A 288,358-nucleotide genomic window follows, 5' to 3' on the forward strand; every position below is an offset into this window, starting at 1 on the left:
AACAGATCAGACTAGATCCACAGAAACTACGAACATTGTTACACATTGCATTACGAGCATCTTAAAGTAATATTATTTTCATGATTTTAGGAATTCAAAAAATGATTTAAAAAGTGTCAACCTCGTAAGCTGTAATATAGAAGGATAGACAAAAGAAGCAAGATTCTAACATTTTCATCAGTAACACAATGGTCCAACTATTGATACAAATCATTCGAGAATGGACACGAAAAATGAATTGACTTGCATCCCACTTGCCTCATGTATGTATTGTATATCATACACACGAGTTATTCATATATTTTTCCTCAGGCAAATTTTCGGTGGTCATCCGAACCGTTGTACATCCCGATTTTCCGTCAAATTTTGGATTTTGAGATTTTCAGTCATTCTGTAGTGGATATTCTGTTATACATGATTGTTTTGAAATAGCCATTCTAATAATTTATGATGTAATTTTTGTGAAATGATCACTTTTATTGGGTATTGTCATTTCATTTTGTTCTCATAATTACTTTTTCCCATGTTTTCTCGGTGCGTGTTTCCACTCCTGTATACGACGGCTCAGATGACGGCAAAGGGCGAACCGTCAATCCGGCGCATTAAAGGACAAGTTCACCTTCATAAACATAAGGATTGAGAGAATGTAGCAATATTAGTAGAACACATCATTGAAAGTTTGAGGAAAATCGGACAATCCGTTCAAAAGTTATGAATTTTTGAAGTTTTTGTGCAGTAACCGCTGGATGAGAAGACTACTGCAGTGTGTGAATAACTTAGATGTCACATGCGTACAACAATATAAGGAAAATATAAAGAGAATTTCACAAAATTTCATCTTATGAAAAAAAGTTCACATTCCCCCGACTCGTTACCGACAAATGTTATGGGTAATATTATTCCCCCTGCCTTTAGAAAGAGCCAAGTCAAGTGCTCTTTTATTATGTGAAAAAAGTGAAAATATGTTGAATTTTCTTTATATTTTCTTTATACTGTTGTACGCATATGACTCACAAGCTGTAGTAGTCTCCTCATCCAGCGGTTCAAACACAAAAATTTTAAAAATTCATAACTTTTGCATCGATTGTCCAATTTTCCTCAAACTTTCACTGATGTGTTCTACTAACATTGTTGCATTCTCTCAATCCTTATGTTTATGAAGGTGAACTTGTCCTTTAACTTTGCGCGTATAGTTAGTGATATCGGACAGTTTGGTGTACTATCAACAAAAACCGTCGTACTGGTATAAATGGTAAATGACAACGGTCTTTGCAGACCGAAAAAAAAAATATATATACATGTAGCTCCATTGCGATTACTAGCATTTTTCCTAACAATACAATTGAAAAAAAAAGTCACACGTTAAAATATGTATTATGTAAGTCTGACGTATTACAGAAATGATTGCAATGCCAGATATAAAACTATGGCATTCATGACTGAAAATATTTACTGGGTAAACTTCAAACGCGATTATTTCGAAATATCTTTCTTACGCCGACGACATAATTCCGATATTTTCCTGCACTCTTTATGCATGCTGTCATGTTCGTCCATCAGCTGTTTACGTAACTTAATCAATTCTTTATGGGTTGCTCCAAGCAGAGCAGCTAAACTCATATTCAAGCTTGCAGCGGTTAGTTGTATGGACATGTCGGGTGGTGAAACCATGCTAACAACCTCCATCAGTATCCCTGCAACAGCGCCGACAGTAGCACCAGTCCCACCAAGAGCTTCTGCAGTTTCATTGCCTGAACTCGGAGGTCCATCTGGAAGTTTCGGTGCTGTCTGGACTGCAGAGTTTCCAGAAATGATGGACCGAAGACATTCTATTGCCCCCGGAACATTCATGTGTAATTTTGCGTCTTCGTCTATCAGTTTGAGAATATGATCTTTCTTTTGTTTGTCAAGAATGGCTCCAACAACAGCAGATCCGATGGCTAAGGCTCCGCCCGCAACTGATGCCGTAGTGTGAACCTCATAGGAAGAGACGAATTTACTTGCAAGCGTAAGGCAGTTAGCGAAAGCCTTAACAACATTGGTCGTCTTGTATATCATCTCAATTTCCATTATTGCTTCTATAAGTTGCCTTCTCACCCGAAACCAGTCCTCGATTGATTCTAGAGACTCCTTGATTGGTGACGAGTTCATCCTCGGTTCCCGGAGTGATTTGGACTGAGAGATGAAAATAGGATGAACAATGAAATAATTATGTATAACTTCGTTTGATAGCGGGTCTTTTTTGGAGATTTCTTTTTTTGGAGATTCTTTACATATATTCTTTGCATATGTAATAATGTTATGTTAAATGTATATAGGGCCTATAAGTACAAACAGATCCAACCCGTGTTTTAAACATTGTCTTCAAGACCACCAATATAAACCAATAAATCAATTTGAGTGTTCATGGATTAAGACGAGTTATTCCTGGCAATCTCAGTAACCCTATCACATTCTGATTGTCCACTGATTGTGAGTTTCTGCCTTTAACGAAAACATTAATTTTGCAATTATTAAATAATATATCAATATATATCAATATTTCAATGGTGCCAGAGACGCATAATAGCTGTATTTTCTTTTTATGCTGACTTACAGGATGATTGTGAGTAAACAATGTGGACTATTTTTGTACAAGGAGGAAACTCGCGTGTGAGAAAAAAAGAAAATCGAATAAAATGGCAAGTACCAGCATGCATGACAAACCCCTAACTTCCCCTAACTTTCTATACCTATATACTCAATGCTCATGAGCGTCATGAATAACATAAATACCATCTGTATGAGATTTTATTTTCAGGAAGTGACAAGGGTTACGAGCTGGAGGAACTTGATCGAAAGAAAATGATTCGCAAATTAGACTGATCTTGGTGGTTTGCCAATTGAGCGAAATCCACATGTTTAGCAATCTTTTCATGAGAGTAAAGTTTGCCAAGATTGATAAAAGCAAGAATAGATCTTTGTCATTCTAGATACATAAAGTAGTACTATAATTATGGAGCACGGAAACTCATTCAAATCTTAAAGTTCTGTTGCTCACTCTTCCAGTGATTACTTTATGAAATGACAACAAAAAAAAACCACACACACCACATGTCAAACAACCATAGCGATATACGTTTAGCAATCCACATCTTTTGAACTATATTGGTGTCCATTTTTGCAAGCCATCTTTTCATGTACTCTTAAAATATTGGGCAAATTTAGTTGGGTAACTGTTGGTTGTTTAAAAAAAAATCGTCATTCTGGGCGATTATCGCCCAATTGAGCTTTTAGGTGATTAAACCAACGTTGGGCAATTATTTTTACCTAAATATTGGGAAATATTCACCAACAGAATTGATAATATGGAGAGTTGGGTACTTTATGCCCCGCTGTGTGTAAGTGACGCATTCCCTTTGCGTGTTGGGTAATTCTAAATTGTTGGGCAACTGATACTTGGGTAGAAATTCGCCTTATTTACCAACATTATTTTGCACATTAAGCCTGGGTATTTCTTACCAGTACTTGGGTAATTTTGTTACGTTCCTTTCTAAGTTGATAAATTTTCATGGACAAATAAAAAAGTTTGTACGTGTACGCGTGTATGTGTGTATGTGTGTATGTGTGTGACGATGTGTGTGTGTGTGTGTGTGTGTGTGTGTGTGTGTGTGTGTGTGTGTGTGATAGGCCTACGTATGGAAGGATGGCCGAACTTTACGATTTTGTAGGGGGTACCAAGAATTACTATATAGGGTGTTCTCCGTTTAAGGAATGGGAGGGTGGGGGACAACACACACACACACACCCACACACAGAGAGAGATAGATAGAGAGAGAGAGAGAGAGAGAGAGAGAGACGGTAATGTCAAGGGCCTATGTATATATATATATATATATATATATACATATATATATATATATATATATATATATATATATATATATATTATTCATATAAAAGCAAGAGCTGCATCGTGGACATATTTTGACTTAATTTTCTTACGTTTCCCTTTATTCCGTCAACACAGGAGGGGTTAAAAATCAACATCGTGGGAGTATATGTCTGTGGGAGCAAACTACAGGATACTCCAATACAATGTTGCTAGTTTGTGTTTTGTGTGTGTTTGTGTGTGTGTGTGTACCCCCGTGGTGCGTGTGTGTGTCGGTTTGTGTGCAAATAGTTAGATGACACAATATGAAACCCATATACCTGACTGGACCTGCTTACCACTTCATTACAGATTAAAACCCAGTAACTAAAACATTGAAATTTTGATACCAGTTGATACCAGTTGGTTTCTCTTGGTTTCTACTGGGTTTTTTTCTGCTCATGAATATTCATAAGCTATTCCGATTCTCTTCCTGAAAACGATAAAATATTGTTACATTTAATGTTTTTTTGCGATTTCAATAAACTCTGAAATGTCTGAAATGTATTAGAAATTTACTGAATATTATTGCCGTGATATTCAAAATTTTAACTTGTACCTTGATGAGGTATTTTCATACTTTTATAACAAAAATGTAATCTACATGGTAACCATGTCTTAATAAGCATTACAACTAAATGGCCCTATGTATGTGAATGATATATCCCTTGTAATAACTATAGGTCTAGGATGTAGGCTAAGCCTAGATGTACTTGTAGGTATAGGCTTTACGACTAGCTGTAGGACTATGATAGGTTAGATATGAACAATGTCTTTAGTACGCATGTTTTGGTAAACACCCATACATCAACTAATTCAACACAAAATTTTTGATTAACCTAAATTCAACTTACTAAGCAGTTGGACAAATGGAAGTTGGGCAATATCTAATTGGGTAAAATTGGTTTGGCAAATGATTACCCAACTCAAAATATAACCAACGGTTGGGAAATTGCAAAGTTGGGTATGGTCTGATTGGTCTAAAGCGTCTGCTGATGGGCAATCTAATTTGCCCAACCACATAGCAGACTCATTACCTAACATCAGTTGGGCAGATTTTAACCAATAGTTGTGTGGACAGTATGTTGCCCAGTGTTGGTTAAAAGTTGGGCATTTTTTTGCCCAACTATTTTTTAAGAGTGCGTCTTTTGAGCCTTATGCATCATTAGTCAAGTATCACCTCTGGGTTCCTAAGTGTGAGAATTTCACTTCTTCCAGAGAGGTTGTGCTATGAGACATACATTATCAGGATATTTTGGTGCACATTGATATCGTGGCGGCCATTTTGGTTGCCAATTTGGTTGATTTGACAAAATTAATCTGTTCAACCAGACCTAACCTACGCTCTCAGGGATACAAAAGTTGCATCAACCAGATTCAGATTGGCCCTCGGATTCACCCTCGAAATAGTGTATGATTGTCAATTTTCACCATTTAGAAGTAACCCTGCGGGAAGGAAATAATCACGTTTGAGTTTGAGTTTTTCCATTTTGGGGATCATCTTAAATAACTCAAGACCTTACAGAATGCAAGAGTTGCATCGCCTTAATAAACAAAATAGTTCATGGATTTTTTTTTTTTTTTTTTTTTTTTAGGGAACACCCTTGTTAATGATTGCTTTGATATTTCACAAGTTTCGGAAATAAATCATTCCGTAATTGACTTACGTGCACATTTCGGAAATTTAATGACCTTTCTGATGTTGTTTTTTTTTTCTCAGCTGGTTTATTATGCACTTAACTCATTTTGCAAATTTTAGGTTTGCCCGACGTAATGATTTATGGGATCCATGTTCAAACAAAGAATGTACTTTTATACGTAAACCATCAGGCCACCAGTGATAGGCATTCATTCATTGCCTTGCATTGAATGCATCCAAGAAATTCTTCTATTATTATTGCCAAATAGGCTCTATGAGCCACTTTGTTCCAGGCAGCTGGATGTCTTGGCAAGTTGACACGCTCCATTTTTAAAGATTACGTGAATAATCAATACGCGTACATCACATCTGTTGATCCTAGTGAATGTAATGAAAAGGTTTATGATGGTGATCGTCGAAAATGTTCAGATTATTTCAATTTCTTTTTTTTTTTAATTTGGTCTTTAATTTGAACTGGTAATCTCTTCTAGTATTTTAAGTGTCTTTATTTGGTTTGAAAGTGTATTATCATGTGTTAGTACTTGTTACATGTACCAGTTATCTGTCTAATTTCGATATTCTTTAGTTTGTGTCATGCAATGAATTACACAGTAGCCAAAGTGTGATAGATGGAACCCCCTCCCCCCACCCCCTTGCATATAGCACGATAAGTTAGGACCTCTGGTTTTTGCATTTATTTGCAATGACGTCACACGTCTTTCCTCTGGGCCTTCCAGAGTACAGGTTGAACGAGTTACAAGAAACGCACCCTACCGTATAGAGAAATCATGTCTATAAATATGAGAGATCGGTGAGGGTGTATTCGGTAGTTTGGTTGCAGAGAAAGAGAATAGTCCTGGATATTTTTTATCTTATCGTCTGGTTGTGAGATTCTGATATGAGCATACAAAAAGGTAGTAGGCCTATACGGATGTATTGCTTTCTGTACAATGATTGTATACCTATAGTTTCTTGAAACCCGCCTGTTACACTTTGTAAAATACGGCAAGACAGCTAAGCAGTGGTCATAGTAATAGGCAATGTGTTTAGAGTAATTTTGACGAAGTAAGAAGTGAATCATTCCTTCTCACATAACTCTTTACCAAACGTAGCCTTGCAAACACATCGTGTGGAAGTGCGTACGTGCGTGTATGACTGTGTATGCTGACATGATTTTTTTTTTGTAATAACACTACGTCGTGATGGATTCAATTTATGAAATTAATGCAACGGCGCAGTTCTATACTTTAGTTCAAACACACGCAAACACACACGCACATACACACACATTCAAAGAGCACAATAGATTAATCACTGAGAGACATGAAAATACTGGAACTTCCTTGTCATGTAATACGTCCCTTAATTGAAGGTACTGTAGTAAAAATCAACACAGCTATTTCATGCTATACTTCTCTCTCACCTGTGCTTACATTATGTTTTGGTGGATATACACCTTGTATCTCACTCACTAGTATACAAATAATGACTGCTTATGAGGGCACAGTTAAAATTATGGGCCCGAGGTGATGTGAAAACCGTAACTATGCCCGAAGCGAAGCTGAGGGCATGGTTATGGTTTTCACATCACCGAGGGCCAACATAATTTTAACTGTGCCCCGAATATCAAGCAGTCATTATTTGTTTTATATACCGACATATATTCAGACATATAAATACCGAGAATATAGATTCTAGTCTCTTTTACAGCACTTGTAAGTTGTAATCAATGCTGATCGACAGCGCGGCGGTCGTACGTATCATTGGTGCATGTGATCATCTATGTGTACACACGTACACGGGGTTGCGAGTTGTGAGTTGCGACTGTCTCCAAACCAGTCCGCTAGTCTCTTTTACAGCACGCTGATCGAATGCGCGGCGGTCGTATCATTGGTGCGTACATAAATGAGCGATCTGTGTGTGCGGGGTCGCGACTGTCTCTAAAACCTATTTACTAACTGTGCCCGGGCCCTGGTCACAGTAACTCAAAAATAGGGCACAGCTATTTTCATGACTCCCCTTTTAACCAATCAGATGAGAGGATTCTAGAAGTGAGGTATATAATATGCCATAATAATGATAACACAACAACAACAACAACAACAACAACAACAAAAGAAAAACGAAGACAAAAATGCTAAAATGTTGGGTTGGGTTGGATAGGCTTATACACCGTGGGTATCTCACTTACTAGTTTGCCATTATAGTAATGATAACACACACAAATAAAAAAGCCCGAAGAGAAAATGCTAAAATGTTGGGCTGCCATGCTAGTACTAGTAATATAATCAGAGGTGAATGAATCGCCGAAAGCAAAATTTAATATTTCCTATCATCTTTACATAATATACAGGAAAAGAAAAACACCAAACAAGACCGGATAGATGTGTGACATTGGGCTGCCATGCTAGTATTATGATCACAGGTGAATGAATCACCGAAAGCAAAATAATAGTCCCTATCATCTTTACAAAATACACAGCAAAACAAAAACACCAAACAAGACTGTATAGATATGTGTGGCAGTGAGAAAAATGTTCAATTTAATCTATTTTTTTTTTCAATTTCAATTCAATATATTCAAATATCCTACCTTTCAACCACGAGCAGCTGCTGATTAGATTACCAAGAGGTCAGGAAGTCTCTCGATACTGCGTGCAAGTAAACAGCTAGTATAGTCGAACTTTGCAAAGTTGTGCATCTCTTCCGAAGTTGGTGCAAAATACATACGCAGTCGTTCAGGGAAGCTTCCCACGCCTGGCTATTGTCCCATCTACGTGTAGTTATGTTTGCCAACGACACATACAGATGGGGTTGTCCCTCTTCATTTTGCACGCCCGCAGTTTTCAAAAGGAAGAAACCACTCCATTACAGAGGGAGCGAGGGAAACGATTAATTTATCATTGCGTTCATTGTTTTGTTTGTTTCACTATCTGTTCGATGGAGAATTGAAAAAATATAGATATAGTATGCAATGACATTATTTCCTATTTTCCTTGCTATTATTTGTATTCTGCAAAGAAAATGAAAGCTTAATCTTTATGGTTTCATGTTAGTCTTCCATGAGCGCCGCTGGTAGTAAACGATGATAGCTAAGTTTGTTCTCTATATCACGTTAAGCTCATGAAACTGATTTTCAAAATTTATTTGAGGCGTGAGACTAATCTGCTCAGGCTCATTACAGATGAAATTATGCACACATGTACTGCAAATGGAATTGATTTTTGTTTGCTACAGCTGCCTGACTGTAAGCGTTGCCCAAGATAAAGGCGTGTCATTGTAATATTAAACTTCGTTTTTAACAGTAAGGTAAAAAATCGGAGGTTTTTGTTGGAGCAAGCGTGAAAATGTAATATGGAGTCGCGCCTGAAACTTACTATTGTGGGTTATTTGTGGGGCTATAGGGGGATTCAAAATGTGGAATGGTGAACCGTTTTGTATGAGGGGTTCGTTCAACCCCCCCCCCCCCCCCCCCCCCCAACCCGTCTACGTACAGATCTAGGGTTATTTGCACCGCCGGCGGAACGTTTTCAAAAGTGTGGGGGCACTTCCGGGTTTCTATTTTTTTCTAGTGCCAGTTACGCAATTCCGGGGGGAAGAAACATTGAGGGGGGGGGGGGGGGGGGGGCTCAAAGTGGTGATACCTTATGTATCCCTTTATATGGTGCAAAAAAAAAAAGTGCTCCTGAATCCTGCGTAGGCACAGCGTGAATTTGGTGCTGCTGCAGGTCTATGTACGGGCAAGTCATGGCAATATCAAGAGCGCCACCTGGGGGGCGTTTCATTAACGAGTTCGTCGGAGGTTTTCACCGACAAATTTGCTATCAGCCAATCAGACGCAAGGATTTACACTGACAACTGTTAAAAGCTAATGAAATCCTTGCGTCTGATTGGCTGATAGCAAATTTGTCGGTGAAAACTCCGACGAACTCGTTGATGAAATGCCCCCCTGGTGTTTGTCGCGCTCACCAAGGCAGCGCGTGGTCGATACGTTTACGTTTGGACTGGACTTGGAATGGCTTGTGGGTCTCGAGTCTGCACATATACGGTGCTTCTCATCAAAACCTGTTCAGCAACTGGATGAGGGTAACTGCAAAGAGATTTTATATCACAGTTGTATTACGTTAGAGCGTTTGAAACATTATCGAAACATTAAACAAAATCGAAACGGTATACATGTATTCTTTTAAGTATAGTTCAACACAACAAGTCAGGTTAGTTCTTGTCAAATCAAGTACCGGTAAATTTGATAGTAAAATTTATACAATGTGTTCTTTGTGCAGTTCATAGTCGCACATCCCCATGTCTTTAAAGAGGAAATCCAGTACAAATATAAGTTAGTCTGATAAAAAAGAATAAAATCTTACGAGTTCAACGGTAAAAAAAAAATGACTAAAATCGGAGGTAAAATAAGGAAGTTATGACATTTTGATGTTTTGCTAATTTCTGCAAAACACTTGTGTTGTATATCCACTTGTACAGTGGGTATGAATGTGCAAATGAGTGAGCTAACCGTGTCATGCCCTGAAGCTCACAATTTTCCATTGATCATGTACAAAAAAAGACGAAAATTTAATGTTTCTGTCATTGGAAGTCTGAAACGGGATGTTATCCTTGGTTGTATAACTTCAGAACATTGATCAGTTAGATATACGTACGAGAATTTGAGCCTTGGCATAATTGTGTTTGAATGAAAAAAAAAAATCAAAATTTTATGTACAAACTATATGGCAAGTTGTGAAGGAATGACATGCTCACTTTGCCATTCGCATATTCATACTGACTGTTCAAGAACTGTTTCCCCCCAAACATAGCAAAACTTCAAAATGCCATGACTTCCTTATTTTTCATCTGATTTCAATCAAATTTATGCCGTTAAACTCTTAATATTTTACTCTTTCTTATCAGACTAACTTGTATTTGGACTGGATTTCCCCTTTAACAGCAGTGTATTGCTCATCTTCACGAGTATGGATTGGCAAACTGTACCAACATAAAAACCATATCTTCCTTTAAAAAGTGGTTGATTGTTAGCAATGAGATATGTATCTATTCTCTTCCTATCTTTGAGGCAGATCCATTTTGACACGAACTTCCAATATTTTTAAGTGGCAGCATCGAACATAGGATCAATGGGAAGAAGACCCGTAACTTGCACCAAGTCTCAGGGCTGCCAACATTGGAAACTAGTCGAGAGTGAGACTTTCATAGGCCAATGCTATTCAAAATGAGTGAGATCAATAGAAATGCATGCAAATGAAATAAAGTTTTAGAGTGACAAAGGACCAAAATAAGTGACTCTCACTCTCAATGAGTGAGAGTTGGCAGCCCTGAAGTCTGCAGTCAATAAACTTTGTTTACCATTTAATTCAGGCCCTTGGCCCGAATTCACGAAAGTGGTACAAATGAAACCATGGTTTAAACCATGGACAAAAACCATGGAGCGCCAAGTGTAGCACGGAATATTTCGTTACGAGATTGGTCATTTCGTCGACAAAATGACTGTTTCGTTAACAAAATGTATCATTTCGTGGATGAATATTCATTTAATTACAAAATGTTGTAATTTCGTTACAAAATAATAATTTCATCGACAAAATGGCTGATTTCATAACGAAATATTCCATGCGACACTTGGCGCTCCATGGTTTTTGTCCATGGTTTAAACCATGGCTTCATTTGTACTACCTTCGTGAATTCGGGCCCAGGGTTTTTCCTCTCACTACCATCTACACTCCATGCAAAACACCACAACAAACTCTATGGAATAAGTGAAAATCTAAAATATGTCTCCCTTTATTGAGATTTGCTGTTATGTGCGTGAGAGCCAAGGGCCCCAGATGACCAAACATAATAAATACATTGTACAGTACAATCATGTATATTGTTCAAGAACACAAAGTTACAAAGGTGTGGCAGTACTACAGCTATATCAAGTATTATCATTTATCATAAACTCACAAGAAGTGTTTTTGATGATCCACGACTGGAAAGGTATAACCTCATCAGCTGAGCCAGATTTTACTCTCGAAGCTGGCGTACGAGATATCATATCCACCCTAAATGCCAAGGGAGGAGCACCTCATAAAACAAATAAAATGATTCTCTCTCATCCAATTTACAACTTTTCCAGTGTAGTCTGAGCTTCCCTACAATACAGTCAGATGCTATCTGACACCAACTGGTGCCCCACATTTCTCTGCAAGAACTAGTCTATCCTAAAAACATATTGGCAGGTCTGCATTATAATAAGTCCCATGTCCAGTAGCATCTTCATTGGGTTTCTGCTTGAATTTAATACATGATACAAAGCTAATGTGGCACATTCCCCCTACCCCAACCCCCCCCCCCCAAAAAAAATGTATCAAACTATAAACCCAAAGAAAATAGATTGTTCTCTTGCTGACTTGCAATTCCAGTAACAATAGAATTCGTACAACTGCTGGTTGACCAATTTGAGATTATCACTCACTCAGAGTGGTACAAATTTGAAAGGAAATTGCTGTTGACATTTTCTATCATGATTGGACACTTGCATAAATTGTTCTGGAATAGAACCTGGTATACAACTAAAAAGCGGGAGCTTGAACAATGATATGCGTGAACGGTACTCATTTGCTTATATAAGGCCACATATTTTGTAGACAGATTGCTAGAGAGATGCAGGTTACAGGCAGTATGAACGCCAAATGCTGACTGTCTAAACATGAATATGAACCTCCACACAATAGCGAAATTTACACAAGTAGGTAAGTGAGTTATGGTGACACTGATGAACACAATCGCAAACATACCCTGACTGCAAGTGGTGCAAAAGAGAGAGAGAGAGAAAAAAAAAGTGTTTATAAAAATATTTGAAGGGTTTAATAATCACTTTGATAAAAAAAGAAATTAGCTATCATTGAAATAATGTGGCAAAGTAAAACAGTCTTTTCAACAACAAAAAAACTGATAGAACATGTGACCATAGACCCCCATATAAGTTTGAGAATATTCACATGAATATAAAATCTGTTTCTCTCACGCTTATATATTTGTACACTGAAAATAATCTGTGATATATTGTTACATATCAAAATACATCTTGTGTATGGTCTTGTGTAGAATTGTTGTGCGATGGCAATGATCACGGGAGAATTTCTAGGAATGCACATTTCTCCTTGGAGTGCAACGCTTTTCCAAGATATATGAGCCAGAGTTATACTACACTTCTCTGATTGGCATTTTCCTATTGAAAATTTGACCTCAGCGCAATGTGAGAAAATATACAAGTAGTATCCACAGAAATAAATACATATACCACAATTCTCTCTAACAAAGCCTATAGCAAATCACACACTTATTACTACTATATCATGGTATTCAGATATCTAGTGCATTAACTAGTTGGCAACTTCAACAGTCTTGAGTTCCAGTACAGATATGAGCTGAACATTGACAATGTTTGGCATATATAGGCCTACTGTAGTCTGGCTTCAATACACATTGAATATAGAGTTGTACATTCAGTACAACACATTGAATATACACATGTGTACCTCGGTCATTTACAAAGATACACATGAAGTGTTTGGCAATAATACAGCTTTACTATCACATTTAGATTTCATGCATATAATACCTTAAAAAAAGGTTGTTACTGACAACCAGAAGGTTTGACTGAAGCTTGCCCCAACATAGCAACAACTTATACATGCTAACCACATTCCAAGCATTGAATCTCATGTATGTAAAGGTATATGAAATACAGTTCACTCCCATTATAACAAACAAAATTATAACAAAATTCTCATTACAACAAAGTGAAACTTCAGGTCCCTAAATTATCATCTATATATCTTTATATACTTTACAGTTTGGTTATAATGAAATTTCGTTATAATGAAGGACAGCTGCATGTCCCAACGACTTTGTTATAATGAAAGTCGCTTGTAGCTTGTGACATGATCCTCAGAGGAAAAACCACAAAAAGACTGTTATGAAAATGAATCATAATTTGTGGATATTTCTCTTTCTCCAGCATGCATAGCAATGACTCCTTCTTTATTCACCTGCTCCTTTCAATTCAGTTTCCTGGGTGCGATTCACTTAGTATTCATCGTTTGTTGCTATGTAGGGCAAGCCTTGTGGTTGCTAAGGCAATCTTTTGTGAACAAAGCATGCATAGAATTTGTACACATTACAGAAATGATCTCTCAGAACAGACTAATACAATGACTGTAGACACATACTGTTGAGGGACAAGTCACGAGAAAACTCGGGCAAGCGTCTATGGGAAATGCATGTTGTAGCACGATCAAATCGTCCTCAGCGGGTTACTAGAAACAAGTGAATTAAATAGCTTGTTCCTTTTCAAAGTGAGGAATCAATCAATTTGCATACATTATGTAGTTCACCTCCCCCTCCTCCCCTCCCCCACCCCCCCCCCCCAAAAAAAAAAAAAACTCACACACACACACACAAACCCACACACACATACACAAACCCACACACAAACCCACACACACAAATTAAATATCAATGCCTATGATGCAAGTGCTTGGCACTGAGTACTGTATGCCCCGTTATTTTCGCAAACGAGGAGATCATAGACATTTTCACAAGATCTTGTTTTCACACCTACACTAACATCAAATGCACTATCACTAAAGTGCATTGAGACATTTTCGTGTGTTATCAAATTTGCGATCCACCTGTAATTCATGAAATTCGTGAAAATTAAACCCTCGCAAAAAATAACAGCTTATACAGTTTCTATTTTTAGAGGAGACTACAATGTACTAATAGCACTGAAAGAACCAATGCCATAAAACCTCTATGGCCCATCACAAAATTCCTTCTCTTACTCCACCTATAATTGTGAAGACAGCTCAGTCGTCTTCCAATAATAGTGATTAAAAAAAAAAAGAAAAAATTCAAGCGGTGATGTTGGTCACTGCTGACCAATACACTAAAACTTTCCCTGTGCAAGTACAACTTAATTATTCTTTGGTTGCATTTCCCAAGGTATTTGATAATTGTTACCAAAGACAGATAGATGTCATTACAATACTCTTTTGGTCGCTAACTTCGACAAATCTGTCTGAAATGATGTTTCAGTCATTGTGCTGCCCAATAAACATGGAATGTTAATAATTATTCATTGTCTCTTCCTCTCTCTCTGTGTCTCAATCTTAAAAAACCTTTGTAACCTCTTGTCACACATTTTACTTTCTCTCTTTCACTGTACTTTAAAGGGATTGTACAGTTTTGGTTGAGACCTAACTTCAGATTTCTAACATTTTTTGGTTAGATAATGAGAAACCTCTTATGAAATATGAAAGAGTATGTAGTTCTATGAGGAATTCAGCATTTATTTGATGAAAATTGGTCTTGAAATGGCTGAGATATCCAAAAAAGAGCGATTCTAATAAAGTGTGAGACCCACACTTTATTACGATCGCTTTGTTTTACTCTGTTTTTGGATGTTTCAGTCATTCCAAGCCCGATTTTCATCAAATAAGCTCTGAATTCCTCTTAAAATGGTATGCTCTGTACTATATCATAAGTGTTTTCTTGGTATCTCGCAAAAAGTTAAAAGCCCAATTTTCATCTCCACCAATACTGTACCATCCCTTTAAAAAGAAAATAAATAACAATACTTATCTCTCATAATATATCAAATTCATTCAAAATCATGATAAAAGAAATCATTGGCAGCCTTGTCCTGTGCTGGCAGAGTTGACTAAATTGTCACTCAAATATACATACAATCTGCCTAACATGCCAAGTACCTGTCAAGCATTATCATCATAGCTCCCTGTTTGTGCATGCAGCACTTCTTACACTTCAGATAGAAGTGCTTTGTTTGGCAGTGAAGGATTTGAATCCAAGTCGGCAGTGTGGTCTTTCTCACGTCACCATGGAGATTCAAAAGTTGTTAAGATGCTTCTGATCCTTTAATTTGCTGCTGGGTTGAAGGACCAATTAACCCATCACTTCGTGATTAGCCCACCTACCCACTGCCTGACAATCAAATATCCCTTCCCTGTCGCAGACTTCTGAATAATCTCCTCTCAGATGCACTTCCAGTATGTATTAGAGGGGGTTATACACTGGGGAGGTCCTTTTACATGCTGGTACTAAAAAAGTGGACATTTTCACGGTGTTGAAATTTCCACACATTTCGCGCAAACAGAAACTCGAGCAAAAATAAACGCATTTTTGCTTGCTGTATGTTCCAATAGTTGATGTTTTAATTCTGAAGAATTAAAAACTTAAATTCAAAAACTACTTTAGCCACGCCATGTGTTAAAGATTAGGTGCAAGAAAATATCCACTTTTACGCTAGGAGCCAAACAGTTGTACAACGAGAAGTCTCCTTGGGGGCAGGGGTTGGGTAGTAACCAAGTTGGTGGTCCCCCGCCCAGCTGCATGATTTATTAGTTATGTTCACACACAGTTGCCAAACTTGAAGTTTAGGTCGAAAACTTAACTGTCGATGATTAGCTCCACTCATGAATTCACGACGTGGGTTCACATGCGCACCTATATGTGTAAACTTTAAGTTAAAACTTACGAGCAAGCCCCACTTGATTACAACGGAAGTGCAGAGTCTTTGCTAGATGACCTTTTACCCATACAAAATAGCGAAGTGAACGAGACGCGATGTTCATGCTAACTCACAAGCTCGTTGATTATTTTGTCCACGAGGAGCGAAACCATGAGTAGGGACCCCTGTGGCTCGTGAAGAGAGAGTAAACCCTAAGATGTCTCATGATTCTAATCACCGACTAAACTTTAAGATTGCTAACTTTCGAGTGCGTCCACAAGGTGCTACACTACAAGCTAATCATCGAGAATTAAGCTTTAGACCTAAACTTAAAGTTAAGGAACAGCGTGTGAACTTAACTAGAGTGGTATCTCCCTGAAGGGCAACAAACTGAAAAAAAAAAAAAAAAAAATTTGGTACGGCCTTTGGAGTCCATCAGCCCAGACAAACCACAATTGTGCAGTATTCCTGCACTCATCCTATCCTAATCTGCTTTACCAAGCATCAATCAAGAGTTGTAAATCAGCAATGTAAGGACTTTATTATCCACTATCTCATCTTTTAAAGGCACATGGACCCGGTGGGTTAGTCAAATGCGTATGTAGACGCATGGCGCAAGTTTCCTACAGAGATTTATGCTATCGACTCTTCTTTAGCGCTTACATCTATGACCCATTTCCAAGAGTCCGAAAAAGTCCAATCCACTGTAGTCAGTGGTCCAATCACAGTTCGGCTCATGATTCGGCAGAGGGGGGATGACAGCTTCAGCAAACTTCTTTTGTGATGTCATACTGAGAAGCACATATGCACGCTGGCATTACTACAGACTGCGCAATGCGCAGAGAAGACAACAAAGGCAACGTTACCTAGCAACACCCACACCCATTACTCTTGATGACAACTCAACTTCGGCAATCTTCATATCAATGCTAACGGCAATCGGCACTATCATGCAACAGCGCCCCCGCAATTACCAGGTCTATGCGCCTTTAATAACATGCTCACATATGACAATATGATCTAAAATTTCGCCAGCTGATGCTCAAACTTTCATGCTTTGAGGAAAGTCACATCAAACAAGTTGGCAAGAATGGCCATCTTAGCTACAACTAGCGAGACAATCGAACAAATCTGCTGATGGCTATACTATATCCTACAAGATGGCTTTTCATACAAAATGTCTCTTTCATAGGGGTAGGGGATAGGCTAGATATAGTATACGTCTTCATAATAACACATATTGAATGCAGTTTCTTTATTTGGCATGGAGAGTGGATTGTAAAAAAAAAAAAGAGATAAAGTCTGTGAACATCATGTGCTAGTGGATCGGCTGGAAAGTTTGCGGCCGGATGTTCTCCAGACGACGCCTCCTCATCCTCCGGCTCACTATCGCACTCTCTGTCCGCATCGCCGCTGTCTGAAGGTCGGCGGCAAAGAGGAAGTACCCTAACGCTGCCCCGCCCAGCACTGCCACCAGAAACCAGGCGTTGTACGTCATGACGACCAGCATCAGCACGTAGCCAATAGCGAGCTTCAGGGTGTGGTTCACTGCTAATATACAGTGGTATAAAAACCTACAGCAGGAAATGGAGAGAAGGGGGGGGGGGGTGATACACAGAAACAGATAAGGAGATTTAAATATAGCATTCTACTGTAAATGTACGAAAGATCATAACATTATGTCCCTTTGGCCACTAGGCATATCACTCAACATTAATACTTCACTACTCATCCAGTAAAAAATGCCTTACTTTTTTTAATATCAAATATATCTATAATTTCTAATACACATCTCTATTTTGATAAAACATTAATTTGTGTGTGTGGTGCAGAGTGTATGATTCTAATTCAGTCTTTATGAATAAAAGGGTGACCATCCTACAGAAGATAGCCATAAAAGAAAACACAATGTTCAAACTTCTGGTCTCATAAGAATATAAGAGAACCATCAACAAGCAGATAGATATTCACATATTCTCTCGTACGCGGCCATGATTTGGCAGAACTACAAAATTGTACGTATCTCATTTTTTGACTTTTTTTTTTTTTTGGCTTATTGAGTTTTTCATAACATCATATTTAATATGTTAAAATCTGATTGCATAACTCTTCGTAATGTTTAAAATAAAATTCTCAAATATCAAGGTTTTGGGGTAAAAATTACATCATTGGTGAGCTGGCAGAACTATGTAACTTGAGATACATAGCTCGGAAAGTAACTAGCGGTGTCTATTGGTCAGGCAAAACTACGTAACTGCTATAGTTACGTAGTTTTGCCTGATCGCACTCCTTCCTCTGGAGGCAGCCTGAGCGGCTGGCAGAACTACGTATCTCAAGTTCCAATCCATACGCGCATGTGATATTTGTACACAATCTATGGGATTCTCATGATCAGGCAGAACCACGTATCTTTTAAAAAAACTCAAAAATTTCTCTAAATATGTGGCAATGAGCATGTACTTTGAGTTAGATAAAACATAAAGGTTCCTTTTTGTTGTAGAATACAATTCCAAGTTACGTAAATTACTCTATGTGTACAACGGTAGGCATTTAAACTTTAAACGTAAATATCTCCAGATCACTTCACACGAGATACATATAGTTTTGTGAGATCACAGCCGTACTGACACAAGTGTTAACATGAAGGGAAGTTAGAGGATCAGTACAGCACTGCTTTGAAATTTGGAAGCAGTGATCCATTTCACTAAATACAGCTCATTGTGGTCTGACCAGGATATACTTGCTTTTCTAGCTATTGTTGATCATCAAGATCATGTGGCATCCCCCCCCCCAAAAAAAAGCCTCTCTTCAAACATCATTTTGATATGCTACTACAAGAGGACACTAAAAGGACAAGAGGACAAGTAAAAAAAGTTGTTTGAAAGGAAATGTAATACACCCTGATTAAATACCACACCACCAAGCTCTTTTCATTTTGGTAGAATTTTCAAATGCTCCAATCTCAAAGGACTTGCCACAATTTAGTCAACATTGTCCTACAGTTTGCCATTACATTCAAGGAGTCACTTAGTATGTTTTCACTGTCCAGTCTCTGCAGATATTTTCTTCTAGTTACTGCTGTTTATTAGAGGTCCTGTTTACCTTTGGAAGCAGTGATTTAAAAAATGGTCAAGATATCACATTTGATGCATATATGTATGTCAATTGTATCAGTAAACATCCTACAATATAATTTTTGCAATAAAGCCTGAAATATAAGGAGATGTTACTATTTTTCTCATTTAACCATAACTGTTTACGGTTTAGTATTGAAACATTTTTATTATAACTATTGTTCACATTTTGTATATTCAACAATACTTTAATATCACTTTTACTGGTTAAAATTTTTACACTGGTTGTTTATCCCTAACTCACATTTTAGAACTATTTTGAAGCAAACTGCTGGTTTTTCATTTCATCTGCAAATGGTTAAACATGCCTTTAATGCTGTAGATAAATTAATCCATTTAAACACAATACTTAAGGGTAAAGTCAGGACCATTCAAGGGTAGCAACGCTTCTCTGCTTTAGGGTTGAGCACTCTCGATTGACAGAGTGCAAATAATTGAATGACTGAGTGAGTGATTCATAGAATTTCACCAGAATGCTACAATGTGTGAGACCTTGGGTCATGAATGGTGGTATCATTTGCCTGTACTATCTCCAGGGAACCATATTTGTATTTCTTCCAATGTTTGTTCAGCTTGAGTAACACTTTTACACTGCAGGTGGGGAATGTACACCTTATCCTGAAGAACACAAAGTCTTCAGTTCTCTCCCACATGTGATCCGTATGACTCTTTGTCAAGTGACAATATGAGCAGCCCAATAACGAGCATCTTGAGCATTCTGCATCATTTGGCTTTACAATCATTGCATTATGATTCAATGGAAGTATTGTGTGAAATACCCCAAAGTATAAAGGGGACGCATACTGTACTGATGCCGTTAAAATAATAAATACAGACAGAAATACAAATAGCTTACCTATCAAATAGAGAGAAAATTTCCTTTGAAACAAAAAATGTCAGAATAAAATGTTATTGAATAGATAATATGTGACCATGCATCACAAAATGAACAAAAAGTCGCACCCCTTGAGTTTACGTTAAGACTCAAAAAAAGGTGAAACAGGTCAACCTAGTCAATATTGGGTTTTTCATATTTTCTGAAAGAGCTACCCTTCTTCTTCATTATTCAAAAGTTTGGGATCATAAAATGAATGGGAAAGTGCATTTTCAGCAGTTTTTCTACAACACTTTTTTTTTGTAGAGTAGTGAGATCAGGTATGTCTTTGAGACCCCTTTTCATTTCATGATAACCCTTTGCATACTCTTCACTTTCAAGTCTAGAAACTTTTGAAGGGATGATGCTACTGCTTTGAAAGTTGGCATTAATCATGCACAGAATGTGTTAATACAGTATCTTTAATTTCAGCCTAATCTGATAATCTCTTCATTGTTGTTTCTCCAGCGGTTTACATCCCGTTTTTTTTGTCTCATTCATGGCACAATTAGCACACTAGTTTATGAAGATTAAGTGCTTGAATAGACACTGTACTTCAGAGCCTCTTTTCTCAGTTCACACTTTCCAGAGTGTGTGCTTTCTTTCCAATAATATATAGGTTAGGAGAGTCCATTTCAGTTGAGCAATACATCATTTTAAACCTGAGACTAGTGAGGGTCTGCTCTTTCAGAATCTGCCCTTAAATGAAAATCCATGTCTGGCGACTTTTTGCTGGTTTTGTGATGCAGAGTGACATATATGCAAACCTAGGAAGAACCATACATAAACTACTTTATATTTACAATGCAATCAATTTACCTATAACACTTCAGTCCCACTCTGGAGTAGTTCCCAATGTAGCCCCTTTTAGACTTATGCAGGGAGTTCCACCTATTTGGGCCCAGGTCTATGGACAGACTTCTTTCCTGCCTAGAACTGGATGATAATGACCGAACTGTCGAATCGGCACCTAGCTCAGTCAGATCTGTCAGTACCGTGGCGTTGTGCGGGTCGGTGTGTTGGCGGTCAGGGTCTGGTTCAAGGAAAACGTCTTCCTCTCCCTCGTCCAAGGCGAGGTGACTGGGGCTGCTGCTGGTGGTGGCGCCCTCTAGCAGGCTGGCATTACGTTGCTGCTGCCGCTGCAGCTGGGCGCTGGTGCTCCCGTCCAGCGTCATCTGCCGCTCTTGGTGGGCATCCAGTAGCTCCATGTAGTCCGTGGTCTGGTGGAAGACGTGACCGTTGTGGTAGAGGTACGCCGGACGTTTGGAGGGGCTGTCGGGACCGCCGCCCATGCCTCCCCGGTGGTGAAGATGGCCCGAGTGGTACCGGTGGCGACGGTCCCTTGACACCAGTTCCTGCTCCAGTCGGGCGTAGTAGTCCAGCTTACGCTGCAGCATCCGTGACATCCGACCCAGACCCTGCCACAGGAAGGAGAGGAAGGCAGCACTGGCCACGACAATGGCAAAGTCTGGTGGGAGAGAATGGAAATCAAACATTTCTCAAATCATTGAAGTACATGAACAATATCAATTGAGTCTGAATATCTTCAGACATGTATAGCATGCATATCTGATGGCAACTGAGCAGTCATGATCACATTCATACATTATCATTTACAAGTAAGATTTACACAAACACACACTGAGCACTCTGCTTTATAAATTCCAGTTTGGTGGCACTTGTACATTGAAGAAAACAAAGTGTGTCTTGGAATAAGGCCAGTACCAGTCAACTCTCTCAAAAAACCTTGAACTTTCATACAAAGCACCTGGGTGGCTGTGTTTGTGACAAAGATGGTCTGAGCCATCTTTTCACTGCAGATGAAATCCACAGTCTCTCACCTGCTGTGCCCTAGGCTTGAGTTTAAAAAATGGGTCTACCAAGAGATTCGTCTACATAGCGAGAGAGATTTTATTTTTTTATTAGGTGATCCGAGTATCCTCTCGGATCACCTATTGTATCTGTACGGATTCTTTCTTCTTCTTCTTCTTCTTCTTTCTTTATTTCTCCCCAAAAGTTGTGCAGAGGTTAGCTCAGAAAGTACTCTGCCTATCAATTTCAAACTTATACCATGTATGTATCGTGTCCCAAAGACGGCAATCGAATTAAAATCAAAGTGATCAGTCGACCGTGACGTCACTATGACGTCATTATATGAAAACACATTTTCAGTCATATCTCATTAATGGAATGAAGTTTTTCAATGAAATTTACGTCACATATATTTCAAGTTATGCGCATTCTACTCATATTCTCAAAATTCACATTTTCTCTTGGTACGTGCGCGTACGCGCGCGTTGAAATATTTGTATGCTCAAATCGAGCTCAAATTTTTTTTGCACACGTTTCAGACCATTTGGAGCATTTTTTGAAAAATTGAAAAAATCGGACGGACGCGTACGCGCGCGCGCATATACGCACGCACAGCTTATATGCAATAGAAATTTCCCGTTTTTTCACACGTATCGGCTGCCTGAAATGTCAAGGAATATTTCTACCAAGTTTCAAGTCAATCCGACTCAATATGACGTCATACGGGCCCGTCAAAGTTAAAATTCCGTGCGCGCGTCAATGGCGATATACAGTACAACTATGCCAAAAAGCTGCCAATTTTAAATCCGATTTTACTCGTCAGGATGGACGGTGACCCCCCATTTTCTGTACATATTTTGAAAGCTGATGAGTTGTACATGTCATTTCATGGGGTGGCAATGCTGACAAAATGATTAAAAGATATCAAATTTCTTAATAAAGTAAAAAAAGTAAATTTTCAAAATGACGTCATCAAATTTCAAGTTCATTCGAGCGTAACTCACTAGTCCTTTGTCAATTTTCACCCAGATTTCAGTATGATGTAGCTTATTTAATGTTCTTTCAAACATAACATAATTACATTTTTATTGGATAACGGTATCACCTCGTAAAAATGGATTGAAAGTAATATTGTCAAATTTGACCAGTTTACGTGTTATCTCTATGGGAGTGCAGTTTTTCTGGAAATGAAAATTGACATGACTATCTTTATCGAGCACTAGCTCACTTAAGCTTCGGTAAATTTCTCCCAGATTTTCATATGTTGTAGCTGAGACTTTACGCTACCGTAAGTGTGCCCTTTGTTTTTTCATACGATGTCAGAATCACGTCAAAAAATTGGGTTGAAATTCAGGCTTATATTCGATGTATTGAGATATTTCTTTCTTTCTGCAACTTTCTTTGCAATAACTCAAGAAAAACGGACTCTATCACTTCCATATTTTGCACATGTTTAGTTCATGTCACGTGAATTATTTCATAAAATAACAACTACTTGATCGGACACCATCTTGGGTATGTAAATTAGGGTCAAAGGTCATAAGTGTTTCACCCTGTATCTTAGTGAATACATGTCCTATCTTTCCCATATTTTGCACACGCAAAGACTATGTTACAAGGATCATTTCACAAAATAACTACTTTTTACTCAGATACCATCTTGGGTGTGCAAATTGAGGTCAAAGGTCATATGTACTTCTTTTTGTATCTTCGTTATGACGTGTTATCTCTATGGGAGGGATTTTTTTTTAATGTGAAAATTGACATGATTGTCTTTATCGAGCACTAGCTCACTTACCCTTCGGTGAATTCCTCCCAGATTTTAATATGTTGTAGCTGAGACTTTGCGCTATCGTTTTGTTACCTTCGGATCACCTTAATTTGTCAGTGATGACAAATTACAATCTCTAGTTAGGTGATCCGAGTATCCTCTCGGATCACCTATTGTATCTGTACTGAATCTTTCTTCTTTATTTCTTTCTCCTCAAATGTTGTGCAGCGGTTAACTCAAAAAGTCATCCACCTATGACTTTTAAACTTATACCATATATGTATCACGTCATAAGAACGACAGATCTAATGTATCTTTGTGATCAGTCAACCATGACGTCACTATGACGTCATTATCTGAAATCACGTTCACATTCGTATCTCATTAATGAAATGGAATTTCTCAATGACATTTACATAAAATATAGTTTAAGTCAAGTTCTATCGATATATTTAATAAAATTTCATCACGACCCTGGTAAACGAGCGCGTACGCGCGCGTTGAAATTTTAATATGTTCCAATCGAGCTCAAAATTGTTTTGCACACGTTTCAGGTCATTTGGAGTATTTCAGAAAAAATCGACGGACGCGTACGCGCGCGCGCATATACGCACGCACAGCTCATATGCAATAGAAATTTCCAGTTTTTTCACACTAATCGGCTGCCTGAAATGTCAAGGAATATTTCTACCAAGTTTCAAGTCAATCCGACTCAATATGACGTCATACGGGCCCGTCAAAGTTGAAATTCCGCGCGCGCGTCAATGGCGATATACAGTACAACTATGCCAAAAAACTGCCAATTTTAAATCCGATTTTACTCGTCAGGATGGACGGTGACCCCCCATTTTCTGTACATATTTTGAAAGCTGATGAGTTGTACATGTCATTTCATGGGGTGGCAATGCTGACAAAATGATTAAAAGATATCAAATTTCTTAATAAAGTAAAAAAAGTTAATTTTCAAAATGACGTCATCAAATTTCAAGTTCATTCGAGCGTATCTCACTAGTCCTTCGTCAATTTTTACCCAGATTTCAGTATGATGTAGCTTATCTAATGTTCTTTTAAACATAAACTAACAAAATTTTGATTGGATAACAGTATCACCTCGTAAAAATGGATTGAAAGTAATCTTGTCAAATTTGACCAGTTTACGTGTTATCTCTATGGGAGTGCAGTTTTTCTGGAAATGAAAATTGACATGACTATCTTTATTGAGCCCTAGCTCACTTAAGCTTCAGTAAATTTCTCCCAGATTTTAATATGTTGTAGCTGAGACTTTACGCTACCGTAAGTGTGCCCTTTGTTTTTTCATACGATGTCAGAATCACGTCAAAAAATTGGGTTGAAATTCAGGCTTATCTTCGATGTATTGAGATATTTCTTTCTTTCTGCAATTTTCTTTGCAATAACTCAAGAAAAACGGCCTCTATCACTTCCATATTTTGCACATGTTTAGTTCATGTCACGTGAATTATTTCATAAAATAACAACTACTTGATCGGACACCATCTTGGGTATGTAAATTAGGGTCAAAGGTCATAAGTGTTTCACCCTGTATCTTAGTGAATACATGTCTTATCTTTCCCATATTTTGCACACGCAAAGACCATATTACAAGGATCATTTCACAAAATAACCACTTTTTACTCAGATGCCATCTTGTCTGTGCAAATTGAGGTCAAAGGTCATATGTACTTCTTTTTGTATCTTCGTTATGACGTGTTATCTCTATGGAAAGGAATTTTTTTAAATGTGAAAATTGACATGATTGTCTTTATCGAGCACTAGCTCACTTACCCTTCGGTGAAGTTCTCCCAGATTTTAATATGTTGTAGCTGAGACTTTGCGCTATCGTTATGTGCCCTTAGTTTTTTTTATACGATGTCGGAATTACGATAAAAAACTTGGCTGAAATTAAAGCTTATCTTCTATGTATTGAGATATTTCTTTCTTTCTGCAACTTTCTTTGCAATAACTCAAGAAAAACACGCCCTATCACCCCCATATTTTGCACATGTTTAGTTCATGGCTCGTACATTATATCATAAAATAACAACTACTAGATCGGACAACATCTTTGGTATGTAAATTAGGGTCAAAGGTCATAAATGTTTCATCTTGTATCTTAGTGAATACCTGTCCTATCTTTCCCATATTTTTCACACGTATAGACGATGTCGCGAGAATCATTTCACAAAATAACCACTATTTCATCAGATGCAATCTTGGGAGTGCAAAGGTGGGTCAAAGGTCATATGTACTTGTTGCTGTTTCTTCGTTATAGTGTATACAGAATTTGGTACCTAACATGACAGATATGACTCCCTTTGCTAAATGAGAATGCAAACATCACACGACCAATGTCTCTAAACACAGATGAAACTTGTATGGTCATGCCTATTGCGATCAGGACTCGAATTATTGATAAAAAAAAATCGGATCACCTTAATTTGTCAGTGATGACAAATTACAATCTCTAGTTTTTTATGTGTGAGTAACTGGAAAGTGAGAACATTGAAAGCATTAGGCCTATTCTGGACTGTGATTTTGTGTAATGTGGTTTTATCCCGTCCTCGCGTACCCAGCAAAGGAAATGTCTTCAGTCACTGACTCAAAGCAAAGTTTGAAAAAAAGGACAAACTTTTTTGACATTTTGGTTAAAATTATACATCATGGGATCTTGGAAAAAAATCCTTACGATGGTAAATGCCCCGACATAAAGCACATGTTACTCCAAATTTAGTAATGAGTAAGGGTACTTTAATAAAGGCATTATCATCCTTGCGACATTCTAAAAACTTTAAGGTCACAAGATTTTGCTTTTGACAACAGATTAAACAGCGCCAAGCACTGTCTACTACTCGGTACCTTTCCATTGCCTCTGCCAGATACAGTCAGTGTACCATAATCTCTCCAATATGCCCCTAAGTTTGTGGTATAGGCCTACAAGTTTAAAGGCATAATTTACCATTAGCACATGAAATAAAAACCCAGCATTAATGCTTCAAAATCATTTTAAAATGTGAGTTAGGGAGAGAAACAACCAATGTAAAAATTTGAATTAGTAAAATCAATATCAAGTATTGTTAAATATATATACAAAATGACTGTGAACAATAATTATAATAAAAACATTTTCTAGAATGAACCATCTGCAATTACATTTTATTAAGAAAAATAGTGATATCTAAATATATTTTAGGTTTTTGCCAAATTCTTATAAGGAAGAATGTTTTGTGACACAACTGACCAACACATATATCAGGGCTCCACACTAACTTTTATTTTTGGTGGCCCAAAGGCAAACATCTGACCTTTTTTGGTGGCCCAACGTGCGTTTTTGGTGGCCCCGGGCCACTGGGCCACCGTTAGTATCGAGCCCTGCATATATGCATCAAATGTGATGACTTGAACATTTTTTTGAATAACTGTGCACTTCTAATCGTAAACATGTCCTTTAAGACTTGACGATCCTTCAGAAGTGATTGGATGCTGGCTGGCATGAAATGATCTAAACAGCTCAAGTTTATTTTCTCATGCCTTGAGTAACTACAGGGAGAGTGTCCAGTGTCAGAAATAATGGGGTGAAAGGTCAGAGGTTAGGGACAAGCCTCATCCTTGTGGGGGGGGGGGGGGGGAGTGGAGGAGTGTGGAAGAGCAGTGTTTGCAAACAAAGCCTGTGATTGACAGCTGAAACAAAGTAAACATTCTTTAAGGACAAACTGTTACATTTTAGAGCTCACACTGTTTCCATGGGAACTCATGTGGAAGAGGGAAAATGACAGAAAACTGACAATTATTCATTTCAATATTATATCAATCTGCACTCTTGCACTTGTTTTTCAAGATAAAAATGCTCTCTTAACTTCTTTATTTCCATTATCTGAAATTGTCCAACTCATTTTCATATTTGCCTTAAAGGTATTTACCATATTTTGCAGATGAAATAAAAAACTCAGCTTTAGTGCTTCAAAATACAGTAGTTCTAAAATGTGAGTTAGGGATAGAAACAACCAATGTAGAAATGTTAATCAATAATATGATTGATGTTACTGTAAGTATTGCTGAATAAGAAAATGTGAACAGAATAAACTGTCTACAGTTATGGTTCATTGAGAAAAATAGTGATATCTCCTTATATTCAAGGTTTAATGTGAAGTTTTGAGATGGCAGGATGTTTTTTTTTATATTTTCAACTGACCTACACTTTATGTATACAATGTGATAACTCTAACATTTTCTGTATCACTGCTCCCTATGGTAAACAGTACCTTTAATTAAGTAATAAGAAATGCAAGCCTAGAGCAATATTGATATCACAATTCTGTCATCAAGGGTCCAGTTGTAATACATTTTTGTGGTTGTGATTTGTTATGACTGCACCTGTGTGACCCCAAACAAAGATAGCACTGGTGATACCACACAGAGGGTCACCTCTGTTCAAACAAGACATGTACATGACTCTGTGAAATGTTTCTCTTATACCCTTTTCATAAACTCATCCTCCAATTATCCGCCTAAGAATTATGCAGACATTTCAATAAAAAATGTGTTCACAAACTCTGAAAATTATCCGCACTTTTTTTTTTTACGAGCGCCCGTCCTGAAAAAGGCGAATAATCGTCATGGTGACGCGTGCGGGAAAGACAGGTGACCTTTCGACCGCACCCCGGCAAATAATAGAAGCGTCGAAAAAAAGCGGATAATTCTTGCCCCGCTCCGATTTTACGACCAAATTATGCGGATACTATCCGCATAATTGAGTTTATGAAAGGGGTATTAGTTCATACTATCATCTAGCAAAAGTGATTAAAATCAAACTGAGCATTACACTTCTCATTGATATGGGACATTGAAGTCATGGAACTTTTAGGTTTCAGGTGATTTTAGGAAACCATGGTTATGGTACTACATGTATTGGTTTTATCCCCCTTTTAGCATTCATATTATATTGTAGCTAAATTTATGAAGTAGTTACACATACTTTATAATCTTTATCCGGTAATACATGTATGCCTATAGACTCCATTTCAAGAAAAAAAAATGTGAGGCTTGCATAGATATGGGTGAAATAGTCTCCCCAAGAAATGAATAAAAAATGAGTAAAAATGAATTCTACCAAAAAATCATGTTAAACCCCAGGACTTGAATTCTACCAAAAAATCATGTTAAACCCCAGGACTTGAATTCTACCAAAAAATCATGTTAAACCCCAGGACTTAAATTCTACCAAAAAATCATGTTAAACCCCAGGCCTTTCTCTCAAAAGTCATCATCTTGTGTGCTTTTGTGTGTATGTGCAAAGTTAAAGCATTTTTGTCCTGAATTAAAAATTATGAAAAAACAGCAAAAAAAGAAACACCTCTCCCATATTCCCTTGACTCTCCATTATATGATCAACAAAAAGCTGAGTTGTATTCATGTGGTATTTGGGGTGATGTTGTATTGTATGAAATCATGCACTGGCATTCTGAGTACAAAACTGAGTGGCAAATTATTGATGTGGCATGAGACTGTATAAGGATGTCTTTGCAAATGAATTTGGGTGAAATATCTTCCAGGTAGCTATCACCCAAACAAAATGAAAAAGGGGGCTGTCCAGACAAAAAGATGCAGGAAGCTGAACATGTTTTTCTTGAAATAATTTTTCTTGATTTGTTTTTTCATGTGTGTTCAAGTATTGTATCACCACAATACATAATTGGTATATAGAATGTTTAAAAATGAAATTTTTGGAAATTAATGATAATTGTAAAGCAATGCTATAGGGCTAACATTGCGATAGAATAGATCAAATCACATCATGATGTAAAAGGCAGAGAACTGTCTCCCATTACTACAACTGTATGCCACTGTACCTTTAAAACCTTGGGATACTCAATCAGGTAACCCAATAATGACTGGTAAGATGAACATCACACTGAATAATGTGTAAAAAACCACTGGATACACCACAGGTCATCCCCTCCTCTTCCCAATAGAATGCTTTCAACAATAACAAGATTACGCTCACAGCGACAATAGTTTGCCGCAAAAAATGGAGCAAGTTTTCTATGGCGCTACACATAAAGCACAAACCGCAGGCAAGTGAAAAGTAAACACAGAGAATTCAGGCAAAGGATTTGAAAAAGGAAGGTAGCTTTATATTACATGACTACAATGTCTCACACCATCTGCACTCAAATTAGGATATACAGCCAACTACAGTGTATTGGCAGCAGGACCCGAGGACAGTGCACAAAACGGGTGCCCCTCTGAATGAAACGACAAAAAGACAGAAAGACAGAAAGAGAGATACATAGACATACAGAAGCAGACTGAGAGAAAAAAAAAGATATCTAAAGAGAAAGGCATACAGAAATCAAACAGAGAAGGAGAGGACAGAAAAGATAGACAGATAATGCAGGGATGCCAAGTTCAAAAAAATTTTATGAGTGAGATTTTCATGACTCGGCATCTCGGCATGCGAATGTGCGCGCGAGCGAGGGTGTGGGAGGGGTTTTTCCCTCCTGTGGCCTCCCACGGTAGGGACCTTTTTCAATTTTTAGCTCTTAATGGTGCGATCAGGTGCATACTTAAGTAACTATTTTTTACTTATTTTGAAAGACAAAAGGGAAATATACCTTCAATTGCAACTATCACTTTAATCTTTTGAGCTATGCTCATTATTATAGGCCAAAGTTGCAGACTTTGCCCGATGCGTGAGAAAAATGGGTGTCGTGCGTGAGATCGTGAGATGGCCCCTAAATGCTTGAGTCTCATGCAGAATGCGTGAGACTTCGTAGCTCTGATAATGAGGGAGAGATATTAACAGACCTGTATAGACAATCAGAAAGCTGGCCTGAGGAATTGCCTGACATAGCAATAACTTGTGCATGCAAGCTGATTCTCCTTATAAACTAGTTCTGTAACATATTCAGATTTTATGTGTGCTTTGTTTTAAAAAAAATATAACAACCACAAAGGGAGGTGGGAACCTTGCCTTACCTAGCAACAACTAGGAAAATTCCTGCCTAGGGGAGCAGGTGGGTGAAGTGCTTCCTTATATATCATCAATTTGATAAATATCAGCAATTCAAGTCTCTATAGTGAATTAAAGTCTCTATAGATTATTAAAGGAGATTAATCATGGCACATGTGTGTCCAACAGATATAGTTTTGAGGGTCAAATCTAATAAGGGAGTTACATAAATTTACTAGATATGGCTGCTTCCTACAGTGGGTGATGGCACCATTTGAAATTCACCTTGTTTTGTTTTTTTCACAGTCTTCAATTCAGTGTCTTGGATGGAAACGTGCACCTCACCCAATTTGCTTTCAAACATTGCTAGGTGGGCGAGCTTTCAAGGTGACAAAGAATATCTCTGTTCTTCACGTATGCAAGTGATTTATCTTACAATCCTCCCCTCCTCACTCCATGTAGAACAGAAAGAATGCGCACAGTGTCATGGTGAAAGAGATCATTTAGAAACCTGACACATGAGTCATAAGCCCCAATCTCCCATGAGCATCACTTGGATCATTATTTAAAGGACAAGTTCACCTTCATAAACATAAGGATTGAGAGAATGTAGCAATATTAGTAGAACACATCATTGAAAGTTTGAGGAAAATCAGACAATCCGTTCAAAAGTTATGAATTTTTGAAGTTTTTGTGCAGTACCCGCTGGATGAGAAGACTACTGCAGTGTATGAATAACTTAGATTTCACATGCGTACAACAATATAACTAAGGACAATATAAAGAGAATTTCACAAAATTCCATCTTTTGAAAAAAGTACACATTCCCCTGACTCGTTACCGACAAATGTTATGGATAATATTATTCCCCCTGCCTTTAGAAAGAGGCAAGTCAAGTGCTCTATTATTATGTGAAAAAAGTGAAAATATGTTGAATTTTCTTTTACATTTTCTTTATACTGTTGTACGCATATGACTCACAAGCTGTATTAGTCTCCTCATCCAGCGGTTCCAACACAAAAATTTAAAAAATTCATAACTTTTCCATCGATTGTCCAATTTTCCTCGAACTTTCACTGATGTGTTCTACTAATATTGTTGCATTTTCTCAATCCTTATGTTTATGAAGGTGAACTTGTCCTTTAAATACTTGGCCCATTCATACTTTCAAAAGTGTATAGGTGTAATAATGCAATAATAGGTATAATGTGCTATCTTTTTTTTTGAATGTCTCAACATGAACTCAAATACACCATGAACTACATTGCAACACAAATTAATGTACATTTGTAGTATTTAGGGTGGTAAATCAAACTTTGAGCAGAATACCCATATGAGCTTTGAGTGTGAATCGTGCCAAGAAGAAACCATCCACCACACTTTGGTGTATTCTAATCTGCGTTTAAACCATGTTCCAGGCGGTAATGTCAGCCTTATCTGTCCGAAAGTTAGACCCTGTTTACAGTCCATTTACAGTGCCGGGCTCGGCCCGGGCTTTTAATTCAAATCTTTCAATATTTTGTCGTAGTGGTGCTCTGCTTGTAAACAAACGCAATTTGGTATTGTCTGGTTTCCAGACCCTTTGCCAGCTGGATTCCGTGGCGACGAAGTCGCCATTCGGCCAAGGCCTTTGCCAAAGGAAAAATCCTTTGCAGGACAAAATCGCCTTAAACTATACTAGTTTTCGACGTTGAGGGGGTTAATATCCTGAACAGAGAAAAAGTACGGGCAGAGGGTCTGGAAGCCAGACTAAATTTTGTACCGCATTTGGCCCAGTTTGCGTTTACACTGAGAAAAGCCCGGGCTCGGCCACGGCCCGAGACCACCTCCAGATCGTGGCCAAATGCGCGGCCAATTTTGGCCCCGCATTTGGCCTTTTGCGCGTTTACACTGAAATGAAGGCCGGGCTTGGCCGCGGCCGAGCCGGCCTTTTCGCTCACTGTAAACGGGATCCTAGTGCATCATGGGTAGATGAGACATTCTCCTGTTTTCCCCCCTTCACATTTCAGTTTTGTTTGTTCCAGTCCTCGCCCTGATGAATTATCACACGCTGTTCTCATGGCGTCTGGTCAAGCTAGACCATCAATATTTTCTGCCACGTCCCGCTGTGGACCACCTTGAAGTTTTGTTACGGCCTACCATGTGTCGTTGTGTTTCGTTGCTGTCACCTCGTTTTATCACAGCATACAAGATTCCTCATTAGCGACGGGACTGCCGTGTCAGATTTTTTGACAGTTTAAAAATCTGACACACATCCATGGCAATCACGGCCTGCCACGTTTGCCCATCCCGTCTAATTGCGTTGTTTTACATCCATTCAGTATTGTCCATGGTGGCCTGAAACATGGCTGCCGTGGTTGCCGGGAACACGGTGTACAGGCAGCATTACATGACCTGTAACAATTTCTGTTTCCTCACTGTAGGAGATAATGCATATTATACACAGTGTTTACTCATAGAGGCTTACGCAGTACTTTCTGGCCATATACAACAGTATTTCGTAGAAGAGAACGGTTCCAACTGAAATACCACAGTATCTACTGTAAAGCAAGACATTTTCGCGGCATGAAATTTTCCTGAATTGGAGCCAATGGCCTTTTATGTGACATGAGATTTTCGCAAATTGTCACTAGCATCCAAAGCATAAAACATGTAGTGTAGACAAGAACTTTTGCACGCATTTCATTTTTGCAAATCTTGGTACTCACAAAATTTGGAAAATTAAAATGTACAAGAACACTCCTTGCTTTATACAGACATGGCGCAGTAGTTTGCCAATGACACTGACAATGACAAATTATTGTGATATTGAAAAAGTGTAAATTTTGCGGTGTTGGAATTTTTGCACATTTTACGCAACCAGAAACTAGCGCGAAAATAAAAGCACACAAATATTTTTGCTAGCCACATGTTCCAGTATTTGATGTCTTGATTCCACAGAATTAAAAACATGCGAAACACTTCTTACAAGATGCACCCTGCTGAACGCAAAAGATTAGTCACACGAAAATATCCACTTTTACAGTATTGAATATCACAGTAATTCTCACATGATTGCACCTATTATTGTATGTGCTATGACAGTTGGCAGAAATCTCGTCTTTGAAGAAGCATCTCCGCAAAGTTCATGCCCTAGCTACTTTTGGAAAAAGTAAATTTGTCCCAAACAACATATACCATACCAAACCATAACACAACAAAGTTCCTGTCCAATCTCCTTTTCAAAATTTAAAAGAAAGAAGAAAAAGAGAGAAAAAAAAGCTAAAATTCCCATCTGCTTGTCACATCACACTGTCAACAACTGCCTGGTGAAATTTGCCATACACAATAATAATCTGCACTGAGCCAATTTTTGTACAGCCTGGCTTCCCTTCCACGAGTGTTGGTGGAAATTCCATCCCATCCCTGGGATGAGCGAGTGTCTGTGAATTCCATCGGTTGAAGCAGGAATATTCCAACACTAAGCCTCAGGAATTTTATAGCTGGGTTCATTGTGAGGTTGAAGGGATTTTGAAAAGCCACCAATATTTTTTTTTTTTTTTAAAGGCGGGTACTGAAAGTGTCTTTTCATATGAACAACTGTGATTAGTAATGGCAGATCGCTGGGCTATGAAGTTCACATCAAAGATCTGACCAGCAAGCATTAAATTGTTGCCCATTTCAGATACTCGTTTGAAGAATGTAAACAAATCTGCTGGTTTCCCCATGTAGTCTTATTCAAGGATATTTTCCATGAAGGCCTAGGGGGAAAAACACTATTAAATTCATCCCAATCAAATACATTTCAGTACTTGACTTTGTACATTTAAAAAGTTCTGCAATGTCTCGACCGAAAGATCGCTCTGTATCTGGTCGTCGGGGATATGTTCCGCGGAGACTGCGTTTGGCTTCACGGATCCCCTCCGAGGAGAGCGATAACGTCAAAAAAATAGTATAAGACTCCTCCAGACAGACGGATCTTTCTGTCTATGCAATGCCTTGCAAGTCTTCAGGGAATTGTGCCAGAAGTCAAGAACAGCAAAAAATATAACAACAAATTATTTAGGATTACTTGAAACTAAGAAGAAGCATATAAATATGTAGCAATAAAAACAACATAAAAATCAATCAAATTAGTAGTAGATAATTCTAAAAGATACATGTATTATATCTGAACAGCTTCCTTGTTTGAATTTCATAGTCAACCAGTGTTTTAATTATCAAAATGAGTGCTTTTCCTAAAGTATGTGCCTATGTTTTTGATTGACCGATTTTAGTCTCACAAAATGCCAAAGAATCGGAACACTTGACCGTATCTTTAATTCAAAAGCAATTTTCTCAAAACTTTGAAAGTTGAATGAATTTCATATGTCTGGTTGGAGCTTTATTGGAATTGATAGGTTTTCAGCGATAATCCACATGTAATTTACATATATCACTAAAGCAGACTTCAGAGTCTGGAGAATTTGGAAATTCAAAAATCAATAGAGGAATGTCAAGCCACTTTATCTGGCTGCCATGACGACAGCCTAGAGTACTCGTCACCAGAGTCCTCGTTTTCAGCTGCTTTACCCCACTCTCCTCTTCTTAAAGCCACCATTACCCTATCCGCCTCCCTCTTTCCCCACCACATTTTGCAATAAAAGCTATTATCTTTAAATAAGCACAGTGAGCAATTTCTTTTTTCTTTTAAGGTTGAGAGCTGCTAAGTAGATTTCTGGCTCCGTTCTGACAAACACTAACCTATGATGGCGTCTCCAGTCCATTTATTCACAACCAAGTGCTCCACTTCCGTTGCCAGGAAGAAATAGCTCTGAAAAGACAAAAGAGGAGCAGACGGCTACATATCAGAATCAATTATGTTAGAGTGATTGGGGGGGGGGGGGGGGGGGGGGTTGTGGCAGAATACAAAAATAATTCTCTTTTATCCATCGGTAAATAGGTCTCACCATTCCCATGGCAAAGCACTTACCTACTTCATTTGGTTGCACATCAAAAAGAGAAAGCGTCTATCGATCGCCTTCTCATTTCAACATAAATTTCTTCTAGGTATCCAAGACAGATGTCATCTAGGGCCTACTTGCTGTATGTAGGCCTACACGTAGTCCAACATGCACCAGCTTGGGTGTGTAACTTTATGAAAAGGACAGACTATTGAAGAGGTAAAAAATAGGGAATCCACTGCGGATATGAACATAATATTAGGGCCTATGTGTTGTGCACTTTTATACAAGAGCTACACGTATTAGACATTTCTTTAGTTTTTGTGTTGCTTTTTTAAAAAATAATCCCTGAAGAGGAAATGTTGCTCCAGATTGCCAGACATTATCTTAAAATGGTACACTTATAAGCGTTAATGAATGTCAAGCAAAAGCTTGAGATGATGGTTTCTTGTACTATATAAACTTACACATGCATCTTCTGCAAGATCATAATCAAAGATGTGCTGTACCAACGCATTTTACGCTGTGAAGTGGACTTACATCTAACGTACGTTTGGGGGGGGGTGGGGATTGTGGTGGGGGAGGGGTGAAACCAAAGTTTACATGTACTCATGTGGTTTTATTTGTGTTCATTTGTGATATTCAATGTTTAAAGAGTAGAAGTCAAATCAAATCAATGAAATCGAAATCACAAAAAAGAATGTGCACGAACGTGGCATTCAGCACTTCAAGTAGGCTGGCAGTTGAATATCAAAGGATAACATTCTCTCTAAAACTAGGTGACATTGCGGATCATGATTAAAGGTGTATGCATTATAGCCCTTTTTACACTTGCGTTTCTTAACCCCGGACTTTCTCTGACCCAGGACTATCGTTAGTCCCATACCAATTTTTTCTGCTTTTTACACTCGCCAATTAGTCCCGTACTATCTCTTGTCCGGGGCTAAGGAGAAAACTGACCTTTTTACACTCGTGTTTCTCAGCTCCGGACTTTCCAAACCACATGAATATTCATGATTACGCTGTGTACTGTACACGTACACGCACGCACCAGCAGCACTTGATTACCTCGTTTCTGATTGGTCTGTGGGGTCGGACTTCGTCTCCATTGCTTAGTCCAGGATTATTTTTTCGTTCTGTTTACACTCACTTGCTTGGCACCGCAATTGCAGTGCTAACCCTGCTATTTTGCAGGGCCAGATAGTATACCGGACTATCGGTGGGGCTAGCCCACTTTGGCAAAAACGAGTGTAAACAGAAAGTGGGCTAAGGATAGTCCCGTACCAACGGTGGGGGTAAGGCCCCCCCTTAGCCCCACCGTTGGTACGGGACTAAAGCAAAAATTTACAAGTGTAAAAAGCCCTAATGATATCCAATCCCTGCCAACAACCAAATGTGTTTACCGAGTAGTCCCTGCCACAACATCAAACAATGCAAGCTAAATGTTAGTCTGTGCCTTTGATAGCTCCCTATAGTGAGAAAACAATGAAGTCGATGTTGGTTTGGGACATGACCCCTTTGCACTGTGCATGCAGACAATGTGTACTACATGTCATGTGACTGCAAAGCTTAACTTGGGGAAGAAAGATAAAAAGAGCAAAAACAAGAAATGACTTTCCTTTTCAAGGTTTTTTTCTTTGTGTGTGTGTGTGTGGTTTTTTTTTAGCACATTCTGAAAGACAAAAAAGAAAAAGGAAATCACAATTCTCTCAACATCATGTCAGTACTGCGATATCCTTGGAGATCCTGGCGCTCAGTTCCCATGAACACTAGACAAATAATCACACAAGTACCGCATTCACATTGCCCAAATGTTCCAGTGTTGTACAGGGATGGATTGCAACATGAAGGTGCACACTCCGTCACGGACTACAATGGTGCGGTGCATTACGGTACAGTCCCGTAACATTCTCTTACAAGGGTGCGTCCCGTTGCAACACCGGTGTTGCACCGTAACGGATGGCAATGTGAATGCGTCTCAGCACAACTCCATTACAAAAAGCTCGAAAGTCAAATCACGCTACTTTTAACAGTCTTGAGGGGGCTGGTCATTTTTCTAGCAAAGACGTTTTTAATATAATGGAACATACATGTAGTTAACAATGTAAAATTATTTCTGAATTTAAGAAAAAAAAAATTCATGCTTTACTAGAAAAGTTTGGTTATTCATATTTAGTAAAGTAGGTACATCGGGAGCCTGATCCACATCAGCAGGCTTTATTTGCGCTGCACTTGTGGATCTCAGAGGAGATTTCTTTTTAGTCATATTTTTATTTTTTATCTTTTATACAGGCAACACCCTCACTCGACAAGAGGCAATGATTAAAACATGCTCAACTGCAGGATGAATGAGACAAAGTGAATGTTCTATCATGGGAAAGCACCAAAATTGTTTCGAGACAGCGTGAGCAATGTGAATGCATTTGTTACGGGATTGTTGCGGTGTTACACCTAGGCAATGTCTCAGTGCAACACCGGGCATCTGATCAAATGTTTTAGTCAATGTGAATGCGGTACAGGAGACAATCTTCTAGTAACAGACTAAAGTGCAGGGGAGCTGCCACATGCAGTGGATGAAAAATGTCAAAAATTTGATGTCACACTATACACGTATCAGCTGACATGCTTCAACATACCAATGCCACACAATAATCTCAGCCAGGAATTTTCCACAGGGTGCTGGAGCAATTTAAACCACATTTAAAGGAGAAGTCCGGACGATTTTGAAAAAAATTAACCAAAATCTACATAAATAAAGGACCATAATGACTAAGTTTCATTGAAAAAGACCCTCCCAACTCGCCACAATCGATTTTTTAGCATCACTAATTTTGAATCGTAACCGTTCGATTTCTGTACGCCGGCGAGAAAGATCACGTGACAGCGTGACGTTTCATCCTCACATTGCTTTTTGCTTGGAGCGTCAGCTGGCTCGGGGGAGCCCTGCTTGAGCAACGGTGATACGGGCCAAGCAAGCGGTAGTAGCGTACCGCTCAACAGTCTCTGAACACACAGCGGATGCACGCGGCATGATCTATTGCTTCATTAAAAAAATGCCGATGTGTCAAGTGTTAGGGTGTTGTCAATACTTCAACTTTACTAGTAAGTCTTCAAATTGAAGAAATATTTCGATTTTAAATTGATATCTATCCACGATACTACCTTTACATGATCCTGAATGCTACAACACGCAGCCCTATTACGCTGTGTGTATTGGGCTGCTGGTCGTAGTTACCGGCGCGGCGCGGCGGCGGTACCAAGCTGGCGCTGGCGTTTCTTCCTCGGTTCAAGTTACATGTATACTGTCGTATTTTATCACCGTCAGACACACTTTTCAACAGTCTCGGACAACAAAAGAGGCAATAATTCTGACATTGACAGACTGATTTCAGATTGTTCACACTCAGAAGTCGAAAAAACGATCGCGGATTGTGATAGCACTTAGCAGCAGCAGACGTAAATGTATGCCTGCACAGCCCGACAACAGCTAATGCATTGTAAGTGATGGGGTGGACACTAATAAGTACGGCAGTATTATAATACATACATATTTCAATTTAAACGAAAATGTTATAGCATTGCAACTATTTTACATTAATCTTTGAAGATTTTATATAGATATATAACGAAGATTATTTGAATAAAGGAATACAGCGTTTGGCAACAGCACTCCTAAATCGGTGTACGGTCTCCTGCAGTAGCGCCGACAAGGCACACCTATATGCAGGCATGCAGATACCGCCCGCAGTCAGCAGTGCAATGGGAGATCGATGCGTAGCTGGGCTTCGCTCGCGGTGCTCTCAGCTGAGGAAACTGCGCCCGATACGTCACGCGCAATGCATCCTGGGACAGATGGTACGAAGGGCAGCTCGCGACGGATTCGAACATGAAGAATTACCTTATTTTAAAAAAAAATCATAGTAAATGTATCTGATGGTCTTTTCTCGTCGGGAAAAGGGTAATAGGTTCATGAAATATTGTTCTTTACACACGAAACGGCTGATAATCGTCCGGACTTCCCCTTTAACTGCAACTTTTTCAAACTGCCCTGCAATTGATATGGTATGTGTATATGACTTGTTTAGGTTTGCAACTGATTGAAGTTTAGTTAAATTACATTGTAGGTCACATTTTGATTTTAATAGTTAACATAATTCAGTAAATTAATGAATAAAAAGCAGAATTTCACCATTAACTTGACCCATGAATTGTATCAAATATATTTTCGTGCTAATCATGTACTGTCTGTTTTTGTCTCCTGGAATTTTAAAATACCTCCTGAGTAATACGGCTGTCACAGTGAGATTTCAAACTGAAAACTTTTGCTTCATCTTCATCAGGCTTTGCCCCTAAATGTAATCACTTCATGACATGGGTGTATGCAAGGGGGGGTCAGGAGGGTCGTACGACCCCCCCCCCCCCCAAATTTTCAAGAGGTCCACTTTTTGTAAAAGACTTTTTTTTTTTGAGGGATTTTTACTCTATATAGGCCTACAACAGGAAAAAAAAAGTGACCAGGTGGTGTTCCAGCAAAGTGTCAAAAACCTCGTAAATTTCGTAACTTAGTTTTAGTATGCCATAATTTACCTTATTTCTAAGCTGCACTGCCATGCCGAAAAAGTCACTTTTGTATGCACCAAATTGCCCCATTTTAAGATATGGAATTCAAAAACTCCCTACCGTGGAAGGGGGGACACCCCCCTCCCACACCCTCCCCCCACTCGGTCGCTCCGCTCCCTCGCAAAGGTAAAGGTCCAAAAATTTTGGTTACGACCCCCCCAGAAAAAATCCTGGATACACCCCTGCATGACCCTTTGATACCTTGCTCTTGGTATGAAATGTGATGTACAGCTGTAACTCTAATAGACACAAATACCTCAGGAGTCTACACTGACATGAAAATTATTAGCAAAAGCTATATAAATTCAGCAAAAAAAAAATCAGCTTCTTATGTAAATGGTAACACAGCGACAAAGCTATGTGTATGATGTCTGGTATTTCATGCCACTTGGTGTCTCAATGGTGCTTCAAATTGGCTGTCTTGGTATGAACATATCAACTTTCTTTTCATTTTCTCATGAATACATACAGCCTACGTTCCTCCATACACACAAACAAAGATATTATTTCAAGACCTACACATTCATACATTTATATATGGAAAATGTGCATTCATTCATTAATAAAGACACACACACATTATACACTTTTGCATGGATTTACATTGTAATATCATGAACATCTCTTCATTCATATGCATGCAGTTATAGATGTAAAATAAGATAGACATATTGAAGATTGATATTCTTATTTCATTTTGAGGTAAAGCAGAAATGACTGGAAGCTTGTGAACAAAACTGAGTACCTACTACGCCATAGGCTCTAAGTATTGTTCTAAACATCCAGGGTTTATCTTTGAAGAAGTGTTACGGAGCATGCCACTTTTAGATGACATACTGACCTTTACACAGGTTTTAACTTTTTTTTTATCCAACACTGCACTCTGGAATATGTTTTCATTTGTGTCTTTGCTTTCATTCAGCTTTTGCCTATTTTACTGAAGGTAAATTTCTTTCTTGATATCAAAAGACATTGTACCATTCAGGCTCGCCTTTTTTACTGCAGTATTTCTTTACTAATAAAAAAAAGAGAGACTTTTAATATAAATTTTAAGACTTCTTCTTGCTGCTACTGTGTCAAAATGAGGTCTGGACAAATCTTGGTGTCACCTGACCTATCAATAAGAAAGCTTGTTCCTTTCTGATTTGTCTCTTTCTGGTAGCGACAGATTTGTGGGAAATCCATCAATCGCGATTGTCTGGAAGTCAAGAGTTGTTGGGACAGGCCCAGTCAATTTCCTCTGTCAGCCTGAAGGGTGGGATCAATTTGCAACAAAATACAAAACACGGTCGGGTCAGGGTTGTGTTTGGTTCCATTCCGTGGTTCAATTCCGCTGTGTCCAATTTGACTTCATCTGGTTCTTGCAGAATCTGCCCTCCCCCCATGTTGAATGTTTCACCCATTGAGGACGAGTCCTCGAGTAAAATCAGGCAGGGGTCCATGGGAAATGCGTGTTGTAGCAAAATCATCTCGTCGTCAACGGGTTAAAGGGGAAATCCAGTCCAAATATGATTTAGTCTGATAAGAAAGAGTCAAATATTACAAGTTCAATGGTATAAATTCAATCGAAATCTGATGAAAAATAAGGAAGTTATGACATTTTGAAGTTTTGCTGTTGGGGGGGGGGGGGAACAGTTCTTGAACAGTCAATATGCAAGTGGCAAAGTGAGCATGTTATACAGTTACCCTCACAACTTACCACGTATAGTTTGTACATAAGATTGTGAAATTTCCCGTTTTTCATTCAAACGCAATTATGCCCGAGGCTCAAATCCTCGTACATTCAACTGATCACTACTCTGAGATCATGCAACCAGGAAAAACATCATGTTTCAGACTTCAATGACAGAAACATTGAATTTGTGTCATTTTTTTGTAAACAATCTATGGAAAATTGTGAGGGTATGACATGGTTAGCTCACTCATTTGCATATTCATATCCACTGTACAAGAACTGTTGTGCAGAAATCAGCAAAATTCAAAAATGTCATTAAACTTCCTTCTTTTTCATCCCATTTCCAGGGCTACGAACCTGGCTTGAGTGAGAGTTTGGCGTGAGACACTGTGAGGGAGTGGAGCGACCTCGCTGGCTATAGCGCCTGGCAGCCTGCTGTGCGGCCGTACATACAGTGTACGTACTACGTACACAGTCAGTGTATGTAAAGTGATGTAAAGCACACGTCATAACCAGTCATGTACTGTAATTTGCCAAAAGTACAAGCTACACTCACGTGGTATACAGTAGGTAGAAACCAATCGTAATCCAATAGCTCGTCTTTGCACGCGAACCGTAAACAATTATTATTGGTTAAGCTTTGCACCCACGCGGGAAAATCTCGAAACTTTGGACTTGGGTATATCGATACACGGAATATCAGAGAATTTAGAGATATATTTATTTTTGTAGTCATGTACATTCCATTTTGGGGGTTTAGAGTGAGATTTCGTTTATCAGAGTGAGACAGTTAAAATTGGTTGAATTGCGTGAGTCTCACGCTCAATGCATGAGAGTTGGCAGCCCTGCATTTCATTCAAATTTTTACCATTGAACTCATAAGATTTTACTCTTTTTGATCAGACTAATTCATATTTGGATTGGATTTCTTCTTTAATACTACATAGGCCCATTCACAAAGAAAATTTATAACTTCTAAACAGATGTTCTGATTTTCCTCAAACCTTCACTGATGTGTTCTACTACATGTAAATGTCGATGCATTCACACAATCAGCTTGTATACAATGTATCTTTAGGTTTCATGCCCCTTTCAGCCAAACTCAGATCTTGTCCTTTATACAGACAATGGACAATCTCATAAAAATAGTTCTTGTTGTAACAAAATGAATGCCTGCAAGTTTTTACAATGTAACATGCTGATCAATATTTAAATGAAGTGACCATAATCACTGGACTCTGGGAATAGCCCCTGGAAGGGGACGGACAGTGATGCATTACACAATCTTGTCATACATGCCACGGTTTCCTGATTAACCTTCCATAAAGCAAACAGCACGGCTTGGTGATCTGATTGCATGGACTGCCCCACACCAAAGACATTCATGATTGCAATACCCTATTAGTCCTGTGATAATTTCATTTCATTTTAGTAATAGCAATTCTGTGTTATACGCTTGCACATTTTTGTTCTTACACTATATACCATGCAACCCAACACCCTGAAATCATGCATAAACTGTAATTTAAATTCAACTGACAATGACAAGCATTAAAGTATTAATATCATTCTCTCTCTCTCTCTTTTTTTTTTTTTTTTTTTTTTTTGGGGGGGGGGGGAGGAATAATTGTTACTCAAGCCTTTATCAGTGGCTCTCAAATGGCCTTAGCCCATTGAGGACAGGCTGACTTTGCTACAGCACACATTTCCCATACACACTTGCCCGAGTATACTCAGGGCTCGTCCTCAATGGGTAACGTAATCTCTAAAGCTGGCTGGTCAGACACAATGCCTGTGTGTCCTTCTAATCTCAGACAGATGGAACTTCATTAGATAGGAAATGCACAAAATCAGTGTATTATGTTTCCTTTTTATGCTCTTTTAAAGGTTCTGTTTACCTTTGGGAGCAGTGATTTAAAAAAAAAATGTTCAAGATATCACATTTGATGCATGTGTATAGGTCTGTTGTATCACAAAACATAAAACATTTCTGCAATAAAGCCTAAAATATATGGACATATCAGTATTTTTCTCATTAAACCGTAACTGTAGACAGTTTAGTCTGGAAACATTTTTATTTTAACTATTGTTCACATTTTGTGTATTTGACAATACTAAAACACCAATAATACTACAGATTCAAATTTTTACAGTGGTTGTTTCTATCCCTAACTCACATACATGTATGTATTAGAACTTGTATTTTAAAGCACTTTTAATGCTGGATTTTTGCTTCTTCTGCAAATGGTAAATCAATCATGCCTTTTAGGCCTGTTGAGGACGAGTCCAGAGTATACTCGGGCAGGTGTCTATGGGAAATGCGTGTTGTAGCAAAATCAGCCCGTCCTAAACGGGTTAAAACATTCAGTATGCTAACCTTACATTGTATGTTTCCTTAGGTTCTTGATGAGTAAGGATGGATTCTGAAGACTACAAAGCAAAATACGAGTGACCTCAGTGACTTACCGGCCTTTTTTTTTTTTTTTTTGATTAACTTGGGATTTTTACTGTATTATTACACAATGATACACATAGGAACCCTCAAAAGAGCATCCCAATCTCAGTACTGAATCCCTATGATGAAGTTTGCTCCAAGGATAGCTCCTCCATACATCCCACTAAGTTAAAGGGGATGGATAGTAACCGATTAGTGGGAATCAGTGGGAATGCTGGGGGATGATTGTTCCAATCATTATGGGATTCATTTAAGAGTACATTTTATATTTGTTGTTGTGTGAAAATAGTTTGCTTCAGAATGGTCTCATATCCAGAGTAATGTGCAGTTTAATGTTTCCAGGTTAGCATGTCTGTACAGTGATGGGGCATTACTGCACATTACTTGAATATGAGACCGTTCTGAAGCAAATAATTTTCACACAACAATAGATATATAATGTACTCTTAAATGAATCCCACAAGAATTGGAACAATCATCCCCCAGCATTCCCACTGATTTTTACTGATCAGTTACTAGCCATCCCCTTTAAATCCATGATTTTCTCTCTTCCCCTCCCTCTCTTTCTCTACTAAGTCTCTTTTTCTCTTGTCTTGGATTTTCACCAAGCCACTTTTCAGCAAAGTATCTAAGCCCTACATCCTGATCGCTCTTGAAATCACAATAACCTTCTTGGGATTCAACCTTTTCAGTGGAGGCACATGAGCTTAATTTGCAACTACATATGAAGCAGAGAAATGTGTACATAATGAGGAGGAAAATTTTCCAAATTAACAAATATCCAAAATTAGTTTCAGCAGATGACACTCTACAGTGTAGTCTGTCCCTTTAAAGGTATTATTTATCATTTATAGATGAAACAGAAACTCCGCTTTAGTGCTTCAAAATACAAGTGTATTTCTAAAACCTGAGTTAGGGGTAGAAACCAGTGTAAAATGGTAACCATTAATCAATGTTAAATATTGCTAAATATACAAATTGTGATCAAAAGTAATCAATAAATATTTCTATAACCATCAACAGTTATGGTTTATTGAAAAAACAGTGATATTTCCCTATATGTTATGCTTTAGTGCAAAATTCTCATACGGTAGGATGTTTTGTGATACAGCTGACCTACACATATGCGTCTATATGATCACTTGAACATTTTTAAATCACTGCTGCCAATGGTAGGCAAACACCTTTATGGCAGACAAACCTAGGGAAAATACACCAATAAAGAAGAATTCCTCTGTATGCCAGATGACCACTCATGGAAAGGGTTATCTACTAAGTATACTCTATAGATATCACATGCATGGTGCTGCTTAAAAGGGAAATCCAGTCCAAATATAAAATAGTCTGATAAGAAAGAGTAAAATATTACAAGTTCAAGGGTAAAATTTTGATCAAAATCGGATGAAAAATAAGGAAGTTATATTTTGAATTTTCACTATTGAGGAAACCGTTCTTGAACAGTCAATATGATTAAATTGCAAAGTGAGCACATCATCGCCTCCCAACTTGCCATATAGTTTGTACATCTTCCAGGGGCAACACAGTGACGATAGCTAGAGTGTACAGAAGAACCATTTGTTTCGGACATGCAGGAAAACATGACAATATATTGCTTTGGGATATGGTTTCATTTTTTTTTTTTTTTTGTTCTAACTTTAAAATATTTCAGCTGTAGACAGAGCCTGATTTTTGAAAAGAAAAAGTGCCAGGTGCCATGGTAGTTTGACAAAAAAAAAAAAAGAATTGCTTTTAAATCGACTTCTAAATCCATATACAAGTAGCAGAGTAATTGTTCCTTTTTACACATCATGCTCTTGCCCCACAGATCAGCTCCGTACACATCAAACAAAAATAACAGAATTATCTGAATAAAAATATCTGCTGAAAATATTTCCCGTTCCAGACGTCTGCAGCTCTATCAACAGTACGGCATTGTTCCTTAGAGACAGAAAGTTGAAGGAACTATCACCATTATATTTACAGAAGCACACCTTCAACAAGCAGGTTTCAGATGACTCTCAGAAGGGCTTTTTACACTTGTGTTTCTTAACCCAGACTTTCTCTGACCCAGGACTATCGTTAGTCCCGTACCAATTTTTTCAGCTTTTTACACTCGCCAATTAGTCCCGTACTAAGCTCTTGTCCGGGGCTAAGGAGAAAATTGACCTTTTTACACTCGTATTTCTTAGTCCGGTACTTTCCAAACCATATGAATATTCATGATTACGCTGTGTACTGTACACGTACACGCATGCACCGGCAGCACTTGATTACCTCGTTTCTGATTGGTCAGTGGGGGTCGGACTTCGTCTCCGTTGCTTAGCCCCGGATTATTTTTTCGTTCTGTTTACACTCACTTGCTTGGCACCGCAATTGCGGTGCTAGCACAGCAATTGCGGTGCTAACCCTGCTATTTTGCAGGGCCAGATAGTACGGGATTATCGGTGGGGCTAGCCCACTTCGGCAAAAACGAGTGTAAACAGAAAGTGGGCTAAGGATAGTCCCGTACCAATGGTGGGGCTAAGGCCCCCCTTAGCCCCACCGTTGGTACGGGACTAAGCGAAAATTTACAAGTGTAAAAAGCCCTTTGGACAAAGGTACATCAACACCCTTGCCAGCTTCCTTGTTGGTAGTAATCCTTCTCAGAGAAATTCTTGTATTTTGAGAAGGAGTGGCTCAAACTGAGGAGGTAGAAAGAAGTGAATGTTAGGGACAAGCACACCATGGGTAACCACACAAGTCTTTTTCAAATCATTATTGACGCTGAGAGGAGAGAAGAGTACAGGGGTGGGAAGAACTTTTCAAAAATTGAGATCACTCAATCAATGGTAAAAATATAATGCTTTATATAGGCTTGCTAATGGACTTTCAATACTAACGAAAGAAAAGAATATGATCTGCATACAAAGTGCATTCCAAATCTAACCTTTTCGTAGCCATGGGCAAGGCCTGTGAAAAAAAAAAATGAAGAAGAACAAGCCATTCTACGCCAGTTCCTGCAATTTGTAGATTGACACCAAGGACCTACACACGTTGTAGGTCCATGGGGTTACACTAACAGGAGCTGACAAAGCTGGGCCCAACTTGTGGTTTTTATGATTCAGTAATTTACTCCGGAGTTTTAGAATACCTTTTTACAGTGAAAGCTACAGATCTCACTTTCATCTACATGTAATATGTCTTGTTTGCCTTGGACTACATAACATACTGTATACGCTGTTATATAAAGTACGGTACAGAAATTTTCGCAGATGAGGTCATGAGACATTTTCACGAGATGTTACGCATTTCCCATAGACACCTGCCTGAGTACACTCGGCACTTGTCCTCAACGTGTTTAATAATATGATCATGAGTTTCAAGCAAAATTTAGCAAGACCACTTTTCTTCAATATCCCTAGATAGTCTCATTGAGCCAGCTTTGAATGATAATATGATAATCAACTGGGTTGTTTTGTAACCACCTCTCCCTACATTTATACATAAAAATGAACTACATGTACTTCTCAATCTACCGAAGATATTTCAGTCACCAGAGTTTGGACCTGCAGGGTCCAGGTTTAGGACCTGAAGGATTCATACTGGGCTACTGCTGCTACACTGCTGCAAGCAACTCTTATCACTCACTGCGAATTGCACGAAAGGCACATCCTTAAGATCAAAAAAGCTTAGCATTATTATCATTATCATCATTATCATTATCATTATCATTATCATCATCATCATCATCATCATCATTATTATTATTATTATTATCATTTTAGTGTCCACCACTTTGGCCTTGTCTAAAGGACCAAATGTGATCATCATGAAACTTTAACCCATTGAGGACAAGTCCTGAGCATACTCTGGCAGGGGTCTATGGGAAATTTGTGTTGTAGCAAAATCAGTCCGTCGTAATGCCCCAGTCAGATAAACATGGCTCCTCAAGGATCTACACGGTGATCCGGGGTGATCCGGGGAGATCCGGGATAGTTTAGACCTTGATGGGAATGTCGACGAGCGTTGATATGACTGGACACACTATATCAACACAGCAGCTACATGGATAAGGCCGGAAGCGTGTGGCATCTACACGGACAAACATGGCATCTACAGTACATTGTACACGGATTAACACAGCAGCTACACTAAGGACAAAACACGGCATCCACACGGATCAACACAGCAGCTACACGGCAGCCACACGGACCATATCGGATTGCTCAGCCAACATGGCAATCCCTGGATGACGGCGGATGTTTTTGACCTCCAAAAGTTGCCGTGTTGGGCTTCCGGATGTCCCTTGATCTACACTGACATACACTTTGTACACAGATGTCCAAGGCATCAACACGGATCTCTCCCCGGATCACTGGATCCGGTGTGATCCCGGATGTCTATGTGACTGGGGTTTAAACGGGTTAAAGATCGATTCTCCTCTACCCATGTGACAACATACATGTACATGCAATGAACCTTTTGTTGTAAAAAACTAGTCCACAGTCCATCAAGATCTTCAGACATGCAAGAATGCAATATATGACATATATGATTCTAGGGAAAATTTGCTGACAGTCTGACAAGGCATTTAAATCCACATTTTGTACATATTCTAGTTTTCAATGACTGTGCTTATCCCCCAAACTTTTGACCCTCTTCAGAACCAAATGGGCCAACCCCTGTCACCAAAAGCAACTTCCTGTCTTCACCAACTGGGACACACACGCAAGTCAATATGCTATACAATAAATTTTGCAAGATCAGTCATGAAATTTGGAGAAGATCCTGGAACATCATAACCAAAGCCATGTTTACATTTTTGTTTTATATGAAATCCAGACAACTCTCCCTGAACAGCTAGGAACTATCAATGAACAGCTTAAAGGGATCGTATAGTTTTGGTTGAGACCTAATTTCACATTTCTAACATTTTTTGGTGAGATAATGAGAAACCTCTTATGAAATATGAAAGAGCATGTAATTCTATGAGGAATTCAACGTTTATTTGATGAAAATTGGTTTTGAAATGGCTGAGATACGTGTATCCAAAAAAGAGTAATTCTAATAAAGTGTGGGACCCACACTTTATTACGATCGCTTTGTTGTACTTTGTTTTTGGATGTTTCAGTCATTCCAAACCCGATTTTCATCAAATAAACTTTGAATTTCTCTTAAAATGGTATGCTCTGTACTATATCATAAGTGTTTTCTTGGTATCTTGCAAAAATTTAAAAGCCCAATTTTCATCTCCACCAATACTGTACTGTCCCTTTAATACACTATATGCTTCAAACTGGATCTGATTCAAGAGTAGAAGAAAACATTTCTATTTCTACTCCTATCTCTTGCTACCAAATGGAGATTCAACCCCCATTTCTCCCATTCCCAAACAACCAATACCACTTCCACCACAACTTTTAGAATGCCTCCACCACCACCACTATACCATTGCTATGGTCTGTGTTTGGAAAGCTCTAAATCCCTTTTCTTTAGGGTAAATTCTTACCAAGTCCGGGTGAAATCTACCAGGTGTGCTTTCAAATATGGGACAAAAGCTTGCCTTTTTGTCTGCCCCATTCAAAGTGTACACTACAGATCAGAGTGCGACACCTCACTTGTCTAAAACCTTGGCTCTGGTAAACCAAAAGTGCACTGCTATCTTGGTAAGCAACGAACATCATACCAGTAATGAAAAAAAAAATCATCTTGATAAAAAGTGTTTGGATATCATCTTCATATCATGAATGGCTATTTTGCTCATCAAATTCCATTTGGTCGAACTCTAATGCACAAAGGACAAAGCATCACAGCTACTTGCTATCTTGACCTCACTCCAATGTACAGTGTATGATGGGGTCATGCTCCTTTGACAAACGATTAGCGATGCAGGAATTAGCTTTGTACTGCCGACAACCTTTGTACTATTGCTCCAGGAGCATACATGATTAGATCATGAATGATACTTGTACCTATAAATATCAAGTCCTGGCAAGGTCACTGTGTAAAGCATCTAGGCCTATATATTTGATGATTGAATGACAAAATAAATATACATTAGCACAGACACAACACAGTCACTCAATTTTATGGAAGGCTCATTAACCTTGTTTGAAAAAAAAAAAATGTTTCTTCTCACCATAATGCACTTTTTGTACCTCAGTTGTTGGAAAGGCAATACATCCTATTTCAGAGAATGAAATGAAAATAAAGAAAAAAAGTTAAGAAAGAAGAGATGTTCTTAACACTTCAAAAGGGCTGGAGAGTAGGCAAAGTTCTAGAGTGTATTATCCTGGTTTTTCTATCTTTGCATGTTTACTTCTAGCTTTCAATGGTACATGAAATGTAGATAATTTCAAATATTTTACAGAACCTGCCTTACAGAGAATTTGCAAACACCCTAGATGCTGCTATGTGCACAATACAACTGTTGTTCTCTGTGTTCCACTAAAATATAATTACCAGAATCTTTCCCTCTACAAATGTTTTTGTTTAGAGCTTGGAAGATCATCCTGTTATTTTCCAAATCCTCATCTCAGACACAGAAGCTAGTAGCAAAAGTGCATTCTATAGGATACCAAATCATTCATACATGCACCCACGTAACAGCACCAGAAGTATCCACATTCTCCTCATCTATACAGTTCAAATATAGCTGTTCTCTCGGTCAATTAAATTTGCCCAAATTAGCGAGTATTCCTTGGGGAAGATTGCCACGGCGACGCACCATTGTTTCACGAAAATTTGAAGTGCATTACTGGAGGCGGTCCTGATGAAGGAAATCAATAGGAGTCAGCATCTGGCCGACTCTTCTTCAGCGAGAAATTATTGAGGCAAAGCAGAAGGCCACGGCCAACTTCTAAATCTAATAAGGCAACGACAGCATGAAATGTAGAGTCATCCCTACAGGCAATCCAAATCAATATGGTACGTCGTTCCGTCTTCAACAGCCATTCTGTTTGAATCATTTGACTACCAGTGCCGCCCAAGTCCTTTCTTTTTTCCCTCTCTACACTGTATTTATCTCTTTCCCTTTCTTCATATATCATATTTTTACATACTCAACATACTCTTTTTCGTTCTTTCATACACTGGCACTTCACTAAAATATTTTTTCATATGATTATATCCATACAAGCATATAGAAAACAGCTATACAAGAAGTCTATGGTCATCAAAAGCAGCTTACGTGCTTCCCCCTTTCTCTTTCCCTAACTCTCATTTTTCGGACATCCTCTTTATTTACCTGTTAATTCTTATTTCAGATGTTATGGATATTTTGGGTAATATACATTCTAACAAATGTTACACAAAAAAGATTACTGAATGGAAAAATTTATAGCACATTTCAAACATCACAAAGGCTTACACTTCTGGTACACGTGTACATGTCCAGAGATGCAACAGGCATAATAAAGGGACAGTGTAGGCCTATTTACATTATCTAGGGTTCCCTTTAAAATTGTTCTTTGGTTGTGTGTTTTAATTTCCATGGCATGAAATGCATCATCACTTTACCTATTAGTTAATTCTGCACTGGGAAAATAAACTCTCTGTTATGATTGCTTATAGTAGTCCAGTGTAAATATCTTCTACAATTGGTAGAACAAATCAGCTCCATGGTAAACTACATGTATGCATACACACTGCAAAGATAAGTGTACTTTTGTGCTTTCTCACAAGAATCCATGCTAATTACAGTATGAAGACTTAAAGGACAAGTTCACCTTCATAAACATAAGGATTGAGAGAATGTAGCAATATTAGTAGAACACATCATTGAAAGTTTGAGGAAAATCAGACAATCCGTTCAAACGTTATAAATTTTTGAAGTTTTTGTGCAGTACCCGCTGGATGAGAAGACTACTGCAGTGTATGAATAACTTAGATGTAAAATGCGTACAACAATATAAGGAAAATGTAAAGAGAATTTCACAAAATTCCATCTTTTGAAAAAAGTACACATTCCCCTGACTCGTTACCGACAAATGTTATGGGTAATATTATTCCCCCTGCCTTTAGAAAGAGGCAAGTCAAGTGCTCTTAAATGCGAAAAAAGTGAAAATATGTTGAATTTTCTTTTACATTTTCTTTATACTGTTGTACGCATATGACTCACAAGCTGTAGTAGTCTCCTCATCCAGCGGTTCCAACACAAAAATTTAAAAAATTCATAACTTTTGCATCGATTGTCCAATTTTCCTCAAACTTTCACTGATGTGTTCTACTAATATTGTTGCATTTTCTCAATCCTTATGTTTATGAAGGTGAACTTGTCCTTTAAATGTGAAAGAACCACATGCACCAACACTCCAATCTGGGGTTCAACTTTGTAAAAAGAAAAGGGAGCAAAGTGTATCCCTTATATGGTGCTACTGTAGGTTGTATTTTGCCATGAGAAGAGACAATAAATTTGAACATACATGTACCACAGTATATATGTGGATATATTAAAAACCATTCATCAGTGCCAGTTTAAACAAAGCAAGATGGGCATCTACTGTACAAGGTTGTGGATCATTCCATGTAAACATAACAAAATTGAACTTCAGTAATACCCATCTAATTACAACATGATGGCCACCAGGATTCTCTGAACATACATTTTCACAGAATTTTAAGACAATTAGCGATAACACATCCATACGTACTGTACACACACATCTAGATGCACAAATATGCACATACATGTACAGTGTACAATGTGCAAACTGTACATACAGTAAGAGCACCTCTGTCTTTTTATTACTCTTTTCTACTGAAAGAATGACTAAATCATTCGTAAACACATCGCTGAATTGTGACGCAAACTGAACAAGTACCGTACATCTCATGTGAACGTCAAACCCCTAAGCCATATCCACGTCATCCATCATGCAGCATGAACATCTTAATTGCTGCATAGTACACCCACACAGAGTAGAGTGCTTGCTTTCAGAAAAACAAAAAACAGCAGAAAACCAGCTCTGCTGTAACTGCTGCAAATTATACAATTTCTCCATACCCATGTAAAATGGTACTAAAGACTGAGGGCCAACAACATTTCACATGGAAGTATGCAGACACATGATCAAATTTCAATAAGAAGTACATATCTGATGAGTCTGTAAGCAGAAAATAAACACATTTTGTTATCACCATCATCATTTATGGTTCATTATCATAACAATTGTGATGATAATACTGATGAATTATCAGTATTGCTCTATGTCTATGTCTCTTTAGTATTATGACCACTATGATCATCAGTATAATTACAATCACACTTAATTATTGAAATACAGCACTAAAATCGTAAAATCAGCAAAGAAATCAGCTCTCATAAAGAGCCATTCTAGAATAGATTCAAGAGGTTCAAAACATTTCCAGGGTGTAAATTTCCATGCCCCATATTTTACAGAACAAATTTGGTGAAATATATAAATTGCACAAGAGTACATAATAAAATTTCTCACTGAAAACAAAAGAGTGTAGTTCTAAATTTATCTCCACAATGCTGGTTTGTGATTGGTTGATTGAAGAGGCAGCTGATCAGTTCCACCTTCTAAGTTCCACCCATGACATCACACGCATGAAATCACTGTCTTTGGATACATTTGGATTTCAATTGCATGGACTGTTTCATGTTGTCATGGCTACAGAAGGATATGCTGTAAGGAACAGCTCTCTAGCATGTCGGCAGTCTCTTTGTTCATGCACAGTCCATGTGTCAAGCAAAGTCAAATACCTACTGCATGTCGTATAAGTTACGTGTAGGCCTATAGTATTAGTAAGGTGTACTGTGAAGCTTGTGTAGTATCAACAAAATGTACACTAGCAGTGCAGTTTAAATCCAATAACTCTCTTATTTTAATCTATCTAATTATGATGCAACCAATACCATTTTTATTTTACCTTGGTCTATAAACTGTCTTAAAGCAAGGTTAGGATTTGCACAGTGAGTGACTGAACACTTGACAGAAGGTCACTTTCAGATGCGTTCTAAAACCGTACCAGCACTCATAGTGTAAGCCTGTTTGTGAATCTTTTCTTTTTAAGAGTCACTATCTCGCTAGTGTCATACACTTTTATCAGTCCAGCCTAGTGCCCCATGCACATTCTTACACAGGAGGTCAGGGCAACAACATCCTACAGTGAGTGGAAAGGGGTTGGTACAGGAGAGGGAAGACTACTGGCCTGAGCCTTGTGCTTCTCAACCGCTGAGTATGTTTCCTCCTGTCTGGTGCAGATCGCCTCATATCTCAGAAGCCATGAAGGTACAAAGAAAGGTCTCTTTGCAGGGGCGGATCCAGGAACTATAGAGGGGGGTGCCTATACAAAATGAAAGGGGGTGCATGCTCCCCTCCATTTTTTTCTTTTTATTTCTTTTGTTTTGGCAAAAAATAAAGGGGGGAGGGCAGCGCCCGATGCGCTCCCCCTGGATCCGCCACTGCTTTGTGCCTCCATGCCGAAACTGACCCAGCCTTTAGCCATCACAATTGGTGCCCTACACCCACCCACCCACCAGTGTGAAAGGCAGGTTCCTGTTGTGTGGCATCATACCCCATAAACATCACAAGAAAGGTGGCATCCTAAAAGAAGATAAACTAAAACAGGAAACCAACCCTAACATCCAGTTCGACTACATTGTATGTGCCATCAAGGAAAAGGTTGAATTTCAGACACAGCTTCATCTACCAGGTACTTACAAAGTCTGTAAAGACAGTCCCCCTTCCTATGATAAGCCAGATACCCATCACCACATCCTAAATCCAAAAAGACCATCTCACCCAGACCTTGTAAGGTGGCCATTACCTCAAAGAAAACTCTCCGTAAAGGCTCCAGCAATGCATGGCCATATTGGTCCTGCTTGAGTTATTTGTTTGTGAATAGCACTTTGATGTCCATGGTTAGTCATAATGCTGTCAAAATTTTTCCTTGGTCACATTTTAAAGGTAACTCGAGAGCTAACAAGAAGTGCTAATCAATTGAACATTTTCAGAGAAAAGGTTTGTTCTGTTTTACATTGATTCACTTTGATATCTTTTCTACCAATATATTCTAATACAATTAATATACTTTTTCAGCAGAATCACATTGATTACATTTGAAATTGATTAATACTCTACACTGCTAGAAACTAGAGGAAGACCTGCAACCATGTACTGGCAAGTCAAAATGTTACAGTCATTAGAGAAAGAGGAAGAGGAAGAGGAAGGTGACTACCATGATGCTGAAATCTGGTGACCAATCATCTGGACAACGGAGACTAGGGCCTCTCATACTGTACATTACAACCAGACATTTGACAGGGTAAACAGACTGATAAGCAGCCACTAAAAAAAGGCTCCTACATGTACATCAATCACAACAGCTTTGGGGTACACACATAGCTTTTCAATTTATATAATGCTAACTGGAGGCTGGAGCACAAACCTACAAATGTACTTCCATCATCATTTAATACCAAGCTGTAAAGGATTACTAAGGCACTTTAACCCGTTGAGGACAGACTGATTTTGCTACAACACGCATTTTCCATAGACACCTGCCTGAGTACAATGTATATTCAGGACTCATCCTCAACGGGTTAACCCTTTAGCAACTGAAGATTTTGCACATAACGGCCTATATGGTTCCCTAGAGCCCAGACGGTGCCATACACTGTACATACAAATGCATTCGGATAGGGTGGCGATCACTATTTTGGGTCCCCATTTTTTTTTACCCCAGAAAAAAGGCAGAAGTGGCACTACCACTAGGGGAAAAAAAAATAGAATGTAACCTTTGAGCGAGGTAAGGCCTTTGTTTTTGCACTGAAGATTTGTTGTTGTTGTTGTTGTTGTTGCTTGTCAGCTGAAGGCCTTTTTGCTTGTTAGCTCATGAAACCCAGAAGTGCGCCCCCCCCCCCCCCACTTTTGAAAATGTGGTGCCGTCGATGTATATTCCACACTCACAGATCTACACTACTGTATTAAGGCAAGTGTAGGCCTACACACATTTAAACAGTTTTTGTGATTCCTTCCTGGCATATTCCTTTAAATATTTGAAAAAAGGTATGATATTTCTACCATTCTAGCATAATTTGACAAGTCTTACCTGCTGAGCTGCAGAAGAACAAAAACTTACAGAAACTAGAAAAGCACTCAGAGAAAAGGAACTCTTGCCCTCAAATCAAAAACCTACTTTGGGCAGTTTGAGCTGTACTGGCAGTGGTACAATTTACAAAATGCTTTACTTTTAGTTTTTCCCACGTATGTTTGACTTTAAATTTCAGTTCATATTTTCATGCCTATAAATATCAAACAGGTCTTGATTCACTATTCATAATCTCAATCAACAAAGAACATAGATCTATAGAGTTCTAGCATAGATCTAATGTACTTTGCTGCGTCTTTGGACTGTTTTCATTCTTAGAAGAATTTTGATTTTTATGTCATTCAAATATTTTAAAATTTTGATCGACATGCATCATAAACTTCATCCACAGGTCAGTGGCTCACACACACGCAACTAGCCACTCGTAGGTGTTCAATGAATCTTCAAGATTGCAGGACGCATTTATGCACCAGAAGAAGAAGCAGAAGACAGATAGACCTAATAAATGCCTAATATATAGTGACAGTGTATTAGTATGTCCTTGGCTGGTAATCCTTACGCAATGCCCCGATAGTACGAGGACCCCAACCCAGGCCCAACCCAGTCGGCCAGTGCCAGCGGGTCGAGAGGCTAGCCACTTGCTCAGTCTGTGCACGCCAGAGTTTCGGCGGATACGGGTGTACACCGCGGTTTCGAGCAGGCACCCGTCACGGCTCTAGATTATACTGTGGTAAAAATGCCACGTTCATGCCTCATCAGTACGTGGCAATCCGTAATGATAGCTCTCCTGTAAAAGGATGAATACTGATGTGGTATGGGCTAATAGATAATCCTTACCGTATGGTGATAAATTGTCTCAGCTCCTACAGTTCCGTGATGTGAAGACATGATGACATAATCTGCAAACACGTGTACGCGTACAATTCATTACTCCACATAGATCCTAAGCTACTTTGTGACTATGCCTGCGCCCTGTCTTTACACGGAGTATGCATGCAACACAACACACTTTTGCAGTGGCGGATTCAAATTCATTCAACAAGTGCGTTTGAATGAATCGGGAAAAAACTTGCGTCACCGAACCGCGTACATTCCGTGTTTGTATGCCACCTGTTAGTCTGTAAATTAGACCCAGATATGGCTATCATTCAATACACCACTTACTATTGACTACTGTACTAGTATGACTGACACGTATTGCAAATTAAAATCTTATGAATTAAAGCATATTAATCTTTCTAATTGAGGTTGGTCCTGACAATCACATAGGAGTTTGTCTGAAACTTGCCCGACACAGCAACATATACGCATAAATCCATAATTCGGAATGAATTACATGCACCCATGGCCATAGGCCTACCTGTAGTGCCCCTTTCACGAGCACTTCACGAGCACTTGATCGTAATGTTTGCTTGTTTGTTTTGTTTTGTTTTTGTTTTGTGTTTGTTAAAAATTATGCTTGTCGATCATTGCGCCCAGTAGAGTTCACCTCATTTTGGCATAGTCTTTACATACCTGCTTAAATATTACGCACATAAAATTACTTATGCCCTTGACACTTTAAAACATGGGGAGAAAGAACCTTCGCGCATAGGCCTACCTGAGGCGGTATCCGTCTGTTCTGTTTGAATGATATTTTTTATCATAATCATGTAAAATGTCGATTTCTGCCATGAGGAAGTGAGGGGGGGGGGGGGGGGGGTAGGGTACACGTGGGCCTCAGTATGCCGAAACATGATTTATATGCACTGCATATAGCTAAATATGCACCTGACTTACTGCGTACACCTTAACCCCCCCCCCCCCCCCCCCCCCGTCATGAACCGACATATAAGTTGAGAATAATCATCTGGCCCTGCCTTTGTGAAAGCATGTAGAATAGGCCCTCGTATCATAAATAATTTGGTTCCTTTTAGAATATCTATACCAATACTTTGAAGACAGGTTTGTACACAGTAACTGTCTGTTTAAAGTTCCGATTGCTTGAGTTCCTTTTATTTCGTAAATAAAGAACAGAAAACCTAAAAATCTGTCGGAGTCTATTCGGTCAGGGTCACTCAACATCCTTGTCGTATATATCAGGCCTATTATAGGCCCTATTTTTTTTTTTTTTTGATAAGTAACTGTTTAAAGGGATGATACCCATAATGTCACGTAGTTGGACAGATGTCACAATAGCTTTCTTAATAGTTTTTATTTTTTTAAAAAGCCGTGTGAACACAGCAATCGTATAAAGTACAGTGAGATATAATCATGATCGATTTCTGTAAATCATTGATTACTATAGTACCAATATTACAATTCTGACAGATAGAATAGAATTATTGAATGGAGGGGTGTAATAGAAAGGTAATGTAGCCTCGTGCACCTTCACAGATCTATAAGGGAAAACCCGGTGTCTGCTTCTTTTTTTTTTCAAAGACAGGAACCACAAGATCTTATTAAATGTATTGTAATTTACTTAACAATGAAATAAACCAATATCTATCTATCTATCTATCTATCTATCTATCTATCTATCTATCTATCTATCTATCTATCTATCTATCTATATTCATGGCAGCTATCATTATGGCTGTCATCAAATTCACATCGAATGAGGGCGCTCCACTAAAAGCGATTCGCAACCATTGAACTTTTACCTGGGTGTGTATTCTTCCCTAATTATAGTGAGTTAGTTCAATGTTTGTACATTCGTCAGTGTTATAATCCTGTAATAATTAGGCCTATAGCATCTGGAAAGGTAAATGAGGGAGAGAAGATCTGTACGTAGGGTCTTTTTGTCTCTTTGTTTTCCCTTTTGTTTATTTTTTTTTTGATCGTCCCCAATTTTGATTGCATGGTGTTCTTGTTTTCCTCTTCTAATCGTCCAATTTTTGTCTAAGCAAAAACAGCGCCTGAGAGTTCGTAACATGTCAATCAAAAGACTGACGAATGAATGAAGTGACAAGCTTATCTGTGTCTTGCTGCAATATTTATCACAGCTGTTGATGAAATCCTATGTTGAACGTGTTGCTTTACCATTTTGAATCTAATTATGGCCTTTTTGCTATTCAGATTTACTCTACACAGCCCAGGAAGTGCATGGGTCGTCCATCCAACAGACATTCGTCACACCAAGGGGGTTGTAGAACGATGGTCACAGTACTCACCAAGGTATATAGGAATCCCCCTGTGCCCCGTTTGTCGGCCTGTCGGTCAACAGCCCTGCGGCTGCTGGCTTTCCCATGGCTATTACGTTTGTTGCGTTGCAGAAATAAATAGTTTAACACCACTGTACAAACAAGATTAACTTACAAAAGTTATCATGCGATATCCTTGTCCGTGACGTATTTTCCGTATAATTTGCGTAACGCAGCTGCATTTTACCGCCCCCTCCAACTCTCCCATCCCTATATCCCTTCAGGTGGGCTCGAGCTTGAACAGGGATATTAATGATTGACACCATGAAGTCAAAATATTCAAAAATAAACGAACAAACAAAACGACTTTCGAAACACGATTTTCCACCACCATGCATAGACAAAGATGAATAATAATGAACGGGTCTGGCAAAGTACAATCTACTTATCCCCCGTCCCTTCTTCTTCTCCTTCTCCTCTTCTTCTTCTTCTTCCTTCTCCTCCTCCTCCTCCTCCTCCACCTATGGCTATTCCTCCTGCTCCTCATCTTCCTCCTCTTTACCACCTCTATTTATAATATTTTCTCTTCCTCGTTCTTGCCCGAAAACATACAGATGTCTCTCTATATAAGTGACTGAATATTATGTTACTTCACCATTTGCTGTTCGTTTTTTAGTCTTTATCAATAGTTTCTTATAGAAGACATTGAATTTATGCTTGCTGATTTTATATGGCCTGTGGGCAAAAAAAAAAAAATCAACGTTTTAACATCAGAAGGATAGTAAGATATTTTAACGCTAGACATGCAATCTTATCTTTATATCAGCCTAAGCTACTCTGAATAGTTCCTCGTTAATTTGAGTAATGAATCTGATTAAGAGTTGATGATGGCGTAATGGGATGAGATTATCAAGGAGAGAAGATAATAAGCTATGCATGTCACGATAATGCTCATCATACCACCATACTGCCATCTGAGCTGAATAGTTGGAATGACAATGATGGTAATAATCATTTCATAATGATAATTACCATTATTTATCATGATGATATTGGAAATACAGATGAAGTGTTGTACACCCATCAACAATTCATGCACGTTATACATCATTGTAACATGTCCTTTTTTTCTTTTCCGATCTAAATTCTGCTTGTTTTTCAATGACCTATCAAACGTAACGATTCTTGACTCATTTCTTATTTACTTCAGTCGAAATGTAAAGAGATCCAGTGTTTTTTTTTTGTTTAATCATGACTTTATTCAAGTTCAAGTAAGTGTGAGAATAACAAATATACAAAAGAACCAGGTCCACCGTTTCATTCAAAACGAATGGCAGGTTTAGACACGTACATGGGGATACAAAACAACAATATTAGAGTTTACATTATTGCAACCCATATCACACATAGAATATCAGATATTACCGGTGATCAATCAATAAAAACAATCAATACATAATACTATTTCTGTGTTACAATAACAGCAGTGATGTAGTTATCATCCGCAGTATTGATACAATAATCCGCATTAAAATATGATATAATAAATTATACAAATACACATATAGGCCTATATATATGCATATACATACATATACACACACACATATATATATACAAAAAAACCCACATAAACCTTATTGTCATCATCCTCTCATCAAATTTTCACCAACGTTAATCTTTATTTGGCTCTGTGCCCCATACCCCTACCACATATTATAATTATCAGAACCCATCTTATTTACAACTATCAATCTTTTTCAACCTAAAACCAAAAACTATAAACATACATTTCTACATTTTTTTTCAATTACCCATTCACCCATAATATTACAGTGCATCAATACTAATCTCATCTCTACTTTCCAAACATATCATTTAACCTCAAATTCCTTTCCTTTCCCAACAAAAAGCAAAACATAAAAAAATGCGAAATCCAAACCAGCCGCAGCGGCAGAATAAACTTTCACCCGCTATCCCCATCTCATACCTGCGGCTACCCTCCTCCTCCCCCCCCCCCCCCCCCCCGGGAAAAAAAAAAATCTACAGCCAATACCACATATAAACCGTAAATATCTACGCCTGTATATTATACAAACAATAAATATCTATATCAATAATTATAACATACCTCAAACAGTATTCTACAATTATATCACATACATAACACATGATTACAAACATGTGTCTTACAGACCGGCAAACATATTCCTGTACTTCCGCGTCGGCGTCATAGTGGGTGTGAATATTGCATAACTATTAAGTCATGGATCTAGGTGCCGTACCTCCCCCCAAGCTCTCTCTTTCCTGGCATATGATGTGTTCTACTAAATATGATAATGAAAAGGAGCATTTAACTTATTCAGTCAAACCTAGGCCTAAGTCACAATCACCACCACAATCTAAAATCACAGACATCACTCCTTTCACCATCGTCATCATCATAACTGTCGACACTGACACCATTAAAGGACAAGTTCACCTTCATAAACATAAGGATTGAGAGAATGTAGCAATATTAGTAGAACACATCATTGAAAGTTTGAGGAAAATCAGACAATCCGTTCAAAAGTTATGAATTTTTGAAGTTTTTGTGCAGTACCCGCTGGATGAGAAGACTACTGCAGTGTATGAATAACTTAGATGTCACATGCGTACAACAATATGTACAACAATCTGTGTCTTGCTGCAATATTTATCACATCTGTTGATGAAATCCTATATGTTGAACGTGCTGCTTTACGATTTTGAATCTAATTATGATCTTTTTGCTATTCAGATTTACTCTACACAGCCCAGGAAGTGCATGGGTCGTCCATCCAACAAACATTCGTCACACCAAGGGGGTTGTAGAACGATGGTCACAGTACTCACCAATTTAAGTATAGGAATCACCCTGTGCCCCGTTTGTCGGCCTGTCGGTCAACAGCCCTGCGGCTGCTGGCTTTCCCATGGCTATTACGTTTGTTGCGTTGCAGAAATAAATAGTTAAACACCACTGTACAAACAAGATTAACTTACAAAAGTTATTATGCGATATCATAGTCCGTGACGTATTTTCCGTATAATTTGCGTAACGCAGCCGCATTTTACCGCCCCAACTCCCCCTCCCTATCCATACAGGTGTCTCGAGCTCGAACTGGGAAATTAATGATTGACACCATGAAGTCAAAATATTCAAAAATAAACAAACAAATAAAACGACTTTCGAAACACGATTTTCCACCATCATGCATAGACAGGGATGAATAATAATGAACGGGTCTGGCAAAGTACAATCTACTTATCCCCCGTCCCTTCTTCTTCTCCTTCTCCTCTTCTTCTTCTTCTTCCTCCTCCTCCTACTCCTCCTCCTCTACCTATAAATATTCCTCCTGCTCCTCATCTTCCTCCTCTTTACCACCTCTATTTATAATATTTCTCTTCCTCGTTCTTGCCCGAAAACATACAGAATGTCTCTCTATACATAAGTGAATATGTTACTTCACCATTTGCTGATCGTTTTTTATTCTTTATCAATAGTTTCTCGAGAACATAGGCGCCGGAAGTGGGGGGGGGGGCAGGGGGGGCGGCCGCCCCCCCCCCCCAATCCAAAAAGTGGGGGGGCAAAACGCATTTTTGCCCGCCCCAAAAAGCCCCCCCCCCCCCCCACAAAAAAAGAAAAAGAAATAATAATGATAATAAAAATAAATGAATAAACAAATAAAATAAATATGTATATATATGAATAAAAGGGAAAAAATATGGCTACAAACGGCAGCTTTTGGACTGTAAAATGTCAAAATTTTCAAGCTCGCTCGCTTCGCTCGCTCGCATCCAGCAGTTGAGCCCGGTGCGCCTCCCCCTTAATTTCTAAAGCGAAAAACATAGCTACGACGGCAGTTGTTGGACTCTAGAATGTCAAAATTTTCAAGCTCGCTCGCTTCGCTCGCTCGCATTGAATCGTTATGCCATTCTCCTAATGTTGCTGACAGTAATTGCCAGTAGTTGCGCCCGGTGCCCCCACCCCTTAATTTCCAAAGCGAAAGATAAACATAGCTACAAACGGGAGTTTGGGGACTGTAAAATGTCAAAATTTTCAAGCTCGCTCGCTTCACTCACTCACATTGAATCGTTATGCCACTCTCCTAATGTTGCTGCCAGTAATTGCCAGCAGTTGCGTCCGATGCCCCCCCCCCCCCCCTTAATTTCCAAAGCGAAAGATATAGCTACAAACGGGAGTTTTGGGACTGTAAAATGTCAAAATTCTCAAGCTCGCTCGCTTTGCTCGCTCGCACTGAATCGTTATGCCATTCTCCTAATGTTGCTGACAGTAATTGCCAGTAGTTGCGCCCGGTGCCCCCACCCCTTAATTTCCAAAGCGAAAGATAAATATAGCTACAAACGGGAGTTTGGGGACTGTAAAATGTCAAAATTTTCAAGCTCGCTCGCATTGAATCGTTATGCCACTCTCCTAATGTTGCTGCCAGTAATTGCCAGCAGTTGCGTCCGATGCCCCCCCCCCCTTAATTTCCAAAGCGAAAGATATAGCTACAAACGGGAGTTTTGGGACTGTAAAATGTCAAAATTCTCAAGCTCGCTCGCTTTGCTCGCTCGCATTGAATCGTTATGCCATTCTCCTAACGTTGCTGCCAGTAATTGCCAGCAGCTGCGGCCGATGCGCCGCCCTATTAATTTCCAAAGTGAAAGATAAAGCTACAAACCCCAGTTTTGGGACTGTAGAATGTCAAAATTTTCAAGCTTGCTCGCTTCGCTCGCTCGCATTGAATCGTTATGCCATTCTCCTAATGTTGCTGCCAATAATTGCCAGCAGTTGCGTCCGATGCGCCCCCATTTATTTCAAAGTGAAATATGTAGCTACAATTAAAACTCCAGTTTTGGAACTGTAGAATATCAAAATTTTCAAGCTCGCTCGCTTCGCTCGCTCGCATTTTATTGTTATGCCATTCACCTTATGTTGCTGACAGTATATAATTTGTCGATCGTTTCACACTGTCATTTTATAATCCATGTAAGGAAAACTTACAATGTTCCTCAATGACTGCGTTGTTGAATGTATCACATTCCGTAATGTATTGTAATCCCATTATTGCTCACGCACACACGCACAAGCATACAGACCGTCAAAATTACTTGATGGTTCCCCCCATGTTTCGACCCACCGTACGCCACTTTACATATATATATATATATATATATATATAATAGATGTGTGTGCGTGTGTGTGTGTGTGTGTGTGTGTGTGTGTGTGTGTGTGTATGTGTATATTGTGTAACATATGCATGGTCTAATCTTGAGCCCCCTCCAATGTTTGCCCCCCCAATCCAAAACTGCTTCCGGCGCGCCTGCTCGAGAAGACATTGAATCTATGCTTGCTGATTTTATATGGCCTGTGGGCAAAAAAAAAATAAAAAATCAACGTTTTAACATCAGAAGGAGAGTAAGATATTTTAACACTAGACATGCAATCTTATCTTTATATCAGCCTAAGCTACTCTGAATAGTTCCTCGTTAATTTGAGTAATGAATCTGATTAAGAGTTGATGATGGCGTAATGGGATGAGATTATCAAGGAGAGAAGATAATAAGCTATGCATGTCACGATAATGCTCATCATACCACCATACTGCCATCTGAGCTGAATAGTTGGAATGACAATGATGGTAATAATCATTTCATAATGATCATTACCATTATTTATCATAATAATATTGGAAATACAGATGAAGTGTTGTACAACCTTCAGCAATTCATGCACGTTATACATCATTGTTTAAGACACATGTCCTTTTTTTCTTTTCCGATCTAAATTCTGTTTGTTTTTCATTGACCTATCAAACGTAACGATTCTTGACTCATTTCTTATTTACTTCAGTCGAAATGTAAAGAGATCCAGTGTATTAAATAGGGCCTATATAATAATGAAAAGGAGCATTTAACTTATTCAGTCAAACCTAGGCCTAAGTCACAATCACCACCACAATCCAAAATCACAGACATCACTCCTTTCACCATCGTCATCATCATAACTGTCGACACTGACACCATTAATAATAAATTGTACACCACAACTCTCTCCGCCAACGCCACCACCACCACCGCCACCACTGACCACCATCATCACCATCACCATTGTTATTATCATCGCCATCACCACCACCATCACCATCATCACCACTATCATCATCATCATCATCATCATCATCATCATCAACATCATCATCACCATCACCAACAACGTCATCATCATCATCATTACCATCAACATCATCATCACCACCATCATGAACATCACCACTGACTATCTCCCCTCTTTGTATAATTTATGGGAAGTTGGTCAAATCACAATCCCCGTTACCACCAGAATCCCAAACATAACAGCATCGATATCTTCATATCTATACATCCTCGGACATTAGACACCAAGTCCACCATCAGACCTCCACACCTCCCATCCTCGTCTTAAGTAAAGCTGTTACTGTCAGCTCTGTTACCATAGTAACACTTTGTAGAATTCTGTTAAACGCAATTAAAGTCATGTCTCGCATATTTTTGGGAGAGGCATCATGAATTACTGTTGCAAAGAGTCTGAACTGATTTCGAAGAACTATGAGAAAAATGAAAAAAAAATCAGTTTTATTTCAATTAGGATATCTATGCATATAATGATCAATGAGCCTAAATCTTCTTTTTCATATAATTATTATGATGTTTTATTAGAACAATCATAAAGAATCACGCTATTTACAAATGATTTGCGTGATTGAAATAAAGAAATCACAGAACATAAAGGGAAGTTGATGCGGAAAAATAATAAAGAAAAAAGTGAAAAAACAGAACATGAAGTTACAAATCATATATGAGCCTAAATCTTCTAAAATTATCATGTAGGCCCTATGATATGCATATCATCTTTGGCTTGATATAGTTGAATTCATGTTGAAAACAGCATTGATACCGTATATAAATTTTTTAGGTAAAAAAGAAAGAATATCTGGCCATCGATGGATCTCTATTAATGTGAGGTTTGAAAAAAAAAGAAGAAGATTTATGAAAACTTTGGAAAGGCGAGAAAGAAAGAGTGAGACATTTTATATAATTATGAGAAAAAAAAACAAATTTTGAAAACATGATGATTGTAGGCCTATATATCAGGCCTGTCTGCATACTTGTTACAAATGAAATGAAATGAAATGAAATGAAATGAAATGAAATGAAATGAAATGAAATGAAATGAAATGAAATGAAATGAAGTGAAATGAAATGAAATGAAATGAAATGAAATGAAATGAAATGAGATGAAAAAGTCAACACAAGGAACTATCTTGCCTTTCTCGGCGGTATATTTTTCGTACTCATTGATGAAATCCTAATTCGTGGATCGATATTTATTAACAAACCGCTGTAGAGAACCTGACCTTCACATAGGGCCATTGTTAAATTCCTCAAGCTGTTGTGTATAAACGGGTTGCTATAAGAAACTGAAAGAGTTAATCCCCCCCCCCCCCCCCCCCCCTCCGTGGATTGAGTACCGCTTGGCACAGAAAACCCTATAACGATGTACACACTGTCTTAGTCTCTGGTACAAAAAGGGTTAATGGCACTCATGATTGTTAGGGTATATAGTAGCCTAACGATGAACGCGACATTGATCGCTTTGTCCTTGTAACAGTCCCTTCTTGGATTTCTTGCCGTTACTCTGCCTTGTAATCATGGTAACTGCGATCCCAAGTGACACTTTGAGAAAACAAGCTTAACATTTCACTTGGGATTTATGAGCAGACACAGAAACATAACGATATTTACGACCATACATCTGTTTTAACGTATGTCGTGTGGTGAAATATCTGGCTGACTTCCCACAGATTGTTCACTAAACCTATAATGATGTAAACCATGTGTGTATCTGTGGGGGGGGGGGGGAGAAGGGGGTCTCTTGGGGACACATCATTCAAGTTTGTCACACCACCTTTGAGTTCTGTCAAGGTCTCGTTTTTTATTCCACCGTGCAGCCGTCACGGATATGAATTTTATGCCTGACATGCTATGAGGCCTATCTTTGCTTTTCGCAAGATTATCTCATGGGGAATGTGAACAATAAATACAGAAAAGAATGACATGATTGGTAAATCTTTCGTCGTCAGCCAATTTTCTAAATTTTTCTCTTCAAGTGAAATTGATCTCGACGCAATTCTCTAATCTAATTCTGACCAAGACAGGAAGCAAGATATCGTGGAATATTTTTCGAGGCAAACGCAACTTATTTAGCAGAAACTATGTCAGAAAAAGAAACTGAGCATATGAGTCGAATTTCTTAGTACGCTTTGGATCACATTACGTCTTTAAAGGGTACTAGTATAACGTACAGTATAAAGAGATTCGGCATAATGTGTCTGTGTATATTGCTGCGTTGTGTATTATGCGAACGACGTCGTTTTACATATTATACCAACGGTGCCTTATTTGTTCTTTCCGATGCAGTAGCAATGTCGAAAAGGAGGAAATACCAGGGTGGGGAACCTGTTTATGCAATCATTTTAACATCTGCATATAGTGGGCCTATACGGTGCAACAACAACAAGAAAAAAAGAATAAATCGTCAGAATGCTGGTATGCGATGGATCATTTGTAATTGTCATGGTGCGTATATTACCATATCGCAGCTCCGTGATGTTACATGTGAATATCTCGTTATGGAATAAAATTCTAACGTATTCTATCAACTACAGCCGCCAGAGACATATATTTCTTTCTCCGATGCTCTTCATGTGTCTCCATCGTAATCATTTTTGTGTGGTTCCCCGTCGCTTTTTTTTTTTATTGTCATTCTTTGGTTTCTGCAGAATGACAGCCCCTCGCGAAGACGACCAACGAGTTTCGAGGTGTGTCGAAGTTAACTGCCAGGGTCGCGACAAATAAAATCTTTATAGAGACGACGCGACGGGACCACCACCGTCAGCGCTCATCAATTGATTTCTTAATTCAAGTTATCATACATGATTTATTTTTACGGTTGGCTCCCTGGATCCTTCAACCTCTCTATTGTCCTTCTCCCTCTTTATGTCTTTTTTCTTCTTTCAATCTTCAGAGTTTTGATTTATACTCCAACAACAAATCTCCATTACATTCGGCGTTTGCCTCTTTGCTCATTGCTGTGATACTCGATTTTTTCCTCCACTATCTCCAGGTTACTGTTGAAGTAAATGATGAAGTCTCGGGTTGACTTCAACTGGATATTGTATGACATGCCATGATATATCTACGTCAATTGCAAAGGTCTTGAGTTTAAGAGAATATTGCAGCTGGAGATTTCACTAAGCGTGAATTTTTGCTTGTTTTTAATCAAAACATCGTTTTCATTGGGCCATTGCACAGGTCCAACTATCATGTCTTGTAATAAACATATTGTTTGTTTGCGAACAAACTTACGGCAATCACAAGAAGGTTGGTTCCTACATGTATGGGAAGTCCATTTGCTTTGATGGAAATGGCTACTTCGCTTTCTCATCACCCATTGTATTTTTGCCTCTCCGCCGAATTGTTCTCATGCATACATCATTCCATCTTCTCCAGTGTTCTCCCCTCCCCGTCATTCTGCCTCTCTTCCTCTACTTCTCCTTCTCCTCTTTCTACTTTGTCGCATTCTTCTTCCTCTTCTGTTTCCTCTTAATTCTTATCTCTCAGTCGACATACACTTAATATCATCTGCATGGTCATTACTATTAATATTGCCATAGTAATTTTCGTCATCATATATAGCAAAACTAGTTTTTTGTCTTCAATTGTATGTAATACGGTCATCTTCTAATACAGCAGATAAATGTTGCACAAGGACACTGCTGTAATATAAATGCAATCCATTATGCAAACCTCAATATATCATATCTTATCACATGCATGAACTTGGGACCAATGACAAAAAATAATGCAAGACAATACGTAGAGCGAATGTAAAAAAAAAAGCGTTAAACGAAAAGAGAATAAGGTTTTGGTATTCAAAAGGGAAGGGAATGTGGCCAAACTGAGGTGTGGTAATAGCGGGATGTGAGGCAGTTGGGATAATGACAAACATAGGTATTCTCTGACGGCATGAAGAACTAGCCTAGCAAGGAGCCGACACGCTGCCGGAGGCAAGGGCAGCTGGGTTAATGATAACATGCTTACCTGCATATGGATCATTCCGTGCATTCCCATGTTAGCGGGGCTGTGATGCACCCCTCCACCGCCGTGGTGCTCTCCACCCGGCCCCGTAACGCCTCCCGTTGTCATGTTCCTCATCCTCATCTCCCGGTCCTTTCTCCTCATTATACTATCCATTTTGGCGCAACAAAGAGCAGCTCGACTTTCTTGGGTTTCTTTGATATTGTTGCTGTTTTCGTTCTTGACGACGTAATTTCACGCTGACTTTTACTGTGGCACAACTGACGAAAAAAAAAAAGAAGAAGAAATTTCACCATGAGAAGAAGTTTCAAATCTCCTGTGTGATCATTATGTATAATGGATGTTGAAGTTCAAGATCCCACTTTTCTAGAATGTAATAGAGGCAGAGAGATGCGCAGGTTTGTTCACTGCTAACCATGTAATTCCATAACAGCCAGCAAGGTTCTTGTTAACACAATCGAAGCAACGAGATTACTAGTCTTTGTAAATATCCATGTGCTCTATAGCGTTACGTGTTGACTCCAGCTCCAATGCGGAAGTATACCCTCTTTCCTCTTAAACCTCTTTGGAACTGGTCTCCTTCTGAATGGTGTCTGTAGCTCTGCTGTACACAAAAATAATATAAGTCGCATTTATCCTTGACACACAGAGAGTTTACATACTCGAGTGTTCGATTGAGGATACCATGCACTCCCGAATCAGATATCAGTGAAGTAAGAGAAATTTGACAGAAGAGAGAACTTACGTTGTTGCAGTCCAGTAAACATTATCGCAACTCCCTGTTTCAAAGGTGGGTGCATCATTTCTCAATCTTCAACCATCTCATGAAAAGTTTTCTAACACATCACGCCCTCTCTCCATCCGGACAACTGCATTTTCGCGAGTAGTACGGCAACAATGATGAGTTTACACTTTTAAAAGAATTTTTCTTGAAGCTCCATGGGTTGACGTCAAACAGGAAGACTGGTGCATGGTTCGCCGAACTCCAAGGAGGAATGAATATTGTGAGAACATCAGACAAACAACAGCAGGACATCGTTCTGGTGGAGCGTTGAGGAATGTCACTCTACACTCACTCGAGTATACATAAACACACCCAACACGCACGCACACGCACGCGCACACTCATAAATGCAGAGGTCATACCCTTTCTCAGACGGTCAACCCAGTCATATCAATCATAAGGATATCTTCAATCGCTATGGACACATTAATGCAAGTTCTGTAACCATCCGTCACGATGCGTTGAGTTATGCTGGTGTCTGTCTGGTGTAACCACGCCCATAAGCTGTCAGCAGTCCACCTCCTCTGCGCCTCGCGTGGAGCGCGATGCGTCGCGAAGGTCACCGACGGCAAATATTTCGACGTTATGATCGCTACATCGTCTAATGATATAAAGAGGGGGGGGGGGTCGTGCCTTTCTCTCCTTTTGCATGTAGAGTAAGTGGTTTTGCGGCTGGATGTTGGGCTGGAGTATTGTGTGGCGCGGTAGACCCAATCGTTGACGCTGCCGTCGAAGTCTGGAATCCTGCTGTAATCGATTGCAGTCGGAGAAGATCACCTAGCGCACTTGCCGATATGTTGATAATTAACATCGCATATAAGTATTGATCGGTTTTGCATGTCTCATTCTCAGGCAATATATTCGTGTTTGCCCAGATGTTCTGGCGATAGTTTTTTGTTCACGTACAACAGCCCAAACAAGAAAGTGGAGGCGTGTACTATGGGCAGAAAACATGGAGAAAGTACTTGGACACGTGTTCTAACTCAAGCATGCGCTCGAAATGCGAATTACACATTGCCTGAAACTCCAATAGGCCTACATTGTCCTTTTTTTTTAATGAAGGGGGAGGGGGGGGGGTAGTCGTTATAAGCATTATTTCTGTCCCGACCCCGTTATGAAAATAAAAGCACAATTCAAATAGATATCTCGATTTTAAAGATTTTTTATGTTTGTGTGACGCTGTGACGGGGATTGCTACAGATGTCTCGGAAAATGTTGCTGCGGTGGACATGGAAGTGGTAATTCAAAGCGATGTCTTTTGTCATATTTTTAGGGGCCAGTTTACAACCTTAGCATCTTTACAGTTAGGCAAGGCGAATGCAGAAAAATACGAAGGAAAGGAAGGCAAGTAATTAATGATGACATCATAGGGCCTGGTCAAATTTTGTTGGAAACTGGTGCGTATGTGCGTGTGCTTATACAACATAATGTGACGCGTTTAGACAGTGTCGTGGTTTTGTCTGAGAAGAATGATTAGGCCCAACCTACACAGTTCACTGAGCACTGTGTTTTGTTTCGCGTGAACGACTCGAGAGTGTCCGGCGAGTTGGCATTTCCGCATGTTTTTCAACTGACAAAGTGTGTCAAGATTGTTCTCTTCTTACTCAGGGTAACGAGTAAATCCCAAAGAAGCTCTTGGAAAATCATCAGACCTCGACGCTCTTGAACGTGATTAACAATTTGAATTACGGATGGACGGTATTTTAAAGGTGATGCCTATGCATCTACAATAACCAAATAAGGAAGCAGTGTCCATCTACGGTAGCAGAAGTTTGTGACGTCATCCAACTTACATCGTAGAAAGAACGAATGGGCAAAGATGTGGGTAATTAAATCAATAAGAGATTAACCAATGATCAAACAAGATATCGAATTCACGTTGATGAGGTATCTCTTAGTGGAAATCTATCTACTAAACATCAAGCTATTGACACCGTAATTATGTATAATAGATCTACTTGAGCGTATCATTATCACTGCAAGGTTCTCGCTTGATATCATGTTTCTTTTCTCATTGATCCCTTTTTTATGAATTCGTTGTTGCTGTAAGAATTATCATTCTTATGACAGCAGTTGTAGTCATTGTCAAAGTATGATTCATACTGTTTGGAAATCATACTTTTTGAAGTCACGCGTCGGTGGGTAGTCTTACACATACATTAAAGGACAAATCCACCTTCATATACATGTGATGGATTGAGTGAATGCAGCAATATTAGTAGAACACTATCAGTGAAAGTTCGAGGAAAATCGGACAATCCGTTCAAAAGTTATGAATTTTTAAAGTATCTGCACAGTCACTGCTGGATGAGAAGACTACTACAGTGTATGATGTCACATGCGTACAACGCATAAGGAAAATAAAGAGAATTTCAGAAAATTTTACTTTTTGAAAAAAAATGCGCATTTCCTCGACTTGTCACTGACGTATGTTAAGGGTAATATTATTCCCCCTGCCTTCTGAAAAAGAGAAGTCAAGACTAGTGTTCTTTTGTTATGCGAGAAAAATGAAAATATGTTGAATTTTCTTTATATTTTCTTTATATCGTTGTACACATGTGACATCACACGCTGTAAGGGTAGTCTTCTCATCCAGCAGTGACTGAGCAGAATCTTCAAAATTCGATACTTTTAAACGGATTGACCGATTTTCCTCAAACTCGTGCGATGTGTTCTATTGATATTGCTGCATTCATTCAATCCACATGTCTATATATATATAAAGGTGAACTTGTTCTTTAAAGTAGTAATAGTACACTTGTTTTCATACTTTTAAGTAAAAGACAGGGTATTAATACAACATATTTAAGTGTGATGAATACGACTGGATGCACTCAATGAGCCACCATGGCTATCTATAACATATAGTAATGAAAGAAAGACATTCATAAGAAAATATCAAAACTTTGCAAAATATAAATTTATACAGAAGACAGCTCAAAAAGCTTTGCATTTCTCCTATAAAATCACGTGCAGAAAATAACCTCCATTTCTGCATAATAAATCATCTTTAGTAATCTGTCATGTTTCGGAGTCTACACAATCGCACAATCGCATGGATGAGGCCTCCATCCATTTCAAGCTTAATCGCTTATGATGGTGGTCTCCTGCATTCAATTATCTCTGCTGTTTACTGAAAAATACTGTATATTTTATTTTATGTTTCTGTGTATCTACATTGCTCAATGCAATCACCTATGTGAATCTATTTATGTACTGTTATCGATTTATTTCACTGCACTTGTTATTCTTTGTCTTTGTACTTTTTGAAGTTTGCATTCAAATTGCATCTGATTGAATGCAGAAATAAAAGCAAACAAACAAACAAACAATAATAATGTGTGAAAGCATGTGCTCTTTCACATTTGATTTTTTTTTTAACGGTCAAAGGACGTTAATCAAAAGTCCCCTTGCTCGTATGTATGAAATGACTCTCTGTATAGGATTTACTTCTTGGTGGTTGGATGCTCATTATCTAAATTGTAATGAGTAGGCCCTATATTTTCTAGAGAATTAAAGGGATTAAATGGCGATTCAGATTTTTACTTTTTGTGAGATAACTAAAAATCACTTAGGGTCCTATATGACATATTTAAGCGCATACTATTCTTGCAAGAAATTTCAATTAAAATTGATATTGCTGAGATTATCAGAAACAAAGTAAACAAAGTGCTCCTAACAACCCATTTTTTGGAAATTAATTAGTCTTTGCTGTATAATATTTCAGCAAAGTCAAGATCGATTTTCATCAAAATAATAAGCTTTTATATACTTCCTTAGAATCGTAAACCACTTATAAATTTCATTAAGTGGTTTCTAATTATCTCACAAAAAGTAATATAGCCTGAATCCCCATAAGACCATAAATTCCTTTGAAATGTTATAGGTCAAACTATATGTATATTTCTGAAAGTGATTATTTGTACCATGCAGAAGCAATGAAATGAAATGAAATGAAATGAGATGGTGCCAATCTATTTAAAACTTTATAGACTTTAAAGTAATTTCTGAGTTGAAATACGAAGAAATTAAATCTCCGTGTTCAACAGGAATTGTCACCAAACGCCATAGTGTTAACATAGGCTAATGCTTTAGTTACTATCATTATCATTATTTTTTATTTTAAGGCATAGTTTAAACATCGTCACCATTATCATCTATATCCGAGTGCATGCAGGTGTTATTATTAGTCTTTACTTTAATTCCTCTCACGATCAGCGTTGCACGTATGCGCATATCATATACGACGAAGAGTAACAAAGCACGCCATGAGTCTGAAATGACGTGCTTCTGCTGAAAATTTGGGGAAAAGACAGAGAAACGCATCCTCGCGGTATACCATAGGCGTCAACACAAGCAATGAGCTCACAAAACATTTCCTTACTTAGTATATCCCTTTCCCCCATCCGACCCAACCCCAGTCAACAACAAGTCTGTTCATCACATTAGGAGAATATGATATCATGCTCTGGATCTTGAATTTCCGTCGATGGCATGATAAAAGTACAAGGTGATGATCCTCGGCAAACCACTGAATTGAATTTTTGAACAGGCACACCTCATACAATTCGCCACAAATGGATTATGAGAAGGAGGGGGAGGGGATCATGGAGTTTGGTATACAATCAAGGCTCGCCTACCTCCTTGGAATCTCGTCTTCTTCAATTAAATGGGAAACATTGTGGAATTATTATCCTATCTCCCACACCCTGTATCAATTACAAAACCTATATCAATAATATGAGGAAAAAAAGACTCAAACTGTGCGTGTTTCCAAAGCAACAACAATCCCAGATGTCAGGCTATTTAATGTCTTTTGATAATGTTGTATTAATTCCATTCATTTCTTTATTCAAAAGTCAAACATGGGATCCCAGAAAGTATGGAAGAAGGAAGAGTAAAACCGGACTATCTCCCGCTCATTACGTAATTTATCAAAAATGATAAACTAACATATTAATACCAAAGAATCACGTTGACCTCGGAAGAAGCAGTGGAAACGCTCGAACTATATGTACAGACAAATTAATACCAGTATGGGAGATAATAATGATTGGTAGGCGCGCGCTTGGTAGTTTTGTACTATGGGAACAAGCAAACAAATATGCTAGATTATTACCTATACGAGGGAGTTTTGCGAGGCAATTCCGGTTGTTATTTTGCAGGGTTAAAGGTCAGGAGTTGTTATTTTGCAGGGTTAAAGGTCAGCAGTCAATATGCTTTTCACCACGTCGCTGCGTAAAAGTAACAGTATGAGCAAACAGTGCAATCTTCCGGTTTGAGGAGGTGGGAAGAGAAAGAGTGGGATCTCTCTCCCCACCTCCCTGCTTTAAACGTAAACATTCCGATCGACCACGAAAAGAAAACATTCCAGGACGTCCAGGGTGTCAGTTACACGCACCGCAGAAGAACGCTGATAAATCAACTCATACAAGGTCGACCACTTACAGCAGCACTAGGCAATGACTAGTCCATTTGTGATTAGTAATTGCACAGTGACCATCAATTTTACAACTCCCAAACTTTAAACAGAGAAGTAAAAATAACGTGTAAGAACGTTCAGAAGTTTGAAGTTTGCCTGTTACAACTACATGGATTGTATCTTTGAAGTTGGAGTTGAATGATATACATTGATGAACAATTTTGCAATTATTCAACATGTTGATGGTCTACAGGTAGTCAAATGTGGCTTGATCTATATCATATAATAGTGTATAGCCGTATTTACATATTTTCTTAATTTACCTAGGGGGATAGGTAATAATTATGATATTGACTGGCCTTTCTTTCGGGAGGTACCAGATAAATATTGCCCGCACTGAAAACATATTGCCCTCGTCTTCGACTCGGGCAATATGCTTTCAGTTTGGGCAATATTTTCTGGTACCTCCCTCAGGGCCAGTCAATATTATATAAATATTATATCTGCAATATAGCCGCAGCATGACAGTCTTATGTTATTGTTTGGGATCTTCCAACGCAGACGATCATTTTCTTCAGGAACTCCGTGCAGGCCCCGGGAAAACTATAGCGACAAAGACCGCGTCACGATTAATCGACTTGCCACGGCAAAGTCAGCCTTTATGGCGGGCTTATCAATCATGATGTTAACGAGCGTAGCGGAGGCAATACCCTATAATAAAGGGGGATAAATTACGATGACATACCACGTCTCGGAGTGCAGCAAACTGTAGCGAGCTCCGTGGCCGAGAACCTCGTATGGAATGACGATACATCTCTGGAGTATCGGCTCTTTCTCGTGTACATCCATGATTCCACTATTGTGGAATGGGTAGGCCTATACAAAACCTAAGCCTTTTTTTTCCAAAATTATGTGTATAATGTTATTGACAATAATGGGCTACACGCTTCTCCATCAGTATTCTGCTAATGTATAGGGTTAATAATGTGTCTTATATACTCCCCTAGGTACCTGTGTTCATGACTTCTTAACGCTGTTTAAAGTAGATATAAGAAACGTACACTGTAATATAAAGAGACATTGAAAGAGTGAAGTCCATTCAACATTGACAACATTCCATAAAAGTAAAACACAAATCACTTTTTTTTCCTGGTATCAGTGTCTACACAGGGATTTTCGCGATTGCTATCGTGCTGGGTGATATGATGTGGACTTTTCAGACCAATCCATACAATTTATATGAGGACACCGTGGTTGTTTTTTTTTTGTTTTTGTTTTTGTTTTTAAGAAGAAAAATACGATAGTGTCAGTGCTGATAACGAATGGCAAATTGTACTGACGGGAATTATTAGTTTTCCCTTCACTTACAAAAAGAACAAACGGCTGTGATTGCAATGAGGCTGATATTATAAATTAACATGATTAAACATTACTAGTACTGCATTACCACCAGAGTTTCAAAAAGTTAATGAACGATATATCAATGAGTTATAACTCATTTTGCGCATCTTTTGGTATTCATACTGTATGCATGATGGGCATATAAGCAGGACTGATGACTGAACGTTAACCTTTATGTTTAATATTCAAGTTCAAGTTCAGGTTGATTTATTTCATTTCCAATAAACAAAATAATTAGGAATATAATGAAAATGTTCGCATGTACAGATACTGTCGCGAAATCGGTACAACAATGTGATGAACATGATAAAATGTAATAAAGAGTAAAGACAGAGGTAAATTATTAACAGATATACAAATAAATGTATATCATTATGGTAATGGCAGAAAAAATGCTGGAAATGGAGGGGACTGCTAAAAAGCAGAGCTTGCAGTATGCAGTCCCCTCATAAAAAGGGGGAAATGAATCTCATTACACAAAGGGCTCCTTCAGTTAGGTCATCCCAAAATGTGGGTAAATTAGTCAGAGAAAACATAAAGGATACGACAACTTCACATCGATCAACCATTGAATTTCATATTTCATATTCATGTCCACTTTTATGTATATAGATAGCAATGAGATAAAATGAACACACTGTAAAGTTTGACACATCTAACACAAATAACGCAGTTTAATTCTACACAAGACAATTACAGAAGATACGAGTTTAAAAGTTAGCAAACAAAATCAATACTAGTAACTGAATGGATACAATTAGATGCAGGCTATCTATGGTGTTGAATATGAAATGATAATGAAGGAAAAGAAACAAATGTCTGCGCAATTGGCTCAACGTTCATAATTTCAGCGGGAGAAATCTACAGTGAAAATCTAATAGCCTTGTATAGAATATGACTATCCGGAGAGAAAGAAGGGGGAGACCGAGAGAAGCATCAAAGTATGAACAGAATTGCATAGTACATAATTATTATAACAGATAAAATCAGGCCCTACATAGTAGGAGTACATTATACAGTAGGCCTACATTATTCCACTTAGATTTACAGGCACATTTTTGTATGTACACATCAAGAAAAGGAAAATGTCACATATACAAACCACCACTGACATGGTTCATTATACTGCTTCACTCAGATATGGTACTCATTCTGCATTCATTGAAATTGTCGCAAGAGCAAATGTCATGGAACTATTAGAACAGGTGATATTAATCCCACCGTGAACTCGATGTGTGTGACGAGTCTCTGAAGTACTATTGTTATACTTGTACAAGCTTTGTACAACGTGACCTGCCTCCTCTGTGTAAAGGCAGTGCATGCTCTCTCTTAAAGGCATAATTTACCATTTGCAGATGAAACAAAAACCCAGCATTAGTGGTCAAAATAGTTCTAAAATGTGAGTTAGGGATAGAAACAACCTATGTAAAATTCTGAACCAGTATAATCGATGTTAAGTACATTGTTAAATATACAAAATATAAACAGTAGTTATAATAAAAATGCTTCCAGACTAAACCGTCTACAGTTATGGTTTAATGAGAAAAATAGTGATATCTCCTTATACATTAGGCTTTATTGCCAAAATCTTACTGTATATTATGATAGGATGTTTTGTGATACAACTGACCTACACAATGTCTATGCATCAAAAGTGACATCTTGATTTTTTTTTTTTAAAATCACTGCTCCCAAAGGTAAGTAAGACCTTTAAGACTCTGCCAGTTCCATTGTCACCCCACCAGTCCAAAATGCCCCCTTTTCTGACCGGTTGCGATGATCACGAGAGATCTGCAAAAGGTTATCATTTCAGAGAATAGGAACCCACAGTAACATCCTCACACGGGTCCAAGACTTTATTCACCACATCACAGGTATACAGTATTCAATAAACATCCATCAGAAAATAGAAATATCATATGAGCAGGATTTAGACTTAATGATAGTACATGTAAACGATTTGTCAATAAATCCTGAAGATTGAAAGGTGTTGACACTGAATAGAGTCGATTGCATTATCACTCGTTTTTCTCTAACCTGAAATGGAGTACCCTGTATCAGCTTGACTGCGTCGGCCTTATGCCAAAAGGTCCAAGACTTTGTACAATATTAGTGCCCTTTTGGCATAAGGCCGACGACTGCATCAATTATTGTCGAAGATGGGGCTGTTTACTGCATCGCTCCATTCCGCATCATCCTTCTGTACCTCACACTTCTTATAGGGTTCCGCGAGATCAGACGAGGTGAGAAGATCGACACGTGCAGCCACCACACATGGACATTCATCGCTCGTTTATCAATCCAAACACCTGTTTCTGAGAAAAGCGTCACAATAACATTTAAAGATGCTTTCCTGCCTTCATCTCATCGTGCATCACCGACAGCCTGGAGTGAAAACAAGATGCCGCTTTGAGATATCTACAAACTACATGCGCAGAAGACAATAACTCTCTTCAATCAAGAAAATGCATAAGCAATACATTAATATACACTGCAAAAAGTCCGGTGTTAAATAGTGAACATCGAGCTGGTGTTAAATTTTCGGTGCTCATTTATGGTGTTAAATTAACACCTTCGGGTGTCATTTCTAAATATAAAACTGTTTTTTTTTTGAAGAGTTTCTTTGTAATTGCACTTCTTGTTGATTTTCAAATTAAACAAGACGATCAAGAATTTTACATTAAAATACTAGATTTTTGAAAAGATGTGAAAATAAATTTACACCACAGTAACACCAGCTGGTGTGGTCTCTTATTGAAGCTGGACGGGTGTTAAACCATTGATATTAACACCAACAAATATCAAATCAACACCCTGTGGTGTCATTTTTGAATTAACACCAGTACAGTGTCAAAATAACACCACGAAGTGTCAGGTGAACACTTTTCAACACCATCACAGTGCATTTTCTACACCTGTGGGTGTGGTCCTCTATTGAAGTTTGATCGGTGTTAGATTTAACACCCATGGTGTTAAATCTAACACCGATGTTTTTACAGTGTACATTGGGAAATCATCGCTCAGTTAATTTCATTTGCGAAATGCACGTACTCAACAAGAGAAAGCAAGTGTTTCGACAGGTTGGTTGTAATGATTATGCAATCTAATTTCTTACAATTTTCGCACATTGTTTCAGAGTAAACATGGACAGTAATGGTACACGACATGTATCATGCGCGTCCACAAGCGTCCACGTCAGTAATTACTAAAAATGTGTGACACGAAATTTGTCATGATTTGAGGTGTGCTGCTCCTCATCATTGTCGATTTTTTCAAAAGCAGTTAAGTCTGAAAAGGCACCTCAGCGAAATAAAACCGAAATGAGGAAAACGGTTCTTTTGTCAGTGACGATGAACGATTACATAATCGTCATTGTCCAAACATCTGAATGTACTAATCAAGATGCACATTATCAGGAGGTTGCGATGCAGGTCCGATCAAAGAAAGACCTTCGTTTATAGTCCATGTGTGGAGTAGGTCCATGGTGCAGCCAATGACTGGGCGCAACTGGGGTTTTCTGAACGTTTTTCAAACTATAGACCTTCTGACAATCACTGGCAGGTGCATACATATGTCAGTGTCAATGGCAGGATGATGAGTTTCAGCACTGGTATTTTGAGCCAGCCAAGTTTGGGATGACGTGTGCATCTTTGAACTCATTGTGGGGCGCTGTGCCATGGTATTGCACAAATGCGCTCCTCGGATCGACAGATAACAATAAATCAAATCAAATCATATCATATCATATCACATGTTATTGTTAACAGAGCCTTCTTTTGCATTAAACCTGAAAGATTTAATCTCTTTCTTCTTCTTTTTTCCAATGTTGTAAGCGCCCTGAGCCTAACGAGCCAACATTCACCGCATCGTATTGTTTATTGTATTGTATTGTATTGTATTGTATTGTATTGTATTGTATTGTATTGTATTGTATTGTATTGTATTGTATTGCATTGTATTGTAAGATTCTACTTTGTGTGGCGGTGCAGTGTATCTCGATAGTAATCAATTCAAGTTTATTTCAACATTGCCCTATTTATGAAGTTATGCAATGTCAGCGAGGTCTGTGTAGTGTGGACGCGTGCACATCGAAGATTAAAGTAGGTGTTCCTAGTTATATATTTCTTTGTTCTGGTTTTATTATCCCAGTTTACGTAAAGATGCATTGCACAAAATCCCCCCCCCCCTATCCCCTTAAAGGATATTAACAAATAAAACGCAACACCTCTTGGCAGAAATGGGAAAATCCCATCAAAAGTTGGCGTAAACAGGTCCCAATTACATCGATAACTACATGATGTGATAGGTTGATGCCCTATACGTACGCTTAAAAGTGAGTTTTTTTTTTTTTTTTTTTTGGGGGGGGGTTAAAAAACAAACAAACAAACAAACAAACAAACACACTTCCTCTTTTACTGATATTTGATAAGAGCAGTGGCTCTAGAATACTGAGGTTTTCTTCAGCGGGATTAAGGTTGACATGATTATCTTGCAGGACTTGACGGGAAACCCCCATCTAATGTTCTAGCATATTTCATATTGGTGATTTTGATCCTTAACTCACACTTTGGAACCTGATACAAAAGGAAAACTTGTACTCAACCAAAGGAAAACTGGCACTTTAACATACCATAGCAGCAGGGGAGACGCGGGGTGTGGTGCCATGAGGAGAAGGGGTTCCACAAGGAAAGTTGAAGCCCCGCACCTCTTCAAACTTGTGTTTAGAGTTTAAAGATCAAAGCTTGTGTGCCCTCTGTTGAAAGTTAGTGTTTTTAAAGACACTTCCTCTTTTACTGATATCTGATGAGAGCAATGGCTTTAAAATGTTGACATTTTCTTCAACGAAATTAAGTTTGACATGAAATAATCTAGTAGGACTTGACGGGAAAACCCCTTTTATTATATCAATCTCATACCATAACATCATCCAGGGTCGAGGCTCCTCCTGTTGCTGGAGGGGAGATGCAGGGGAGTGGTGCCACTATGGAGAGTGGAGCCACAAGGAGAGTTCATAGCTGAATGCACTTCATGCGAGATATACCTAGACATATCCTATGAAATGTTATAGAGAGCATATTATTCTAAGAGGAATTCAATATCTATTTGATGAAAATCAATTATGAAATGGCCGAGATATATAAAAAAAAAGTAAAACAAAGCAATCCAAAAAGATGGGTCCCACATTTTATTAAAATCCCTTTGTTTTGGCTATCTCAGCCATTTCAAAACCAATTTTCATTCGATAAACTTTGAATTCCTCTTAGAGTATACACGCTCTTCCATATTTTACAAGAGGTTTCTCATCATCTCAACAAACGTCTCAACCGAAAGCGTTCTTTCCCTTTTGAAAGATCACTGGCACTCTAGCACAATTAGGAAACAGAGGTGATACACCACAACAAAGACACAAGTCACAAAAAATATCAAACATTCTCAAAGGACAACAAACAGTGAATTTCTTATAGACTGATGGATGAACCTTTTTCAATACTAAGATGACAACTAACGGTTAGTCAGCGATCTATGTGTAATCTTGTTGCCATTAAAATCTTTCATTTTGGCATATTTGATGGATGCTTGATATCCTGATTTTGATACATGTATACACGTAGGTAAGAGATTCAATAATGACCATCTTGATTAACCCCAACCCAAAAGAGCAATTCCAAAAAAATTCACTTTTCTAGCATTATGAAAAAGCACTTGACTAACCGCTTTCAGAAAAGCAGGGGGAATAATTGGTACCCTTAACATAATAATTTATGTCAGTATCAAGTTGATGGAATGTGTAATTTTCATTTCTTTTGTGTGGAATTTCACTCAATCCACATTGCTCTTTGGGTTTGGGCTCCATGCAGTCAGAGGAGAGTACTCTCCCCTCTGACTGCAAGGCTCAACTCTTCTGGTATTGAGGTAACTATTTTGCGATCTTGTTTTTCCTTTTTGTCATTTTATTCTTTCTTTTTTTCATTTCAGAGCACCATGCCCAAAATAATGCCAACAGCACCAGATTTTTTTTCCAGAAATAGATTTATTCTCACAAAGTTCATAATTGTTTGAATAATCTTACGTTACTTGCCTGTAAGTTCAATTCATGAGATTGTGTCACGCAAATTCAAACCACAAGCACTCTAAAAAGGGAAATATGTGTTCGTTAGTGTTTCTCAATTTATGATGCCTTGTTACTTTCTCATGTTTGCAGTGAGTAGCTTGTCCTTACTTTACTTGTTTATGCAAAAGACTATCATATCTATACATAGGAAGACGGTGAGTAAAAATAACTCACTAATAATAAATAAGTCCTATTTTCATAGAAATGAAGAATTGAAATTATGCAGATGTATACTTGAATTCACTTGTATGGTTGTTTTTTCCCCTGTAGACCTTGATTACATGAGTATCGTCAGCACAATTGCTTTTTGGTTGTAAGCAATTGGTACAATTGTGTTTTTGTAATTTAAATTGTTTGTGAGAAATTCAAACCACTGTGTCACTTGCACAGGTGAACAATAGCACTTCAAGCATGACCAGGTAGGCAGCTGGTGAGCTTTAAACCAGCTTAATGATGCACAACACCGTGTAACGACAATCACTCAGATTACGAGTCACATGTTCAATTCCCTTTCAAGTCGTATTCCATACGTGGATACTCTTTTTGGAACAGTGATTTAGGATAGTGCCCGTCCTCCAGAGGATATTTAATAACCAGGCATTTGTGGACTAATCTTTGTAGAAAAAGTTGGCTTCATTGCACATGATTGTTTTGCAGGCCCTTGTGTCAGTTCCCTGCGTTGTCATAATGGCAGGGCTTCATTGGCTGAATTGTGGTACATATAATTGGTATATTAAATAATTATGACCCTTACTTATTCTGCAGTTAAGAAGAAAAGGTTCACTAGCGTATTTCCGGTGTGGGAGCATCTTTTCATGGGTCATCTTTTGCAAAGAAGCAAAGAGCACATGGTCTTTTTATATAAAACTTGATGCCAGTGGTCATTGCGATGGTTGATGGCTATGAGCATAGCCCTACCCCGTGAAGTCGATATTATCATATAGGTAGCTGTCCTAGGGTAAGCATTACTTTTCAGGATGTTGTTGACAGTAACAACAAATTTATCGATTTTTCCCCAAAATTTGGAAATCTGAGTCTACCAGCGCTGTGATGAATTTTTGGGGCACACATTCAGCATCCTTTTGCATGAGGGTCCAGCGAAGACTCCGTGACTTTGAAAGAGCCTGGTGATTGCCGATGGACTGACTCCCAGATTTTCGGCGAAGTCACTACTTGAAGTGTTGGACAGTATTGGGAGAATGTGAGTAACCAAAGACTCCGGTCCAAATTGATGGGATGCTGGCTTTTTATCTGCTATGTAAGCACAGGTAAGTTTTTTTTTTTGTTTTTTTTTTTTAAATCATTTTTCGATTGAGGCATGTGCAACCCGTCTGATGGACCGAGGCTCAGTTTATGAAACAATAACTTCCTAAATACGGAACTCCCATGACGGGCAAATAAGACAGCTTTGGTAATGATTATTTGGGACTTATGTGGCTACCTCTTCAACTGTAAAACTGTTCTCCTGTATACAGACGACCCTATCATCATCGTTACCCCAGTATACCCTTAAACATCTATGTCAAGAGGGGCGTCATAAATGTCGACGGGGACGCGTCTCGAGTCGGAAAATGTTGAGGGCAATCATCATGTTATAAAAACAATAACATATCGTAGATTTTGTCAACGATACCGATATAGACGGATCTAATATACCTAAAAGTCAAGAAGCGGAGATTTCATTCAATCTTTGTATACAGCGCAAATCCATACATGTCATTTATGTTCCCTTTCGTTTATCTCAAGAATGATTTAAAAAAACAGACACTGAAAAGTTACTGAAATCCATGGATTTGGTCTGTAGACCACCAAAAAAGAAGAAAGAATAAAACAGAAAGAAAATGTGCGAATGAGAGATTTGACGTGTCTTGTTTAGGGCGAGGAGCCCGGCGATTTTTGTTTGATGGGGGTGTTACGCCACATTTTGTTAAATCGGCACATTTTGGTAAATTACCAAAATGTGCCGTACCTATTATAATATGTTACGGCACATTTTGGTAACTGCACATTTTGGTAATTTACCAAAATGTGCCGATAGTGCACCTATATTAAACCTGGCGGGATCGACTGTTACCACAATGTGCAGTTAAAAGTGGATTTGTCTGCACATTTTGGACAATCTGCACATTTTGGTAACTGATCTAAAAACCCATGGATGGGCTTGAGATTTGTATACGGTCAAGGAGTTAAGGTGATATTATGGTCCTGCAGTAAAGACAGGTAAGACACTTATTTAGCTCACCCGAGTTGAAGGCTCGAGTGAGCTATTGCGATTGCTTTTCGTGCGGGTATGCTGTGTGACCTGCGTGCCAGGTGCGTGGGGCTGACAACTCAGTGAAGGAATTCCTCTGAAGGAATGGCAGAAGTACCACAGAATGTCATTTATTTGGCCGCATACGGGGACTGCGAAATACCTGCGTGGGAGTTGCCTGCGAGGTGCTGTCGCTAAGGGCCTCCTACTGGCGTTCTGCGTGTACCTCTGCGTGCAATTTCCACGACTCACCCGGAAAAAGTTTTTGTCATGCTGTAAACTTAGCTGCGGGTAAATCAGACTTGCGTGCACACCTCCGGGCAAATCCGGGCGAGATACGCGCTAGGTACTGTCAGGTGCACATGCGGACCAACTGCGGAGAGCTCCGGGTAGCAAATTTGCTTCCCCGCAAGTCAAACTTCCCCAGAGATACGGTATGACAGGGCCTTGAGCATGTTCAAAATATGTTCCGAGTGAGTCGCGGGGGAACACGCAGAACACGGCAGCACCTTGCAGACAACTCCAACGCAGGCACTTCGCAGTACCCGTAGGTCGCTCGTAACAGAAAATGGATTGGTTTCAAAGTTCTCACGCAGGTCAAACGGAATACACACCAGTAGAAGGTAAGTAGCACGCGTGTAGCAAATAAGACACAAGTGCGAAACTCATAAACATTCTTGTCCGCCCGCAGAAAATTTTCCTGTGTGCTGAAAAATCCCTACTCGCAACAAGCCCGCGAAGCTTGCCCGGAAAGGTGTGACACGGCCTTACAGGCCGTGTCACATCTTTCTGGGCAAGCGGAGCCTTGCGTGCGACTTGCGAAGAACAATTTTTACTACCCGGAGGTCCCCGCAATCCTTTTTACCCGTAACGCGGGCTTGTTGCGTGTGAGGATTTTCCAGCGTACCGCACAATTTCTGAGGGCGGACAAGGATTTGGGCGAGTTGTGCATGTGTCTTACTTGCTGGATGCGTGCTACTTATGTTCTTCTTGCGGGTATTCTGTGAGACCTGCGTGCCAGGCGCGTGGGGGCTGACAACTCAGAAATTCATCTGAAGGAATGGCAGAAGTCCAACAGAAATGACAGAATGTCATTATCTTGGCCGCGCTGGCCGCATACGGGGACTGCGAAGTACCTGCGTGGGAGTTGCCTGCGAGGTGCTGCTCAAAACTTGGCTGCGGGTAAATCGGACTTGCGTGCGCAGCTCCCGGGCAACTACGGGCGAGATAATTTTCCTGCGTGCTGGAAAAACCTTACTCGCAACAAGCCCGCGTAGCTTGCCCGGAAAAGTTTGACACGGCCTTTAGGCTACCGAACTCACTTGGTGGGGACAAAAACCAACCGCACTTACAATTTGAAGAGTAGCATATATTTGCCAAATGGAGATATTTGCTATTGAAGGTCAAGAAAAATAAAGAGAATAATAAGAACATTTTTGCTTCTTTTGACCATAACTTCAAAAATGTACCTTTATATGTAGTGACCAATATATCATTTAAAAGATATTATTTTGCACTTTATGACAGAGACCGTACTTCAAAATCTTCAACCCTGAAAATGGACTTACCGGTTTTTGCGAACAAACTCTTCATTTGTTTCTGTGATGATTGTGGAGGAGCAGAAAGTTACCAAAATGTGCCGTCAATGTCCTGCACATTTTGGTAATTTACTAAACTTATTTGCAATTTACCAAAATGTGCCGTAACTGGGGGCTGCTCATATAGCCTTTCCCTAAACAGCCAATTATATTTTCATATTTTAAGGCAGTTTATGGGGAAAGTTGATGCACCTGTAAAACAGTATTGCAAAATATGAAATATGGTTCCAACATCAATATCAGTCATAAACATTCGTTTTTATGCGTGATGAATGCAACATAATAGTTGATTAGTAGGTCACGTGTACGCTATACCTCTCCGCACAACCTTTCGACTTTATACATGTGTAAATATTTTTGCTGAAGGTAGGCCCTATCAAACTCAGAGACTTAGTAAGTTTTGGATTAATTGAATTGAATTTGATTTGAATTGAATTACTTTTAACAGTACCAATACGCTCGAGACTCAATGGACAATACATGTACCAGCACATTTTTTTTTCTGTATTTCACTGCCATGCATGTATGCAATGTGCATTATGCACATATACACTAAAAAAAGAACACAAATTAACGTACAAGATAATTACGTACCCCTGATGGAAAAAGAATTAAAAAAAACTTCTTCGTCAGTACTGATTACATCATAACTGATACATTTTGCTCTCATTTCATTTCAGAATGAACAATGTTAGATGTTTAAACGTTCGTTGGTATAACAAGAAGCCACAATTTCTAAATAAACAAATAAATCGTTTACTAGTAACTGACGACGGGTCTTAGTCAATCCTGATCGCTGCACGAAAACTGATAGATTTACCATAATAATAGATGCGTCATATATAATTCAAGAAATACATACCGTGTGTCCCCCCCCCCCCCCCCCCCCCGCAATGATAACTTTAAAAATAAGGAATAAATTCAAATACAATTTCAGGGTAAGAAACTATAACTTTCTACCTACATCTTACGCAAAATCCAATCCGATTTGCTTCAGTGGTCAAAGAGAAATGAGGAGTTTTGTAGAGCATGTCAACAGGAATCCCTTCACTGCAAAAAGTCCGGTGTTAAATAGTGAACACCGAGCTGGTGTTAAATTTTGGGTGCTCATTTATGGTGTTAAATTAACACCTACGGGTGTCATTTCCAAATTTTAAACTGTTTTTTTTTAAGAGTTTATAGTAACTGCACTTCTTGTTGATTTTTAATTTAAACAAGACGATCAAGAATTTTACATTAAAATACTAGATTTTTGAAAAAATGTGAAAATAAATTTACACCAAAGTAACACCAGCTGGTGTGGTCTCTTTCAGGCTGGACGGGTGTTAAACCATTGATATTAACACCAACAAATATCAAATCAAGACCATGTGGTGTCATTTTTGAATTAACACCAGTACAGTGTCAAAATAACACCAGGTACAGTGTCAAATTAACACCACGAAGTGTCAGGTGAACACTTTTCAACACCATCACAGTGCATTTTTAACACCTGTGGGTGTGGTTCTTTATTGAAGTTTGATCGGTGTTAGATTTAACACCCGTGGTGTTAGATTTAACACCCGTGGTGTTAGATTTAACACCCGTGGTGTTAAATCTAACACCAATGTTTTTACAGTGTTCCCTCCAAGTTCTGCTGCTCCAAGAGCATCCACGTGATAAACTTGGAAGAATCAGACCCACGCATGACATGCTTTACAACGATCCACATTTCTCTGTCACCACTGGGTCAAATTGAATGGGGTTTTCGGCACAATATAGCTAAGACGTTGTATTTTAAGACCCTGAAATAGCATATAGACAGTTTAATCATATTTGGAAGTTATCAATGCGAAAATTTGGTTGTAATTTTTTTTGGGACATTCTGTAGATAAGCATACAACAGAACAGTCCGAGAGATTTGTAAAATGTAGGCCTATACCGTCGAAAAAAAAAGAATATTCATTTGCTATCAACTCTTTTTTTCACACTATCACCTTTCGACATTGCGGTACAATTGAATGTCATAGCATATGAACATGATTACGACTTCACCTAATAGTGCATACAAAACTTTTATTTTTTATGTATTCATTTACTTTCTTCGCTTGCTTCAAAAAAATGAAACAACTGGCAAAAATGGAATCATTTCTTTTTATTTCTGACAGAAAATATATCGTGTTTTGCATACCAATAATAAAAAAGCACACACATTCTAACGCAAGGTTTCCTGTAGAACCAAGTATGAAATTCCTCCAAGTAATTTGAGTTTCCTGTATTTGAGAAATATCTTTGTGTAACATCTCATTCCCAAAACAAATATGTAGGCCTACATAATAATGTACATGGAATGACATCCTGTTCTCGTAAATTCTACGTTTTATCACGTTGTCAGCAAGGAATAATCGTGGATTGTAGTAAACAATACTAGTAGAAAACTAGGCCTGTACAGGTACTCATCACTCTATTCCTTTTAAAATCTCTTGATTTGATCATGTGGATTGCGTACAGCGATCAGCTGATCACTCCGCTGAAAAGCGTGTCACGTGATTCTTGTGCACATCGGTGTTTACGTGTACAGTCACATCTACTCGCCAAGTAAGTACCAACCAGCTGAACGCTTGTAATTGTCCTCAGTACGTCCCTACCGGCGTGTTTTTTTTAGACGGCACAGATTGGGGACCCTATCCCTAAACCTAACCCTAATCCTAATCCTAACCCTAACCATCAAACCCTAACCCTAACCCTAACCCTAACCCTAACCCTGACCCCAACCCTAACCCTAACCCTAACCATAACCATAACCATAACCATAAACCCTAACCCAACGTTTCTCCCATAGGTTTAACACGCGCCATGCCCCAATCTGTGCCGTCTTTAAAAAAAACGCTCCCCGGCAAGTCCACACTTCTGTACTATTGGTGTACTAGTACTTGACCGAAAGATCGGTCTGTATCTGTCCGTCGGGGAATGTTCCGCGGAGACTACGTCTGGCTTCACGGATCCCCTTCGTATTACGGAGGACAGCGTTAATGGCAAAATATAAAAGAATCCTCCGGAAAGACGGATCTTTCTGTCTATAAGTGTACATGCTAACTGTACAAATTCTACGTTGCAGTAGGCCTAGGCCTAATCTAATCTACCTGGTTTTTCACAGAGCTCCAGCTTCGCTTATGAATGGATCTGGCACCATTTCGTGGACACGCTTTACTTGACCGACTACACAATCGCCACTTTTTCATGCATGCTTGTGCCCATAACCATTTGGTGAACAAAATACTTGATTGACTGTCTCTGAAGTCAAGCCGTGCCGTGCGTGGTAAGTTATGGAATGATTTCTCTTTCCTCTCTATGTTCAAGAATAACCTGCAGGTAAGTTAATGTATGGTAATGCGGTCCCTTTTGAAATTATGAAAAAAAAAAATGTCACAAATGGTACTGTACAGAATGTACTCACTTTAGTTTTCTTTCTTTCCCCAGCCCTCTAAGCTCTATCTGAATATTCTGCAGTCTGTGTGGTATTCATCCACAACTTCTTATTCTGGTGCTGGCTTCACTTCTTTTCATTGACTGTTCAATAAAGTTATAGGCCTAGATCTTGTATGTTCATGGACATTGTATGATCCATCCTCTGCTCTTCCTCCTCAGAACTGGAGTTATCACCTTCTTTTCCAAACTGAATGGCTGTGCTGAAGTTAGAAGTCTAAAATGATTTAGCCCCCCGTCACAGAATTTGCCCGATTTCCATCCTTATATGTGGAAATAAACGGAACAAAGAAATTTTCATACCTCTGAGAACTGTTGGCAGGCTGTAACTCATACAAGACGAAACGGAGGAACCAATGTGCATTCAGTTAACTCATATATTTTAATTGTCTATAACTGTGAATCTTGGTGTTACAGCAAATGATAAAAAGAGAAAAAAACGAACATAAATCATTCCTGCTCAGTGGCTTTCTGGCTCTTAAGACTTTATTATGTTTAACTTAAATTGGACTTATTTCACCTCGAATGGCTGTCACGGGTGTACGTTGCGTGACGATGGCTTATGACGACGATGTATGACGATGACAATGCAGGTCGACGACGGTGTCGGTCGACGACGGGGCCCCGTTACGCTGGTGCTGGGATGGACTGTCGCGTGGTCTGTCGTAGCAACTCTTCGCGATTGCCGTTCGCGTGGTCGCTCTCCCGACGGACGTCTCAGCGGTGTCTCCTCAGCATCCAGGAATGAAGTCCGGTCGACAGTCTATGCTCCCTTACTGCCTCGGAGCTGGTCGACAGTCTACGACGCCTTTATGCACCTGCCTCTTGCAGTGTCAGTGGGCCCTTGACCCTTCGGGAAACCCGGAAACCCTTCAAATATTAAAATAATCACATAACTTCAAGCCAGAGCACTGAAACACATTCATATTACATTCACATCCTGACTGACGTTCAAATTACCTCATTATACAAATATATTCAGGCTCATGCAACTACACATAACAGCCATTATATATTCTATATCACATATTAACCGAAACGTTTATCACAATTCACTCTCACTTCAGATATCATTTAGACAAACGAATTATTCCAATTAACAATATAAAAATTACAAAATTAATGCACTTACCACTATCTGTGGGTATCTCTAAGTAATATTGACTGGGGTGGCGGCCCCTGTCACCGTTACCGAGTGGCCATTCTCATGCAATGTGTCACGGAGACAGCACCACAGCGTGATGTCCCCTTCACGGCCTGATGTCATACTGCCGCTCCTTGCCACACATAGCACTACCGTGGCTCTACCGAGAGTGGTCTGGAATGTTTTCCATTGACATGTTAAAAAATTTACATCAATTTACATACTTAAGTGCTTATTTACAAATTCTATGCAAATTGACCTCAGTGGAGGAGAGCGTCTGTCACTCCACTCGTGACACCCCCTATACCCCAGGATAGCCCTTTTGTTGAACTGAGATGATTGTTCCCACTGACTGGAATCACTATGAGTGGGACTATCATCAATGGAACTGTTGCTACTTGAGAAGGCCGAGTAGCCGCGTCCGAGCCCAGCCTCAATTGCGAGGCCGAGCCCTGCAATTTTGTCCGTTTACACTGCCGGGCTCTGCCGCGCTTTAAATTCAAACCTTTCAATATTTTGTCTTAGTGGCACTCTGTTAGTAAACAAACGCAATTTGGTATTGTCTGGTTTTCAGACCCTTTGCTAACTGAATTCCGTGGCGACGAAGTCGCCGTTCAGGCAAAGGCCTTTGCCGAAGGAAAAAATTCTTTGCAGGACAAAACCACCTAAAACTATACTAGTTTTCGACGTTGAGGGGGTTAATATCCTGAATAGCGAAATAGTACAGGCAGAGGGTTTGGAAGCCAGATTAAAATTGGTCGCGCATTTGGCCCAGTTTGTGTTTACACTGAGAAAAGGTCGGGCTCAGCCCCGGCTCGGCCGCGGCTGAGACCACCTCCAGAGCGTGGCCAAATCGAGGCCAATTTTTGCCTCGCATTTGGCCTTTTGCGCGTTTACACTGAAATGAAGGTGGGCTTGGCTGCGGCTCGGCTGCGGCCTCACCTCACACTGTAAACAGGGTCCTAGAGGATACTTCACTGGCACCACCTACATGTATGTTGAAATTGGCATTATGAGAGCATGTTTAGTGTGCTCTTTCTGTCAGTCTTTGATTCAGCTCAATTAGAGCTGGGTAAGACCTTGAAAAATGATATCAAAATACACCAGCATGAGTTACAACAGCTTCACAGATGATTTACAGTACTGGTACATTGTAGGTTGTGTACAAAGTCTTTGGGGCTCCGTATGTACATGTACCATGTGTGTGCCATTGTGTGTAGAAAGCAGGTCCCACACCGTTGAGGGTTAAACCTATTGTTCGCAAGACCTACAATACACCTTCAGGTTTTCTGTCGATATTTGACTGCATACACACTGTACCTGGTAATAATTATGACACGTTTTATGCAGTTTGCAATTACTGTGAGTACTGCTTGTTAAAATAGTAACTGGTATGGTGATCATGTACAAATTGTACATCTACCACTGGAACTATAAGTATGATTGATACCAAGATATCTTACTATATCTTTATTATGGAAACTGGAAGCTATAGGCCTATAAGTTGATCCTGGCTCAATGAGAGGTATTTACTGTAAATTTGATTTAGGGCAAAAGTTGTCTTCAGTCTTGGAAATAAAATAATTCAACTTCTTTTTCCAATGCACAGCCACGGGAGAAGGATCAAGCCTAATCTCTTTCTGGACTTCATTGCAAGGAAGGTGTACAGACTCTGCATAGCCCAGCTGCATTGGTTTTATAGAGTGATCCCCAGATATCCATCCAGCAATGGCAAATTTGTATGAGCTGGACTCTCACAATAACCAGGGCCAGGACCATGCTGATATTAATGATAAAGTGGAGCCCCGTAACCACATGGTCCCAGACCCTATAGCAGCGGAACACGGGGACCAGAACAGCCAGCCTAACTTTCCCAACACGGCCAACAATGACTCCTCTCTATCATACTCACGCTTGGAAGAAGACCCCAGAGTGTCTGGCTATGCAAGCAGTGACTTTGAAGGTGAGGAACATGATCGCCTACTTGAGGTCGATGCAAGTTCATCTCTGGGATTTGGAGAGAATAAAGAGGCCTGTGGTAAAGAAGCATGTTTCCTTGTTTCTTGCATTGAAACATCATCTTATATCTACAGTCATGCATGGCACGATAACACTGTCATTCAAGAATGCAAATGTTTGGTCATTACTAATGTCATTACTAACACTCTTTTCATACGAGCTGAAGAAAAATATGCTTCTTAACTTTTCTACCAGTACAGTAGGTCTTGCCCACACTCACTATGAACTGTCTTTGCAAAGTATATTTATGCTAGTACAATCCATTCTTTGAACCACCATGGCAGCAGAGGCAGTTTAGTGATTTTGGGCTCAGTATGAACATACCGTACAAGTTTATTAAAGGACAAGTTCACCTTCATAAACATAAGGATTGAGAGAATGTAGCAATATTAGTAGAACACATCATTGAAAGTTTGAGGAGAATCAGACAATCCGTTCAAAAGTTATGAATTTTTGAAGTTTTTGTGCAGTACCCGCTGGATGAGAAGACTACTGCAGTGTATGAATAACTTAGATGTCACATGCGTACAACAATATAAGGAAAATATAAAGAGAATTTCACAAAATTCCATCTTTTGAAAAAAGTACACATTCCCCTGACTCGTTACCGACAAATGTTATGGGTAATATTATTCCCCCTGCCTTTAGAAAGAGGCAAGTCAAGTGCTCTTTTATTATGCGAAAAAAGTGAAAATATGTTGAATTTTTTTTAACATTTTCTTTATACTGTTGTACGCATGTGACTCACAAGCTGTAGTAGTCTCCTCATCCAGCGCTTCCAACACAAAAATTTAAAAAATTCATAACTTTTGGATCGATTGTCCAATTTTCCTCAAACTTTCCCTGATGTGTTCTACTAATATTGTTGCATTTTCTCAATCCTTATGATTATGAAGGTGAACTTGTCCTTTAATGTTACAAACCGTAAACAATGTAGTTTGAGAAATGGCTGCAGGTTACAGATCAGAAGCTGACAAGTGGGGTCACACTATTAGATTAGGAATTTATGTGTGTGAATACAGATGTACATGTACATAGTAGGCTCTACTGACAATATTTTTTTGTTTCACTCACACTACATTGCTCAGGTAAAAATCTTACATACACAGTTGTACAATGTGTATAAAAAATGTATTTTTGATCAGCACACACGATTGATTTGTGGGAAGTCAGTCACCTCGACTTCAGAGTGGCAGATTCTCAAACAGTACTTTGTGTATACATGTCATAAAGACATACATAGGCAGTGTAAATGGACCATGAGTCTGTGTTTGATGAAAGCAGCACCAGAAATGGTTCAGGGTTGCTTGACTTTTGGCTGCAGTATAAATGGGATTTGGAGTTCAGTTTGTAAGTTTCGTTTCTGCCATCTGTGCTGAGCTTTTACACAAGTAGAGTGTGCCCATGTTGCAAGTATACCAGCATTCTTTGCCAGTAATTATCCCACAATCTTGTTTTCGAAACCATTTCACACATTCTCATGTAAGCTTGATTGAATACAGTATACTGGAACAAAATAGTTTTCACCAAACAGTGTTAGATGTCATAACAACTGCTGTGCTAGGATGGGGGGGGGGGGGGGGGGGGGGGGGGGGGGGGGGGGGGGGAGGGGGGGGGGAGGGGGGGAGGGGGGGAGGGGGAGGGGGGGTGGGTTGCCTATTTGCTAGTGAGTTCTTTGCTTACTCTTTCATGTGAAGATGGCATCAGGCAATAAGGTTAGGAATATGTTCTGGATATGACAAGATTTCCGCTTGCATCAGATTGTCCAGGCATTCCAGAACTTTTAATATCAAAGGAATTTCAGAGTCTCTCATTCAGCTTACATTGTATTTCTGTGCACGGTATGATAGCAGAAAACACAAGATGCACATGAGTGCGAAATCATATGAATCAAAGGAAACTGTCCAAGGTCAAAGTTCAAGGCACATTTGGTCAACTTAATGAGCACCCTTCCCACTACTTTGTGCGGTAGCAATCATTACAAGATCAGACAGTTTTATTTTGCTTTAAAATCTAGATTTATATGTAATACATTGTACTTGTTGTATATTTATTAAAACAAATATTGATATGCAGTAATGTGCAATATGAGATGATTTCTATGCAGCTTCTCCTGTCATATGAGTAACATCATTTCTCATAAGATTGCACAGAAGGAGAAGAAAAAGAATATTGCAAAGTAATTAAGTATTTCAATATAATTGGGTGTTTTCTTTTTATGGCCTGTGTGGCATTTCCTGTGATTATGAAGGCTCTAAGAAGAAACATTTAATTATCAATTTCATCTGCTCCTTCTAGCTTTATGAATTTCCAATGTACTCCTGATTCCTTCCTACAAGTGACTGTTCTAATCACTCACTTTTCCCCACAACTTATTATTTTGATGTGACTATTCTAATCACTCACGTTTCCCCACAACTTATTATTTTGATGTGACTATTCTAATCACTCACTTTTCCCCACAACTTTTGCTCTCCTTCTATATTACTTGTGGAGATATGATATAACGTAGATTTTCTTTCTATCCATACGATACACATCATAAGCACTGCCCTGAGATGAAGTTCCCCATGTACAATGTATTATTCTCATCCCTTTAATATGTAAAGCCATTGTGGGAATCTTTGTGTGGTTAATTTTGTGTGTATGTTTTTGTGTCATTGTGTGTGTGCTGGGTCTATTTTGGTGAACTATACTTGATATGAAAGTATATTTCTTTCCTATTTTGTTACCTGCCCCAGATTTTTGGTATACTTGTCATTTCTTTTTTTTTATTTGTGTGTGTGTGTGTGTTTGTGTGTGTGTGTGTGTGTGTGTTTGGCTCTACTTTTGCAGAGCACAATATTTGTGAAAATTTTTGCAGCATGGATTAATCGGCATTTGCAGTTTCTAAGCAAAAATGCTTAAAGGGGAAGGCTAGTAACTGATCAGTGGGAATCAGTGGAAATGCTGGGAGATGATTGTTCCAATCCTTATGGGATTCATTCAAGAGTACATTATATATCTATTGTTGTGTGAAAATTATTTGCTTCAGAATGGTCTCATATTCAAGTAATGTGCAGTTTAATGTTTCCAGATAAGCGTCCCTGGTCAGTGACGGGGCATTAAACTGCTCATTACTTGAATATGAGACCATTCTGAAGCAAATAATTTTCACACAACAATAGATATACAATGTACTCTTGAATGAATCCCATACAGGATTGGAACAATCATCTCCCAGCATTTCCACTAATTCCCACTGATCAGTTACTAGCCTTCCCCTTTAAATAGCATTTGAGTCCAAGCCCTTATTTGATGTTTAATAAACTGAGCTCAAAACAAACAGCACAGGAAAAAAACTCTGAAAGTGAGCTCCAATAGGCACATTGTAATCTACTGTATGAGGGTGTATTTTCTTGTAAATTGTCCCCCCCCCCATGCATCAAGATCTCAGTATTAATTTGGTTTTGTAATCAATTACATTGCTATGCAATCTTGTTGCATTCATACAATAATATCTAGATTTTTCACTGAACTGACCAGCCAATAATTTACTGCATTAAAGTTGTATCTTTCTGAAAATTTGCAATTGATTTTTCTCTTGCATACCTTTTTTTATTTTTCAGTGCATGGTCATGAGTACTTTTTAAAAAGATTGTATTATTTCTTTACAAATTTTATGATATCAAAATTATCATTATGAAATTTAAAAAGAACACTGCATAGTTTTCACTCATTCATATCTGCCACCATTCCCATTGATAAATTTGTTCCTCTACAAGAGACTTAAAAAAGTCGATACACTGCTTAATATTATCATGGAGGAAATACATCACGTACATTTTGTACTCTGTTCCTTTAATACCCCAGCTGTCCTGCTACCCCTGTCTCCTTTTCAATCTTCTTCCCCCTTCTCTTTCTCACGTATGATATGCATAATGTTATCTCTCTCTTTCTCGTATTTATTTTGTCTTTCGACCAAGATGGCGAGTACACAGTGGAGGAAGCGGTGGATGCCATGGGTTTTGGTTGGTTCCAGATCATGATTTCTGGCATTGTTGGTTTCAATTGGGTAGGTCACTGTTAATGTTGTCACACTGCTGAAAGAGCATGTTTCATGTATTTTGTTTTTTGGGGGTTGTTATTGGTGTTTGTTCTATTTGCTTGTCATTTTTTAGAAAGTATCTATATTATGGATGGCATTACTTACTTCAGCCATTGTTATATACATTGTACAGTAAGTGTATAGTTCTAGAATATTGGGAAATATGATGATGTAACACTTATTTGTCATCTCACAAAAATTTGGACTGAATATTTCCTGCATCAAAAGCAGGTGATAAAATTTTGGTTGTTATTTCAGCATGACTAAAATTATTCATTTTTTCATCTTTACTATGGGGTGTTTGAAAACCATCATCAATTATTTAGATTTCTTCTCTATTTATTCTACACCACTCATGTGACTGTGTATGATAGTAGGCACATGTTTCAAATATTACCTTTCGTTCTAAAGTTCTTTCAATTTCTACCAGTTCTATAGCTATCACATGATATTATCAAATGTTTCAATAATCACTTTAACTTAAGCTGTAACTATGACTTTGTTTGTTTCTGTACTGTTGGAAATGGTTACCTTTCTATTTGTATGGAAAGGTGCTCACTGATTTTCTTTTCCTCACTTAGATATCAATACCAAAGCCTGTTCTATGCACTTAGGTCCATCCAAGCATTTAGTTAGAGCCTGATGAGACATTTTGAGAGATGATAAAATTTTAGTGAGTATTAATCTCCATATTCGCCACATTTTTGTGTTAATTCTGCCACGACAATTGCGGCTTCTTGGAATAAGGTACTGTATAAAGATTTCATCTGCTACCGTGTTCAATTCACACAGTGATTTCATCTTGTGAAATGTGATCAACAAACAAGTGCAGCGAAAGCATCTGCCAGCATTGCTATAGGGTACTCAAGAATTATGAAATTCAAGTTTCAATGGATGTTGAGCTGTTTAAGCTTGGCGTACAAGACTGTGAAATACAAATCATGATGTCCCTGTGATGTAGTTGAAGTCCCCTGGCAGCAGTAGGTGTGCCCCTTGGCAAGGCACTTTATCCTCATTGCCGTGTCTTTTCAGAGGGAACTTGTCATTCCTTGTAGTTTGCTTACAAGTATTCATTGCTTCTTAATTGTCTACATGTATATAGACGAGGTTCCGTGACATATGAGGGCAAAAGCAAATCACGTATGTATTAAGTGCATAGCTCTAGTGCTTGGTATGCATACCTCACACCAGCCTGCCTATCATGGGATGTGTGATGTAACGCTTAATACGTGCTTGCCCATGTGTATGCCCCCTCCCCTTCCCACAAAGTTTTTGCCCCTCAGCATGGCTTCATGATGTCTTTAGAACCTTGTCTATACCAATAAAACAAATCATGAGTCAATTCCGTATCAGGTGATTTTGAAGTATTAAACTCTGGTTCTTCCTTGTAGATGGCGGATGCCTTTGAGATCATGCTGGTCAGTGTCCTGTCGGACAAACTGATGTGTGAGTGGCATCTGGGCCCCTGGGAGCAAGCCCTCATCACCACCTTTGTCTTCAGTGGCTACTTCCTTGGGGCCCCAGTCTGGGGCCTGATTGGTGACAAGTATGGACGGAGATGGGTAGGTAGTACAGCGGTCTTCAAGTATGTTGCCATTGTAAAAGAAATGCATCATCGAATTGGTATCTGCAATTGGCGGTCATATCAAATGCTGTATTTTGCATACTTTTCATGATCCAGCCTGTATTTAAAGTCTATAAGATAGAGGTAAAGTATTAGTGTAAATAGGGGGGGGGGGGGTTGGGTTGTTGTATTTAGAATAAAACAGAAAAGAAATGAGAGCAGATTTCTCTATTACATTAAGTTCTTGTAAGTGGTGGATCAACCCATTTCAATGAAATTAATGAATATATGAAGAGAAGTGTAATTCATGCAATATGATTGTTAAAAAATTAAGAGAATGATCATTAGCTCTATTGTAAGTATCATGATTATATAATTGTGTATTTAATTTTTTTTTTTTTGTATGATGTATGTATGTTTTTATGTGTGTATGTTTGTATGTACGTATATATGTATGTGTGCATGTATGTATGTATGCATGATCTGAATCTGAATCTGAATCGTAGCAATCACTGTGGAGTGTGGGACACAGAGAGAGAGAGTATGTGTGTGTGCACTGAATACCCATGGTGTAAAACGAGGACACACATACGAACTTTACATTTAAACCGAGGATGTCCTCGGTACACAGACCATTCCAAATGGTCTGCTTTTGCATGCCTTTGCATGTAGGGGTACATGTTTGTAGGTCCTTGATTAGCATTATTGTAATAAGTCCTCGGTTGGATGGTAATATACGAATGAGTCCTCGGATTACAAGAATCCTACTAACACACAGGTCCTCGGTTATGTGGTGAAATTCTTATGGGTAAAACGGGTCCTCGGTTTCCACCATAGACGCATATGTGTGTGTGTAAGAGAGAGAGAGTGATAAATAAGAGAGATTGAGAAGGAGAGAGAAGGCAGGGGAAAAAAATAATAGCTGATTTCTCAGTTGGTGCTTGTAAATGGTAGAGCCACCCATTCTTACAAACTCTTGTGTATTCTTGCAGACGTTGGGGTTGTCATCCTTCTACATCTTTCTCTATGGTTTCCTGAGCGCCTTCTCCCCAACCTTTGCCTGGGTTCTCATCCTTCGGGGTCTCGTTGGCGTCTCTCTCGGAGGATCATCTCAGTCGTGAGTTGAACAGGAACTGTCCTGTCATTTCAAAACTTGTGCTGGTATTAGAATAGATGCAAAAAATACTGGATACCAGCAGTAAACATTTGTGTGTATGTGTTTCTGGGAGATTTCTTTGTTTTTTTTTCTGTGAAGGATTTACACTCAGTGATTTTAACATATCAACAGCAGTTTTTAGAGTATGCATGATATTCCTGATAGCATCTAAAAGCAGTTTCATTTTTTTTTAAAGGTTTGTTTGTTTGGGTTTTTTTTTTTTTGGGGGGGGGGGGGGGGGGGGGGGGGGGGGGGGGGGAGAGGGAGGTGGAGGGGTGGCAAGCAGGTGCATTCAATTATAGTGGAGTGCCAAAATAAACTCAATGCTAGTAACATTTTGTCAGACAGTGCCACATCGGCTACCTCACGAATCCTCAGCATTAGCTTCATCTTGTAGGCAACCTTTGGAAATACTCTAGCTGGTCTGTGGAAGCTCTGAGGTGTTTTTTGTCCCCGCCGAACGAGTTCTAGCAGGGGACTATGAAACGGGCTCCGTACGTGTGTGTGTCCGTGTGTCTGTCCGTGTGTGCGTCTGTGTGTGATCAAAATCTTCAATTTGCTACTTCTCTGTCATTTATGAGCCAATTTTGATTCTGTTTGCTTTATATGATAGCACTACATTGGAGCTTTGAAACTTCTGCACAGAATTTCAGTTGTGACCTTTGACCTTGACCTTTGACCTATACTGTACATTTTGCTACAAAATGCTACTCCTTCGCCATTTCTAACCCAATTTCGATTCCGTTTGCTTTATGTGATGGCACTAGGTGAGGGCTTCAAAAGTGCTACACAGAATTTTGACCTTTGACTTCTTTGACCTTGATTTTTTTTACCTGTATTGTACATTTTGCTACAAAATGCTACTCCTTCGCCATTTCTAACCCGATTTCGATTCCGTTTGCTTTATGTGATGGCACTAGTTGAGGGCTTCAAAACTTCTACACAGAATTTTGACCTTTGACTTCTTTGACCTTTGACCTTGATTTTTTTACCTGTATTGTACATTTTGCTACAAAATGCTACTTCCGGCGGGGACATATATTACGCACCGCGTAATTTCTACTTTTCCTTGTTTCTTGTAAACTTAGGTGAAGGGGATTTTCCAAAAGTTAGTAAAGAGTAAATTTATGCAGAGGTGCATTGTATCCTTCTCTAACCTGACCATCCATTCATTTACTACGTGTAGTTCATAATCAAACTTGTTAATTGTACTTTATGATCACACATTTATGACGTGGTCAAATTTCATGCATACCTGTATATCTAGGATCGTTCCTGATAACCAGAGAGCGTGTCGGAGATTTGGCTGACATAGCAACAGCTAGTGCATCCGAACTGGATTTTAAGAATGGATGTACATTGAGTGTGTACAAATGCAATAGTTTGTTACTCATTCCATATGGGAAAAATATCCATAGATATAGTTTATTGGTCACATGTCTGCACTGATGTAAAGGCCTTACATTGTACATATCATCTTTTGAGTGTCTGTACTGAAGTATGTGTACCATAAAGTAGAAAATGTGTGCTCACTCATGGCTGGTGATGTGTGTTTGTGTGTGGTCATTTCTTCATTCATTCAGGGCAGTCATCTATGCGGAGTTTCTACCGGCCAAAAGACGGGGTCTGTGCCTTGTTTTCCTGGAAGTATGTATAAAATCCTGTGCTGCATTGTGTCGTGGAAACTACGCAGAATATTAGATTCTTTTACATTTTTATCTCTGTTTTAGTTATTTCTCTATTTTTTCTTAATAAAATTTCATATTTTGATATAAAGAAATCAATGTGTTAAACATAAAAAGTCAGTTCTAAATTATTCTGTTGCAGGGACCTCCTAGAACAATAGCGTATAAACCACTGATAGAATAAAGACTGGATAAAGAATACTGAACAAATGAATAAATTGATAGATAGATAGATAGATAGATAGATAGATAGATAGATAGATAGATAGACATAGATAAATAAAAAAATAGATAAATAAATAAATAAATAAAAAATAAATAAATAAATATATAAATAAATAAATAAACAAATAAATACATAAATAAATGGAAATTACCCCCCCCCCCCCCCCCCCCAATTGTTTTTTCCTACTGGTCCGGCCTGTTTGTCAGACCAGTAGGTATCCACTTTTTCCATTCTTTGCTGGTCCATTCCTGAAAAAGTTACTGGTCCGACAGTGATGTGTGCAACCACTTTGGTGTGGACAGCAGTCCGTGGAACAAATTGTCATGTAATTTTACTGGTAGATGAAGTGAAGGCTCATAGAAAACTAGACAAAACTACAGAAGGGTTTAAAACAGTAGACATCATTTTATGCAGTTTAAGGCATCAAATTGACTTGTTACATCTCATAATTTGGCTGTACATTTGTCGATGTTTACTCATGCTGCTCTCTTGCAATATGTCATTCAAAAAATCTGGTTGTAACAAAATGTAACATTATATATTACTACTTGTAGTCCATCAGTACCGGCTGTGGCTGAATGTTTGCTTAAAGGGAAGATAAACCCCAAGAGCAATGTGGATTGAGTGAAAGCAGCAACATTAGTAGAACACATCAGTGAAAGTTTGAAGAAAATCGGACAATCGATGCAAAAGTTATGAATTTTTAAAGTTTTGGTGTTGGAACCGCTGGATGAGGAGACTACTAGAGGTTATGACGTATGAGTGGACAACAATACCAAGAAAATATAAAGAAAATACTACAAAAATCCATTTTTCATGAAAATTACAAATTCCATCAACTTGATATTGACATATGTTAAGGGTAGCAATTATTCCCTGTGCTTTCTGAAAGCGGTTGGTCCATTGCTCTTTCATAATTCTAGAAAAGTGAATTTTTGTTGAATTTCCTTTATATTTTCTTTGTATTGTTGTCCACTCATACGTCATATCCTCTAGTAGTCTCCTCATCCAACGGTTCCAACACCAAAACTTTAAAAATTCATAACTTTTGCATCGATTGTCCGATTTTCCTCAAACTTTCACTGATGTGTTCTACTAATGTTGCTGCTTTCACTCAATCCACATTGCTCTTTGGGTTTACCTTCCCTTTAAAAGGAATTACACATTTGATATTAAATGCAAGAACTTTGGCATTTATGTTAGGCCTGCTTATAAAGGAATTCCATGATTTCATCTAATATGTTTGTATCATCTTTTTAATGTTTTATGTATTGTTTTATTGATGATGTAGGTTTTCTGGGTTCTTGGAGCTTGTCTAGAGGTTTTCTTAGCACTGGTTATCATGCCAACGCTTGGATGGCGCTATCTCCTAGCCTTCTCTTCAGCTCCCCTCCTTATTTTCCTCTTTATGATGAAGGTAGGTCAACAAACTTTTATGAGCTGGTTAAAGGGTGTGTACAGTTCTGGTCGAGGTGAAGATTTAGCTTTTAACATTTTGCGAGATATTCAGAAACCACTCTATGAGATGTCAAAGAGCATGTTGTTCTAAGGGTATCCAAAGTTTATTCGATGAAAATCGGTTTTGAAATGGCTGAGATATCCAAAAACAAGGTGAAACAAAGAGACCCTAATAAAGTCGTGGCATGTCGCCTTTTATTATTAGCACTTTTTTGGATATCTCAGCCATTTGAAAACCAATTTTCATCAAATAAATGTTGAATCCTTCTTAAAATTACATGCTCTTTCATATTTCATAAGAGGCTTTTCATTATCTCACTTAAGAATGTTCAAAACATGAATCCCTACCTCGACCAGTACTGTACAGTCCCTTTAATAATGTATTCTGAGTGCTCAGCCTCAGATCTGAGTATTATCAGCTTGTATTACATGCCCTTGAGGAATAAAAAATCTGCTGCCAGTTTAATAGGGCCTATTTTGAATATTTGATGCAAAAGAACAACAACACTGTCATATATTTATCAGAGTATTGAATGCCTATGAGGAACAACTGTAACTTGATGATACATTTAGTGATACAGCTATTACCTAAAGTGCCTGCAGAGATGCTGTCGTGACAACAACAACCAAGTCTTACACAGCTCATCATTTCACTTTTAAGCTCTTTAAGAGGCATGGAGAAATATGATTGCTTTCTGGCTTGTAGAAAGAGTATTCATTTATTCGTATTGTGCATACAGCATACAGTGCACCCCTGTTATAACGGAACTCTTGCTGCAACAAAGTTAAAATTCAGGTCCCACAAATTATTATCTATATATCTTTATATTCTTTATCGTTCTGCTACAACAAAAGTTTGATGTAAGACAAGTAAACTGCTGGTCCTGAGGACTTTACTATAATGGGAATCACCTGTATATGCAGATCTTCTGAATTGTGAATGCTATTCAACTGTACATAGTATGCAAACTTGCTGTTCCTTTCCACCGCACAAATATAGTGCTCTTTGTAAAAATACAATGTGAGCACTCTAAACTGTCTGTGAAAGGGGCCATATGTGCCTTCTTTGCAATGAAAAGAAGTTGACTGATGGCACTAAGCTTTATGGGATGATCATGTTTTTTTTTAAAGGTTATTTCTTTGTTTAAACCTGTGAATTGATTACTTTTGAAGCAGTGGGATGTGATAGTCATGACCTTGTTCTGTCACACAGTTTCTGCCAGAGAGCACCCTATACCAGCAAGTATCAGGTGACATGTCGGGCGCCATGGAAACCCTGAAGAGGATCTCAAGGATGAACTCCAGACCCCTCCCTCCTGGTCGGCTGAGGAGGAAAGTGGAGCTGGTATGTCAGCAGGCATCAATCAAATTCTGAGTTTTTAATTTTACCAAAAAGGAAAAGAAAAGAGGAAAAACAAACAAAACAAAGGATATTCTTTTTGCTTTTGTGTCATTATTTGAAGGGGGGATGTGGGGGAGGCAGGGGAAGACATGAATCACTCCAGTGAGTATCAAAGGCTGAAAATTTAGCATTGTGCATCCTGATATTTTTCTTGTATACTGTCTACTCTGTATTTGACTACAAACCTACATTTTGAATAAAATTATTTGACACAAATATGCTTGCCCAATAACAGATTTACAAGTAACACATTAGACTTGAGAATCATACAAGCTGTATTTTATGATGGTCATGGACATTTTTAGGTTTGGTAAATTGGTCTCTCACAATATAAAGTGATGTGTTCCACTTTCCTATCTATACATGATATTCACACTGTATGGATCAAGATGACTCTCTGAAGTGCTTTTGATGCTGTCTTTTCTTTCAGAAACCCAAGGGCGCCGTACGCGAATTATTCAGGACAAAGGAGCTTGCCATCACTTCAATACTTCTTTTAATTCTATGGTATGTATAAGGCAACTGTGATTATTCTGTGGTATGTATATTGTGAACATGATTATGGGTCCTGCTTCACAAAGAAACTCATGTCATTGGAAAGTATTGCTGATTGCAGCTACTGTAACAACAACAATATACAGATGTTTGTAGCTGATTGGTTATGATTTGGCTGTTACCATGGTGATTACTGTGAGGTAGAAATGTGTCTAGTTAACCAGTGAAAAAGGGGATAACCGGTGAAAAAGGTACCAACCAAACTTCCGCTCGTTATTTTTGTCTGTTTTCTTGAGCTTGCATAGGGGTTTGATGTGCTTTTGAACACATGCATACACTGTAGTAGTGATAATCTATCAGCTTAAGTAAATTGTTTTGTAGTGGATGTAATGCACTGCTTCTATTTGTTGTTCAATCATGAAAAATGGCACTTGTAGTCAGCGTTTGTGTGCTCCCAAAACAGTCCAGATAGTGCAACTTGTTGAACCCTTATTTGGTTTGAACACCATTTTTCAAAAAAATTTCAAATAAACATTTGTTTGAGGTTTGGAAAAAAGGAACTACAGGACTCAAACCTGTCATCTACTGCTTTCCGGGCAGAGACTACCACCAGGCTGTCCCTTGTTCTTATTTTCCGACATGTTTGTTAATTTACAGATCAACATTTACTATGTTGCAAATTTCATTTGTTTGAGGGAGACAAATTGGAAGAAAATTCAAACCTCAACTTTCACCCCTCTACTTAATATTCTCTAACATTTGTTTTGCTAAGCATGATGGACCACTGGTATTATTCCTTCTTCTTCTGTTTAGGCAGCTGTTGATAATTCATGAAACCCCATTATGTCAATCTGTGCTAATCTTTGTTAGTGCTCTTTATTTCACTGAATTGTTTGTATGGTGTTGAGTGTTGTTCAAAGCTATCTCACATTTCTTGCATGCAAGGAAGTAGACCAACATAAGTCACATGATTTTGCTCAACCTTTGTAGTCCCACATGTGACTTTTTTCGCTGTCTTCAGATGATAACATGAAAGAATTACCAACCAGGTCTCGCCTTTTGCAACTGTCTATTTCATTTTTCACATTTCAGGTTTTGTAATGCATTCCTGTACTATGGAATAGTTCTAATGTCAACAGAGATTTTCTCGTCTGGAAATTCTTGTGCCGGTAAGTAGTTTTGGTTTGTTTTCAGAAATATTGGCATTTTCACTCTAGATCAAATATACTTGTGCATTTGTGGACAATACACATTGGTCTACTTTTGACATGATGTCAAATGAGTAATTATTAGATTTGAGCCAGTGACAAGAAAAAGAAGAAGTTAAGATATAAACCATAATTGAAATTTGGTTGGTTAAAACAGGGATGTGACCTTTCACATCTTTCAAGAGGATAAGCCAGTGATGTGGTTGTAATTACCAGTCTCTGTGCATGCTATCAGCTGGATCCAAAACGTGCTCATATTTCTTCCACGATTGGTCATTGCAGCCGAACCTGAACCGGAATTGGAGTGCCAAGCGGCATGCAAATCTCTGGACTCTCATGGATACTTGAAGCTTCTGGAAAGTTCCTTTGCTGAATTTCCAGGTAGAGATGTTCATACATTCAGTGACCTCCTTTCCCCTGAGATGATGATGATGATGATGATGATGATGATGATGATGATGATGATGATGATGATGATGATGATGATGATGATGATGATGATGATGATGATGATGATGATAATGATATGATGATGATGATGGTGATGGTGGCAATGGTGGTGATGGTGGTGATGGTGATGATGATGATGGTGATGGTAATGGTGATGATGATGATGGTGATGGTAATGGTGATGATGATGATGGTGATGGTAATGGTGATGATGGTGATGATGAGAGATAAACATAGGGAGGGAGTAAATGAAATGAGAAAGGAACTAGAATTGGGCTCAACTGTACCTCATAATGACGGTGTATGAGGAACCACAATAGCCATATATAAAGATTATGATATCTTGGTCATGATGCATTTGTAAATTTTACACCTCGATACCTCTTTACACCATTATTATCTTATAGAAGAGGAAATTCACTTAGGATAATTGAGGGATATCTTAACCCTTTGAGGACGGACTGATTTTGCTACAACACGCATCTCCCATAGACACCTGCCCGAGTCTACTCTTCAATGGGTTAACTTCAAAGAACATACTTTATATGATCCAGAATACCTGTGCATAATGTGTGGTTTGTGCTGAACTTTGAGTTAAGCTACTCCAATACCAAATGCCATTGGACAAAATCTAGAAGATGGTGGAAGTGCTCACAAAACGGCACCTTATACCTACTTTTCTTGTATGAGAGGTAGTTTTTTTTTTTTTCTTTCTTTTTTATTTTTTTAATACTTCAGATGCACATCTTGAACAGATGGCATTGTAACAGGACTTTGTGTCTTTCTAATGCAGGTATCTTCCTGACGCTGGTTGCTATTGAAGTGCTGGGTAGGAAGTGGACCATGGGAGTGGAAATGCTTATAGCGACGCTGTTCGTCTTTCTTCTTCTCATTTGCTCAACTTCGTGAGTTTCTCATTTATCCTGTCAAACTGCTGACAGCCATATGCCTAGACTGAAGTACAGCCGTACTGCCTTCTAAATGTTTGACCTTTAAGTTCTGTGTTTTGATATGGAAGAATGTTTTCAAATGATATTGCCTGGATGATGCATAGAGGTAAGAAAGTTAGAATTTCACTGAAACTCTGCTGTGGTTGCTAATTTCTTGAGGAAATCTGTCATCACTACCAGTAGAGAATTCAATACTCACTCATTAGTAGTTTGTGTGCATTGTAACAGAAATGTGGAGGTCACACAAATAATTATCTCTCTGGTCAGGATACAAATGGTGCACAGGTCTGAGTACATCAGTAGGAATTGCAGGGTCGGATCCAGGATTTCCGTAAAGGGGAGGCGCCTTTACAAAATTAAAGGGGGGCGCAAGACCCCCCCCCCCCCCCAATTTTTTTTTGATTTCTTTTGTTTTAACAGAAAATAAAGAGAGGGCATGCACCCCCCCCCCCCTCTGGATCCGCCACTGGAATTGTGTGCATGAGATAACCATGGAATTATTTCATCCACAAGGCGCAGCCAAGGGGGGTACAAGCGGACTAGATTCCATAGTTACTGCATGCACACTTTTCCTACTGACACAGGAAAAGATGTGTGGATCATCTGTTTTACAGAACAATGGACAAAATTTTGCTGGTTTTTTTTTATCCGGTAATTAATGACTCTTAGCAAATTTGCTGGATGCATTTCTTTTCGGCTTACCATACTTGAAACTATGCATAGATAATTACTGGATGAACAGTAAATTTACTGGATGCGTGGCTAGCCACCTCTTGCGAATAAATAACATGAACTCTTTTGCTACAAGTGCGTGATAGCATGTTTACAATGTCTATCACAAGCGATAGCATTGATTATTTGATGTCAAATGTAAAGACAGAAAAGTACTGGTGTGCTGCTTTCCACTGATGAGATTGCAGGATTTTCACAACCCTTTCTACAAAATTTCTATACAGCTTCACATACCTTGTAACTGACAAAATGTGTTCTTTATGTGTGTGCATGTGTATATATTTTGTGTTTTGAATGTACCATTTCTTTCTAAGCCTCTTCATGCCATTTATGCTCTATCCTTTGTCCCTATGCAGCAACGTACAGCTGGCGATAATCTTTGTTGCGAGAGCTACTATATCAGGAGCTTTTCAGGCCCTCTATGTGTATACTCCAGAGGTGAGATTTGGCAACAGTTTTTCCATTATTTACCTTCATAAACTAAAGCCCCGGTCACATATAAACACGGATCCTCAAGGATCTATAACGATGATCCAAGGAGTTCCGGGATAGTTTCGCTCTGGATGGAGCGTCGACGAGCGTTGATGACTGCGCACACGGTATCAACACGGCGTTTACAAAGACCATGCTGGACTCACCCGGCAACTGCACGATCCATGCTGGAAGAGTGCGGCGTCTACACAGCAGCTATACGGATCAACACGCCAGCTACACGCCAGCCACAGGGACCATCCCGGATTGCTCGGCTAACACGGCAGTCCCTGGATGTTTTTGACCTCCAAAAGTTGCCATGTTGGCCTCCCGAATGTCCAAGGATGTCCAAGGCGTCAACACGGATCTCTCCCCAGATCACTCCGGATCAGATCCAGGGTGATCCGGCATGTCAATGTGACTGGGTCTTAATATTACATATTATACAGCCAATGTCTTTTTGTATACATGTCCATGTTTCTATATGAGTATATTTATGTGTATGAATATGTGTATGTGTAAATATATTCTTATGTGTATATCTGTATGTGTAAATATGTCTTGTTCCTTCTTTGTGTGTAAATGTGTGGGTATGTGTTAATGTGTGAATGCATTATGCTCATAATTGTCACAAGTGCACACATGAGTGAGCATTATACCACACTTAGAATGTTTCTTGCTGCTGAGTTGATTGACTACTCATCACATTATATTTGCCAAAAAAATACCATTGTACTGTTTGCAGTCGATGCAGTCAAATGCCATTGAACAGTTAGGATAGGGCACAATGGGCTCTCCATTCATCTTACAGTTTCCCCATTCACCTTGGCCTAAGAAATGGTCATTGTAAACACGCCTTAGTCTAGAACCCCCCTTCTCAACCAGTGGGCAGCAATGTCAACCAAACATAAGATAAAAATATTTATCTTTGACCTAACTCTGAGCCTCAAAAAATGTTTGAAGGAGTTAAAGTGGGTCTCGAGTTGAAAAAGGTTGAGAAGAGTGGGTCAGGACCATTCCTCTTATGAATATCCAAATTATGAATGGTCTTTATTCTTACATTGTTACAAGATTTTACATTTGATGAAAGATGAGGAGCTCTAGAGGTTGCTACATAAGCACTTGCCCGATTGCCCAGGGCAAGTGAAAATTAAATTCAGTCAAGTGTTTTTGAACAATGAAAACAAATGCTTGACCGAATAAGGCAAGCAAAAAGCCATCTTTTTTCACTTATTCCGTCAACAAACCCACAGAGTCAACCATACAGAAGCCCAAAGATAATGGGTGATGCAACACACTTTATGTTTCATTTCAGCTACTTTCCAACACTTGCGTGTAGAAGCCCCAGTGCAATGCAACAGCAACACTTGATCAGACAGAGTTTTTTTACTACACTGTGTTTAAGCATGCAAATTAATGTGTGCCATTTATTCAAATGCTTCTGTTTTATTAAGCCCTTGACTTGCACATGATTTTCTATATTATTTTCTTACATTTTGGACTTTCTTTCGGGCAAGTAAAATTAATGTTTGGGCAAGTGTTTTGCAGCAAATTTGAAAATCTGCTTGCCCGATCGGGCATGTGTAAAAATAAAGTTTTGTAGCACCCTGCCGAGTCTATTTGACAAGGCAAAACCTCATGAATGGAGCTTCTCATGGTAAACCTCATGTGAAATCTTGACAATGGTACTGTAAAACACAATATTTTCGCAGCATGAAATTTTTGCGAATGGGAGCCGACGGCTTATTCGCAGCGTGAAATTTTCGCAAGTTGCCTCTAACATTCAGTGCATATGTGACCGTGCACCTCAAAACGAACATAAAGTCGCACACACTGATTTTGCGTGAGGACTGAAAATAAGTGAAATGGGTCAACCTAGCCAAACTTGACTTTTTCATATTTTCTGAAAGAGCGGGTCTTCTTTTACATTATGCTAAAATTTGGTATCATAAGACGGGCAGGAAAGTGTGTTTTTTTAGCAGTTTATCTCAAACATTTTTGGTAGAATAGTGTGATTAGGTGTGTCTTTAGAATCCCTTTTTCATTTCTGAAAATCCTTGTCCACACTCTTCACTTTTAACTCTAATAACTTTTGAAAGGATAGTGCTACTGCTTTGAAAGTGGGCATCAATTATGGACAGAATGTGTTAATGAGGCATACCTAATTTCAGTTTAATCTAACAATCCCTTCATTGTTGTTACTGTGGTTGTTTACTTCCTGTTTTTTTGTCCCATTCATCGCACAGCCAGCACGGTTTGGTAAAGATTAAGCGCTTGAATAGACACTGTACTTCAGAGCCTCTTTTCTCAGTTCACACTTTCCTGAGTTTGTGCTTTCTTTCCAATATTTAGATAGGTTAGGAGGGTCCATTTGATTTGAGTTATACATAATTTTAAAGCTTAAAGTCTGCTCTTTCAGAATATGGTATTAACTAAAAATTCATGTCTGGCGACTTTTTGTTTGTTTTGAGGTGCAGGGTCACATATAGTGTAGACAAGATCTTTAGTGTACATTTCAATTTTTGCCGAACTTGGCTCTCGCAAAATTCGCGAAATGGAAATGCACATGAATATTCCTAGTTTTGCAGTACTCATGACCATTTACTTTTTGTAAATTGATGTATCCCTGTCAATTTTTTTTTTTTTTTGTCAGAACATTTCGTGTGGATTATGTCAAATATTGGAAAATCAAAGCTGGGCACGGCAAAGAATGATACTCTGGATTTATGAATGTTATGTTTCCTACAAAATATTAAACATAAAAGGTTGATGAATGATGTCCTGATAGTTTTTCAGCAAAATAGCACTGACTTTGTGTTGTGAAAATTAGAAATTTACACTTTTCTGTTCAAAGAAAAAAAAATTTTTCAACAGGTCCTGTCTGTGTGCATGTATTGTTTAGCTGCAGCTGTGATGATGATAGAAAAAAATTAAACATTATCTTCCATGTTGTGATGAGTTCATTTGCAAATGTCAGCTTTTTTGTTGTTGTTGTTGTTGTTTCTTTGTCTAGGTCTTTCCTACACATGTGAGATCTATAGGAATGGGTTTGTGTGTGGCGGCGTCTCGAATGGGGGCCATTCTAACACCATTCATTGCTCAGGTGAGTCAGGAGGGAGGCTGGATGGGAGTTGGTGCGAGTGCACCGAGTTTGAAGAATGGGTTTCACTTCTCATTATCAAACTGATTAGCTTGTAACAAATTTTGGTTCACAGTTCTCATATGCAGCCCTCACCCCCTCACATCCCCCCACCTTAAAAGATAAAGGGGGTCGGGAGGGGGAAGGAAAAACAAACAATTTCTTACAACCTTCAAGTTGATCTTCCCTGTATTAAGGCATCATGAGAGATGAGGGGGAAGGGACTTGTCTCTCATTGTACCATCTTAAGATATATTTCCCTGAGTACCTACTATCAAGCTTTTCAATAAAACCTTTCCTATTGAATACTCCTTTGATATTGTTAATATTTTGATATATGTTTCATCAAGGGGAGTATGGATTTTTAATACATAAGTGTATTCATGGTTTAGGTGTAAACTTGTCACTGAAATGAATTAAAATTAGGATTTAGATTGTCACTGGATCCAAAGTTTTTCCCTGAATTTTGCTTTGAGTAATTCTACAAATGATGCCCTTGGCATCGAGTGTGAGGAAATCTCCATGGAAACGGATGCTTCATGAACCCTATGTCCTTTCCTCCGCAGGTGATGATTAAGCACTCCGTGATGATCACCATCTGTACGTATGGAGTCTTCTGTCTTCTTGCCAGCATAGTATCCGTCATTCTCCCAGTGGAGACTAAGGGTAGAATTCTACACTAGTGAGGATGATGTGGGAAAGGGAGATATTCAAATCATTCCTAATTTGCTTCTCTGAATGCATTATACTTGGGCTGAAGTGTTTTTGCAATCATTGTTTATGTGCCTGAACTACTGCCATCTTTCTTTCCTTTTTAAAGTGAAAACATAATTCTCTATAATGCCTACAGAACTGTAGATTTTTGCCCTAAGATGTACACAAATGCTTATAAATCGAATGATATAATGCTGAAGTAACATAATTTTATTAGGTGATGGCAACATATTGGTCAAGAAAGAAGTTGAAGAACATTGTACAGTGGTGGTACTGCAATTTCAAAGCTTACCCTATCGCAGTTGTTACATGATGTATCACATTCAATGATAGTTATTATCAATTACAGTATATCTGGCTGTGGCAGTATCAATCATGCATTAGCTGCATGAAATGCCATACTAGTGCTAGGGCATGAAATGCCATACTAGTGCTAGGGCATGATCTGATCACGATGTACAAGTGACATTCTACATACCTTCTACTGAACAGGGAGGGTGCTTCAGGAATGAATGTCAGGTACACCAACTTTTATTATTCCACACTTTTGATCTCAAAATGCAACAAAACAACTCATTATCCTAGCAAATTATGTCAGCCAGACAAGTTTCTTGGTATAGCTTTTTGATACATTGCTAGGGGAATTCCAAATAGTGGAGGGTGAGTTTTGAGCCCTTCTGAGAACTTTGTTTTAACGTTAAAGCAAGAGAAGATTAGGTAGATTTCTTGTTAGAATCTCTTCAATTAAAGATCTCTTAGACATTGACTTGATATGTACTGACAGTCACACTGTGATCTATCATTGTCATAGGGGAAAAAATTATTTATCATCATCATAGATTGATGTGAAAACAGAATGAAATATTCATGCATCTACATTGTATGCTGTTTTGTGATTTCAGGACAGCTTAGCACTATCATTATCCTCAATACCTTGATCTGCATTTTGCTTAGGAGTAACTCTTGTGTGCAGAGACCAAACAATTTATGTATATTGTGAGTGGACAGATGAATGATCATGAACTTGGCATTAAAGATCAGTCTTGAATTGTGTTGGTATATGCTTCATCCAGTGCCATGATGATGGAATAAGTAACAAACTTTATTGCAGCCATTGCACTTCCCTGTGGTTCAGGAGCTGTTGGAATACAGTCTGGTGTGATGTATGCATATTTATTGTGCAATGAACATTGAGATACATTGTATATGTGTAATATTCATCAATATGAAATATACTTCAATATATACGCTTTCTTACTTATGGAAGACTAGTAATGTAGGTTTTGGCTGATGCTCAATGTTGTATTTTTCCAATAGGGAAAATATGTGAATGAGATAATTTTAAGAGCATTCCTTTAATCATGAATACAAATGAATACAGCTCAGTGAACTCTGTTGTAGAAAAAAAATAATTTAAGCACCTCTAATACAGTACGTGCAAATCATGTTGGTTTACAGTGAAATTCCTACCTTGATTCTGCCACTTTTATAGAGCCACACATGTAAAAATATCTTTTATCGAGGTCTCTTCAGCACTTTTTTGTCATTCTGTTTTAGTTTTTGCATAGCCTCATAATTTAAAGAGAAAAAAAATGGAGTGGGACATTATTGTCACATGAACATGGCAGAAAGTTGTTAAAGTATTTGTTTGACTATAAGTGACCCTGCATCACAAAATGAACAGAAAGTTGCCAGACATGAAATTTTAGTTAAGAGCATAGTCTGAAAGAGCAGACTATAAGCTTTAAAATGATGTATAACTCAAATCAAATGGACTCTCCTTACCTATCTGAATATTGGAAAGAAAGCACACACTCAGGAAAAGTGTGAACTGAGAAAAGAGGCTCTGAAGTACAGTGTCTATTCAAGCGCTAAATCTGTACCAAGCCGTGCTGGCTGTGAAATGAATGGGACAAAAAACATGATGTAAACCACCGGAGTAATAACCATGAAGGGATTATCAGATTAAACTGAAATTGAGCATGCCTTATTAACACATTCTGTCAATAATTAATGCCAACTTTCAAGGCAGTAGCACTATCCTTTCAAAAGTTATTAGAGTTGAAAGTGAGGAGTGTATACAAGATTTTTAAGAAATGAAAAAGGGATTCTAAAGACACACCTAATCACACTATTCTACCAAAAAAATGTTCGAGATAAACTGCGAAAAAACACACTTTCCTGCCCGTTTTATGATCCCAAATTTTAGCATAATGTAGAAGTAGACTTGCTCTTTCAGAAAATATGAAAATGTCAAGATCGGCTAGGTTGACCCATTTCACCTATTTTCAGTCCTCGCACAAAATCAGTGTGTGCGACTTTTTGTTCGTTTTGTGATGCACAGTCACAGTGAAAGAGTACCTGACACCTACAACATCAGAATCTTTATACAGGAGAGCCCTGATATAATGAGCTTTTTGGGAAAAAAATCTACTCATACTGGATAGAGATAAAATAAAAGGCAAAATCACGCCATTATATCGGTTGTCTTGCTATATCTGGCCTCATTATACATACGTGTACATGTCACAAGGTTCCACTGATTTATTTTTTATTTTTTATATTGCTTTGATTGGTAAAATCTCTTGCTCTGACTCTGTTCAAGTGCTTCCAATTATGTGATTGTATGCATTTGCACATGAAACATTTATACTTAATGTGGACAGTGTTACATGACTCCATATCTTTTGTCTTTAAAATGTACTATCTTGTGCCAGTATCATATCAAAATCATGACTTTATGTGATGTCATTGATATGAAATTGTATTTAAAAATATGCAGTATTGTAATCATGTCATCAGTAGAAATTGATTACAGATCACAGGGTACACAAGTAGGTTTGTCTGGTACAAGGAAAAGTAATGTAAGCCAAGATATTTCCTGGCATTAAATTTTCGCAAATTTCAGCTTGCTGCCTTTTTTCCATGGTATTGAATATTTGCAAATTGCTGCTGGCATTCAGTGCAACAAAGTGTTGACAAGAACTTTCATGTGCATTTTAATTTTGCGAATCTTGGCTCTCGGGGAAATTTGTGAAATTGAAATACATGGGAACATTTCATCTTTCTTTTGACAGTACGTATTATTGCATGATGATTTCTTTCTCTGCCATTCACCTTCATACTTCAATACTCATTGCCCCCAATGAATGGGGTAAATGACTGAGATGTGTCTGTATCATATCTGCACATCAAATGCATTTTCTGTGTATGGGAGTAAGTAGTTTGTAGGTTTGTTTTGATTTCTCAGGCTTAGGATGCATAATTATTCAGACACTGTCAGGATTCTCAACATTCTTTATTGTTGTGTTGTAGTGGGAGATTGATTATTTTGAATTTCATGTATATGGGATTTATGAAAATTTGTAAATTATATTATCCTGGTTTTGCCAACTCCCCCCCCCCCCCCATAAAGAAATATTTTGCCTTAAAATCTTGTAAATCCAAATATTTTGTTTCACACTTCAAGCAAGGTTTAGATGTATTGATGCTGATTAGTAATTTTCAGTTGTTTTGATTTATGTTTGGTACATATTAAAGCAGTCATTCATATTTTTATCGCAATGTAAAGGAAAGAATCAAAACATAGACTCATTGCGCACAGTGAAAACAGGGTATTCATGATATTCAATATGACAGTTTTTTTTTCTTTAGTATGACAAATAGGTTTCCATTTACATCATGATGTCAAAACTCCAGTTTCTATGACAACAGCCATGCACAACCAATCAGATGGGAGTCTTGGAGTCATTACCATGGTAACAACAAGTATAAAAACTTTGGATCTTTGCAAACCTGTATTATGTGAAATGGACACCTCTTCAGAGGGCTTGTTCGTTCTCAGCTATAAATTGAGGGTTTTTTTCAGTGTTTTTAAACGAAACTAAACTGGTAATGTCAAGATGATATCAGCCTGTACCAATGCCAAATTGTGCTTTTAGGTTTATTTTTTTGTTTGTTTGTTTGTTTGTTTGTTTGTTTTTCTGCTACCGGTACTGAGAATGGTGATGTGTGCTCTCTTCATGTACTGGGTATTATTATATGTGCTGTCTTTACGTGGTCATATTTTTTGTCTTTCACTGATTCTCTCTATTGGTTGAAATATGAAATGTCAACATACAAGGAAATATTCTTTGAGAATCATGCAACTCAAGAACATTCATCATCAAATAAATTTTCTTTAAATCATGGAAAAGTATGATCTTTTTGTTTTTTATTTGTTCTGTGTTTTGTGAGCGTGTCAGCCTGGAGATTGCTGCTGAACAGACAAACAATGAAACAAAGGCATATTTTGAATATGTGTCAGGGAAAATTGCTAAAATATGCTAAAAATACTAGCGTTTTTCAATCTTTTTTTTCATCACTCTCCAGATGTAGTTGCCTACATGTATGTCCTGGTATAGCTTCCAATTAAGGAGCTGTGATTGGGATTACTGCAAACAAGATGAGTGTATACTATATCTATTAGAAGGGCCCATGAGGTACGTTCCAGAGATTGTTGAGTCACCCACAGTCTAATTCACTTTGATCCAATGCTAATTAGCCACTACTCAAGATATTTTAACTACTTGGTACATGTATAATATGTTAACTCCATCTCCCTCACAGACAGGAAGATGATGAATTCATGTCTCATTGCACATAATAACCAGCCACTCTCTATGGAAGTACAGTGTATATATGTTTTTATTATGGTAATTACTTTATCCCTATACTTATATCCCTATATATACTTATAACCAGTGGGCAGTAGAGAATGGTAAAGACACAGGGTTGCGCAAACGGAAATTGCTCATATATTGCTGTAATAAACATAAAAATTATTCAACTGGACATGTCTGGACACTAATCTGCATATCTATTTATATAGAACTGTATTTGAAGATGATACCATATTATAGTTTCATTTAAATTGCTGGCAATAATCAGAGAATTAAGTGATAAAACAGGCTATATCTACGAGGGTAAAATTTCAAACGCTTTCACAATATACAGCTGGATCAGATTTACACTTTTGCACATATTTTTGGACTGGATTAACTTTGTTTTATATGCTTTATCCTTATAAGTGATATTTCATTCCATTTAATTATTACCGCGTATATATCAACTGATATTTATAATGGTGATAATATAATAGAGCAGCATGTATACCCAATATTATGTTAGCGTAATTAAAATGAATCTTCAGATTGTTCAGGAAGATTGCAGCTTCAAGCATCAAACATCAAAGGCACAAATGCACCTGTGGAATTCTTTTGTCCATTCATAGAAAATAGCTTATTGAATACTAGTAGTTATACCCAGTAGGCAGTTGGAACTCGATCCATCTCTTGATGGTACCTCCTTGGTAGGGCGCCTACCTGGGAATCATAGTAAACAAAAGTTTATGATAAAGCCCAGTGAAAAAAAGAAAGAAAGAAAAGAAAATGAATAATTGTAGAGACAAAGAAAACAAGAAACATTTTCGATAAGCAAAAACTTTTGGAGACAGGAAGGCGGATCAACACCTCCCAGGACGAGTTACACGAGGCCGTTTTCTAAAAGTGCGGTGACCCCAAATACTATCACGTGGCTGTCTGTTGACATAAGGTCAAAGTGCCGGTTGTACAATAGGATGGAGCCCGTTACCGGCTAGATTGTCTAGAAGGGGAGACAATTTCGGCATGTAAGTAGACCTACTTCGCGTCACATCTATCATCACCGAAGATAAGGGCCTACTTTAGGAGCCTCAGTCATTGCCCAGATACCTCTAGGAGATTCACAACTCCAGGTAAAGGACGCAGAAGTCATGTCAAACGTGAAAAACAACATCCTCGAGAAGCTTGCGGCTCACGCGAGCGCTGCTGGAATCGGGTCGTCGAGTACGCCGGGCGTAGCGGCACGGAATGACGGTGCGGACACGGCGGCAGCGGCTGCCGTGGAAGAGGAAAAAGATATTCTGAACGTCTTGCCTGATATGCCCGCAGGACCTCTCGATCGCTACCGTGAGAATGCCAGTTTCGACTGGAAATTGTTGAAAGTTGCCTTCGAAGGGGAGGATTCCATCCGATACCACGTACGTCAATAGTAGGCCTACTGTACTAGAATTCTAACGTTAGGTGTTTAGACTAATAGTTCTACTTCTAGCATTAGTAAAATGTTTAACGTTAGATTAGTAAGACTAGAGGTCTAACTATAGTTACGATCATGATAAATGACCATTAAAATTATATTTTTGTAATTTACAGTGGCCTGTGCCTGTGCCTAGTGTAGATGGTAGCCAGAAGATTTGATTTAAATACAGGTTGCAGAATATTGATTCCAAATACAATAGTGCATGCATTGGAAGCATTGCTTGCAAACGTTGGACTATCCAGATCCAGTTAGGGAAATATATTCTACATTGTCATTGTAGTGTACCGGGTACCAGGTACTACTTTAAGAGCCTATGGCAAGACGTCTAATTACTGTTGAATCTGTAGTACCCTGGTACTATTTACTTACTTTTTATTACAGTTTAACTATCAGGGGCAGATCAACAATGTTTACAAGCATGCACGGTGTCTAGAATATGACTAGAAGGGTTTCTAGAATGCCAAAGAAAAGGCTAATTTTTAAAGTTAAAAACAATTTGTAAAACTCAGTGAGTCAAAGTTTATGGAAATCAACCCTCAAGTCAGACTAAAAAAGAGACTGTTTGCAATGAAGAAGATTTTAAAAAAATGCCTTCATTCAATGTTTTCTTCCTCAACATGGTTAGATGAACCACTCCTTAATATTATAGGAATCAATTTGAGTACTAAAATGCTATACATTGTAAAGCTTGTGATGTATAGCAGGCCATAGTATGGCAGGAAGACTATAGAGAGGTGTGATAGGGTCAAAATCATTTGTATGATGCACACCACAATGTATGATGGAAATTTGTTTTCATGAAATTAAGAAAAGAAGGAAAACATCCAGATATTTGGAATTTATTTTGTAGCATTAAATATTATTTTTCAATGTGATGATATCCTCATCTCAGTACAAAATCTGGAGAACATTGGAGAATGATCCCCTGTTCCAGCACAGCGAGCGTCCACTGACGATGAAGGAGGCAAGAGCCCTCGTCTTCCGGCAGCTCAAGCAGCTGAATCGCTACAACTTTATTTCCATGGAGAGCATCATTGAGAACCCCAACATCATCCACTGGTTCAACAACGCCATGATGCTGTATGAGCCGGCTCTTGCCACCAAGTTCAACCTCAACAAAAATGTGGGTAACCTGCAGTCTGTATGGCAGATCAGTGAAGATCTGTGCATATCATTGCTCTGCTAGAGTGTAGATGGATCCATGAACTACTCTGTCTGCATATATATTCTTTAAATTATTATAATGATGATAGGCTGGCAGAGCTCCCTCCAGGTCCTCTTACTAACAGCAAAACTGAAATGGATGCTTTGATACCCTAAAAGATCAATTATTCCTCATATTCTCAAGGTATCATTTTCAAGTTATATAATGTATAACTGTAATGGAATGAATTGAACAAGGTTGTTGTGAGGCCAGTAGTGTTTATCCAGTGGTGTTTTCATACCACATATTTTTGTTTGTTTGTTTGTTATCTAAAGTTGAAATAAGTGAATGGAAACATTATCATTATCAAATGTTATCCTAATTTTTGTTGATGTTGTTGAACATTTACATAAATGCTGTATTTTGATTTAATATTTGTCCATACTAATGTGCTTAGAAACATCAGTATTAAGTGTTATTTATTATCAATTATTATCACCATCATCATCATCATCATTATTATTATCATTATTATTATTATTATTATTATCATTATTATTATCATTATTATTATTATCATTATTATTATTATCTAATATTATCTGCAGATAGTAAAGTTAATGCCAGTGTTTTTCTTTTGAGATATTGATGCATACTTTGAGGCTGGTGCAGTACTTTGTCATCCCTAATTGAATCTAGAGACAAAACTATTGGGAGTAAAGAGAAGGGGGATTTGAAGTAAACATTCTAGGAATTGCAGCTCTGACAGGATTTCAGCTGATTGTCAAATTATATCTAAAACTGAGTATTGATAACAGAGAGTAATAATATAATATTGTGCCTTGAGCACGTTAGCTGTGTGGAATTGGCGCATTATAAGTACCCTGTATGATTATTATCATTATTATCATTATTGATATAAGAACTTTGTGCTTCATGGATTATTAGGCTGTGATGCAGCATAATATCCATTGTTTATTGTCCCTTATTTCTCAGAGGACAACTACATGGTGTAGATGTGAATCTAATAGTGATAATGAGACTAAAGATCTATTATCAATTTTCTCCTCCTCATGTAGCTGTTTGGACAGACACTAAGGGCCAGTGGTGCTGGACGCTATGAGGACATCATTGAGCAGAGCGAAAGATTAGAGGTAGGTATAGTACACCTTTTGAAGCTAGAAAAGCACTCTGAGAGCGCAGACCTCCGCCGAGCAGCTACTTTCCACTGATGATCTTGCTCTTCCATAGAGATCAGTGATTTCCACCCATACATGTACGTGTGCATGCTGAAAAATCGCCCGATTTCCCAATACAGTGGACTCCCGTTAATAAAGAAGTCCTCGGGACCAGCAGTTTTATTTCGTTATATCGAAATTTTGTTATAATCGAACAAATAAACAATAAAAATACATATTTTTTGTAACATCGCAGCCTGAATTTCTATTTCGTTGTAACCAGAATTTCGTTATCATAATAAACCGGGAGTGCACTGTATAGAAGCCTTTGTTACGTCATAAACCCTCAGCTGTGAGGCGCACCTCGCCCTAGCAGAAACTAGAGCACGCACCTTGTGTGTATGAAAACCTCAAAAATGTGCAGCATGAACTCCCAAGTTTATTGACCCTGCCTGCCAAAATATTGAAAATCCTTCTGATTATAAAATTCATAGAAATTTCCAGATCACTACTAAAATTTAATCATCTTTCCTTGTGTCATTCTCAACCTTTCCTGCAAGTTTCATCCAAATCCTTGGACAACTTTTTGAGCTATTTTGCACATGGACAAAGAAACAAAGAAACAAACTAACAAGCTATTAACAAACAAACCAACAAACCAAAGCTAATGAAAACATAACCTCCTCCCTTGGTGGAGGTAATGAGTAATCCTTTGGACAAAGTGTGAAATGACTGTTCAAACAATTGCATATGTAGCCTCCAAATTAATAATGCTTGTTGAAAAAAATAAATAAAAAGATAAAAGATAAGATGTTAAAGGATTTTACTGGTGATAGCAAAATTTGGCTGAACAAGCTCAAGTCAGTTTACCCCCAAGCCTTGTTGTTACAAGGTGTCTTATCTTTTTTTTTTAATGCTTATTGTGCATGCTGATTTGACTATTCAAATTTTTTAGTAGTCAGTATCATCCTCAACTTTGATATCATTTTGATTTAAAAGAAAAAATGAGTCTGTCTGTACTTTCATAGTAGAAGACCTGGTTGTTTTGTTTACAAATGAATGAAATTTTACCAAATCATTTTGAACTTGCAAGGGTTTTGACGAGGAATTGTGGGTTGTCTTTCATATTCCTGATGCTAGCAAAGCTAGCAATTTCCCACCATGGAGCTTAAAAGTCAGATGTTAACACCCTTTGAAAACTAGGCTGAATACTTTTCAAAATGGAATTGAACCTAAAATACCAATCCAATGTAATTAAATTAGCAGGTACCCACGTAGATGCAGCAAGGGTGAATACTTAGTTAGGGACCGGATCAGGAAACACTGTCGCAAATTCTTACTGGTAGGAGATCCAGTGGAACTGTTATCACTCAGTGTACAAAAGACAACATCTTTCCCAAGGTCCCTTGTTCAAATCCCTTTGCTGCCCTTAAACAACTTCAGAGAGACAAATCTTTGTTATCCCTTTCGTATTGATCATCTGGTACCTGAGCAGTAGTCACATGTAATCCTTGCAAATTGACCAAGTTCAATTTACTCCCAATTCTCACACAATTGCTGAATGTCTATTGCGCTGCGCATACAACATGCTATGTGCAAAATAATGGTAATTCAAGCCTAGCACAGATAAATCCATTATTCAGTCTTATAGCATTCACTGACATATGAAATCTTCATCAATTGTATATTTGGTGCTCCAAATTTCTTCTGTGGACTTCTTGATTGAAGCAGTTTTCTCTTCAGGAAATGCTCCAGCGCAAAAGGGATTAATTATGCAGAGAGTCATTAGAGTTCATTTCCTGCGTAGGGAAAAGAGCAAGTACATGTACCATCTGAAAGGAAGTGTGTAATGTCGAAGTCAGAAGCCGCATAGAAATTTCTCACTTTCTGATGACATGCCCTGCATCTGTTTTTCTAATTGAGCTGCTATGTTGTACCTTTCATCCACTCATTCAGAAACACATAATCTGTGAAAGACTGTGTGTGTCATTTTAGTGGTCTGTGTTATTGTTGAAGGTACCTGACATTTTATTTCAGGATTTTCTGTTTATTTCCCTTGCTGTCCTGGTAGATTGACAAGTCATCATGAAATTTGGTTAATTTGTGAAGGGCTCATGCAAGCAGAGACTAATGGAATAGTCAATGACTTGGATATACAGTAGATTTGATCTTTGATCTTTGACTTGATCTTCTTTTTTGTCAAAGATTTGTGATATAAAAAGGTTGTTCATTGTCCCACAGTACACTTAGATTTTCAAATATACGTTGCTCTTGAAAGATTGTGTTTTTCTTTTCTTCATTTTTTTTTTCAGGGTAAAGGGGCATTTTGTGTACTTGACAGAATGTGCACTTGAACCCATGCCACATTATGAGAACTTACCAACTTATCAACTACATTTCCAGGCATTGAAACCAAAAATCAGATTTCTTCCATGCAGTATATTTCTGTTTAATTCCGTACCATTGCTGCACTTCGTCTTTAAGATATTACATACAAACAATGTTCAGCTGTTTGTCTTTCACTATGTTTCATTTGAAGTGTCTCGAAGCATCTCTTTAATTTCCAAACCGAAACTGAACCCACCCCCACCCCCAAAAATAATAATTATGCATTAATCAAAGTAGATTATGCAATATTTTCTTGTAATCATGCGAAAGAAATGTTTTCCGAAATATGATTATTTTTAGAATCTTTATTATATTGCAAAAAGCTCTCATCTTTTGAAATGGAGTTTTCAATGGAAGTATAGGGGAGGAGGGGGAGGAGGAGGAGGAGGGAAGTTTTACCCTCATAGTGTGTGCTTTCATCATACAATACATACTCTTCGCTGTCACACCTCCCTGCTCTCTGCAATGAATAAACTTTTTAGAGTTCCTTAACCTCAGTTTGAGAAGCGTCGGTACTTAGTGACTTATAATGCAGACTGCTGTCGGTGTATACATGTAACTCACTGATGTCACATGTCAATAAGGGAATATGATATGAACATCCCATTTTTATCCCAGAGACTGGTTGTTACCAGAGCTTGTCTGTGGCATAACGTCACCATTGTTTACTCAAACTTTTCATTCAATTGAGTTTTACGTTGTAAGTTCTGTGACCTCACCAGACATACAGTGTGTACATTTATATTGGTGAATTTTTTTCCTTGTTTTCCAGGGTTTTATAGTCCAATATACATACAAATTACAATATGATAGTGAACTTTTTTGTAAGATAAATAGCTGCTGTAGTTTTTCTAAATACATACTATGATACATACAAGTGTATGAAAACAAATCAGAGCGAATTCATCTATCTAGGTATCTTTTTAAGGGTTGACAATCTTTCTAGTCGTGCACGTTTGAAGAGCAGGACTTGATATACTTAAGAAATCTCTTTAAGAGTAACAATGCATAATTGATGGTGTAACCAGATTCACTTAGCATTCCCCAGGTCTTTTTCCCCCTCCATCTCATTTAAAAAAAAGAAATAGATTACCTTAAAAGGAGAAATCATTTAGTAGCTTTTCATGTTTTTGGATTTTTTTAACTCTCGTACTGTTGGACGTGTAATCACCAAATATTGTGTGAAATTTAATGAGTAAGTGAGAGTCAGCCCAAAATGTTGACCTTATTTGGTGTATATTAAAAAAGAATACTACACCTGATTAGCCTTCCTGAGATAGTAGTAAATTGGGCATTGTTTGTCCCAAAAGATTTGGATGTTTTCAGTTTCTTGAATTTTTACTCGAATGAACTTTGATTTATAAGAGAATTCATGTAAAGAACATTGTTACGAAAAACAATAAAAAGATGTGTGATACATTCACTGAAATATATTTGGATTGCGCAAAGCTAGTATACATATAGATTTATGATAAGTAGTATACATGGCTAAATTTCACAGTAAATGGAACAAGAATGTTCACTGCACAAACAAACACACAAACAAACAAACAAATGAAAAGGCATTCATTGAGATTAACACTGATCTAATCCCACATCATACTTGTGTGACCTTTGACCAGATTATGGGCTGCTTTGCTCTCACTGAGCTGGCGCATGGCTCCAACACTCGTGCCATGAGGACAACCGCGACCTATGACCCCAGTACTCAGGTAAGATTGAAAACAGAGATCAAGTCAAGTGTTGCTGTTTTTCCTTTTGTTTTGTTTTGTTTTTTTTTTTACTACAGGTACTCTTTAGTTTGCACTGCCATTCATGGCATCTCAGTTGTAGATATGGAATGATTAAAGGTGTCACAACTTTGTATAAAGCACTTAATTCTATCATGTCTATTTTTTTTTTTTTAAATCCTCTTTTGGGAAGTGTTGTGTCCAGGTAATTTGAATACTTTAGTAGCACCAGTGACTAATAATTTTTATGCCATGTTGTAACAGCTGTATTTTGTTTGAGTGTGTGATTGTGAGGGGTTTAGCTTATGCAGTGACTTTATGCGAAATCATTAGTGTGATGAAATAAACTGTTGGGGAATTCATGTAAGTATACACAGTGAGCTTTATTTGTACTTGATGCTGACAAGCTGAACATTTGGATTTGAAAATGTCTAGTGCAACATTTTTCGTTTTTTGAGGAATGTAGAATACCCTCAAATATGTATAAATTTCCATATTATGTTACATGAAACTTCTTGCGTGAAAAGTTTAAATTGGAATTGCAAAACAAGAGGATGCAGAACATTAAGTCATTTGCTAGACTGCGCGTGTGAGAATAAAAGACCTTTTGATTGAATAAAGTTTGAGAGATAAGTGAGGCCATTATCTTCAAGGGAAGGTTTTAAATCAACATGCTCAGAGTACAAAGTATATAGTGTTTATATCAGTTCTGTTCCATCAGTGTAAGAATAAAGGCCGGTTTTTGAATGCAACAGGGTTATCACAACTTCAAATACTGGATGGCTATTAACATATTTGCAGCACTATTTGGTGCTCAGAGTTTGTCCGTTAGGTTGAGAGAACATGCGCCTGTGGAGTTCGAAAAATCTTACAACTGGTCACAAGTTCGATTTGAAATTTGAACTTGACATATGTGATGCATATATCTAACCGATATTGATAAAATCTAAACTTTCATATCGGTACAGGCACACTGTACAACATAACACATGTACAGTAAAGAAATATAGTTATGGGTAATATTAGCAATCCTTGTTAAGTAGTACTCCTATATTTTTAAGACAGAGTTTGGAATAAAGATACCCTGTTTAATGCTTTAGCAGTTTAGGTGTTTAGAATAAATGTACCGTCAATCACATGTTTAGTTTCTCACAGTTCTGTATTCACCTATACATACAGTATTCTGATATAGATACCTTAATGTAATATGTATGTGGGTTTTTTTTTTTTGTGTGTGTGTATTGCCACAGAAGATTGGTACTCTGATTTGTAATAAAATGGCCACTCTTTCAAGGCCCCTGAATTAGTCCATTGTATTTGCCACATGATCACATAATACACAACACATGCAGTAAGAATGCTGCAGAAAATTGTTATTGAATTTGCAGCATTTCCTCCAGCCTTTAGACCAGATACCACAGTTGTGTTATCATTTACGTATAATGCTTAGATCGCAATATGGTAAAAGTTAGAGCCTGGTAATCTTGCATGATTTTAACCTTGTTATTCCATCTAGATTGACTGTAAATAGTGCCAAAACTCAGGGATTACCCCAGTGGATTGATGAATTTATACTGTCTATGTTTGTTCCCCTACCCTTCTTTCTGATCCCACCAACCTCCCCTTCTTTCTTACCTTACCCCCTCATCCAACCTGGCAGGAGTTTGTAATTAACACACCAGACATTGAGGCAGCTAAGGTGTGGGTGGGGCTGTTGGGTAAACAGGCCACCCACTGCATCCTATACGCCCAGCTCTACACCCACGATGGCACCTGTCACGGACTCAACTCCTTTGTGGTCCCCCTACGGGACCCCAAGACCCTCCTGCCCCTCCCTGGCGTCTTTGTGGGGGACCTGGGGGAGAAAATTGGGCTGCATGGATTGGATAACGGGTAATGATTTGCTTGTGTGTGTGTGTGTTTGTTTGTTTGTGTGTTTGTGTATTAAGTTTTGTGATCATATTCAGAGTCCATTGATGTCATCATTAACCCGTTGAGGATGAATCCTCAACGGGTGTCTATGGGAAATGAGTGTTGTAGCAAAATCAGTCCGTCCACAACGGGTTAGGTAGATTTATGTAGTTGGGGCAGACTGAACATGAATGATGTTTTTCATGATGTTGAGTACAATAATATGGACTCATCGACTCTACTTTTTATGGAGTTTGAAGTTAAGATTGTCACTGTTATGACTATTTTGGATGAAATTTAGAACACAGTAAAGCTATCAATATAACATATGATTAAATGATAGATTAAGGTTTTTATTTATGATATGCATTTTCGAGCAATAATTCATTGTTCTCATTTTGTTCTTGAAATTAGGAGCTTCTAATCTTCCATGATCCTTCCCAGTCACAACTCCTCTCTAAATTGTCCACCTTTTTTGTAACATTATGTGGCAACTATTTTGCTTTAATAATCATTTTAACTTGCTTAGCAGGAAAATCATCAGTCCTTGCTCTCAATTTTGATTAAACCAAACACTCAGAATTTGCTTGACCTTTGCATGCCTTGATAACTCCCCCTCTGCCTTCAGCTGTGCTGCTCCAAAACTTTGGAATAAATTACCCGAGAAACTGAGGAAGGCATCATCACTTCAAATCTTTATTGAAGACTTATCTTTTTTGCAGAAGCCTTTGATTAATTTGTTATCTATTTTTCGTGTGTCTAATCAGTGACAATGTCAGGAGCTCTGTAACATCACAGTGCAGTAGAGTATATTTACATAGTAGCTGCGCTATAGAAATTTGTCTAATTATCATTATTATTCTCTGCTGCAGGTTTGTTTCCTTCCACAAAGTCCGCATCCCCAGGAAGAATCTGATCAATCGTACTGGAGATGTTACGGAGGGTGGTCAGTACGTCACTCCATTCAAGGTAAGATGGCTAGCAGCGAACTACAAATATATAGGTATTAATAGCTCATATGGACTCTTCTGACAATAATAATAATAATAATAATAGACATTTATAGAGCGCCTTTTCTACTGGATGCAAAGCGCTATGACATGTCATCCCTGGTCGCCATAGGAGATAAAATATATACAAAATACCAGGCAGTGACAGTATAAGTCCAGTGCACATAGAGGGACATCAAAATAAATAAGTCTTCAAGTTTTGTTTGAAATGATCAAGTGTGGGTGAAGATTTGAGAAGAGGAGGGAGCTTATTCCACAGCCTAGGAGCACAAGAAGAGAAAGCTGCATCACCAGCTAGTTTTTTTGTGTGTGGTTGAGTAAAGGTAACGGATGATGAAAGACGAGTGCGCCTAGAGTGAGAGTGTTGTACCAGACACTCCCCAATGTACTCAATAGGGCAAAAGTTTTTTTATGCTTTTGTTTTGTTTTTGTTTTTTGTTTTTTGATAGGAATGAATTTCCCAAGGCAAGAAAGTGGGCTGTGTAATGTGAGGTATATTTGTTCATTCATTTATATGAAGGGTAGATGATGTGTCTTCTGCCGTACTTCACCCATTACATAATAAGCATTATACAACACCTCAGAATGATGTCGAATTGTGATTGGCCAAGAACATGTCACATGACATTCAATAGAAAATACCTATCAAACTCATTGAGAGTGACAGCCATACAATAGGCCCCTGGCATGGGCCTATAGCACGGCTCGAAGGTACTATAGCACGGCTTCGCGGGGGGCTACTAATGCATGGCCGCTCACAGAGTTCTGTGGCTCACACCCGTAGCAAAGCGCCAGCAAACTACATTGTACAGTGTACGTGCTGGCCGGCTGCGCTGCGCTGCCGGTAAGTCTCACAGACCAGGCGCGGCGGAGTACGAGTACTGCAACGTTAACGTGTACGCGCAGTTACTTTACCTAGCTAGTTGCATGTATCGCGGCCTTTACACCTACTGCTGTGTTTTTACTTTTGACTCTGATCTGCTACGTGGACCACAGTGATCCCAACAGCAAGGCTTCATTTCAAGTTGATCGAAACCGTAATTTGATTATTTTTCTGTGTTTTTATACAAAATCATTTTCGGAAATAGACAAAGTCTAGACCTACTACTAGATCTACCGACATCTCAGATCGACCTAACAGTCAGGCCTAACTCGATCTAACGTTAGCGTAGAATGGGTATAGACCCTGCGGAGTTCGTGATTCCTGTGACTGTGTGGTCGAATCATGACGAGTGTTTGAAAGCAGTACACAGGGTGGTTTACATTTCTCTGCCTAATTGTTACATTTATTTTTGGGCCTTCCTGAGTTGGCGGTCACTAATTTTGTATTGTGATTGTGGACAAGGTGTTGTATAAAACGAATAATTTATGATTTTGTTCGTGCATTGGGGCACGTAATACCGCACTCGGCTCGAGATTCGCCACTGGTCTATTCAACGCGGCGCTACGCGCCTTGTTGAATAGACCAGTGGCTCATCTCGCGCCTCGTGCGATATTCGTGCCCTATGCACTCACAACTCATAAATTATTTGTATATTAATTTCCTCTTTGTGTTGATCATTATATACAGGGTATATGGCATGATATGCTAATCCCAGGCCATGAAACAGGCAAGTGATGTGATATATTTCCATTGTACACCTTGAATTATCCCAGGATCCCAACAAGAGATTTGGAGCATCCATTGGTGCTCTCTCGTCCGGCCGTGTGGGCATCACCACCATCGGTCTGGGCAACATCAAACTGGCCATCACTATCGCTGTCCGGTACTCTGCCGCCCGCAAGCAGTTTGGACCTACGCCCGACGAGGAGCTACCGGTGCTTGAGTACCAGATGCAGGTGAGTTCTGGATTAACCCTTTGTGTGCCTTGTGTGCTGATTTGCACAGATTACCCCATCATAGCTTTGGACACACTGCCAAAAGGTGCCAAAAGTTTCTAACATAAGGGTTAAGTTCAGTTCAGTTCGATTCAGTTAAATTCAATTGTGCTTTATTCCCATCCAACAAAAGGTAGTACAAAGACAAAGTTACATTTGATTAATAAAATTGATGATAATTTGAAGAAGTACGCATCATAAGTTCGGTACAAAACATATGAATGAATGAATATGCAAAGATAGTAACAATGCATACTTTGCAATGGTGACAGTAAGTAAATGTAGTGATGGAAAGGAGTGATCCCCTGAAAGCGGAGCTTGTAAAATGTGGATCACTCAAAAAATCTAAAACTTGAAAAAAGTTACATAATCTAAGTCTATGAAAGTATGCCATGTAATCTTTGTGTTTTTGTGGCCTCAAGTGTGCTGCTTGTACCTAAAGTAAATGGACAGGTATGACACCGGTGTCTCCTTGCATTGATCTACATGTAGTCTGATTATATGGCATGCCAACTTTCTATAAACTTGTTGTATACCATAGCAATGGAGACTCATCCCGTACGTTGCAGCAGCCTACATCCTGCACTACTTCTGTGACAGACTGTATGAGGGTCTCGTGGAGTGCCAGGTAGCCCTCATGATGGGGGACCAGAGTGAGCGACAGGTGAGAACATGGGTGTGGTGGGGGCTGAGGTCTGCAGGTTCAGTGCCTGGGTGCAGTGTAAGGTTGTGGCTTCAAATCCCAGGTTGGCTTGTGAGGTTTTCAGCTTCAAAATCATTTTTGTTTGTTGGGGGGATAGGACAAACTGGCGGTGGACTTTGCAACAATAAGTACTACAGAAACATTCCAGAAGCTTTCCTTGTGGTCTCAGAAATTCTTAGAAATTGCAACAGATTGAAAAATTGCTCTTCTCTGACGTAATTAATAAGTATCAGATTAAGCAGTGTCTTTATTAGTAACCATGAAAAAATTATGGGTATCCATACTCAGGCAGGATTGGAACTTATGACCTCCTTATTACAGAACATGCGTTTTCTCTACCAGACCACCGAGCTTCTGCCCGACAGGCAGTGCTGGTTCTAATCCTTATAGCATGCAGTGGGTACTGCATATTTTTTCAAATTCATGAAATTCTTGCATCAAGTTGTTTTGTGCAAGTTGTGCAACTGATTGACAAATTTCCGTACATCTTAGAAATTGCCACATTTGTTGAGGAATGATTCCCTTTTTTTTCCCCATTGATATGTTAATTGTTCCAGCTTCAATATTTCTGGTTTTGAAATGTGTTTTTCCTTTCTTTTGCTTTGTTTTGCATTGTCTTGACTGTAGGCAGAGCTAGGAAAGGAGATACATGCCTTATCCAGTGCCAGCAAACCCATGAGCAGCTGGTTAGCCAGAGACTGTATCCAGGAGTGTAGGGAGGCCTGCGGGGGTCATGGATACCTCTGGGGTAATAACAGTGATCAATGATGATAATGATGGCAATAGTAAAGATATGAAAAACAATAGGAATAATGATGTTAGTGATGAATTATGATAATAACGATATGAAGTGATGATGATGATATCTAAGGGAATATCCAAAAACAAAGAGGTTCTAGTAAAAGGTGGGTCCCACCTTTTATTAGAACCACTTTGTTTTACTTGTTTTGGATATCTCAGCTATTTAAAAACTGATTTTCATCAAATAACTTTGAATTCCTCTTAGAATTGTATGCTCTTTCATATTTCATAAAAGAGGTTTCTAAATGTCTCACAAAATGTTAAAACCTGAATCCTCATCTGAGCCAGGACTATACCATCCCTTTAACAAGAACAATAATAGGCTCTTATTATGGTCATCTCATTTTTAAATGCTTAAACCTACAGCTATTAGCAGAGACAAAATTTCAGTCAATGATGTACTGTGAATAAGCACTGTCATTTACACGAACACATGTGATTCAAGTTTATTAGGTAATACAACATGCATTCAATAATTGATCAGATGTCATGAATCCAATAACATTGCTAATTTTCAGTGTGTGTGTTTCTGTAGTAGTTTGAAGTTCTCTGTTTCTTGTCTGTATGCTGACATCTGTTCCTTCTGCATTACATCAACAGTCAACAGGTTTGGAGTATTGCGTGATGACAATGACCCTACCTGCACCTACGAGGGCGACAACAACGTCCTGCTGCAACAGACCAGCAACCACCTGCTTGCCCTGTCGGCTGCGAAGCGGAGGGGTGAGCTCACAGTTAATATTCTTTTATTACCCAGTCTTCTTATCCCTTTTGAAAAATCATTCCAAGTTCATACCGTTCACTAACCATTACTATCCCAGTGATGTAGACACCAAGGAATTGGTTTCATTGTCCAATGGCATGTTCCAATGTATCTAAGCAATTATAACATGAGGGGGTGTTTCATAAAGCTGTTCTTAAAGTTACGACTGACTTAAGAATGACTGGTGATCAGTTCTTGTGCTGAATTATTGAAATTCTGATAAGTATGGAACATCAGAATGTGTTCCAGTTGTTCTTAAGTTGTTCGTAACTGAAGAACAGCTTTATGAAACACCTCCAGGTTTGAATGCTGGTGTGCACAAAGAGTAAAGTGAGATGGTTTATGTGAATTTTTTAATGAGTCTCTCAGATGCGAGAACTCCTGCTGCAATCACTGTTCCATAAGAGGGACAGGATATTTTTGCCCCTTACTAGAGGGAACACGTCAGTGGAACATGACCCTATTCACCTGACCTTTAACCTATAGCCTAGATTTTACTAGTAAGCTTGCTGTCCTCTTATTATCTTGATGGCAAAGCAACCTACAGCTTTTTGTACCTGAATACAAAGACCTATGATTCGCTTCTAAGGTGAATGGTATATGTTGGACCAATGAATGCAACTTTTCAGACTATCATGGAATCATTAAATCATACATTGCTCTGTCACTTGACTATATCCTGCTCTGTTTAAAGGGATCAAATAATTTCGGTTGAGACCTAACTTCAGGTTTCTAACATTTTTGTGTGAGATAATGAGAAACCTGTTATGAAATATGAAAGAGCATGTAATTCCAAGAGGAATTCAGAGATGATTTGATGAAAATTTGTTTTGAAATGGCTGAGATACCCAGAGTAATCCTGATAAAAGGTGAGACCACGGGACAGTTTATTACGGTCGCTTTGTGTTACTTTGTTTTTGATGTCTCAGCCATTCCAAAACCAATTTTCATCAAATAAACTTTGAATTCCTCTTAGAATGGTGTGCTCTGTACTAATTCACACATGGTTTCTTGATATCTCGCACAAAGTTAAAAGCCCAATCCTCATCTCCACCAATACGTTGTTGTTGTTTTGGTTTTAATGGTGTGTATCACTCTGAATTGAGTATTTATACCATCTCTGTACAATATTACTATACCATGCCTTTAATCTTTTTGCAGGAGAGACCATTTCTTCCCCTGTTGGCACCATGAACTTTCTGGACAATATGTTTGACATCATCAAACAAAGGTTCACAGCAAGTACCCTTGAGGAGGTTATCAGACCCCAAGGTGAGACGGCTCAAAGTGACAGATGTTGAGTAGTGGTATGGGCATTTCAATGAAGCAGAGGGGAATTTTCACACCATACAAAAGCAATTTCTGCAAGGAAGCTTTATTTGTTTCTGTGGTCTAGTAAGATTTTTACAGGTCCTTTGTAATCTTGACATTTTTTTTTCGTCTCATTTTCCTTGATGCATTTTTGAATTTTTTTCCCCCATAAGATTGCTTAGATTCTTTAGTTTTCTGTTGTTCTCATGAACTTTGTCTCCGTATCATCTTTTGACTTGCTTGCCTTTCTCTCAAGACTTAACATGATGTGCTCCAAGTTATATCATGAATGATAGCATTATCAAGGGTTATGATTAATTAACTGTGAATCCTGAACAATTTATCTAAATCATTGTAAACCTCATTGCAAATGGTAGTAATGACTACAATATATAATTCATTAAATTGATACCTGCTTGAATCCCATTTGCCTGGCTGGTGTTGATCCTAGGTATTGGGTGTTTTTTTTTACTCTCTATATTTAATTTCCTTGTTTTATCTTGTGTCAACTTCTTCCCTTGTGCACACTTTTCTCTCCAGAGTTTGTTGCACAAGGGCCTAAAAACCATGACAATTACCTTGTTATATCAGGTTTCTCACTGTAACATGATACAAAAACAAGGAAATACAAAGAGTTGAGACTTGCAAAATCACTGTGGTATGAGAGGGTTTTGATATCAGACCTCTTTAAAACGATGTTCCACCGTATTTGCTCTTGTGTGTATCAATGTGGATGATAACTTTGTTACCTCCGCCAAGGGAGGAGGTCATGTTTTCATTACCGTTTGTTTGTTTGTCCATGTGCAAAATGACTCAAAAAGTTAGGAACGGATTTGGATGAAACTTGCAGAAGAGTTTGAGAATGACACAAGGAACAGATGATTCAATTCTGGCAGTGATCTTGAAATTTTTATGGATTTTATGAAGGATTTTTGATATTTTGGCAGGTAGGGTCAAAAAACTTTGGAGTTCAAGCTGTGCATTTTTGAGGTTTTCATATGCACACTAAAGTGCGTGCTCTAGTTTCTGCTGGGGCGAGTTGCACCGTGCACCTGAGGGTTGATGATGTAACAAAAGGCTTCTATACTGAGAATTTGGGCGATTTTCAGCATGCATATGGGTCGAAATCACTGATCTCTATGGAAGAACAAGATCATTGCTGGAAATTAACTGCTTGGTGTAGGACTGCACTCTCAGAATGCTGCTCTAGTTTCTTGAATATTTCATTGATTTCATTGATGTTTCTTTGAATCAAATCCCCACCAGTGATCATCGATGCCTATCGCTGGCTGGTGGTGTACCTCCTCCAGGAGAGCTCCCACAAAGTACAGCACGAACTGATGAACGGCAAGGATGCCTTCACCGCCCGGAACGACTCTCAGGTCTACTTCTGCCGCTCCCTGGCCCTGGTCTACATGCAGGTCTGTTCCTATATTCCCCATCAGTTCTTCCTAAGACCTAGACCAGATGCTGTTGGTTAGGGTCTGTGCTGTAGGCAGTACGTTCTTGTATTTGGTCCACCAAGAAAATGAATTAAACCTTGTCCCTCGTCTTTGTCAAAGTGCAGGATAAAATTGCAGCCAAACTGGGCAATGTCTGTTAATTATTCACTGTTAAACTCACCCTGAGGGAAGAATAATCCTGTACACCATTTCTGTCAAAACTTTGTGATCAGAATAGCTGTACGAAATGCAGCTAGTGTTATCCTATCAGGAGTAGGGAATGCAAAACTAATTCAGACTGTATATTGTTCTACATTTGGACCCTGGTGAGAGCAAGAACACTATAGATTTTGAGCCTCATCCTGCATCCGTTCAGTAGTAGTACATGAACCTTTTGCTGGAGTGCATACAGGCACTTTAAACTGTGAAGATTCTGTTCATATAAGGCCTGTGAAGAGATGGCTACATATATCTGACAAAAGTTGGTTCAGTTAATGACATCCTTGTGAGTCAACACATGATGTTTGTTCAAAGCCCAAGTCTTTTCCTCTTTGAAGCTCAGGTGAGCATCAAACCCCATGGAACATTGGTTTAGAGTATTAACCTGTTGAAGACGATTCCCGAGAATACTCGGGCAGGTGTGTATGGGAAATGCGTGCTATAACAAAATCAGTCCATCTTCAATTGGTTAAGCTCATCAATCACCTAACGGGCTGTCTATATTTATGATTGATTTGCTGTCATGATGGATGACAGCTCTTTCAAAATGGAATTTTGTTTGTTTCATTTTTCCATCTGAGAAGATAGCTGGATTGTGGTCTAAAGTCAACAAGAGGACCAGTCTCTACTCAGCTTGTGCTGAATGTCATGTACTTAGTGCACATCAGCGAGTGGATGACCCTGTCAATTTGAACCATCCACTCATGTTGGATGATGTATCAGACAGTGTAAAGTGTGTGCAGGAGCTATGCTTTGTGAGCTTGCAAAGATAAATTGAGTGGAAAAAAAAAATGTGAATTCATGTACCATACTACAACATTCTCAACAAGTTTTTGAGGGTTTTTTTTTTTATTCCTTTCGAGTAACACATTATATAACACTTTATAAGTATTGAGAAGGGTTTCCGACACTTTTGACCCACTAGACTTTGATGTGAAGTAGTACTTATGAATGAATGATTTCCTATCCCCATTTGGACTGTAGCACACACTGTTGGATCAGTTCTGGCAGTACGTTGAGGGCGCCGATCTACTCCCTGAGCAGCGGGCTGTCCTCACCAAACTCTGCAGTCTGTTTGGTCTGTGGAGCCTTGAGAAACACATGTCCACACTCTACCAAGGTTTGTATGTTAGCATTTGCCTCCATGCATGATGGTTTCACTCTGTGAAGAATTGCAGGTCATGTGGAAACATCCAGACATTTTTTTTTCCAATCATGACGCAAATCTCTCGTTTGAAGAGGCTACACCCCAGTAAATAATGCCAGTGCATATCTTGGCAATCAATGACTTAAAGTCAAAGATATAAAACACCTGTTTCTTGACCCTGGCCTAATCTAAGCATCAGTCATCGCCACAGCGCCACAGGAGGGGGGGGGGGGGGGGGGGGGGGGGGCACCGCGAGAGGAGGAGATTGTTTTGGTTTTGGCATGGGCCATGTAGCTCCATGGTGCGTGTGTGTGTGTACGTGTGTGTGTGTGAGTGTAGACATTCAGCGTATGCAGACAGAGCATGCCTGTACTGTAGTGACCGTAACTATTGTCATTCCATTTTGCTCTCCCCTTCTCCCTCCCCCATCTCTCCCCCCTCTCCCTCCCTCTCTCCCCCTCGCTCTCCCCCCCCCCCCCCCCCCCCCTCTCTCTCTCTCTCTCCCTCTCGCCCTCTTTCTCAATGATCCAGTCAGCAGGCTGATTGTAACCAGGGAGGTAGTCTCACCTCCCCGTTGTAACTCACTGCCAAATAGCACATTGTCAGCACCGGCAAACTGGCAATGCTCTCCTTCTTATTCCTGTATTTTCGTTATTTACGGGTCGATTTTTTTCGTTCGAAATGTAAAATGGATGACCATAGAATTTCTCAATAGAATATAAAATTGAAAACTTTAGAAAGGATAGAGAAAATTGAGTTCACTTTGAATGGTCTGCCACAGGCAGATATCCTTATCATGCTCTTACGTAATACGACAGCTGCTTTCTCAATGATCCAGTCAGCAGGCTGATTGTAACCAGGGAGGTAGTCTCACCTCCCCGTTGTAACTCACTGCCAAATAGCACATTGTCAGCACCGGCAAACTGGCAATGCTCTCCTTCTTATTCCTGTATTTTCGTTATTTACGGGTCGATTTTTTTCGTTCGAAATGTAAAATGGATGACCATAGAATTTCTCAATAGAATATAAAATTGAAAACTTTAGAAAGGATAGAGAAAATTGAGTTCACTTTGAATGGTCTGCCACAGGCAGATATCCTTATCATGCTCTTACGTAATACGACAGCTGCTGGAGTCATCAAACCCTGGCTTGGCCTCCAGGTTTGTCACGCCTGAGCAGAAAGTTTATTTGCAATGGACAAGTACTTCGACTCCCAACTCCCAAACGACAAATATACGCACCCCACTTTGGGTATGCCCCAGTTGGGGACTCGCCTCAAACGAGGGATTGACGGCATGGTGACCCTGCATCACGAAACCAACAAAAAGTCTCCAGACATGGATTTTTAGTGAAGGGCAGATTCTGAAAGAACAGACTCTAAGCTTCAAAATGATGTTTAACCCAAAACAAATGGACTCTCTTAACTTATCTAAATATTGGAAAGAAAGCACACACTCTGGAAAAGTGTGAACTGAGAAAAGAGGCTCTGAACTACAGAGTCGATCTCTTCAAGCACTTAATCTTTACCGAGCCATGCCTGCTGTGTAATGATTGGGACAACAAACAGGATGTAAATCACAGGAGCACTAACGATGAAGGGATTATTGGATTGGGCTGAAATTAAGGATGCTCCATTAACAAATTCTGTCCATGATTAATACCAACTTTCAAGCAGTAGCATTATCCCTTCAAAACTTATAAAAGTTGAAAGTGAATAGTGTGCCAAGGATTTTCAAGAAATGAAAAAGGGGCCTCTGTATAGCATACCTGATCACACTACTCTATGAAAAAAGGGTTGTACAAAAACTGCTGAACACACACTTTACCATTCACTTTATGATCCCAAACTTAGAAATTATGTAGAAGAGGAGCAGCTCTTTCAGAATTTATGAAAAAACTTAAGATTGACTTGGTTGACCCATTTCACTTTTTACGAGTCTCACGTAAAATCAAGGGGTGCGACTTTTTGTTCGTTTTGTGATGCACGGTCACAATTGCCTGTTAGTTACCTTTCCAGCATCACCATCTGTAAGCACCATCTGCAGTTTGTGCAAACAGATCATCAACTGTCATAACAAAATTAAGTTGTCTTTACATGCTGTACATTGACTGAAACTTGGTGAGAAATGCCAGTGCTTCACAAGACTTCGTACGTGCGTGAATTACAGGGAAAGGTTTTTTTTTCACATTCTTTCTTGTTTTCTTTTGATTCTTTGACTCTTTTAGTTTATCTTATTTCAGTCATGTTTCTTGCAATGAAATCATGAAAAATCTGTCAGCGTTAAATTTGTCAATAAAGTATACCCTTGGGCAGTGTTGCGCAACAAGTAAGCCTAAACAACTAAAACAATAGTGCAGAGCCTGATAGAACATTTTTTTTTTTAATGGCTAGTTTTTTTACCATTTCATTTCTGTATAGCAGTATAAAGGAGTACCAAGATGTAATGTAGCACTGTTCACCCTTTTTGTGCCAGGGACTTTGGAGAATATATGAAGTGCAATAGGGTTTTCTGTACCAATCAGTGCTTATAAAAGCACACAAAGGTTTAAAGATGAGTCAAATTCACCCCTCCCTTCTGGCTGCTATACTTTGATCCTCACAGGTGGTTACTTTTCGGGTGCGGCCACCGCCCGTCTCATTCGAGATGCCATCCTCCAGCTGTGTGGTGACCTGAAGAACGATGCGGTCTCCCTGGTCGATGCCCTTGCCCCCACTGATTTCATCCTCAACTCTCCCATTGGTTCTTCAGATGGACAGGTGATTAGCTGCTCTTGTGTCATTTGTGTTTACCGCGTATGTGTCTTCTGTGCAATCCTTAAAGGGATCTATATGTTTGGTTGAGACCTAACTTCAGGTTTTTAACATTTTTCCATTAGGTAATGAGAAATATCTTGTGAAATATTAAAAAGCATGTAATTCTAAGAGGGATTCAATGCTTATTTGATGAAAATTGGTTTTGAAATGGCTGAGATAACCAAAACAGAGAAATCATGTTAAAAGGTGGGATCCACCATTTATTAGGATCATTTTGTTTTACTTTGTTTTTTGATGTTTCAGCCATTTCAAACCGATTTTCATCTAACAAACTTTGAATTCCCTTTAGAATGGTATGCTCTGTATCATTTCATATGTGATTTCTTGGTATCTCGCAAAAAGTTGAAAGCCCAATCCTCATCTCCACCAATACCGGTACTATACTATCCCTTTAAAGTCGGCGTTGAAGAAAAACCAATAGCCTGTATACTTCGATAAACCATCACATGTTGTGAATTCTTTGTTTCTTATGTGAAACAAAGTTTTGTTTTGCATATCATGTCAGCATCAAGCATAAATGGTATTTGATATTCTTTATAAGTATGAGCTCACGAAAAAAAATCTTTTCCATTGCTATTTCATTGCTGGGGACTGTGCATCCATTTTGTGTAAGACTGCAAATACCACAGATGGTGGGAGAGCATTCATGAGTTCGTTTTAACCCGTTGAGAACGATCTGATTTTGCTACAACATGCATTTCCCATAGACACTGAATTACCCGAGTATACTCTGGACTTAATTGTCCTCAACGGGTTAAATATCCCAAGTGAGCATGCGTCTTGAAGTCATTCTGGTTTGAACACTATCAACAGTAATGTGATGGAGTATATATTTGTGTTACTCTCACCCACAGATCTACAAGCGGCTGTACAATGCTATCCTCCAAACCCCGGAATGCCTGCAGCGACCTGATTGGTGGAAGGAGTTCCTCGATAAGCCTGTGATTGGCTCACTGCCCACCGCCAAGCTTTGAATTTTGCATGCGGATGGGGTGACTGGTCAAGATGCAACTGAAATGGATCATGATGTTGAGAGTGTAAATAAAATGGATGTGATTGTAGGGTTAAACAGCATTGGCAGTATTGAAGATTAACCTGTTGAGGACGGGCTAATTTTGCTACAATATGCATTTTCCATAGACACTTGCCTGAGTATACTTGGGACTCGTCCTCAACGGGGTAAAAATGATACTGTTGTGTTGCTGATGGAGAGATGATTTTGCTTTGTGTTGATGAGGAATGGGAAGCATCGATAGTGAAAATGAAGATGACAATAATTTACCGTCTCAAACGTGATGCTTATCTAACAATGATATTAACCCGTTGAGGACGGTTTGATTTTGCTACAACACGCATTTTCCATAGACACTTGCCCGAGTATACCCGGGACTCGTCCCCAACGGGTTAATGATTAAAATGATGCCATTGGAAGAGGACAGATGGAATGGTGTAATTATGGTGATGATGGTGGTGATGGTGACGATGATGATGACAATGGAGACTTATTCAGTAATAATCGTGGTATGGATGACAACATTGATGACATGTATACCCCAGTAAAAATACATCTACAGGGTTGACAGTTGGCATCTACAGTGGCAGAGCTACTAATGAATCAGTTGTATTATGTTCTAGGAACTTCAATATTACTTGATGTTTGATGAGTTTGTGATGAGTGTAAAGCTTAATAAGTATGAAAATTGAAGTATTTTGCATGTTTGCGATGTAATCTTATACCACAATATTCCTTTTGCCAAATCTTTATTTGTTTGTTTCTTGTATTTTGTTTACACATGTAATCAACTCTAATTCTTGCTAAAATTGAATGAACAGTTCTCAAACTACATGTATTTTAAGATGCAATAATGGTTTTATTTTCAGTTCACTGTCAGCTGTATTAAGGTTTTCCAGCTATCATGTATGCAGTTGATTGAAAATGGACAAGATATAGGTACACTGTAGTATCACGAAGTTTTATAAAGCTCCTTGGTAGTATTAGTTGTAATTATGTTACTGAAATGGATTATCAGTCATTGAAAATGACAATTTCATTGGTTATGAAATATATTTGATATATTTAATAACCAATTAATATCATTGCAATTATCTATAACACATTCTGTACTGCTTGTTTCTCAAATCATCTTCAAGAACATGATCATGTAGTGTAGAAGTATGTTCTCATATACATGTATAGACCAATGTGGTAGTGATGTGATACCTACAAAGTGTGTGAGAAAGGCACAACTCATGCTGTATCTGTAATTATTTAATGATATTTACTGGGCATGCTACTTGGCACCAAAATGTGTACATAAGATTTAGACAAACAGACCAAAAGATTGAAATGAGGAGAATCATCGAAGCCTTTAAATAGGGCTTACAAGTGAAATTCAGAGCCATTGCTTAATTTGCTTGGAGACGTAGGACCCAGTACGAGATACCATGATAGGGTCTTTTAATGCAAGATTCCAAACTTCCTGTTTCAGTGGATTCCCGTTAAAACAAAGTTCTCGGGGACCGGCAGTTTTCTTGCATTATATCAAAATTTTGTTATAACTGAACAAATAAACAACGGAAATGCAAAGAGCGGATAATATTGCGACCTGAATTTATACTTTGTTGTAACAGGAATTTCGCTATAACGATGTTCATCATAGCGGGAGTGCCCTGTACCTTGGTACTGTTTCGGATCAATCTTGATATAATTATGCTCACTTAGTCATTGATCATCGTGAACCTCAACAAACTTGCTGTGATACTCTGCAGTATTGTCCTAAATTCTTGCCCAAATTTTGGTGCAATTTATTGTCATATATGCAAGTACTGTAGGAATATAGACAATGAGAAATTAGAATCAAGCTCATTATCAGATGATCTGGCAACGTTTTGCAGCTTTCAGGTAGTAGATAATTATGTGGATATATTTGTGAAAGTTTTGCTTGTAGAATCTTAGAGTGCACTGAAATGAGGTAGTTGAATTTGTAATTGCATCGAAAAGACCACAAATTATGTGTTTCAATAACAGTAATGTGCACAGGCTGCTATAATCATTCCTTTTGTTTTAATTCTTATGATTTGATCTTTTCCTCTTTTCAATGTTTCCCAAACTCTTCACTTGTATCTTGCCAAACATTGCAGTTATGCAGCTCAATTACACTTGTGAAGATTCAAGTTTCAAAAATGCTCTTCAGGTGTGAAGAAATATGTTGTAGAATGGAGAGTATGCAGGTGTTATAGCAAATGAATGTGTGCATAAATGATTGTGCATAAGTGTGACATTTTAGGTGTGGTGGATTATACTCCCAATTTATGAATATCTTACAGTTCTGTGTTATTCGTCCCTCACTGTGTTTTATTTTTAGATCAACAAAGCAACCAGTTTGCTGTCTTTACTGATACATCATAATGAGGTGTTCACATCCTAGCTGTTGCAAGCATGTGAATCATGTACCAGTAATTGTTATGCTCCAATTTGTATCACAGTAAAACCTATATGTGGCACTGTTACATTCTTATACTGTACTGGAGTGGGCCATCTTACTTTTGCAATGGAGGCCAAGTTTTCCAGAAGAATTGAGCAATGTGCCATCACTACGACAGCTCAGAAAGTTATGAGCAAGGTGCGGGGAAACGTAAAGGGTTAAGAAAGCTATCTGGTCTTGTTTAAGGGTATGTGTGGGCTAACATGACACTTCTGTCATTGCACAACGTATACTCCCTTATTACCTACAGGGACTTATTTGTATAAAGCATTGATAATGTTTTAGGGTTGCTGGTCTACGAGAGACTGTTGAGGACGGACTGATTTGCTATAACACAAATTTCCCATTGACACCTGCCCGAGTATTCTCCGCTCGGAACTCGTCTTCAACAGGTTAATGTCCAACTGTGTCTTTTGACTTCAAATAGATATGGATTATGTGGATTTTCAGTTTGTCCAGGCTTCTTGCAACTTTTGAATCCAGTAAGTAATATTTTTACTGACGGATGGCAATGGTGTGTGTGCATTGCTTTTATTAAACCGTCCCAAAGACTAAATAAAATGCTTGAAAAAGCCCCTGATTGTTGTGAGCATTGTTGCTTGTGGCATTGTTGCTTGTGGTATTGTTGCTTGTGGCATTGTTGCTTGTGGTATTATCAGGGGGGCATTTCATGAAGGAACTTGTCGGATAAAATGTCCAACAAATCAATTATATCCGACAAGTTCAGAGAAATCAGCCAATCAGAATAAAGAATTTCTCAAAACTTATCGGATATAATTGACTTGTCAGATATTTTATCTGACAAGTACCTTCATGAAATGCCCCCCAAGGTTAACCACAAGCACTGTATCTGATGAGGTCCAGGGTTATTGTTTTACGAAGGCTTTGCAATATACAGAAAAGGAAAAGAATGTAGAAGCATTGCATTGTTGTACAAATTGTCTACAGAGGGTAAGTGATGTATGATGCTAGACTTAAAGCTAGTGAACAGCTACTGAAGATTAATTAACCCTAAGCCAGAGCCATCTAATGTTGGATGATAAAGCAGGCTTTCGAAGGTGTCTCTCAAGTTCATCATCTTAATATTAGTATGCATGTCATTCACAATCTTCAGTATTAAAAATGTCTCTTTTTATCTCAAAATGATCTTGTCATATCAGTAATGCAGCTGAAAGATCAATGTCAGATATAGCAATCAAGCTGAATATTTGTATCAGTAGTTTGTTGTGTTTTAATTTTTTGTGTGTTCTCACCATTAGTTGATGCATATTCCAAGTTTCGTCAATGTATTTGCATATTACTAAAGGAATGTGTTCCTCCATACTGCAGCTCTTAGTTTTTCTCTTTCATCTATGTTTATACTGTATGTAATTTGCACCAAAGTATTTTCAATTACCTTTTTTTATGTAAGCTTGCTATGTGTGGATTTCAGTCTTGATTTTCCGAAATTCATATTAGTACGATAATGTACATATACTCTATGCCTCATATATTGATTTCTGGCATGCATGAAACTTTCACAAATTTCGCGAGAAGCCAAGGTTTGCAAAAGTAAAGTGGATGTGAAAGGTTCTGTCCACACAATGCATTGAATGCCAGTGACATTTTGGGAAAGTTTCATGCCGCGAAAAAGGATGTCAACTCTGATTTGCGAAAGTTTCCTGCTGTGAATGTTTCTAGTTTTACAGTAAAGTAAGTGTTGTCAAGAAAGGAGCATAGCAAATGTTAAATGTTAATGCCATGACTGTCCCTCGACTAATAAAGTTGTGAAGCAATGAAATATAGAGTGCTACATGTCATGATTTATGTGATCGTCTGTACGTTTGATGTGCGGTGACTCACTGTGCACATCTCATGATTGCAAATGATAGATGTCTCATGATTTTTAATAGTCAAAGACATTCAATATATGTTTTGGTGGCGCAGTTTAAACAATTGTCAGACTTTGCTCACCAAGCCATACATATATAGGCCTGTGTATCTATGTGTGTATAGCTATATATATATATATATATATATATATATATATATATATATATATATATATATATATATATATATTTATATATATTTATATCCAACATACATTGATGTTTAAAATGGGGAAGACAGGCAAGTATATGAAAAGTTTGAAAATCATTCTGTCGCTCTCAAAATATCCGTGAACAAGAATTAATATATTCCTGTTAGCCATTTTCCAAAATGATTTATTCTAGTATTATTGTCTTGGGAGAAAATTGAGCAGGTGCTATATGTGATCACATATTTTTGCTTTTTCGAAACATTAGGTAAAAGTTAAATTCCTTTTATTAGCAGTTGTATTTGTGTGTTGTTGTTTTTTTCTTCAAAACTTGGCAACATATTAGAAACACTGGTAGCCTAAAAGAATATACAATTCCGTATTTTTTGAACTAGAAATAATTGCTAAATGGATCTGCTAAGAAAATGAATTGACATCTGTAGATTCCAAAGGCTGAAATGAAAGCTATTTATTATCTCTGAAGAATTAATAAAGGAAATTTTTTTAAAAAGTCTATCATAATGACAATAAAACTCATGTAACTCATGATCGATGCACCAAATCCACTCTACACAGAATGCTCAAGGCTCAGAAAGATACAGCACAAAAAAATAAAATGAAATATAATGAAATAAATAGATGAATAAAATGTAGTGTCAGAGACCATCAGTTGGGTTTTTCAGTGCATGTTTCAAATCTTGCATTATTCAGTTCCCAATTCATTTTCATTTGTATTCTTCCAAACAAAACAAAATTACAAATGATTTCAGACTAAACTTAACTATTTTATCCATTCTCAGAGGAAAACAAAATGAGGGGTCCACTGCAAAAAGCAGTGTTTGTATAGGCCCTACTGTGGGCAGTTCGTGCTATCTATATGCAAAATCTTCCAATAAGAATGGGAAGAATTGGAATTCAGAATAATTCCGATTATTCCACTACTTGGTACTTTATGGTTAAGCTCAATTTTAGTTCATCTGATTTTCACTAAAGATTAATGTACTCTGGAAATTACTGTACACGGTACGTTGTTACAGCACATTTTGGTAACACATTTTGGTAGTACTGCACATTTTGGTTTTAAAAAAAAAAAATGTTACCAAAATGTGCCGATAGTGCACCTAGGCCCTGTTTATATGTAGCTACCTGACGGGATCAACTGTTACCAAATGTGCAGTTAAAAGTGGATTTGCCTGCTCATTTTGGACAATCTGCACATTTTGGTAACTGAACTAAAAAACCCACAGAATGTCATTAATTAATTTGGCCGCATACGGGGACTGCGAAGTACCTGCGTGGGAGTTGCGCCTGCGAGGTGTTGCGCCGCTAAGAGCCTCCTACTGGCGTTCTGCGTGTACCTCTGCGGGTAATCCCTGTGACTCACCCAGAAAAAGTTTTGGTCATGCTCTAACTTGGCTGCGGGTAAATCGGACTTGCGTGGGCACATCCGGGCACATACGGGCGAGATACTCGCTAGGTACTGTCAGGTGCGGGCCAACTGCGGAGAGCTTCGGGGTTGCCCGCGTGTTTTTTTTAGACGGCGCAGATTGGGGACCCTAAAAATCTATTGGGGACCCTATCCCTAAACCTAACCCTAATCCTAATCCTAACCCTAACCATCAAACCCTAACCCTAACCCTAACCCCAACCCTAACCCTAACCCTAATCCTAACCCTAACCCTAACCAAAAACCCTAACCCAACATTTTTCCCGCATAGGTTTAACACGCGCCATGCCCCAATCTGTGCCGTCTTTAAAAAAAAAACGCTACCCGTACAGCAAATTTGCTTCCCCGCAAGTCAACCCGCAAAACTTCCCCAGATACGTTACGACAAGGAGTTGAGCATGCTCAAAATATGTTCCGAGTGAGTCGCGTGGGTACACGCAGAACACCAGTAGGAGACGCTTACCGGCAGCACCTTGCAGGCAACTCCAACGCAGGTACTTCGCAGTACCCGTAAGTCGCTCGCACACGATTACACACACCCACTGATCATCTCTGTACTGCTGGAGGACACACACTACTTCCCGACACACACCCCCGGATTACACAACACGTACCTTGTTGACACACGATAGAACTGGGTCACGTCGACCACCGGTACTAGAGAGCCAGCTGTACGATGATGTGCAGTCTTACATTGGATCCATACAACCACGGACACATCGAGTGGCGAGAAGAAAAATCTTCGAAGACGTTTCCCGGTGGATGCCGAAAATTTTAAGTTTTGTCTACCAATAGGGCTGGAAATATTGTAACAAATCAGTTGTCTCCCCAAAGGTGGATTCCATTTGTCGAAACTTTATAAAATCTGCGATTGCGGTGATTGCCTGTCTGTCTCGTGCGGACTTTGAACATCGGCATATCGTCGTGCGTGTGGCCCCGAAGTCCTGGCTTGGTGCAGCGTCGCGTATCCGTAGCTTGTGAAATGGATGGAACGGTCACATCACCAGCAGCAGAAAGCAGTCCACAGAACACGGATGTATTTGACGTTTTACCTGATATGCCGGCTGGTCCACTGGATTCCTATCGGAGAAATGCATCTTTTAATTGGAAGGCTCTGAAAGTTGCTATTGAAGGAGAAGAAGCCATTAAGTTTCAGGTATTAACGATAGCAATCCGGGCCCGGGGCAATCATTTTTTATTCATGCACTTTTTAGTTTTTAAGGCCTTAGAATCGGTGCGAGATAGACCATAATTATAGGAATTTAGCATTAAGGCTATAGGGTTTATGCACAGGTTCTCACAGCATATTGTAGGCTATGTTGTACTGAGCTAAGTATAATTATGAAGGAAGCATGTCATATAATTGTATGTCTATGACTATGCAGGGAAATGTGTGTTGAAGCAAATCAGTCAGTCCTCAATTGGTTAATGTGTGACTGTGATGATGACTATCAGAGTCTCTGTATCACTATCAGGGATAATGTTAAACTGCAAACTGGACTCCGAATTAATGCATTATCTTAACTAAATATTCAGCGACAATTTATTCATAAAATGGGAGAGTTTTGCTCTTTCATGGAACTAATTTCACGAGCTGAATCAGCCCATAGAACTGATGTGTATCAATGTTTCATATTTTTGGGTGTGTGGATTTTTCCTTACTCAGTACAGGGTGTGGAAGACCCTTGAGCAAGATCCTTTGTTCCAGCACAGCCCAACGCTGCTACCTCTGGACGAGGCTCGGCGCAAGACTTTCCTCTGCACCCGTCGTCTGCTGGAGTATGGCTTCCCGGACTCCCTGTCCAACAGTGACATGCGACACTCCTGGTTGACTGAGGCCCTCGTCAGCTACGATAGTGCCGTATCAGCCAAGTTTGGTTTGAACAAAGTGGTGAGCTGAGCTCATCAATAGCATTCACACGCACAAAATAGCGGGTTACCCCAGAAACTCCAGTTATTTGCAAAGACTCTTCACATGTACAAAAAAAATAACCTGCTAATTGCAGATCAAGGTGTCAGCCAAACTTGCAAACTGAATCGCAAAGCACACTTCATTGCCTGCACTTCTCTTTGCCCATTGTTTTTTTGCGCGTCACAAGTGGTGTGGTTCGTGTCCTGTTGTTGTGACGCGCCAGAGAGGTCAAGGATCTCTTCGCGGAGCCCTCACTGTTGTGATGTGCACATTGAATGATGGGATATACAGTAAAAACTCTGAGTTTCTAAACCCGACCGTTCACACGCACCGGCTGGGCAAATTAGCGCGAGATTAATTCAAAAATAAAAGCAAGATTTCTTGGGTTTAGCATTGTGCTGCTGATAGTGCTAATTTGGGGGATTTTGTGTGTCTACATGTGCAAATAACTCGAGTTTTGTAACCTGCTAATTGGTGTTCATTCGAATCCTCCTCATATGTCTTTCCAGTTTCAATAATAATGTACCGTAAGACAGTTAGTTGAAAGTTGAATTCTTCCCCCCCCCCCCCCCCCCATTTCCAGTTTGATATTTAGCTCAGTTAAGTAGTATAGGTCTCGAGGTAGTCACCCACTCTCACTCATCTCTTCTATCACATCTGATTCTTCTGTTCAATATTCTGTGTTACCCTGTAGGCATTCATCCCAGCTAGATGCCATCTTCATCCTTTGGCTTTCAATTGCAATTTGGGTGAATTAGGCTCTTACATTTTAGTTGGCCTCCCCCATTTCTTTCATTTCTATTGGCTATTCTCTGAGTTATTTCAAATTTGCAAATGGATATTTTATATGCAAATATATTTTATTAATTTTATGTAAATTATTAAATCATTGTGGGAAGTCTTGCTGAGGGCAAGCAGCCTCAGAATAAATCACCTCAGGACTTCAAATCTGCAAGACTTGTTTTCATCTGTATGTAGCACTCCTACATGTATGATAAGAAAAGTATGGAATAAATTAAATGGTCATAAACAATCTAGTGATGATATAATTACAAAATGCTGTAAAATGTAATTATTGTGAAAATATTGCTAGTGGTTTTGTTTTGTTTTTTTTGTTTTTTTGTTTTGTTTTTTTTTAAATTTTGTACCCTTCTTACTCATTTCAGTTCCCCGAGGGCTTTGCATTATTTTTCATTTCCCTGGACTGGTCTCTGGAACAAAACCAGCATCTGATGTGCATTTACTCCTCTCCTATAAAGGAGCATTCCAATGTTCTAGGCTTTAACTTTCTGGTGTCTGCACCAGGGAGGTTATATTCCACCTCCCTGTCTGCACTAGCTATCTTAAATCAAACTGTGATAACATTTTAAAACTTTCAACCTTGTGCCAATATCTGTACCCGTGAGAAGGGAGGGCCATTTGGGGTAACAGTCTTTCCCTCTGGATAACCCTCTCCCTGTCCTTACTCCCTTACCTCCCCCCCCCCCCCCCCACCCATCCCTCTCTTTACTTTTGCCTCCTCCTTTGCTATAAATTTAGATGTTTGGTGAAACAGTGAGAGCCACTGGTACGGCCAGACATGAGAAGTTTGCTGCACAGTGTGAGAAGCTGGAGGTAAGTAGATCCATTTTTTTTTTTTTTTCGACAGTGAATTGATTTTTAATACAATTTTAGTTTGTATACTTTGGTAAAATGCTTCTGGCATCTTGCCAATGATGAATGTAGCCATGTGAACGTTGCCTCTAAAAAGTGCTAAACCTTTGTTCCCTGTATGGTGTCGTTAATAATCTAAATCTTCTGATAGCAGTAGGCTTGTTTTGTTTTGTTTTGTTTTGTTTTGTTTTATTTTGTGTGATTTTTTTTTTTTTGGGGGGGGATGGGGGATTTATAGTTTTGCTGATGTAATAATGATTAATGATGGTCATTATATTTCATCAAATGTTAAACTTTCAAAGATTTGAAGGATAACAAAGGCAGTGCCTCTGGCGTGGTCTTAAGGTCTTTACTTGGAAAAATCTGAATGTCTTTGGACATTTGTTTTTGTTTCACAGTTTGTATTGTGAAGCATTTATGTATTATTTTATAGCTTTTGATAGCAAAGTGTCACTCCATAATTGTCATGGACTACACTGAAACTGAGTACAGTGCACTCCCATTATAACGAACACGGTTTTAACAAAATTCCGGTTACAGCGAAGTAAAATTTCAGGAGGCAACATTATCCACTCTATGTATTTTTATTGTTTATTTGTTTGGTTATAATGAAATTTCGATATAACGAAAGAAAACTGCCAGTCCCAATGACTTCATTATAAAGGGTGTCTACTGTACCAGAGACTCCAACTCTCCCGTTTTCGACGGGAGATCTCCCGCCGAAAACCCATTTTTGCAAAATCTCCCGTTCTCCCGCTTGAGATTTAATCTCTCCCGCCCTGGCTCTGTGTCTCCAGTTGGGAAGAATTTCTTACTTATTGCTATTGTATGTTGAAAAAATAAGCCTTAGAAAGCACCAGAGAGCATTTAGAACCCTAGGAACTTCGCGCTTCGCACACATCAACTTGGAGTCTCCCGTTTGCTAGGGGTTTCAGGCGGGAGAATCTCCAGATCAGAAGGTGCTGGGGGTTGGGGTCTCTGCTGTACTTGAAGAATAAGGTAGATTGTGGGGTTTGGTAGCATGTTTGTGTAGTAACAACAGATGAAATGATTAAAAAAAAAAACATAAAAGGAACGACAAGAATGTTACAATTTTATTCATTTGAAATTGAGCAATGTAATGTGTTGTTTTGTTTTCTGGGTTACTTTTTTTCATCCCCATTCCAGGCCATGGGCTGTTTTTCTCTCACCGAACTATCTCACGGAACAAACGCAAAGGCCATGCGTACAACGGCGACCTATGACCCCACTACACAGGTATCTGGCAGCACAATCAAACAGCAAACATTTGGAAGATTTGTGTGATTGTGAACTGTATGAGCTTGCATGAGATAAGAATGGGTATAAAGTTGGGCACACATCAGTGATATAGACAGAATTTCTATGCACTATAACCACTGAAACCTTGTTCTACACTTTTGTGTATTATAGATGTTTTCAAAAGATGGGAATGAACACTTCACACTGTGCAAATTCCATGTTTGCATGATTTTGATATAGCAAGTCAAGTAGAAATTAAGGGCCTTTAAAGGTGATGCTCTTGTATTGTAAGTGCTCAAATTTTTATGAAATGTTTCCTTTACAAGATTACGAGTTGTATCAACTAATTGTCCATTAAGTTTACTATGCACAATGCTGCTTTTTTGAATTTCTATAGTGAGTCAAGAGTATTTGATATGTGAAAAAAATCCAAAGTTTATGATTCCATGCCACCTCATTCTGTTGTTAGACTATCTGCTAGAAAAATAGTGAGAAAAAGAGCAAGACTGACAATGAGAAAAGAAAAAGTGAGACTCTTTTTTCATGAAGGTGAAATATTTAGAAATATAAGTGTATTTCATTTTCAAGATCAAACAGATTTTTCTTTTTCCTATGAATTGTTTATGTGCCCTGGACTGTTTGGTTTATTTCTTGTTTAATATCCCAGGACCTTCTCAGGATCTGTAGAGCTCAATCGTGTATTGTTTCTGTGCTCTATCTTTAGAGCAAAGTACATTAAAGTTCACTCCATACTTGTCAAAATGAATAGAAGGTCACACAGTCAAACAGGATATTTAATTATGTAGACTTCCTAAACTGCGATGAAGCTGATAAATGTGACTTTATATGCCTTTTTCGTTTGAAATATTTTGGTCAGTGTCACTTATAACACGCACTATAAAGCATGGAAACCATGAAAGCTGCAACTATACCCTTAACCTGTTGAGGACGGTGTGATTTTGCTACAACACGCATTTCCCATAGACACTTGACCGAGTATACTCGGGACTCGTTGTCAACAGGTTAACTATTATCTGTTAATAATAATAATGGTAGACATTTATAGAGCGCCTTTTCCACTGGATACGAAGCGCTGTGACATGTCATCCCTGGTCGCCATAGGCAGGGCTCGACACTAACTTTTTTGTTTGGTGGCCCGATGGGGCCACCAAAATCCTCAATTTCAAAATTTTGGTGGCCCGAGAGAAAAATTTGGTGACCCTGAAAAAAAAATAAATAAAAAAACATTAAAAGTCCTGTTTTTTTTATTGAGTCAAATATCTAAGTTTTATCCAGTCATAGTAAGAATTGGAAGTTGGACATACATCTACTCATAAATAAACCTCAACAAACTCGCAACACTCACTCTCAGGCACTCATTCAGTCCTTTTCATCCATCCTTTAAACAAATATAACTGCTAATTTCCGGTGCAAAAAGTTACGAATTAATTGACATACTTTTCAAAAAAATTTGCGCTTTTTTGAAATTTGGTGGCCCGACTTTCAATTTTGGTGGCCCCGGGCCACCGGGCCACCGGGCCACCGTTAGTGTCGAGCCCTGCCATAGGAGATAAAATATATACAAAATACCAGGCAGCGACAGTTCAAGTCCAGTGCACATATAGGGACATCAAAATAAATAAGTCTTCAAGTTTTGTGTGAAATGAGCAAGTGTTGGTGATGATTTGAGAAGAGGAGGGAGCTTATTCCACAGCCTAGGAGCAGACGAAGAGAAAGCTGCATCACCAGCTAGTTTTTTCGTGTGTGGTTGAGTAAAGGTAACGGATGATGAAAGACGAGCATGCCTAGAGTGAGAGTGTCGTACCAGACACTCCCCAATGTACTCTGGAGCTCTATTGTTGACTACTTTGTAGACCAGTAGGAGAAGCTTGAAGGATATTCTTGCTCTGACTGGCAGCCAGTGGAGTTGACGTATAAGAGGAGTGGCATGAGAACGTGAACGAACATGGTACACAAGTCTAGAGGCAGCATTCTGAACTCTCTGTAAGCGAGGACATTTCACTTATGACATTTTTGTTCATCATGCCTCCACCCCTAATGGGAAGGGAAGAAATTAAGTCTTTGAGGCATACCTCCATTTATCTAACTGCCTCACATTTTGGTATTATGATTGAATGAATATTCTCATGGTAGATTTTGGCAGTATTTGGCACAAGTATGTTACATGAGATACTTGCACCCTGATACTATTATATTGACAAAACTCAAGCTTTCTTGATATTTGTATGTGTTTTTATTGTGTTTCTTTTTGGTATATTCTTAAACCAAATTTGGAATACCAGGAATTTGTGCTGAACACACCAGACTTTGAGGCCACCAAAGTGTGGGTGGGAGTCCTAGGGAAGTCTGCCACTCACACCATCGTCTTCGCCCAACTCTACACACCCGACGGAGCGTGCCATGGCCTCAATACATTTGTGGTGCCTGTCAGAGATCCCCGCACTCTCCAGGCCCTTCCTGGAGTTCTCGTTGGGGACCTTGGGGTAAAACTTGGTACCAATGGACTGGACAATGGGTGAGTGATTGCCATTAAATGTTATGAAGTAATGTTGAGAACTATTGTAATATATATTTTTTAATTTCTGAATATAGCCTAAAGATAGGGAACAAAGTGCCCTTAACTCCAGATTCAGGAAAGCAAGAAATCCACAATCCTGGGACAGGTTTATATCAAGACTGCCATATTTCTACATAACATATTCAAGAGTCAAAGTTCAATGCAGCTCCATTGATAGAGTGCACACACCAACATGCATATGTGGGACCAACTACTTTGAATATTATGAATGCAGGTGCAGTGATGGATCCAGAGGGGTGCGCACCAGGTGCGCGTCCCCTCTTTATCTTATGTTAATTCTTTTTTTTTTTTTAATATTCTCTTGCTTTCAATACTTTTTCAATCTGAGAATGCTCCATGAAATATTGTTATGACTATTGTCATCATAAATTGACAGGAGCAAGGAGCAAATGTTTTGTCACCATCCTGGGTAGTAGTGCTTTATCTGCTACCAGGGCAGAAAAAATATTTTCAGTTATATTGCACCTGCTCAGTGGAGTTATCAAAGTAAAGCTTGACAGTTATTTACCTTATGATGCATGCTTGTGAATGTTAAAGGACAAGTTCACCTTCATAAACATAAGGATTGAGAGAATGTAGCAATATTAGTAGAACACATCATTGAAAGTTTGAGGAAAATCAGACAATCCGTTCAAAAGTTATGAATTTTTGAAGTTTTTGTGCAGTATCCGCTGGATGAGAAGACTACTGCAGTGTATGAATAACTTAGATGTCACATGCGTACAACAATATAAGGAAAATATAAAGAGAATTTCACAAAATTCCATCTTTTGAAAAAAGTACACATTCCCCTGACTTGTTACCGACAAATCTTATGGGTGATATTATTCCCCCTGCCTTTAGAAAGAGGCAAGTCAAGTGCTCTTTTATTATGCGAAAAAAGTGAAAATATGTTGAATTTTCTTTTACATTTTCTTTATACTGTTGTACGCATATGACTCACAAGCTGTAGTAGTCTCCTAATCCAGCGGTTCCAACACAAAAATTTAAAAAATTCATAACTTTTGCATCGATTGTCCAATTTTCCTCAAACTTTCACTGATGTGTTCTACTAATATTGTTGCATTTTCTCAATCCTTATGTTTATGAAGGTGAACTTGTCCTTTAACTGATTGACATGAAGCTGAGCACTGCTAAATGTCTATGCCATTGACCTTCAGATTTGTTGCATTCAGCAACGTTCGTATCCCGAGGGAGAATCTCTTGAACCGGATCGGCGATGTCACCGAGAGTGGCAAGTTTGTCACTACCATTGAGGTTAGAATACAAATCTTTACAATGATGGCTATTTATCGTACATTGATAGTACCCCAGAATTTGAAATGAGATTTCACATGGAACAGCATGAATTCTGAAATGAGACAAGTGATGATTGTGATGATTTTTTTTTTTTCACTGAAGTATGATAAAATATCAGGAAGGAAAGAAATGTTTTATTTGCATTTCTATGTAGGAATTCTTGCAAACTAAGAACTACAAATTTGATGTTGTGTTATGTGTCAGTGAGTTCTTTTCTTTGTCAAATTTAGGTCTGCTACGAAATGTGCTGTATTGTTACAAGAACATTACAATTTAGTGTACTCCAGTAGCATGTATGGAAGAGAAAGGAGATATACACTCAGGGCCTAAAATTCACAGAATTGACTGTATTTCAGTATGATCTGTCTGTATGAATGAAGTCCTCCAATGTAGCATGGAAGATGGTTAAGAAAAGTGCTCCAAGGATTTGGTCAAAATCTAAAATGATTCAATAGAAAAAACAGGGAAAGAAAGTTAATAGGAATGGATGAAAACATGTGGTGAATTAGGGAGGGAGAAAGATTTGCAGTGACACCATAAGTATGTAGTCCTTAACCAGATCATTGTTTGGCAGGAGAAGAGCGTAGAAAGAGGATAGAATTGAATGTGGTGAATTGACAAGAATATGGATTTTCTGAAATGTGTGGGATTCATTCAACAGCATGTCATTTCAAAAGCATGCGCCTCTATATTGAATGGTAATTGCAAGTATTGTCAATGTGTTGCAGATAGTGAGTGTTCCTTTTTCTGTCTGAAACAAGGTCTAGGGCCAATTGACACAAGATTGACTGGATTATAATATGGGGAGAATGATTAGTATACAATGTATTATGCAATGCATGCTCACTTAACCCTAAATTTCATTACCATTTGCAACTTGTCTCTATAAAATTGAATACTGTAAAAGTGGAAATTTTCACGGTGTTGAAATTTTCGCGCATTTCGCGCAACCAGAAGCTAGCACGAAAATGAAAGCACGCGAATATTTTTGCGTGCCATATGTTCTAGTAGCTGAGGTCTTGAGTCCACAGAATTAAAAACACGCAAAACTCTTCTTAACTGACCAAGCGCGAAAAATTAGTCGTGTGAAATTATCCACTTTTACAGTAGCAATGGCATTTTGAGTTGTGGGACTGGGAGGTTTAATTCATTTCACACAAGTACTTTGAAATCCCCTTGTGCAGAACATTACTACCGGTGAATGATGAACTACAGACCTTTTTATCATTCAGTGTGCATAGTCAGAACTTGTAAATGTATTAAGTGCTGCTTCGAGGAAAGATGATGAGGGAGATTGTTTGATATTTTGCCAGGACCCAAAGGAGCGGTTCGCTGCATCCCTAGCGGCCCTGTCTGGTGGCAGGGTAGGTATCACCGCCATGGCCGCCTGCAACCTAAAAATGGCCATCGCCATCGCTGTGAGGTACTCGGCTGCAAGGAGGCAGTTTGGACCAACGCCCGATGAAGAGCTCCCCGTGCTGGAATACCAGATGCAGGTCAGACATCCTGTAGCAATCCAGTGACAATGTCAGGTCTCATCTATTGTAGTCTTGCTTTAATAGATTCTCTTAAGGAATCTTGCTAACATTAAAACTAAGGTAATGAGATACATGATCAGGAAACTGAATAATAAACATTCAAATCTGTAAAGGTTTGGAACCATTTCTGTCATAATGAAGTGTGTCTGTGTTCAGTGATGTAGCTGCAATTGATTTAGAATAAAGGAGATGTCAACATACACTGGCCTATAATTGAGTATTAAAGATAAAATCACTTGGGTTCCTCCCAGTTTTTCTTTGTGAAGACAGGTAAAGCAACCACACAATAAATACTAACAAGCTGTTTATAGCATCAGTTGTTTGTTTGTAACCATTGGTCCGTTTTAGAACCCGCTTCGTTTTATGAACAAAGGGTCATTAGCTGCCATGTGCAACCAAGAAGCGACTAGTGACTTGGGAGAAATTGACTGTAAATGCACTAGATATGTCAATATATATTTTGTGATTAAAAAAGATAATAATTATTGATCTTCCTCTCCTTGGCAGCAATGGAGACTGATTCCATACATAGCAGCTGCATACGTTGTCCACCGATTCAGCAGGGACTTGGGGGAGCAGCTCGCTCTTTTCCGCAGCGCCGTGGCAAGAGGAGACAAGAATATCAATGCTGTAAGTACATCGGGTACAGTGTTGATCTCAAGGAAAAAAAAACACAGATTCGGTAATGAGAATAGTTATATAATGAATACAGATTGGAGATATGCCTATTTTCCATGTATATTGCGTGGTAAACAAAACATTGAAGCATTTTTGCACAATTTAACTGCATTTACATCACAGCTTTTGTATCATGGCTTTAAAACAGAAATACAGTTGTAGCTTAGTTTATTAATGAATCTCTATTCTCCTGTACTCAATTCTGAGTGGTCATTATAAAATTGTATGTGGTTTGTGATAGAAAGTAATGTACAATAACAAAAGCCTCGGACAGGCTTTTAAGAATGAGTTATTTGTCAATTTTTTTGTACCTTTCTTAACCCGTTCCTTACGGGAACCTGGTATGCAAGGTTCCCGTGGGAGCAACTGATATATGTGAACCTGGTTTACCAGGTTCCCAAAATGAAGACAAGAGTGCCTGCTTTAGTGGCCTAAATTCATGTTTCTTTGTGTTAAAGTGCCCAGAAGAGTGGGTTTGATAAAAAGATCAGAGTTTATTCTACCAGCATTTGTTCTCGTTCTGTTTGAAAAATGCGTATTTCACAGTATAATGTACCTTTTTCCTGATTTAGTTTTTCACTTGTTCTGCTGTAAACTCGTACGAACATGTACATAGCGATCAAGGCTGAGATCAGTTAGATACCTGGGTTCACTGACCCCAGTCACCTCATTCAGGTACCTGGTTTTGTGTAGAACAAAAGATTATGTAAGCTAATCAGCGCACACTCTATTCATACCTGGCACCCGATCGATATTTTCATTGTTCACTGGCACATGTAGTTGACCATGGAAAGGGGATACAATGTACCGCTTCACTGCCTTCACACAGGTGGATTACCAACCTGTCTGCCTCTCTGTTGACAGGTAAAAAGAATCTCGTTTGGGGGCATTAAAAGCACTCAGAGAATTGCGGAAGGAACGGGTTAATTTGGTTCACATTCATGTTTCCCATTTTTTTTTCTTTTGGGATGTTATCATGTATGACTCAACATGATTCATGATTGTATTCATGTCTCATAGTGCAGCATTTGGAGATTATCAAAAACAAACAATATGAGATCTATACATACTACTACATGAAAAATTACTGTTGTGATTATGTTAAAGGAAAAAAGATGGAAGTGACTACTTGGCTATTCATTTACTGCAGTCACACTGCGTGTCATGAGCGGAGAACCAGGCGGGTTCTGACACACAACAGTTTTTGGGGTTAACACCCTTTTGCACTGAGCTTACTTTGCTGATTTTATATTCAAATTATTGAAATCAGCAGTGTAAGAAGGTACAGATGGCAGAAGACCATTTGACACAATTTCTCAAAATTCAGTCTTATGTTTATAATAATGTAACTATTATTTGTCAATGTAGTCAGTAACAGTTTCTTTTCATTTATGGCCACATGTGTGCACAGTGGAATCTTGTAAAGAGGCCACATTTAACCAACCCCTCTTGCAACAAGGTGGTTTGCATTTCCCAAATCCTAATATTTCTTTTTGTACCCTGATATAACAAGGATATTGTCATGGTTTTTATGTTGTGTTTAAATAACAAAATTCCACTTTATCATTGCGTGTGTAATAGCTTGAGGTTGGCAAGGAGATACATGTGCTGAGTTCTGCCAGCAAACCCATGAGCAGCTGGTTAGCCAGGGACTGTATCCAGGAGTGTAGGGAGGCCTGCGGGGGTCATGGCTACCTCTGGGGTAAGTCTGATGGAACTCGTTTTAGTAGGAAGTGGATATTTAGTTAAAATCTTGATTTTCATAGTAGAAACACAACTATATGAGTTGCTAACTTTGTAAACAGCATATCCCAGGCTCAAATTCTGCATCAATTTATACAGTGCATGTTGCATACATCCTTGGACAAATTGTATTTCAATACCCACTCTGTCCCGCGTACAGGATGTATGTGTGTGAATGGGTACCTGGCAATGCTGGGGTAATGATAGAAAAATGGCCCCCTGGAATGGCAGTGCTAATACCAGAGGCTGCCCTGGATGAATGAAAGCAAGAACAAAGTTTTAGTTCTTTTTTAAATCAGTAGTAACTACAGGGTGCTGTCCTTACAACAAACACAATTATAAAGAAATTTTGTAACAACGAAGTAAAAATTCAGGTCCCCAAAATATCATATTTGTGTATTATATACCTTATTATACTCTGTTCGTTTGGCTAAAATGAAATTTTGATGTAACAAAAGAAAACTGTGGTCCCAAGAACTATATTCTTAATAGGAGTCGCCTGTATTTTGATTCTTTTGAACTCTGCAGTAAACAGATTTGGTGTCCTGAGGGATGATAATGATCCAAATTGTACGTACGAGGGCGACAACAATGTCTTGCTACAGCAGACAAGCAACTATCTTCTGGCTATGGCTCTCAGGCTACAGAAAGGTGAGGAGGAGTCTATCCTGCTACCAGCAGAGTGACAGCTGGGTGTCATTTCTTGTTTGCCGGGGTCTCTGAGAGTGTCTGTATACAGTAGTTATATCATTCTTTAGTATATGCCTGCCTTTGCCAAAAAGATATTATTTGAGAATACAGATACATCACTTGTAGTGTTTGCTTACCAGGGCACGTTTTTCAAGGCTGTGGTGGTGGTCTGCAGTTGTAGCATAATTTGATTTTGTGCAAGAATACGGATTCAAGAGATTTGCCTTATCATTTTAGCCCAGTTCAATTGTCAGGGGGTAATTTCTTTTATGCTCAAATGCAACTACTCTAGATACCAGAACAGTATTTTCAGCCATGAGGTCAAATGTTAGCAGGGAGATGTTTCCTTGTAGCCTCTTGTTTTTATCACCAGCTTTCATTTTTTCAGTATGTTCACTGCATTGTGAACTTTCATTTTCTAGTGCATGGTCACGGAATTGTAAAATACACAACATGAACTTGATTGATTGATTGATTGATTGATTGATTGATTGATTGATTGATTGATTGATTGATTGATTGATTGATTGATTGATTGATTGATTGATTGATTGATTGATTGATTGATTGATTGATTGATTGATTGATTGATTGATTGATCGATCGATTGATCAATTGATTTTCAGATTCCAATGGAATAAAAACAGAGGCATCATGACAAGATGTACATTCTACACATTGATGACATGAAGAAATGTAACAGTATTGCAACTTTCAACATGAGTACATGAATGTAAAAAGTGTAGAAATATAAAGGGAAGATTAAGAAGCTCTAAGAAATTGACAGTGAATCATCCAAGTACATCATTATGATGTGAAGAGAAGATTAAACTGTAAATATCTGCAACTTTCACTTCCTTACTACGTTCTATGGATTTTGAAGTACTAAAGATAAATTTCTGCTTACAGGAAAGAAGGTGACATCTCCGATGGGGTCTGTGGACTTCCTGAACTCCATTGACTTGATCACTAGCCAGAGATTTCTCCCAGATGCTGATGTGAGGAATCCAAAAGGTGAGGATATTCTGTGTCCATTTTTTTTTTAAATTACTTTGTTGTAATGGGATAGAGAAGAAATATATATTGCAGGCTGTCATTGGCAGTGTCTTGCTAGAGTGCATTCATGGATCAATTATTGAACTGTTTCATGAAGGTGCTTAAAGTATAAAACTCATTTGGTATTAGTTCCTTCTCTGGAAAGATGCACAGATAGGAAATTGACTCGTAGCAACTTTTCGTTTTATTTTATGTTTGTGTTGGAGAGAGGAGTAAAAAATACATGAAATGTCCAATCTCTGTCTCATCTTGCCTTTTCAGTTATTCAGTACCAAATTTGCAAAGTATGAGAAACTTTCCTATTGCCTAGTATACAAGAGATTTTCTTTGTGTTGTATACGACAATTGTGTGCCATTTCTCGTCTGAATAATAGAGAGATCCAGAAAAGTGATGGCCAAAGTAAGTAAAGTCGGACTGCGTCGGTACCTTATCGTGTGCGGAATTACTGAAATCTACATTGTTCTGTTAGTTTGACTTGAAAGTTTGTCTTAAGTAAAGTCAATTATGGCGTAGGATAGAGTTTTACTTTCCCTTTAAACTATAAAGTTTTATTTTTACCTGTCATATGTTGTCAATGTCCCCAGTTATCGTGGATGCCTACCAGTGGCTGGTGGTCTACCTACTGACGGAGAGTGGGCAGAAGTTTCAGAAGCAGCTCATGGATGGAAATGATATGTTCACTGCTAGAAACGAAAGCCAAGTCTTCCACTGCCGCACATTGGCCATCGCCTTCATAGAGGTACCTCGGGCCTTTTTTTTTATGCCTAAATATATCATTTCTCTTAATGTTTGTACCAAGATATGGTAATTCTGACAATATGTTTGTACCAAGATATATTACTTCTGTCAATATATTTCTACCAAGATATATCTTTCCGTCAATATGTTGCTACTTCTGTCAATATATCGCTTCAAAGATATATCCTTTCTGTCATCACATTTCTACCAAGGTATATCATTTCTGTCATTATGCTTCTACCAAGATGTATTACTTCTTTCAATATATTTCTACCAAGATATATCATTTTTGTCAATATGTTGCTATCAAGATAATATATGTTACTCCTGTCAATATATTTCTACCAAGATATATTACTTCTGTCAATATATTTCTACCAAGATATATCGTTTCTGTCAATATGCTTTTACTGTTTCTGCCAAAATATGTTGCTTCTGTCAATATCTTTCTACCAAGATATAGCACTTCTGTCAATGTGTTTCTGTTGAGATACTAAGATATATCATTTCTATCAGTATCTTTGTGACGACTTCCCTCTTGCTCCAAGACAGTGGAAATGACAATGTCTATTCTCCTCGCTGTGCTGTTCATCTCTTTCTCCATCCATTGCAGCTGACGTTCTTGTCTCGCTTTGCGGACTTCATCAGGACCAACGATCTTCTCCCTGAGCAGACGACAGTTTTGACCAAGCTCTGTAGTCTCTATGGTCTTTGGAGGCTGGAGAAGCACATGGCTACTCTTTACCAAGGTATGTTCTTTTACTGTCTGGGGTCAAATTTTGCAAATAGATATTTTAGCAAATTGCTACTCATCAAACATTTTTTGCATGTTGTTAATTTTGCAGTCTAGTAATCATTACTTCATGTTTCAAGAAATTGATGAGAATAAGTTATGACCGACAATACTAGTACCGAATGTTTTTTACTCTGTGATTCCCTGTGTATAGACAAGTAGTGAGTTCTGTATTCAAAATGTGCTGTTATTCCTCATAGCTACATCATGGCCCAAACAACAGCATGCAAGATAAGATAACTATGATAAGTGCGTAAGTGCTCAAAGGGTCAAACTTGAACCCTCGCCTTTATTCAATTTTCCCAGTTGTAACTTGCATTCTAGTAATTAACCAGTTATCTCACAGACTCTTCTCATCTTCTACACATTTGTCACATCTCTTCCTCGTTTGTACTGACTACCTGGTACTTTATTTTGTGGAACTCATGCAAGGCATGATCATACACTAACCAAAGTATTCCTCATACCCCATGGGTCTTTTACTCTCAGGGGGGTACATGTCTGGACCGCAGCCTGCCCAATCAATCCGGGATGGCATCCTAGCTCTGTGCAAGGATCTCAAGAACGAGGCAGTGGCGCTCGTTGATGTGCTGGCCCCTCCCGATTTCATCCTCAACTCCCCCATTGGATGTGCAGATGGAGAGGTAATACAGTGATGAGATAAAATAATGGAGTTGCTGGGCAGCGGTTACCTAATTGTTTCTTTATAGTTATCTCTTACTTCTTATACCCCCGCCAAACGAAGTTTGAAGGGGGTATATAGGAATCAGCGGACGGTCGGTCGGGCGGTCGGTCGGGCGGTCGGTCGGGCGGTCGGTCGGGCGGTCGGTCGGGCGGTCGGTCGGGCGGTCGGTCCGTTGCAAATCTTGCGTCGCGAACTACTTCCTCAGTTTTCAACCGATTCCCATAAGACTTGGCACAGATGTGTGCCTTGGGTTGTAGATGTGCAAGACGTATTTTTTGACAGTACTCAAAAGTACGTTGCCATGGTAACAGCATATTATGGGCAAAAATGGGTACAAATCTTGCGTCGCGAACTCCTCCCACAGTTTTTGATCAATTTTTATGAAATTAGGTACAGATGTTCATCTGAATATGTTAATGTGCAAGACACATATTTCCGCAGTGGCAAAAAGTGCGTTGCCATGGTAACGGCATGTTATTGGTAAAATATAGGGCAAAATGCTTCATGGCAAAACTGCTTCATCAGTGTTCTTCCAATTCTCATGGAATTCATATTGAATGTTTGTCTTAGGATATAGGTCAGCATGACACATTTCTTGACAGTGACAAAAAGTATGTTGCCATGGTAACAGCTCACATATTATGAGCCAAAATGATGGAAAATTTTGTGTTGCAAACTACTTCCTCAGTTTTTGCCCAATTTCCATGAAACTTGGTACAGACGTGTGCCTTTGGTTGTAGATGTGCAAGACGCATTTTTCGATAGTACCTGAAAGTACGTTGCCATGGTAACAGCATATTAATGGCAGAAGATCAAGGAAAGATCTTGCAGATTTAACTACTTCCTCAGTTTTTTGACCAAAGCTTATCAAATGTTGTTTTGACCAAAGCTTATGAAATGTTGTTTGACGGGGGTATAACAAGTCGCTGTAGCGACATTTCTAGTTATTCCTGTAGAGCTTTTGATACGTGGCTTCGACGGGAGTGCATATTATACAATCCCTACCTCACAGTTTTCTTCCATTTTCATCATAATTTAGTAAATATAATGCATTTTGGCTTCACAACCATTTCATGATTATACTATTTTGGTATATTCAGAATATGTATACTGCTTTTACGTGCTTGATATTATTTGTACACATATATTATTGTCTGGAAATGGATACATTAAGCCTTGGTGGAGTTGTAGTGTTTATTATGTAAGTATGGCAGTCACCTGTGGGCTCTTGTAGATTTGCATATTGTTTGATAATTGTATATTTTACCAAAGGACCAGGGTAACAATGGTTTCATTTCAGTCCAAGGGTATGATTTAGTCCCTGCTGTAATCTTAGCGTGCGTTTATGTAAAAATTTTCTGAGGCAGAATCACAATCCTAAACCCATTTGAGGCATTTTTGGGTGATAGATAAATGCAACCGTATTTTCAAACCCAGTTAGAAATGCTAATTTGAAATGCCATTCAAAGGGCGTTTTGAAAAATGTTTGAGACCACAGCCTCTCTGATAGTGGATAAATGCAATGTCGTTTTGAAAGGCATTTGTATCTCAGAGCTGGCAGGCCAACTTCCATGCAGTATACAACCCGCAGGTTACAACACGGGCCTCAGTTGACCTCTGCTTCCCGGGTCGCACTGCGCAAAGCAGCTGCACAGTGATGAAACTCGAATCACAATTTGATGATGGTTTGGATAAACGCAGCACCATGAGAATTGCATTCAGACCATGTTAATAGTAAATGCCACTCCAGATGCCTTTTGAAGTGTGATTCTTTCTTTGTGTTTGATAGTAGCTGCTCCCCTAAAGATGCCATCTGAAGCTGTCAAAGTTACTGAGAGAAAATTTTGGGGTTTTTTTAATTATGGAAAAAAAAAGTTAAAAACGGTCCAAATTTACTACTGGTGTTTGAAAAATACACACACACACACACACACACACACGCATTTTTACATTTTAATCAAGCGCTGCAAACTTTGTTCCAAAGAAACATGTGATTTGCTTTGGTAGCAGCAAGGCAACAACAAATCAGTGTTGTGAAGCTTAACTGTTGCCGTGGTAATTGCAAGTTATGAAACTGAGAGTGATTGCAATGTTCTTTGTGAAAGAACACCCATCTTTTTCTTCCCTTTTGGTGCAGCGGATGACAAAAGTGAAACATTATTTTTTCATTAGAGTTCCTTGTCATATGAATGGTATAATTTCTGACACTCTCACCAACAGATCTACAAGCGGCTGTACAATGCAATCCTCCAGACCCCGGGCTGCCTGCAGCGACCTGATTGGTGGAAGGAATTCCTCGACAAGCCTGTGATTGGCTCGCTAGCTCCAGCCAAGTTATGAGTGACATGGAGCTACAAGCCTGCAGTAGTGAAGTCAATCATGATGCAAGGCATATGCATAATTTCTATTATTCAAGGCCTTTTTTCAGATGGGGGGGGGGGGGGGTAGTGGTGGAGGGGGGTTACAATGGCTCACTTTGTAATATTGCCACCAGGGGGGCGTTTCATCTACGAGTTCGTCGGAATTTTCACCGACAAATTTGCTATCAGCCAATCAGACGCAAGGATTTACACTGACAACTGTTAAAAGCTAATGAAATCCTTGCGTCTGATTGGCTGATAGCAAATTTGTCGGTGAAAACTCCGACGAACTCGTTGATGAAACGCCCCCCAGATGCTGTGTTCAGACAAAGGCGGTTTAGGTCGGAGTAACTTCCGAGGAAGGGTCGAAGGAAGCTTGTTCGGAAGAAAGGTTGGAGTAGTGCCCGTCTGAACAAAGTCGTGGTAACTTCCTCCGATTGGGGAACTTGCCACGACCTCTTCCTCAGACCAAGATACTCCTGAGTTTTCTCAAGATGTATCTCGCTACCACAACTAGCCGGTCGAAGTAAATTGCCCGTGCGGACAAGCCCTCCGAGTATCTATGACCTTACATACCTTACGACCTAGGTAAAACTTCCGGGGTCAAATCGCAATGTTGACATTTTGTAAGTACACATGCACATGCAGTGCAATTCTAACCTAGCCGATCGCGACGAAGAAGCTAGCGCTCAGAAATTCTCATCAAAAAGAATGGACAAGGCAAATGCTGCTGGTAAAAAACAATTGTATGGTCGACATGCGCGGCACTACCACTTCCGCAAGTTACACCAACCCTTAACATTGATCCCCGCAAAGGCTGTGGTAAATTGGTCAGAGTTTCTTCCCAGACCATCGTGTGGACACAGGGTAGTGGTAAGATAAGTATCAATTAGAATTTTAATTGCTATGCGATAAAATCTTACTCCGACTAGAAATACGTCTGAACATGGCTAATGTAGGGTAGGTGTGTTATGACTCAGCATTACTTGCATGTTTCTGTGATATTAATTTGACTAACAAAAAACATGGCGAGGGAACATGCAAGTTATGCTTTGTCTTGGGAAGGGTGCATTTCAATGTCTTTCGTTAATCATATTAGTACTGTAATGATTGACAGATGAGGTTACAACCAGAATCTCGGTTTGGAATTTTCTTCTTGTTGTGGGCATATCCAAGTAATCTGAAGAGAAAAAAGAAGAAAAATTGTTTAAAAATATATGGATTGTTTCTAGATATTCGTTTCACTGCAGACTGCAGATGTTGAGGGTATCATGTATCAACACAAATCAAGATGCATTTGTATGTCGTGAAACCTTTGATTTGTCAAAATGGAATGTAACAGCCATACCTGGTACCTGTACAATCGTTCTGCTCTTTCTACTCCTTTGTGACATCTTGATTAATTGATTGATGAGATGTATTAGAAAAAGTTGTGAATGTCATTTTATCTTTCCTCTGTATGAAAATTTTGCACTCAGTGAAGTTTTGAACCTTTCCAATGATACCAACTCTTTCTTTTTCTTAATATTTTTGTATGTTTTTTTTTCTCCCTGAATACTGCTGTTTTCATGAAAAAAAAACAACATGTTTTTCACAAATTGCATTGCCTCACCTGTTGACTGCAGGATAGGTAAAGATACACCCTGCAACTTTAAACCTTTTTGACCCTATGCCTTTGTTAAGAATATTGTAGTGCTGTTTACAAGCTTGACGTCTTTGCCTCTTTGTATTCAGCAAGTCAAGTGGTTGGACTTTCAGTTGCTTCCACAGGTAGGAAAATCTGTCCATTGGTTTGACCCCACTGTGCTCAAGGAGAACATCAAAACTATGTTTCCATGTAGGGTAGGATAAGGGATCTCCTCCAAAAACTGCTGGCTCCAGTAAATTTAGCATTGTCATCCTCATCTGCTCTATCAGCACATCAGTGCAGTCATTGTTTGACCATCATTCTTGATGGAGTTAATACGTTTAGGACGGATTTATTTTACTACAATACACATTTCACATAGACACCCTGCCCAAGTATACTCGGTACTTGTCCTCAACGGGTTAATCATCTGTTTCATGCTCAGCCTTGGGGTGTTCTGGTTGGACTCTCTCTTCAACCTGATCCTGACAATTGTCTGGTTTTGGTGATGGCGTATGATAAGACTTCGTAGGCTTCTTTGAAGAGACATGAGTTCAAACTTTTTGTCGAACTATCATCTTCTTTGAGTGAGATCAGGGCACCGTTTCATGAGAGTTGTCAGCCCTGACAACTTGTCAGTCTCTGTCAATTTTAGTAAAATCCTTGGTTTTGATTGGCTGAGAAGCTCTTGTCACTGACTGCTACCATGGTGATTGTCAAAGACTGACAACTTGTCAGGGCTGACAACTTTGATGAAACAGAGTCCAGGGTGGCATTTCATGAAGCATTTTGTCCGACAAAGTTGTCGTACAAATTTGCTCTCAGCCACTCAGATGCAAGGATTTCAGCAGCTTGTAACAGTTTGTCAAAATAGTATCCGACTGAAACGCTTCATGAAATCCCCTCCGTACTTCAAGTATTTGCTTCATGATGATGTGATGTTGAGATTCTGTCATCCAATTTTTCAGTTCCATCACAAAGACCTACATCCAGATTTCAAAAAGCAGTTGAACAGAACTTAGCCAGACCTGCTTGTGAATCTATCATCTCATCCCTGGCAATTTGTAGCTTATGCTTGTTTGTTCGTTTGTTTGTTTGTTTGTTTGTTTTTCCTGGCTTCCTTTGTGCTTGAACTATCACCTTCATCTTCAGAGCAAGGCTCTTCATTGTAGGGAGACCTTCACCACCATCTTATCTCTTTCCCATTTAGTGGGAAGATCCAAAACTCCTTGGCCGTGGTCTCATACTGATATTGAGTAATTATCATAATATCTCTTTCTCAAACCTTTGGGTGTTTTTGTTTTTGTTTTTTAAATCTTTATCTGCTAAGTTAAGCTGCTCATCTGCCTTGGTGTGTGGTTTGGCATTCAAGTGACAGGTGGAAAAAGGACTTTTACTGCAGCATAAGATTATCGTCGGCCTCATGCCAAAAGGGCCTTAACACCATAGACTTTGTATACTATTAGTGCCCTTTTGGCATGAGGCCGAAGTTATGTTAAAGTGATTGCTAAGTTTATTAAACATCTCATGCTGCTCCATAAATAGTTCCATATAACGCCACTGTTTGCTCCATAAAACTGAACAAATGATGAAGGAATGAAGTATGAAAGAAACAATTAAATTTGGGGTCATGAGGTTAAAGGTATCGTATAGGTCATAAATTAAGCTTAATCTTCAAATTACTCAGCAATGGATGATCAAATTTTCACCAGATGTACATGTAGATGTCCCTATATCTCTATGTTTGTGTTAAAGAGATACTGCCTATGAAATGGTGATATATTAATCATGGCTGACTGGCGGAGGTCTGCTCTTTTTGAGTGCTCCTCTAGTTATTGTTTGAGGAATGATGCCTTAATTGTGCAGGCAGTAATATAATGCTGCTACCATATCCAGCTGTACTGTCTTTCGAGAAAAATTCCATTTTTGTTGTATGATGTCAAATGTAGTATGCATGAAATGTAAATGTAAAAATCAGTGTCATAATGTATATGTATAATCAATGTCTCATACCGTGATGTTTTTGCTTGGTTTGAGAAATGACCGCCGACCAAAGATATGTCTAGTGATGTGCAACATTGTGAACTGTAATATAAAAAATCGATGTCAAACTACAAATGATTTATCCACCAACTGCATGACTGCTTTGAAGTTCAATGATGCTGCAGACATTCTGAAATAATGAGACCTTGATTAAAGGTGTCTGTTATCGATAAGTGACTTGGATTGTGAGCCATGAATATTTTATGCACCTTTGTGAAATATTAGGATGTATATTACAAAGATGATAAATCAAATGTCTCATATTTTCATTCATTGATATGAAATGTTCAAATACAATTACTAGTATCACATTATACACTCTATTCGTTGGTCAATGAACTTTAAATAAAATGAGAAAATTATGCAAGATGTGGTAAATGTGATATTATTAGTCATGGTAATTCTTGAATTAGGTACATGTAGTACAAATTTATTCAAAATCGTTGTTAGTGTTTCCTTTTTAGCATTGTGTGGGGGGGGGGGGGGTAACTGGTTAAGTAATTTTGTATAATATTCTCTCTGTCTCACACACACACACACACACACATATCTCTGTCTGAATAGAACACTGAATATAGAATTCTTACCTGTAAGGAGGACCTTTACCATGCTTCTCCTTTTCAATGAGTCCTGCTGAAGTTCCATGTCAACCTTTTCTTTAATTTTCTCTCTCTCTCTCTGAAATCATGCACAAATTGTCTCCCTAATGGTTGTGTGTCTCATAAATCTATGTGATATATCATATATATCTATCTCAAATATTTTATAGAAATTTCCAGGGAAATAGATGTCTGTTATACTCAATAACACACTTTTTTTTTGTTTTTCAACGATGTTTATTCTGTTCCATTCAAAGTAATAGAAAAAAAATAACAATTTTCATCTGCTACAATTGAAATGACGAAAATATACATTTGTGATCATAATAGCAAATTTGCTATTGCTGTACATAATGACATAACAAAAATTACATTTTCATGAACAATTATCAATTTACATACAGTCACTTCCCCTATGCTCTCAAAAAAATTGCTTAAATTTAACAGTGATAATTCAATTCTTCTAGCATTAATCTTAATAATCATCCAAATGAATTATGCAGCAAAATTATACAGTAATAAATAATGGAACCATATTATTTATCAACCAATACCCGCCCACCTACTAACTCATATCCCTTACTGAGTCCCTATGACCACCCCCACCAGTTCCCTCCCTTCCTGTTTCCTCCCCCACCCCTATCTGTACACATGCAACACACAAACACACCCATACACACACACATACACATGCACCTAATTTGGTTAACTGCTCTTGCCTACACATCACAATATAGTAAATATAGTTATATAATCAGCCCGCCAACAGGCTGACAGGAACGCATGGGAAAGGAGGGGGAGAAAATACAAAACAACACAAGAGAAAAAAAAAGAAGAAGAAGAAGAAGAGGAGGAGGAATAAAGGAAAGGGAAAAAAATGAAGAAAAGAAAGAGTGGAATACTATGGAAACCTTACTATTTTCATAAAAGTCACAGACGTTGCACGTAGCTTCAGACTGGTTTATTCAACGAAGTCTCAAAATATTCCCATTTTTGTAAATGTACATACACACACACACACACACACACACACACACACACACACGGAAATACATATGTACACGCCCACGTAAATGGATAGAAAATAAATGTTTGTAATATCCAATAACACATACACACACACACATACACACACCAAAATACACTTGCACACAGCCACTTAAAAGGATAGAAAACGAACATGAATAGGGGATGCTGAAAAGGATTTCTTTTCCTCTATTTTTTTTTTCTATGAACACATATATCCATATAAACATGCTCCATTGAACGTGCATGTGTACACTGTACCAACTTTATCCAAATCTCCGTTAAAGTATTTGAAATTGATATATCATAAATATTGTGCTAATGAATAAGCATATCATAAATGGTTATTGATACAAAGTACGAGAAGCTTTAAACATAGAATAAAGTAATGTTATAGTACAGATACTGTTCATTAAGCCGTGTGACAAAAATTTGAGAAAATAATCATTGACGTACAGGTTGAGACGCCAAAAAAAGAGAAAAAAAAATGTAAGAAAAAAACAGGGCTATAAACATGCTGTGTCCTACTAATGCTACTGCATTCACTCAATCCATATTTGGGTTTCATTCCCCTTTATGACAAGACAGAGTACGCAGGCAAACAAATTAATGTGTGCGAAGATATCATTATAGTCATACACTCCTGTATGAGTAATCAGCTCATGTTCATATTTCAACTCTTCACACATTTTTTTTAAAAACTTGGATAGGCACTTCACTCGTTTTCAAAGCGAAATAATGCAAATCTATATAATATGCTTGTCCTGCAATATCTTCTGTCAATAATGTTACCAACATGTGCAAGTTATGCTCAGTCTATAGCGAAAGGTGCATCCCAAGGTCTTTTGTTAATCATTACTTTAGCAATGACTGACTGATGATGTCACTGGCAGAATCTTAGTTTGTTTGTTTTGTTTTTCGTGGGCGTATCCAGTAATCTGAAGAAAAATACTTCAGAACTTATTGTAATTTCAAAATTATTATGGTACGTACTCTACGTATTAAGATATGCATGCATTTTGCAACATAATTGATGTTGAGGATATCATGACTTTGCAAAGTTTCTCTTCAGCTGTACAGAGACGAAAAAATACAAAGACAATTAAAAGTTTTGGCAAGTGTTCATGCCGTACAGTGTCGTGCAAATTATTGAAATCTAATCTTTGACATGTAGCCGCCCAAGTATGTATGCCGATGATGATCGTGTTTCATTGTTTCATTTATGCAGTCAGAAGCGTGGCGCCTCTCTGTCACGTGGTTGTTGATTGGCGCCCTTTGGGGTACTGCTTGGAGGTCCCTTGCCTTTTTAATCGGCGGGGCGTGGCAGGGGGCGCCATTGACCGTTCGCACTGTCGCATTTACCTATTCGCTTTCGACCAGTGTTGTAACTATGTCATGCCATGTCATTTATACTTTAGTGAGGATAGATGTGTATGTGTGTGTGTGTTTGTGTATTGTTCATATTGCACAGCTGCAAGTATACATGCCACAACAACACCAATAAACAGCTACGGTATATAACATAAATCCATGGTGGTAATTGCAATGAAATAATATCAAAGTATAAAAGTAATTGAATCACGGCTTAACTAAGCAAACTGTTTGTCTTGCTTGGGGCGTTGGGAAAGTGTAGGCTGATTTGAGTAGTAGTTGTTTTTGTTGTTGGTGGTAGTGGTGGTGGTTGTGGTGGTGGTGGTGTGTGTGTGTCTGTGTGTCTGTGTGTCTGGAGTGTTTGGAAGAAAAAAAGAAAAGAAAAGGGGTATAGTCACTGAACTGAGAGTTCTGTGGGGGTAGTGTGGAGGTGTGAATACAAAGTTTTCAACGTTGATGGCGCAAAAATGTTGATGCTAGTAGAGGCTGTTTAATATGTCGGACTCGAGATGCTATAAGTAACATCAAAAGCCATAAACATTATACTATGTAACATGAATTGTACTTTATTGTATCACTTTTTTCGTACATTCTGAATTATACGTATTCGTGTGCACATAATTACATTTGTAAATACACATACACCCACACATACCCGCACACACACAACACAAACGTGCACACAATGTACACGCATAGCAATTCATATGCACATGAAATATATAGATGCGTCTTTATTCAAGCATAAGGGCCTTTATCTGAACCATCAACATAATACTATACTAGCAAATATATTTTTGTTTTGTTTTGTTTTTTTTACATTTCTATTCACGAACTGCATGAGTAATGGGTGTGTGTGCTACACACTAAAATTGATGTTGGACCACCAAATTTTCAACAACAAAAAATGTGTGTCTTTTGGTCTGTGGCTCTATTGGACAGCATTTATTCGGAAAAAAAATGCTTGTTACGTTTGCTTTAATATCAGTCCACTCTACATAGCCCTCTCAAGCCACAGGAATAGATAGGGTGTTACCACTTTGCCCCCCCCCCCTTCCACTTTTTTTTTAACCCTGAAAGTGGCACTAGAAATAGAATGCCATGCAACTTGAAGTGTAAGCACGGTATGGGCTTTGTTTTTGCGCTGTAAAGCCTTTTTTTCCCTTCCTTGTCAGCTGAATAAACCCGGAAGTGGCACCACAAGTCGAAAGACATTTTTTTCTTTTGCTTGTTAGCTGATGAAAGTTCGGGTATGATGGAATTACTTTTTTTTTTTGGGTAAAGAATGTGATTCATGAAATATTTTCACTTCTTACTTTTATCTTAAATCAATCTTTATCTAGTGGTAAAGTTCCTTGTGATATTAAAGTAGCCAGAGTTGCTCCCATTTAAAAAGAAAAAGGGCGAAAGATTTTGTTAATAATCATCGTCCCATTTCTCTTTTCACTTCCTTTTCAAAGACACTCGAAAGACTTGTGTATAAACGTACCCTCAATTTTCTTCTTCAGTCAAAAATATTTACTGATTCTCAATTTGGATTTCGCAAAAGACATAGTACAACTCACGCATTACTCATGAGTCTATTGGTGAGATAGCTCTTGCTATTAGATGATGTATCTCATACTGTTGGTGTTTTACCTGACTTATCAAAAGCGTTTGATGCAATAGATCATGATATTTACTTTATAAGTTAAATCATTACGGAATTCGGGGAAAGGCGCTAGAATGGTTTACTGATTATTAGACAAATAGAAAACAATTTGTAAGTATCCACGGTCACGACTCCCAACCTAAACTGATTGCTTGCGGTGTTCCTCAGGGTTCCCTGTTAGGTCCACGTCTCTTTATCTTGTATAATATTAACGATATTCAGAACTCAGCTAAGATCCTTTCCTTCGTTTGTTTTGCGGACGATACAAATTTGTTCTTTTCTCATCAAAATCCTGATGCGCTTATAATAAACATAATAAATGAAGAACTTGTTTCTGCTCAATCTTGGATTTTTGCAAATAAACTATCCTTAAACATTGAAAAAACTCATTATTTTGTTTAGTAATTCCCCACCTGTGTTACCTATCTCTGTCAATATCAACAACATTGATCTGCCACAGGCCAATAGTACGAAATTTTGGGGTCTTTATATTTATAGTGATTTATCTTGGAGAACCCATGTTAGTATAAATATGTATAAAGTATAGAATTATTGCTAAAAATACAGGGGTTCTAATGAAACTCAGCTATTATTTTCCATGTAATATTCTACGGACGGGCAGAGTATACATTATTCAACCTTTATATCTACCTATCTTAATCATGGGATTCTGGCGTGGGGAAATGCTTCTAAAAACCTTATCGATTCTTTATTTATTGTGCAAAAACGCGCTATTAGAATTGAGTATCTGAATATATGCCTGAAGAACGACCCAAGTCCATGGAAGGCCATTTCGAGTAAACTTTAAAAAAAAAACTTCATATCTTTTTTATTTGTCCAATAATATTCCATTCAACTGTGATGGGAAGGCAACATTGTACATACAAATTAGAACATATATATCGTTATGACAATTAACATTTACATTAATTGTGGAGAGGCCATTTTATGTGATGGACTTGGGTCGTTCTTTGAATCATATATACATGATAGGCTGCTATTATGAGATGAGAGAAGCGATGATAGAGGGCGCTATAATATGAATGTAAAAAATGACCCAAGTCCTGGACTTGGGTCATTCTTACATTCATATAAGATTTCACTCATTCATTTCAGGCACTTTCGGGGGTAATTAGGATTTATCATTTATACACAAGATGAGTCAATGCATATAAGCTACAATTTCCCATGTCAAACTGAATGTGGCCAAAAATTGGACTTGGGTCGTTCTTATAGGCCTATTCGGGTCTTCAATTGTAAACCACGCTGGGATCTCACACGAATGGACTTTTTGTGAGTAATAAAATTTGACAATTTCTGAGATATTTTTTACAACGTTGTCCTGTTTATGTTTCAATTCTTAACTGGGCAATTACCAGATGTATTTTCCCAAAGGTTATAGGAAATCACACAGTCATGATTATCCAACCCACCAACGTCATGCGTATCACCCTCCACGTACCCGAACAATTTTCGCGAAAAAAAAAAAAAAAAATATATATATATATATATATATAAGCATTGGAATGAACTCCCTATACGGAACAACTTATAAGTTGCACCACTTTAACCTCATTCAAACGAAAATTGAAGCAATATCTTTTAAGCAGCTACGGCATGCATAGTGTACCAAGTACTTGTTGCTCTGTATTTTCCCCCTTGTCTTGTTATCTTTTATTAGAAGTCCGACGGGATCCTAACCATGTACATTATTTTTTATCAGTCTGCCTGTTGCGCTCTCTATCAACTATTGTTACACTCGATAGATTATCGGAATTCTTGCGCGTGGCAGCTGTCTGTTACCATGGTCACACGGCCTGTATGGATTACGACCCCTGCTGGAATTTGACTCCTGAGCTCTATTGTCCTTGTTTGTATTGTCTAAACATTCATGATAAACTTCTTATCATCCCACTTTCTATTTATGTATTTATGCCAAATTGTTACGCCATCATCTATACCTTCACACCCACTTGCATCCTTACAATCTCAGTCGTTGTTGTCCCAATGTCCTTACTTGTATAGTAGGTTATAGTTGCAACATATGGTCTTTGTGTATCTTTTTCACTTATTATCTGATTTTGTTCGTTTTAATCGGTTCCCCTAGTTATAGTACGGTCTTTAAAAAATAACTGCATGAGGGAGGGCGCTCTTGGAGAGTGCTCCAACTCCGAAAAAAGAAGCAAACAAAGTTTCAACAGCTGAAAGAGGAGGGCAAGAAGCCCTTCTTTACATACCCTGACAATCTGTGCTTCAGAAGTCCTGCTGGCAAACTCATTCAAGTAAAGTAAAATTCTGGAAAAGGAAAAGGATTGAGTTGTGGATACAAGAACTCAGATATCACAAGAGCATAAAAGACGCTACAGTGAAAAAAACAGAGAACTACTTTTGTATGAAGTAATCTGTTTTTGTTTTTGTTTTTTTGTTTGTTTTTTCCTATATCAGTTTAGTTTATACAAGAAATGATGTAGTTATGCAGATGATATATTATTGATGTTGTAGCGTAGATGATTAGAGAGTATGAATTTTTTTTATTTAGTAATTAAAGTAAAAATTTAGGAGTAAGTTGAGAAACTCAAATGAAAATCCTAAACTACAGTCCCTACATTGTAGTCAGCGGACAAGAACATTCCTTAAAAGAGATCTGAGTATTTCAGATGATAATTACCATAAATCCTGAACTCTAGAGGTTTGGTGATAGCCATTTTCATTAAGCTTTATAATGTACTAGTATATTCAATGATTATTACTTATAGTCTCTCTTATTAATCATAGTAGCTACTAAATGTACATGTTTATTATTATTCTTCCCTACAAATGAGGTGACTGATGATAGACATTTCCATTTTAAGTTTTATCTATAGGTGACTCTGGCAAGATGAACTCTTACTATGATCACTTACACATTTTTCCACTGTGTGAGTGTTGACAGTTTACACGTTAGTATGTTGTTGGTTTACAAGTTGTATAGTTTCATTATTAGTTCATCATTTTTTTAATTATTATTATTATTATTATTTTTATCCATGTTTGAAAGAAGGTTAGATTTTTTTTTTTTTTTTTTGATGTCACAATTCAAAACTTATACATGTGAAATTTGGCCGAATGCTGCGCTTTTTGCATTTGGTTTTTGCACTTTTGTCCAGGGCTGTGTTGTGATTTGAAGCCCTGGATTTTGCGTTTTTGTGCACCTGCGCTCTTGTTTGCTTGCTTTCTAATCTTTTTTTTCTCTCTCTCTTTCTCTCTTTCTTTCTTTTTTTTAATATTATTATTATTTCAGTCATGCTATTGCAGCCTCCAATGTTATGCAGCCTTTATTTACTTTTATGGTAACCTACATTGAAACTTATGATCACTTAGTGGCAGTCATTTTATCTCTTATTTTGTCGCTAGCTCATTGTTGTTTGAGTTTTGTCTACAACATTGATAATATGTTGGTCTTATTCCCCATTCAAAAAATATGAATAGCAAATCAAATCTTAAATTCATTACATTTAATTGCAGGGGAATTCAAGATCATGTAAAAAGACGTAAAATTTTTCATTATATGAGAAGTATTGAAAGTGACATAATATTTCTTCAAGAAACTCATTCTTCTAAATCTGATGAAAATTTTTGGAAACAACAATGGGGTGAAAAAGCATGGTTCTCGAGCCACACATCAAATAGTAGAGGAGTAGCCATTTTAATTCGAAACATAGTGTCGTTGGTCGTTAACTCTACTTATATTGATCCTAACGGTAGATACCTGATCGTGTCTGCTATCATTAATGATGTACCTGTAATTTTAGTAAATCTGTATGGTCCAAATAGTGATGATCAAAATTTTTTTTCTTGAAGTTTTTAGTAAAATGGATAAATTCGATTATACCTCTATTTTATGTGCCGGGGATTTTAATTCAGTTCTTGGGCCCTTGGATTATAAGGGGGGGGGGGGGGTAGGGAAACACACTCAAATGTCAAAGCAAGAGAAACATTAATAACACTAATGGAAGAATTTAATCTTTGTGACATTTGGCGCAGTTTTCATCCAAACCTAAAGCAATATACAAGACATCAAAAAAAAACCCTAAAGTACTGTCCAGGATTGATTTTATTTTAGTGTCAGATAATTTTGTTACAAATTGTTTGCAATCAAAAATAATCCCAGGAATTCAATCGGACCATTCCCCTGTTACACTGCATTTTAAAGGAGCCCAACCACTAAGGGGTCCAGGATTTTGGAAATTAAATTGTAAATATTTACATGACGATGCAAATTTTAGTAGAATGGTTAAGGACAAAATAGAAGAATTTAAATTAATTCATTCTAATAGCAATTGCAATCCGAATGTATTATGGGACTCTCTAAAGTGCACTATTACTGGTACATGTATAGAATACTGTACACGTAAAAAGAAGGAAAAGGACTTTGCAAAAAAAAAACACCTTTTGGCAGAAATAGAAGATGTGGAGAAAAAATTAAGTACTGATTTAAATAACAATGATCTTATTAATGAAAAAGAATCTTTGATACATGCTTTGAATGATATCTTAGAAGTTGAAGCCAGTTGAATTGTCCGTTCACGACTACGATGGGCTGAAGATGGGGAAAAGAGCTCCAAATATTTTTGTAACTTAGAAAAAAGAAGTGGAGAGAAAAAAGGTATTTTTAAAATAAAGAATGATGATGATGATATAATTGTTAATCAACACACTATAATAGAACAAATTAATTCATTTTATCAAACCCTGTACAAAAAACAGTGTGATCAGGAGAGTAATAAAATAGAACATTTTTTAGACTCTGTTGAATTCCCCCAGCTGTGTGACGCCGATAAGGTCTTACTTGATAAACCCATCTCTAAAAATGAAACACAATAAATCAACAGGTTTAGATGGATTACCAGTAGAATTTTATATTGTGTTTTGGAAAGATATTTCTGATATGCTTGTTAACACATTTAATTTTTCTTTACAAAATGGACGAATTTCCAGCTCACAAAGAAATGGTGTTATTACCTTGATACCGAAAAAAGACAGGAATGTCTCCTATTTGAAAAATTACAGACCAATATCTCTCTTAACAGTAGATTATAAAATCTTAGCCAAAACTTTAGCAAATCGCCTCAAAAAATATCTTTCAGACTTGATTCACCCAGACCAATCTGGTTTTTTGAAAGGAAGGCATATTGGAAATAATATCCGACTAATTATCGATATTATTGAATATACAGAATTGAATCAAATTCCTGGTGGAATCCTTCTCCTTGATATCCAAAAAGCCTTTGACAGTGTTTCCCATAATTTCCTTTTTCATGTACTTAGAAAATTTAATTTCAGTGATGGTTTCATTGATTGGATAAAGGTTTTTTATTTAGATAGAAAAAGTTATGTTTCAAACTATGGATATTTGACCAAACCAATTGATATGGAAAGAGGTATTTTCCAAGGGTGTCCCATATCCCCATATTTATTTTTGTTAGTTATTGAATGTATGGCTCTTGCTCTTCGTCAGAACCCCAATATCAAAGGTATCCCAGTTAGGCCAAGTAAAAAAACAAACCAGTTTCTCGTCCTCGCGCGCATCGATTTTGGCCGCCGCATCGATTTTTTTACTATTTACTATTTTCAAAATGGCGCTGAAAATGCCAAGAAATTCATAATTCTCGTCCCAGCCCGCTCCCCGCCCGCATCGATTTTCAGTTGCCGCATCGACTTTTTTGATATTTACTATTTTTTCGGCCGCCGAAAAAAGAAAAAAATCGACAATTCACCTACCAATCGAGATGTCTCATTTCTAATTACGCCTTGCGTCCTCTACTTAGCTGTAGAACAGCTGTATACAGTAGCTTCTGTAGTGCGTATGTAACGAGTGCATTTCACACTGCGAGCTCGGCAAGAAGTAATGACCCACAAAGCAGTCGAACTGTAGTTGGATGGGCGCGCGGGCCTGCGCCTGGGCTAGCTGTGATGTACAGCGCACTCGGTACGTCGTGAACGCGATAGCGGCAACATTTTTTGCGATCAATCGCTGATATTCCACGCATATTTCGCGCATTGTTCGTATTTTTCCCCGTTTCTCATATTTTAAGCGGATGAATTGTACTGTACAAATGCTTGTGAGGATTGTATCGAGTTTGTATACATTTTCATGTCATTGTGACTATGTGCATGTGTGTGCAGTGTCGGAAGGTACGGTGTCAGTGCAGTGGCCGTTTAGGCCACCACCGTATATTGGCAAAGTGTGCGTGTCTGTAGCTGTCCAGGGTCCCTATCCCCGCTCTGTCAGCTGTCTGCACGCACGCATGAACACATTCGAATGTGTAGAGGTCCGTACACTCTGCTCTGTAACGTTGCATCTGACGGCGATGTATTAATTTTGAAGAAAAAATGAATGTGCTTTTCCAGCAAATGTAGAATTATTAAATGGGTGTATCTACAAAATAAATAACTTTTCCACGGATTCTGGTTTGTCTCATATTTCTGCGGGATACTTTTCTTTACGATGTAAATTCACGGACACGGCCGTGAGTCGTATCATCTGTAGTGTGGTATATGCAATCATTCATCATCCAAATGGTGAGTGATTATCAACTGTCTTTTTAGAACATGAAGAAACATCTTTAAATGTTTAATGCTATAATGCCATATCAGTATAATTTTGACATCCATCTGCAATTGTACAAGCCAGTTTCCAGTTGAATGTGCTACAATTGTACTGTGAAGAAATGCAGATACTGTACATACCAGCTGTGTGGACACAAAAAGTCACAAACACCAATGATAAATAAAGCAGTGTTTTGAATATCATGGAATTTATTTCAGTCGAACATTTGTTGAAAGACATGTTTTATACCTGTTTCAATTAATAGCACAATACATCAGAATTGCAAGTAGGTTACCTGCACTGGTATCAGAAATGCCATTACAACACTAAATACCAGTAATAAGATGGTCATTTTCCTTTGACATCTGTAGTCACGTAGTGGAAAGAAAAAGCAAATGTTTATTTTTGCATGCATGAAGTTTCATTTCAAGTATGGTACATATATCTATTTGTTTGAAAATGCATAGAGTGCAGGCAAGACATACACTTGAGACCTGGTCTCTCATTTAACACAGCTACCAGTGATATTTCATTTCATAAATTGGATATAGAAAAAAGCCCTCTCTCGTTACCTTTCTCAGAATTACCGGACGAGAAACACATATTACTTTCATTTTGACAATCCTCGAAAAAATAGTAAGATATCAAATAGTAAGGACCTCCCTCATCGCCTTGCTCAAAAAACCCGGACGAGAAACTACTTTCTTTTTTTACTTGGCCTTATAGAAAACGAACTGAAAATATCTTTGTTAGCAGATGACTCTACTTGTTTTATTGATGGCTCAGATAACTCCTTTAGAGCATTATTTGACACTATTACTGTATTTTCTGAGTGCTCTGGCTGTAAACTTAATATTTCTAAATCCGAAGCAATATGGATTGGCTCTACGAAAGGTTCTCAAAGATTTCCATTTTCTGAGAAAGGACTTAAGTGGAATAAATTTACTTTTAAAACTTTAGGCATTCATTTTTCTTTAAATTCAGACCAGTTATATAAACTTAACCATAAGATAAAACTCAAATCCATTGAAAATACCTTAAAATTGTTGGCGCGCAAGAAATTTATCTCTAGTTGGGAAGATCTGTGTCATAAAGACCCTATTGCTGCCACAAATTCTTTATTTATTTTCAGTGCTGTGTACTAGAATTCCTAAGAATTTTTTTAAACAGCTGAATACAACACTGTACAAATTTGTGTGGAATGGTGGCAGTGATAGGGTCAAAAGACAACTGGTGTGTAATGACTACTCTTTAGCAGGTTTGAAAATGATTGATCCATACACATACTCAGTTGCTCAAAAAATGTCATGGGTCAAAATGCTTCTTGATGACAACTTTCAAAGCATGTGGAAGTCAATTGAATTGTCAAGTTTAAATAATTTTTCTACTATAAAATATATATTATGGAAATCACATGCTCCGACAAGTGCCTTAAGCAAGATCAACTCAGTTAGCTGAATCTCTTCAAACATGGTACATATTTAGAGAAAATTTTGTTAAAAACGAGTTTGATACAGTTTTCTCTGCACTTGGTTCTTGTCAGTGCATATGGTTTAATAAACATATTTCCTCTAAGTCTAAGCAGTATTTTTTGTATGAAGAGTGGTTAGACAAAGGAATTGTATATATTAGTGATTTACTTAATCCTCCCCACCCTGGTTACAAATTATTTGAAGAACTTATTCTTGATTATGATATTAGTAAAAAAGACAGGCGCAAATACAATTTCCTATTGCGAAATATACCAGATGATTGGCTAGTCACATCCGACTTAACCCCTGACAATATATTTGACGACGCTAAAAGCAAGCTCTTGAAAACTCCCAAAATTTCGAAATATGCATATGATATTATGTTAGAATCATGTACTCCAGAACGACAAATTTCATTTTGGAATACCCTCCATGAACATGATGGAGTTGATTGGAAAAAGACTCATATAAATAACTTTAAATGCACAATAAGTACTCGAATGCGTTCTTTTTATTTCAAGTTATTTCATAGAGCCATTGCCTTGAATGATTTTCTGTATAAAATTAAAAGAAATGACTCCCCAAACTGTTCATTTTGTAACACTGACCCTGAAACCTATGTACATCTTTTTGTTGAATGTCCTCTAGTTAAACCCATCTGGAATGAAACTATAGACATCATTATTCAGAAAACTCAAAAACCGCTAAATGTTTCAACTTTTGAAGAAATGTTCGGTTTTGAACATGATAAATTTATTACTTATTTGTTTCTTTTACTTAAATATTATATTTATGTATGTAAATTTCAAAATAAACCATTAAGCTTCGAAGGATATAAATGCCTTGTTATGACCAATAAAGAACTTGAATTTTGTATCGCAAAGAAAAATAATAAGCTCCCTATTCATTTCCGGAAATGGAGATTTGTTTTTTGAATATATGTATAATGATAATCGTTACGCTGTTCAATTTGTTATTTATTTGAATTGATGTACCAAGGGACACCACGCGTGGGGGTGTATGGGCTGAGATTCCTTTCAAGTGATATGGGTTTTGTTTTGTTCTTTCAGTTACACATTTATATATCCAAATGTATTAGAATTAATCGTGTTTTGAATATAATTGTTCAGTTCTGTGATAAAATGTGCATAGAAATCAGTCCCGTGCCCTCCTGTTGGTGTTGTTTAATGGTTCTCTTGGCATTTTATAATTATTTCCTCTTATCAATTGTACGTAACACAAATTTATAATCCATGTTATTTTTGTGTTATCTACTTTAAATTTTTTTGAAGAATGTATATCGTATCATATTTGTTATACATTGTACATAGATAATATCTTGTATGAGACAAAGTGGCTGCTTTTAAATCACATCTAGAACCATTTGCTATTGCTTGAGTAGTGCTGCTTTTTTTTTCTTCTTTCTATTTTTTTCTCTTTCCCGATGATTGTTCTTATTTACATGTTCATGTATTGATTTGTTTTTTATTCCAATAAAACACATAAAAAAAAACCAAACTGCATTTCATACTTCCCCGAATCTGATTCTATCACGGGACCTGCGGCTCTACAAGCTCGCTTTTACAAAGGCCCCATCATATTTTTCGCATTATGACCTTAGTTTAACTCGCATGTATACAGACCTTGTGTTTATACCAAGACAAACTTTTGAACATTTCGGTGAAGTTCCATTTAAATTATGTTCTGTATAATTTTCGTATTTATATACTTTAATGTAAAATGTGAGAAATATGAAAATAAATTGAAATAAAATGAAATGAAATGAAACCCAGAAGTGCCCCCGCCCCCCACTTTTGAAAACGTGGCACCGGCCATGACTTGTGTCGAACCTTGACATATTATTCATAATACATGCCGCTATTTCCTAAATGCAGGTTCCAACATTGACATAGAAATATTACTTATTTTTAGGTTGTACATAATTGTGATCCTTTTTTTTTCAATTATGAGAGATTAAACTGTTCATTCATGTTCTGTGTGAATCGAAAATCCACCTCAAGAGTTATCTTTCACAACCTTATAAGGTTTGCCTATAAAAGGTAGTTGCCCATACATGAAGCGTATAGCCCAGCCCCATGGTCCATATACGAGCAATATACACCTTCAACCCACACATTACCCCACACAATACGCTAAAAAAATGGAATGATTAAAAAAAGAATGTTTCGTTGTCCCTGTCTTGTAATACAATGCATGTCAAATACGTTTTTATCTATACAGTCTTTCTCTCTGAGTGAATTTCTTTCCGCGGCAGTGATATTATTTTTGCATTGCTACCAAAGATCATAGCGGTTGTTTGTTTGTTTGTTTTTATTTCCGTCTGCATATAAAAGTTCACATATTACAAGTTGCATATAACATTACATATACGTACAGAGGAAACGGGGAATTGCCTGTTCAGTCATATTTTCAAAATATGTCTGTTCTTCCACAGGGTCCCGAATTTACAATACAATACAAAAATAATACAATTACAATGCATATACAAAACATAAGAAAAATCATGAAAATCATATACCGAATTGATACAGTATAAGAGTCAATAATAGTCAGAGATAGGTAGAGAAAAGCAGAGCAAGGAAAAGAAAAAGAGGAGGTGAACAAACTTACAAAAGAAAAGGCAAAGACTCATAATATACCCCCTCCCCCCCCCCCCCCAAAAAAAAGCGGTCTGTTCGTTCTATTAAACATCAATTATCAACATCACTAATTTTGTATTTAACGTGTTTTAAGGACCATAGCCTTGATGTACCAGCCTCAAATTTTATATTTGACAATAGCTTTCCATATATTACCAAATAGTGAAATAAGCTTAGTGTAGGCCCTAAATATAGGAATAACGGGGTTTTTTTTTTTGTGTGTGTGTGTATGCGTTTTATATGTGTGAGTTTATGGGTGTGTTATGATAGAATTAGGTACGCTGACGCTGACACTGTATAGTATACTAACTGAGAATAGCTCTTTGGTTCACTGTGATCTGTAAAGACTCTAACTTTCCTTCATTCATTGTTCTGCGGGTCGTGCAGGGTGTGTATTTCCAGAGTGAAATACGTAGTAAAGCAGCGATTTCAAATTAATTTATAATGCAATTACCAGTGGCGGATCTAGAGGGGGCGCAACCGGCGCACGCACCCCCCCCCCCTTTATTTTTCGCTAAAAACAAAAGGAAAAAAAATGAAAAAAAAAAATGAAATGAGACCCGGAAGTGGCACCAGAAATATTAGTCACCCCCCCCCCCCTTTTTACAGAATTCCTGGATCCGCCCCTGATTACTAAGTAGGTCTTGGACAATTTTGCATTAATCATGAAACAAAAATTTTGTCATTACCGGTACTTCCTTATAGTCTCTTGCCCATATGGGATTACCAACTTACTAGTAATCGTAAGCGAACGCAGACTAGCATAACCATAGATGTAAGGAAACCATGCATTACATGTGTCAGAGCCTTCTGACGGCTATATACAGGAGAGACAGGGCGCCATCACCGAACTCTTCCAACGTGGAATGCAGAGTTATAATTCTGTGATGGAATGTCGTCATTGAGTTCAGTGAAGAAGCTAGCGAACGCGCGCCATTGTCCGCCATTTTGAGAAAAGGCGCGTTGCAAGCCCAGCCCTCTGACCTGAGTATGAACTCTATAGTGTTCAATGCACACTATACACATAGGTATTACGTGTAAGATAATAACCCCCACAGACATGACAGATACTCTGGAACACTCGCGAACAGGCGTATGAGACGAAGCCAATGAGAATTATCATATGGCTGTAACAGTTTGCGGAGGATCGATAATTTTAAGAACGCCCGACCAAGTAGTGTGTATTATTTGTTTTATAGTACGGTGACGAGTCTGAAATTCCACAGCGGTTATTTTCGCTAGAGATTCCCAGGCCAGCATGCAGGAGCACGCAAGCTCATAGAACCACACACATAGAGCTTCGTTGTACTTGGGTTTTTGCAAGGCCCTCTCGCTGTAACAGGTAAGCGAGGCGAGCCCAGCCGAGCGCGACAGCAACCTAACTCGGCTGGGCTCGCTTCACCATTCAGCGAGAGGGCCTTGACAAAAGGTTATGTTGTAAGTAGACAATAGTTACTGTAGTACCGGATACCAACGCCCGGTGAAAAGTACGTAGCATAGCGTTGGACGATTAGGCAAAAAAGAAAGGATGGTCACCTGATAGCTCTCATCCAATCATATGATTGGAATTCATCACTATTTTACAGCGTGTACAATGGGTAGCGCCTTCCTGCAGGAAGGCCCCCGGGGAGAACCTTTCGCCTCCCTGCTTATACAGCTACTGGTACCATAGAGTTTAGTGCATGGATAGCTCACGTTACTTGGGAAGCCATTTTGTAAGCTCGCGCGCGGCTTTGAAGAACTATTATACAATTAGTATAGTGTGATCACTTCTGATTGGTGTGATGTCTAAATTTGGGGTGTAAAGTTTGTGGCCGTTGTTCATTTGACCTTCTTAATTCTTTACTGTAGGCTACATGATTGTGTACTGTACATCACTTTGAGTTTGGTTGGAAGTCAGCTAGCTCGATAGACAGGTTCCCCGGATCTGGGTAGTGTGAGGTCTAGCAGCAAACGTGGAGATCTATGATCCTACATGTACTGTCAAATTTGCCAAGCCCGTCTTCGACGAGACTATCAAAGGTAACTTCAACATCATGTTTGATTAATTGTAATTTAACCCATTTTGTCATGTGTGTGTGTGTGTAAAATGATCAATCTTCCTGTAAGATTTATGTGCCATATTATGAAGGGCATCCATTCAATATCTATGATAACTCTGTATATTCTTGTCAGTCAACATCCCTGTCTAATCCGTCCCTTAACCCTTTCTGTGCTAAAGGGACGGACAGTTAGTGTTGGACAGTATTAATATGCTCATCTGTGCCAATCGGCTCAAAGCGCACAAGGGGCCAGGGGTTAGCCAGGGATTCCCATCGATATTGTCCCCCTTGTGTCTGTCTTATAGGAGCCGTGGAATTGGGGTATTGGGTGGGCATTGACCCAAGTCACCGCGATCTCCACCGAACGCCAGGCCAAATAATCGATGCCCATTATTTGTTTTATAAAAATGGTGAATGATTGAACTTTCTCGACAGTCGTTTCCGCAAGAATCTCAGGCCAGCAGCAGCTCCAAGCTGCCGGCATTTGACCATGCACCATCTTGAATAAGCAAGAAGGTACATTAATGTACGCTATTAAAGAACTGATGCGCGTGGTCTCTTCTCTGATTGGTGTAATGTAGGCACTTCTGGCACAAATTTAGTTTTGGCTGTGTTCATCTGAACGCTTTCTTTCGATTGTACAGGCCCTATATTATACATGTTTACCTGTGATTTCCATCATGTTGATTTCGGTCGGAAGTCAGCACTCTACTTTCAGTAATAACTCGATAGATTGGTTTCCCGGATCGGGGTGTGTGTGTGTGTGTGGGGGGGGGGGGGGGGGGTGGGGGGTGGGGGGTATACTGCATGTACTTTTAGCCGCACAAGAATATAATCCCACAAGCTCATAACAGTTTTCATACGCCTGCAGAAACTGTCGGCTCCCCCCCCCCCTTCGTAATTCTAGCGGTTTGCAATGAAATAAAAATAATAATGATAATAGGTCGCAAGCCTTGCGTGCGACTTGCGAAGAACAATTTTTACTACCCGGAGGTCCCCGCAGATGACCCGCACGTGACAGTTCCTAGCACGTATCTCACCCGTAGTTACCCGGAGTTGCTCACGCAAGTCCTATTCACCCGCAACCATCATAGGCCTTGTCACACCTTTCCGGGCAAGTTATAGGCGGGCTTGTTGCGTTAGGGGATTTTCCGGCACGCAGGACAATTTTTGTAGGTGGACGTGCAAAGATTTGGGCAAGTGTCGCATACGTCTTGCCTGCTGGACCCGTGCTACTTTCTACTTCCGTGTAACCTGCGTGTCAGGCGCATGGGTGGCGAGTGAGGGCTGACAACTCGGTGAAGGAATCCCTCTGAAGGAATGGCAGAAGTCCCACAGAATGTTATCATCTTGGCTGCATCCCGGGGACTGCGAAGTAGGCCTACCTGCGTTACAGCTGCGAAATACCTGCGTGGGAGTTGCTATCACTAAGGGTCTCCTGCTGGCGTTCTGCGTGGATCTCTGCAATCCCCGCGACTCACCCGGAACGAGTTTTGATCATGCTCAAAACTTGGCTGCTGGTAAATCGGACTTGCGGGCGCACCTCGATCCGGGCAACTATCATACAGGCGAGATATACGCGCTAGTTACTGTCAGGTGCGGACCAACTATACTGGGAGGTACGGGTAGCAAACATTTTTCCCCCGCAAGTCAACCCGCTAGGCTTCCCAAGACACGGTGTGACAAGGCCTTGAACATGCTCAAAACTCGTTCCGGATGAGTCGCGGGGGTTTGAGAGGTTTCAGAGTTCCACGCAGAACACCAGTAGGAGGCCTTAGCGGCAGTACCTCGCAGGCAACTCCCACGCAGGTACTTCGCAGCTGTAACGCAAGCAGTCCCCGTATACGTCACTCGTAGCTTTGAAATGGATCGGTTTCAAAGCTCTCACGCAGGTCACACGGAATACACGCAAGTAGCAGGTGAATAGCACGCGTCTAGCAGTATAAACGCAAGTACGGAACTCACCAACATTATTCTCCTGCGTGCTTGAAAAATCCCTACTCGCAACAAGCCCGCGTAGCTAACACGGAAAGGTGTGACAGGCATTTAGCAGCGAAGGGTCAGCGACGGGCAGCTGCAACAGTCATGTCATCCTACGGGGGGGGGGGGGGGGGGGGGGCAAAGGGGCATTTGTCCCGCCCCCATGGAAATGTTTGGGGCAAACAAATCATTATGTCCCCCCCCCCCAAAAAAAAAAAAAAACAAAAACAAAAACAAAAACAAAAACAAAAAAGAAAAGAAAAAAAAAAGAAAAAAGAAAAAAAAAAAAGTACAAAAAAAAAAAAACAGTTCCCGAGATGAGGACAAATCTCAAACTTTTTTTTAATGGAAAATTGTCAAAATACCACCAGAAGTACAATAGGGGCCTATATGCACCAGATCGTTGAATTGCAATCGTAAAAATGCAAAAGCTCCCTCGCAGGTCCCTCTCGACATTCTTCGTATGAGCACTTTTGAGTTTGACGTATTTCCTAACATTATTTTTATCAAAGAGTGTGCAGCCCGCTGGAAACTGGTGTTTCCCGGCCATGCAAAATACGAAGTACAATATTATTGCCCGGCAAAACTACCTTATAATATGGGTAATAATTCCTAATATCTTATCAAAGGGTGTGCAGCAGATCTTTCACTTATAAATTTACAAAAGTTCCCTCATAATGCAAAGGCGTCGATGGGGGTGGGGGTGGGGAGGGGGTGGTTCCCCCATTAAAGTATTAGGGGCAAACATGTAATTTTGCTCCCCCTCTTATAATTTGTGAGATGTGGAAATTTTCTTGCTGTTTTTTTTTTGATAGAAAACTGTCTAAATATTTCAGCCAAAGATGGCTGAATCTCAATTCTGAAAATACAACATCTCCCTCGCGTGAGAGGGAGAGGGGATAGGCTTACCCCTTCCATACCCTGTCCGTTTGGTCCTCGTTCTACTTGATGCACTTAGATTGACAGATTTTCAAATGTTTCATCTCAATGTGCACCAGGTCTGTCACTTCGGTGAAAAAAAGACGAAAGTTCCGTCGGTGGGTGGGAGATAGATACTTTGATAAATGGAGGGTTTCCCTCCATAGTACACTCCCTTGTGGGAATGAAAATTTACCTAATTCCATCATACATTTATTTACGAGATATTTTCATCTTAATTCTAAAAATACAAAAGCTTCCTTGTATGCAGGGTTGTCGATCCTGGAGGGCTAGGGGGGCAAACGTTTCAGTATGACCCCAATAATTCCTGAAATAAGGAACATTTTCCTGCTTTCTTGATAGAAAACTGTCAAATATTTCACCAATATTATGCATCAATTATTCCTTGAATTTCAATTCTGAAAATGCAAAATCTCTCTCTTGTGGGAGTCACCATAGTCACCCCCCCCCCCCATTCTCCTTATTCTACTTTACATTTTGCAATTCTTACTCTCTTCATCGAAACAAAACTCGAATATCTCACTAAAAGTGTGCACCATAAAATCTCTGAATTTCAGATACCTGATACCCAGTGCAAAATCTCCCTTGTGTGGGAGGGGGATAGGCTCTCCCGCATCCCGTTCGGTCCTTTTCCTATTATGTGGGGGCGCTGTGGCATAACGTGGATAAGACTTCCGACTCCTGATCGGAGGACCCGAGTTCGAATCCCGCCCAGTGCTTACGTCCTTGGACAAGATGTTTTTACCCACTATGTCCCTCTCGACCCAGGTGTATAAATGGGTACCTGGCAATGCTATAGGGTAATAATAATAGCAGAGCCCTCTGGTAGAGCAGTGGTTACACTGAAGAGGCTGCCCGGGGTAAATAAGACCTTACTATTATTGTATATTATTACATAAAAGAAAGGTTTACAGATTTCAAAATGTTTCATTTAAGTGTGCATAAGATCTCTCACTTCAATTCTAATAAATTTAAAAGTTTCCTCATCCTCTTTAAATTTACATTTCCCCCGCCCATCAATTCATTTAGACTCTGCACACTTTGGGGATTGACAATATTTCCGATTATCCCACAAGAATGCGCATCAGATCGTTCTATAAGTATAGGTCTATGTCAAACCTAAAGATGCAAAAGCATGGACGTCGTGCATGTGGAAGGGGATTACCCCTCCCACACCCTCCCCCTAACAACTTCTATGTATCATTGTAGTTCTACACAATGATGTCGCACTCCTAGCGAAACAAGAGCCGAGATACCGCGACTTAGTCGTTCAATTAATTATCTGTGAATATTTTTCTCCCTTTTTTTGACAGGAAAAAGAATCTAGAATTTCAGCAAAAATATGCACCAGATCGCTGAATTTCAGGTCTGAAAAATGCAAAATCTTCCTCGTGAAGGAGGGTAGGGGATACCCCCTCCTTCACTCTCCCCAGCTCTCCGCTCCCTCGTCAGATAGTCCAACTCCAAGTCCCCCCTAACAATCGTGAAAACTGATCTTATACCCCCTGCATGCCCCTCCCATTCCCTTCCCCTCTCGGTCGCTCCGCTCTCTCGCACATATTTTCCATATTTTGCCCCACCCACATCATTAACACGGAACGATGCCCCTGGGATGATTTCTTAAATTGGCTTAAATCAAGAAAGTTGAGAAACGCAATGGCTACTATAATAATCAAGGATATATCTACTACATTATTACACACAGAGAAATGGATATCCAAATTACCATTGACTTCATTTGCGCATTATGCAGGGCGACGCTATTAATATAATTATACGTTTTGAAAGTGGGGAGTGTCAAAACCGTCTGTCAAGCAGAAAGAAAAGCAAAAGAAAAGAGAAACAACAACAAAAAAGTCTTCATATTTTTGAGGTGTGATTTTCCGCCGAAAGTTGGCTGACAAGAAAAAAAAAGTCTTCATATTTTTGCTGCCACTTCCCTCTCACCGTATTTTCATGCAAAAAAACAAAACAAAACAAAACAAAACAAAAATGGGGGGGTGGCAAACACTCGATTCCTTTATCTTGTGAAAAAAAAGTGGGGTGGGGCGCCACAGACGTAATTTTCCCCTGACCCATAAACCAGACCCCAATCCTTATCCTAATCCTGAACATAATCCTAACCCTAACCCAAACTCTAACCCTAAACATAACCCTAATCCTAACACTAAACAAGTGCTAAACATAACCCTAACCCCAATCTTTACTCTAACATTATTAGATCACTTCCAGTATTTAGCCGGAGGATCGTCCTCGGGCATCTGTCGGGGGATACCCTGATACGGCGCGAACCTTCCAATGAGCATTTGTTTATTTTGTTGCAATTATTCAATTATTGTGAATAAAAATGTAAATACTGACGGGATGCCATTTCATTAGGTCTAAACAATATATAAGATTACATGTGCCTATATCCAAAAATAAATGAAAATATTAAAAATACATGGCTGCGAGCGCTTAAAGCATAAATAATAGATGAAAACACATCATTATGTTTATGATTATGAGATAGGACTATCACTGCTGTCGAGCTAGTTTGATTGCTCGAAATACTTCCGAAACGAATTTGAATGCTTTATAAAGCGGCATTGCGCAACACAGCGTCATTCCATCATTTCTCATGAACTTGATTGTCTGTTTCTCAAAGTTGGAGAAGGCCTACTTTATGCGAATTTGAATGACAACATTTCAAGATTTGAGTGACATTTTCATGAATGCTGATTCGACTGATCGGAAATGAATTTGAAAGACAAAACGGCCGCGTATATAGCCGAAACCCTCGAAATTGAATGATCGAAATATCATGACATCAATTTGACTAGCGAACTTATAGCGAAATATACCGCAAAAACCTATAATACAGTTATTCATCCATTCATTCATTCATTCATTCATTCATTCATCCTTTTTTTCATTTCCAACAGAAACATATGAATATTTTACAGAAATTGAATACAAGCCTATAATGCTGAACACAAACAAACGGCCAATCAGGGAACGTTATAGCTAATAATGCATATAGGGCCTACTTCTAAAGTATATACTTCATGTAAAACCGGTACTCCACAGCAAGAGTGCACCAGGTCGTGCACATTATCCACAAAAAAAAAAGCAAGTTAGGTGTTCCACCTTGCACATATGAGCAGAAAAGGAGTTTTTTTTTTTTGGGGGGGGGGGTGGGGTGGGGTGGGGGTTGTACCAACGCAGGGGCGGATCCAGGAATTCCGTAAAGAGGCCGGGGCGCCTTTTGCATACAAAATAAAATTAAACATTTTGTTTAAACAAAAAATAAAGGATAAAGGTGCGCGCGCCCGATGTGCTCCCCCCTGCGGAGCCGCCACTGCATCGGGCATATTTTGTTTCTAAATTCGCTGAGATATAAGCATTCCCAGTGATGTAATGATTATTCATGAAATATCGACAAATAATATTCCTCCATCGGACACCAAGCCACATAGGCCTATTTATCATTTGAAATTTTAATGGAAAAAGTCAATTGATGTATTCAATGCAAAACAATGGAGTAGATGATTGTGTTGATTGACGGACATGCATTCTGGTCACCTGCGATGGTACCCCCAAGTTCATTCTTTGTTTGAACATGAATTAAAAAAAAAATGTCAAGTCGGAGCAAGGAGGTTCGAGAGATGGAGTTACAACTGACTATAGCTGTCAGTTTTCTATGGAAGGACAAAAGAATTCCACAGGTGCATTGTGCCTTTGATGTTTGATGCTTGAAGCCGCCATCTTTCTGAGCAATCTGAAGATTCATTTTTAATGCTAACATAATCGGGTATATGCTGCTCGGTTGTATAATTATCAATGCAATGAAATTTCACCTAATGATAAAGCATATGAAACAAAAGTCAACTCCGTTCGAAAATATGTGCAAAAGTGTAAATCTGAGCTGTATTTTGTGAAAGTGTTTCAAATTTTACCCTCATGGAAAGCCGGTTTTATCACATTTCTCCTTATTTCCGCCAAATGAAACTAATATGGTATATCATCTTCAAGTATAGTTCTTTATGAATTAATATGTCAGATTAGCGTACAGACACGTACAGTCGAGTAATTTGGATATCTGTTCAGCAATATTTGAGCAATATATTTCTATTCGCGCACCCCGGAGCCTTTACCATTGTCTACCGCCCATCCTTCGTAAGTAGGGATAGCGAAAAGTAATTACCATCATAGAGACATAATCTTCCATTGAGAGTGACGAGTCATGATGCAATGCCACATGAACCAATTGTCTCCCTATCTGTGAGACAGCTCCAGTTTGACACATTATACTTCAAATATTTTTGAGTGGCGGCTTCGAGGAGGTTATGTTTTCGTTACCGTTGGTTTGTTAGTTAGTTTGTCCGTGTGCAAAATAACTAAAAAAGTAGTGAACGGATTGGGATGAAACTTGCAGGAAAGGTTGAGAATTACACAAGCACCAAACGATTAACTTTTGGTAGTGATCCGAGAATTTTGGGGGAATTTATGAAGGATTTTTGACATTTTGGCAGGTAGGGTCAATGAACTTGGGAGTTCAGGCTGCGCGTATTTGAGGTTTGCCTGCGCGCACTAAAGTGCTTTTCTGCTTGGGTGAGGTGCGCCATGCAGCTGAGTGTTTATGAGGCCCCATGTCACAATGGAAATTGACAAAAGTTGCCAAAAATTGACAAAATTGACAAAGATTGCGCAACATTATGCAAAGTTGACATGCAAGTTTAGGCAACTTTGCATTTGCTTGCGCAACTTTGCGCCATTTCCGGCAATTTTGCGCCCATTTCTGGCAATTTTCCGCAACTTCCGGCAATTTTGCGCAACCTTGCACCATTTCCGGCAATTTTGCGCAACCTTGCGCCATTTCCGGCAATTTTGCGCAACCTTGCGCCATTTCCGGCAATTTTGCGCAACCTTGCGCCATTTCCGGCAATTTTGCGCCCATTTCTGGCAATTTTCCGCAACTTCCGGCAATTTTGTGCCCATTTCTGACAATTTTCCGCAACTTCCGGCAATTTTGCGCAACTTTGCGCCATGTCCAGCAATTTTACGCAACTTCGTGCCATTTTCCGGCATTTCTGTGCAATTTTGCGCCATTTCGGGCAATTTTGCGCAACTTTGCACCATTTCAGGCAATTTTGTACAACTTTGCGCCATTTTAGGCAATTTTGCCCAACTTTGCGCCATTTCCAGCAATTTTGTGCAACTTAGCACATTTTCAGGAAACTTTGGAAAAGTTTGCACAATTTAAGGGAACTTTGCACAATATCAAACATTTTTTAGCAATTTTTAGCACCTGCACACAATACAATGCCACTTTGAGCAGGTTTTCAAAATATATTGACTTTTGGTGCCTGCTCTCTTTCATTCGTCTCAAAATCTTATCTTGTATATGATTTCAAATATCAGGACTTTATAATAATACTATTGCATCTTTCCTGTGGTCATGCACTTCTGCCAAACAATCACATAGTTGAACATCATCTTTGAAACTCTGTATTCATACATGTACTTCAGTCACAGAGTATGAGGACACCAAGAATGGTGCAATGTCAGATGTGCATGTATATAAAAGATTTCTTTATTAATTTTTTAATCCTCTAGCCCTCTATAATATTTTGTTCATATCTAAAGGGATCATGGAGAAAATATTAACATTCATGTGGTTCCAAAATCTCCATATATGCAATACGGTAAAGTGGGGGATGATGCTGTGGAACGGATCACCCACCTTTTAAATTCTTTGGGAGATAATTACATGGAACTCTAGCATTAACTAATTAAATATACTATCGCAAATCTAACGATGACATGCAATGCCTGGAGTATTTTATGTGGTACTAGTGAACAAAATAAAAAGACCTGCTTGCAAAAATATTTTGTAATGGAAGAAACAATTTATTATACTTAAAAATGTGATACATGTGATATGACTGCTGGATTTTGTTTACCACCCTTCCTCTAACTGTATTGAACAGTTCGTCGGCATTGTCTCTTAATGACATAAACCAGTTTTGGCAAAATTGATCATGAAGTATAGTAGGGGGGGGGGGGTCAGGAAAAAGCATTTATTATAGTGAGATATAACTTCCATAATTACACACATTAAGAAGATTTTTGTGGCACTGAAAATGGAGAATTAAATATTGCTGACTTAGAAGGAACTTTTGTCCTGTGGCCATTTTCACCATTAACACTTGTGTAATAAAACACTCGCCATGAGTCCCTTAAACTATGTGCTTCCTTTAACTTAATCATGGTTAAGAGATTCCCTTAACCCTATGTCCACTGGGGGGGTCAAATTGACCCCCCCCCCCCCCCGTACAAAAATTTTCTGCTGCCGCGCGACCGCCGCTGATCGCGTGATAATTTTTGGTGACTTTTTTTTTCTTTTGAAATAAATTTTGCGAAAATCCGACCACCGGTCGCGAGGTCACGTGACATTTCGTAAGTGCATGTCTGCCCAAAATTTGGCAAAAACCTGCTTTTCCCATACGTTTGTGTGCAAAGCAGCATATTTCATAAATTGCTCTAAAACACAGCTTTTTCAATCTTCTAGGCCATTTAAAAGATGTTATGTGACTTCACATCAACTAATTTTAGATTAGAAAACAAAAAAAAATCTTAAAAACAAGGAAATACATAAGAAATAAAAACAATAGAATACATAAGAAATTCGGAAAACAATACAATACAAAGAAAATGTTTTGAAATTTGAAAATATTACCATATAATCTTGTTGACAATGCTTCTGGGATACTTTCTGCAAAGAATTAGAATCCAATTATAATTTTTGAAGGAAATATTGATATATTTGTGAATTTTATGAAATTTGATGCACCTCATTTGCATAAATTATAATAATTAAAAAAATTAAGAACTTTTGCGAAAAAAATAATGCAGCGACGTTCTTTTCACGTGTCTTCAGGCTTACTTGAATACTTCCAAACTGAAGTTAAATTACATTCAATTAAAACAGAAAACTAAACATTTCAGGTAATAAAGGAAACATTAAACACAATGATAATGTATACATGTACGTAGACTCCATTTGCTTATGAAGAGAGACATTTGTTTAGCCCTTTTGATTGGGGTGCAATAGGTATACATATACAAATCATCAGAAATCTGCAGTTTTGACAGAAACAAAATGCTTCCTACATGTAGTCAGCTCTACTGTCCCAAACTGGATACATCCTTGAGATCTTTGAAGCATCAGCAACAGATATGGAATACATTATTGCATTTGATTGTAATGTTACTTTAGTTTGAAAGTATTCATTTATAATGGAGTCTTGTACACACATTACCAACAAAATATCAGTATGTGGGGGTAACAGTAACTTTGTAAATTGCATTAAAAAGAGTTTTTAAAGGTGAAGAAATAAAATATCATCCTAGATATTTACATGTTATGTTAATACTATACTGACAATTAACATACATAAAAATCAAGTAAAAATATTATTCGTCTGGGGGGCAAAAGCAAGGTTAAAGGAAAGGTCAAAGGTCATAGCACTTTAACTTTCTCCAATAATATGTTTGATACCATTTTTGAATTCCTCTTTGAATTTCATTTTGAATGGTACCAGTTTCACAAAAATTGGTCAACCAGTTCAGACGCATTGTGCCGTTGAAATGGAAGGTCACAACCATTTTTGCCAAAACGAATCAAATAGGGCGGGCCATAGCTCGGAATGGCTTTTTTTTGTTTCATGGGAAGGTAATGTTAAACTTTATGTGTACCAAATTTGAGCAAATTCTGAGACGGAAGGGTGCAAAATTGCACTTTCATTGGGTGAATTGGCATGGAATGACCCTAGAGCTCCATTATAGATAATTGTATCATACCTTTCTTTGATTTACAGTCCATCACTGGACACCAGAACATAACTGGATTTATTGTCAGTACTTCATAGGTCTTATCGCCATAAACTTTGCCAGTCATGCTCCTGAATCGGTCAAACTCATAAAGGAGAAACGAAGCATCTGTGCTGCAGAGGAGCTTGTTACAATTTTCTGACCATTTTCCATCAGACTTAAGTTCTCTTACTAGTTCTTGGTGGATTTTAGAAGCTGTCACAAGAAAATAAAAATTAGATAAAGGAGTAAGTGAACAGGCTTTGAGCCAGTTTTGTCATTTCGATATCTTTAAAAAATAAACAAAACAAACAAACAAACAAAAAGAAACTAAGGAATATAGGGATTCTTAAATATAAGAAATATACTTTTACACAATACACACACCACTGCTTGTGATACATGTACAGCAGGGACATTGTTTATAAACAGTTTTCCAAATGTAAATCCAGGGGACAATAATTTGATTTGGGCTGGTGTAACTGGGAATTCTGACTCACTTTCATTTGCAAATGCAATAGACCCTATGCATAGAATTTCTGCCCCTACAAGATGCCAGAAAACAATGGTTATATTGAAATGTTGCCTGGTCAACCGATTCCCGGTATCAATGGGTTGTCAACTCTGATGCAAACCAGCGAAATGGTGTACATGACAAGCCATGTCCTCCACGATGGCGGCAATTTCAATTGTAATGCTGTTCCGCATGGTGGAATGCATATAGGGTCTGTAGCGGATACTCCCATAAAAAAAGTCCAATAAAAATTCTGTTAAAAATGAATGGGTCGGCTCATATGGCCTAATATAAATAACAATAGTGGTATATCTATGTGCAATGGCTACCTGATACTGATTTTGGTTGACATGCACAAGCACACTTTACATAGTAGTAAAAACACATGAAATACTGTGGTTACCAGTAGTTTTCTCAAGCCATCACTTCATATGCAAAGGAAGACCCTATGAACAAATCTACTAGACCTTCGTTATCTCATTAAGGCATCAGCATATTTGTGACCATCCACCACAAATCGCTTGTAAAGTCGGCACCGACTTGAGACTAGTTTCTGTTTGTTTTCAGTAGAAGAATTGATTAGGTGTTCTGTACCATAGTGCAATCCCTGGGCATTGTTGATTACGAAGAACGATAAAAGGCAATGGGTGGTAACTGGGTCGGTCATGTATAACATACTTCATTCAATCAATGCAAACAAACGCCCATGGATCACATTATCGTAGAGAACACCTGTTCAATTCTTCCACTGGAAACGAACAGAACCCAGAAACCAGACTCACCTTGGTACCAACTTAACGAGTGATTCGTTGTGGACGGTCACATTTTTGCCATGATCCTCAATAAGGGGCTTTCCCCCTGGAACCCCTGCCAAGTAGCTTTGCCTCCTGGAATGCATAACATTGGACAGAAATTTCATTGCATCTCAGTCCCAACCCCCCCCCCCCCCACCAATCAAAATCATCATGTCCTAAGCCTATGTACTTCTCATCATGACTAACACTTTTCACAGTTTATATGAAGCGTGTAATTCTAACAATGTTTTATAAAGGTGAAATATTTGTCTCACAAACATTATCACTAAACTTTATCAACCATTCTTAAACACTTTAGTCAGTTCTTGAAATTTCATTGGTTCCTGGCCGTGTTACATACACATGGCTGCAGCATGTGCACGTCTACGCAATGCGCACACGCGCTGCTCGAACCAATTGGAGCCGCATAGTAATAACGGGACTGATCGATTCTAAAGCCCAGGTAATATTTTGTGTAAAAAATGTAAAAATTGCCTAGTCTAAAAGTTAGTCTATTTTTAAAATTAAAACCAATCTTGAATTGAAGTGTTTAAGAATGAGAATAAAGGTATTGTTTTTAGCTGCTGACTTGCATCTATATATCATATAACAAGCGATCGGATTCCATTATTTTTAGCATAGAACAGAGACTCCAACTCTCCCGTTTTCGACGGGAGATCTCCCGCCGAAAGCCCATTTTTGCACAATCTCCCGTTCTCCCGTTTGAGATTTGATTTCTCCCGCCCTGGCTCTGTGTCTCCCGGTGGAAAGGATTTCTTACTTATTTCTATCGTATGTTGAAAAAACAAGCCTTTGATAGCACCAGAGAACATCTAGAATCCTAGGAACTTCGCGCTTCTCACACATCAACTTGGAGTCTCCCGTTTGCTAGGGGTTTCAGGCGGGAGAATCTCCAGATCAGAAGGCGCTTGGGTTGGAGTCTCTGATTAGAACCGTTCGGCTACGCCTCACAGTTCTTGATATCGCCTGTGTTATATGAGACGACAGATGCACGTCAGCAACTAAAAACAATACCTTCATTCTCTAATTGACAATAAGCAGCAACAGTTTTTCAGAAGTAACATTATTAGGCCTACTATTTGGATGTCATTACTCATTAGCAACACCTCTTTTGGCACCTACTATTTAGAGCAAACATGATGCAAACTTAACCCGTTTGAAATCTAAACTAATAAAATCAGAGACTCTCTCTTTGTCTGTTCACGAATAGGCTCCTAAACGATGTACTTTCATACTGAACTGACCCCGTACAATGATAGAACAGGTATCTAAGATGTGCAATGGGTAGGTTAGAGTAGGGGGTCAATCGTTTACTATGCAAATAACAAAAAAAAAATGAATAATAAACAGCTTGGTTGCTATGGCTTGTGCCGAAAGGGTGGGTTGGGTGGTGGCGCGTCGCGTTAATGGGAACACCACCCTTCGTCCAAAGCCCCCCCGGTTTTGCCGAAAGGGTGCGTTGGGAGCGTTGGGTCGCGTCGCGTTGACTGGAACCCCACCCTTCGTCCAAAGCCCCCCCCCCCCCCCCCCCCCCCCGGTTTTGCCGAAAGGGTGCGTTGGTACTTTTTCTTACGTAATATCAAAAGAATTGAATTTATATTTAACCTTCAAACAACCATTTCAAAGAGGCTATCGTCCGGATCGGTTTACACTCTATTACAACTTGGTCTACAGCCAGTTGGTCTAATAGACTGTTTAATATCAGTTGGTCTAATATATACCAGTTGGTCTAGTCATCATTTCGTCCAATTACTGTTTGGTCTAATTGCTATTTGTTGTTTAATATCAGTTGGTTAGATATGAATTCAAAACTCGTCTTTTAACCCTATAAAGCCCAAGGGGGGGGGGGCACATTGTGCCCCCTACCCGATTTTCATTCGCCACTCCTTCGCCCTTAATTCAGTTTTAACCAAATTTGGTGACTTTTCTAAAAATCTTATTCCAAACATTTTGACATATGATTAAGCTATATTTGATATTGCTGGTTGCCATGGCAACAATAAAACTGACAACCATGTCAGTCAGATTTTGCATATTTTTCTGTTCCAATTCCAATTACCCATATTATAATGTATAAAATGGGCGTTTCTTGGCTGAAATTTGCTGAAGGAGCAAAATGTGAAGTAATTATGGCCCTGAAATGTTCTTCCTATTATTTCCTTTGTTTTTCTGTGACAATGCCATAAAACAGTAGATATAATAGAGGTACTTGAAAATAACAGTATTTTCCAAAGATTGCCATTCTATTTTGTGTCATTTTGATTCCTCCACCCAAGTTATACCTCTAATATCATTTGTTTATCACATTATCAATCTGCAAACTTAAAATTCCGATATTATTGGTATATGAAATATGATAACTATATGCATGTACCTAGGGTACATGCAGGTAATATGAGACTGCAGGTAATATGGCACGCGTGACTTAAAAACCCTTATTACTCCACCTGAACCACTTCCAAAATGCATATAGCGCCATCTATAGATTTATATCATCACTGTGCTTAGTTCTTGATGATTTTCCTGCTCGCTGACTGAAAGTTTGGTGAGAATATCACCAAATACTGAAAAGATATGTAAAAATTACAGTATTTTTTAGCCTTGATATAAGATTTGACATTTCACCAATTACACTGGTGTAAGTAAAGTTATTGTGTGTGAAATCAATTCTTTACATTTTACGTAAGCTCATTGATTGGTTTAACCAAAGAAAGTGTGTTTTGGTCTATGTACTGTACTAGATATGTGTTATATGGCTTCAAAGGGGACCAACAAGACCCAACAAGCTGCAGGTAATATGAGACGTCAACATGGCGGACAGGTTTTATTGACATCTCTGATTTCAAGTGACTTGCCTAATTAGATAGAAGCCAACATCAAAAGACCTCATCTTCTTCTCTGACAGTTTTTATATTCAAAGTATATAAAAAATGTATCACAAAGTACAACACACAGCTATATGAACATGTATGTAAATTAATATTTGTGTACTTTAGATAGGGTGCTTTCAAATTAATGCCACAATTAATTTGGTGTGCTATAATCTTTAGTTTAAGTGTTATTTTATAGGTGTTAGATACTGTACACGATTACTTCAAACATTTGAATTCACAATTTTCATAGTTTTAACCATAAAAGACTGGGGTCTCAACGTTTTGTGTGATATTTCCGCGGTTTTTATTATTTTTTATTCAATTTTCTTTTTGCAACTGAGCTAGGCCAGGCCTAGCTCAGTTGCAAAAAAAAAAAAGAATAATAAAACATAATAAAATGCTCATCAGGATTATCTTTTTTCTTTGAACTTTTGTGCAACATTTGATACCTATTTTGTAAAAATAAAAGTAAAAGACCTTAAAGGACAACTTCACCTTTATAAACATAAGGATTGAGAGAATGTAGCAATATTAGTAGAACACATCATTGAAAGTTTGAGGAAAATCAGACAATCCGTTCAAAAGTTATGAATTTTTGAAGTTTTTTTGCAGTACCCGCTGGATGAGAAGACTACTGCAGTGTATGAATAACTTAGATGTCACATGCGTACAACAATATAAGGAAAATATAAAGAGAATTTCACAAAATTCCATCTTTTGAAAAAAGTACACTTTCCCCTGACTCGTTACCGATAAATGTTATGGGTAATATTATTCCCCCTGCCTTTAGAAAGAGGCAAGTCAATTGCTCTTTTATTATGCGAAAAAAATGAAAATATGTTGAATTTTCTTTTATATTTTCTTTATACTGTTGTACGCATATGACTCACAAGCTGTAGTAGTCTCCTCATCCAGCGGTTCCAACACAAAAATTTAAAAGATTCATAACTTTTGCATCGATTGTCCAATTTTCCTCAAACTTTCACTGATGTGTTCTACTAATATTGTTGCATTTTCTCAATCCTTATGTTTATGAAGGTGAACTTGTCCTTTAACGTAATAATCTCATGTCGGTAATGAAATCTCATGTCGGCGTCAAATTTGAGAATTTCTGAGATTTGTGTACAAACACACGGAAAATGGCGTTTCATGCTTAAAATCAACTTTTGGCTTAAAATTGTGTTATTTGTCTCAGTTTTAGATAATATTCATATGATATCTATCAAAATTAAATAGTCAAACAACACCAATAGAGAAAAAGTCATGAATTTAAGACATAAGATTGTCATTTTAACATTGACACAATGTCTACCATGCACAGTCTCATATTACCTGCACATGCAGGTAATATGAGACTTCTGCGATGATGTCATAATTTGCATATTAACTGTCAACAAAAATATTTGATTGGTGCAAATGCTATATAAAAGGAAGGATGAATAGTTGCTAATTCCCAAAAACAAAGTTTGATCGGTTTCTCTGTATTCATCTTCATGCCATTTATGCAAATGAGCTTAATAGTCTCATATTACCTGCATGTACCCTATTCCTAACAATACATCACAGGTCTCATAATGTATTTCTTTATTTTGTTATGAATAGCGCCCCCATGTAGTGACCTTGAGAAATTTCGACCATAAAAAATAATGAGCTTTGACTTGCAAATCATTTGTGGCAAATATGAAAAAATATTGGTCTATGATAACACATAGTGGGGATAAAGAAATTATACAGAAAAATCATGTTTTTAGCATATTTCCTATGTATTTCTTTATATTTTGGTGAATAGCGCCCTCTATGTGTCACCATGAAAAAAAAAAATCAAGTATGCGGTCATGTAGACTATGAGTTGCTCTACCCATGTGCCGAATGTGACGATGAAAACATCAAACAATAACATCAAGATAGCTTGGGCTTTATAGGGTTACATGAGAAAAAGAGAAAAAGTACCAACGCACCCTTTCGGCAAAACCGGGGGGGGGGGGGTTTGGACGAAGGGTGGGGTTCCAGTCAACGCGACGCGATCCAACGCTCCCAACGCACCCTTTCGGCAAAACCGGGGGGGGGGGGGGGGGGGGGCTTTGGACGAAGGGTGGTGTTCCCATTAACGCGACGCGCCACCACCCAACCCACCCTTTCGGCACAAGCCGGTTGCTATGCGGTCCTACACATGGATTACGCGTTGCAACATCAGGGTCATGTTATACGCGCGATGACGGTGATGCTCGCGTCAGACGCGAATGCACGGTAACTGCGGCGACGCGTTCACTGTGCACAGTGGCCATGGCCACTGCGAAGCACGGGTACCCGCTAGTTATAATAAAATTGTACATCATGACTTGTTATGTGGAGCAACACTACGGATAATATTTCTTGTTAGGAACGCAAACTAGAGCAACTGTTCTCCAAGCAGAAGTGTCTGAGCATTGAACCAGATAGCCACGAGTGTATATGTTTATGCAGCTGTCATTTGTATGACGCACCTCTTGACCCCCGGGAAAAGTGCGTCATGGTCGCGTCAAGTACCACCAATTTGATGATGCGTGGTACCGTCACGGGAGCAAAATGTCCGTCACATACTGACCCATTATGTGCGTCATAGTCGGTCATTTAACCAGAGTGTGTCAAAAGGTTCGTTAATATACAAATGATGCACAGGATAGAGTGCGTTAGTGTAGGCGTAGTGCACTCGAGGGTATTTACAATTGTGAAACATGCACGAGGCGAAGCCGAGTGCATGTTGCACTACATTGTAAATACCCGAGAGTGAGCTACGCCTACACTGACGCCACGAAATAATCCTGTGCATCATTTGTTTTATAAAATGGGTCGAAAATTCGAAAACTAACATCATTTTTCAGCGTTTTTCACGTACCTTTGTGGGTCAAGACGTCCGAAGATGTTCGTCCCAAACTTTTACGCACGTCGCACTCGCGGAAGTCCCGCACATACAGTATAAGTATAACGGGGGGTTGGGTTTCCGGACACCCGCATGAAAACTTACTTATTTTACATAGAATATGCACCCTTTACCTTAAAGACTTGATATAGACCCCTCATATAGGCCTACTAGACAACATACTCTGAAAACGGCGTGAGAATTAACCTGCTAAATCGTTGGATTTGCTCTTCAAAGTGACTCCATGTACGCGTCCGGTCCCATAACGCTTGGTCTACTGTACTGTACAAAGTGTACGTATAGTACGTACGTACGCCACATATGTTATGCACAAGGGAAGACAGGCCGGCCGGAGCGCCGGCCGGCAGCCCGAACTAGAAGTTGTTTACAGGATTGACAGCGCGTACGCGTATGCATGCAATTCATCGAAGGAGCCGCCGCGCGCACAGACGATCGGCAATCTACCATAGGATTACAGGCAGTGCAGTTGTACTGAAGTAAAGGAAGGAGGTGTGTCTCATTTCAGCGCTTCCTATTGGCTACATTCTTGAACCCATTTTACAGAGACTCCAACCCCAAGCACCTTCTGATCTGGAGATTCTCCCGCCCGAAACCCCTAGCAAACGGGAGACTCCAAGTTGATGTGTGCGAAGCGCGAAGTTCCTAGGGTTCTAGATGTTCTCTGGTGCTATCTAAGGCTTATTTTTTTCACCCGATATACGATAGCAATAAGTAAGAAATCCTTTCCAACGGGAGACACAGAGCCAGGGCGGGAGAAATCAAATCTCAAACGGGAGAACGGGAGATTTTGCAAAAATGGGCTTTCGGCGGGAGATCTCCCGTCGAAAACGGGAGAGTTGGAGTCTCTGATTTTATAATATAGGCCTACTAATGATGCACAGGATAGAGTGCGTTAGTGTAGGCGTAGTGCACTCGAGGGTATTTACAATTGGGAAACATGCACTACATTGTAAATACCCGAGAGTGAGCTACGCCTACACTAACGCCACGAAATAATCCTGTGCATCATTTGTTTTATAAAATGGGTCGAAAATTCGAAAACTAACATCATTTTTCAGCGTTTTTCACGTACCTTTGTGGATCAAGACGTCCGAAGATGTTCGTCCCAAACTTTTACGCACGTCGCACTCGCGGAAGTCCCGCACATACAGTATAAGTATAATGGGGGGTTGGGTTTCCGGACACCCGCATGAAAACTTACTTATTTTACATAGAATATGCACCCTTTACCTTAAAGACTTGATATAGACTTCTCATATAGGCCTACTAGACAACATACTCTGAAAACGGCGTGAGAATTAACCTGCTAAATCGTTGGATTTGCTCTTCAAAGTGACTCCATGTACGTGTCCGGTCCCATAACGCTTGGTCTACTGTACTGTACAAAGTGTACGTATAGTACAGTATACGTACGTACGCCACATATGTTATGCACAAGGGAAGACAGGCCGGCCGGCCGGCAGCCCGAACTAGAAGTTGTTTACAGGATTGACGGCGCGTACGCGTATGCACGCAATTCATCAAAGGAGCCGCCGCGCGCACAGACGATCGGCAATCTACCATAGGATTACAGGCAGTGCAGTTGTACTGAAGTAAAGGAAGGAGGTGTGTCTCATTTCAGCGCTTCCTATTGGCTACATTCTTGAACCCATTTTATAATAGGACCGTCATGTAATTTTGCGAGGCTTCTTGCATGGTATCCCTCCGTAACAGAATAAAACAAACTCGCGATCGCGAGCCGGGCAAATTCACCGGCTCCTGAAAACGCGAAACTGACACAATTTTCATTCAGTTTTATTATAACATACTGATACTCACTTCATTCTCGTATGTCTTCTTTTTCTATCTGATGTCAGACTAAAGGTCTTTTCAGAAGGTTTGAGCACAAATTTGCTCAAAAAACCACACTACCAAACACGATTTGTGATTAAAATCATCACATACAGCCCGCGGCATCGCGAAGCTCGCTATCCTTCAATCGCATTCACTGCTGAAGTGTAGCATCGACCGACCGTCGACCGTGAAATCTGCTGCAAAACCATGTGCGTGATGTGGACCGTGTTGTACATGTATACAGTACAGGCGTACAGTACAGGCGTACATACACGTGTACAGAAGACGAGGCATGGCAGAGCAGAGGCCAGGCCGCGATTATTTTTTCCGTAACCCTAACCTGCCGATCGACACACAAACGATTATGGAACTACTGAGAGTCTTATTCATATTTATGAACAAAATATTTACGTCGATGTAGGGCAATTTGTTAATCAGTTGCAATACTGACAGTCTATTATTAACTTAAAATAGTAAATTCTATTCAAACACTAGCCATATAAACCATGTACCTAACTTAGGGTTTAATAAGGTTCGTGTTTAAATATAGGCAGGGGCTTCAATCAAGCTGTTTTCGAATCGGGGAAGGGGAGGCGGGAGGTTACGGAAAAAAATTACTGTGGCCATGCCAGGCCGTAGTTTCGCGAAACTAGATATAATAGTTCGAGGACATGCCATAGCAACGTGTAGGCCTATATATCAAAACACGCGTTTCTATGGGATGTCCATGAACTAGGGAACGGTTTTGAGAAATTCGAAGTCATTCGAAGTTGAAGTGGTCTTTTCCTATGCATTTTTAGGTGATCCGAGTATCCTCTCGAATCACCTTCTGTATCTGTACGGATTCTTTCTTTCTTTCTTTCTTCTTCTTCTTCTTCTTCTTCTTTCTTTCTTTCTTTATTTCTCCCCAAAAGTTGTGCAGAGGTTAGCTCAGAAAGTGATATGCCTATCAAGTTCATACTTATACCATGTATGTATCGTGTCCCAAAGACGACAGATCTAGTTATTTTTTGTTGTTGTTCATATCTCAAAAATTCGATTTCTTATTTTTTTTTCAACTGGTATTTGGGAGTCTTGTAATATATTTAAAATGTTGATAGAAATTTCTGAATATATTCAGAAAGTACGCCTAGGCGCCTACTGTTTGGATAAACGGTAAACATAGTCTACGTTCGATACGAAGAAATCATTACGTCTTTCACTTGAGGAAAAACATACAAAACAAACAAACAAACAAAAAACACGTACGAACGAATGTTGATAGCCAAAACCAGGGAGGTGGAAGAAAGACCTCCCTGGCCAAAACTTTGATAAGTAATAAGCAGTTATGATGAGCGTGAACTGAAATTAATTGTCACGATTTTGCTGTCTAACCAGGTGATGACTGCATCTCATTGAACCTACTCGTAGTGAATTTCTCTGGGCATACGAGACCTTTTTATTTCTGTGATTGCATTTTTAATTGACTGATTAATCGATCTTTTTTTTTTTTTTAGTGTTCAGGGAACATAAGATATTCGATCAAGTACACTATATTCGACTGTTTGATGTTTCCTACTATGCGCCAAAAGAAAGGCTATAGAATCACGATATTTTTGCAATGATTCCTTTAATTCAACTAATGAGCTGGTTCTTCGATCGATATTTCCAGGATATTTACACGCTGTTTATTCCAGCGCGCGCATTCTTTCGTCTGGCACGCACCTCCGGGGTGTTGCACCTGCTTTTGTGGAAATTTCCACAAGGGGAGAGAGGTGGGGTGTCAAGTTTCTTATCGAGCCGAAGAGACTGCATGTAACACAATCTCTTCGCTCTGATTTATTGTCATTCGTGCTTTCCCCTTATTCTTTGCTGATGTTGGTAAAATCAGACAACTTGTCTAAAATTTGTCACAAATTTTCTTTAGGTATGGAAGAAGAGAAAGGGGAAAGGAAAAGAGAAAAAAAGAGGAAAGAAGAAGAAGGCCAAGGGGAAGGAAGAACCTGGGGTGTTAAGTTGGATTGACATTTTCGGGGGAATTGGCGACTGTGACCTCTAAAGTCTCTAACAACATGTTAGAGGTCATTTTTAGTGTTTGGGTTAACTGGGGGGGGGGGGAACATTTCTGATGGGGGAAATGCCTCATAACCCCCCCCCCCCCCCCCCACCCTCTCACTCTCTCTCTCTCTTTAACTTATGTGAATTTTAACACTTCAATCTATCTTTTAGGCCCGTGAAGATTAAACCTAGCAGAATTAGATTATTATCCATAATCATATAGATCTAGGCCTTACAAAGAAATACAGTGTCACTCACGTCGTTACAAGTCGCGACGACGTGGAATCGGGGAAATCTCCACCGACTCCCGTCCTCAGATTTAGAAGACGACCCGAGGGTAAGAATTTGAGACGTCACCTCGTACTAAGCTTGACGTTCGGTCTGGCGTTAGAAAGCTGCCTAATGCAATGAAAAACCCCCACCCCATTCCTAAATAATCCAAACTGCCTTTAGAGCCACGTTCTATTACAACCACAACACACAAAAAAATGTAAATAAAAACAAACACAAAACAATAAATAAATATATATTTTTTTAAATTGTTCCAAATTCGAATAGACTAATAGTAATATAAATCTTAGGGCTTACCTTTATATCAGATGCCATGTACATGGCTTCCTGTGTTATCTTGTTCCGGTAACATGTGGGTTATGAAATTATAATCATCATGATTTAAAAAAAAAAAATTGATCAAATGGAATTATAAACACTTTAAAATTAAAGAAATCGCGTAAATCAGAAATAATTTGTTTTATGTGTTTATCATTAATAATGATCAAGTCACTTGGTCTAATATCTAAATGAGACTCCATGAGTTTCTTCAGCAGTGGGCTCGCTTTTGACGACATATTTTTGTATCTTGACTCGACTCGACTATACAGTATTCGACTTGAGAAAAAGAATGAAGATGGCGTATCGATATCTCTTGTGAATATCGATACAGACCTCATTTTAACTTTCAACCAATGAAACAGCCGCAAATTTGCAAAGAATCGTTTTTCAAGTAGTTCAAGTTTTGACACGTCCGGCGCACCATGAATCGAAATGACGTCATCTCTTAGTTTGTTTGGGTTTTATCCTTCGATCTCTAACCACTGGATATAGCATAGTACCAAAGACGCTTAATACTATTGAAAAGACTGGGAACTGCGCGATTTTCATGTACAAAACAAATGGACAGCGCGCGGTCATCAAGCGTGCTAATTAATTCATACGCGGGTATACTCAGTCGCACTTGGTGGGTAGTTTCTCAGTTATAGTGGTACGCAATTATACTAATGATGCACAGGATAGAGTGTGTTAGTGAAGGTGTGGCGCGCTCGAGAGTATTGACAATGGTGCGACATGCACGAGGCGCAGCCGAGTGCATGTTTGCAACCGTTGTCAATACTCGAGAGTGAGCCGCACCTTCACTAACGCCACGAAATAATCCTGTGCATCATTAGATTTATAAAATGGGTCGAAAACTAACAGCATTATTCACGTACCTTTGTGGGTCAATACCAGTCAGCTACATGTAGCACTCGCTCAAAAGTCAAGGTGTCCGAAGATGTTCGTCCCAAACATTTACGCACGTCGCACTCGGAAATCCCGCACACTATAAGTACTGTACGTACGTATAAGAGTATACGTACGCCACGTACTGTTATGCACAAGAAAGGCCGCCGGCTGTTGTGGCAGCCCGCGGCCCGAACTAGAAGTTGTTTACAGGATTGACAGCGCGTATAGTAGCGCGTGACGCACTTGTAACAACTGATTGAGTGCGCACTGCTAGTGTAAAACATTGTGACGTACATCAGGCCAGGGAGGTGGAAGAGAGACTCTTCTTAGTGCTTACCTGAAGAAAATAATGCACGCACACGTGACTCATTTCAGCGCTTCCACTTGGCTACATTCTTGAACCCATTTTATAATATACTAATGATGCGCAGGATAGAGTGTGTTAGTGAAGGTGCGGCGCGCTCGAGAGTGTTGACAATGGTGCGACATGCACGAGGCGCAGCCGAGTGCATGTTTGCAACCGTTGTCAATACTCGAGAGTGAGCCGCACCTTCACTAACGCCACGAAATAATCCTGTGCATCATTAGTTTTATAAAATGGGTCGAAAACTAACAGCATTATTCACGTACCTTTGTGGGTCAATACCAGTCAGCTACATGTAGCACTCGCTCAAACGGTGTCCGAAGATGTTCGTCCCAAACATTTACGCACGTCGCACTCGGAAATCCCGCACACTATAAGTACTGTACGTTCGTATAAGAGTATACGTACGCCACGTACTGTTATGCACAAGAAAGGCCGCCGGCTGTTGTGGCAGCCCGCGGCCCGAACTAGAAGTTGTTTACAGGATTGACAGCGCGTATAGTAGCGCGTGACGCACTTGTAACAACTGATTGAGTGCGCACTGCTAGTGTAAAACATTGTGACGTACGTCAGGCCAGGGAGGTGGAAGAGAGACTCTTCTTAGTGCTTACCTGAAGAAAATAATGCACGCACACGTGACTCATTTCAGCGCTTCCACTTGGCTACATTCTTGAACCCATTTTATAATATACTAATGATGCACAGGATAGAGTGTGTTAGTGAAGGTGCGGCGCGCTCGAGAGTATTGACAATGGTGCGACATGCACGAGGCGCAGCCGAGTGCATGTTTGCAACCGTTGTCAATACTCGAGAGTGAGCCGCACCTTCACTAACGCCACGAAATAATCCTGTGCATCATTAGTTTTATAAAATGGGTCGAAAACTAACAGCATTATTCACGTACCTTTGTGGGTCAATACCAGTCAGCTACATGTAGCACTCGCTCAAAAGTCAAGATGTCCGAAGATGTTCGTCCCAAACATTTACGCACGTCGCACTCGGAAATCCCGCACACTGTAAGTACTGTACGTACGTATAAGAGTATACGTACGCCACGTACTGTTATGCACAAGAAAGGCCGCCGGTGTAGCGGCAGATAGCGTTCCGCGGCGTTTTTTGTTCTAGAACAGTATCCGCCGGCAGTTATCGTTTCAATCGGCAGTTATCGTTCCGACATGGGCTGAAATCTGCCGCGATTAGTGACGGCAGATACTGTACAGCGGCGGATTTTGTACGTACAGGCTACTACGTTGTAATAGCGTTGCTTAACCTGCCGCGTGCACGTGATCTTCGTCAGGGACTGTGTCGAAAGAGTTCCGCGCTGCGCGGATTAGGTTCCAAGTGGCTACTGCAGCCATTTTAGTAAGCAAAATGCTGCATGAATCGTCACGAGATGGAGTGAATTCTGCCTCCCTATGAATACACAACAGGGCGGACTTATTCCTCTCTTTGAATACGTTACAGGGACTCACGGTTGACATTTTTATAATCTGTTGATATTTTTATAATCTGCGGACATTTTAGTAGGCAAAGTGCTGCATTCACCTAGGCATGATACCTGCACCATGTGCACTGGAGTGAATTCTGCCTCCCTTTCATTTTCTCGTTTGAGGGGGAGCCGAGGGGAGGGGGTGGGGGAGGGAGGGGGAGGGATCATAATGCTATTCAAAAGCATATATCTATAAGATAATTTCTCGCATGGCTACGAAAAAAAAAGATACGTGCGGACCAGAGCTAGCTGTTGTAACCTCGGAATACCGGTCTGGAGTGTAAGTGGAGGCAGCGAAACAGCAGCAGCGAGGGGCGGAAGCAGCAAATATAGAGTTATTGTACGTGAAACTCGAAATGGAAGCAGCGAACAAGCAGGGGCGCATTGGCAGAATCAGCGAAAAGAAGAAACCACAGTGAGAAGCAACGATAGTAACGATACCTGCGCTTCAGAACAGTATCCGCCAGTGTTAGGACACGATCTGCCGGCGGATACTGTTTTAGAACAAAAAAAAAACGCCGCGGAACGCTATCTGCCGCTACACCGGCTGTTGTGGCAGTCCGCGGCCCGAACTAGAAGTTGTTTACAGGATTGACAGCGCGTATAGTAGCGCGTGACGCACTTGTAACAACTGAGTGCGCACTGCTAGTGTAAAACAATAGCCGGGTTCACACGTACAAATTAGCGGGATGACGATCGCGATGCTCATCCCGAGTTTTTTGGCGAGCGTCCACACGTACCAAATTAGCGGGATGGCGATCGCGATCGGTAGGCCTATCCCGCTAATTTGGCGAGCGTCCACACGTACCGAATTATCCCGCTAATTGCCGATAGAGACAACAACAAAGCCTGCAAACTGGGTCACACAGCGCCCTTCTCTAGCCGGGTTCACACGTACAAATTAGCGGGATGACGATCGCGATGCTCATCCCGAGTTTTTTGGCGAGCGTCCACACGTACCAAATTAGCGGGATGGCGATCGCGATCGGTATCCCGCTAATTTGGCGAGCGTCCACACGTACCGAATTATCCCGCTAAGTGCCGATAGAGACAACAACAAAGCCTGCAAACTGGGTCACGCAGCGCCCTTCTCTATCACTGCTTGCGCGCACTTACCTTTGTCCATTGTCTTTTACGCGTCAGTGGTGTGGTTCGCGCGCTGTTGTTATTGTTCTCCAAAGAGGTGAAGGACCTCTTCGCAGAGGCCTCGCTGTTGTGATGTGCGCATTGCATGATGGGATGTAAAAACTCGAGATTGTAATCCCGACCGTTCACACGTACCAGCGCGCGGCCAATTATCCCGCTAATTGACGAACCAGCGCAAGATTTCTTGGGATTAGCATCGCGATGCTTATCCCGCTAATTTTCGGGTTTTTTCTGTCCACACGTGCAAAAAACTAGGGATGACGATCGCGATGCAAATCTCGAGATTTGTATCCCGCTAATTGGTGTACGTGTGAACCCGGCTTCTGTCACTGCTTGCGCGCACTTACCTTTGTCCATTGTCTTTTACGCGTCAGTGGTGTGGTTCGCGCGCTGTTGTTGTTGTGCTCCAAAGAGGTGAAGGACCTCTTCGCAGAGGCCTCGCTGTTGTGATGTGCGCATTGCATGATGGGATATAAAAACTCGAGATTGTAATCCCGACCGTTCACACGTACCAGCGCGCGGCCAATTATCCCGCTAATTGACGAACCAGCGCAAGATTTCTTGGGATTAGCATCGCGATGCTTATCCCGCTAATTTTCGGGTTTTTTCTGTCCACACGTGCAAAAAACTCGGGATGACGATCGCGATGCAAATCTCGAGATTTGTATCCCGCTAATTGGTGTACGTGTGAACCCGGCTATTGTGACGTACGTCAGGCCAGGGAGGTGGAAGAGAGACTCTTCTTAGTGCTTACCTGAAGAAAATAATGCACGCACACGTGACTCATTTCAGCGCTTCCAATTGGCTACATTCTTGAACCCATTTTATAAATCCAATTAATGTACAATACAAATGGACGCGTGCGCAATCACCCATATATTGCGCAGTGAAACTTAATCATGGCAAGGCGCGTGATCAATAAATTCGACGCAACTGATTGGTGATTGATGCGCTTATTTCTTTTGTCACTGATTGTGTTTTGGCGTATTGTGGCATTGCCTATTTTTCATGTACACGAATTAATCCTTATTTTTCTAAAATATTTTGTTACGATTCAAGCACTTTATATCACAAAAATCGTGTATAATTTTAAAATCTTTTAAAGATAATATTAACACCATTTATCTTATAAATAATCAATGCTTGCGGGCGGACTGAGTTGTGTTCTTAGCTCTGTGATTATAGTTCTGCCCGATCAGTCAGGCGCAAGATCGATTTACCGATCTTATGGAAAAGAATGGTTTTTGGCTGTTTTCAATCACCCGCCGCGTGATGGCGTAGAGATCGTGCTACATAGACTCTACGCAGTCGTTTATTCAAAACAACCAAAAACATCAAAATTATTAATCGATCTGCACGCAAGAATGATAGGAGTTGCGTATACGTGAACGGGTGACATGGTAACTTCATTCTCACACACACACACACACACACACACACAAACACACACACATGCACAGAATATTTCTCAGTATAGTTTCTTTTTGAAGGTATTGCAGTTTTGTTACGTTATTAGTAGTATACACACACGCACACACACACACATACATACATACATACATACACACAAACACACATATTTTTAGTGTCTCAATATGTAGCGCTTTTATTCTAAGACAATGCAGTTCCATTTCGCGATTACTATGGTCCAAAAACTACCTGGCCTGATGTGCATGCTTGGTGGGGGGGGGGGGGGGGGGGGGGGTCAAGCAGGAGAAGCAAACCCCATAATTTGAAAACCAAACAGGGTGTTGACCCATACGCAGAGCGGGAGATGTTTTTAGTACCGTTTTAGAATGTTTTCCCCTGCTCGTTTGTCATAATTCAATTGCATATCTTGGTATATAAGAAATCAAAACAAGAACAATTACATAATCTTACCCCCCGGTTCAATAGAGGGGTTTCGTAATGTCAAATTTTATGCACACACCTTTGTTAAATTTCGATAAGCAAACATTTGTTCACCTGATAACAAACAATAACATTGTAATGGATGGAATGATCGTCACCCGCTGTGAATGTTGCTATAGGTTTGACAAGCTACAATGTTTGTCCGACTTGGCAATACTAATGTATGCAGTTCGCCTTCTGACTATTGTGATGTGGTTGTATTTGACAGGTGAATACATAGTTTGTCTACATTACCAAATCATCTATTCTGCTCCACCCCCCCCCTTCTACTCTATGTCTCTGAGCTTCACGATAAGATGTTACATTGATAAACATTAGCGAGTTGCAACCCAACTGATAACAAACAATACCCTTACCAGATTGCGTTATTTGACAAAGCGCCTGTTCGAACACGTCTATAAGGAACGGTTCGTTCAAATCTTCAAAAATATCGAGCCTAATTACGTATTCCAGTGGAAATTCTCAAAAATGTCATGGCTCATTTTCTTTTATATTAACAGAGAAGTATCATTATGTATTCTTCATGATTCATGCGCTTTGTAAAAAATATTGAGCCATGACATTTTCCGTAAATATTTTTTGAAAAACGGTACTGCAAACCAAACATTTGTTGGCCATAGGTATAACACGCAACGCATCGCAAAGCATGACGGGACTAAGGTTTATGTATTATTCATCAGGCCCCAAAACAACCATAAACCGTTCTTTTGGGGAAGAACGGTATTTCGATCTTGTGCCTGACTGCCGATTGCGGTCCAAATGTGCTTGCTCCATGCATACTGCACGCTTTCCTATCTTGTTAACTCTTTGATAGTACCAAAGATATTAGAGTTAACAAGATAGGAAAACGCACAGAATGTACGGAGCAAGCACATTTGGACCTCATTTGGGGAAGGGAGAAGAATTAAAGTGGAATTTTGTGAGAAGTTAACCCGTTGAAGACGAGTCCCGGGTATAATCGGGCTGGGGTCATAAGAATTGCGTGTAATAGCAAAATCAGCTCGTCTTCAACGGGTTAATGGAACTTAGTAGGGTGGAACATCCTATTACCGGACGCTTTTCTTTGTGGCTTTGAATTCCGTACTCATAGAGTGAAATTTCGGCTAAAAACAACACCACTTATTCACAGACTCATGGAAATTACGAATTCAGCCAACTTACGTCATTTCTTCGTTCCAGTTTTTAGAAAATATGCTTCAAACATACCCCTCTAAAAATAGTGGTTTTTTGCGCGGTGCAAAATCGCATTGTATTACCGGACGCTATTTTCGTAATCGAATAATCGAGGTCTTTCGCACCTAATCCTTGCACCAGAATCACAATTCATCCCACAAATCACCATACACATTCTCACCGAGCGGATGACACACAAAAAAATCTGCAAATGAAGCTCAAATTTCGTATTTTACAGTAAAATGTCTGTCTTGACCATTTCGAACAGTTCACGCAATAAAACCTTGTGAGAAATCGACAACTGGTTAGAGTATACGTGCTTTGTCTATGGGAGCTGCACGCGCGGGTGATGAGTTGCGTGCCCCTTAGCGCACAACTATTCCGCATCGTTCGCGTTTGAGGACGATAGCTACAATTTTTCCGATATTGATCAGTGAACTTTTGGTTCTAATAGAATCTTCAGCATTTTTCCTGTATGTGAGTGGGATTTCATAGAATTTCAGTCGCGAAATGTGATTCAAACATGCATAAATATTAACTATAAACAAGGTACGGGTCACTCAACTATAAATTTGAGGTAAAATGTGAATTTTTTCGTTTTTTTTTTACATTTTTATGTGGCGTTTTTTGCGATTTCGGTCCACACAAAGTTCTGTGAGGCTAATCTACGAAGTCTCGCGCGTACAGAATGTCATTAGTACGCAAAAATGTGCGTGTCCGGTAATACCATGGTGTCCGGTGACACCATGCTTGCCCCTACAATTTTATGTGACTTTGTGAACCTTTGCGCAATTTTGCATAACTTTGTGAAAAGTTAATGTAACTTTGTACAACTTTGCGCAATTTTTTGCAACTTTGTGAGAAGGTCATGCAACTTTGTACAACTTTGCACATTTTTGTGCAACTTCGTGAGAAGTTTATGCAATTTAGTGCAACTTTGTACAATTTTGCGCAATTTAGTGCAACTTTGTACAATTTTGCGCAATTTTTAGTGCAACTTTGTACAATTTTGCGCAATTTAGTGCAACTTTGTACAATTTTGCGCAATTTAGTGCAACTTTGTACAATTTTGCGCAATTTAGTGCAACTTTGTACAATTTTGCGCAATTTAGTGCAACTTTGAGAAAAGTTTGTGCAACTTTGTACAATTTTGCGCAATTTAGTGCAACTTTGAGAAAAGTTTGTGCAACTTAGTACAATTTTGCGCAATTTAGTGCAACTTTGAGAAAAGTTTGTGCAACTTTGTACAATTTTGCGCAATTTTGTGCAACTTTGTGAAAAGTTTATGCAACTTTGTACAACTTTGCGCAATTTTGAGCAACTTTGTGAAAAGTTTATGCAATTTTGTACAATTTTGTGCAACTTTGGTCAATTTTGTCAATTTTTGGCAACTTTTGTCAATTTCCACTGTGACATGGGGCCTCCTTTATTAACTTTTGACTCAACGCGGGTAATGTTCGGTTTTCCGAAAGTTCGGTATTCCGAATCACACATATTCTATGCAATAACCTTACAGTATAGGATGTTCGTTTCTGAAGTATGTTAATCTGAACATTTATGGCGTTATCCACGTAACTGGGTTCGTAGGTTCGTTCTTTCAATCGTAGGTTCGTATTGATAACCGAAAATGAAATAAGGTTCGTTGATTTGAAAATGAAATAAGGTTCATTAATCCCTAAATATACATGTTCGTTAATCTGAAAATGAAACAAAGTTTGTTAATTGGATGCTGGGGAGAAGATGCTTACTATCCATAGAACCTTCGGAATTACCAACCTGAACTTCGTTTTCGGATTATCGAACCTTCGGAAAACGAACCTTTGGAATAACGAACTGTATAGACGCATCATGTGAGGTTAAGATTACATGCACTACTTTAAATATACTTTCTTGTGTCAGTTTGTCCACGGTGTTGATGCCACATTACTTTTGTATTACTTTATAAAAAGGTGCTTTTTCTTGTAATTATTGTTTGGTTTGGCCCTGGGATTACAACATTTTGGCAAAACACGCATTTTTCCTATCAATAGACTACGTCATTTTTTTTTCCTTGACATTTATTGATTTCATTCAAATAATTTATGAATTAACCCAATCTGGGTGTAACAGGAACAAACAAAAAAAAAATATATGAAGAGTTTGTTCGCAAAAACCGATAAGTCCATATTTCACAAATAGAGATATTTGCGATTAAAGGTCAAGAAAAATAAAGAGAATAATAAGAAGATATTTGCTCCTTTTGAAAGTAACTTTAAAAATGTACCTTTATATGTAGTGACCAATATCATTCAAAAGGTATTATTTTGTACTTTATGACAGAGACCGTACTTCAACATCTTCAAAAATGAACTTATCGGTTTTTGCGAACAAACTCTTCATATAAATTATATTTTTCAATATACTGCCATATCTTGCCATCAACCCCTCCCAAACACACACACACACACACACACACACACACACACACGCACACGCACCCACACACAAACACACATAAACGCGTAATTAAATGCTTAAAGAAAAAATAGATTTATAATGGATTAATAAATCAGCACAAAACCGCTCTGTAATTTATTTTATATTTTCCTTGTCATGTGAACCTCTGATAGTTTTTATTTATTTATTTTTTTTTTGGGGGGGGGGGGCTCGGAAACTAAAGAAAAATAATGATATGATAAATCAAACAACACACATAAACATATAGTACATGGAATAATCATTATCTTTCCGTAAATTCAGAATTGTGAAGAATTAAAAAGAACATAAACTCATTGCTTTGCTCTTTCTCTTCCTCCCCTCACGTTTATTCGTCTCAGAATCTCACATTCTTTCTCCCTTCCTCTTCAACTCGTTTAAACGAATGTCCTGAAGTCTAGGTGACTTTTTTATTTTATCCTATAACTTCCGTCTTGGTTGTTGCTCTTATCGTCGCTGTTTATGTTGTAGTTGTTCTGCAAGTCAGCTCCTATATTTCATGGGCAGCGACCGGACAAAATATAGGTAATGGTATATCGCAGCGAGGGAAACAGAAAAACGTATATGACAAACATGACAAAGACGTATTAAATATAATTATCAAGAGAAGAGAATTAAAGAGGATCAAAAGGGAAGATGATCGAACGAGGAAGGAGAAGGAGGACGATACAATGAGAATGTTTATTATAAGAAGAAGAAGGAGAATTAACAAAAGAAGGAGAATTAATAGAAGGAAAATAATTATGTGGTGTTATAGAATGATGATAAAACACAGGGAGAGAGAGAGAGAGAGAGAGCTGGTGAGTGGGCTGAGAGCGAAAGCAGGGCACTGTCCAGAATGGCACTTTATACAGTCATTGTCGTTTCACAATCATTTCACAATCATTTCATTCAATGACATGGATCGCATTTGAGATTGCTCCGAGTTGGAACAACAACATCTTTCTAAATAGACGAACTACGGGAGGCTGGGGAACTTGTCATTTCCTATATTCTGTTTTACCGGGGAGGTGAGACCTCACCTCCCCGGTTTTACATAGTTATTGCTTGGCCATAGGCCTACATTCACAATGTTAATTTCCGCTTCTATAAAGCAATATATACCTTTTGTCTCCTCGTCTTCATTCTCTCAGCAAATTATCCGTACTTGGGAAGTAAGCGAATTTTGTTTTGATAATACGTTTTTGTTCACTTGTTCATTATACTCAACTTTGCTATTTTCCCATCTCCTGTGCAGTTATTATAAGGCCTACATTCGATCGTCAGTGCATTGAGGGGATTTCCCATCCTTTTATCACTTTCAATGGAAAGGACTATCAATTCAGTTTTGTTGGCTTTATAGGCCCGATATTGCAGCTTTTGAGAGTTTATTGAACTATAATTGCGAAAGTGAAAGAACGATACCACTTGAATGTTAGGCCTATTGTATACAATAATACTGGAGGAAGGAGTTGGGTGTACCACGTGACTGAAGCTTCATAGGGCTTGCTCAGGAGGACAAGATGTTCGTTATTCCAAAGGTTTGTTAATCCAGACATGAAATAAGGTTCATTAATATTCCAAAAGTTCGTTATTCCCAAGCAAACCATTGCAAACAAAGTCCATGAACATGATAATACATGTATTAGATATTCGTTAATCCTATGATGAAAATCGGGTTCGGCAATCCGAACGTCAACTTCGTGCATGTTGTCATTCCGAAGGTTCATTATTCTGAAGGTTAGTTTAATCTGAAAATGAAATAAGGTTGAAATATATAAATTTAGCTATTCTGAAGGTTTGTTAATTAGAAAATTAAATAAGGCTCGAACGATCAAACAATGGGTATAACGAATCTTTAATTCATTTCCAGATTAACGAACCTTTTTAGAATAACGATCCTTAACCCTTATTTCATTTTGTCGGATTAACGATAACTTCGGAATGCATCAACACAGACTGTCAACCAGAAATGTACGCGTGCATGATGAAACTTGCGGTATAGCTCTTGTCTGCACATCAGTGCACGGAGTGCAATTCGCAAAAGTTTCCATGCCGCGAAAAAGGCGGTCGGCGCCAATTCGCATATTTAAAAGGCCTGTATTTTTTCTTTTTCTTTTCTTTTTTTTTTGGGGGGGGGGGTGGGGTTGTTATGCCGTTAGTGATCCTGGATGGGTATACAGATATATACAGAATTTTTATTTCAATTTTCGGACTAACGAACCTTCGGAGTATAACTTCGGGATACCGAATTGATGTTCAAGAAAGGTAAACCGTTTGAAAAGAAGAAGACGAAGAAGAAGAAGAAGAAGAAGAAGAAGAAGAAGAAGAAGATCAACGAAAATGAGGAAGAAGTAGAAGGGGATAACATAGAAAAAAACTGTAACAAGTAAACTGAAGTGCAGAAATGAGAACAAAACCTAGCTTGAAAATGCCGGACAGAGAAAACCAAAGTATAGAATGAGAATAAGGAATAAAATGTGGAGGTGGAGAATGAGAAGGATGAGGTCTGAGAAAAAGAAGAAGAAAAAGAAGAGGAAGAATTAAAAAAAAAGTCAGGGGAATGAGTGGAGATGGAGGAAGAGAATGTAGAACAGAACGGATTATATTCAGACCTCCCGTTTATCAGAATTTCATCGATTTGATTCATCGTACCTAGGCTGTGATAATAGGCCTTTCCCTTTCTTTTTGCAAAGTTGTGTGTTTTTGTTGATTTGAAAAAAAAAAGAAGTCAATTTAGTAAGTTTTATTGATCATCTGAAAAAAGATATAGATATTCAAAGCTGCAGGAAGGAAGTGGTATAGTCATGCATGATTTTATGCATCTAGATCATGGCTCTTCGTGAGCCACACTGTAAAAACATCGGTGTTAGATTTAACACCATGGGTGTTAAATCTAACACCGATCAAACTTCAATAGAGGACCACATCACAGGTGTATACTAGAAAATGCACTATGATGGTGTTGAAAAGTGTTCACCTGACACTTCGTGGCGTTAATTTGACACTGTACCTGGTGTTATTTTGACACTGTACTGGTGTTAATTCAAAAATGACACCACATGGTGTTGATTTAATATTTGTTGGTGTTAATATCAATGGTTTAACACCCGTCCAGCTTCAATAAGAGACCACACCAGCTGGTCAGGTGTAAATTTATTTTCACATTTTTTCAAAAATCTAGTATTTTAATGTAAAATTCTTGATCGTCTTGTTTAAATTAAAAATCAACAAGAAGTGCAGTTACTAAGAAACTCTTCAAAAAAAAAAACCAGTTTTATATTTGGAAATGACACCCGGAGGTGTTAATTTAACACCATAAATGAGCACCGAAAATTTAACACCAGCTCGGTGTTCACTATTTAACACCGGACTTTTTGCAGTGCATGTTGTACATGCATACATCAGCATCATTTAGGCTCCTATACATTCTGCGAACAAACGCGCAAGATCAAATTGTGATCTTCATTTTCTATATTGATATAGAGACAAACATGCTCCCCAAATAAACGACATCATACAAATTGATAATGGTGACTCAGGCCTATATACAGATGCAATGATTGCACCGGTCTTCTATTTTCTCCGGGGACTTATACCCGGTTGTGCTATAGAGTTTTAGGTTTAGTTTGCTGTGAGGATTAGGATTAGGGTTATGGGTATTTCAAATGTTTGCGGGTAGAATTTATGTTTGGCATAGCGTGCATATATTACATGGGAGCAATAATTGTCGCCGGGAGCAAATGTCATGGAACCTATATATAGTAGAATTTATAGGTGCACATCCAGTGTAATAATGATTTGGATCTGAATCCTCGTTGAGTCTGACCACACTTCACAATAGACCATGCAGTTTTTAATGTATTCAGATTTTATGAATGCTTTGTTCACACGAAGTTGCCCTTGAAACTATCAACCACACCAGCAGAGGCTTGCCCTAGCTGGCAACATTGAGTGAATTCCAACAGAAATGAAACGACATCGGAGGGAGCAGGTGAACATGTGAATATCAAAATGCTCCGCAGATTATACAAGGCTAGTATATAGGACTAAGGGGGGGGGGTCCATAAAATGTAATACATTTACAGAAACGGTTTCTTACTCCACCATTTATTTGCGTCCTTGTTTTGTTGGATTGTTTTTGGTTGTATTTTGAATAAAAACACGATACAGCAGGTACACAGTATCTCCTTTTCATCATTTTACCCTCACACTGCTAATGGGGTCAATCGAAGGTCGTCACCATCGCGGTTGTTTACTATCGCGATATGCGGTCTGTTCAAAAGGCGCATGATATGCATGCAGAACTGTGTATGGGATCGGGAGATCGAAGCGCTGATTGTTGGTGCCGTGATGCGAACCTGTCCATACGACTACGAGGTGATTCGTTTGCGATTGTACCGCAAAGTTTGATACACCGAAGCTTCCTTTGCTGGTAAATTGTAGGCTGCCGAGTATTATGTGTGTTAACAGGGACTATAATTTGTGGATAAGCTTCAAGTTCTACGGTCTCTTCAGTTGACTTTATGGGGTTAACGAAATTCCGAACGGACGATCAGCCCCCAGTCCGATACGTGAAATATCGTGTTAGTGTCTTACTGCATTTCTATTCTAATCTGGAATTCTAACTCATGAACTTGCTAATGTTAGAACAATCTAGTACACGTAGTATAATCTAGATTTAGTGGCTTAGCGTAGTCTAGTCGCATCATGCGATGATTCATTACGACCGGACATCATAAGATGTCCATTGTCACCAATCGATCTAGACTTGAGTGGTGGGAACATGAATGATGACTAGACTATGACGTCTATGTTTCTAAATTATGGACACAGGTAATAGTAATACCATACGAATACTGTCAATAGTGTAGACCCTAACTTTCCTCGTTTGTTGTTTGTTTGTTTGTTTTGTGTGTGTGTATCAACGGCAACATGTTCAACACGTTGCCGTATCCTGGTTTCTTTCTGTAACTGTTTAGTCAAGGCGCTAATTCCTGTAAGACTAAGAGGCTTAATTAAGGAGTTCGATCAACCCACCCCGCAGAAAAGCTTTGACCAGACAAGGTGGTAGATGGGACCTCTATGAACATCCCCAGGTAGTATGTGGTTCCAAATTGTGGTGTCAGTAGAATTTTACTGGCCACTTTTCATCATGATTTGTTGGAACAAACGTAAAAGAGTCTGCGCACGCCAAGACTATTACACGCACCACTAGCACTGCTACAGGCGCCAGTGCCAGTGCTGCGTGTAGTAGTCTTAGCGCGCATATACTTTTTCTTCGATAAGCAAGGGTTTTGCCTGCAAACTAACTTTTCACGCCAAAGCTGGGTTCCGTGTAGTGCAGTTTCTAGCCGTTTTTATTTCGTCTTTATTTCAAGAATTCAAGCAAGCCGAGTGAAAGCGCATACCCGGTGATTGTGACGACCGAATCGCAATCACTGAGTGTGTGCTCTCACTCCACTTAGCGCAATATATACAGCGGGCTTCTACATAATACACAAGCTGCAACTCAGACAAATAAAGACGGAAAAAACGGCTAGAAATTAAGACTAGGATTGGTAAACGCTTGTCGCTATTTGGGGCACTGAAAACGACAAACTCACACAGTTTTTGCATTTATTTCATGAAGAATTCATCAAAACTGCATAGAACTATATATGTACATGTTGCTAGAGATGTCATCCATACAGTGGGATTCATTGTAAGTTATAATATTGTGCATGGTTACCATGGTAACTGGATGCCTAAAGGTGACTGGTAACCCCCAAAATGCCTCCTGCTGCTGCAAACATTTTTTTTTTTATCTTATAGATGCAATAAAAAAGCACACAATTTCTTATTGATTTTCGTTAAAAAAGTTTTCCCTGTTGCCATGGCAACCAGTATTATCCAATCAGAATTTAGTTGTCAATAACTAAAGCCCATAATTTCAAAAAGCTCAATACGCATGTCCTTCCTTCTGCATAAAGTGTACGACATCAGGTATATGTGAAGAATATTTTGAAGCATTCTCAAGTTACAGCAAAATTTGTAAGCAAAGGCATAATAAACGGCCATTGAAAGAAAGATATCATTTTCGAATAGTAAAATGCATGAAAAAGTTGCATCCGTCGTACTTTCAACACAAATTTGACTTCAACGCATAGGCAAATGTATATAGTTTTCAATAATGTATGGACACAAATTTCCCTTAAAAATAAGATGAATACAGAAAGTAAAGCCAATATTCTATAGTGGCTCTTTCGAGTATTTACAGAGCGATGGTTATTCAAAACAATCCTGGAAAAGAGCAGAGGAAAGCAATTGATTGTTTATGTTCTTAAAGGAAGTTTATTCAAGAATACCGATAAATTCCTTTCTAAAGAAGGAATATACACGTGCGCTGGATTATCCATCAAAGAATTAAGCGTACTTTTGTGTTCATTAGCTATTGTAAAAAATATATATACATATATATATATATATATATATATATATATATATATATATAGAATAAAATGAAATATTATGATATGTAGATTTTATTCAAAACGTGCAGTAATGAATTAATGCTGAGGAGAGAATGAGGGAAAAATCTTGGGCGTCTTTTCCCTTTTTATCCAGACTAATTTTACAGTGTAGAGCTCATCTACAATGACTGATGTGCACGAAAGGCAAAAGAAACAAACCTGTCCAAATTCCAGATATTTTTGGGAGTTACCAATCACCTGTAGGCATCCGGTTACCATGGTAACCATGCACAATATTATACCTTACAATGTATCCCATTGTATTGCTGACATCTCTAGCAACATTTACATATATAGTTTTAAGGCGTTCCGATGAATCCTTCGTGAAATAAATGCAAAAACTGTGATAATTTTGTCATTTTCAGTGCCACAATAGCGACAAGCGTTACCGACCCTAGTCTTAATTTCTAGCTGTTTTTATTTCACCTTTATTTCTCTGAGTTACAGCTTGTGTATTGTGCAGAAGCCCGCTGTATTGCGCTAAGCCGAGTGAGGGTGTATGCTCAATGATTGCCACAAAAAACGGTTCGGGCGTCACAATCGCTGGGTATGCACTCTCACTTGGCTTGCTTCAACTCGGAGAAATAAAGACGAAATAAAAATGTCTGGAAACTACACTACACCGACCCCAGCTTAGCGTGAAAAGTTAGTTTGCACGCAAAAACCGATGTTTGTCGCGGAAAAAGTCTTTGTACGCTAAGACTATAACACGCACCACTGGCATTGGCGCCTGTAGTAGTGCTAGTGGTAAGTGTAGTAGTCTTAGTGTGTGCAGACGCTTCCTCTAAGAATATGGTCATGTCGCAACTAAAATGGCCTGTAAAATTTCATTGATACCACAATTTGATATCACAAACCGACCACCCCATGCAGTCAAACCTTTTCTTCGGGGTGGGTTGAACGAAGTCATTTTTTCTGGGTCGCTGCGCCTGGACTACTGGTTCCACTTAAGTTATGGCCTGGGCAGGTTGTTAGTGTATAGTCAAAGGACAAGTTCACCTTCATAAACATAAGGATTGAGAAAATGCAACAATATTTAATAGTAGAACACATCAGTGAAAGTTTGAGGAAAATTGGACAATCGATGCAGAAGTTATGAATTTTTAAAATTTTTGTGTTGGAACCGCTGGATGAGGAGACTACTACAGCTTGTGAGTCATATGCGTACAACAGTATAAAGAAAATGTAAAAGAAAATTCAACATATTTTCACTTTTTTCGCATAATAAAAGAGCACTTGACTTGCCTCTTTCTAAAGGCAGGGGGAATAATATTACCCATAACATTTGTCGGTAACAAGTCAGGGGAATGTGTACTTTTTTCAAAAGATGGAATTTTGTGAAATTCTCTTTATGTTGTCCTTATATTGTTGTACGCATGTGACATCTAAGTTATTCATACACTGCAGTAGTCTTCTCATCCAGCGGGTACTGCACAAAAACTTCAAAAATTCATAACTTTCGAACGGATTGTCTGATTTTCCTCAAACTTTCAATGATGTGTTCTACTAATATTGCTACATTCTCTCAATCCTTATGTTTATGAAGGTGAACTTGTCCTTTAAGTACCCAGAACTCGAGTCAAGTTCGTGAGTTACATTCTGTTGTATCAAAATGATTCTACAACAAGTTTGATCGTACATGTAGAAACCATGCAATTAGAAAATATTTCTGGAGATCACAGGTCAGAGTGACTACACACATGCATAGATATAGATCTAACATTTCTGTTTGTTACCTCTGCCAAGGGAGGAGGTCGTATTTTCTTTGGCATTTGTTTGTTTGTTGGTTTGTTTGTTCATCTTTGTGCAAAATAATTCAAAAAGTTGTAAACGGATTTGGATGAAACTTGCACTGCAGGAAAGGTTGAGAATCAAGTAACGGATGATTAAATTTTGGTAGTGATCCAGGAATTTTGTGGATTTTATGACGGATTTTCAATATTTTGGCAGGTAGGGTCGATGAACTTGAGACTTAAGAGTTCAAGTTGCACATTTTTTTAAGGTTTTCATCAGCACACTTAAGTGCATGCTCTTGTTTCTGCTAGTGCTAAGATGAGGCGTGCCACGCAGCTGGAAGTTGATGACATAACATTTTTACAAAATATTTCTAAATTGAGAAATCGGGCGACTTTCAGCATCCATACGTATGGGTGTAAGTCACTGATCTCTATGGAAGAACAAGATCAGTGGTGGGAATAAGGTTGAGCTGCTTAGCGGAGGTCTGCGCTCTCAGAGCTCAGAGTCCTTCTCTAGTTTGTTTAGTGTGTTTGTTTCAAGTTTGGGTGGAAGGCACACATGGACTTCTTGCCTCTTTGTGACACATAACCAAAGCAAGAATGTTGTTTACTCATTCTCCCAATTTGTTCCTCTTTCTTTGCACCGTCCTCACCCTCAACAACAGGGAAATACTTAAGTGTAGATCATGCCACAAAACCCTGCTAGCTAGGTGAAGGAAGTGGTGTACCAGATACAACGTTGGAGCACAGACAATTGGCATTTTGTGAAGTTCACTTTTATCCCAGTTTTCCAGTCAAGATGGTGCGCAGTGAGTACATTACCGACTTTTGTATGTTGTAACCCAAAAAGCCCTGAAATGCCATCTTGAGAAAATAATAATAACAGAGGTAAAATTTGTCTAATGGGATGAGTAGAGAGACGAAGTATGATAATAATAGGAATAATTACATTGACAGTAATAATAAACAGTCTTTATATGCACATTTCCAATATGATACTGATCAATGCATTTAATAAAGTAAATTGTCACAAAGCAAGCTCAGAAAGTACATAAAAACTTTTTCATTCATTTATCTATTTATTTATTTACTTATTTATTTTTTTATTTATTTTCATTTACATTCATTCATTCATTCATTCATTCATTCATTCATTCATTCATTCATTCATTCATTCATTCATTCATTCATGTATTCACATATCAATTTGTGTTTTGCCATGAATGTATAGTCACAGAAGACATGGTTCGGAAGAGAGCGGAGCACAATGAGATGCAAATATCAACTCTGGAAGAAGTGTCGCTTCATCAACAAGATATAGAAAAGTAAGTCAAATTTGCCAATGAGAGGAATGGATTTATTTGTTGTTATCAGTCAATGTTGAAGAGAGCTTTGCTTTCCCAGTGTAAAGAATGGTCACTAACTCTGTTGTATTTGTAGCATGATGCACTGAAATCCCTGTTAGATTGATTCTCAGCTGACAATCTTGCTTTCAGCTTTCATGCACTGACAATCTTGCTTTCAGCTTTCATGCACATACTACTACATGCACTATACACTGTATACTGTGCATGTAATATAACAGTCACATGACCACGACAGCTCTTTTTTTTCCCCCTTTGGAATGCCTGTGGTACAACACAATATTGATCTAGATTACTCTAATGTAAATAGCCATCATTTGTCAGACTTCATTCATATTTTACCAAGCTCTTAAGTTTGTTTCTCTGTATTCTTTTAAAGATGAATATTTCATTTACGAAAAACGAAAGAATTAAAGAAAGAAATCTGTAAAAAAATGACATGGGTTTGTATGGTGGTTGTATACTGTGTAAGCTCAATAATGCATATAATCATTTGACTGATCTTGTGTTTTTGTGATTTTGTGCTATTTTCATATCAATTCAGGATTGAATTTCTGGACAAGTGGTGCAGAGACCTGAAGATTCTGTATCTTCAGAGTAATCTAATTCCTAGAATAGGTGAGTAATATTGTATACACTATCCTTTGCTTTTGTAGAGTACCTACATACAGTGTACGATTTAATGGATCTGGGATGAATGGATGTGAAGTTTTGGAAAATATGTGAATGGAATTAATTTGATTTTTTTTTGCAAAGGGGATATTCTGAATGTAGAATTTACAATGGTTATATTTGGGTTTTTTTTTGTTATGATTAATGAAAGATGCACATAATTGATTCATTGCTAATGAAATGATAGTCCTTGATCTGCACCAAACTTACTGTTGGTGGAAATATAATTGAATCTTTAAAACTATTGGCGATCAATGGATACAATGCAAATTTGGTTTTCAAATGGAGACACAATGTGACCGTACAACTGAAGTTTCTCCAAAGCTTATCAGAATTTTAGTTGTATTTGATATGCTCATTTGCAAATGTGTTCTGTTCAAAGCATTATTCTTATACTGTGATTTGTTTATCTATCTATTTATTTATTTATTTATTTATATATTTATTTATTTATTTATTTATTCATTTATTTATTTATTTGTTTATTTATTAATTCTGCAAGTGATATTCCTTTGTATTCTTATTTCACAGAAAATGTAGGTCACCTCAAGAAACTGTATTTATTTATTTATTTATTTATCTATTTATTTATTTATTTATTTATTTATTTATTTATTTATTTATTAATTCTGCAAGTGATATTCCTTTGTATTCTTATTTCACAGAAAATGTAGGTCGCCTCAAGAAACTGGAGTACCTGAATCTCGCCCTCAATAACATTGAAAGGATTGAAAATCTGTCAGGTGAGTCTCAGTAAGACTCCATTACTAATCTCCCCCCCCCCCCCCCCCCCCACCATAGACAAGGACATAGTCAAACAAACAAACAAACAAATGAATGCACAGTGAATGAAGTACTGAGATAATGAGACTAACAATTGGTTACTTGTAATTGTACTTGACAAGTTTAAGAGCAATAACCATCCAAATATACTGGTTTATCTGGTGTGATCCAGCAATAAACAACACAAGCTGAAGCCGAGACATGTGTGCAGAGATCTGCACTTGTAAACCTGTAGAACTTTATTCAGTGAAATGCTGCAAGTGTAGAGGATGTAGAATTGGTCAAGGAAGAAGCGATGTGAGTTTGATGTAGAGTCCAGTGTCATGGGCGTAAGACATGATGCAAAATTCACATTTCACACGGCAACTCCCATGTAATGTTGAATCACATTTTTGTACTAGGTAATCCTGTATCATAGGGATAATCCAGAAATCTGGTTTTGCAATCAAATTTGACAGTAATGTAAAAGTCAATGTCTAATTTCAGTGCATGTGAAGTTTCATTTTTTACCATTAATTAGTCTAACTAAAATATTTTATGAAAAGGAAGTCGGTCGCAGCGTGAATGTATGATCAGTAGAATGGTTTATTGGGATCAAAGTTCTCTCTTATTTTGGCAGAAGGGAAGGCAAACAAGTATGACAGCATGATAAATTGTACATTGTAGTGAAGTATGATTAAGATGACATTTTTCACATCATATGATGACCTGTACAGGATGTGAATCACTGAAGAAACTTGACCTGACAGTGAACTTTGTTGGAGAAGTGACAAGCATAGAGTCTCTTCGGGACAACTACAATCTCAGAGAAATGTAAGTCATATGTTGCTCCATCTAAGATTTTTTTTTTTTTTTGGTGTGTGTGTAGTGTGTGTTGTAGTGTTTATGCTTCACAGGCAATTGCTGTATTGAGTTTCTTGACATCTGCATTAGTTGTAATGGTTTGTACGATTCCATGACATTTGCTCTTGCAACTTTTGCTCCCATGAAATATCTGCACGCTAAGCCAAAGCATAATTTCTACCCACAAACATAACCCTAACCCTAATCCTAATATCAAACTAAACCTAAAACCCTATCGCAACCTCAATCCTAACCCTATAGTCCTTGGAGAAAATTAGACTGAGCAATTGTCGCAGGAGCAAATTTCTTGCCACTGATATATATATTCTGACCATTCTCAGGATTTTCCACTGTTTAAAGACTGGGTATGTATAACATAGGATCTTTGACCCCTACTATGTTTTGTTCCAAGCTTTCCACACACAGGAGAGTGATTTCTTTGTGATTGGCATAGATTTCTGGACAGTAATTGTCAATGAGGAGAGATTACCAAATCCCCCTAATCCCCCTAATCACTATTGTATCATAATGGCCTTCCTGTTAGATTAAGGCACACGTGAGTGGGCTTCCTATTGTACACCTAGGTCATGTTGAATTGGGTAATGATTGTTGATGAATAACCGTGGCAGGCTCCACTATAGTAAAGGGTGAATCTCTCTGTACAGAAGTATCACTATAGGAAGTTAGATAGGGATGGTGACTCTGTGAGCACATGCGTATCTACATTTTACATTTAGTTGATAAAACAACATAATTTGAACTGATAGATGAAACGTACTAACAGCATGAAGAGCCATATTTTAATTTTGTTTGTGCAGTACGTAAAAACAAATAATGTGGAAAAAACAACAACTACGATGTCTACAATGTTGCGAAAAACATCATGTATTTGAAAAAAAAAAAAAAAATCTTGGTTCATTATTCATGTTTTTTTTCTCGCTTCCCTTGTAGGTTTTTGACAGGCAATCCCTGCACGGAGTATGAAGGCTATAGGCAGTATGTCATTGCTACACTCCCACAGCTGGAGGTAAACCAGCGATTATTACTCTTGTCTTGCTTTTTTTTTAATCTTCAAATTCTTACAATTACATTTATGATGAAGATAATGACTGTGATGATAATAGTTTCTATCAATATTATATTGTCATCATTATTACTTTGTCATTATTATGATTATGATGATGATGACTATGATGATGATGATTACCAGTATTATTTTGTTATTATTGTTATTCTCATAATTGTCATAATTGTCATTACCAGGTCAATCATGAGTGAGTCCCTTTTCAGCAAATTTCCTAGTCTAAGATCTCAAGTGCCCCCCCCCCCCAAAAAAAAAAGGGACAAGAAGAAAAATGCAACTAATTGGAAAACAACCTAAACAAAGTAAAAATCCAAAACAAAAACTAAAACAATGAATTTTGACAAACCAGCAACTTATACAAGAAACAAGCAAACAAATACGACAATGTGAGATGAGATTCTGCCGATGACTGAACAATGGGAAAAATATGATGATATCCCACTAACATTTGTTCAGGTACTAAAGTTTGTACATAAATACATACTGTGTCCTCATCTGCGAAAGTTTAAAGGTGCAGTCCCACTGTAGGTAGTCCAGCGGGTATAAACTCAATCTTGTATAAGTATTCTACTTTTACAGTATCCATCTTCTGATGTTGGTGTTGTGGTTACTTTGTTTTGTTTTGTTTTGTTTTGTTTTTTTTGTTGGTTTTTTTTTTACTCTGTGTGATAATTTGTTGTTTGAACTGTGGAAATCATAAATGCATTCATAATGTTCTTATGTATATATTATGTTTCTTGTCAGAGATTAGATGGAAAAGAGATTGAGAAATCGGAGAGGATTGCCGCCATCCAGGAGCTCGATGCGATCCGTCCCCAAATCCTGGAGCAGCAGAGAGAGTATCAGTTGAAGAGGGTGAGTAGGGAGTGACCGGTCATCAGAGAGTGGCCAGTCTCATGGCAAAAGGTTTAAAGGAATAGATATAGTTTTGGTTGGGAGCTGGCTTTAGGTTTCTAACCTTTCTGGTGCAATAATGAGAAACCTCTTATGAAATATGAAAGAGCATGTAATTCCAAGAAGAATTCAACTTTTATTTGATGAAAATTGGTTTTGAAATGGCTGAGATATCCAATACAAGCGATACTAATAAAAGGTGGGACCCACCATTCATTAGTGTATCTTTGTTATACTTTGTTTTTGGATATCTCAGCCATTTAAAAACCAATCTTCATCAAATGAACTTTGAATTTGTCTTAAAATGGTATGCTCTGTAACATTTCATAAGTGGTTTCTCAATACCTCGCAAAAAGTTAAAAGCTTAATCCTCATCCCCACCAATACTATACCATCCCTTTAATGATGGATGGACTGGTCATTGAAGAATGGCTAGCCTCTCAGTGAAAGGTGTAATGATGGACAGAGTGATCGGTCAACAGAAAATGGCTAATCTCTCAGTTAAGGTGTAGTAATGGACTACTGACCAAACTTCTTACTCGTCCTTCCACTCTTAGGCAGACTTTCACAGTTCAGGAAATGTTGATGTGATTGCAAGAGAAATGTTAACCCCTTTGAAGGACTAGTCCTGACCATACTCGAGCAGGTAACTATGCCAAATACATATTATACTGAAATAAACTCATCCTCAACTGGTTAAAAGAAGAAGAGAAGTGCAGCCACAAATAAATGAACGGGCGAAAGTGAAATGCAATACTTTGTTCTAGTTGGCTTTGATGAATGGAGTGAAGTGGAATAAACGGAAATGGGGGAGGTTTCATCAGGATTGGACCAAAAAGCAGAAAGTTACAGAATTTTAAACATTCTCAAATTTGAACATAACAGTGATCAATACTCGAAATGACTTTGTATGCAACATAGAATAAATGGTGATGACATGGCCTCATAAGTTTCCAACATACATGTATGTACACACAATTCTAGTTTTAAAGGGATGGTACAGTATTGGTGGAGATGAGAATTGGGCTTTTAATTTTTTGCGAGATACCAAGAAAACACATATGAAATAGTACAGAGCAAACCATTTTAAGAGGAATTCAAAGTTTATTTGATGAAAATCGGGTTTGGAATGACTGAAACATCCAAAAACAAAGTAAAACAAAGTGATCATAACAAAAGCTGGGTCCCACACTTTATCGGAATCGCTCGTTTTTGGATATCTCAGCCATTTCAAAACCAATTTCATCAAATAAATGTTGAATTCCTCATGGAATTACATGATCTTTCATAATTCATAAGAGGTTTCTCATTATCTCACAAAAAAATGTTAGAAACCTAATATTAGGTCTCAACCAAAACTATACAATCCCTTTAAGTTTCCTCTGTTTTTTGCTCGGCATGAAATCAAATGGATTTTCTATTTTATCAACCTTTGGCATTTGCACCACATTGGATGTACACTTGTACCTGTAGCTCTCCTTATTTCACTCTTTTTGACAAAAGGAAAACGAGAAGGCTGAAGCAGAGAACCACATGAAGGAGAAAGCGGAAAAGAAGGCATCGAAAGGCTTCGACAAGAGATGGTACACCGACATCAACCAATCGTGAGTTTGTGTTCTCAGGTTGCTGCAAACTCTTCACACAGGAACATCCACCCCATACACTTTCAGCTCACACTTCTTGGCAGTTAAAATATGATTTTGGTTCTTTTCCTGATATAATTTTGTTCAGTGATTACATTCAAGGGCTCCACACATTCAATGTTAAGTTAAAGATTTGGCTACTGCCCTATGAAATTGAAACTTCATTTGTGACATTCTTTCAGCATGTCATTCATAATGTGGATATTGTGAATGATTTCCTTTTTTTTTTTCTTTGTTTGATATCTATTTCCTCAGTGACATGCAGCACAAGGGTGAATCTCAGAATGATGATGATGTCACAAAGAAGGAAGAGGAGGAAGAAGAAGAAAAGTAAGTTGCATGGTCCAGCCCTTTCTTGAGCTTTTATTGCTCTGTGGTCTTCTGCTCACACCACACCCATCTTGAGCTATACCATGTGCATACATGCAACTGTACAGTGTGAATAACAGGGATTCTGCTTTTTTTCCACAACAGTGCAACTAACAAGGATATAATCATACCTAGTTCATGCCCAGATGTTGGACAGAGATATTTTGCAAAGCTTTGTGTACTTGGTCTCAGATGTGTGTCCGTTATGTAGTAGTAGTAGTAGTAGTAGTAGTAGTGGTAGTAGTAGTAGTAGTAGTAGTAGTAGTAGTAGTAGTAGTAGTGGTAGTAGTAGTAGTAGTAGTAGCAGTAGTAGTAGTAGTAGTAGTAGTAGTAGTAGTAGTAGTAGTAGTAGTAAATCATATCAGATACATTTATTTGTCTTTCATATCACAGTGTCACATTTGAGTCTAATGTGCGTTAACACCGTCATAACCTATCCCCCCCCCCCCCACCTGCATGCACATGTGCCCACTGAATTGTCGATATACCAGTGGAGAGAGTTAGCTGGATATGGTTTAAACGCTTTGAAGGATGCAATGCACATACATACCAAGTTAGTGCAGCTAACAAGGATATAATCATACCTAATATACTAACCGTAACAGACTAACGGTTGATCACAGTGGCTAGTTATTTTCTTCAAATTTGTTATGTGCTTGTAAATAACTGTAAATAAACTGTATTATAGTGTAAATAGCACAGTCTGCAAGAATCTTTAGCCTATTGAAGGAGGCAGACTTAATCAGAAGAAGAAGAAGAAGAAGTTGCTAATGAACACATTTGATAAAGTTGGCTCGACATGATTTGAAACAAGAATAACATTTGAATCTCATTCTTATTACAGCTTCTGGAATGAGAAGGTTGGCTACACTCCAGAATCCCGCAAGGCCATCAGCGATCACGTCCAGGAGAAGAAGAGGCAAGAGGAAGAGGAGAGAAGGTGAGTGTGAAACACATAGACTACTCTAAAAGTGGACATTTTGTGGCATGGAATTTTTTGTGCACTTTAAGCAAGTGAAACTAGCCCCAAGCTAAAGGCATTTACATTTTGTGCTCATTATACACTGTATGTGGTATCATTTCATAGTTTTGGTCTCAAGGTAGATATTTTGTAGGAGTATATATCTGTAACTGTTATGTTATTTGAAGTTTTTTCCACATTTGCTAGTTCTGTAGCATGAGTGAATTTGCTGTCGTAATGTGAACCAGTAACCTTTCACTGGAGTAAATGCTGCCGAAGCTCCTGAACTTCCATGGCAACGGTGAGCTGTTTGAGTGCTTTAGTACTGATATATGCTAATTGAATTAAAAACATGCAAAATTCATCTCTCCTGGCCATGCACAAAAAATTACTCACTCAAAAATATACCATGTCCAGGAGAAGAAGAGGCAAGAGGAAGAGGAGAGAAGGTGAGTGTGAAACACATAGACTACTCTAAAAGTGGACATTTTGTGGCATGGAATTTTTTTGTGCACTTTAAGCAAGTCAAACTAGCCCCAAACTAAAGGCATTTACATTTTGTGCTCATTATACACTGTATGTGGTATCATTTCATAGTTTTGGTCTCAAGGTAGATATTTTGTAGGAGTATATATCTGTAACTGTTATGTTATTTGAAGTTTTTTCCACATTTGCTAGTTCTGTAGCATGAGTGAATTTGCTGTCGTAATGTGAACCAGTAACCTTTCACTGGAGTAAATGCTGCCAAAGCTCCTGAACTTCCATGGCAACGGTGAGCTGTTTGAGTGCTTTAGTACTGATATATGCTAATTGAATTAAAAACATGCAAAATTCATCTCTCCTGGCCATGCACAAAAAATTACTCACTCAAAAATATACCATGTAAAATCTGTCAAAGCATAATGACCTAATTTTCATACTTCATCGTACCACATTCAATAAGACAATGAAAAGGACCCATCGCATCACAAATGTTACATGGTGCACCAACCACTTCATATGACCTGTGTGAATGTATGTTCGTTCAAACATACATACCCATCCATGCATACATGCACATTTCATAGGATTAATATGTCAGCGTTGGCCACTAGTGTGGAGAGAATTATCATTTGTGCTAGCTTCCATAGCTGGCACTGTGAATATGTAGACATCTGTGTTATTTGCCATATTATGTCTATTCATTGTTTGCAGTAAGAAAAGGGGTCCCCATCCGGCCAAGAGGGTCGTCCGACTTACCACAGATGACGGCAAAGTTCTGAACGTCAATGAAGCCAAGTAAGTTTGTCAGAATCTCTGTAGTGCTGGTTATGTTTAGAAACATCATGGCACTGCACAGCTATTGTCCTTTTGTGCCTTTTCAGGGGATAAATGGAAGAAAAATTCACTGTCTAAAGAATGATGTATGCACATTTTCCTGTAATTTCAGTCTTTTGAATATTAACACATCTGATGCCATTAAGAGTAGGAAGACAGTAGATTATTGTGTATATCCATATTAAACAGTGTGTGTATGATGGTATGGTGTGGATTACATATTAAATGATTGTCACATTTATATAGCGTCGTGTCACATCTGCATGTGTGGTAGAATTGGACAATAAAGGAACACAGACTGTTACCTATAAAGTACCATAGCTTTCACTTCCAAACTTGGTGCTAATTTCCGTTGAAGCTCATACAAAAATTGTGTGTGTGATGTGAGAAAAACACACATCCACATTCAGACTTACTGGCAACTTTAGCAGTGGATTCCTTCATGCAACCTCCAAACTAACTCTTGCACCAATCCCTGATGAGGGTTGCTACAGTGAAACCCTATTGTGCTGTGTTTACCTCTCAACACAGATGTCCTAGTACGTGCCGTCCATGAATAGGAATTATGTTTAATCCTCCTAGTCCTTTGCCTGATTCATATCATGGCAATTGTTTATTGGGATCTTTGTGTGTTTACTTGTGTGCGTGTTTGTTGTTGTTTTAATATTGTTGTTGTTTGTTTGTTTGTTGTTGGTGGTTTTTGTTTTGTTTTGTTTTTTTTTGGGGGGGGGGAATGATTTACAAAATCCAAATATGAAAGCTTAACATGTTATGGTGGAGGGCAAGAGATATCAAAGGTTCGAGGAAACATTATTGCATGGTGTGTGTTCTTGAATCGGTCAGTGGCACTTTATCTTTGTCGCAGAATTGACTTCAGTGTGACGGACAACGAGGAGGAGAACCAGTTTGAGCTGGACGTGGCGTGCTTCAAACATCTGGACACCTCACTCATTGACGTGGACGTGCAGCCTACGCACGTGAAAGTAGTTCTCAAGGGAAAGGTGAGGATGATATGAACAGATGAGATCAATGTGAATGAAGGTATGACACATAATGATTAATAACAATAATAAATGACATTTATATTAAAAGTCCTTCATGCGGGCGCTTCTAAGTGCTTTGATACAGGGCAGAAAAATTGAATATGAATAGAATATGAATGTGAACATTGTGATATGTAATATAGCAAAAATGAGAAAGAGTGTATACATGTAACAAAGAATAGATAAAACTCTTGTAGTAAAAATGAACTTGCTGATGCTGATGCTGACGCTGAAGTGGCTTTGATCATAGTCTTATTTGTGATTTACTAGAGCAATGCTGTTGCCCATAGGTCATAGAGGATTTTGTACTCTTTCTTTTGCTCTCATCACAGCTGGTAGGAGTTAAAGTGGTAAATATCCTCGTCATCATTATTGTTGATGCTTATCACATTGCTTTATGTGTCCTTATCAAGACTATCGTAGGTGATTTGTTATTATTCTTTTCTTTTTCCTTTTAAATTATCAGCATCATCATCTTAGTCATCATCAGCAATCACTATATTGACAGCTTTTCATGACTGTTGTTGCATGTATGTGATTTTACCTTGCAGATACTACAGCTTGTCCTCACTGAAGAAGTGAGGGCTGATGCAAGTGAGGCCAAAAGGTCAAAGACTACGGGTCACCTACTGATCACCATGCCAAAGGTCAGAGTTCAAGCAATATTTTGTGAAATTTGCACATAGGCCATCCCAGTTTGTATTGATATATTTTACTGCCCTTATCAATTGCTATATGTGTATGATTTGGTACTTGTGTGTATGTTTTGTTTTTGTTTATTGGCTTGTAATAGATGGGGCCTCATTAAGTAGTGGAAATGCAAGAAAATTGGCTACCTCATTCAGTCGTAAGGCTAGGGTACAAATCAAGAACCAGTAACTTCAGTCTGATATGAGATGTGCATTAACAATTTTAAACTGGGCATTTGTTCCTCAGCTCAGATGCTCTATGTGATGACCCATTCACATGGAATGTGACAATCATTGTGACGTTTCGCTTGTTCACTCATCTATTGCAGGTCAGAGAATACATAAAGCCAAAGAAAGTAGCAGCAAAACCAAGCTCCAATGGTCAGGAACAGACCACAAAGACACAGCAGTCTGTTGAGTAAGTTGAAAGCTCCATTAATGATTTAGAGTTTGTGTACTTTCTTTTTGGTCACATTATTTTGTCATCCACTCTGTAGATGGCTCTGAAGTAGATAAGATATGTTTTACTATCACTACATGTTTCATGAATAAAGTGGATAAATATGTCACTTATGAAGACCAATCACCTTCCATGTAGTTGTTTGAATGCATAAACATCCACTTTCAATGTTGTTGTATGATATGTGTATCAAATTTACCTTTCCCTGGACAAATGTAATGTACAACTACAAGGGTAGAAAAGTTTGAAATATGCTGAAACTTCCATATACACGTACCTAAGTATCTTCCTTTTCTCTTTGTTGTAGATTGTATAATGCATGCAGGACAAAATAATGGACTTTGCCTCATCCAATCGCATTCTCATGCATGATGCGAGGGTTGGGAATGAGGCGCCCTCTATTGTCACCTGTCCTAAGCCATTGTCGTTCAATGTCATGGTGGTTTACAAGTCCATTTCTTTATAGTGTGTGTCCCTTGTCTTTCCTGATGTCCCCCGGGATGTTCATTCACACAGTCTGCCTCACGTCACAGAATGTTGAAATGTTAAGTTTTTGTATTTTGTGTGTTCTTACATGTAGTATTGGAAATAAGACATCTTATGATGAAATTTGCAATACTACTTTTAAAATCTTTGTACTTGATTTTGTCTGTGTTTCCATACCTACAATATTATTCTGTCAAAGTTTCTGAACAACCTATTCTCTTCTTCTCCAACAGGCAAAAGCTCCAGCGGCTGGAGGTGGACCCCAAGAGTGGCAAGCAGGTAGACCTGATGGTGACCAAGGGAAGCGGGGAGCCCAGCAGGGGCCCACTTCTTGGTAGGAGACCAGTGGTTGAGGAGCGCAGCAACAGCGAGGACTTTGTGGATGATCCCGACGTTCCTCCATTGCTATGACAACGCGTTTGTGATTCAACAATGTCTTTCAGTTGCAAACAGATGACGGCAGGATGTGTGTGACTCGGCTGACACCGGTTTTCCGTTGCATATCTGTACCGAGGCAGGAACACAGCTTGTATTTTTGGAGCCTGGAGTGAAGTGCGGCATCTGTGATGGTTTTATGCATGACCAAGACGTCTCTCCTGATCTGGCTGCATCAGCTGTGCAAGGCGTGCAAGCCACAGAATGGTTTGTCAGATTACTGACTTCTTTTCACATCCGCAGGATTAGGATTCAATCTATGTGGATTTTGCAAAACAACCCACATGCTCTATCTGATTAAGAGCCGCATCTTCAAGGCTGTGCGTTCATGCCGTGTGGCAGATTCTGACAATCTTGACCTTGCCTCACAGATAGAACAGTGACTCTCAGCTGTGTATGACATCATAGACATAAAGCGTGGCAAGTTTGCATTTCGATAGCAGCATGACTAAAGAAGGGAGATCACTAACACTCAGGTTACAGTGGAGCAGCAGTTCTTGTGGCAAATGGCGGCATCTTTTTGGCAGTATTATCAGCTTTGTATGATTATTTGCTTTAGTAGAACGAACTTGAGGTTGGAATTTTTTTATGTTGCAGTCAATTTATGTGTCCATATTCGTATATATTTCCCATCATAATTACAAATATTCAATCTATACTTTAGAAAAATCAAAAGGAAACAAAACAATTCAAAGTAGATTTACAGAGCACTGCAATGTAAAATGCTATGGAAGAATACAGATTATGAAAGAAGGATAGATGTTGATTACAGTGCACCCACTCGGGCTGCTAAAAAGAAGAAGAAGAAGAAGAAAAAAAGAAAACATTTATTGTGCACAGATGTCAACCTAACCTGATTAGCTGTGCTAATACAAATGAGGGGTATGATTTGAATAAGGGGACAACAACTCTGCTCAAACAGCAGTCTTTGTTAGGTTTTTGTTTGTTTGTTTGATTTACTTTTCCTTTATCTTATATAGTGGAAGGCCACTATGTATTTCTGGAAGTGATAGAGGAAGAAAAAAGAGGGAGGAGGAAGGAGAAGCAGCAGTGAAAGGAAAAAAGGCAATTCTTAGAGAATGTGCAGAGAAATACATTGTATGTTCATTCTGTGAAATAATTTATAGAGAAATCTTTTAAATTTACCCCTTTTGCATCAACACTTCTCATGCAAGTTACAGTACTATATTAAATCAGGCATCCGTCCATTCTTAAAGTGACTTTCATATGGGTTTGTGTGAGGTCCATAGATGTTACTTGAAATTTAACATGTCTACAGCCAGGCATCGAATATCTAGTTGACTTTAGTGGATATACAACTGCAACTATAATGGACATGAAGCTGTATTTAAATGTTGGATTTCAAGGTTTCTTGTGGTATAGACAATTGCAGTCTTCCTCTGCCTCAAAATGTGTCATAAGTATTGAAAGCAAAGTTAGATAAAACCAGAGGCCCATTCCATAATGAGATCTGCAGTTAGTGAAAGCCGCAATAATGTGCAGTTACTATGGCAACAGCCAAAAGAATATCAGTCAGTTGTTGCTGCAGTAACTGCAATCATTGCAATGTAATGTAGAATAATTGCAAACCTCATGGAAGGGCCCCCTACTCTATGATCTTTGATATATTCATTCCTGGATTCAAATGCTCCACTATGTTAATATGTAAAAGGGCTTGTTAAAAAGACAGTGTCTCTTTCAATAAAAGTCTTCAATGGTTGTGATACAAAGGAAGAGGTCTCAACTGTGGTACATTTTGCAGTGTAGCATTTTCTTTGCGTTTGTGAATGTGTCTAAAAATGTATATCACTTGGTCTGTTTGCATACAATATTTAGAATTACACTCACAGCAACTACACAAATCCAATAGCAGCCAAAGATGTATTAAAAAAAGATTGTCGTAGGATCTGCTGTTGTGCATGTTAATCATTTTAATGTCTTCAGTGGAAAAAAAAAAAGAGAGGTATATTGATGGCTTTAATTCCATCGAGTGTGTGAAGTCCTCTTATAGTGGAAGAGCATGGACCCATTGTGAGATGTTTCCTGTTCGCCAAATCCTGAGAATGGTCAAAATCAGTCTAGTACAACATGATGTGTAGATTTGCTTCAGTGCCAAATCACCTTCATAAATCTCTCAGATCTTGACATGATGTCACCACTAAACTACCCTTAATACCAGAAGAATGTTAGTGTTAATTTCCACTTCTGTGTAATAGTATTGTGTGTGATTTTGAGTGTAAAATGTTTGGGCTATGTGCTAGTACAGTTGACTGCCGTTATACCAAAGTCTTCGCGACCGGCAGTTTCCTTTTGTTATATCAAAATTTTGTTATAACCAAACAAATAAACAATTAAAATACATTGAGCGGATGATGTTGCAGGCTGATTTTTTACTTCGTTGTAACTGGAATTTTGTTATAACTGTGTTTGTTATACCGGGAGTGCACTGTAATGTTTACATAAGGTTGTAAAAGGAATGTATGATTGCTTGTTCATGTCTTGGCATTAGCACTGGTCCTATAAGAAACACAACATATTGAAACATTTTCTGGGAGTTGGTGAAAGTGCGTCATAAATTGTCAAAAACATGTATCGATCAACATTGTGCAATTTTTCCTCTTTTTTTTTTGTACGCCTAATACGCCGGAAGCTAGGCTGCATAAAGTTGTCTTTGAGTTAGTACAGTGTACTCTCGTTAGAATGAAGTCCTCAAGACCGGCGGTTTTCTTTCATTATAACGGAATTTCGTTATAACCAATCAGTATAGTGTATAAAGATTATATAGATGATAATGTTAGGACCTGAAGTTTGATTTCGTTGTCACAAGAATTTCATTATATCTGTGTTCATTACAACAGGAGTGTACTGTACGATTGGCAATTGTACCAATTGACTATAATTGTGTGTCACTTGTCAGATGAGAACCCAAAGTGGCATGAAATATTGTGTGAAGTCCTGATTTTCTGGCTAATGATATACACGTACATCATTTTTGTCAGCATGTGGAGCACAGGGGACTTTGTCATAAATTATTTTAATACACTGTATACTGAAGACTATTAAAGGATAAGTTCACCTTCATAGACATGTGGGTTGAGTGAATGCAGCAATATTAGTAGAACACATCAGTGAAAGTTTGGGGAAAATCCGCCAATCTGTTCAAAAGTTATGAATTTTTAAAGTTTCTGCTCAGTCATGGCTGGATGAGAATACTACTTTAGCTTGTGATGTCACATGAGTACAACGGTATAAAGAAAGTATAAAGAAAATTCACCTTATTTTCACTTTTCTCGCATAACAAAAGAACACTCGACTTCTCTCTTTCAGAAGGCAAGGGGAATAATATTATCCTTAACATACATCAGTAACAAGTCCGAGAAATGTGCACTTTATTCAAAAAGTCAAATTTTGTGAAATTCTCTTTTTATTTTCATTATATCATTGTACGCATGTGGCATCACACACTGTAGTAGTCTTCTCATCCAGCAGTAATTGCGCAGATACTTAAAAAATTCATAACTTTTGAACGGATTGTCGGATTTTCCTCAAACTTTCACTGATGTGTTCTACTAATATTGTCGCATTCACTCAATCCACTTGTACATGAAGGTGAACTTGTCCTTTAACTTTCTTACACTTAATCTCACTGTTAAAGATAAGTAAAGACATACATCCAGTCATGCTGAAATAAGGGACAATACTACAAGTTTTCACATTAAGATCACTTTATTTTGTGTAGTGCAATATATGTTTTATACATGAAAGATGGCATACTTACATCCATATTTTCATACGAAGTAAGAAATATATACAACAGACATGATCCACAACATCCTTATATAATGAAGATCTAAAATGCAGCTAACATGCAAATAAATGTAATGGGCTCCGTATTACTATCTAGAGGGCTATCATCATGTTCTTCTAGATGATTGATATTGCAGAGCCTCACCTAACTGGACGGATAATAGCAGAATATGCATCTTTTCTAAGCTTGATTAACAAATTCACATGAATCAGCTCCTCACAATGTCTAAACTTCATATTTGCATTGCATACATTGGCTTCATGCCCCCCATTCATTTTGCAGAGAATTAAAATGCTACCCATAAATGACAAAGCAGTAATTGAAAAAGTGTATTTATCAATTGCCTCATTGAAATGTCAAACCCGATTGATCTTTTCTGTACAAAACATACACACTGCATATACAGCATAACTGCTACGTGATATGCCAGTTTCTTAGCAGAATACATCTGGACATTAAAAAAAAAAATACACAAAAAAAATATGACATCACTGAGCTGAGCAAGAATTGACCAGGAAAATATTGATTCTTGGTCTTCTTTAATGGGCTTCATGCAGTTGGTCAGCAACATCAAAAACATAACAGAAATGTCTAGAAATCTTCTAGAAATTCTTGTTCTGTAGTTCCTTGAGAACCTGGCCTGGATGCGGTCACCGGGACGACATGTCAGCTAAGCTTGTATCTTCTCTTCTCTTTCTCTCGCAGTGGGCACACTGCTTTCTTTTAATCAAGATTCCCAAACCATTCCAAGTTGAAGAAGCGACACTTGAAGTGGCGGGAGCAAAGGATGGAGAAATATCTTTGTCTGCTCGCACATAAACTGGTATCATGCATGCATCAGTCTTTCAAATTTAAACCCAAGGAAGAGAAGGTACCTAACATTGTAGTTCTTGATATGCTTTCTCCTTTAAGCTAGGAGATTCCTCTGTGCGGTGTAGAGCTCGCGGTCCGTCTTGAATGTGGACAGGTTGTTCATGGTCTGCGTGACTGGGCCATGGGTGAGCTTGCCGCGCACCTGCATGCACTTGTTGTCGAGGTCCAGGGAATTGTTCTTGAGTTCCAGGTCCTTGTTGATGCGGTAGAGCTGCTTCTCGCAAGCATCACGTGCATTGCTGCAAGAGTGGAAAAAGACAGTTTTAGCACACGTCATTGTCAACTTCCTGGTTCTTATGTCAGTTAATCACACCAGTGCACACACAAACAATGTATGTACGTAGGTACATGTGTGAGTACCTAAATATCTATGAAGTTATGTTCCTTCACTCTGTTAAGAATATCATTTCTTTTGATACACATAAAAAATATAACTGCTTGCCCTCCCACCAAATAAGGCATAATTTTCATCAGTACAAAGACAGGCAGAACAGAAAATAAAAAGGACCCAACCAAACAAGAACAAAATACTCTGGAAAAGATGTCAATTTCTTCAGTTAGTTTTCAAAAGGCCACTGAACTATTTAATAGATTAACAAGTATTCATGCTGATGTCTGGGTGAGAGACAGTGAGCTTCATTCATTACTTGCTGCATATTCCCTGACAATTTGAAATGATACAGCCAAGTCACTCCTATTCATATATTAACTGCCTCTAGTTTCGTGCGCACCAAAGCAATGCATGTTCTCTCGATTCTACTGTATGTTCTGTAGGAGCAGAGGGTTGGTGAAGATCTTGTTTGCAAAACCCCAAAAACCAAAAACAACAGCAGCAGCAGCAACAACAACAACACCAACAACAACAACAACAGCAGCAGCAGCAAAACTCACTGTGAGTCCTGGAGTTTCTTCTCAAGCGCCTTGATGCTGTCTTGGATCTCGTGCACCTCGTTGACCAGACCATACTGGGCGTTGTCCCGACACAGCTCCACGTTGGGGCGGTAGGTGCGGTTCTCCAGCCGCGTCATGGCCAGCTTCAGTGGGTTCTCCTTGTCCTTGATCGCCTGCTCCATCTCGCGGATGTTGCGCTCCTGCTTGGCGATCTCCTCCTCGGTCTGTGGAAGGGCAGCGCATATTTTTCCATTAAAAACATGCCTTACAGGGCAACTTTGTTATATTGCAAGGCCCTAAAATATATCAGGTATGTCACTATATCAGGGTGCAGAACTAAGAAATATGAAGAGTTGAGATGTGCAAAATCACCATGTTATAAAAGGGTTTTGTGAAATCTGACCTCTTTGTATGTTAACATGCTAAGTTCAAAACTTAAAACAGATGAATAATCTTGGTGATATCTATGGGTGACTTGACACCTGCAGTTAATTCTTTTAGTTTTTAATCTCCTTTCAACTGTTTTCACAACTTATACATTTAAAGCTCAGCACAGTGATCACTTGCATGACCTTTACAATAATACACATGCAAGCAATGTTTGTGTTCCAAGAGATTCCATTTTCTTTTTGGATTTTACTTCTTGTAGAAACCTGTTGTAACAGAATGTCCAGTAAATATTGAACGGATTTTGAGCTCATTGTAACAACACTGTCAAAAGACATGCAGTAATCCAATGGACCAAGAGACCGGTTACGCAACGAGTCTGCGTCTTCTGCCATGCAGAGCTACAGATAGTGTAGTGAGTGAAGGAGACAGATGTGACAGGGACACTTACATTCTTCTTCTGCCACTCGTCCTCATCCTTGGCCCTCTTCATCTCATGGATCCTCTTGCGCAGGGCGAACTCGGTGGCCTGCCGCTGGGCCTCCAGGTCGTTGTCGGTCTGGGCCACGGTGCTGTGGATGGCCTCACGCAGGCGCTGGGAGGCGCGCATCTCGGCGTCAGCGCGGTCCTTGTTGTAGCGGGAGAAGTCTTCCCATGTCTGTGGGGTGGTACTCCTGTACGCGTCAGCAATTGAAACCAATGAACAATTACTATGTTTCCATGTCGAGATATGAAACTTGAAATGGGTTCTGTTTAATGTGATGTTACATGAATTCAGTTATTTCCAATACATACTTCTTGCTCTCAAAACATACATTCATGGAAATAATGAATGATCTGCAATACATGTAAGTGACAGTTAATGTTTCTGAATAGAAATGTGATATATTTCTTCACTAGCATGATATTCAGACCCTTCAATTCTTCAACTAATTTTCATTGCATTGAACACCATAGCAACCCACCAAAACATGCATGTTTTTATTTTACTGGATGCAGAAATTATTGTTACATTCAATTAATAAACACTGAATTTGCACTAAAGTAAAAATTCCAGGGCACCAACGGAAAGCATCAGCTACTTGTACAGGCACTTGGCGTTCAGTGATGCTGCCACTATTAATGAAAATCGTTTCCTATCAGATCCTTACCCCTTGGGTGTCCTGGTGGAATTTGGCTGGTAGCAGATGTCTGGCGAGTTGATGCTCAGGTCGTGGCAGTAGGTGTCAATCTTCTTGGCCTCCGTCTTATCCCTTAGGTCAGCGGCCAGCTGCTGACGGGCCTCCTGGAGGAGACAGAGCTGTTCGAAGGCGGAGCTGACCTTAGACTGGAGTGCATCCTTGATCCCCTCGATGACATCAATTTCCTGATGGAGGAAAAAAAAAAGAAGAAACTTAGTTTTTGCTTTATTTGACTTTCAAAATTTCATCAATTACCAGACCATAAAAAGTTTTGTTGCTCTTTACCTACTAACTCCCATCATTTCTCCATACAATTGACGTGCAGCACTTCCAAACTTCACACAAGACTCGCATGTTTTTGCACGATTTTTAATACTAACTTTCTTGGAGGAGTCTGTGCCTGTTTGTTTGTTTGTTTGTTTGTTATTACAGATATGTGCAATGGTGTCGTACAATTAATGTTGTGAGTGATATTATCATCATCATCTTCATCAATTGACAAATTACTTGATTTGACTTTATTATCATAAAACATTAAAAAAAAACTGATTTTTTTTTGTGTGTAAATCAAATGGAGGATATTACATACTTGTTGTCTTCAAATCTTAGAGCTCTTTTGTGACAATGGCAGTTCAGCCTAGAGTTTATCCCGTTACTAAATATGTACTGCTCACCTTGATTATTTCAGAATTTGCTAGGTCATCTACAACATCGATTTCGCGCCTTCCGTCACGCAGTGTCTTGCACTCTGAAGCAACATCAAGGGGAAGGGCCTTTGCCTCTAGTGCCCTCTCAGCCAACTCCTTGTCATCCTCCAATTTCCTGATCTCCTCGTCGACATCAGCAAGAGTCTTCTCCAGGGTTTCCCGCCACGTCTCGATGTCGTCGATCCTGTTCGAGAGGCGGGTTGTGTTGTCGTGGATTCCCCATGATGTGCGGTTGTAGGTCTCATTGCGTAGATGGCTAGACTCTTGGCGTGTGGAGTGTGAATTATCACGGAGACGCTCCGCATTTGTGGAAAGCAGGTGACTGTTTGTATGCCAGTCTGAAGGGGCAAAGTGGTTTACCGGCTTGCTGGCAATATCTGTTTTGATGGACATCTTTGTTTTGTTATCTGAAGAAAAAAAAAAGAATTCAGAAAGTTGAGATACAGTACCATTAGAAATCATCATATTCATAGAATAACGTTGACAATAGACAAACGTGAAGGCGGGATAGTCTGCACAGAACCCCTAACTTGTTACTCAGCTTCAAAAGCCAAAACAATCACTGTGAATTTCATCAGAAATATTTCATGTAACAGTTAGAAGGGTCTAGAATGTAGACCCTATAGAAAATTGACTTCAGACTTTAGACTTTTTTGTTTTAGCCTTTAAAATCTAGACTTTATTAGAGTAAGCCTAGACTGTGTTAGTGTTAACGTTTAGGCCTAACTGTGCTTGTGAGATATGTGCTCTTCTAACTTTCTAACAGTTAGATTCAAAGATAAACTAAAAAAGACCAGTTAAGTGTGTAACCAGTCCAAACATTTCACCATCATTCTTCATCGACTGTGTCTGTGTAAATTTAATCAGAAGTAGAAACTGACCATGCATTGGCGTCAGAATTAGATCCCAATACTAGAACCATTTCGGGTAAACCCACCATTTCTTAGATCCTGCTGCAGAATCCATCCCTTCAGTAACACCCCATTAAAAACAGAAAACAAAGTGTGTGCTGAAACCTTATTAATTGCAGGGGGAAAGGTTAACAGTTGGAGTTAGATATCTGATAAACATGACAGAATTGTCGAGAAGCATAATCACAATTTGTGTCTTTTACCAACCTCTGTATTGCAGTGATGTAAAACTACTAAATCCTGGCTAATTCCTTCGGCACTGATGTCTGTTCGTCTCGTCAGTTTTCCTGTATCACGTTAGTCTAATGCAAGCACACCAATGAATGATCTCGATATCGAAAGCGTGCTGCCAAAACATTGGCCAAAGCGACTCCTCCTCATTATTTCCCGTACACAGGTGATCGCTGCCTAGCAACGATAACAAATGTGCAGAGTGGCTAAGATCCGCTATCTGTCATTGGTTGATTGACTCTTCACGGGCATGAGACTACCAATAGACGTTCACGTACCTTTTCCTAGTTGTCATAGCAACTGCTAGACTTTTCAACAGTCGTTTCATATTTACATTTGACGGAAGTCTCGAATATTTACATATGTCAAAGGTTACACAGTGAAAATGTCGCACGGGCACAGTCACGGAGACCACGGATGCGGTGGACATGATCACGAAAGCCCAGAAAGAGGGGCATTATTTTCTCTCTACACAAAAATTGACACAGAGAGAGTGGAATGTCTTAACGAAGCCACGGAAGGGTCGGGCAAGCTAGTCTTCAAACCTTGGGAAGAAAGGCTTGATCACTCAAAGGTAACTCATAAAAATCGCGATGTTGCGATTTCATGTAGTCCCACGTACTTTTTTCCGTGTGATTCCACCAGTTCCCTTTGGACTTTGGACGTGATGCACTGATTGCTGATGCCTAAGTGATGCCAATGGCCTATATGGGTGATCGTGTGGCGTGTTGGACAGTATTGAATAACTAGCCTAAATTAAAATCTACAAATGCCAGGCAATTAAGCCGGGTCTACTGAAGAAGGGGATGACATTTAGACCCCTTGTGCTGATGCTAACTAGTCTAGCTAACGTGTTAGTGGACTTCTGACTTGTTTACTCGGCAAGTGTTTGTGAACTTGTTTGTTTTGTTTCTTTTTGCAGGTTCTTTGTCAGACTTTCATTTTCAAGGTTGAAGGCAGTGACCGCGACAGTGCTCGTTCACTTCAGCCAGCACCAGCATAAGCACACGCTTATCGCGTGTGGTTGTATGGCCAAGTTAGAATAATTTTTAAAAAGAAGAAGAAGAAGAAACAACTGGATCACTCTGAGTCTGAACAATTTGTGACATCCCCATGAAATCAGTTCGGGAAACCCACTCACAAGGGGGGCCCCTCCTTATAAGTAACCCGTCCCCCTTATAAGTAACCCCGTCCCCCTTATAAGTAACCCCCGGGGCACCCCTTATAAGGAGTCTCCACGCTTTTTTGCAATGCAACGCGAAAATGAAAGGACTGCGGCAATTCGCTTGATTATGTCCATAAAGCTTCACAAGTTTCCTAGTTACTCAAGAAATTTGAGCAAAATCGGTTTGAGGCATCATATCTAAAATCATGGATTTAAATGCGATGTCAAACGACCCATGTGAATGCTGAAATGCGAGCGATTACTGGCGTGAGTGTCGCCAGGCGCGGCGGCGCGGCAATGCTTGAGTGCAGACGTGGCGACTGAGTACGAAGACTCTTCGTACTCAGTCGCCACGTCTGCACTCAAGCATTGCCGCGCCGCCGCGCCTGGCGACACTCACGCCAGTAATCGCTCGCATTTCAGCATTCACATGGGTCGTTTGACATCGCATTTAAATCCATGGTTTTAGATATGATGCCTCAAACCGATTTTGCTCAAATTTCGTGAGTAACTAGGAAACTTGTGAAGCTTTATGGACATAATCAAGCGAATTGCCGCAGTCCTTTCATTTTCGCGTTGCATTGCAAAAAAGCGTGGAGACTCCTTATAAGGGGTGCCCCGGGGGTTACTTATAAGGGGGACGGGTTACTTATAAGGAGGGGGCCCCCTTGTGGGTGGGTTTCCCGAACTGAAATAGGCCCCACCTGGCACCCACCCGGGCCCTGCCTGTCTGTAGTGTAGACCCTACGGGGCTTTCTTCCACAGTATCTACTCGTGAATGCTGCCCCACCAAACAGCGCTTACATGTTATCGATACAGCAGCATTGCCGATTTCCACAGCATAACATCTTTTGTCCTTCCTTTTTCTTATTTTTTTTTTGTTTCTATTCTTATTCCCAGTTATTCTTGGAAAGACTTCCTATCCTAGATCTACGATTTCCATCGACTAATTTAACCACGTATACAACCCTGGCCAGCACCCCTACATAGTAACCTAACCCTAAACCTAGTCTAACCTTTCTTGCTAACGCACAGATGCACGCACACTGTGATGGGGCCTATAAATTCATGATTTTGCAAAACTTGTTTGTAGTAAAATTAGTCTTCTTCTGTTGTACATGTGGAAAATTGGTGTTCAGTGGGTTGATAGAAATTGCAAAGAAGAAAATTTCTTGACTGTTGTGCCAATCATGGCAATGTCTGTTATAATTTGATTAAAATGGCAATAGAATGACAGTTTCTTGTTTGTTTGTTTTTTTGTCAAGTTTTTCCCCAGACATCATGTCTATCTAATGTTTATACCGGGTACATGTACATTGTTTCATTATCCTTATACTCGCAGTTTGTGGAAAGCGATGATGATGAAGAGCTTCTATTCAATATTCCGTAAGTTAACAGAAAACTGTCTTTTACTTTCCATCTGTAGTGTAGTGTCATTTAATCGTTGCACATCCAGTTTATGATAAAAAATACATTCTGCATATCTTTGTTGGTGTAACTGTTAACAAGTATTTTCAAAATAGAGGATATTTTCAAATAAGAACAGAACAAATGTCAACATTATATAACAAATTTTAGCATGGAGAATAATGTATTCAACCTATTAAAACTGTTATGCTTTCCTTGCTATTCATTGAACAAAAGTAGAAAGGGAAATGAAGTGTATGTTTATGCAATAATAATCTGATCAGATACATGTATCAAATCAAAAGGTTAAAAAACAAAGGTCACACCGCAGTCAACAGCCACTATCTCAATTCAATTATGAATAGAATAATTGATTCACTTTTAGATAGTAAAATTTGGTGTAAAGAGAAATGTCAGCATTAAATTGTTGAAATTTCGGTATGATTATAAAATCAACTCTAGATGTCAATTAATGGCACTTTGTAAGAAATGCTGTAACTTTAAGCATACTTTGTAATCAAGAGAATACTTAAAATCACAATGTTGGGTCTCGTCAGATAAAAGGTCAAGACCACCTTCCGAGAATGTTATAGAGAGAATTCATATGATTTGATGAGCTTAGGTGTGAGTTAAATGGCAATGATTATGTTCTTTGCAATATTTTATGGTGGTTTTTGTTTTTGTTTTTGTTTTTCTTACAAATAACAATTACTGCAAAGCTTGCACATTTTGTAATTTGATGGATTCAGGTTTACTGGAAATGTGAAACTAAAGGGGATCATCGTAATTGGAGGAGAAGATGATACTCATCCCGCTGAAATGAAATTGTAAGTTGAATTTCCCTTGGATTTTATGACAGCTACATGAAGTAGAGTTTTTTGTTTGCTTGTCAGTTTGTAAGATACAATGTGAATGTCAATGCCCCCTGTAACTCTGGAAAATGTATAACTCCCTGTAATGCCATGTGTAGTCACATAACGTGTGTGTATGTTTACAAAAATACAAAATAATGTAGATGTGCAATGTTTGATAGGGAGCTGCACTGATACTAGTCACATGTACTAGCATTTTGTGTCACAATATTTACCTCCCTGGCAAAAAAAGAAAGAAAGAAAAGAAGAACAAATAAATAATGATGAAGACATGAATTTCTGCAATATGTATTTTGCACACATTATCCTAGTCGGACCGATAGTATAAACCACATGATGATTTTATGAAATATTTCTTTTGTGTAGTGTGAAGCAAAGGATGAAACTTCCTTCATTCTGCTAAGATATTACATCACCCAAGCAGAGATGAAGCCATAGAGAGTAATTATCATGCTTTGTTTGCACTTCGCAGATACAAGAACCAGCCTCACATGACCTTTGACGATGTGAGAGCAGAGCCAGACCAGCTGTTTGAAATGCACAGAGATGACCGGGGAGAGCTGGAATACGCCACCAAGTGAGTTTTTACGTCATGTTTTGATTATGGCTCATAACTTCTGATCCATATGTCGTTTGTGACCAAACTTGGCTGATAAATGGCCCTTGGGGAGTTGAAGGTCACCGCAAAGTCAAAGGTCATAGGCGGGGTCAATGAACTTCTGGGAGTTATCTATGCGAATGGGTGAGACACATTTTGGTACTTGCCTTGTTTTTAACAAATTTTGTAGCCCATTTGTTTCATTTTTTAAGGTGATCATACTATCAGTGTATCTTGGCTCTTGTGTAGTACTAATTGATCATTTCTCAAAACTAGTTTGTCTCAGGAATATTTGGTCAGATTATTTCAATGCTGTTAAGTTGTGCTATAAAGAATATGAGCTGTTGTAAATACAAGTTTGTATTTTGCCACTCTCACTTGTACAAATTTTTGTGCTATGAATGCAGTCTGTGGTACTGTCTATCAGATTGATAAGAAAGTGATATTACATGTTTTCCTCAAGGAGTCTTTGGATTCTAGAGATTTACAGTATAGTGCTGATCCTTAGTTATGACAAGTTGAAGTGTTCCCAAACTGTATCGCTATGTGGGAGGAGAAAATGGAGGCTGTAAGCTTGATTACAAGTGGCATTGCTGAATTGAAGGCAACATGCTCCCTTTCTTGCTTTGCAATATATTTCAGTAATGCTGTATTAGCTGATGACACAGAATACAACTTATCTCATTTTGATACCTGAATATATGAGTGCTTTTGATTTTAGGACTTTTAGGATTGGTCAGGAAAAAAAAAAAATTGAATATTGAATATGAGCCATCTTTGATTTGCATTAAATTTGGTTGGAACAGCTGTTGTGCCTGTTTGTAAGGTTCTTTGTTTGGACTTTGCAGGGCAGCGCGGTTCTTCAACGTCAATCATCTCTCCATACACTTCTCGAGGAACTTTGGTGCTGACACTTCCAAAATCTACTACATCGGTCTGAGAGGTGAATTTACGGAGGTGAGTACTGTCCAGCTGAGTGAAAGATTTTCCACTAAAAATTGACATGCACCTCTTGTGCACAACAATTTCACCCATTTTCATAATTTCACCCATTTTCATATTTCACCCATTTTCATAATGGATTGCTACATCATGACTCGGACACATCTGGTTTTGCAAAATTTAAAAATCCTAGTAAGAGGATATTTGCAGTTTTTATCTAGATGTTCAGAACATATCATTCTCCCAAACTTTTTTTTTTTTGAGTGATAATCCTGTAGAAGATTTTGATATAATTTGTGAAATAAGTATATGCGTATTAAAGCTGATGTGACTTAGAACTAAAAGTCGTAGATAACAGATACATGAAACACCACTAGTGCTTTCTTTCTAAAATTGTATTTTGTTTGTTTGTGTTTTTGTCTTTTACCTTTCCTCAAATTCATCTCTTTAAAAAAAAAAATGTCAGTGTGTTAATCTTGTCGCTAGGTCCAGCTAGTTCAGTTGGCTTTGTAATCACTGTTTGAAAGAGTTTTTTCCATGTGAACCAACCTTCTCTTCAAATCTTGCAGGCCCAGAGACAGGGAGTCTTGCTGGTGTCCTACGAGGCCATGCCCAACCCCAAGGACCACAAGACAGATCTAACGGAAAATGTCCAGCAGCAGATCAGGTAGCCGCCGGGATGTTTGTGTCCTCAGTGGAACACAATCCCTACGCAAAATCCAAAGGCTGGGTCTATTGTCTGCTTGTGAAGCAAACTTGTGTTAATTAAACAATCTAAAAACTGATATAGGCAGAAGTAGCTTTTGTTTGAAAGGCATTGTGTGTCTAATCAAGAAGAAAAAGGCTGCTGGTGACCACAGAGTAATATGATAATTCATTGCCGTAAAATAATTTTATGTTTGAATTTGATACTTACCTGAAATCTTGCATCATCAAAAAGTGGGAAGAGGCCCTACGTACCAGCTTAAACTACTGATTTCTGACTTTATACTGATTTTTGGTAATCCATTGGAATTTTTGTGATGACTCCTGATTAACAATCATAGAGCTGTAAGCTACAATTGTACATTAAGGTGGGTTGTCCACATCATTTGGTTTTGTTAAACAAGAAAGATACCCAGAAGTAGAAAATCATGGCCCAATGTTCCAGTAGCATTACTATTTAATATGCTGACAAGGACACCGTATATCGTCGCTGGGGTGACAAGACCTCGTATCTAAAAAATGTCTAATTTTCAGGAGAGCCAAAAACAATGGCAGCCAAAGCACTATAGCGAATGGGATGACCTTTCATTTGACATGCCATGGTGGCTTCATTTTTGGAGTAAGACAGTTGGGATTTGGCCTGGACATCACTTAACCCATTATTTGACCATTAATCTAAAAACGTAATTTTCACAAAAATGTCAGATACAAGGTCTTGTCACCCCAGCGACGATATGTTTGTGTGCAATTGTATGCATACACTGTACACGTAACCAAAAAGTGCATGCATGCTTACCCTGTAGTTGATGTTGATAAAAAGCAACATACATGTACAGAGACATGATGTACACTGTAAGAATTTGACCCTTCAATCTGCAATCATTGTTCTTGCATAAAAATCTGCACTACATGAGCTGATTTTTCTCAGCGTTTAGTTGCAACTCTGATGTAAGACTGTAAGACAACCTGTGCAAGATCTGATTTTGAATATACACACGTGTCGTATAGGGAAAGACAGTAAAATATTGATTATAGTGTTCATAATACATTGAACTGGATGGTCTTTGAAACAGTACTTTGTTTTTTACTTTAGTTTGTAAGATTTGAAAATCAAAGAACAAGAGACGGATAAAGAGCGATCTTGGCATTATGTTCAATTTATAGTGGTTTCACATTCAGTGTTTGTGTTTCTCCGTATAAATGCTTTGTATCAAATCTCTACTGCATCAATGCTTGCTTGAACGGACAGTGACAGTAGACAAATCTAACAAACACAGGGACTGTTCTATATAGCATGCTTCTCTTGTTTCCTATGGTATTTTGTTCCCCCAGATGTTGACATTGGACTGAACAGAAATGCAATTTGACAATGTTTGATGGCTATATGTTATTGCCAATTATCATTTTTTTTCCCCAGATTTCTGAAGTTAAACCCATCTAGTTAAACCCAGTTAAACCCATCTATAGTGGCCACCTAAGGGAAAAAATGGCCATTATAGACAGGTGGCCACTATTGATGAGGTCTTTAAAATTGTTTTTTCTTTCAGGGGTATTTTTTTTTTAAAGTGGCCTCATACAGCAGGTGGCCGCTATAGATGTGTGGCTGCTGCAAGGCAGGTTTGACCGTAGGCCTACATGTATGGAATGCCCTGTAAAAAGACGTATACAAGACACAGCTCATACATATTTCAGTGTGTACTCCACACATTCAAATTGAGTGGAGTATCCTACTATTGATAGAATAAATGTAATCCTTGTACTATTGTACCATATGAGCTGAATTTATTTGTGAAAAGTCATTTTCTCAAATTGCTCCTCGTCAGACTTCTTTCTCTTTCTTGTGTTGATTTTGTGGTTGTGAGGGTCTAGTAATCATTACTTCTCCTTTCACAAAATAGGTAAGAATGAGTGAACAAGCAACAATAGTAGTGCTGAATATTTCGACTTAATTCCCTGGACATGAACAAGAACAGTGTTCTGCATAAATTTATTAAAAAGTACTGTGTACATGCATGTTTTCATGTCCCAGATACAGTTATGTGATAGCCCACGTAGTGTGCTGGATGTGTGGTTCCTACTTCCATGTGTAGTTGCACACAATCCATGTTTTTATATTCACACACTGTTATTTTCATGGTTCAAGGGGAATTTGAGAAAATATAACCACTGGAAAATTTCAACTCGTATAGTATGTGGTTTTTGCATGTATTTAATTTCAGGTTTAGTTGTGGTGCACGATTATAAGGCATTAAACTGACATTCTCTGAGAGCCCTGGTATTATGCAATTTCTCGAGCATATTGAATTGTTTCCATCCCTTTTTCATTGTTGGATTTCTCTTTTTCTTTTTTTTTTTTTGCATGGTGAGATATGTGTTTGATGATTTCCTTTGCAGGAACACTGGTGTCTGTGAATGTGTGTATGTGCGCGTGTGTGTGCGTGCGTGTGTGTGTGTGTGTGTGTGAGTGTCTGTTGTAGTTTTGAAATGTACTTTTTAGTACAGTTGGGTGGGTTCTCTGTGATCTGAGCAAACTGCTTGATTGTAATTGACAATTGAAACAAATTGACTGTGCTCAGTCCAAATTTCTGTTTGCTTGTGTAATGATCACTGTTGGCATCAACATCTTGTCCATGTTATATCTTAACCATCATTATCACACATGATTCTTCTTCATTTCACAGGTGATACAAAGTTTAATACACTCCTGCCATTTCAACTCACATACTTTAAATCTAACATGCACAGTGACATCCCCACACACAAACACAAACAAACAAACACACACACACACACACATGTAGGTACAAACAGAAAAAAAGTCAATGTGTTTTAGCACTATTTGTATTTTATTACATACATGTACTTTTACAAAAGTAGAAATCTAATACTGGTGACATGGCAAGATACAGCAGCACATACAGTAGGACACATTTTATAGTTTTGTGTACTGGATCTACTGTGTATCATAACATCAGGTGAATGAGAGTGATAATGCCTTATTTTGCCACAAGTACATTATGATAGTCCCTTTACCCTTCATGACCCCTGGCATTTAGCTGATCTTGAAAAGCTTTTTTATCTCAGCACTCAGTAATCCATCCGAACTTGGCAAAGGAAGCACTCCAGGGAGTGGGGGAACAATGCACAGTGAGGGCTAATCCTTCACTGTGCTTTCTTTGCCAGATTGCCACATGTCTGGAAACTACGAAGAACAGTATCAATGAATAGAGATGACTTCATTCCCTTAATCCCTATTGTGTCACCATGGCCTTCCTGTTTAGACTGGGGCACATTGCTGCACCCGACTGTGCTTGCTAACTTTACAATAAGGTCAAGATTGGATGGATCACTGAATGGTGTTGAAAAAACTTGGGAAGTTAGAGTTTAAGTGCCTGGGTATATAAGGGGTATTGAAGAGGAAACTGCCCAGCAAAACAAAATCATTTTACAAGAAGGCATTGATACATGTACTAGAAACAGATGAGATTTACATGTAGCAAATTTGGAGAAAATGGTAGAGACATTAATTTAAGTTTGTCATTTAGTTTAATATTTAATACTGCATTTACCTTTGGCTGTCTGTATCTGTATCTATCACAAAGGGTGTGACAGCACAGGAAAAAAAAAGAGTATGATAAATATATTTGTGAACTCGGTCATTTAAAGGGGAAGGCTAGTAACTGATCAGTGGGAATCAGTGGAAATGCTGGGAGATGATTGTTCCAATCCTTATGGGATTCATTCAAGAGTTAATTGGATATCTATTGTTGTGTGAAAATGATTTGCTTCAGAACGGTCTCATATTCAAGTAATGTGCAGATTAATGCTCCATCACTGACCAGGGACGCTAACCTGGAAGCATTAAACTGCACATTACTTGAATATGAGACCGTTCTGAAGCAAATCATTTTCACACAACAATAGATATGCAATGAACTCTTGAATGAATCCCATAAGGATTGGAACAATCATCTCCCAGCATTTCCACTGATTCCCACTGATCAGTTACTAGCCTTCCCCTTTAAACACATGTATCAATGTAATATGTGGATAGACTTGAGGTAAAATCAAATGCCCATATAGTTGTTCAATGGTTCCTATGAAGCAATGATGACAAATATGCAAAAAAAAACAAAACAAAACAAAACAAACATGTACCGGGTACACATTTTTACACCTCGCAATGTCACAGTACAAGGGCAAGCATTATATGTCAATCTGAAAGCTAATATCGTACTTGAAAATTCTACAGAAATATTTTAAAATGGCTCTGTAAATTTCTTCAAGTTCAAAAAAGCACACATGGAAGAAAGTAATGATTCATAAATAAAAATAGCACAAGCAGTTTCAAACTTTATGTTCTTCAAAGACTGCATCAAATATAGCACAATATCTTGCCAATATCATCTCTGGCAACTTATCCTAACCTAGAGTAAACTTTAAAGGAGCAGACAACAAAATTCTCACTTTCTTTTTTTCTGAATGAATAAAAACAAGAAATGATAAGAAGTCTATAAAGATCTATCATTGGAACATTACATGTTATACACATTGTGGTCTTTGCACACAGGATGGAGCGGCAAATAGACACTAAAGAAAAAGCACATATCAAGTACTGCTTGTAAACAGTCAAAAGGACAAAAACTCTCAAAACAAGTAAATGGATACATATACAATGTATTACATTATTTTGATTTCTCTCTGAAATATGTTCGTAACTTACAGGGTTAGAAGTTACACATTTGCATCATCACACCTCCCAATAGTACAATGTTGACATCTGCAACTGTTCGAGTACTGTGCAAGAATAAACACAATAAATATAACAGTACTGATTAGGATTAGACAGACATGGCCTGGCAAATAAACTGTTTCTCTTCAAAGTACTGCTCGTTTTCCTAATGAGACAGAGAACATATTTGCACAGAGTGGAGTTGTGGAGAGATGTTCCATTTCTTTCTTTTTTTTCTCGAGCATTGTACATAACATTCACTTAGTCCAGAATACCCATAACAGAAAATGTATCGAGATGCTTATGGGGGAAATTGTAGCCCTTTCAACAAGGGTGCTGGCCTTGTAAACAGCACTGCCGTATTTCAGTGACTGAAGAGGAATAACTTTGATGGAAAAAACAATATTTTAAATTTTCCTGCAATAGACATGTGTAATAATACAATTTTGGAGAAAAAAAAAGAGTATTTTCCATGAAACCTGCAGTATTTTTTATCTATTTCTTTTTTCTTTCTTTTTTCTTTTTTTTTTTTTTGGCTAGAAAGTACTGCCAAAAAGGTAACAGCCCTGCTCCAAGGTTGGGATATTACCCATACAAATAAGAACATAAACTGTGACTGGTTGTGCAGTGCTTTGTTGTACTAAGAGAATTCAAATGCATAAGTTTCCTGGTCAAATTGATATGACAGAAAAAAACAAACAAACATACCTGATTACACAAAAAAATAATCTCAAGTAGGAACAATAGCAGAAGCACCTGATTTGGAAAGCAGCTTAATGTAGTGCCATCACAGTATGACTGAAAGGAAATTGTTGAAAAAATTCCCCCTCCACAACCTTTGTGTGCTGTTCGAAAACATGGCAATGTTTCTCATTTAAAAAAAAAGAAGCAGAATAACTTTTTGCACGAATACAACATATAAACAGCACCATAATTGTAATTTGCTGGTAACATACTTTAAAGTTTAACATGGTATGCAGTCCAATTCCTTAGTGTGAATGTAAAGATTTTGCATTTTACACTCTTGTTATTCAATGTCCTTTGAGGTCTACTGTATTCAAAACCTTACCTGGCAATAAATTGGAGTAATGCACTTGACAACAATTCAAACATATTTCAAAAAGTTTTGGCACTTCCAATAGATATCTTGAGAGGAGAGACTTACTAGAAGTCTGGTGAAAACATTGCACACACAGGATCTTATACAGATGATGCACAGGATAGAGTGCGTTAGTGGAGATGTAGCGCACTCGAGGGTATTTACAATTGTGAAACATGCACGAGACGAAGCCGAGTGCATGTTGCACTACATTGTAAATACCCGAGAGTGAGCTGCATCTCCACTAACGCCACGAAATAATCCTGTGCATCATTTGTTTTATAAAATGGGTCGAAAACTAACAGCATTTTTCACGTACCTTTGTAAGATGTCCGAAGATGTTCGTCCCAAACATTTACGCATGTCGCACTCGGAAATCCCGCACATATAAGTACTGTACGTATAAGAGTATACGTACGCCACACATGTCATGCACACAAGAAAGGCCGGCCGGCAGCCCGAACTAGAAGTTGTTTACAGGATTGACAGCGCGTATAGTAGCGCGCGACGCACTTGTAACAACTGATAGAGTGCGCACTGCTAGTGTAAACATTTGTGACGTCAGGCCGCGGATGTTAGTGAGAAATTAATGTACGCACACGTGACTCATTTCAGCGCTTCCAATTGGCTACATTCTTGAACCCATTTTATAAAAGCAATTATCGATCACAATCACAAAAACTTTACCCCAAAAATACAAGCTCCCAAGGATAGTACTTATCGAAGAAATTTCAGGAAAGCAGAGTACTGACAAGCTTCTTTTAAAAAATATTTGTAATATGGTGGAGAAGTGAACACTTGATATTAGTCATGCATTTGCAATCAGTATCTCTTGTTCTTTTACTATGCAAGCATAAATTTGTGTGAGCACTCACATAAATATCTGTGTGGGACTGTGAAACTGGAATCGTGAATTTGTCTGTAACAAGGCCTTCATAGATCCTTTGTATTTAATGGTATATTATTCAAACAAAACAAACAGAGACAAACTTATTTTATTCTTTTCTTTGAATACAACATTAAAAGTCTATCATGATTTTGTGTTAGAGATCAATCAAACTGAAGACTTCTCCCCAACTACATTTTTCTTTCTTTTTACTGGGCTTAGCTCTCAGAAATATGCACATTGCAAAGTTGCTGGCTATCCAAACAAAAACAAATAAGCAAACAATCTTATATCCTAAAACACCATAGTTTCTGCATTCATTATATACAAATACAAGGTCAAGGCAGGTACATGTAGTACATCATGGGAAAAGTACTGGTGAATCCTTATAGTGCATGACTACACTCGGTTCACACGTTTAACTTAACACACAGAGTTTCTGGCAAACTCCCTTCTCACTACCATGAGTTTCCAGTAAAATGCATTTCCATCTTTTTTAATGCCTCCGCCACAAAGTGATGACAGTGGCATTATTCTTTAATTTTGTTGACTTCATCAGACAACTATGTCAAAATTAACTGCTTTTCTGCATGGTGCTGTCTGATTGAGCAAAACGTTGAGCACATCATCAAAAAAATGCATTCATATCAGTGTAGCACCAAACTGAAAATGATCACACATCTACTGTACTTAAAAGTAAATAAGGAAGAACACAGGATTCCCAAAAGAAAATCAAAAGGAAACAACCCCCTTCCCACCACCCCCTCAAAAAAAACCCCACAAACTCTTACCCCAGTCATTTGTTGACATTACTGTCAAAAGAAAAGTAGGTTTTCTTGTACTTGCAGAAAAAATAAAGAAGAATTGACTTTATGATCACAACTTTAAGATACTAGAGTACTACAATCCAGTAACACAAATGCCCAATTACTTCACACACTCCAAATGATTTCACAGTGTATCAAATACAATCTTATGAAAATTGCACCTGAAGTATACTTTTTTGGGGGGATATAAATTTGTTCCTTTTGTAGTAAGAGACTTCAACTGCAAAATGCTTTGGATGGTCTTGAAGTGAGGCAGGGTCATAGCAGCATTGACAAGATACTCTTTGATTTGTGGTTACCATGTGGACCAAACACAAAAGTGTTTGATCCACCAGACAACTGGAAGACTTCCTTAGCACCATGGAAAAATACTAGAGAAATTGGTATCGGAAAATGTGACGATCATGCACGTCACAACAATCTGGAAATTAAGTGCCTGATGAAAGTGATAAATTTCTTGCAATCATTGTATCATTTCTTCTGCCATCACCAACGGAACATGTAAATCACTTGTGAACAGGATCATAAGAAAAAAAAAAACTGTTGCCATGGAAACTGTAAATACATTCAACTATGATGATTCGTACCTCTTCATCAGGCACACACCAGTAGGAGTGCATGTGTCACGTTACGTTTGCTGCGTTGTGACACAGCTGACCATTCTTTGGCTGCGTTTATCAACTCCTTTTCTCGGCAGAAACAGGTTATCCAAACAGCTTTCCAGGAATTTTTACGAGTTGACAAACGCAAAGCTGTTTTGAAAGCCCTTTAGGAAAGCCTTTTACGAAAGGGTGCGTTTATCAACTCTCCTTTCTCGGCAGAAACAGGTTATCCAAACAGCTTTCCAGGAATTTTCAAGAGTTGATAAACGCAAAGCAGTTTTGAAAGCCCTTTAGGAAAGCCTTTTCGAAAGCCCAAAATTTGTGACGATCCAAACAGGTTTCCTAAACAGGTTATCAGAAACCTGTTTGTAAAAGCCTTTCGAAGTTGATAAACGCAAAGCTGTTTTGAAAGCCCTTTAGGTCGCCCTACTGCGGTTACGCAACCATGCGTTTCCGGTTTCTGAAAAGACGCGCGCCACGTAAAGTGCACACGAGTACGTGTACACAGGTGTATACAGCTGTGTGTAATGCACGCACATGCTTGGAACAAGGAGGTGTTTCTTTCACCAACAAGGTTTGAGAAATAGAGTAACAAAGCAGTCTCATTCCCTTTGATCCCATGTCTCATGCCGCCACTCAGAAATATTTGAAGTATGTGCTAAACTGGAGCTGCCTCACAGATAGGCCAGACAATTGATTCATGTGGCATTGTATCATGACTCGTCACTCTCAAAGGAAGATAATTATGTCTTTATGATGGTAATTGCTTTTCGCCGTCCCTTCTTAGAAAACAAGCGGCACATTAATAGTACAGGCAGTCAGGGCTTTAGGGCTCTCGAAAAGGCTATGGAAAAGGGCTTTCGAAAGGGCTATCGAAAGGGCTATCGAAAGCCGTTTAAACAGGGGAAAGTTGATAAACGCAGCCGACAAAAACAAGCGGCACATTAATAGTACAGGGGAGTGGACAGGGCTTTCGAAAGGGCTATCGAAAGGGCTTTCGAAAGTAGTTTAAACAGGGGAAGTTGATAAACACAGCCATAGATAAACAGAATAACACAAGTTACAAAGGTCTGCAAAGACAAATAGTGTGTTGGCTCTGTTGATGTTTTTTGAAGGGAGTCTCAGGTTGAATTCTGATTGGCCAGTTTTCTGCGCTTTGATCTTGGCCTTCCTGCACTGTTCTCTCCCTGGACCATCTCTCTAGGGATGTACCTGTCAACTGCTGACTCTGTTTTCTCGAGAATGGCAAGGACGCTGGTCAAGATCTTCTCGTCCTCCACCAGGGCGACTTTGCCGTGGAGGCGCTCGAGGACAGCATGGCACTTCTTTGGAAGACTGTCCTGTAGAGGCTCAGCCGCCCCGTTGTCATTTCCATCCCTCCCGATGAGGAGGGATGGCTTCAATGGCGTCGTCTGCTCAATTTCTCGAGCTGCAATGTCCAGATGTGCTTCTGCATGCTGAAGATCACCGTTGGGATCTTCGCTCCCAGTCCGGGCAATAATTGGCTGCTTGCCCACGATCTTGTGGACGAAGTCGTAGTCTATGCTAAAGTACGGTGACTCCGTGTATGACGTCGGCAGGTCTGACCAGGACCAGGAGTCCACGTGGACAAGGATGGCCAGGATGTGCTTGCAGGGCAGGGCCGTCCGGTCCCAGGTCTTGCAGCTGCAGTCCGGCCGCATCAGGTTGACGGTCAGGGGGTCCGGCGTGGCGGACCTTGATGTCGGCTGCACGTGGAAGATGCCGCAGCTGGCGTCGAGGAGCTTGACGTGTTCTACCCTGACGCTCCTGGTGGCCTTCCACTGCTGCAGGCAAGCCTGGAGGAAGGGGCGGGGCCGCTTGTGCAAGAAGGTGGGGACGGTGCTGCTGTACTTCCGGCAGCCATCGTCCGCTTTGGAGTTGGACTGGAAGTATCTGCAAAGAAGGTTTCATGATCTCATTATTCTTGTCACAGTTCTCCTCAACTCTTGTGGATATGACTACTAGGGGATGTGATAGCCTTATAGTGTATGAGTACACAGTAAACTGTACAGCTTTAACCAGGATAGTAAAATGTAATGCACAGCACGTTCTTCATAAGTCATATCAATAATTTTTTATTCTTCTTCTTCTTCTTCAGTATGTCATTCTTCAAGGAAACCCTGGTGAGGTAAAAATGTGTGTCAAACCTAAATGTATGTATCAAAGAGACCTGGGCTCTGTTTTACGAAGAGTTATGATTTATCATACAGTCGATTTCTATCATAAGTCTATGGCAGCTCGTGTGGTAAGGAAATTCATAATCGCTTATATCTTGATAAAACGGGGTCCTGTACGACTAGATGAATCGATCAATTACCTACTATTTCAACTACACGCTTTGTTTGTATGAAGGCTACAATGTCTTACAGATTGTTTGTAAGTATTTCATATCAAAATCATATTAATAATCCTGATGCTGGAGACAAACAAGTGAGTTAAATCAAAGAAACAAAGAAAAGAAACAAACATACACAAAAATAGCAGGCAAATCACATACAACAAACAAAAATTCCATAAAAAATTGGTTATTGGTCTTACGCGGATTTGTTCTTGGGTAGGAATCTGTGGAGGATGTGGGAGATAAGCTGGGTTAGTTTTGGTTGCTTGTCGGATGAGAGGCAGGTGGTGCGGAAGAGTTTGTTCTGGAGGCCGACGCCCGCACTGGTGTTGACTGCCTTGATGAAGCTTTGCTTCCTAAAGGCACGTACCCATCGCTACAACAAAATGCATCAAATCTATTAGAAACTAATTTATCATATTTGTCAAGTGAACACTGTTGCATATACCAAAACACAATGACATGATTTAGTGGTTATTTTCAACAAAGAATACTATTTGAAATACATCCTGTAGATGGTTTATTGTTCAAGTATTGCAAGAAGTCTGTGAGCCCATTCTCTCAGCCTTACAATGTTTGTAGCTTGTCAAGCTATTTTATTTTACTGCCATTCTACTCAATTGTCTGAAACTTAAAAATACTTGGCTGCAAAGCAAGTTGTATAAGCCCTCTCAGACGTGCCAATACAACAGTCTCATTTAAAGGTGACTGCAATAAATAAAATGCAAAACAAAACTGAAATACGCATAAATTGGGTTCAGAATCATTTTGCTTGAAATGACTGCTAGCTTCAGAATAGATCAGAGAAAGGAAAGAAAGAAGAAAATGATGAAGAAGCAGGTGAAGAAAAAGAATGACAAGAAAATGATGACAAAGAATAGGAAGTAGAAGATATACAAAGAAGATGAAGAATACATAAAAACACACTTGTAGAAGAAAAAGAGGGAGGAGAAAAGGAAAAAAAAAAGAAGGGAAGAAGATAAAGTACCAGAGCAAGGAAGAAAGAAAGAAAAAAAGAAAGAAAGAAAGAGAGAAAGAAAAAAAAGAAAGAATGAAAGAAAGAAAACATATAAGAAAGAGGAACAGAGGAAATCACGTTGGCATCCCGGGTAAGATTAACCCATTGAGGACGGGCTGATTTTGCTAGAACATACATTTCCCATAGACACCTGCCCGAGTATACTCGGGACTCATCCTAAATGGGTTAAAGGTCCCACTCACTTGGTGGGTAGGGAGCCAGAGACGCCCCAGCCACTCTCTCAGCCCTGCATTCTCACTCCATGCGGGGCTAGCTTGGAGGTGGATCACAGCCGCATAGTACTCCCCCTCTGTGCCGGAGCCCGCCACCCGCTCCAGGAGGGGAAGCACGCTCTGGCGGAGGCTCCGATGACCGTTAGACTCGGAGCCCAGCCAATGGTCCCAGGCATACTGCCGGTGGTAGTCGCAGAAGTAGACAGAGTAACCTTGGCATCAATAAGAAATGATGGTACCAGTGGAATTCAAGAAACAATCATCATAGTTGATTAGAAAGATCAAGACAACCATTCACTCTATAGATTCTCTAAGCCATGATATCTCAAAAACCACTGTAACACTTCTTTGGCTTGGTACTGTATTTACTCTTTATTATGATTTTTATTCATCATTATTATTTTCTTTTTTACTTTTTTCAAGGTACATTTGTAGAGTGAAGAAAAATGATATTTCACCTTTTGTTATTGTAATATAAAATTGCTTGCTTTGGTGGAAGAAAATTGGCAACACATTTTAGAAGATTAAAATTTCTGTTTCTCTTTAAATTGGCAACTTTGTGTAATCTTTTTACTGATTTTGTGCTGATTTAGTGAATCTAACCAGTTTTTATTACCTCTTCTTCCTCTATACCTCTTTCAGTCCAAACAGCAGCATGTTTATAGAACGTATGTAATGCTAACAGCATTTTAAGATAGTGATCGTGTGAGGGTCAATGACACTCCATAACAAACCTGGGAAGCTCTGCTGGACTGCGTTCACATCGTCAATGGCGGCATCAGTCACAAAGTTGGCCGGCAGCCATGAGGGATTCCACTCCTTGAGGACAGACAGGGCTTCAACAATCTGGCCCTGCTGCGCCTCCTCGACAACGAACGTAGCCACCACCTGGTAGTCGCAGTTGGTCTTCACCAGAATGAGGTAGACGGGTAAACTGCACCTGGGATAGACAATGAATGACCACATCTTTTGTACAGGCTCTGGACAATGGTTTGAGGTGTGAGGGATACCAACAAATTCTCAATTAATTCGCATGAGGCATTAGAGATGAATAAGTCGTAGTCCTGATTAGCAAATATTTCCATCTTAGTCCCGTATCACCTTTTACTGTAAAAGTGGATATTTTCGTGTGTGTAATTTTTCACGCTCAGCTGGGTAAGATCGGTTTCGTTTTTAATTCTGCGGAGTCAAGACATGTGCTACTGCAGCATAAAACAAGCATAAATATTTGAATGCTCTTATTTTCATGCTAGTTTCTGATTGCGTGAAGTGTGGGAAAAATTTCAACACCGCGAAAATTCCACTTTTACAGTAAGCAACAACAATGTTTGATATAATCTCATAACATATGACACATATATGTTGTGTCCATAACTTTAATGCATATATACACGTATTATGTGGTAGCTCCTAATTTTTCAAGGATTATCTGTATCAAACTTGAATGACAAACACTAGTTCCCACAACACTACAGTGTTTCATTTGATCTATCGATCATTCCCAAGGCATTATTAAAGGTCAAGTTCAGAGGCACACCACTAAATAAAAATATAAAAAAACTCTAGTCTCACCATCACACCAAATAGGTCATTGCAGCTGACAAGATATGCTGTGATGCTTAACCCTAACACATTAAGTAAAGACAATACTACACTGCATACTTACACATGCTTCTCCAAAACTGTGGGATTACTTGGCTCTACAGATATAAAATTCAAATTACCACAATAAACAGTTTCTACAAATGAAATTTAGAAGCCAAAGTTTTCAAAAAGATGTTCATAGTTTTGGGATATCCTGAGCAACATGGAGGTCTTGCAGTGCTGTAAGATATATTTGTGAAGTTTTTCACTTTGGAAATTTGTGTGTAATAATTTTTAGTTTATTATGAATACTGGCATTCTCCATGCAGCTGAAACGAAGCATTCTTATTTGGGGGCTTTTCATGTAAACAAAGACAAATTATTCTTACCCTGTGGTCCTATACACAGGATCAAGCACACATAACTCATTGCCATATCTTGCCAGCAGGTATTGCTGCCACGCAGTCTGATGGACCAGAAGCATGTTGTCCCCAGTTGGTGTCACCATCGGCACTGGTTGCTGCACCTGCAAATGTTGTTGCTGCTGCTGCTGGGGCTCCAGTGGCCTTGGAGGTTGTGACTGGACCTGAACAACTGCCTGCGTTGGATCTGGCAGAGGGAGTGGTTGCTGTGGAAGACTTTGCTGCGATGGAAGCTGAAGAGTTTCTGAGTGTTGCCCCAGTTGTTGCTGAGTCTGTTGCTGAGATGCTGCTGGTGGTGGTGGTGGTGGGGGTTGTAGTGGTTGCAGTGGTGGTGCTGGTAGTTGCTGTGATGATGCATTGATGAGATGCTGGTGAAAGACCTGCATCTGCTGCAGGTGCTCGAGAGGAAGTTGCTGCAACATTTGCTGATGTTGCTGGTGGTGATTGGATTGCGGCAGTTGCTGGGACTGTGCTAGATGCTTGGCTTCTAGCTGCTGGGCATGTTGCTGGCTTCCATCCTGGGACAGCATGTGTTGTTGGTGTTGCACAAGTTGTTGGGTTGCCTGGTATTGCTGAAGTACTTGTTGCTGCAAGGAATGCTCCTGTTGTTGAGTATGTGGCACAGGTTGTAACTGCTGTTCACTATTGAACTGCTTCTGATTCCCTAAATTTCCCTCAGACCTGTGGGTCTGCAAAAACAGATTTTGCAGAACTTGTGTAGTAGTGAGGAGACAAATATCTCTGCAACAGCGCTTTTTCATTGACTGCAATATATTCAACCTTTTTTAGACGCATCCAACAATTTTGTTCTTGACGCAAGAGCAAGCCTACTGTACATCTCAGCTGCACAAAGGATTTTGACAATGTGGGTGTAAAAAAAAAAGAAAAAAGAGAGAAATCAACACTCCCATGGGGCCATATCAGAGGAGCACCCACATGAAAGTATGCTGGGGGATAGAACACTTTCCCACTTGCAATCCATCACAACTTGTTGTTGTTGTTGTTTTCATACACACAAGACCCACTGATAAAGTGATCTGCATTGTATCACTAACCTCTACATCATCACATCTTAAATTAGTCATTTGGGCACCACAACAGCTATGCCACGCTCTTGATCAAATTATAGCTTGGTTTAGAAATGAAATATTCTCTAGTTAATCAAATTCTGTCTCTAGAAACCTTTCCAGAGAATTCTATTTTTTTTTTCATTATCATTCTTTTTTTTTCATTGTGACATTAAATCATATGTCATAGCATTTTTACTTCAAGCTAATATTTCAGCATCCATTGCGACTATAAAAATCTTGTATTATGCTTCAAACAGGGGTATGCCTTTTCCCTTGATTTCTTGAACTAACACTTTTGACTACGCAATGCTGCCATTTACACAATACAGGGACTTCAATAAACCAAAATATTCTACCTTTTTACCACCTTTGCGATAGAAGAAGAGTTGTGCAGGATCGTCCTTCTGCCACTCTGATATCTTGACCTCCAGATTTGACTGATTTGTCTTGCTGAGTTTCTTCTTGGCCTCTGCAGAATACATGTGATATCTGGGATGATATTGGTGGCAAGTGGTAGTGATGGTAGTGATGAGGGTGGTGGTGGTGGCAGGCATGGTCATGGTAGAATTGGTAGTGGTGGTGACAGAGGTGGTTGCAGTGCAATTGGTGATGGTTGTGATGTGGTAGTGGTAGTGATGTTGGTGGTGATGATGATGGTGGTGGTGTTGGTGCAATTGGTAGTGGTAGTGATGTTGGTGGTAATGTTGGTGGTGGTGTTGGTAATGTTGGTGATGGTGCAGTTGGTGATGGTGTTGATGGCAGGCATGGTGATAATAGTGATGGCAGTGTTGATGGTGTTGGTAGTGGTAGGGATGGTAGAGTAGGGATGGCAGTGTTGACAGTTGTGGTAGTGATGGTGAGGTTGTTGTGGTGATGGTGTGTGTGGTGATGGTGGTAGTAGGGATGGCAGTGGTGATGGCAGTAGTGATGGTGGTTGGTGTGAGGATGGAGATTATGGTGGTGATAGTCGTTGGAGGAGGAACAGAATCCAAGGAAGAATGTCTCAATATGCAAGATCTTGGCTTCATGTACATGTATCTACAACAACAAATGTGATACATAGTCTTTCTGTTCCTAACCCCACAACATTTTGGGCTCAAACACTGGTACAATGGAATGAAAAAAAAAAAATCTATATATCGATCCAGGTCATTAACATCACGCTGTAACAACATCACCCTTTTCATCATTTGTTTTAATATGAAACAGATAGGAAAGCACTGATGCTAATGGTACCATGCCACAAATGCACAGAGGGAGGTGAATCCTATCATCAATAGGCGCAACTGCAATCATCACTTTTATCAGAGCAAGGTTATCACCACCTCTGTATGTGTTGGCACTCACATTATAGTGGAAATCGCACAAGGAAATTCAGAGTTATATCAATCCTCTCCAATTAAGAAAATAAATTAAATGAAAGAAATGAACAAAATTTCCTTACCTGATGTCGCTGTCTTCCGGGAAATACCGCCTGTTGCTAAGGTCTGGGCCGGGCTTGCCCCAGAAGAGGGCACCCGAGACGAACCTCTCTATGTGTAGCCTCATCTCACCCACACTTGTCACCCCGGCACCTACCATACGCTGGATGTACTCAATGATGCGGTGGTCAACGCGCTGACGAGCCCCGCAGATCTATGGTGGGAATGTGACTGTTTGAGTTATTCAGATCATGGTCTTGGTCAGAATATATAAAGGATCACTGTTGGCTGGCTGTAACCGAAGTATTGCCACAGTTGTTAAAATTCAGATAATTTGAAAATTGGTCGCAAATGCTTTCTAATACAGAAAATAGACTTTAATTTTGTTTTAAAAAAACAGAAAAAAAACCCACATCATTACAGGGTATATAACGTTAGGCAGTTAAGACACAATAGAACTGGTTTTCCCACTGCAATCGCAATGTGTATGAAACACACATTTCCAGACAGAGTCGCTTCATCATTTCTATTTTCTTTTTGTATCTTCTTTCTGTGTTTCTCTCTATTTTACTTCTTTGTTCTGCAGTAAACTCAAAACAGTCAAATCGCTTTCATCTCTTTTAGCGGAGGACGAATGAATAGAAAAATTAAAGAAAATCTTTTAGTCAGTGTACAGTCCTCGGGAAAAAAATCAAACTATCAGTTGTACTCAAGGCACTGAAGTGCTAGGAAGTATAAGCCAATATCTTTCACCTTTCCCACGGGATGTCCTTCATGCTCGCATTCCTCAGGGAGGTAGATATAGATTCTTCTCTCTCCGTTTGTCTTGCCAGCTTCTATTGCACTCCATGCTCTCTGCGCTGCCTGGCGGCGATCATAGTTTGAATTCTTTGTGATCTACACAACAGTGAAATTAAGAGAAGAATATATAAAAAATAAATACATAAATAAAATAAAACAATATCCAGAAATGATTTCATGACAATGCCACTTAGTATGAGGAAGTGTCAAAAGATGCAAGGCAATAAATCCAAACTGAATTGCTTGCTAAACGCTGTGAGAATGCTTTTTAGTTCAGCAATTTAAAGGTGCATGGTCCCGGTGTTTTAGTCAAATGCGTACACGGGCGCACGGCGCAAGTTTCCTATAGAGACCTACGCTATCGACTCCTATTTGGTGCTTACGCTTTGGCCCACTTTCCCCGAGTCCGAAGAAGTCCGATTCACTGTAGTCCGTGGTCCGATCACACTTCGGCTCATGATTCGGCTGAGGGGGATGACAGCTTCAGCAAACTTCTTTTGTGATGTCATAATAAGAAGCACATATGCACGCACCCTAACATTACTACAGACTGCGCGATGCGCAGAGGAAGACAACAAAGGCAACGTTACTTAGCAACACCTACGCACTTTACTCTTGATGACAGCTCAACTTCGGTAATCTTCGTATCTATGCTAACGGTGATCGGCAGCATCATCAACAGCGCCCTCTACACTACCGGGACTATGCCCCTTTAAGGTAGAATCAAACTTCATACTTTTCAGCTATCTAAAGTGAACAGAGTCCACAGAAGAGATTGAATGAATCAATGCCTGGGCTCTTTCAATATTTCACACTGTAAAAATAGTAATACACCTGTACAGGAGCGGATCTAGAAATTCTGTAAAGGGGCGCAACTAATATTTCTGGTGCCACTTCCGGGTTTCATTTCATTTTTTTTCTTTTTTTTTTAATGAAAAATAAAGGGGGGGGGCGTGCGCCGGTTGCACCCCCCTCTGGATCTGCCACTGCCTGTATGTGAGCTGGGCATTTATGTAAAGACTTTCAGCCATGCATAGAGTAATCAAATCACGCTCTCTTCTTCCAATGGAATGAATATAATGCAATGAATATCACGAAAGTGACTAGGCCCCATCAACGACGTGGAGAAATTCTATTTTGAGGACGCGGGTGTACAAACCTTGAATTCTGGAAACTTCATCACTTCTTTCATGACCAGTTTGGCCTGGCAGTCTTTCTTCTTTGTGTCCTGGATAAGATTCCTGGCGCTGTTGGAGTTACCAGTCTCTCTTTTCTGAGAAATTAGACATACATGTAGTGTTCAACAAAGGAGCAAGTAATATGTCAGGACTTCATGAAAATGACCACAAATGTGTACTATCTGTACCGATGTGTTGGCTCAGTGAGTAGAGCGGCTGCCCTCACAATCGGGAGGTCGTGGGTTCAAACCCCGGCCGCGTCATACCAAAAGACGTTAAAAGATGGGAGTTGCTGCTACCTTGTTTGCCGTTCAACAGTTGAAAAGGTTAGAGCAACGTCGATCTGGCGCTGCTCAGTGGCTGCCGGGCCCACGATCAATTGGGCAAAATGAATTTCCATTCTTGGACAATAAAATTTGGAGTTTATATCCAAAACAATTATTATCATTATTATTGTTATCTACAATTATGATTGGCTTCTTGTTAACTATACGGTCAGTAATATAATCAGCCCCTCACAAAAGGCAAATATCTTCCATCCACTCTGCTGTGCAAACTTACTTTTATATGACAGCAAGAACAAGTGTTGGAAATGAAGTAGAATTTCCCCTTTTCCATTAAGAGATCACAAAACTTTGCATGCATATATATGTTTATTTTTTCAAGGAACGAATGAAGTTCACCAATATTATGATTTATTCCACTTTGCATGCTTTATTGTGTAAAACAGCCTTTGAACTACGCTCACCTATAAGAAGCAGCAGCAGTCGTGTTCAGACAACTCGCATGTGCCTACATACATGTAGATCGCACAGTCTACACAGCAGAGTGAATGGAAGATAGATCTGTCTGTTGTGAGGGGCCAACCGTATATTACCGACCATACATTCAACAAGAGGCCAGATAATCATCAATCTAGAATGCTCCAAGGGAATACAAAAAGAGAGAGAGAGCGTGATGTTGTAAATGTGGTTTTGATTCCAATGACTGCAGCAATGATGCCTTGGAAAGTGCTTTTTCACCACCACATAACATAACATAACAGAACATGCTGTATGAACAAATAACAATTACTATTCTTGTTGTCCAGTTTCCTATTAATAAAGCAAGTATAGAGTTCAAACACATTATTATTACCTAACTCACAGTGATTCAGTATCATCTATCACTATGCCATTGAGACCTACCCGTTTCTCTGCTCTTGCTGCTTTGGCCCGCACCTTGGTCTTGAACTTGTGATCCTTGCCGTACTCGCACTCGTAGATGTTTTTGTTAAGGTGCATGAAAGGGATACCGTCATATTCTATCTTTCCACCGTGGCTCCTTTGAGCCTCCTCCCATAGAATCCTGTGCTTGCATTTATCCACAGCTGTAAAGTATGGCACAAGAGCATAAGAGATATAGATCATAGAGATTAAGGGCACTCCCTGTATGCTTTGTTTCCCCACCCCCTCCCCATAGTTCTTCTTTAATATCTCTCATGTATGTCTTGCTTAATGAAGACATACTTCAGAGGTATATGCAGAATTATCCTGTTAAAGGTGTTAAATTCAACTCTCAACCCCCCCACACACACACATACACACACAAACACCCCGGGTAATTTAAAAATGACCAAGCTAATTAAAAAAAAATCAGAATTAGACCTTGGCATTGCTTCCCTTCTACCCTACACTTTTACACTTCAGACCTCTACAGCTTTTGAACTGGAAAAGCTCTAGCAAGCTCTACAACTTTATTGGTCAGATTGAAATTATAACACTGGAGTAACTTTTATGTGAAGGTGTAGATTTAGAGTTGAGCTGGAGTCGGTTTTTGCTATCTCTCTTCATTATTATTATTGCCATTATTGTTTGCTACATTGCTACATTGGAATTGGATTTCGAAGATAATGCCTGAAAAAAAAAAAGTGTCAAAAGCATGCACACACCCACCCACACACACGTGCACACACATATCACAACTTAAATTACATATTTTTTTCGCCTATTTTGAGACACTTAAGACGTTCCAAAATCTGAAACTAAACTGTGTAACTGTTACAACTTACTAGTACAAGGAGCGCCCCGGGGACGGGGTGAGTGCGGTCCCAGCCAGCGCGGCGACGGAGCTTTACCGCATACCGTCCCCACAAGTCTGGGGGTGAAAACTTTGAATAGTCCGCTCGATGGCTACGCCTACTGTACTTACAAATAATTATTGTCGCTGTCCACTTACCTGTCCTTCCAAAATGGGCAGAGGTCTTCAGTGACACGAATCTGAGTGTTTTCTCAAGCTCATGACTTTCTTTCACCATCTCTGCCCGAGCTTTGGTGTAAACATAGCCGAAATTGTGAGAAATTGCCACATCGAATTTTACTGTGTTCCCAACAACACTCACTTCTGTGGAAGAACCAGCCATGTTTACACACAACCAACCGGGAACCTTTCTCGAAAGTGTGACAGCGCCATCTCTCGTTGAAAGAGTGCTTTCGGTGTCTTTCTTGCAATCAAAATGGCCGCGCCCATGAGATTATTTGCTTCAGCAAGACGGACCCAGTGTTTCTCACAATGTATGCGACCATGTGCATCAAACAACACTATCATCCAGGCCAACAGTATCGGGTCAATATCCAGTCCTCTCAAAAATACTCTCCTGTCTCATGTAAACCCTGGATTTGCCATTAATTGCCGATCTGCATTCACGATATCACCCCGGCGATCTCGGAAACTGGACACGCCGAAGAGATCACGAGATTTCATCTCCACCTTGAGAAGGGATGAGCGAGAAACTCTCTTCGAAGAACTTTTGAAGTATCACAACTACAAAGCCAGTCTCAAAAGTGGCATTGCAGCTGGGAATATTTCTTCAGGTGTGCTTTCGAATCTCCTCACTTATTTTTGTTTTATTTTCTTTTTTCATTTTCTTTTTTTTTTTTTTTTGACTGATTCACGATTGAAGCTGCCGCCATGCCGGCTGTGTAGTGACATTCCTGACAATACAGTCACTTGCATGATGTGGTGAAGTTTACTCAGTAATGGTTAGTCTAGGCCTACTTTTTTTTTTTAATGTAGGTCAATATGGCTCTGCAGATAAGCCCCTTATATATATATTTTTTTTGTCAATCTAACGTTTGGACTTAGTAACAGTGTTCACCTCAGTGCTGTGGTGTTATTTACTTGTCTTACTTAGATCTTCATAATCACACTATCACCAAGCGTCGCGTTGTGGGACTGGACAGGTTGTAGGACCGGACGCGTATTGTAAGTGCGTCTGTAATAAAAATGACGCACCCAGGAATTTTTCAGAGTATGTTGTCTAGTATATGAGGAGTCTACATTTGTAAATTGTATATCAAGACAAGTCTATGAGGTAAAGAAGGGTGCATATATATTCCATGTAAAATAGGTAAGTTTTCACCTGTTCACAGGCGAACTTAAGACGTTAAGTGTCCGGAAACACAACCCCCCATACTACCAGGCAACAAGCCATAGCATAGGCTATGGCTATAGGTACAGTAGAGTTTTTGGAATGATTTGAACATCTTGAATAGGCCCCTATTTGAATTTGATGTTAGCTTCAAGAAATGAGAAAGAAATCATTTGTATTGCACCCCTGCTTCTTCATTTTTAATGTCCCAAGTCTGTTGACATTCACTTCTTCAAACAAGTTTTGTTCACTCTGTGAAATGTTGTTTGTGTGTTTGTTTGTTGTTGTTTTTTCAGATCTTCCACAGCAACCAGCGGCACCATTACCCACCAGTCAACAGCTGAGGTTGGGTAAGATAAATTTAAGAGTTCAAAATAAAGGTGTATGTGGCTGCTACATGTTCGTAGGTCTACTTAATAATAGTAGGTGTATTTACAGTAATCTACTAGGTAGTTGATCTTTCTCTTCTTTTTTTTTTTCTCTTTGATAATCTCATTATACATGCAATGTGGCTTCATTCAGATTGTTTTCATTTGTCATGGTATTTACTTTATGTTATGACTGTGTCTGCATGTTGTAAATCTATCAAGCTAGGTATAGCACTATATGCCTTGATATTTAACTGTAAATCTTAAGCCATCTTTGCATTGTACAAGTATCAAAATAGAATGCAAATCATCCTTCCAAAGAGTCATGAGAATTATTTAGTCTTAAAGACTATTGATGTCAGTTCAATAATAGTTTAACTACAGTGTAGACCGTGGTCTGTAATTGAACTGACATCAATGGTCTTTATGCATTGCCTAGTTTGAATTTTTTGTCACTTCAGATTTGACCTGCTTGTGGAGTACTGCACTTGAATAAATGTGCTCATCTCTGTGGAGTTTCATATTCTGAACTATCGCTAATGAGAACCTATTTGGTCCTCTGAACAAATTTTGCAGTCTGAATTTCACAATCTTAATAGTGAACATGTGCTTGCATGTTCTAGGTATTAAACTCATTTGACTTTATGAAAATTATTTCCCATAGATTTGATAAATGATGGCAGATCAGGTTCCAGTGAGTATTTGGTCAATGAGTACCATGTTTTGTAATGTATGCATCTTAACAGATTCTCAAGCTATTCTTACCATTTCTCTCACTCAGTTGCCTTCAGCAATGCTCTCCCATTCATCGGGTTTGGATTCTTCGACAATGCCATCATGATAATCGCTGTAAGTCAATGCTGGCAAATACTGCCAACCTTTAGGCTATGTAAAGATTTTAGTCATGATGTTAACCCTCTCTGTGCCAGGGACAGTATGTACATGTACATTGTACAATGTCATCTAAAGGGTTGTCTGTGCCAGTCAGCACTCAAAGTACCTCAAAGGTTAAGGATACTAACGGAGGAGATGGATGGAGAAAATACGGAAAGATAGCCAAGAAGAAATGGGAAGAATACAAGTGCACACTTTGTTTCATGTTAGTGTATTGCTTTTGGCGGTTTTTCTTGTATCTGATCATTTGATAAGTTTCCCCTACATTTACAAAATATGCTCTCATATTATCTCATTTTGGCATATTGTAAAAAGTACATAATTTGTCTTCAGTGTCTTAAATCTTATTGTTTCACTTGTTTTTGTTTCCTTTTGTAAGAAAAAAAATTATCTAAAAATCAATTGTGCCATTATATTCAAATGAATATGGTTATCTTTGTGTTACAGGGGGATTACATCGATATGACCATAGGTGCAGCCCTCAGCATATCCACAATGGCTGGTGAGTATGAATGCTCCAAAGAAAGGGCATTATTCTTGTCATTTTCTTTCTAACAACGTCAATAACAGGCAGTAACCTTCAGCATCACACTTTCCTCAATTTTCATGGACATTTCATGTATTACAAAAGTTTGGGATCATAAAATAAATTGGATATTGTATTTTTGCAGTTTTAAAGTCGAAATTTTCAGTCCTTCATTGGCTTCCTCAGATTTATGGATTCGTAGTGTGAGAAACCCTTTCAATTTTCTTCACTCTCAACTCTTACTTTTGAAAGGATGTTGGCAATACTACTTTGACTGTATTGATTATCAGTCTTGAATAGATGTACATTGTGACTGTGTACACTTTCAGTTTAGTTAGATAAATCCTCCATGTAGTGGTTGCTATGGAGTTTTATATTCTGTTCTTTTGTTCCATTTATTGCAGAGAGCACCACTGGTTGAGATAATTCACTTGAATAGACCCTAAACTTCAAAGCCTCTTTTTCATCAGTGTGCACTTTTCCAGAGTGTGTACTTTCTTTCCTGTGTTTAAGTGGGTTAGGAGAGTCCATCTGTTTGGTTTATCATTTCAAAGCTGTAAGTTGGCTTTTTCAGAATCTGCCCTGAACTAAAATTCGAGTGGGGCAAATTTTGGGTTGTTTTGTGGTGCAGGGTCACATTTAGTCTTCAGTATCACCAGTGTGATACACATAATAGGCAAGGAAATTGTAACATCTTCAGCATTCACATTCTTCCATGGGCAGAAGTAGCCACTTTCAGTCACAAGTACAGATAACCATGAAGTTTTTTTTTTTTTTTTTTTATAGCTCAAACACTTCTTTTTCCATCCCATTCCAATTCTTCTTCTGCATATATATTGTCAATCTTTTGGCATGTAAGCCACTCTTTTTTTTCTTCTTGCTCTGCCTTCTTTATAATGTTCTGTGTGATACACATTGTACATTTTCTCATTCCTATTTCAGCTACTTTTGTCCATATCTGCTTTTCACAATTTTTTTTTTTCAGTTCAATTATTCCCCAGTTTAATAAAAACAATGCAATGTATCATGTGTACAAAAAAAAAACATGCAAAGTAAAGTATGGTGAACGTATATATCTGTATTATAGCATCAGGCTATTAAGTTGTATGGATTATTTTAGGAATGAATGAATGAACCAATAGATCTCATTGTATGTTTGCACAATAACAAAGACACTGATTTACAGTGTATCTATTCCATTTCTTTTCCTTCTAACTCTTTTTTTTCAATAAAAACTCCCTTCTTCTCTCTTCCATCTTTGCATGTTCATTTTGTTTTTCTACATCTCTTTCTGCCTGACAAACTTATTCCTCACTTCCACCATCATTTCATTTTTCTTTCATTGTCACTCTCATTCCAGCTGCCGGCATGGGCAATATGATTTCAGATGTGGCTGGCATTGGGTAAGATATTGCATTCGCTCCCCCTCCCCCTAAAAAAACAAACAAACAGACAAAACAACTGATAAACTAAGCAAGCAAACAACCGAACCCAACCCTACCCTATTTTACCCCAAATATTAGACCATCAACACTATCCCCTCCCAAAGTAGAAAGTGTATGTGTTAGTGTAGTATGATTACACTCATAGATCATAAAGCATGGCATGTTTTTAACCGCTGGTAGTTTTTGCTGTATATGTGGTTATATGGAGTGAACATCCATTATACATTCCTGCTATATATTGCATCGTATGAAAGCATGTTATATTAGTATAACTTCATGACTAATTATAGAGGCCAATCTTTGTTTGATAGGATGTAGAACCATAGGATGCCCTCAGTTGTAGGATGTATCAAAGTACTTGGGCTATTATTATGGCAAGATATCGCCCTTCTCTATGGGGAAAATTAGCATATCACTGTGCCTTGAAGTGTGAAAGCTTATTAAATGAGACCACCAGATGATTTGTAGACTTTTGCATTTAGACATCTATAGATTGGTTATACTTTTTACAGAGTTTTACAATTTATAGAAATTTGGAGGGAGATTAAGAATACTTTCAAAATTCATAGCAAATCATAATGAATGAGGATGATGATGATGACATTTTATATGTGTAGCAGCGTCACATAAGAATGTATGAATCTGTGCTCAAGGAAAAACAATGAAAGAAGAAAGCATGCATGAATTCTACACAGGTGAACTTACAAAATAAAGTGGTATTGCACAATGGAATGACATTGCAACAACACTGGAATATATGAGCCTCCTATGTCATCATTCTAGTTCAGTGTATAATGTTTTAGGTTTTTCAGAGTATTGGTTTATCTGCTCAGGGACCCCAGTAAATTCCACAAATCTATACTTGGCACTATCAATTTTTGTACTGCTTGATACAAAATGATATAATATGGCTAGAATGCCCCTTAAAAATGTTTTCACCCTCTGTGATATCTAACCACAGGCTAGCTGGCACTGTTGAAGCTGCGGTGTCCAGAGTTGGGCCCCAAGTGCCAGAACTGACCCCCGAGCAGCTGGACATGAACAGGACGAGATGGACGGCCAGCATAGTCAGTATCAAACCTGGATATTGTAGAATGTTGTCAAATGTGATATCTGTCCTTTTAAAGTGCAACAAGCTTTTCACATTTTTCAGGAATATGGAACATGCTGTACGCAACAAAATAATAAAGACAATGTTTTCTTTGCCTGTAGAAGTGTCTGTTTTTCTAGAAAGACATCCATATAGACGCAGATGACCTTTGGTGTGATAAGGTCAACTTCAGCACTTACCTGTCATAGTGGTGTATGAACTTTGCCACAGTGACATGCTCAGTAGGCAAATTGTGAGCTTGTAATGAGCCAAGAAAACCACAGTTTGATGTGACAAACATCTTGTGGTAGCTAGCAGTTTTAAAATGTCGTTAGTAAATAAACTGTCCATAATGAATGATATAAAGAACCAAATGAAATTCAACTTTAAACACTGACAACACCATACACAGACTAATTGAGTTCTGTAATACCAGCAATATTTACATGCATCTGATTTGGCAAATTTCGTGAGAGCCAAGATTTGCGTAATTAAAATACACATGAAAGTTCTTGTCTACACTATGTTTATTGAATGCCAGTGGCAATTCGTGAAAATTCCATGCCACGAACATACCTTGCTTTACAGTACCAGTATGTAGGGGCCTAATGATGTAAAGTCTTCTATATGGAATGATTTGCAAGCTTTATAAATACCAAGAAAGTAATGGAAGATTCCCACCAACCCGATTATGGGGGCATCCCCTTTGACAAAGCTCTTATACCGCATGCCATCTTCAGACTGAATTTGCTGGATATTGGGAGAATGTTGTGTTTATTACTGTCTGTCTGTCTCCCCCTTCTCTCTCCTCCCGTGACACACAGGCTCGTGCTCTTGGAATCATGGTGGGCTGCTTGATCGGAATGTTCCCTCTCCTCTTTCTGACCACCAAAGAGGACCAGGAGGAAAAGGAGGCTGCAACATGATGAAGAGTGGTTGCCGCCTGGTCACGTGTTGCTGCAATGTTGTCCCTTCCTGCGCAAGTCGGCACTCCCCCAACATCTATCTACACATATTCACCCATGTTGGGGGGTAGATGGTGATGTGAAACCTTGAAGACATTCAAAATGTGGTAGTATGCTTGTGAAGATAATACATGATTCCTGTATCTAGGTCCTTGTTGTGTTGGACATCACTAGTCCAAGAGTTACGGTGATGTGAGAATGTGAGTTGAGAGGTGTGCTACATATAGACTAGAAATGTATCTGTCTGTGTGGAAGTCTAAGCATCAACTCACTTTACATTAAGTTGTTCTTGGAGAGAGATATTCCCAATGAGAAATGTTGGGTCAGTTTGAGTTAGAATGAAACAGGATGCCCTTCTTTCGGTCCATTAACCCTTTCACACCCACAGACCTCTTGCAATTTCAGCCTCCACTACTTGCTGAAGTGGGCAGTATAAGATTTCATTCTATTTGGCATGGATTTTGAAACATTGATAGTTTGTGTGTATGGATGCTGTGAGCCAGGTAGAGAATTTCATACATTTTTCAATTATCCATGCCCTACACTTGTACGCACACATATGCAAATGACCGCTAAAAGTGGAAATTTCTGCTTTTACGGTAGAGCGGTGACTTTTGTTAGGGGCAGTTATGGGTGATTGTGGATTCAATTCAAAATGCGACTGCGCAGAGTACATGGAAAGATATATTGTGACTGCAATATGTATTGACTCAAAACAAAAGAAGTAATTGATGTGTCATTTTGGTGTTGTGCATGTGCTGATACATGAATGATTAATAATTTGCTGGTGAGATATATCTGCAGCAGTACTCTTCTGGTGTTTTTATTTTTTTCTGCGTATTCAAATTTTGATGGTAATCATTAAATGCGCAAGTAATCCAAGAGGAGAATTCTGCAAAAGATATTAAAGTTGTAATACCAATGTGGGTGCTGTTATGGTAGGTCATTATGAATTTGCTTTTGATTTGACTTTAAAATGCAAACAAAAAAATAATGAGCAATCCAATCATTACAGGTCCTGTAGGGCAGACTTATTAGCTAAACATGTAGAGAGCTGGGCTCTTTCATATGTATTTCAAAAGTTTATTTGAAGTGCTTGGTGCATTTTTCAAAGCAATAAATGAGGGGGGTAATTCTGTCCTTGTGACATACCTGCATATTATGTGTATCATACTAGTGGTTAAAAATCAAGCAGTGCATGTGGCTCTTTACAGAGTTGGTGTAATCATTGCTCTTCCATTTCTAAACACATCTAGTAATGGGGGAATTCAGCCTCACACATCATCATTACATTGGCAACTGAATTTTACTATGTATCCTATATCCAAAAAGGATTAGTGAGAACCTCATTCAATAGATGATAAATTAAAAGTGCACAAAATTGGAAAATAGAATAACATTTAAGTTTGCAATATTATAAAGAAGCTTGAACTTGAATCCCCTGAAATGCTTTGCTAATTTTGGATCCATTATAGATGCAGAAGTTTTTGATAGGTTTTTAAACCAACACAACTGTGTTATGTGACCAATATATGGATCAAATTAGAGAAAAGTTTTGTGTCTACGGTATGAAATGCCAGCAATAAATGATACATATTATAAATAAATAATCTATAAACCACAGAAATGTTGATTTGACTTGATGGCTAATTGAGAACACATGTATCCGCTATTAAAGGTAATAAACAGATATATAAGTGTGCAATGATTTAGGGGAGTGTGGGGTGGTTATAAATGTATTTGAGACAGGTATATTCACATTTTACTCTTGCTCGCTCCTGATGTACAGCTGTATTGTTTAATAGACATAGATTGAATTATTGAGTGCGTTTGAATTTTGCGAAAAAATCTACCATGGGCAACTCCTTACAGTATGCACCATACGAATACAAAGTACACTACAAGAAAAAAGAAAATGGGGAGAGCTTTCTGTCGATATATAGCGAGGCTGTTGCTCTCAAAATTGCCATGTTGATTCATGCATATACTACCCATTAAAAAAAAGAAAAGATCAAAATATAGATGTGTGTGTGTGAGTGTGTTTGTGTGCCATGGGGCATTATGATACTATTGAAACCAACAACTTCAAATTGTACTGTTAGCATTTGATTTTGTTCAAATAATTTTATTATGTGGTGTGCTTGTGTAATGACTTTATGTGTGCTTTGTACAATTCTTGACGAGACATGCTGCTCTGAAAACGTTGTTTGAAGATTAAAAAGTCCTGCCTCGGTTGATGTGTCAACTGATGCAATAATGCACCATCGGTTTTGCTGAGGATAAGAAGCATGTAGTGAGGAGACTGGTTTCTCCTTACTTCCTTAAATGCCATGTTGGAAAGTCACGACAAAGCAAAGTATTGTTTCTGGTAACAAGGGTCAAGGCTTGCCATTAAAAGACCAATCTCCTTCAGCCGGGTTCGTTAACCCGGTCGGGACAACCACCTGCAACTACCATTGCTAATAATATGTATGAAGAGGTCACCAGTGGAGATGGAAGAGGTCACCATGGTGGTGGGAAGTGGTCACCAGTGGTGATGGGAAGAGGTCACCAGTTGTGATGGAAGAGGTCACCAGTGGTGGTGGAAAGAGGTCACCAGCTGTGATGAAAGAGGTCACCGATGGTGGTGGGAAGAGGGTGCCAGTTGTGATGGAAGAGGTCACCAGTGGTGGTGGAAAGAGGTCACCAGCTGTGATGAAAGAGGTCACCGGTGGTGATGGGAAGAGGTCACCAGTTGTGATGGAAGAGGTCACCGGTGGTGGTGGGAAGAGGGTGCCAGTTGTGATGGAAGAGGTCACCAGTGGTGGTGGAAAGAAGTCACCAGCTGTGATGAAAGAGATCACCAGTGGTGGTGGGAAGAGATTGGCAGTTGTGATAAAAGAGGTCACCAGTTGTGATGGAAGAGGTCTCCAGTTGTGATGGAAGAGATCACCAGTTGTGGTGGAAGAGGTCACCAGTTGTAGTGGGAAGAGGGTACTAGTTGTGATGGAATAGGTTGCCAGTTGTGATGGAAGAGGTCACCAGTTGTGATGGAAGAGATCACCAGTTGTGATGAAAGAGGTCACCAGTTGTGATGGAAGAGGTTGCCAGTTGTGATAGAAGAGGTCACCAGTTGTGATAGAAGAGGGTACCAGTTGTGATGGAAGAGATCACCAGTTGTGGTGGAAGAGATCACCAGTTGTGGTGGGAAGAGGGTACCAGTTGTGATGGAAGAGGTTGCCAGTTGTGATGGAAGAGGTCACCAGTTGTGATGGAAGAGATCACCAGTTGTGGTGGAAGAGGTCACCAGTTGTGGTGGGAAGAGGGTACCAGTTGTGATGGAAGAGGTTGCCAGTTGTGCTGGAAGAGGTCACCAGTGGTGCTTGGAAGAGTTTACTAGTTGTGATGGAAAAGGTCACCAGTGGTAATGGAAGAGGTCAGCAGTGGTGGTTTGAAGAGGGCACCAGTTGTGATGGAAGAGGTTGCCAATGGTAGTGGGAAGCAGTCACCAGTTGTGAAGGATGAAGTCACCAGTGGTGCTGGAAGAGGTCACCAATGGTGTTGGTGGAGTTTAACCCTAAAAAGACTGGGGGGGGGGCCTAAAAGGCCCCCCCCTCGACATTTCGCGCGATTACTCAGCAACACGCAATGCTCTCGCCGCGATGCTCTATGGCTTTTTTCTTTCGAGTTTCCCGCACATTTTGACACCAAATTTGTGACGCCCGGGGGTACGGTTCTGAAGTTACATAACTTTTTGTACATGCACGTGAGACCGAAAATGGCTCAAAAATGTGATTTTGTGTACAAAGTCAATACAAATTGAGTTTTATCACATGGTTCATATAAATATGCTTATTTTTACTCTCAATGGCTAAAATCAATTTGTTTTAGTAGTATTATGCTTCAAAAAGGGTCTGCCACAAATTTTGCTGAAAAAATAACAAAAACAAAAGGTCGAAAAAACAAAGAAATACATAAGAAATTCATAAAACAATAAAATAAATAAGAAATTAATTTTGATACCAAATTTTTTTTCTAGTACATTTGCTAAGAATGCTACAAAGAATATCTAGACCAAAAATGAGCACTTTTGGAGCTTTATTTACTGATTTAGATAAAAAAGTCTGATTTCTTGCATAAATTAGCATAATTAATCAAAATAAAATAAAAGAAGACAATTTTGGAAAATTTAAATATACGATCTTGTAGATTACATCGCACACTACCATTGTGCAAATTTCCGCGGCGATCGCGCGATCCACGGCCGAGATCTTAAGGGGGGGGCCCTTTAGGCCCCCCCCCCCCCCCCCAGTCTTTCGAGCTACCAAAATAGCCCAGTCTTTTTAGGGTTAAATGGTGCCCCATTGGGCAAATGTACATGAGAGAGACGGTTACAGGATGTTGATATGAGACTATTGTTTTATACAGTGACATTGTGTTATAAAGAAGTCAGTTGTAACAGAAGTCTTTTCCTACAATGTGATGTTGCAGGTCCAGACTCCTTTAATAAATTTATTTGTTTTGTACCCTGATGTAGTGAGAAACCTGATGGTAGAATGTAATCATGCTTTTCAGGTCTGTGAGCTTCCCCTGTACATAAGTACAGCACACTCTCATAGCAAAGTGCAATGTACATAATAAATGAATTACAATTGTATGTGGTGTATGGTTTAATACATAAAAAAAAAAAAAATGGCTCATGCAAGGGATGAAGCCTGGTGTCAAAAGGCAAATCTGTGTTCACAAACTGCATATCTGACAAGCTTACCAGTGCATATATGTGAGAGGGTTCCAGTATGTTGATTGGATACCTGTGTCATACATCCAGAGACTCCAACTCTCCCGCTTTGGACTGGAGATCTCCCGCCGAAAACCCATTTTTGCAGAATCTCCCGTTCTCCCACTTGAGATTGAATTTCTCCCGCTTGAAATGATTTCTTACTTAATTTCATTGTATGTTGAAAAATAAGCCTTAGATGGCACGAGAGAGCATCTAGAACCCTGGACCGCAAGGAACTTCGTGCTCGTGATGTGCGCTTTGCGCACATCAAGTTGGAGTCTCCCGTTTGCTAGGGGTTTCAGGCGGGAGAATCTCCCGATCAGAAGGTGCTTAGGGTTGGAGTCTCTGTACATCTAAAGCACACCACAATGCCATCAGAAGGTAAATTATGTAGAGATATCGACCTAAAAATTTATTGTTGTATCGCTCATGCCGATGAGAAAATTAGTAAATTTGTGGAGTGGATCATGCGAGTATGTGAAACCAAAGTTTGATATACCATGGAGAATGATGCATAGTACTTTGCTGATTATTACCAGTCAGAATGTAAAAAAAAAAAGCCAGAATATTGTCTCATATTTACAGATCACTCTACAAGATAATTTTGTTTGTTTGTTTGTTTGTTTGATTGTATGTGTGTGTATGTTTAATTGCTTTGTTGAGAAAGGCAGACAACATACAATATTAAATGGGTTAGTCAAATACCAGTCAGTGATTGGCTAAACACAGTCACGTGATGGAGGCACATTGGTTATGTTCGCCCATGGGCAGAACATTTTTGTAATGTTCTCCCATGGGAAAACATTTTTCACGTAACAAATGACAAACGATACCAAACGATTGAACGATCATATTTTTCACGCAATCGATAGGATAAATTTGCCTACAGATAATGGTATTTGACTAACCCATATAATATAACAGATGATGACTTTTGTTGTCGGGAACATGTACCAAACGTTCCACCCTCAGGGTTTGAAATGCTATTTCGGGAGGCTGTAAGTCCCTCGACTTCTTCTTGGGACTTCTAACCTCCCTCTATAGCATTTCAAACCCTTCGGGTAGAACATTCGGTATGTTCCCTCCCCCGCCAGTCATCATCTATATGTTGTGCCCTCTGAAAGGAGTGGTGTTAGAGTTCCCCAGAGTTACATCAAACAGTGCCAAACTGTGCAAGGCTTCCCTAGACCTTAGTCACAATGTTGCAGATCACCAACATGTGAACATGTGTACTGGCGCATTGTGCTACAGTTTTTAGTGCACTCTCGTGCCCTGCTCGTAAGACTTCTTGATTACAATATCATTCTATTACTTGATGGGGCATGTAGCCCAAGGGCCGACTAGTAGCTTTGATACAGAATTTTATGTTCAAATATACTCTGACTTTGTCTGTAACACTGGGTGCTATGATACTCATGTATATATAGCCATTTTTCTAAGGGTGATAAAGTTATTAAGCATTGAGTGTAGATTTCTGTGTTTTCGTTGCATTTATCATGTACTTCACCTATATAGTCATTAGTAATGCTGTGTATTCGGCCTATGTAGTCCATGGCGTAGAATGTGAATTATATGTAATATTTGCGGCAAGAAGTGTGTAGGTTTGTAGATGTACAACGATAGGGTTGCAGAGGTTTGTTGAATGCTTCCCACCTTTCATTGAGGGTTGATGTTTTCATTTTGGGAACATCGTTGTACCTCAGGGTTCTTTGTTTATTATAC

The 288,358-nt window shown here is 38.8% G+C and overlaps 8 protein-coding genes and 1 pseudogene across 8 annotated transcripts; 6 read left to right on the forward strand and 3 right to left on the reverse strand.

The window, feature by feature from the left end:
• Positions 1–16,281: 16,281 nt before the first annotated feature.
• LOC139734139 (uncharacterized) lies at positions 16,282–70,682 on the reverse strand. The gene is made up of 5 exons (XM_071644946.1): positions 70,396–70,682; positions 69,654–69,910; positions 35,361–35,430; positions 20,908–21,556; positions 16,282–17,654 (listed from the first exon to the last, which is right to left on the reverse strand). Exons 2-5 carry the CDS (start codon positions 69,804–69,806, stop codon positions 17,399–17,401), a joined length of 1,128 nt encoding a protein of 375 aa, XP_071501047.1. The 5' UTR covers positions 69,807–69,910; positions 70,396–70,682; the 3' UTR covers positions 16,282–17,398.
• Positions 70,683–90,230: 19,548 nt separating this feature from the next.
• LOC139734141 (synaptic vesicle 2-related protein-like) lies at positions 90,231–113,617 on the forward strand. Its single transcript, XM_071644947.1, has 15 exons — positions 90,231–90,516; positions 93,437–93,865; positions 97,812–97,900; positions 99,325–99,495; positions 100,490–100,614; positions 102,237–102,300; positions 103,856–103,981; positions 105,236–105,367; positions 105,855–105,931; positions 107,012–107,088; positions 107,410–107,508; positions 108,371–108,482; positions 109,616–109,697; positions 112,744–112,833; positions 113,436–113,617. Exons 2-15 carry the CDS (start codon positions 93,556–93,558, stop codon positions 113,550–113,552), a joined length of 1,671 nt encoding a protein of 556 aa, XP_071501048.1. The 5' UTR covers positions 90,231–90,516; positions 93,437–93,555; the 3' UTR covers positions 113,553–113,617.
• A 5,726-nt stretch (positions 113,618–119,343) lies between these two features.
• Positions 119,344–141,866, forward strand: LOC139734195 (peroxisomal acyl-coenzyme A oxidase 3-like). Its single transcript, XM_071645000.1, has 15 exons — positions 119,344–119,641; positions 120,593–120,823; positions 121,924–121,998; positions 126,033–126,122; positions 127,801–128,033; positions 128,924–129,020; positions 130,718–130,900; positions 131,481–131,603; positions 132,270–132,390; positions 133,044–133,166; positions 134,368–134,478; positions 135,784–135,938; positions 137,163–137,298; positions 139,929–140,083; positions 140,995–141,866. The coding sequence occupies exons 1-15, from the start codon at positions 119,375–119,377 to the stop codon at positions 141,112–141,114; spliced, it is 2,220 nt and encodes a 739-aa protein (XP_071501101.1). The 5' UTR covers positions 119,344–119,374; the 3' UTR covers positions 141,115–141,866.
• Positions 141,867–147,803: 5,937 nt separating this feature from the next.
• Positions 147,804–166,101, forward strand: LOC139734142 (peroxisomal acyl-coenzyme A oxidase 3-like). The gene is made up of 15 exons (XM_071644948.1): positions 147,804–148,248; positions 148,759–148,983; positions 150,544–150,618; positions 151,825–151,914; positions 154,221–154,453; positions 155,677–155,773; positions 157,129–157,311; positions 157,861–157,983; positions 159,613–159,733; positions 160,303–160,425; positions 161,374–161,478; positions 162,106–162,260; positions 162,873–163,008; positions 163,542–163,696; positions 165,958–166,101. Exons 1-15 carry the CDS (start codon positions 148,075–148,077, stop codon positions 166,075–166,077), a joined length of 2,115 nt encoding a protein of 704 aa, XP_071501049.1. The 5' UTR covers positions 147,804–148,074; the 3' UTR covers positions 166,078–166,101.
• Positions 166,102–227,896: 61,795 nt separating this feature from the next.
• Positions 227,897–240,246, forward strand: LOC139734143 (dynein axonemal assembly factor 11-like; annotated as a pseudogene).
• A 4,739-nt stretch (positions 240,247–244,985) lies between these two features.
• LOC139734144 (tektin-B1) lies at positions 244,986–249,333 on the reverse strand. Its single transcript, XM_071644950.1, has 6 exons — positions 249,236–249,333; positions 248,085–248,524; positions 247,381–247,595; positions 246,681–246,903; positions 245,843–246,066; positions 244,986–245,190 (listed from the first exon to the last, which is right to left on the reverse strand). The coding sequence occupies exons 2-6, from the start codon at positions 248,508–248,510 to the stop codon at positions 244,986–244,988; spliced, it is 1,293 nt and encodes a 430-aa protein (XP_071501051.1). The 5' UTR covers positions 248,511–248,524; positions 249,236–249,333.
• A 311-nt stretch (positions 249,334–249,644) lies between these two features.
• Positions 249,645–254,914, forward strand: LOC139734145 (PITH domain-containing protein 1-like). The gene is made up of 6 exons (XM_071644951.1): positions 249,645–249,833; positions 251,767–251,810; positions 252,581–252,658; positions 253,176–253,280; positions 254,150–254,258; positions 254,813–254,914. Exons 1-6 carry the CDS (start codon positions 249,645–249,647, stop codon positions 254,912–254,914), a joined length of 627 nt encoding a protein of 208 aa, XP_071501052.1.
• A 9,301-nt stretch (positions 254,915–264,215) lies between these two features.
• LOC139734151 (uncharacterized) lies at positions 264,216–275,581 on the reverse strand. The gene is made up of 11 exons (XM_071644955.1): positions 275,398–275,581; positions 274,368–274,549; positions 273,162–273,275; positions 271,955–272,098; positions 271,225–271,415; positions 270,137–270,269; positions 268,678–269,399; positions 267,439–267,644; positions 266,675–266,916; positions 265,654–265,829; positions 264,216–265,008 (listed from the first exon to the last, which is right to left on the reverse strand). Exons 1-11 carry the CDS (start codon positions 275,579–275,581, stop codon positions 264,216–264,218), a joined length of 3,087 nt encoding a protein of 1,028 aa, XP_071501056.1.
• A 111-nt stretch (positions 275,582–275,692) lies between these two features.
• On the forward strand, positions 275,693–282,058 carry LOC139734146 (transmembrane protein 65-like). Its single transcript, XM_071644952.1, has 7 exons — positions 275,693–276,032; positions 276,886–276,939; positions 277,739–277,806; positions 278,299–278,353; positions 279,738–279,780; positions 280,784–280,889; positions 281,737–282,058. Exons 1-7 carry the CDS (start codon positions 275,735–275,737, stop codon positions 281,836–281,838), a joined length of 726 nt encoding a protein of 241 aa, XP_071501053.1. The 5' UTR covers positions 275,693–275,734; the 3' UTR covers positions 281,839–282,058.
• Positions 282,059–288,358: the final 6,300 nt, after the last annotated feature.

The sequence above is a fragment of the Diadema antillarum genome, unplaced genomic scaffold, assembly GCF_040938485.1.
Source record: "Diadema antillarum isolate AM-2024a unplaced genomic scaffold, OU_Dant_1.0 seq00000512_RagTag, whole genome shotgun sequence".
Taxonomy (NCBI): Eukaryota; Metazoa; Echinodermata; class Echinoidea; order Diadematoida; family Diadematidae; genus Diadema; species Diadema antillarum.

Coding starts and splice junctions, on each gene's coding strand:
- LOC139734139 (XM_071644946.1), bottom strand. CDS start 69,806: ATGGATAGTATAATGAGGAGAAAGGACCGGGAGATGAGGATGAGGAAC. Junction 35,431..69,653: donor ACGGAATGATCCATATGCAG/GTAAGCATGTTA, acceptor TTGTCTTTTCAG/AGCTATTTCTTCCTGGCAAC. Junction 17,655..20,907: donor GTGGGACTGAAGTGTTATAG/GTAAATTGATTG, acceptor TTCCTGCTGTAG/GTTTTTATACCACTGTATAT.
- LOC139734141 (XM_071644947.1), top strand. CDS start 93,556: ATGGCAAATTTGTATGAGCTGGACTCTCACAATAACCAGGGCCAGGAC. Junction 102,301..103,855: donor TGTGCCTTGTTTTCCTGGAA/GTATGTATAAAA, acceptor TTGATGATGTAG/GTTTTCTGGGTTCTTGGAGC. Junction 112,834..113,435: donor TAACACCATTCATTGCTCAG/GTGAGTCAGGAG, acceptor TTTCCTCCGCAG/GTGATGATTAAGCACTCCGT.
- LOC139734195 (XM_071645000.1), top strand. CDS start 119,375: ATGTCAAACGTGAAAAACAACATCCTCGAGAAGCTTGCGGCTCACGCG. Junction 130,901..131,480: donor TGCTTGAGTACCAGATGCAG/GTGAGTTCTGGA, acceptor TGTATACCATAG/CAATGGAGACTCATCCCGTA. Junction 134,479..135,783: donor GGAGGTTATCAGACCCCAAG/GTGAGACGGCTC, acceptor AATCCCCACCAG/TGATCATCGATGCCTATCGC.
- LOC139734142 (XM_071644948.1), top strand. CDS start 148,075: ATGGATGGAACGGTCACATCACCAGCAGCAGAAAGCAGTCCACAGAAC. Junction 154,454..155,676: donor ACCAATGGACTGGACAATGG/GTGAGTGATTGC, acceptor ATTGACCTTCAG/ATTTGTTGCATTCAGCAACG. Junction 157,312..157,860: donor TGCTGGAATACCAGATGCAG/GTCAGACATCCT, acceptor TCTCCTTGGCAG/CAATGGAGACTGATTCCATA.
- LOC139734144 (XM_071644950.1), bottom strand. CDS start 248,510: ATGTCCATCAAAACAGATATTGCCAGCAAGCCGGTAAACCACTTTGCC. Junction 246,904..247,380: donor TCCACCAGGACACCCAAGGG/GTAAGGATCTGA, acceptor TGACGCGTACAG/GAGTACCACCCCACAGACAT. Junction 246,067..246,680: donor ACGAGTGGCAGAAGAAGAAT/GTAAGTGTCCCT, acceptor GCCCTTCCACAG/ACCGAGGAGGAGATCGCCAA.
- LOC139734145 (XM_071644951.1), top strand. CDS start 249,645: ATGTCGCACGGGCACAGTCACGGAGACCACGGATGCGGTGGACATGAT. Junction 249,834..251,766: donor AAAGGCTTGATCACTCAAAG/GTAACTCATAAA, acceptor TTATACTCGCAG/TTTGTGGAAAGCGATGATGA. Junction 254,259..254,812: donor TGAGAGGTGAATTTACGGAG/GTGAGTACTGTC, acceptor CAAATCTTGCAG/GCCCAGAGACAGGGAGTCTT.
- LOC139734151 (XM_071644955.1), bottom strand. CDS start 275,581: ATGGCTGGTTCTTCCACAGAAGTGAGTGTTGTTGGGAACACAGTAAAA. Junction 274,550..275,397: donor TGCCCATTTTGGAAGGACAG/GTAAGTGGACAG, acceptor CATACTTTACAG/CTGTGGATAAATGCAAGCAC. Junction 265,830..266,674: donor TCTGGCTCCCTACCCACCAA/GTGAGTGGGACC, acceptor ATTTTGTTGTAG/CGATGGGTACGTGCCTTTAG.
- LOC139734146 (XM_071644952.1), top strand. CDS start 275,735: ATGCGACCATGTGCATCAAACAACACTATCATCCAGGCCAACAGTATC. Junction 276,033..276,885: donor AGCTGGGAATATTTCTTCAG/GTGTGCTTTCGA, acceptor TTGTTTTTTCAG/ATCTTCCACAGCAACCAGCG. Junction 279,781..280,783: donor TCAGATGTGGCTGGCATTGG/GTAAGATATTGC, acceptor ATCTAACCACAG/GCTAGCTGGCACTGTTGAAG.